The 285,646-nt window shown below is 43.7% G+C and overlaps 16 protein-coding genes and 1 non-coding gene across 27 annotated transcripts in view; 14 read left to right on the top strand and 3 right to left on the bottom strand.

Moving 5' to 3' along the window:
• LOC134092838 (cytochrome b-c1 complex subunit 1, mitochondrial) overlaps positions 1-262 on the top strand; it is a 7,784-nt gene extending 7,522 nt beyond the window's left edge. The window contains exon 13 of the mRNA XM_062545948.1: positions 1-262. This exon is cut by the window's left edge and continues 433 nt beyond it. The gene's annotated coding sequence lies outside the window, so the exon portion shown is untranslated.
• A 5,913-nt stretch (positions 263-6,175) lies between these two features.
• Positions 6,176-12,281, top strand: cidec (cell death inducing DFFA like effector c). Of its 2 annotated transcripts, XM_062545945.1 has the most exons (7): positions 7,304-7,370; positions 7,947-8,018; positions 8,571-8,643; positions 8,970-9,123; positions 9,934-10,086; positions 11,082-11,272; positions 11,715-12,281. In XM_062545945.1, exons 1-7 carry the CDS (start codon positions 7,319-7,321, stop codon positions 11,884-11,886), a joined length of 867 nt encoding a protein of 288 aa, XP_062401929.1. In that variant the 5' UTR covers positions 7,304-7,318; the 3' UTR covers positions 11,887-12,281. The 2 variants fall into 2 exon arrangements, with proteins under 2 accessions (XP_062401931.1, XP_062401929.1); XM_062545947.1 differs by lacking the exons at positions 7,304-7,370; positions 7,947-8,018 and adding an exon at positions 6,176-6,243.
• A 4,148-nt stretch (positions 12,282-16,429) lies between these two features.
• Positions 16,430-34,536, top strand: LOC134092836 (G-protein coupled receptor 22-like). The gene is made up of 3 exons (XM_062545944.1): positions 16,430-16,748; positions 31,246-31,967; positions 32,031-34,536. Exons 2-3 carry the CDS (start codon positions 31,380-31,382, stop codon positions 32,973-32,975), a joined length of 1,533 nt encoding a protein of 510 aa, XP_062401928.1. The 5' UTR covers positions 16,430-16,748; positions 31,246-31,379; the 3' UTR covers positions 32,976-34,536.
• Positions 34,537-37,298: 2,762 nt separating this feature from the next.
• trnaf-gaa (transfer RNA phenylalanine (anticodon GAA)) lies at positions 37,299-37,371 on the top strand. Its single transcript has one exon. It is a non-coding gene; the product is annotated as a tRNA-Phe (tRNA).
• Positions 37,372-76,362: 38,991 nt separating this feature from the next.
• Positions 76,363-83,843, top strand: LOC134092835 (inositol hexakisphosphate kinase 2-like). Its single transcript, XM_062545943.1, has 5 exons — positions 76,363-77,026; positions 79,801-80,014; positions 81,192-81,355; positions 81,703-81,878; positions 82,145-83,843. Exons 1-5 carry the CDS (start codon positions 76,813-76,815, stop codon positions 82,844-82,846), a joined length of 1,470 nt encoding a protein of 489 aa, XP_062401927.1. The 5' UTR covers positions 76,363-76,812; the 3' UTR covers positions 82,847-83,843.
• Positions 83,844-98,956: 15,113 nt separating this feature from the next.
• Positions 98,957-104,919, top strand: sec61a1a (SEC61 translocon subunit alpha 1a). Its single transcript, XM_062545942.1, has 12 exons — positions 98,957-99,105; positions 100,038-100,105; positions 100,221-100,286; positions 100,393-100,471; positions 100,606-100,737; positions 100,875-100,984; positions 101,240-101,393; positions 101,927-102,087; positions 102,579-102,776; positions 103,202-103,393; positions 103,513-103,589; positions 103,705-104,919. Exons 1-12 carry the CDS (start codon positions 99,099-99,101, stop codon positions 103,889-103,891), a joined length of 1,431 nt encoding a protein of 476 aa, XP_062401926.1. The 5' UTR covers positions 98,957-99,098; the 3' UTR covers positions 103,892-104,919.
• A 484-nt stretch (positions 104,920-105,403) lies between these two features.
• On the top strand, positions 105,404-107,971 carry chchd4a (coiled-coil-helix-coiled-coil-helix domain containing 4a). Of its 2 annotated transcripts, none has more exons than XM_062545940.1 (3): positions 105,404-105,565; positions 106,274-106,402; positions 106,747-107,971. In XM_062545940.1, the coding sequence occupies exons 1-3, from the start codon at positions 105,544-105,546 to the stop codon at positions 107,109-107,111; spliced, it is 516 nt and encodes a 171-aa protein (XP_062401924.1). In that variant the 5' UTR covers positions 105,404-105,543; the 3' UTR covers positions 107,112-107,971. The 2 variants fall into 2 exon arrangements, with proteins under 2 accessions (XP_062401924.1, XP_062401925.1); XM_062545941.1 differs by having other exon boundaries at positions 105,408-105,565; positions 106,304-106,402.
• Positions 107,972-110,233: 2,262 nt separating this feature from the next.
• Positions 110,234-115,231, bottom strand: si:dkey-202e22.2 (netrin-4). Its single transcript, XM_062545939.1, has 10 exons — positions 114,713-115,231; positions 113,587-114,077; positions 112,935-113,267; positions 112,622-112,754; positions 112,278-112,466; positions 111,827-112,043; positions 111,590-111,708; positions 111,287-111,355; positions 110,912-111,082; positions 110,234-110,558 (listed from the first exon to the last, which is right to left on the bottom strand). The coding sequence occupies exons 1-10, from the start codon at positions 114,798-114,800 to the stop codon at positions 110,422-110,424; spliced, it is 1,947 nt and encodes a 648-aa protein (XP_062401923.1). The 5' UTR covers positions 114,801-115,231; the 3' UTR covers positions 110,234-110,421.
• An 8,372-nt stretch (positions 115,232-123,603) lies between these two features.
• dnah1 (dynein, axonemal, heavy chain 1) lies at positions 123,604-167,937 on the top strand. The gene is given in 77 exon segments (XM_062544955.1): positions 123,604-123,607; positions 125,514-125,688; positions 126,180-126,336; positions 126,601-126,733; positions 126,950-127,141; positions 127,432-127,727; positions 127,984-128,113; positions 128,355-128,566; positions 128,996-129,294; positions 131,239-131,389; positions 131,612-131,805; positions 134,364-134,589; positions 134,902-135,021; positions 135,781-135,863; positions 136,225-136,366; positions 136,557-136,712; positions 136,937-137,135; positions 137,459-137,712; positions 137,918-138,130; positions 138,452-138,616; positions 138,801-138,922; positions 139,127-139,232; positions 139,353-139,532; positions 139,686-139,826; positions 141,053-141,216; positions 141,798-141,911; positions 142,155-142,343; positions 142,598-142,703; positions 143,185-143,298; positions 143,423-143,572; positions 143,709-143,795; positions 143,942-144,128; positions 144,219-144,310; positions 144,452-144,606; positions 144,929-145,106; positions 145,339-145,533; positions 146,090-146,209; positions 146,348-146,506; positions 146,711-146,815; positions 146,994-147,134; positions 147,397-147,557; positions 147,714-147,871; positions 148,803-148,976; positions 149,254-149,283; positions 150,160-150,338; positions 150,794-151,024; positions 151,324-151,520; positions 151,801-151,936; positions 152,717-152,925; positions 153,306-153,477; positions 153,648-153,839; positions 154,777-154,887; positions 155,191-155,376; positions 155,614-155,805; positions 155,930-156,097; positions 156,400-156,591; positions 157,200-157,331; positions 157,664-157,786; positions 158,140-158,280; positions 158,369-158,515; positions 158,623-158,783; positions 159,149-159,374; positions 160,071-160,266; positions 160,431-160,582; positions 161,075-161,271; positions 161,536-161,680; positions 162,169-162,327; positions 163,229-163,360; positions 163,476-163,646; positions 163,802-163,981; positions 165,239-165,415; positions 165,600-165,770; positions 166,028-166,158; positions 166,313-166,457; positions 166,618-166,824; positions 167,157-167,391; positions 167,816-167,937. Coding segments are annotated over 77 exon segments (12,444 nt in total).
• Positions 167,938-168,697: 760 nt separating this feature from the next.
• On the top strand, positions 168,698-187,097 carry mapkapk3 (MAPK activated protein kinase 3). 2 transcript variants are annotated; one of them, XM_062545936.1, is made up of 11 exons: positions 168,698-169,056; positions 169,324-169,669; positions 175,180-175,319; positions 176,153-176,217; positions 177,472-177,551; positions 181,812-181,938; positions 182,387-182,462; positions 182,792-182,916; positions 184,516-184,601; positions 184,830-184,910; positions 186,024-187,097. In XM_062545936.1, the coding sequence occupies exons 2-11, from the start codon at positions 169,385-169,387 to the stop codon at positions 186,171-186,173; spliced, it is 1,215 nt and encodes a 404-aa protein (XP_062401920.1). In that variant the 5' UTR covers positions 168,698-169,056; positions 169,324-169,384; the 3' UTR covers positions 186,174-187,097. The 2 variants fall into 2 exon arrangements, with proteins under 2 accessions (XP_062401920.1, XP_062401919.1); XM_062545935.1 differs by having other exon boundaries at positions 168,699-169,669.
• A 2,333-nt stretch (positions 187,098-189,430) lies between these two features.
• Positions 189,431-202,425, top strand: LOC134092828 (6-phosphofructo-2-kinase/fructose-2,6-bisphosphatase 4-like). 6 transcript variants are annotated; one of them, XM_062545931.1, is made up of 14 exons: positions 189,431-189,613; positions 195,917-196,033; positions 196,170-196,266; positions 196,367-196,433; positions 196,521-196,595; positions 196,696-196,752; positions 196,840-196,961; positions 197,479-197,686; positions 197,945-198,091; positions 198,194-198,298; positions 199,126-199,255; positions 199,417-199,479; positions 199,588-199,652; positions 202,183-202,425. In XM_062545931.1, exons 1-14 carry the CDS (start codon positions 189,562-189,564, stop codon positions 202,240-202,242), a joined length of 1,365 nt encoding a protein of 454 aa, XP_062401915.1. In that variant the 5' UTR covers positions 189,431-189,561; the 3' UTR covers positions 202,243-202,425. The 6 variants fall into 6 exon arrangements, with proteins under 6 accessions (XP_062401915.1, XP_062401914.1, XP_062401916.1 ...); XM_062545930.1 differs by lacking the exon at positions 202,183-202,425 and adding an exon at positions 200,571-201,539 and having other exon boundaries at positions 189,432-189,613; XM_062545932.1 differs by lacking the exon at positions 202,183-202,425 and adding an exon at positions 200,571-201,539 and having other exon boundaries at positions 189,439-189,609.
• A 1,414-nt stretch (positions 202,426-203,839) lies between these two features.
• arpc4l (actin related protein 2/3 complex, subunit 4, like) lies at positions 203,840-206,722 on the bottom strand. The gene is made up of 7 exons (XM_062545937.1): positions 206,687-206,722; positions 205,978-206,042; positions 205,244-205,362; positions 204,956-205,067; positions 204,773-204,868; positions 204,516-204,686; positions 203,840-204,388 (listed from the first exon to the last, which is right to left on the bottom strand). Exons 2-7 carry the CDS (start codon positions 205,978-205,980, stop codon positions 204,383-204,385), a joined length of 507 nt encoding a protein of 168 aa, XP_062401921.1. The 5' UTR covers positions 205,981-206,042; positions 206,687-206,722; the 3' UTR covers positions 203,840-204,382.
• An 8-nt stretch (positions 206,723-206,730) lies between these two features.
• tada3l (transcriptional adaptor 3 (NGG1 homolog, yeast)-like) lies at positions 206,731-211,783 on the top strand. The gene is made up of 9 exons (XM_062545934.1): positions 206,731-206,783; positions 207,387-207,617; positions 207,802-208,049; positions 208,152-208,257; positions 208,423-208,555; positions 209,510-209,613; positions 209,854-209,954; positions 210,454-210,645; positions 211,070-211,783. The coding sequence occupies exons 2-9, from the start codon at positions 207,408-207,410 to the stop codon at positions 211,260-211,262; spliced, it is 1,287 nt and encodes a 428-aa protein (XP_062401918.1). The 5' UTR covers positions 206,731-206,783; positions 207,387-207,407; the 3' UTR covers positions 211,263-211,783.
• Positions 211,784-211,902: 119 nt separating this feature from the next.
• Positions 211,903-221,038, top strand: hmces (5-hydroxymethylcytosine binding, ES cell specific). Its single transcript, XM_062545925.1, has 7 exons — positions 211,903-212,031; positions 212,515-212,705; positions 212,784-212,927; positions 216,732-216,929; positions 217,285-217,439; positions 218,041-218,233; positions 219,693-221,038. Exons 1-7 carry the CDS (start codon positions 212,007-212,009, stop codon positions 219,879-219,881), a joined length of 1,095 nt encoding a protein of 364 aa, XP_062401909.1. The 5' UTR covers positions 211,903-212,006; the 3' UTR covers positions 219,882-221,038.
• Positions 220,253-230,019, bottom strand: rab7a (RAB7a, member RAS oncogene family). Its single transcript, XM_062545926.1, has 6 exons — positions 229,673-230,019; positions 224,400-224,462; positions 223,489-223,615; positions 223,059-223,277; positions 222,161-222,289; positions 220,253-221,943 (listed from the first exon to the last, which is right to left on the bottom strand). The coding sequence occupies exons 2-6, from the start codon at positions 224,450-224,452 to the stop codon at positions 221,848-221,850; spliced, it is 624 nt and encodes a 207-aa protein (XP_062401910.1). The 5' UTR covers positions 224,453-224,462; positions 229,673-230,019; the 3' UTR covers positions 220,253-221,847.
• A 2,767-nt stretch (positions 230,020-232,786) lies between these two features.
• rpn1 (ribophorin I) lies at positions 232,787-241,368 on the top strand. Its single transcript, XM_062545924.1, has 10 exons — positions 232,787-233,169; positions 234,232-234,296; positions 234,494-234,800; positions 235,532-235,741; positions 235,934-236,126; positions 236,223-236,322; positions 236,475-236,613; positions 237,141-237,260; positions 238,254-238,499; positions 240,438-241,368. Exons 1-10 carry the CDS (start codon positions 232,924-232,926, stop codon positions 240,618-240,620), a joined length of 1,809 nt encoding a protein of 602 aa, XP_062401908.1. The 5' UTR covers positions 232,787-232,923; the 3' UTR covers positions 240,621-241,368.
• Positions 241,369-253,566: 12,198 nt separating this feature from the next.
• On the top strand, positions 253,567-270,329 carry gata2a (GATA binding protein 2a). Of its 3 annotated transcripts, none has more exons than XM_062545922.1 (6): positions 253,567-253,936; positions 260,204-260,677; positions 261,876-262,454; positions 264,833-264,990; positions 267,677-267,802; positions 268,846-270,329. In XM_062545922.1, the coding sequence occupies exons 2-6, from the start codon at positions 260,452-260,454 to the stop codon at positions 269,140-269,142; spliced, it is 1,386 nt and encodes a 461-aa protein (XP_062401906.1). In that variant the 5' UTR covers positions 253,567-253,936; positions 260,204-260,451; the 3' UTR covers positions 269,143-270,329. The 3 variants fall into 3 exon arrangements, with proteins under 3 accessions (XP_062401906.1, XP_062401907.1, XP_062401905.1); XM_062545923.1 differs by lacking the exon at positions 253,567-253,936 and adding an exon at positions 259,717-259,944 and having other exon boundaries at positions 264,845-264,990; XM_062545921.1 differs by lacking the exon at positions 253,567-253,936 and adding an exon at positions 259,717-259,944.
• Positions 270,330-285,646: the final 15,317 nt, after the last annotated feature.

Genomic DNA, 285,646 nt, shown 5'->3' with positions numbered 1-285,646 from the left:
CCTCACTACAATGATTGTACGTCCTGACAACCGGCTTGATATCAATAAGGTACATTCATTCAGAGCTAGGCATGATGACGAGGGAGGGAGAAGGGGACACGCGGCACATTCAGTAACCATTTAATAAACAGAAGCGATCATCAAGCCACTGCGACAGTCTCACATGGAGCCAAACTATTTATGATCTGATGTGACGTTTTGTTTCTGTGTTCTATTGTACATAACAGAAGCTCTCATTCCAATAAAATACTTTGAAATGGAACGCGTCAGAGTTTGTTGTTGGACCTCATCGCCAGAGTAGGCAAATCTGAAGAGTAAATGACAGTGAAGTGCAGTTGCCTTTGTTTAGCCAACAGAGGAATGAAAGAGTAAGCATGTGAAGCATTACCTCCCCACAAAATGACTGATTATCAACAGTAAATTAGATGTATTGATTCCTTGAAAGAAAAGTCACATTTCTATCTCAAAGCATGCACTGATACCACAATTTCTTATTTTAAAAATGAAGGCATTCTAATTTGTACCATGCACAGTGAAAGAAGGATGAAGAAGCTTGACGTGCAGAGATCGACAAGCATTTTCAGAAAACAATTTGGCACATGCTGCTCGGTGTGTGTGAGTATGTGTATGTGTGAGTGTTTCAACTTTTATATATTTAAAAGAAACCATAATACTAAAACGTGCATGTTCTGATATCTGGAAAGTTAAGAAATTAAGACTTCATTGATAGTCAGCCCGGATGGCCAATTGAGGCCTCAGGCATGGCGGACCAAGGCTGTTCTAAGCGAGATGCACATCAACTGTGGCAGCTAGAGGTCTGCTATTTCAGCTCAAGCATTTTGTCAGTGTTTTGATATGGTATGGAACTTGGGTAAATTAGGCTTTAAATTCTGAGACAAGGTAATACCAGAAGGGATTTTATGATTAATACACATTTAACATACACTGACTCAAGGATTCAGTGCATATAGAACGTCTTGGCCCCAATGAGTGAGGTGGATTTGACAATGTAAAGAGGAATTTTGAAAGATCATTGACGTAATCTGTCAGTGACTTACTCTGAATGATATGGTAAGGCCGGGACAATCAGTGCCTGAAGCAAGGCAGCTTGTCCCTAGTGGTATGCTGACAGCCATTTATACATGCCAAGAAGCTCTTACTGGTGAATATGTTGTGCAAGGAGTTGTGAAATATAAAGAGGACTTCAACATGGCAACTTCCTATGACTTTATTATCTATTTACAAAAGTTTCTCCCCATAGTACATGAGGATAGTATAAGTTTTATTACATGTACCTTTGTGTGATGTACTCTAGGTATAGATCTTTCTGACAGCTTGACCCAAGTTTTAGTATTCCAGTCTAGAACAGACAAACAAGTAAAAATGACACGGTTGCTGAAAACAACTATTATTATTTAAAAAGTGTAAAATATTACGTTATGTTGCATTGCATATTTACTGTATGTGCCTTGTTGATGCGTAGGCTACATACATTGGAAATGTGGGGCCTGAAGAAGAAAGCTGTGAAACTAGAGGTCAAAGACAGAGGACTCCACTCTCTCTTGTCTGAATGACTATCTTTTCCCATCATTAGTATTATAATAACTCAATCATTCATGTTGACCCTCAAATCTTTGTCCTTTTACAAAGGAAGGCTTTTTCATTGCTTTTATCTCTGAAATCATTTGTGAGGTGTTGCAGCTCTATGATAACACACTCATTAATTGACTTAAAAGCCGCGGCACAGTCATTACTTTTATGTTGAACAATTATTAATTGGACTCATGGGGCAGAAAGCCAATTAGATCAATTTTTCACAGCAGGAACAAAAAAAAGTGAGGCATTTAGATCATGTTTCAAACCCTAACTGCAACCGTGAACTGACTCCCTTACTTTATGAACTCCAGATGCTGGAGTATGTGACATCATATGTCATAACTGTGATGTTGTCACAGAGACCTAGCTGGTGGCTGGATGTCCTCCCTATACTCTATTCCGAGCCATAAACATAGACATGAACCACACAGAAAGCACGTCCTGAGGCCAAGGAGCTATGAGTGGCTGAGTGCTTCAGCATCTGCTCTGACCTTAAGGGTTCTGAGTCAGTTAGGTTCTTATTCCCCCACCCCCTAACACACACACACACACACACACACACACAATGAACAGAATACTGTGAAGAGACATCCTGAGTTCCAAACATGTCCAAACTCTAACCTGGTGCAATGGGGGTGAGAGGTAAGATGGGACATGAGGGCATGATGATGTGAGCATGACTGTGTGCTATGTGTGTGCGTGTGTGCGAGTGTGTGTTTGTGTGTGTGTGTCTGTGTGTGTGTGTGCATGTGTGCGTGTGAGGGGCATGGGTACCTCGTTTTGGTTTAGCTTTAGGCCTTTGTGTGTCTAGAAGTCATGTGGAGTACTTATCATTACTTAGATGAAGATAATGTCTTGATGTTTGGGGCTGGAGGAGACAGAAGAAACACGAGGGCCTTATCTGCACTGCTCAGTCGGACAGTGTGCTCCCCTCCTCCCCCTCTTCTTCCCCCTCCGATCCCTAATTGCAAGCTTCCATAATCGCAGGCTCAGGCTCTCGCCTGATGCACCAGGTCTCATCTGTAGTTCCCTCCCGCTCTACTCTGGCTTCTGCGCTCGTTCCCTTCCCCAGTTTAGCCTAAGAAGGCTGATCTGGGGTCAAGGGTCACGGTATGACTCAGGGGTGTGGCTTTACTCATGTTTGTTTGTTTTTTTGTTCAGCATGATGACGCACAGAAGCTGGAATAAGGAGGAGGAAGTAATCAGGTATTGACAATTATGAAACATGAAAATCTGCGGTTACAACACAAATGGTTTAATATGAACAGATTGACCAAATCTATTTACCACATAGTCAGAATATTGCAATGAAGTCTGCATACAGCAGGGCGACAATGTGGTTATTAAACTCAATCAAAACAAGAACATAGCAGTTAGCCCATGTGTGCTGGAAGGCAGGTCAGCTTTATTTATGTATATACTGTCAAAAACCTGAAAATGTAATCCCACATTTCCATTCCTGTGACTTCGTTAGCTTTGTGGAAAATGGCTTTGGGCAAATCTTCAGCTGACATCATGGCTTATTCTCTCAGAATACAGCCCCTGAGAGAAAAACAAAGTCCATGTCCAAAGATAATAACACAAATGTTTCCTGCCACTATGTAATAACATAATGAGAGGTGATAGGCAGATGTCAATGATCATTCATCTTCATCTTGAGATTCAGTATATGTCTCATTCTGAGTCATTACAGACCAGCAATGTCTTTGAGGGAAAGGACTCCAATTCTTTCAATAAGTAATAAGACATGTATAAACACATCTGCAACCAACGCAACTCATGTATTTTTAGCCAAACTATTGTTTAGAAATGGAACAGGAAATGAAATGTGACGGAGGGCACCACATCAGGAGATAAGAGGACAAACATGGGGCAGGGGGCAGAAGTGGAGATTGGGGGGGGGGGGGGGGGGGGGTAATGTGACGGTGGATGGAAAGACGTAGATCGACCGATGAAGACGGAGAGAGTAAAAGGGAGAGAGAAGAGGGTAGGGGTGTCAGTGCGGCACGCTGCCTCTGTCTGAAGATTCGCCCTCACACTTGGATTGGTTAACTCAGCATTAACGGACACTAAAGTCCACTGAACGCTCAGAGAGACACACAGCGCTGGACAACAAGAGGCAAGAGCCTACAAGGTCAACAGTCTTCCTCCAAAATCCAAGGAACGTGAATGTGTGTGTGATTATTTGTGTTGGGACAAAGCTCTAGTCAAGTTGAAATATTGGGTAAGTGTTGAGGATAGAACATTTAATGCTTCATTAAATACTTAATTGTACGAAAAGTGCTCATTTCATGCTATTTTTAAAATCAATTTTAGTATTTATTGGCAAATCCCATGGTGATGGTGATGAGCTGTGCATAAAAGCTGTTGTGGCTTTTTGCTGAAGTTATTCGTTGACTTTAATTCGGAGGTCAACATTACAAAAATATTTTCAAACCAATTCTTCGGATAAGTTCTGTGCTCTGGATTTCTTTGTTTCTTTGTCTTAACAAATTCTTCTTTAGAATGGAATTTTTCCACAGTAGATAGAATACGTTTGGCTAAATGTTTGCAAGCACCTTTCTGCTTTTGTTTTCAATATAGATGAAGTCAAACTAACAGAAACAGTTTGCCATCATGTTCCTGTTAACAAACCTCTCTGTGGCTGTGTGTCAGCAGACTCCTTCTCTGGTGATGATGCGTGGTGTGGGACTGTACCTGCTGTTGCTGCTGCCCTTGTGTGCCTGGTGCCAGCCGCGCGGCTTCAGTCGCCAGGGTCCGCAGCTAGAGGACAAGGAGGAGGAACCAGCGGCCGGAGACCTGATGACTGTCAGCATCCTCAACCGGAGTGGGATCCTGGCATCGCTCCTCTCCTCGGACTTCCAGCCGGCCATCAGGCAAGCCAGGGCTTCTCGGCCGCTCCCACAGTTCAGCAAGAAGGCAACCCAGGGGTCACGTTTTGCCCTCTCCCTGGATGTGCCTACCAGCATCCTGAGTGTCCTGATAGACCTGGCCAAGAACCAGGATATGCGGGCAAAAGCGGCATCTAATGCAGAGCTGTTGGCACGTATAGGCAAGAGGAAATAAAAGCCATTTATGGTATAGTTCAACACAGGGTCTGGGAGCTAATTAATATAATGTGTAGATTATATGTATACTTTGAATTTTTTGGGGAACAAAACACATGGGATTTCATTTTGTTTTGTTTGGGAATATTTCATGATCTTAGTGGGGTGAGTGGTAGACATATCTATTGTTTTATTTACCCTTTTCTGTAGGCTATTTCATTTTCCTATAAACAAATGTGTAAATAGTAACATGAAAACTATAGTCTCTATAGTGTCTTGATTGTAACTTGATTGCATTGGATAATTTATATCTGTCAAATTACATGAATATGAATTTTAACGATGGAATGTGAGAATACATCTCTATGTTTGTATGTGCACATATATAACTTATATAATAAAACTCAATAATTTACCATAATCTATTATGCATCATTCTGTGCAGCCTTGTATTGATTAGAGTGAGTATTAATTTGAGGCATCATAAACGCCTCTTTGAAATCAGAGGGAGACAGAGAGGAGAAAACAGATAGGAGGACAAAGACATGCGGATATTGTTTCCCCTCTTGAATGCAGTGTCATCACTGATCTGGGCTGATTAGGCAATCTCGCTGGTTCTCTCATGTAAACACCACAATTAAATATTAACATGATTAGTATCCGACGGATTCCGCGCTTCTACATGCGTCCTTGATAAAAACATTTTGAAATGGCGCATCTAAACACAGGCTCATTGTAAGGAAGTACACAAGGGTTTTTCCTCTGCCTGTGTCCTGTACTGAACACATCTCTGATTCAAATATATGTGGTAGAATTACACAGTGGGAAACAGTGTGGCAGTTGATGAGAAAATCAAACATCAACCGTCATGCATAGCCTATTGTAAATAAGAGCAAAATATGTACGTATGACTTTGACTAAAGTTATTTTTAACAGTGGCCATGGATAAGTAGCCTATAAATAAAACTGGTATGAGTCACGGCTCCCAAGGGCCTAATTTTTGGGTTCACTTTGCAAAGTGGCCCAGACCGTTCCTGTCAACTGCACTATGGTTCTCTTCAAATTTCCTAAGCCCTGGGGCAATATCTTATTCAATAGTGTGCTGGGAGACTGAGCATTCACAGCAAGAACAAAATATTCTGCGATTTGACACAAGAATAGGGCCAATTTTGGCCCAGATGAACATCAAGGGGTTGTGATCTTCAATGGTAAGCTACCGCATGCAGTGCATGTTCAAAAACATACCAGTGGTTCTCCACACGGTGTCATTATTTCCACTACAATAACCACCATGTCAACATTCTAGGTCAGAGCCTGCCTTACGTTCCACTTTCAGCAGCTATTATAAAACAATCAGTAATCACTTTAAAATGTTATAGGCTAGTGTAGGCTATAATAATTTAAAATCAACAGTATCCTTATTAATGGTGAGAGCAAGTGTCAATGTTCACCTTAATACTTAAAACAATGTTAATTAGACGATGAATGAACGAATGAAAACATTAGCAATCAACCACAGGTGATCAATCAATTAAGAATCAGTCGTCTGGTCTGGCGTAGGCTAAACTCGACTGCACAAGAACCAAGTTGGATGAGACAGGTAAGCAGGCAAGGTGTAGCTAAATGAGTAGTGAGCATGGCTGTCAGAACAAATCATAGGCTGACTTAAAAGTATATATATCACAGTAGTAGGCCTAGAGAATATTTTAATCACTGTTATTTACGTAGGCTTAATTGGCATGTGCTCTTCACTGAACCTTTCAGCATCGTAGGCCCTATAGCCTGAAATTAGTCAAGGCCTTGCTGCAACGACCTTTGCCATTGATTCCTTGACGTTAATTAGTATTGCTTAGCCTACAGTCACTTATTCATTTTCTGGGAGCTAGCTATCTTTAGCTGGTTCCTAAAACATTGCAGGTCGACACATCTCAGCGATTTGACCTTTAGAGCGTCATTATGCGGCCGTTTCAAAATGAAAGCGGTCTGGTATCTTTTAACCTTGTTTGAGATATGCTTTTGTGTCCCTGGGGTTGTGCAGCGCGTTGTATCAGGCTGGCAGCACTCACAGTGGGAGACTCAGCGTAATGCACTTTGGCATTTATCACACCCCTGCGCCTAGCATAGCGTCCTAATCCCTTATATTTTCATCATTACCCCCTGTCACTCTAGCCGAACTCAATTACATAGGTGTGCACACATACATTTTTTGAGTGTATAAGAGAAAGAGATAAATGCAGGATCACATAGGCTACTGAGTAGATAAAGCAGAATACCTTTGCTGTTGATGATGTCTTGTGAAACAGGCAGTAGGTCTCTCACCAGAATACACTGTTGCCTGAGGGGGTATGAGACCATGTATGTGTGGATAGACTCGCATTAAGGCTGGGAGTCTGTGGCATTGGGTAGGAGGTGATGAATTTTTGGTGCCAGATTCCCCCCAAGCACTGGCTGGGCTGGCGCCGGGCTTGTGAATGATCAGCTTCAAGGTTTCATATCACTCCTCAGTTTGGAGATTGATGTGACATGTCGGGGTATGGCAGACTTTGTTTTTCTATCTGTCTTTTTCCTTGTGGCGCTGTGCTCTTGATGTTTTATGCTTGAAACTGTGTTGCTCCTGTCTCAAATGGGCTGAGTTGTATTGGTGTGTCTTTGTTCAGTATAGAGAGAAATATGTAATGCAAGCTGATGTCACTGAAAAGGAGCCACCCACTCTCCACGGTTACTTAGGTGATTATTATGGCAGATTACAGCACCGTGACATCAATGTATCTGAGATAACCGCTCAATATGGGCAGGTTTTTTTTTTTTTTTTTTTTTTGAATCGTTATGTGTTGGCAGTTAAGCTTTGATTAATTAAATTAATTACTCTCTCCTCGCATCTCATGCTGGTGTTACACAAAAATAATAATGTAGTGGAGTTTTTTTTTTTTTTTTTGGAAAATACCACCCTTACTAATGTTCATTTTCATATTTGAAATGGTTCAGCCTTACACTTTGATGTGTAGCCTAACAGGATCATGCACAGAAAGTCATCAATTAGTCACCTCAGTAATTATACAAAGTAGGAGGTGCAAGGGTCCTCCAATAGCATTACTGTGCATATGCCAGAGAGTCTGTAATACGTGGAGACTGTTGCTCAATATTTGTCACTGCAACAGTACACTGTACAGGCCGTGTTCTCAGTGGGTCAGAGGTGAAAAAGTGTCTGACGCAACGGGAAGAGGGAGTGTGAGCGAGCGTGAGCGAGCGAGAGGGACAGGGTGAGACTATGGATAAAGAGCTATTTGATACTCATCTTGACAGTGATCCCATCACGCAGCCGTGGGGCGACTGGTTTCAGAAGAGAGTGGGAGCGCGAACATTCTGACCTGCCAGGTATTTCACATTTTAAGAGCCAGGGCGCCATGGTAGAGTGGTGGCCTCTATCAGCCGTCAGGATTAGATCAAGATATTGAGGTTACAGGAATGGTGTCACTTACCAGCTGTTTTGTGAAATGCTACTTTTCCCCCCTCCTTAAAGGCAAAAAATGGTCTGGGATGCTTCATAGGGGAGAGTCACAGCCATTCTCAATGCTTAGTGATCTGATACGTGTTAAAAGGGAGAAATGGAGTTGGGAATTGAGTGAAAATTGATTTCTGTAATCTTGTTGGTCCGTGAAGGGTTTATCGCAGTAAGAGGAGCCAGGCTGCATTTGTGGTTTAATATGTGCCTTTCAGAACTGTTCATATTATGCTTTTGATGCTTTAAAGATTAAACGTTTCGGGTGCTATTTCAATGTGGGGTGTTGATTTTATTTTGGTATATTCTTTGTGCATTGGGAAAGCAGAGTGGTCTACCAAATTTCTCTCTCTCTCTCTCTCTCTCTCTCTCTCTCTCTTGCTCTTTCTCTCATTTATTTATACAATCCTTTCTTTCTCTCTCTCTAGGACTTTTCAGCAACATGACCATGGAATATGCCAAAAGGTCGCTCTCTCTGCTGACCCCGACCTCTCTATCCAGGTATGACCATATGGAATGTCAGCAGTTGTCACAACACGCAAAAGTGCTCAGTAGCAGGTCCTCGCTTTGGCAGTACTAGCACTACCTAAGGTGCCAGCTCTTGGGGTGTCAGAGATTTAAGAGGGCACTGCCACCTCCAATGCAATCTTAACAGAGTGGGAACAAAACTGGGTGTGTGCCAAAGGAGCCACAGAAGCCAGGAGAGTGTGTGTGTGTGTGTGTGTGTGTGTGTGTGTGTGTGTGTGTGTGTGTGTGTGTGTGTGTGTGTGTTTCTTTGAGTGCGTGAACTTCACTGTAATTTAGCTGCTCTTGTGTGCGTCTGGCAGATGTGTGTCTGCGAGTGTGGCCGCCAGTGCCTCCATGACCCAGCAGTTGCTGACAGGCTTGAGTCCACGCCAGAGGCCATTTCGAGTGGCCAACGCCGACCGCACCGTCAAGAAGGGCATCATGGCAGACAGTCTGCGGGACCTGCTGGACAAGGTGACGAGAGTGCGAGCCAGAGAGAGAGAACGAGAGACAGACCGAGAAAGGGAGAGAACGAGAGACAGACAGACAGACAGAGAGAGACAGAGACGGAGAACTCTGACTGGCAGGCTAGGGGAGAAGGCAGGACTGGGCGTTTTAAAGTGGAGACAGCATGAATAGCCTGTTTTTGATGTCACTGACAGCTCCCTTTGCCCTCCCCCCTCCACACACGCAGTCATACGCAGTTAGACGTGAGTCGGTAGCAGCTGAAAGAATGGACACGGGATAGAGGGATGGATGAGTCAGAGTGTTTTCAATGGAAGCAGAGGGAGAGAGATTGAGTGATTGGCTTGTTGACAGGCTGGTCCCTCTACTTGATGTCATAGTGGTGGGTTTCAGCAGTCTATCAGGCTTGATGGACAGTTTGAACTGACACCATGTTTTTTTTTAATCCTTTATGTAATCAGAATATAGTCTCTTCCAATCAATGAATTTCATGATGGAATACAATACAATCAATCCACTTCTCATCCCCAGCATTCAATACATGTTTGTATTTGTTTATGTTGTTTTGCAGACAGTTTTGTCCAGATTGATGTGTGTGTGTGTGTGTGTGTGTGTGTGTGTGTGTGTGTGTGTGTGTGTGTGTGTGTGTGTGTGTGTGTGTGTGTGTGTGTGTGTGTGTGTGTGTGTGTGTGTGTGTGTGTGTGTGTGTGTGTGTGTGTGTGTGTGTTAGCATTTTTTTTTTTTAAATTGTCCAGTGTTTTGTCCATGATGTGTATTATAAGAAGACATCAACAAGCTGTCTTGCTTGTCCCTGCCTAGGTGATGGATGGACTGCATGTGTCCTGCGTGGGTGCTCTGGTGCTTGATGAAGATGGCACAGGGGTAGACACAGAGGACTTCTTTCAGACGCTGAGGGACAACACCGTCCTTGTAGTCTTGGAGAAAGGACAGAAATGGACTCCTCCAGCGCAGGTCAGTGTTGCTCATTATTATGGACCAAACAGCGGGAGTGGTCGGTTGTTTCTCTTCAGTCCTCCCGGTAGATTGGTCAGACCCTTTTTTTTTTTAAAGGTCTGCTGACAGATGCCAGGAAAATAAAAGAACAGCTTGACTGATTGCAGACGCCGTACTACGCATGTGGAATCTGTAATGCTCTCTGGATGCTCTTTTCTGATATTAAAAAAAGAAGTGAGGCAGACAATGCGATGAGCAAACAATAAAGTGGCTCAACCTTTTCAGTTAATTTCCCCCCCTATCCTTCTGCCCGATGTTGTGAAGCAAGTCAGAGTAAAGTTGCATTTAAAGTACTGTTTACGCGACAGCTTTTCAATTTGAATGCTGTTTGTCCACTGTGATTCATTTGCATAGTCACTTAATTGCGTCAGTAATGATTGGTTGGCACCTGAATGCCATTAGCCTTCATGTTTACTTGTTTCCCCTCATGCTGAGCGCCTTCCATTAGCATATGCCATTTCTCCCCCTCTGTTGTCCGTCATCTCCGATCATTTAAGGAACGTTAATCTATATTCCGAGGCAGGCTAAATTAATTTTCGGATGACTGAACCATGGGTGGGAGGTGACTGAGATTGGGTGGGGGGGGGTGGGGGGTTAAGGGCCTGCGTGATGCAAGAGAGAGGGAGCAGAGCAGTGTCCATTCATCACAGTGTGACAGCCAACACCGAAGTTAGTCACCTATCCTCTCCCTGACACCGAGTGGAGTTTATTTTGGCAGTTTCCTACAGCCGTAGGCTGTGAAAGTTGTGGTGCACTCGGGCAGAATATTAAGTTGCGAAGTGAGATTTTTCTCCTCCTCGCTGTTGCTGACCGTGTCGTAATCAGTACTGGCTGTCTTGCCCTGTTTTGTTTTGCCTCCTAGAAAAACAAATATCTGTTTTCGTTGTCCACATGGGCCGATGTCTTAATTCATTCAGCACCCCCCCCCCCCCCCTTTCTGTTCTTGCCCAAAGACCACTTCAGTCAAGGCGCAGCATGTGAGCCGAAGCCCTGGTTGTCGGAAAGATGTGGCCAAGTTGACCTTTGATCTGTACAAGAACCACCCTAAGGAATTCATTGGCTGCCTGAATGTGAAGGCTACACTGTATGGAGTTTACACTTTGTCTTACAACCTTCGCTGCTATGAGGCTAAGAGGATACTGAAGTGAGTATTGTGTACTGTGGATACTGTGTGTGTGTGTGTGTGTGTGTGTGTGTGTGTTGGGGTGGGGGTGCATATATGCAGAAGGTGTAGTAGAGGGTACTGGAATGTTTATTGTTTGGGATTAAAATTTTGTGTTATGTCACTTGTGCTGAATGCCTCATATTTTTAGGCAAAAAGCTGAGAGGTGGAGTTAGAGGATTAAAATTGTGCAGAATCAACAACTATCCTCAATCAGTGTTTGCCGCTTGTGTTGGTTTGCGAAATCCCTCTGGAAAGACAAGTGACAGAGAGACAGACAGAAAAATGAGACATGAAGAAAGAGCAGACTGACAACTCAATTGAGAGCAAAAGACAAGGACGAAGACTATTATTAAACCCTCTCCCCCCTCACACTCTCCTTGCCCTTGTTTTGTTTCCTCCCCTATCTCTTCCCTCGTGACAGGGAGGCCTTGCGATGGACCTTGCTTACCATGCAAACCACTGGCCATGTCCTGCTGGGCACCTCCTGCTACATGCAGGCCCTTCTGGACGAAGAGGAGGATCAGGAACAGCAGGCGAAGGCACAGCTGAAGGCACCGGAGAAATGCCACGTGCCTGGCTATCTCTGGGGGTAGAGCTATAGCTGTGTTTAAGCAAGGCGTCTGCTCCCCTGGCGAGCAAACACTTGAAAGGGCTTATGAAGAACAGGGACTAGGAGTGGGGGAGAGAGGGGTGGGAGATTGGTACTGTACGTGACACATAAAGATGATCCCGGCATCCCCTCCTCAATGTATTGGACACTATATGCAGTAATCTACACATTCTTTTGTTTCGTGCTGCTGCTGCTGCTTGCATTTGTGTGGATTCATTGCACAGGTATCTTAAAGGTTGTTGCATCTGCCTCATAGTATGTATTGTATTGTAGTGTATTTTCCACTGCCTGTGTTACTGAAATATTTTCTTCAGTCATACTAACCGCGTATTTATAATGATTGTATTTGTACGATAGCTAAACTTGTATAAAATGTGTTGTTCATAAAGCCTGATACATAAATGCTATTTCCTATCTATTATTTTACAACCTTTTGAAGTGACTCACTGGCTTGACTGCACTTCACTGTTTTTTACTGTACTACTACTCTAATAAAAAATATATAAATGTTAACATGTGACTGACAAGAAGTGCTGCCTATTTTACTGAACTGTAAGGAAGAGGGCTACCTGTGGGCTTTTTTGCAGCCTAGTTTCCTGTGTGCTTCTCTGAGGTGGTTTTAGCCCAGCAGTCACAGTAAGTGGGATCCACCTGGGTTCCGGTTTGAGAGGTGTCCTCGTTTCAGTTTTGCCGAGTAATTGGCAACATGTGCTCTGGTTTTCCTCTCCTGCAGTAATTGGCCCTCTGCTCCACCAAGCTGACAGTGGCTCAGTTTCTTTCCTTTTTTTCTCTCTTGACGCACACAGGGATGAGAAATGCAGGAGGTTTCAGTTGGATATCCCGACGTACAGTGGAGAATTTGGGGGACTGAAAATGATCCTCGCCTTTATCCCATCCCAACTCCTCCCCCCTCTCTCTCTCTAGTTTCTTGACTGTAGTTGAGGAGTTGTGACTTTTTGAGTCACCTCAGTTGCTATAGCTGAAGGAGGCAGCATTTAATTTGTATGCATACATGCAAACTCCTCTCCTTTTGGGTAAAACTCACCTTTTTGATATCAAAATAGGTAACCTATAAGTTGTGTGCAGATCTGAGGAGAAATTATTTGAGGGGTTGAAGGAGAAGACTTTGTCTCCCCAACCACATTCTCCCAATCATACTCTACCTCTAATTGGGCCTAAATTAAGAATATCTGGACACTGTTAGTCCACTCTCAATTTCCAAGGGATGTAAATCAGTGGTGAAATTACGAAGTTATACATTAAGCTCTTACCATACAGAAAACACATTGTTTTAACAAAGGTTTTAAATGCAATTATTTACTGAAATTGAATGAAAATACACGTATGTCATCTGATACTGATGCCATCAGTGAAGCCATTGGTTAAGGATGGTTGTCAACCGTACTCTGTCATTGTATACACTATATTGCCAAACGTATTTGCTCACCTGCCTTGACTCACATATGAACTTCAGGTTTAGGAGTGTGTTCATGGGAATTTTGGGTCATCCCCAAACTGTTCCCACAAAGTTGGGAGCATGGAATTGTCCAAAATCTTTTGGTTAATGCTGAACCATTCAGAGTTCCTTTCACTGGAACTAAGGGACCAAGCCCAGCTCAGGGATGGCTCCTTCCTGTTCCAACATAACTGTGAACCAAAGACATGGAAGACCGGGTTTGGTGTGGATGAACTTCACTGGCTTGCACAGAGTCCTGACTTCAACCCAATAAAAGACCTTTGGGATGAATTAGAGCAGAGACTGAGCAGTCTCCTCGTCCAACATCAGTGTGTAACCTCACAAATGCATTTCTGAAAAAATTGTCAAAAAACACATTCCTAAACCTTGTGGAAAGCCTTCCCAAAAGAGTTGAAGCTGTTATAGCAGCAAAGGATGTGCCGACATCATATTAAATCCTATGGATTAAGAATAGGATGTGACTGAAGATCATATGTGAGTCAAGGCGAGCAAATACTTATGTACATCTCACCCCATGCTGGATAAAGATTTGGCTGGTCCCCATCTAACCTCATTACCATATCACTTCTGACCAACTTACTGTAGGCCTACCAGTGAAGGAAATGTTCACAATGATCTTTCTTTCTAATTGTTTTTTTTTTGTTTTGTTTTTTGTATCCTAGGATAGTTAAGAGATAGCAGAGATGGAAAGTGGGTTTGGGAAGGATGTACAAGGCTGTCTCACTTGCTCAGGCCATAATCATACCTGGATTCCTACTGAGCCTGTTTGTATGGGACTCCTATGCTGCACTCTTGTCTTTTTCACCCCTTCACATCCCTGGTATTCTTCCAGAAGGATCAATCCATAACACAAATGCACACTGGACATATCAGGTATACGCTGAATTTATGATATACTGAAAATTTCAACTGAAACATTTACTGATAATGAAATAGGCCTAGGCCAGTAAATGAGTATCTGCAAAGCATCAGTATTAAATCGTTGCCAACAACAATGACTAAACAAAAATAAGCAGTTGTAGAACATTTAAGCTGAAATCAAATGTATTTATGCCTCAAGAACCATTCATTCAGAACTGGCCAAGTGCTTTAGTCATCTTGGAAGGAGTGGGGATGAGGAAGAAAGGTGAAGAGATTGGAGGTTAGGGGTTAATAGGGGCTAGTTGTGATGTAACAGTGTTACATCCACACACACTCAGGTCTCCACTCACCCAAAGGGATTACCCCTTCATTTTTCCCATCTGAAAATGGGTGATTGCTTGCTGCAGATCCGGCCAAAACAAGACCCAAATAATCCACTTTATTGCGTTGAGAATAGGTCCCTGCACAGGTGAGTTCACATTTACCAGTGTGGCATGAAACAGACATTTTAACAGGCTTTTAACTAATTGCTCATTGATTTAAGGGTGGCCAGTCGGGGCAAACAGTTCATCAATTAACTCGACTTGTCTTGGAATAATTTCCTCTCACACAAACATGCAATCAGGGGATTTTCACTGTTATGCGAAGCAAATAAAGTTGCTATAGATGGACTTGTGATTGATAGGCTACTCACTTAACCAAATTGAGCACCCTTTTTGTGCGGTTTGCACTAAATGAATGTGAACACCTTTCAACTTTTTTTTTTTCAGTTGAGCTTGATCAAAAAGATCACTGTTATTAAATGTATGTCATAGTTTAAGAAATTCAATATACCTAAATTGATGTTTCTATGTAGACAATTCTCACAGCACTTCAGCAGTAAAAAGCCACTGGCTTTTATAGTGAGAGTGAGGAGTGTTTTAGCTTGGGCTTATCTTCTCTGTCATATGGATTCACTAAATTAGATTGTTGAGGGGGGTGGGGGTGGAAGTCAAGGTCACTATCTTCAAGCCATCAGACTAATTTCGTTTTTTTTTTCACAGCCATTTTGCTGCTTCATTAATCCATGTTGTCTATCCATTTCAGTCACAGGCACATATGGATACATGATACCACACACACATGCCCACACACTTGCAATGTGCTAAAACCACGTGATCCATATTTCCCATGCAGTGTTTTGGAACAATCCACCTGAGGCGGTCTGAGGCACGCTACAGCGAATACATTATGTCAGTCCAATTGACTCCTCTTCATTTGTTTTGATAGAGATTTTTAGAAGCCGATCTGTTGGATCTTTAATCTCTCTTTTAAAGACAGACTGACTCAAACTCTTGATACATCTGAGCTCTCTTGAAGATTAAAGTCATATGTCCTTTAAGACGGGTGTCACGCAAGGGATAACAAGCTGGAAAGCTCCGTATCCGTCCTGCTCACGATCAAGAGAGACATAGTTTCTCAGTAGGAGAACAACACAGCACGACATTGTTACGGATTGCAATTCAAGGTCATTCACTAACATTTCAAACGCAATTACCATTTTGTAGCCTATCTTTACTTGAATTGAATTTGGATGTGAAGGTGAATATTTTTTTCTTTTTTTTGAAGGTGTTGAAATCTCCCACATCCCTTCACAGGAGAAGGTGCACATCTAGCCTATCTTCATACAAAAATAATGAGCCCATACCACTGTCAAAGCTGTGAAACTAGAGATCACTGGTACCGACAACCGCGTTAGGGCTTGTTAACAAAATGAGGGGTAGGCTATAGCGTCAAGGCACGTGAGGGAATCTCTGACTGCAACTTATTTTTTCACTCAGCATCGGCGATTTAGGGGTTGACAGCTCATTTTTGAGTAGGGCAGCATTCGAGCACATTTTCATTCATAACAGTTATAAATGCAAGTAATTTTGTTAAAAGAGCGCCTCTGGCACGTTCACCCTTGAGGAGTCTCGGATGACCTTGCATGAATGTGTAGCGCCTCCCTCCCTCCATCCTCGTACTCACGGCTCGGAGCCTATTCGAGCCCGACACCCCCGCCCGTTTCCCTTCTCCCTCCCCGGCAGCCTGCAGACATCGCCGTATTGGACAAGAGGGAAGAGCTCCTTCTGTATCTCTGGTGGGTACCCACTGGTCCTAAACCGCAGTGCGTGTGACAAGGAGTCAACCTGTCAGAGACAAAGCTCTTTTCTCCGTCCCAAGCGTTCAGTGTAGTAGCCTGTAATCTAACTGATACAGCCACGGAGACAAATGGTAGGGACTCTTCAGATGCGCGAAAAGTAGATTATTTAAAGGACAGGTAGAGACTGTATAAGCGAAGCCACTCGCGTGTGATGTGCACTGACCCACGCTTGATTTGTTTACTGAGCTCAAAGGGTGTTTTGCTTGAATAAAAAACTTTCCAGACGCATACCGTTGAAAGAGGAGCAGGTTGTGGGTCTCGGGAGGCAGGACGATGGGCACCTGCAGAAGAATGTAGCGGGTACCGGACCACACCGCAGCGGGAGGTAAGTTCAGTTCCACATCTGCCTACACAACAAGCGCTTAATATCGCATGGTAGGCTAATACATCTTGCTTAAGTGTTTAAGTGTATAATTTATGTTCGCATGTTTCAACGTCAAAATCTATAGGGTGTTTTCTGACATGATCCTGTCATTGTAGCCTACAATAATAATCTTGAGAGTAGGCCTATATTTGATGCTATGTCAACGTGAAATATGACAAATTACATAGCCAATCTACTGACACATGGCAGCTGGCAATAGCAGTCTTTTCTGTTGAAGCACACAGCCTGTCTAAGACAGGGACTCGTTTCACTCTGTTTTTGAGGGATCAAGCAAGGGAGGAAATCTCATTAACATAAGTTTGGATTAGAGGTTGTGTAGTTGATTTTAAGTGGAAAGTGGCAGTATTTTTGGCATACATTGTTGATTTTTATTCATTTACAAGCAATGACATGATCATTTTCCATTTATGAAATGCAATAAATAGCCTGCTACAATAGACTCAGTGTACCACAATTCAGTTATCTGAGAGTCTCACAAAAGATAGTCACATAGTTTAATAATTTACTGCTTGATATTGCTTTGAGACTAAGATTTGCTCTAAACATGTTAGCTTGGAGATATGTGTTCATACAGGCTACTGTGCAGAGTGATCTTTCCGTGGTATGGATTTGTTGTTGTTTGACTTTGAGCGTGCGGGTGCGGGCACAGGTTCTCAGAAGCTGCGTGTTATCCCCGTCCTCCTCTGAGAACTGGTCCTTTGAGAGCTTTGTAGGAAAACATCTTTCCACAATACTTGTGTTGAACTGCAATATGTGTATATGTGTGTGTGTGTGTGTGTATGTGTGTGCGTGTGTGCGTGTGTGCGTGTGTGTGTGTATGAGAGAGAGTGTGTGTGTGCGGGTGTGTGTGTGAGTGTGTGTGTGCGTGTGTGTGTGTTTGGGTTTGTGTGTGTGTGTGTGTGTGTGTGTGTGTGTGTGTGTGTGTGTGTGAGTGTGTGTGTGCGTGTGTGTGAGCGTGTGTGCATGCAACGTTTTTGTGGGTCTATGTATACATACTTGTATGTTAGAGCACACTGATGTCTGTGTGTGCTTGTGTAAAAAATATGCATATGCAGATGTGCATGTGTCTTTATGGGAGCAAGGAAACATGCTATTTGCATGTTTTTGCGGAAGTCTTTGTAGAACCAAACACTTCAAAGTGAGCACTACACAGAGAAATGGTGTTTCTGTTTTGGGTAATGTAATATGAAAGAATAATGCATCACAGACTTGATATTTCTCTACGTGTCATCCTTCTCCATGTCTACCCTATACTCGATCACTTCAGATCCTCTCAGGAAAAGCATGGAAGGATGAAAGTGGTGTTCCTGTTCCATCCTCTCCACTGAATAATAGCTGAAAAAAAAGCATTGAGTACTGGGCACGAACGATAAGAGGAGGGAGTGTAGTGGGAAGGAAGAGAAAAAAGTGATCCTAAAAGCAGGTCAACGGAAAGATAACCTGAGCATGCTTGGAAAAGCAGGAAACGAAAGATGAAAGGTGTATGGGTGCAGGCGTAGGCCTAGGCCAAAAAAGGAGCATGAGAGAGAAAGAGAGAGCGGAAGAGAGAGAGAGAGAGAGAGAGAGAGAGAGAGAGGATCGAAGGGGAGGAGATTGGAAGACAGACGGGGCAATGAGGTTAAGATGGTGACGGCTTTTGGTCATGATGAAAGCTTTCCTATTTTAACTCCGCTGTGCCATGCATGTGTTTGCACTCTGAGCACGAGGTAACCTCTTGACTGACTGATGGGTGTTTCATTGCTGAAGTGAGGGTGAAGAAAAGGACACATCTGTCCCATGTCTCTGCTTCACCCCCCACTAGATATATCAGAAGTTTTCTACTTTAATTGCTTCTGTCTGTAGATAAGCAACCGCCATATTTTGCGCTAAACGACTTCACTCCCTTTCATCTTTCTTCACATTTTCTTACCTCCTCCTCTGTCTTTTTTTTATCTCTCTCTTTCACTGTCACAGTCTCTGCCCCTTCTCTGTGTTTGGCACTCAAGTTTAGGTATAGTGGCCGCTTTGATTCCAGGATACCGCCATAAAGGCTCAGTGTTCAATTATTCATGCCACGATGAAGCAGGACAATGCAGAGCCCCAGAATTGTCTCATGTTCCCTTGAAGGTCGCTGAGCACCTCTGACCAAAGCTGGCCATCGCCAGTTAGGTGACTGACCAGAGTAATTCCAGCCAAAAATGAGACCACAGGTCCATATGCATAGGTTGATATCTGACATGTCATTTGATCTCAGAAGCCAGAGTAGAAATATCAGAAAGCATCAACAATTTTGCCTGTACAAATCAACTTTTAGATTGTATGGTTATTTGTATTCCAGAGAAAGTGTATCTGTTTGTCTATCAGTTTACCTGATAGACTTCCGTTTCAAGTTCTAGCTCAAGTTTCAAGTTTATTGTTATGTTCATGTCATGTCTCAGTAGCCAGCTCAACTTAAAATAATAAATCAAATAGTAGTAATTAAAGGTAGGCTATATTAATTGTGTGTACTGTGGACTGTGGAACAGCTTCTTCTCCTTTGCTCTTGTTACATTACTGTAGCTTGCATTCTTCATTAACCCAATAACTGTAAAAGATCATAAAGACAGTGGTGCTCTTTGCTGTATCGAAAGGTTATGTAAAAGACAAGAACAGGATCAATACACCAATTAAAAGAGATCAATCAAAATGGTTTTGTTGCTTTCATTGTAAAAGGGTTAGGCTGGTGATTAGCAAGATGACATGCAAACCTTTTGCTAGTCTTTAAAGAAAATTAAAAGAGAGCAAATTGAATGGTTAACAAGATTGGCTGTGTCGTCTTTAATTTAACTAATTAATACAAGCATAGGGAGTTTCCTGAAAGCTAAACGTGTGTCCTTATCTATGTGTTTGTGTCTTTATCTGTGTCTTTGTTTTTTGTGTCTTTATCTGTGTCTTTGTTTTTGTTGATCATCATTTTCAAGGTTAGGGATATAGAACATAATTCTGTCTAGCTGCTGTCCAGTGTCTTACAATGAATAATTAATTGGATCCCTTTTCCCCTCAAACTGCTAATATATCCCCTTTTCCTTATTTATGAGGATAAGTAATGTCATCCACTTGTGGTGTCCAATAGATGGAAAAATTAAACTAAATTTATTTTACTTTTTAATGATGAACTTTTGACACACTACATTTAATATAGTATAGGCCTATGTATATACTTACTTTAAGTAGACTGCAGTACCAGCATAGCACAAAATGATGCAATGGCATTTGACCCATTAAAAGCAAAGGGAACAAAACATTATTATTTATTTTATTTTATTTTATGTGTGTGAACTTTGCGTAAAGCCGTAACAACACACAAATATGTATTTTTGGGACATGAAATAGGTCACATTTCACCTGTGGGATTCAACAGAGAATACAGAAAATAATATCTCATATCTAGAGAATAGGCCATGCTCTATTGGCAGGTAGAGAAGCCATGTTAGTTAGTCAACACGTGCCTCTATGCCTGTGATGCCATTGAAGGCTTAGAAAAACAGCAGCCTCATAGCAACTGATCACTGGCTGTAACTCACCTGAGATCAAAAGCCTACCAGGGGAGGGAAATTTCCATTCCTGAAACCATTTACCAGGCAGGTGGCTCCCAATTAAAGGCTTGTTACAGAAGATTAATTCAGTGGTTTTCTTCATAATTTATGGATAATTGCATCATATTAATGTGGTATTAAACACTGTTAAATAGAAATTAAACTGTTATAAATATAAACAGACAATTATGAAAATGCTTGAACCATTTCTGCACAACCTTGCCATCAGTGAAGGAAATGTTTATATGTGATATTTGAAAAGGTATTTTCACACCACCACTGTAGAATATCGTCAGTTTCAATTTCAGACCATTTTAAGACAGTAGTTTAAATGGCAAATAAAAGCTTTATGCTTATGTATGTACGCACTCATACATACCTGTTTCTAATGACGTCTTTGAAGCAGCCTAGAAACTGGAAGTTTTTGAAGGCATGTAGGATCTACTTGTGATTCAGGCAGTGTCACAAGGGAATGCTGAGGCTTCTATCTCTTTGGCTGACGTCAGCCTTTTGCGTTCACCATGATCCTTCTTCACCAGATAGGTGCCTGATGGGTCTCTGTTATAGCTGCTTCAGCAAAGATCACTGGGGCCACTCGAATGGTGGAGAAGTAGGAAGAAATCCAATGTGCTACTATTATTAGGACCCCCCCCCCCCCTTCTCTCTCTCTCTATCCGTCTCTCCCTGTCTGTCTCTCTCTCTTTCTGTCTGTGCTTTGCTCAAATTATGTGTTTTAGGGTATCTGATATAAAACATTTAAAGAGTTTTGTAGTTTGGTCTGTAGTCACATACAATGTTTCTAACCACTACTGGGTCAGATCCTTTTTAAAACCTATTTTAAAAAATTGTAAAACCAGCAAGAGATGGGTAATTTCCTCTCAGAGACATGGGAAATAACTCAAGCCTTATTGTTTGAGTATCCCTGTGTTTGTCTGTAATGCTAATAGCAAGCGTGGGCAGCCCATATGTACACCTAATGTGTAGGCCTACTGTGAAGGAGATCTCACTTGTTTATGACTCTGAAATTGATGTTTGTTCTTCTCTCTCTCTCTCTCTCTCTCTCTCTCTCTCTCTCTCTCTCTCTCTCTGTGTGTTTAAAAAAAAATATGTGTGTGTGTGTGTGTGTGTGTGTGTTTTTTTTCAACCCCATCAAACTTGGGAAAAATGTTTTTTGAACATTGAGCAGCCCAGAGCTCACAATGGCAAAGGAAAAAGTCTCCCCGCAGTCTCTGCCAAAGCTTTTGAAAGGTGACCTGGCTTTTGTGAACCCACATTGTGAACCATTGTGCGCCGCAGTCCTCTCCTGTTGCAGCGCTTTCATATTCTGCCTGTGCGCTGGCTACCCAGTTGTGTCATGTTATGTTGTGCTGAAATGTTGTGGTGGTTCTCTCTCGCACGTCTGGTTATGGAGTGGGCTGTCTCACCCCTGCCAGAGTGAATGATTTACGAGTAGGAGGATCAGAGGTGTAGAGGCCAGAGGAGGCCAGAAAAAAATGTTTTCCATCCATCTCGCCCCCCCCCCCCCCCCCCCCCCTCCTGCTGATTATTTTCCAACAAATGTTCAACCATTAATCGTGTGTGTGTATGAATGTGTGAGATTGTGTGAGTATGTTTGTGTGTGTGTGTGGTGTGGGTGCGTTCGTGTGGGTGCGTGCGTGTGTGTGTTTGTATGTATGTGTGTGTGTGTGTGTACGTGAGTGTCTACGGCTGACACATATGCACGGAAGCACACACTTGTAAGCAAATGTACTGTAAACCATTAGGAGTGATTTGTGAGGTCGGCTTAATATTTCGAACGAGAGCATTCAACAGTAAAATGCATGCCTGAAAGGAGGCAAATTGACATATTCTTTAATTGGCTGATTCCCCTTCAGTCTGAATGCTCCGTGCGAGATTGATAAAGCCCCAAATGCACAATTGGCGACACAGTAGGTGTTTAGAACACTCGTTCTGCGGACTCCTATTCTATAAATTGACTTGGTGTCATGACAACTTGAAGAAGCGCATCATAGCTTACAGTAAGCCAACTTTCGATGGCTCAGAGCCATCATGCAAACAATGGTGAATAGAAAAGGCTCTCTGCCTCAATTGCTTTCTTTGTGGTGATTTGTGTTATCTTGCTGCACTTTAACCAGTTGGGTTGGTCCTGAGTGAAACGGTTTCCTTGGTGAAGTTTCAGATATTCATTCATCTGTACTCATTATTGAAAATTCAAGAGCCGCAGAGTCCTTGTGAGAATTTGGTCTTTAAGCTGAGACAATATCGGGGATTAAGAATCAGTGTTAAATTGTTTACAGCAATTATCTTTATTGTCTGTGATTTGGTGTTGTGCCCAAGCATTTGGATCATCAAGATTTATATCTAGTGGTCACAGTAACGTTTGGATTTGAAGCACCACGCATAAAGCAGACTAATAAAGATGAAGACATGATGTAAGCCTACATGTAGGAGTCAGACGTTTTTCTTCATTTGAGTGCTGAAGAGATGTAGAGTCAGTGTGCGTCAAGCTAATTCTACATGAGCAGATGTTATTTGGCATAACTAAAAATGGCATGACCTGAACTACAGTTCAGAAAGCGGAGAGATAAGGTTAATTACATTTGGGATTTCTTGGACCTCGGCTCTTTAGCCTTAAAGAACTTTGATATCACTCTCGCTGAAACAAGTCCATAGCCAGTCCATAGAAACAGCTGTTCCGTGAATCAGCAACTTTTGTTGTGTCATATGACATATACCTGAACTGACTACGCTGAATATAACTATGATTTTATGTAGATTTTTATTTGTTTATTTATTTTTGACAAATAAGTACATCTAAACCACAAGTCAATGTCAGTTTTGATGTGTGTTTTTTTGTTCTTTGTGCTCTGAGATAATGGTCTGGGCTTTTGAAAGAGTACTTTAGAATCTGTACAAAAAGTGAATGAAAATGTTGTTGACATGTTGGTAAACACGTTTCCGAAAAGAGCTGTTTTGTACCAAGCACTGGCAAAAGATGAATTATTCTCAAATAAAATGTGCCTTACTGATTATGCCTAATATGTTGGTTGATGCTTTATAACAAAACAGTATTCAGATTATTTCAGGAAAACAAAATATTTTATGCACTCATCATGAATTAGGTATTCAGATGTTGCATGCATGTAAACAGACATGCAGATTGACAGAAGACAGACAGAGAGACAGACAGACAGATAGATAGATAGATAGATAGATATAGATAGATAGATAGACAGCTTTTCTGAGTCTCTCTGTGCCAACACAGTCAGCTCGCACCAGGCTCCCTATCACTCACAGTCTTTTTGAATGGCGGTAATAAGTAACTAAATGCTCTGATTGATTGCCTCGTAGTTTTAGATGGGGGTCGTGATTGGCTTCTAGTTTAGTCATCTCTCCTCTCTCTCTCTGGTGGTCGGAAGTGATTAAAGCAGATTACCTGCGGCCCCTGGGCTCCCTGGTGAAATGCCCCGCTGGCAGGGGAGTTAATTAGGGTGTGTGTGCCAGTGCAAGCACACCTGGGCTTCGCTGCGTGGCGTTCGCTGCGCTCAGCTTATCAACAGCTTCTAATCTATCCTATCTCGTCTGTGAGAGAGGAGAGGGGAAGGAGGTGTGTGTGTGTGTGTGTGTGTGTTTGGGGGGAGTGCACCCTGTGTGTGTCATTTGTTTTTCCCATGTTGGGCTCTGAAGACGTCTGCGGCTGTTTGTGCCGCTCCTTGGCGATGACCCGAGGATCCTGGCTTCTGTGCGCTGCACACAACAGCAAGACGGGCTCACTGTTGAGCGTGGTTATCGGGCTCAGTGGGTGAGAGACAGGTTCATGCATTCAGCAGTTAGCTGAGCACCGGTGGCCAAAAAGCCTCAGGGGTCAAGTGAAGGTCACAATGCATTGTTTCACAGACGCAAACACACTTGCGGCTTCTTCAGTTCAATCAATTCATAATGTGAAGTGACAGCTCAGTCAGACAAACCAGTGTGTGGTTATCAGATACTTAACAGACCATTAAGTACCAATTAAGCCATAATATTAAACATCTATCTATGTTTTCGCTCTTTTTACAAGACCTGCTTTTGTTCTTAGAGCCCTTCTTAAGTGTTATGTTGGTCCTCTCCTAACCACTTGGACAAGAGAGATGGACGCTGTAGGAGGCTGTAAGGATGAGAGAAAATAGTAAATATATCGCATCATCCTTTCCAGCCCTCCCCTCTCCCCTGGAGTTCTGTGTTTACCTGAGAAGTACGATGACTGGCCCATGAGTGAGCAAACACACACACACACACACACACACACACACACACACACACACACACTCTTGGCCCAAACCCCAAACCTGCTCCTGCGGTGTTATGAGATTGTTGAAAAGTCATCAATAACAGAGACAGCGATGTCCACGGCGGGCACCTAAGTCGCCTTTTATCAGGGATCACAAACTGTGTCCCGTCTTAGCGGTGTCATTTTTTTTTGTTGCGGCTGCCGCTGCCGCTTCACTCTGGCTGATCCCGCATGGCAGAGTGATGATCAGGCAGTCCGCTCACGAACAGTGCCAGCTGGAAATCTCAACGATGAGACGAGCGCAAGACTGCAGCACTTAAAGCAGCAACCCCATCCACCTCTCTCTCTCTCCCTCTCTCTCTCTCTCTCTCTCTCTCTTTCTCTCTCTCTCTCATCCTCCTTTCTGCCCCACACATTTTCTCCTCTCCTCCCCCCACACTTTCACTTGTCATCTATCCCCTCTTGGCCCCTGTTCAGTGCTCATCCCCATCTCCTCTCTCTGCTTCTTCCACGGCATGCATTTTAGAGTCAGTAGCAGCAATCCAAAGCCGCACCACATATAATGTCATTTTTTCCTCCTCCCCGATAGCTGAAATGGACCGTGTTTGATAGTAGTGGCATGAGTAAAATGTCACCGGGCAAACAGCAAACTCGAACACTTGTAAGTCAATTTACTCTTTTACTTCAGTGTGATGACATTCAGAAGTACAGCGCAGGCAACACTCGCTCGCAGCTGGCCTCTCATTACTGCAGACTGCAGCTCCGGTTGCTATGGAAACAACAACACCAGAGAACAGGGTCCGCTGGTACCAGAAAAAAAAATTATTAAGAAATAAAACTAGTTTGATAGAATGAAAAACTAGTCGAGCAAGAGAATTACGTGTATGACCTTATTTAGTTACATCAGATTTTGTTTTTCAGAATGTTTGGTTTGAGGTGATTTTGATTTTGTGGTAAATTGTTGTATAAGTGAGCAATCCCAGGTTCCATTCAGATCTTTTCATAATTGATGAAAAGGACTACTACACTTCAGAATATGTGCTTAATGCTTCCTTTATTTTAACCCTTTGTTGACGAACCACGTAAATATCGTTCCTCCAGGAACGATGACGTTGAGTCTAATAACTCCGCCATACCTCAACTGATTTTATTAATGAAAACTTCCTCATAAACGTCACATCATAAGCTTTACAGTGATATGATTGGTTAAGGGATTTGTGGCGCGAAACTGTTTCACTACTTGAAGAGAAAACAAGAAGTTGAAATGTCCCTCTGCCTGCTGCGTCTGAAGGAGCAACGCTGGCTGTCACCATACATCAGACATGATAACGTCGTTTGAAGGACAAACTGGTGGATGAACTGAGGTAAAACAGTCTTTTTATGTGTTGTTATTGTACCTATCCACGTTATTACTTCAAAATCGTTTTTATTTAGCTATTTTTACCAGTAATTGCACCGTGAGTGTGTGACCGTAACATATCGATGTCTGTGTTTACTTCAGCTCGCAACATTTGCGGGTGTTTTAGCAAACTGTTATCTTTAGTAAAATGTTGCTATTTTCAATGTTTTTTGGGGGGTAACGATATGTAAAACATGATGAGCCAACTGCTAGGACTGTCACTTTAGATATGTATTCAATTTGAACGAAATAGCCTGTCATGTGATGCTACAGCAACTCATAAAGTTAGCTGTAAGTTGGGTAGCAGCTTCTGCTCCAGAAATATTTTGCCCACGACGCGTCCTCCTGTCCTGACCAGTGTCTCTCAAATGCTCTATCTATATAATCTCATGTGAAGGACACCTGATTGGTAGGCTATTATATTCCCAAATAAACCAGTTATTTCGTTTTTTATTTAGCCATTTTAGTAGTAATTGCACCGTGTGTATATGACCATTTTGCATGTGTTCACATCAGCTGGTTGCTGGTGTTTTAGCAAACTGTTGTCTTTAGTACACTGTTACTATTTTCAAAAATGTCTTGGGGGGTAACATGGAAAACGTGGAAAGCTAACTACTAGAACTGTTACTTTAGAGATGTATTCAAGTTTGAACGAAAGAGCTTGTCAGGTAATACTACAGCAATCATTACCGTTAGCACGCTAGCTGTACATTTCCAGCTCCAGATATATTTTTGGTTCGACATGCCCGGGACGCGCCCTCCTTTCCTGATCAGCTTCGCTCAAATGCTCTATCTATATCACCTTATGTGAAGGACATCTATTGGCAGGCTATTTTTTACTCAAATAAACCAGTTATTTTGTCGAAATATGTACCACATTTTACAGTTATATGCAGCAAAGTTGATTAGCTTGCTAGATATGATCTGTCAAACATGAAAGGTGCTAATGTATCCAAACGTGATGATTGTGCCAGGGGTCTAACGCAAGGTTTTCGTTTATTGTCGGCTACTTTTGCATATGAAGACGTGTAAATGTGTCATAGCTATTGCTTAGGTCGTAGACTATAACTTCTTGATCAAGGTTATGGCGATACTTGCCAACTAACGTTAACATGTCAAGTGGGTATTTTCTCTACTCCACGTCGAGACGCAATATTTCGTCTTTACGCTGCCACGAAATAACACGGTGTGTGTGTGCATACATGTGCTAGATGGTTTCTGTCTTATTTTCTTGCTCAAGTTGTCTTATATTAGTGTTGGTTTGCAAGCTGGTCTGTAATGCTTAGTCAAGGATTTAATACTAACTTGCTTCAAGTGAGTTCACAGGCTAATGTTATTTCTCCAAATCATAAGTCAGCCTTCCAGTGACTGATGAAAAAGGATATAGTTAGAGGTGATTCAGATTGTATTGTAACAACCAAGTAAGTTATTTACAGGCTTATCTTTTTTCTCCTCATTATTTTAGATGGAGGGGGAGAAGAGCCAGTATGCACGGTTGATGGAGTCTCTCAGGGAAAGGAGACAACTGATCGCAGAGGAGCTCCAGGTCATCGGTGAGCATCAAGGATCATGAAGGGATGGACACTGAGTACGTGGATAGCCAGCTACTGAGTGAAGAGGATGTGGAAGAAGAGGAGGAGAGTGATCTCCCATCATCCTCAGCTGGGTAACTATGTTTGTGTGTTTGTTATTTCTCCAAGTCATCAGTCAGCCTTCCAGTGACCGTGTCTTTAGTGAGAAAGGACATAGTTTGAGGTGATTCAGATTGTATTGTAACAACCTAGTAAGTTATTTACAGGCCTATCTTTTTTCTCCTCATTATTTTAGATGGAGGGGGAGAAGAGCCAGTATGCACGGTTGATTGTCTCTCAGGGAAAGTGACAACTGACTGCTGAGGAGCTCCAGGTCATCAACTACAGGATCATGCAGGGATGGACATGGAGGAGTACCTGGATAGCCAGCTACTGAGTGAAGAGGATGTGGAAGAAGAGGAGGAGGAGGGGAGTGATCTCCCATCATCCTCAGCTGAGTAACAATGTTTTTGTTTGTGTGTGCGCTTGCAAAACTGCACATGTGCACAATTTGTATCGTTACAAGAGCATTACTTGTTATAATAATGACAGGAATAGTGGTAATAGTTTCATTACATTTATATTTACATTTCTACTAATTCTTCTAATTCTTCTAACATTCTTATGACAATCTATTTTGGGTTTGGTTAGCCATTCCCTGACAGGCCCATGTCAGGTAGGAAGCGTAGACGCTTGTTACAGTGTTGTCTTCTTACTCTTGTAGTTCTAGTACTGCTTGTTTGTAAATGTTTAAGTGTTATACCTGGGTTCTTAAAGATTTAATATAATTTATCCATTTTAAAATAAAATTGAACTATATTTTTTCCATTAGAAATCGTGTGTCAGTGTCTTTTCTCTATTCTTGTTTTCGTAACAGAATGATCCATAGAGAGAAGCATTCTCAATCAGCTAGTCTTTACTTCACCTTTAGTCTTTCCTCACTCACAAAGGTTATTGGCTCTTAAGGCAAGGTAAAACATGCCACATTTAGCTATACAACTGAGATGGTTAAATACACTTATATTTATTACATGACCAACATATCTGTGTATTTTGGAGTTGAATTTTAAATCAGGGAATGAAAGCATTCTACTTTTTAAAAATTCTACTCGTCACTTCAACTTGTAGTTATGAGTAAATTGATCATAACTTTTGAACCAAAGGTAATACATTGATTCTGTTTCTTTCACTGAAGAGAGCACAACATTGTCTATAACTCACACACTATATCTGCGATAGCTATTAGGTAAAACATAAGATTTATCTTGACAAATATATGTTTTCGTGTTTTTTAAGGTTGAATTTTGAAGGTATTGTTTAAAAACAATGTATGTTACACTTAAACTTATTAACCATGATGTATACCATTTTAAAGGGCTAGTTCTTCTGATCACAATGATGGGTTTACTATATCTCTAGCATCTAGCATATCCACACAACAAGCCTTTTTGTGTCACGGGGGCATCAAGTATGAAAAACGGAATGTTTAGTGCCATCTGCAAAGGTCCAATAAATTTATCATAACATTTGAACAAAAGGTGACAAATTGGTTCTGTTTTTTTCAGTGAATAGAGGACAAAATTGTGAATCCCGAACATGCTCTAGGTTTTTCTCTACCTACAACAGAAATTGGGGGAAAAATTAGATTTATCTTGACTAATTGATATTTTCGTGTTTTTTGGGGTTGAATTTTGAAGATATATTTTAGAAATATATATGTTCTCTTCAAATATCTTAGCTATATTTTATACCATTTGAAAGCCCTGTTCCTTCTGATTACAGTGGTGGGTATATTGTATCTCTGCCATGTAGCATAATCACACAATACACCTTTTTGTGCCATGAGGCCATTGAGTATGAGAAAATGGAATGTTCGGTGCAGGCAACAAAGGGTTAATAAATAGCTCATGAAGTTCCAATTACTGTCTGTCCTATTAACTAAAACAGATGGTCCTTACTGATAGAGACTCTTGATTTAGTTCCTCCACGCATCATTTGGGTATTGACAAGCTGACTCAATCATTTCAATGGAATTATGCAAATACTGATAGCTTAAACATCCACATGCTGAAATAAGCATGCTTTTGTCTTTGTTGTTAGCTGTATGTCCGTGTCTAAACTAGAGTGTCATCACATTTTATGAAAGGAAATGGTGTATATTTCCTCGGCTATAAGGACAGGAGCAAATTTGTGGGGTTTTTTTTCTTAGAGGAATGTGAAGAATATTTTTAACCCCATCATTATATTTCAACATAAATGCCTCAAATCAAATATATTATGGCTCACCGCAGGGGTATTTAAAATGCTCTTTACTAAAGCACTCGGCGTCTAATGAATGAACATCAACATCATAACCTTAAGAATATTTGCCAGCACTGCAAAACTTCTAGAGCAGTCATTTCCTGTCTGAGTAGTGGCTGTGAGCCAAAATAAAAAATAAATAATTAAAGAAAAAGCATGGCCCTTTTTAAATGAGGGCTGGGAAGATGCTGAGTTGCTTATTCTTCATAATAGGCACTAAATCTGCATGTCTTATCTTTCAGCTCTGCCTGTCAATTTTCAGGGTAACCTTTAAGTCTAAATGGGACTGCATTGTTACCTTCAGGTGGTGGCTGGTGTGTGTGTGTGAGTGTGTGCGTGTGTGCGTGTGTGTGTGTGTGTGTGTGTGTGTCTGTGTGTCTATTTGTGTCTGTATGTGTGTGTGAGAGAGTGAAAGTGATTGTGTGTGTGTGTGTGTGTGTGTGTGTGTGAGTGAGAGAGAGAGAGTGACTGTGTGTGAGCTGCAGTGTGTCTGTGTGCGCATGTGTGTGTGTGTGTGGTGCCTTTGTGCAGCAACAACAGTTGAGGATCATAATGTGTGACAGAGCAGGATATCCAGGCTCCCAGGGACATGTTCCCTCCACAGAAGGAACATCTGCTGCCCAGTATGCTGTAGAGACGACAGCTTTGATGGCTGTTGTCAGGCTAGAGAGGGGCCAGCAGAGAGAGAGAGAGAGAGAGAGAGAGAGAGAGAGAGGGAGAGAAAGAGAGAGAGGCTCAGGAAACTCCGGAGACGGCAGGTGAGCTGAAGGGAACATGTAGTGCAGGGACAGACTGCATAGGATGTTATCCTATTACCAGCAATTTATTGACCTGGGTCTCCAACGCCTGGACAGTTTCAATTACGGGCCCTGTATGTTTGACTTAAAGAGCATATGTTTGGATACAATCTGATCACACTCATGATTAAATATGTAGAACTACACTGTTAGAGATTCTGTTTTAATGTGCAGTGTGTTGGATAGGTTGTGTGTGTGTTTTATATTGCTGAGCAATTAAGTACAATTAATGTATATGTGTACATAACTTTTTGTACCTGTAGGAACTGTAGGAAGATGTTTTCAGTAACCATTAGTTACCATGACCACTGGAAAAAAAAACTTTATGGTTTTATTTATTCTCATTGTACAGTACAGTTACAAAGCCAATGAAATCCAGTTAACAATTCAGCAGAGATGCCAAAAAAATAGGAATGATTTAGTGATAAATTGAAGAATATGACTGCACACTGATGTCCCTGTCCAGTCTCTGACTACCTCTCTGCCCTCGTCCTCATAATCACTCCTCAACTGTCTTCTCCTCTCCTCTCCTCTCCTCTCCTCAGGCGTGGCTCACAGCTGTCCATCACCCCTGTGACTCTTAGTAGAATGGACACCCCGCTGCACTGGGGCCACTGGCCTTGTCACTGCATGAGGTAAAGCCCCTCGTCGCCTCGCCTCGCCTCGCTGCAGCGTCGCCATGGAGACAGAGAGCTACACCACCCTGCGCCTGGAGACCAGCGACGGCACGGGGACGGTGGCGAGCGTCGTCGGCGGCCTGGAGGGCCACGGCGGCTCGGCCCTTCCTCCCCCCGCGGGGTGGCAGACGCCGTACCCCATCAGCTTCCAGGTGTCGCTGACCAGCTTCCTGATGCTGGAGCTGGTGCTGGGCTTCAGCAGCAACCTGACGGTGCTGGTGCTCTACTGCTCGCAGTCCAACCTGGTGGACTCGGTCAGCAACCTGGTGACGGTCAACCTGCACATCCTGGACATTGTGGTGTGCGTGCTGTGCCTGCCGCTGACGGTGGTGGTGGTGCTGCTGCCGCCCGGGCGCGACCTGGCGCTCATCTGCTGCTTCCACGAGGCGTGCGTCACCTTCGCCAGCGTCTCCACCGCCATCAACGTGCTGGTCATCAGCATGGACCGCTACGACATCTCCGTGCGGCCGGCCAACCGGCTGCTGACGCCGCGCTGGGCCGGGCTGCTGCTGGCGGCCGTCTGGGCCGTCTCGCTGGCCGTCTTCTTCATCCCGTTCATCGAGGTGGACTTTTTCGCCTCGGAGGAAGCCGCGGCGGCGGCGGCGGAGGAAAACGGCGGCGCGTCCGTCACTGCCGCGACCGCCACCACCCAGTCGCCGGCGGCGGTGTGGCACAACCGGACGTTGCTGTGCATGGGCGGGCAGGGCTACCACATGGGGCTGGGCATGTACTACCACCTGCTGCTGCAGGTGCCCACCTTCTTCGCCACGGTGGCGGTGATGCTCTTCACGTACTCGCGCATCCTGCGCGCCCTCAACATCCGCATCGGCTCGCACATGCGCAAGAACCAGCGGGGGGGCAACAACGCCGGCGGCGGGGGCGGCCGACGAGGCCTGGGCTGCCGGGGTCGCCGCGGACGCCGGCACCGGCGCAGCAAAGCCGAGCAGCAGCAGGAGGAGCAGGAGGCCGCTGAGCAGACCAAGCACCTCACCCACCCGCCGCTCATCTCCTCGCCCACCCCCACGGCCACCTCCCCTCCGGCCCTGTCCACCGTGCCCCTGGTGGGCGGAGCGGACAGCAGCGCGGCCGCGTCCCCGTCCCCGGCAGGAGGGGCGGTGGGGCTGGCGGCGGCGCCGGTGCCGGCCTCCCTCGGGGTCCAGGCCTCGGTGTCGGCCATCATCGCCCTGCGGCGGGCCGTGCGGCGGCACCGGGACCGGCGGGAGCGGCAGCGCCGCGTCTTCCGCATGTCGCTGATCATCATCTCGTCCTTCATCGGCTGCTGGGCGCCCATCTCGGTGGCCAACGTGCTGATCCTCTGCCTGGGCCCCAGCGACACGCTGGTCTCGCTGCGCCTCTGCTTCCTGGCCATGGCCTACGGCACCACCATCTCCCACCCGCTGCTCTACGCCTTCACGCGGCAGAAGCTGCGCCGGGTGCTCAGGGCCAAGGTCAAGAAGCGCGTGGTCTCGCTGCTGCAGGTGGACCCCTCGCCCGGGGGCACCGTCATACACAACTCCTGGGTGGAGCCGCGCAAGAGCCGCAAGCTTCGCACGGAGGGGAGCGACGCCACGGACCGCTGCCTGACGGAGCCGCTGTGACTGTGCCACGTTCAGCACTGCAGTACTACAATCAAGGATCCAATTGTGGATGCCAATCGTGTTCTAACCACAGAGCTGTGAAGAAAGCTCTTACACTACTCAAAACAGTAATGTCTCCAAGTGGTCTTCAGAACCCTATAATCTATCTCAAATGGAGCACCCTGGGAATAATGTATTATTACCCCGGATGTAATGTTCAAACACATATTTTGAGTAGTGTTTAGCAGGCATATGTTGTCAAGTGAATATTTTGTAGTTGTCATGTTTTTTAGCAGAAATGTAATACAATTTTCAAAGACTAGATAGCAATATAATGTTCAATAAGGGCAGTATCTAGTTAAATCTCTGCCTCTTTCCTGTGTCTATGAATGTAAATCTTCTATACACTTGTTAAAGAACAGTACTAGTTGATGTAAATGTTTTCTTTGGGACAATTATTTTGTATTTGAGTTGAGTGAATAACTTAAGGAAAAGGTGAGTGTATCTTGATACGATCTGCCAGCCTATTTTCCGCAGTCCAACAAAAGGCAAACACGGGATGCCAAAGGCGCGTTCATTAAACAGCTCATATGCTGGTGAAGACAGGGGTGATAGAAATGTAACTGTACCATCAGGTTTCCTTAGCAACTGCTAGTGGGGAAAAGTTTTACATCTGACCACCAGCATACCAGATGAACACAATACATGCAATTTCACATGCAGATGCTGTTCTCAGTCTCGTCCCGGCTGTCTGGCCCCTAGCCACTTCTCTGAATACTGACTCATACACCCCCGCACACATACTATGCTACAACACTTGGGATTTACACAATGACATTGTACAGGTCTCGGCACCTAGTCTATGTTTACACCAAAGGTATAGTCAACATCCTGACAAGTTGTTAAATCAGCTGCTCGGTATGAGAGTCGAGATGCAAGATGGGGAACAAACGTCCATCTTAGAGAGCACACACACACACACACACACACATAGACTCACACACAGCCATCTGAGAAGAGAGACAAAATACATACATAGACGCAAAAAAAAAAACAACAACAAATTTACACAAAATACCAGTTAGCTTTGCCCTGTCAAAAAAATAAATAAATAAATGACTCATGCCTTAATTCTGCTCAGAGGGTATCCAAGGTGCTGAATGTGTTCTGTGTCAAAATGAGAGTAAGTGGATAGGGAGATGTTTTGACATTGTATTCTATGTTATAGAGAAATGTGTCTGTAGGTCTCTCTTTGCCCGTCGGTCTTCTTCACTGTTGTGTCTGGACATCCAGTGTGTGCCCCACAGTTGAAATTGTGAATTGTTGTGACGGTAAATTGAGCATGATGTGTGTGAACATAATGTTTAATTTCGATGTGCTTTTTGTAACGAATGATTGTTTCTAATTAAGATAAGTGAGGGGTGTGTGTCTTTTTAAAAGGCTTTAATGGCTCAGCCTACCTATAATTGAATTGTAGGTGATCCAGTGCATTAGGTTATTTGTATGCTTGTTGGAAGGTGTGTGTATGTGTGTTTGTTTGTATCTGTTTGTTTGTGTGTGATTGTGTGTGTGTGTGTGTGTGTGTGTGTGTGTGTGTGTGTGTGTGAGAGAGAGAGAGAGAGAGAGAGAGAGAGAGAGAGAGAGAGAGAGAGAGAGAGAGAGAGAGAGAGAGAGAGAGAGAGAGAGAGAGAGACTGCACAAGTGTGCAAGTATTTCCAGAAACAATGTGGGATGTGATGTATATAAAAAAGTAGATTCAGGGTCAAGTATAAACACTAATTGTTGTACATACTTAAAGTTTGTACATATTTCTTGACTAACAAGTCTGTAATCTTTTGAGTACATTCTTTTATGTGCAAGATTGGCTTACCTCAGAATCACATATTTGAAGTCATGTCATATGTACATTCAGTAGGCTACTACAGAACACGTATAAGATCATAAGTAGGTTAGCTTCATACACATGATGTGAAATGACAAATAACATTGTACTTAAGTCAGTGACTGCACTGCTCACATTTCAGTGAGTGCCACTTATCATTTGATATCTCTACGTAATGAATAATGTTGTTCTGTGTTGCTCTTTATATGTATAATATATGAGAATAGTACGGTAGGGATAAAATGTGATGGTGTTGTTTGACTAGTGACAGTGAAACAGCGAAGCAAACAGATGAAAAAAACAAACAAGCAAAAGTGATGTGGTAAGCCAGAGGTTCAGGCTTGTCTCTGACACCCAGTTACACAGGTGTAACACCTTTGAATCCTGGGAGAAATATCTCTCAGGAAGAGAGAACAAAAAAACAGACAAAACAAGACAGCCAAAGGCCTGTTTATACTTTTGTAGGTTGACTATTAATGTGGTGACTGACAAGACAATAAGGGTGAAGGGGACTGCAGGGAGAGATATTTTTATAGCATCTGCGATCTGGGTATCGCAGAGTTAAATGCAGTATGTTGGACTTAATGACACAACATGTTTCTTTGTGTTGAAATAGACGCACATCCAAAGCCCATGCACTGCATGCACTCACATGATGTTGCAATTATTATAGTATCTCCACTGTGCTGTTTTCTTGTATGTAAAGAATGTCTGTTTCAATAAATCTGACAGGTATCATCCTCTTTGCTATTGTGTGGCTTTTGTTGCAACACTAGGACTGACTTAATGGCCAGGCAATGTGCTCAGGGTGACTAAAGAGGGAAATTTCAGCGAGACTATCTACAGTATGTGCTGAAATGGCTGTTAGTTTAAGTTTGTGGGCTGTGCAGAGCACTGTGAGAGAGTGATCACTCTCGCTGAGAAAACGTGCTTCCTGCTGTGTGGGCTGTAGCTTCGGGGAGAGGGAGAATCAAGAGCGCGGCAACTTATACAACAGGCCACAACACAGACACGCACTAATGCACGCATGAACACAGACACACTCACACGCAAATCCTCCCTTCTCTCCCTCACCTCATACATAGTAGGCCTATCTCTCTCTTATACACCCACACATACAGAAACACACACACACACACACACACACACAAAGATAGCGTAATGATTTTCCAACTCTGTAGACCTATATAAATATCACAATACAAATTTTCAGTAATGGATTTCATCTGAAATGTTCACCCCTATTTCATATACCAGCTGATTTGTCTCACATCTGTCTCCATTGCTGATCCATGGGCCGACCACATCATAGCCATAGCCATCAGAGCCATTTGCTGTCAGAATACTGGATTCAGATACAAAAACATGAAAATAACTCATCATAGCTAAACATGGCAGATTTACTGTAAACAGATCAACTCATGCAGCTAGTGTTACTTCATCTTCCGGTGACCTTGCTCCCAAGCATCTGAGTGTCTAGAGGATGGATTGCAGGCCTATCCAAAACAGAAGAATCACAATGCCCTTATCAAAAAGTCCTATAGGATTCAAATCAGATTTTTGGAACCAAGATCCAATAGGAAATTCAGTAGGATCCTACTGGTTCCAAAATCTGATTGGAATCTGATTGGAATCCTATAGCACTTTTTGATATGGGGTGACGAGAGTTTTTTGGCCAGATTGCTTTCCGTAGACAAAAGCAAGAGTGCACAAGGTGATTATTTTCCCCGAATGCGTTGTCTGTCAAGGTTTTGGGATTTAGTAGCGTTGGTGAAGACTTGCAGGGTTCTCTCAAGGTGAATAACAGTGAAAGGTAGGCCTTTGTTATTTTTATTCAAAATATACAGTAGGATTAGTTTATTGCATAAAATAGGAATATGGAGAGATAACATTAGCTAACCTTAGTTAGTCACCACACAAACTTTTTGGAATCTGCTTTTCTACAAGGGGCGTGCTTAGCCTTATAACGAGGCCTACTTTATGCTACTGCTAGAATATCTGACTTTGAGATGTAACTGATACATGGCAGATTAATTTTATTTGTCTGAAAATCGTATTACTGTAACGCTAATTCATCACACTCGAAGCTCATTATGCTAAGCTGCCAAGCAGTGAATGTGACCTTGAAAATGTGGAATTAAACGCTAACTTTGTCAACTTAAGCTCAATAGCAGATTCTCATTCTGGAATCAGAAATAAGGGGAACCCGTGTATGACAGTTCAAAACGTTAATTCCTCAGATTTTAACGTTATGCTGTATATCAATTAAACACTAGTCAATTGTAAGGAGCAGGCCTGTTTGAAATACCCTAACGATGTTTCAGTGTCGGTGAAGGCCATCTTGTGATTAATTAAATATCAGGTAAATGGGAGTTTGGTGCCCCCAAGAGGTTGTTGTCAGGGAATGAAAAGAGGCTACTGTCAATCACATTTCAAATGCATTGTGGGTGTAATGAGTACAAGCCGAAATAGCTCAGTTGGGAGAGCGTTAGACTGAAGATCTAAAGGTCCCTGGTTCGATCCCGGGTTTCGGCAGAGTAGCTGGAAAGCATTCTTTTGTATGCATTCGGTGTGCAAATTGATAGTTTTGCCATAGCTGTTTAGCTGACATCAGCGAACGGCCATGTCAGAGTTGTGTAGAGCCCGACACAGAATCATCGTAGGGACATGGTTCTGTCCTATGTGCGACGAAGAACCGAATACAGAAGCAATGGCACTTTAATCAGTTAAGCTATAAAGCCAATCAATGTCACCAATTAGCCTACGCGTACATTACTAATGACTCAGTTACGGTGTCTGAGCGCTTTGGTTTGATTAACGACCGTGTTCGCCATCTCGTAGTGGGCTAGGTTTCAATTTTCCTATGTGCAGTGTACATTACAGCACTTTTCGTCGTGGCCATATTTTCAGCCATAATGGAATGGAAATTAGTGTTCTCAGAAAGTGGTCTAACCATAGAAGTAGGCTGACATAAACAAACATTCACTTCCGCGTTGAAAAATTATGCAGATTACTTGAACGCTAGGCGGAGCTGTTCCATCACAAACAAGGTAGCCAAAAAAAAAAAATACAAGGTAGCCACACTGATAATGCGGATTATGATGTCCTTAGCATATAAAAACTAACACTATGTAAGTCTAATGCTTTTTTGGTTGTAAATAGTTCATATCACGTTATTACCAGTTAATACTGTAAATGGCTGAAACTTGCAGAAGTGGTTATGTTATTTGCCCCTCTGTTGTTGCGGCCTGGCTTACGCAAGGCCTACTGGCATGTCAGTTCTCCATACATGCCAGTTAGGTGGAAGCACTGTTCTGTTCACCAAGAGTGGTTCTGCAAGCACAGCGAACAAAACATAGTGGGGGCATTTGCGTCACATCCATTGAAAGTGAAGCGAATGCCTCACTCACTTTCCTCCCTTGCTTCACCCCTCCTGTTGGTGCACTAATCAGCAAGTATACACTCAGTGAATGGAGCTCTTTGGACCGAGGCACAAGTTGAATTGGAGGGAGCGAGGTGCAGGACAAACGGGTGGGTGCAGTGTGTTCCCAGTGACGGACAGATCGCGCTGATGGAGTCCAGTTTGGCCGATGGCTTTCAGTAACTGATTGACAGATTCAGAAAAGAACACATTTAAAGTGCAATTTGTATCCGTCACGACAAGCCCTCCCCATTAAATCTCCCTATTTCTTTTCTACGGAGAGATTGAGGGAGAGCGAGCTCAGGCTGTCAGTTGTGTGTATGCATGACCTTGGCCTTATTGTGTGTGTGTGTGTGTGTGTGTGTGTGTGTGTGTGTGTGTGTGTGTGTGTGTGTGTGTGTGTGTGTGTGTGTGTCTGGGAAGTTTTATGGTGTGCAATAGGGCTGCAACAATTAATCGATTAGTTGTTGCCTATTAAATTAATTGTCAACTATTTTGGTAATCGTTAATGGGTTAGCCTTTAATCTTTTTTTAGGTATTTCAAAATTCTCTTGATTTTTACTTTCTTCCACTCAAATATGTTCTACTTCAATTTTTCTTCTATGATAGTGAAGCAAATATAGTAAGACATATCATGTACCGTGTGGTTAAATGGATTTAAGGACATATTCTTCATATAGCTGGTTTGATTTGCATTGAGAGATGAGCTTATGGAAAGTACTCAATGCCAGACTCTAGGTATGGTGAAGGGTAGACCTATGTCAGCGGTGGCCAACCCGCGGCTCGCGAGCCACATGCGGCTCTTTGCCTCCTCTCGTGCGGCTCACGGCTGCTCAACTGATGTTCTCACTTCTCCTCGGACCTAAACGTTTTCCTTTTGAAATAGCCTTTATTTCCGGTAAATAAAAAATAATTTCAGAATTTGATAGTAGCCTATTGCCAAAAGTAATTATTAATAGTTAACAATAATTGTACCGTCATGATATGCATAGGAATTGGCCAAAACGAAGCAGGCGTGTTTATTCTTCAGCCAGGTTTAATGCTACTGTTGCAATCAGGAATACCCTGAAGCTAATCATAAGTAGAAGGAACACGTACCATTGAAAAGGACCATTTATTGTTTTGTAGCATAACCCCTCTGGTTAATATGTCAAAGTAATCAAAACAAAAGCACTCTGAGGTCGCAAAACTCCGCCTCGCGCATCCTGCTTAACATCTCGCGCGTCCGCTTAACAAACAGACAAACCCCGATGAAAACATAACCTCATTTGCGGAGGTGATATGTTTCTAGCCTACACATTAGTTTGGTACTTGGTATGCCACGGATTCATAAAGCTTCAAACCTGAACATTTCCTACATACTTTTGCAAGTAGGCTGGTAATGGCTATAGACGTCAGTCACTCGTTTTCTTTTTGTTTATTTTCTTTTTAAAAGTTAACTGAACACTTGACATTGCATTATCAGGTGTTGGAGCATTGCTCATGCCTATAAGTCATTCAGTGAGGGGGGATTTGATGTGTGTCTGATCTTTTTTCATTTTCCAATGATCATTTATCAATGATCATTGAGCATCTGCCAAGTGTCTTACTTTAAATGAAAAACAAAGGAGCTATAACTGTAGGCCTAATGTTGTGCTGTTGTAGTATGGACGCCTTTTTTGTTGTGCGGCTCTTTTGACTTTTGTGGATTTTTTTTTGGCTCTTCATGCTAGACTGGTTGGCCACCCCTGACCTATGTGATGATGTGGGGCTATTTTGATTCCAAAGGCCAAGGGAACTTAATCAGTATGCAAAGTACCCTGGATCCGTGAACTAACTGGCCTATAAAAATAAAAAGTATGCTTGCCTCTAATTTGGGGATATACATAGGGGTGTGCATACTCATGCCTTCTGTATTTTAAGGAAGAGCATGTTTTTATTTACAATACATTATTCATTCTCAACGAACATTTGTGTCCTTAAAGGTTGGAAAGGTTTTCTTCATTGTTTTAATGAAGGCATTAAGGTCAATTTCCAATTGATCATTTTTATTCCTCTTTTTAGTCAAGTTTAGAATGGGTTCATAGACTTATGAGCCCATGCTAACACAACTGTATATGTACCGTGTGGTTAGATGCATTTAAAGACATATTCTTGCCTTCAGGACACACACATTGTAATATTTCCACCATTTTCTGGCATTTTATCAATTGAACAGCTATTTTAGTTATTGAGAAACTAATAGAAGGATTGATGATTATTTTCACGACTATGAAGATAATCATTAGATGCAGAGTGTGTGCAGAACTCTCAACAGCGGCTCAGATTGAATACACAGTCAGTTGGTGTTGCTGTGTCACAAATTTAATTCGGTTATGCCTCTAATTGCTGCAGTAGCTTATGTGGTCAGAGGTTTTGGAGGGTTTTGGCAGAGACTAGCCTAATTCCCCTTCTGGTGCCCTTGCATAAAGTGTGTGTCTAACAGCCATGAGGATGTGGTCTTTTTATAATTCCCAGAAACTGCCTGATCATTCTGGGTAGCCTTTTTAATTGCAAAACATGCACAGGGTAATATTATTAGATAAGGAAGTCCTAATTGCTCAAATATGCGTTACAAAACTTCATGCCATAGCACCCACTAGGAAAACATAATAATATGGATACTAGACAAATACTGCAGGAAATTTAAAATCAACAAAACAAGTCTCTGTGGCCTCTCTTCACCCAAGGTTGGATTCCCATGCACTTTCTTCAGGGGAAAGGCCCCAAACTCAGTGGACTGCCCCAAGGCCTGATTCAATTTTGTTAATTGAATTACATATTCAGGTGGAGAGAGCCACAGAGTGCCAAACGTCAGAGGGAGCACTTCAGCCAATTCAGTTTGCTCCAGTTAATCCCAGCTCCCATTCAGAACGCACACAGCAACCCACTGGCATGTTCTGGTAAGTCTGGCATGGCCCGCGGCGTTGCGTAACACTGACTTACACAGTCACAGCAAACACATCCTGGTCTATTTCGTGTGCGTTTGTGTATGTTTGTGGACATGTGTATGTGTTCTTTTTCAGTCTGATGCGCCTTTGTTTGGTGTGTTTAGTGAAGGCCTGAGGGTGGGAGAGGGATAGGGATGACATGGAGGACAGCAGGATGCAGGCAGATGGCAAGCCACACAGAGCACCAGAGTGAAAAATATTAATAGGAAAGATGGTTGAAAGAAGGGTGTTAAATTTGGGCATTGAAATACTGGACTTGCTTTGCATTTGTTGTTGGAAGCAGTTTATTTTTTTATGTCGGAGGAAAGGGTTGTTTCGGAGGTAGCCCTGTTTCAAATATGAGCTTTCATTTTTATGTTTTAACATCCAGTAATTTAAAAGCCATTCTCAAAAAAAATACACTCGTTTAAAGTATTTGTAATTTGTATTTTTTTTTTAGTCTTGTCTTTGCACCTTTGTTGATCAGAGAAAATGGGTCAGGATTGAGACTTTGCAACACAAGGCGAACCTGTCCCTGTAAGAAACTACTTGAACAGTAGTCATGGTAACCGCAAAAACGAAAAGAAAAAAAAACCCTGGTGTTCTGTTTCCACGTCTCCATATTCTATCCACTGGTTGCTGCAAACCTCCTCGGCTTTAGGAAGAGCTTGACTGCTGGGGCTTGTGGTCAATTGAAACTATTTACACTGGATGCCTTCCAAATCCAACTGCATTATTCAGTGTTATCTTTTCATTGTGCCCCCCCGCTGTTGCACCTAGCCCCTCTGAGCCTGCTCCCATTGTGACATCAGAAAGACGGTCTCCATGTACACCATGGTGGAGATCAGAAAAAGAACACACAGGAGGATCATGGGATTGAAATGGTCATCCCCCATCGCAAACAGGCCAGTGCTAGCACTTTGTACCGTAGTGTGTGCTGATTTTCAACTGTGGCCATGTGCATTGAGGGACTGTTTCCGGTTGGTACCCAGCAGTAGTGGCACCACTAACTGGAAGCGCTGCAACTAATTCTTTTGTGGCGTAATCCACTAATCACGGCATACAGGCTTTGACACATAACGGACAGAGAGCTGGTTGGGTTCCGGACCTCGCTTTATACCAAATTGTTTTTCTTCTGTTGACAGAGCCTCTCCTCACCTGGGTTTTACAATACAAGCCTTTTCTCTTTTGCGTCATACTCAACTTAATTAGTTGTGTTTTCTCCCCCCTTCCGAGCAGAGCAATGAGTCAGCATTTCTATGCATGGAGTGTAGTGACAAGGGCCTGGCGGGCTATAACTCGTGTTCCAGCAATCTCTGTCAACATGAGCATAATCAAATACCAAAAGCTACAGCATTTAATAGCCTTGTGTGCAGCACAAGAGCTTGTCTTTACATAGGCACACTTACGTGTGCACAACGTGAGCGAGAGAGCAAGGCACGACACGTGAACAGTCGGACATTAGTAGCTAGTCCGTCTCCGGAGAAGAGAAGCCACATCGTGTGTAACACCTGCCTGGTGTGTCATCTCCCCATTGTCAAGCTTGTCCAAGGTTTAATGAGGCGAGTGCTTTTAAAGGCCATTGACGTGGTCTTGATGGGCATGAGGAGTGCAGGGAACATCGTGCAACATCACTCACACCTTTCATGTTGATTCCAAGCACCATATTTGTTGTGGCGCGCCAGGGGAGCGAGCGATCACACAGAGCAGATGCACAGCATTTAGTAGGGGAGTGAGACTTGAGAACAGAATGTGAACCATCTCCTTCCATTGTGTTTGGAGTGTGGAGGCTCCATTGTTTCTGCTCAAGCGCTGCGCTGCGGGAATGAATAGCCCACACACTCCATCAGAACAGCATAGGCGAATAGGCCCGGGGATTGTTCTGGCTCTAATTTATGCAGATGTGACTTTGCGGTCAGCTCTCCTGCGAACACTCCAGGCCATGACCCGACGGGCCTTTGTACGTCATCACAGGCTCTGGCTCTCGGCAGAGGCACACATAGCTGCGCTGTGGCCAGGGCCCACATAAACACATCCTTCGCCCCGACAATGGACAGTCTCGGAGGCGATGTGATGTGGGTCATGTGCTTTCACTTCTGCGCGAACCAACTCAACGGCGTAATGCTGTTATTATGTAAGACGGTAATTACATCCTGGCCATGACATAGATTACATGTTCTGGTCGAGACAGATAGCGGATCAAAGGAGTGGACTTCACGTTGTTCTCTCCAACCAAGAATTAACAAACAACCAGCTTTTGCTTTTCGAAACCGTAGCTAGCAGTTTTGTGATTTTAAACTTAAGCGAAGGATTTGTAATTTTGCGGTAGTGGTAGCCCAGTGGCAAGTTCTGGAGTTTGGGGACAGCGAGTGTCGTGCGCACTGCTCACACCCTGAATTCCTCTCCAGCCTCACCAGGGCTTTGAAGCATGAGTGCACCAATGCGATTTTGCGTCCGCAAAGACTTGATTGAGGCAGTTGCTGCGCCTCACACTCCCCGACACAGACACATGCGTCAATCAGCTGCACCGCGAACCTTTGGCCACTTCTGTAATCCAACGCGTGAGTCGCGGAGGAGGTCGAGCGGCGTGTTTTCGGATGAGCAACAATAACAGCCTGTAAGCGCCCTCTAATTCACGGTCATCGTCATGCTGTTTTAAGGCTGGGAGGCCCTACGTTATGTTTACGTGTGCTCCGTGGACTCCCTCTCTGTGTGCAGTGTATTATAAGTGCCCTTTGACCTGTGGCCTCAAGTGAAACCCAAGCCGTGGGCCGCTTGGCTGCTCGGCTGTGTTGGAGGAGGCAGTGTACTACAAGGGCTTGAGCACGAGCAACAAGGACGCGCACACAGTGTTCGTCAGCGCCCCATATTAGTTGACCTTTAACCATGACACAATTACGAAATCTGTTATCTGTCCCTAATGGACATTGTTAATCAGAGAGAGGAGACAAAGTTAATGTTGTGTGCTTGTTTGACTGCACTAGATTTTGTTTCTGGCTCTGGAAATAGGACTGAATATTGGTATCAGGCAGATTCTTGTGCCAAAATATTCAATGTGCTTGGCTGCAATGTAGGGCTGCTCAGTTATGGTAAAAGTTAATATCACAAATTTTTGTTCCATATTGAGATCACGATTATTAAACTAAGAACGGATTAATTAATTGAAAACAGATGATGGTTCCAAAATCACCAAGTAATCATTACATTATTACATTTTTAAAATGTTTAAATTAACATTTTGATACAATTGAACAGGTAAAAAATGAACACGACAACTCAAGAGCATGGTTCTGGAGCATGGAACTGAATGTAGCAAAATTATAATATTCCAAGTGTGTTATTTTCAGAATTGTTGGGAGTCATAATCACGATTCATGAATTTAATTTGTTTAATCAATTAATTTGATTAATTGCACAGCCCTACTGCTATGTTTATGTTGTGTTCTGGTCTGACTGCATTGTGAGAACACATGCGTCAGTATGGCCTGAGGCTTGTGTGTGCTCACTCTCAGAACAGAGTTTCTGTTCAGACACCACATGGTTGTAAACATGAGTAACAGGCACAGCACATTCTAACTCAAATACATTCAATATTTTTTTCTCTCTCTCTCCCAGTTTGTCTCCCTCCGATTTGCCTCTTTTTTCTTGGCTTGTCTTCCCACTTTTGAGACTCCACAACATCTGGCTTTTTGGTACTTGGCGTTCCCCCCTCGTGCTTTTCAGTATCAACACGTGCCACAGTCTGTGTGCTCAGTGAGCACACGGACTGAGTGTGTGTGTGTGTGTGTATGTGTGTAGTGTGTGCGAGTGCACAGGGGTGTATGTCGACGTTATGTAATCCTCCTGCTCCTACAGCACATCTTAAAGGAGACAGAGCGCAGCACGAGGCTCTCCATTCATGTAGGTGAGAACAGTTAATGAGCCTGTTTGGAGCTGCTGGAGTCATGAATGAAATGGTGGGGCCTATCTCAAATGGGTCAACCCTCTTTCCTTGCACATTACATGACGCGTGTTGCAGGAGCTATTTAAATTAAACCCCTTTAGGCAAAGGCAAAATAACCATGTGATACTCTTGCAAAGACAGTCCCAATATGATATTTTCAAAGCAACCATTTTTTTAGATTTTACTATGATAAGGGAAATGTATGGGATGTTGCTTGACACCATTGCATTGTGAACAAAAAAGGATTGTTCGATGTCAGTACCCATGGGTGAGTCTGCGTCATTGCATCGATCAGTCCTATTTGCAGCATTTGGCCCACTGTAGTTGTCCAATGGCGAGATGGGGCCGCAGGGCCGGTGACCTCTGTTTGGCTTTGTTCTCCCCACAGAAACCTCACACTGGTGTTGATATCCTGGAGAGTAGTGAGATGGCTCTCCGCTTTCATTCTGACGTCGCGTCCCCCAACTCATCCATAATGAATGGGAGGGAATCTGGTTACCCTGCAACAGTGCCTCCCACAGTTTCAGTTAAAGGCCACGTTACTGTGTCTGTCAGATCAGCCCCTCAACCAGGGAAAAAAAATATGAAAAGATAAAGGAAAATACTCCAATAGAGGTCGTATGGGTTTCGCTCTTGAGGCAAAATGTCGTTCATGGTGTGTGTGTGTGCGCATGCTGCAGGCGTGCGTGCTGCATGCGTATGTGTATACTGAGATCACATTGATTCTTTTAAATGACAAGCCAGCTGATGTGTGAAATGAGAGAGGGTTTGTTTTTTCTGCCTCGGGTGGTGTTGAGTTTGGGTTACTGGTATGATGGGGAATGTCTGGTTTCAAAAACACGAGCTAGACTTTGGCCAATACCAACATGGATAATTTAGAGCGACCCCCAGCTTGAGTGAGTCGGCCCCATTCCGTGTTTCCCAGACGTTAACCTTGTTCCGAGCCGAGAGCGAGTCTGCTTCCATGGCTCTTAGTGGACCTGCTGCTGGTGAAGCCTCACGACTGACTGCCTCCATTTACTGCTCGGTGCGGATGAATGCTCAGCCCCTGATTGTTTTTGACAACAACTATGAACCTGTATAACAAAAACATATATAGTACAACAACAAATACAACATTCTTTGAATGTATTTTCTGTTGCTATGAGGAAGTCGGCGGGGATGAGGCTCTATTTTGCCAGACGCATGCGTCACGGGGACATTCCACTTACTTAACATAGACATAGTCCATTAGTATCCACAGTCCAACCAGCCAGCCAGCGTGGCAGAGGTCAGCTGCCAAACCCCAGGCCAGTGACCTCAAGGTTAATCTAAATATAGGGCTGGGTTAGATTTTAAAACCAATGTTTTGGAGTTATTTTGTGTGGACCACTGGTACTCGCACAATGCTGCTTGGAATTTGTGTTCTCAGCGATATGTTTAGCTATCGCTTTGCGTTTTCGGTCAGTCAGGTGGGATGTAATAGCCAGACAAAAATACACAAAGCATCACAAGGTTTTTGTTAGCTTCGTTTTTTTTATATTGGATCATCGGGACAATAATACATAAATAGATATGCATATGCATAGATATGCATATCAAAATATCAGCTTGAACTCTTTCATTGAGATATAATTACACTGAGCAGTACTCTGCAAGGGGTTTTTCCATTTCTTACATAAGTCATGAGGCACAGTCTGTCAGTCAGGCAGGGAACACCCACAGAGGATGGCTGTTGTGGTCCTCGTGGTGTTATCGCTGGTATTTGTGCTGTTGATGAAGGTCACGGCCGTTTAGGGGGAGGGGGTGGAGGGGTCTCATGTTGGCATGCAGAGGGTGCCCGGTAGATGGATGGCATCTATGCTGCTCAGGCTGCGTATTCATCTCCAATCTGATCTGCGTGGCATTTCACAGGTCAGATGCCGAGTACACCGCACGCGAAGCAGGAGCGAATGAGGCCGGTGCCCCTAGTGGCCGCTGTGGCATTTGGTGTCCCCTGTTTTTGTTTGCACTGTTCGTTACGTTGTGTCTTGTGATGCACTGTGTGACATATAACTTTGGACAGGCGTCAGGTGCCGACTGGATTTATTTGTCTCAGACAGGTACACAAGAACCAGCACACCAAAGCACGTCCTGTAACCGAGTTGCCATAATAGTTCCATAGTTCCTATTTATAGTTCGCCATGATACTGCCACTCGTCAAGGTATAGTGCTAGCAACTATAGTTGGTAGTTTATGAACACACATTGACAGGTGGGTAAAGAGAAATAAAAAGGCCTAGGCTGATATACCAGCTTCAACTACAGTATCACCTAATAAGTGCTCTATGGGTTGAACGGAATGTATGTTTGCCCAAGGCCGGGACTGGAACTGATCGACTCCCCAGTGATTCAATGATCTCCTTTGTAGTATCAGCCATTTCTATGTGTTTTCTAGTGAAGTGTACACATTGGGTGTGTGGCATTAGTGTGAACCGATAAGATTCTGATCACCTATTTAAATATTTGATCCGCCTCTGCCACCTCACTAACAAGGACTCGTCTGCAGTTATCCAAATCTGCTTTCCCAGAAGTCGGAAGAGGATATGAATTGAGTCACAGATTAAGATGTCGCTAGTGACCTTGGCTATGTGCTGACGTTCTGAGCGATAAAGTACCAGGTTCCACGTCTTATTTTTCATCAACACAGACCGCACCACAGGGGGTCTTGGCGACTGCAGAGCCACTTACATCACTCACACACGCCCCCGAGGAGGCCTCAGCATTGGCTCCTTGCCTCGGTGAGACCTCTTCCGGGTGGACCTGCCCCCTGAAAACCCCTGCTTCACCCCACTGTTACTGTCAACACTAGTCATTTCCTGGTGAGTTCCTTGAATGTGGGTGAAACCCGATCCATCTCAGACGTCTTGAATATGACTGAACTTGGAGGGACATGGCGAGGCGCTGACAGACGTGTCCCTTGTATGGGCTGGCTAGGGTGGCACGTATCCATGTGGCTGTGGAGCCTGGAACGAAACGGGTCGTCCAAGTTTGGTACCGAGCCACCAAATAGCCTATGGACCAGATCACTTCCACACTGCTTACATGGGCAGGAAAACATGATTCCAACCATATCAGGTGGGAGAAAATAGATATGTGGGAAAGAGTGTGTGTGTTGTGTGTGTCTCTCTCTCTCTCTCTCTCTCTCTCTCTCTCTCTCTCTCTCTCTCTCTGTGTGTTGTGTGTATGTGTCTCTCTCTCTCTCTCTCTCTCTTTCTCTCTCTCTCTCTGTGTGTGTGCGTGTGTGTGTTCTGTTTCTGGAGTACTGACTTTATAGGTCTGTGCTGGCCCTTGTGCTCTCAGACGTGCGAGACAGTGGGATTTAGCCAGGGTTTTCCCAGCGGCCGTGTCCCCCTTTAGAGAAACGGGGGGGGGGGGGGGGGGGGGAATAGAACTGGCACATCCCCTGCAGCTGTGCTGTGGAGCAGCTCTGGCTCCGATCCTCTTTTAATACGTCCTCTCCAGCCGGCTCCAGCCTCACCGAGGAATGGAAAGATACGGGACCGAGATGGAGGCGGGGGGGTGGCGGGATGCATGCCGCGCGGCCTTGTCACCGCGTGGCTCAAGTATCGGTAGCCGCGGTGCGGTGGGGTGGGGTGATTGCCACACTGGTCGAGTCGGCCCTAGTGGACAAGCGCGCTTTCAGTCGTCTCGGGCTCCATGTGACGGTTCACTTGATCTGCCTCGCCGCCGCCGCCGTTCCTCCTCTCCACCTCCCGGGTCTCTCCGCTGTGGTACAGTGTGTCACTCAGCGCCTGGTAATCTTTGATCCCCTGAAGTTTGGTCTCTGATTACGCCATCGCCTCTGCCTCTGGATGCGGGCCAACCGGTCACTGGAGTTATAGAGAAGGCAGGCAGCCTGGCTGGGGCTTTAGCGAAGCAGAGTGGACCTTTCAGGGCAGTTTGATTGAGGTGGGACAAGCCGTCCAGATCAGCGCTCGCTCGAGCGTGCAACGCACAAACAAGCGGGGAAAATCAGTACTCCTGAGCGCAGTTCACAAATAAATACGCCCAAAGTCAAACATGCGGTCATATATCTATTTGTCCTTGAACAGTGTCACCGGCTGGTCTATATTTGTCTACTGACCACACACACCTTACAGGCATGGCAGGGAAATTTCCTTTTTTAGACAGTGACATATTTGCCATGGCTTGTAAAACACAGATCACATGAACCTGTTGATGGCTGAGGGATGAGTGTAAAGTGATTGATGGATGAATGGGTGGGTGCAACAACGGAAAGAATGAGGGGATCCCCTAATGATCTCGCTCTTCTTTTCCTTTCTTTTCTTCTCTCTCATGCCCTCCTTCCATCTCCCATCTATATTTTTTCTCTCGGTCAATCATTCCCCATCTTTCTCTCTCTCTCTCACTCTCTCTCTCACCCCATCCACTCACTCCATCTCTCTCTTTCTCTCTCTCTCACCCCATCCACTCTCTCCATCTCTCTTTTTCATTCCCTCTCTCTTTTCATCTGTGTGAGAGCGGGATAATCTTTGGGATCATGCAGGCGAAAATCCAGCCTTCCTCTCCCCTTCCAGCCCCCTCGGTACATGTGCCGAGACGTGGCCACACGGCCAGACGGGGAAGGTGACGAGGGGTGAAGGAGCTCTCCTCAGCTTTGCTCCAATCAGCGAGCATGGGCCAGGTGTGTTTTGTGCATTCGTGCATGTGTGGTTTGCGACACACGTCATATGCAAAAACTTGTCGTATGGCATTCCAAGGAACACAGCCATTAGTTTGAGACGACAGTTGCCGTTTCTGGCTTCTGTTGGAAGTGCGTGAACTCACGTGTTGGCTGCAATCCCCAAACTAATCAGGCATAATTTCTGCCTGCACGTCAATAAGGAGCTGAGCGGTGCAGAGCAGGGCCTGAAGAGATTGGCCTTATATAGCCCTGATCAAGGTCCTGCTGCCGCTGGAGTAACTGGTTATACCACACGCACTGGGACGAGCAGGAGGCCTGTTTATGAGGGGGGTGAACTCTGATCCTCTGGCTGTCTTGCTCTGTCTGTCTATCCATCTCTTTCTCTCTTTCCCTCTCTCTCTCTCTCCCTCTCTCTCCCTCTCTCTGTCTCTGTCTGTCTGTCTCTCCCCAAAGTCACTCATGTTGTTCTGTGTCCTCTAACTGGGGTCTGCCTGGCTTATATTTAAACTCTCCCTTCATTTTGGCAGTGTCACAAGCATTTCTGGCGGAGGCCCTAACTTGAGCAACCCCCCTCCCCCCTTCCACTCCTCTCTCCTCAAACCATCTCTCTCTCTCTCTCTTGCTCTCTCTCTCTCTCTGTCCTGCACTTCCATCTCTCCGTTGTTGAAACATCAACATTTAACCTTTCGCATCGAATCTAAAATTATCCGCACATCTGGTCGATCACAGCATGCGAAGAGATGGATCCGTCCGCCCGGGATTAGGCCGCTGACTGAGTGTCCAGCTCTTATTTGTGTTTGTTGTTTTGAGCGGTTAAGTGAGCGTTGGTGGCCTGCTCGCCCCAGACCCTTAATCTCATCCCACTGTGGCCCACTGCATAACTGCCCACCCCCACCCCCACACACGCACACAAACACACTCGCACATACACATACAAACACACACACAAGCACACACACCCCACGAGCAGCTGGAACACTATGTTCCGTGTGTAATGAGCACGCTTGAGAAAGAGCAGTGCCTTTGACATCTGGGGCGGCCGACCGCTTGGCGATGCGGTGTGTGTGTGTGTGTGTGTGTGTGCACGACAAAACAGACTGCAAACACAGAAGTGGTGTTGAGTGTGCTACAGCAACCTACATTACAAGCCACACACACAAACACACACACACACACACACACACACACAAACACAATAATTATAATACATATGATACATAATGCATTTTAATTTTTTGTCTGCTTCTGCTATTTGTTCCTCTTCCTCTTTTTCTACTCTAACTATATTTTTTCCCCTATGCTGCTCCTGTGTTTTTCTTCTACTGTTTCTTGGAAAAAAAGGAACAAAACGTGCGCATGTACGTGTGTGTGTGTGTGTATGTGTGTCTGTTCCAAGCCCCCTCCTCACACACATGACACACACACACACATGTTCTCCACTGCACAGCACTCTTGGTCATTTGATGTGTGTGGTGTTGTGTTTCCAGCGTGGAGCCCCATACTCTCTCAGCCACAGGCCACTCCTGTGGCAGGCCTTTCCCAGGGCTATGCATATGCATGCATAAGGAGGGGTGGTCAGCCACGCGGCATGGTCGAGGAAATGTGCTCGAACACATGCACGAGGCTTATGAGTAGACGAGGGATTTATTGTTTGCCGCCCCCCCCCCCCCTTTTTTTTTCCTTTTTTCAGTTTTTGTTCCTCAAGAGGTCAGTCAGGAAAACATGGACATTCCAGGAACAGGCTGCAGTGATTGAATGATTCAATTGCAATGAGGATATATTTGTCAATGGCAGTACTTGTATTTTGTGTGTGTGTGTGCGCATGTCGTTTGTGAAGATGTGTTTCGCTGGTGTGTCTTTCTATCTGTCTATACCATGTGTATCTGTGTTGAAAAGCAACTTGATAAACTTGAGAAACTGTGTGTATGTGTGTGTGTGTGTGTGTGTGTGTGTGTGTGTGTGTGTGTGTGTGTGTGTGTGTGTGTGTCGATGAAGGGCCGTCTGGGACATTATTCAGAACTAGCTTGCATATGCACATGTAAAATCAAAACTTTTTCAACACCATACTAAAAACCTCACTCACATACCAGAGAAAATCTTTCACACAAAAAACTGAAAAATGATACGCTTACATACACAACTGAAAACCTCTCATAAACAGTTGTGTATATGAATGCATTTCACTGTTGTTTGTGCGAGTGTTTCAATAGTGTATGTAGAAGTTTTCAGTGAGAGCTTTTTGGTTGTATTTAAGCTAATATTACAGTTGTTAGTGTAACAAGAGCATTTCAGTTGTGTGAGGTTTTCATTATAGTTTGTGAATGGCTGCATATGTGTATGAGTGCATTTTACAAGTGTGTGAGAGTGTTTCAATAGCGTATGTAAAAGGTTCCACCAGTGTTTATGAGAGGTTCTCAGTTGTGTGTGTATGATGTGTGTATAATTTTTCAGTTGTTTGTGTGAAAGCTTCTCACTTGTTTGTGAGCGAGGTGTTCAGTATAGTGTGTGAATGAGTTTGGTTTTGCTTGTGCATATGCAAGCTAGTTTTGAATAACGTCCCAGACGGTGTGCTTGTGCACACGTGTGCATACCAGCATGCAAAATTGTGAATTATGTCTATGTGTCACTGTGTGTGTGTCTGTGTGTGTGTGTGTTTGTGTGTGTGTGTGCATGTTTACAGCTGCAGTCACGTCGAGGTGAGTGAGTTTACTCCGAGGGCAGAGTTTGCTCTCAGGGAGTGGTGCCCGACATGTGAAGGCAAAATAAAATAGTGGGTCTGGCTGCCTAGTGCCAATAACTTTCCTCTTTCCCTGAAGCTGAGCCAGCAACTCTATCCATGCTGCTCTGTGAGACAAATTAAGAAAGTCAACACAACTGGAAACCGTTTTCCTAGAAGTAACCGTCTACACCACTGCTTCTTTTTGAAGACGATCAAGACGGATCGTAATAGAGCTGTATCTAATTGACTCCCATATAGTTAGGTTATGTGTTGCTCCAGCAGTTGACAGGTCAATTATTTAATGGTTCCTTTTGACTGAGTAATGGTCCTTTATTTAGTTATTAATGCCAGCCATCTTGTCCACCCTGCCAGGCCCTCTCCTTTTCCACCCAGCGCGCCAGCTTGCCAACCTCCCCAGCATGGCATTGTGTGCTCGGTACAGGGCTCATCTGTCTCCGGTTACCCACGGCTCACCCCATCTGAAACAAATACCCCCCACAAACACACACACACACACACACACACACACACATGTACATACATGAGCACACACACACACACACACACACACACATATACAAACACACACACACACACATATATACTAACACCATATATACACACACAATCTCACTAACACACACACACACACACACACTTACTTTATGGCACATCTTTGGCCTTGTTCTCGCCTCCGTCTCCCTCGTTTGTACCCATTGTCCCTGAAACCGAGCTCCTCCTGGCGCCTTGGCCCCCTTTTCTTATGTACCTATTGTCTCCCCTGGGCCTCCATCTTACTGGGCCAGTCTGCACTCTTATGTAAGCGCGTAATGGGACAGACAGACAGATGGACTCATATTTATAGAGGCCGACACAGACAGTCCAACATGGGGGGGACAGGGGACTTAATACAGCCAGTACTGTGTTGCGTCAGGCCAATTTTGCGATAACTGCAGCCCAGTGGGAGCGCTATTGTGGCTCAAACTGATAGATGAGACTGGCCTGTCTGGCAGAGAGGTTTTGCAGTGGCCATGATGAGAGAGGCTGGGTGTTAATGGAGGTGGCGGTCAGATGGGATTTTTCTGTTGGCCGTGATGGGTGGATGGCGGCTGCACTAAAAGGGTCATTAGGGTTTTTCTGTGGTTGTGATTGGGAGATGGCGGGAAAAGGGAAGCGGAATTGAATGGGCTCTTCTTTGGGCCTGTGAGATGGGCCCATTTGATTACGATGTGAATACAGAGGTTCGCTAGGTTGTTGTTATTGTAATCAGAGCATTTGAAAGGGTTGCCATGGTAGTGGCGCTGCAGGGCATGTGGGTTTTCGTCGGTTGGCAAGCCACCCTGGTTATCACCCGAGCGTTCACGCCTGCTCATTATTCTGTGTCAGCGATCGCACGTGTTGGAAGTGGCAAGGCTGGGTGAAGTGGCAGCAGAGTGTTATCTTGTCGCTGTCTGAGACCAAAACGTCGGTGCCAGTGTCTCGGGCTTGCACTCGCCGGAGCCACTGCACTGGAGGAACAGATGGATGATGTAACGGACAGATGCGTAGTTGGTGTGTGAATGTGGTGTGCGAGTTTTGCTCACTTTTCCGAATTGATCATTGAAGTCACGTGTACAGATGGGGTAGCATGTCCAGGTGTAGGTTCTAGTTATGTGATCTATAAATATTTAAACTTCATCAGAGCCAAGGATATTTAGGCAAATTTTTGCAAAATGTCTTTTTTTTTTGCAGAGGAGTACATTTCCAAGTAATCTTTGAGATTTAAGAAATCATACACAAGAAGCTTTTTGGACAAAAATTATATTTGGCGACAGTTTCTCTGATAACGTTTTATCACCCTCAAGGCCACTGACGGCATTTCAGTGCCGTTGTTCTCAGTTTTAGTGCTTTCCGAATGCAACTGTTGGACGTTGAGTTGTTGCCCCATGACCATTGTAAGCCATTGCTGGTTGTTAGTCACAGCACTTAAATTATATCAGTCAAACCAATGTCTTGCAGTAGCAAAGCAACAACACAGTAGTGTGTTTATCAGTTGTATTCGCCATAGTTTCAGCGCTTCGTATCAGAGCCTTGATCATTTTCACAAGCTCAGTGAAGATTATCAGGAGCAGATGGCTCATCTAATCAAAAACATAAAGGGTTCTAGGGTTATATTAGTCAAAGCCTGAGTCTGACCTTGGGAAATGATGGATGATTATATCAGTGCAAGTTGATGGAAAAGTCCTCAGAAATATTATTGATTTGAAAATACCCAGAAATTGACAAAAAAAAATCTAGGTGCATAATCATGAAGAAATTCACTAGGATGACACATTCATTTTTCTGAACTCCTGAATATTGTTTGTGAAGGATTTCACCTACAATGCCCTCATTTTATTTCAAGGCCAAATCTACAGTCAGCTTAGCCAGTGGCTGCAATTCCATGATATTCCTGACCCATTTCTGTCACTTTATAGTGTTGCGTAATCTTTTGATTATTTTTTCTTGTATGACTCTTGCTTTTGTGGATGGCATAGATGTTTATCTGTCATTTATTGACATTTAATTTTCCTGTGGTTATGGACTGATTTTCCTACATTCATATCATACATCCATTCTAGTGATACATGTAAGAGCAGAGCTCTTAATCCTGCCCAAGCGCTGAAAAAGCGAAATGATCAGAGAGCCAAAGCTATGTTGGATGTTTAAAATGCAAAATGTTCAAGTTTCAAGCTTCACATCAGTCATGTGTATGTACTGTATGCCAGTTAGAAATAGGACCAGCGCCTATTCTCCATGCGAAACGCAAGCGTATCGGAAATATTTCCAATATTGTCAGAGACATTTCTGGTATGAATGCTCTTATGAAACACGACACAACAGATGCGAAACTTACATTATGCCATTTTCCTTTCCAATCACAAAGTATCTTACTGTTTAATGCTGTTAACGGTGTGTAAACAGCCGCCCCCCCCGCCGCCGCCGCCCCAAATAGGAATGCTGCTAACTTTGAAATCCGCACTCCAACTAGGGGTGGGGATTGGCAAAAGAATGACAATTCGATACTATTGCGATATTTGGGCCACAATTCGATATTATTGCGATTCTAAACATATTGCGATACAACAAGTATTGCGATTCGATTCTGCGATATATTGCTATTCATGTCTCTCATATTGTTCGAAGGCATTACAAAAAATAAGGAAAATAACACTGTTCAAATCACTTTGTCATGGCATGGTGCAAATTAAGGTCCTTACTATTTGCTTTTGTTGAAAACCGAAACACACCCACACTTTCGATTTGAAATTGCCGTTGAAAGCCAAATAAAACGCCACAACAAGCGCCACCTTGTGAGCGTATTATCTTGAATTTCCCCCTTGGGGATCTATAAAGTATCTATCTATCTATATATCTATCTATCTAGCATATTTGATGTCATCACGGTAACCCCTGAGTAAACTCGCCTCAAATAAAAGTAAAATAGATCATTAAATTATATAATTAAGTATTGCGATACTTTGAGCTACTCGTATCGATATAATTGCATGCACAAAATATCGCGATACTGAACAGAATCGATTTTTTCCCCCACCACTAACTCCAACCTAACCAATCACATCATTCAGGATTTCATAACATTACCTTCACCCTCACCTTAACTTTACATACGGACACTTAACAGCATTGGCAGTCAGGAAACAATTATGTGGGCCTACCCTCTACACATTCTTCCAACTGCATCAATATTTGCAGCCACTTTTGATTTCAAAGCTATAGCATCATCCCTCTCGTCACTGGTTGGGCAGGTAAGGACTATGGTGTTCTAGACTAGTATTGTCCTGAAAGGAGATCGAGGTAGCTGTGGCCAGGCTTAAATGCAGTTAAATGAGAAATCCGGCGATTTTTCACATGGATTTCTCGAGGTCACTGAGTAATGTCGGTAAGAAAAAAAAAACCTAAAACAATACATTTTACCTAGCTTGAGTTGCTATTTCCTGTAGCTAAAGCAGCCAGGCAGCTACAGGCCTATTTAAACACAATATCCCACCTTGACCAGAACTTGTCAATATGCTAAACATTAGAGTACATTTTTACCTTGTGTTGAATACCAGATGATTAGTTAATAATTGATTTTTGAAATTCTCAAATATTGAAATTTGTATCAGTCATGCTCTATCACAGATTATCTCACGAGTTGAGTAATACTCCTTGTGTCTGTGCATGACATGCATTTACGTCAACAAGGAGGAATTATTTTATGACACTTTTATGTTGCCCAACCATTTGGAAACAAAGACGACTTCAAGAAGTCCAAGGTCAAAGGCTTCTAAGGGACAAGGCTACGTGACATCACTCATTGATTCCTCCCCCCATTGACTGCAGGTGTTCATGCCTGCCTCTTAGTTTCCCATGGTCTTCTCTCCTACCAGCCTTACCAATATGACCTGATAGAATGCAGGCCTGATAGAGTTCAGGCATGGTGCCTGAATTCAGGCTTGAGCTCGGCCATGTATGATGTCAAGAAAGGCTATTCTCTGCTGTCTTTCAATGTATTTGATAATTTCAGGCACAGATAATTTCCTGTCTATCAGCCCTGAGAATGTAATATGTTATATTACAATTATGTAATATGTAGGCCATGTTTCATGTAAACAACCCCGGTATAATTACATCCAATTGCCTTTGTAACTAGACTCAGATGAAGAGAACCTAAGAGTGCTAGCAAAACATATGAGCATGCTGTATAAGATAAAGGCTAATGCTGCCATATCTTAAATTCCACTAATAAGATTACATTTGAATAAATGAAAATCCACACAAAAGACCGCATTGGCCGTCTAAGTAGCCTATTTGTATCGCATTTTGCAGATAAGCACGGTGTTCTGACAGTTGGCCTCCCGTTCTGTTCCTTTGACAAATCCACCCAATGTAATGAATGGAGTTGCAACATGGCACTTTCTTTGCCATAAAAATGTTCTAAGCTTGACCTTGATGTTGAATCTCTTAGGCTTTGTCCTCTAAAAATGCCCCAAGAGTACACAAATTGTAGCCATACTTTGTGATCTAGGACAGAATGTCATGTCTTTTTGAAACAACAGAACTTGTGAAATGCATGCTCCAACGGAATGCGTATGAAAGAATCGGTGCATGATCTTACGGGTGTTTTTTGAAACTCGCTCTCCTCTCCCCACTCCTCAGTAAGTTCTCCTAACTTCGTTTACCTGCTCCTTGGGGATCGGTTCATACATCTCCTGGGTCCCAGCCGAGCCAAAAATGCCTGAGCTGATTAAAAAATAGTGTGCTCACGGCCTGGATCGAGCTGAGCGTTCCGTCAGTCACATCATGTCTGCAGGTGTCCTACTCTGCCAGCCTCCTCTGTCTGCATTCAGCTCTGGCATTGGCACAGCTCAACTCTGCTCTACTAGCCTCTGCAGTGTTTTTCCATCCTCAGCCTGATTCCCAAGCCAATGTACACTCTATTCTTCAGGGCCTATAGTAGCAAGTTGTATTAAGATTGTTAAGGAGCTTTTTTGTATGCTGCTGTTGTGTGTCCTTTGTAGTATGCACACAGTACAGTATGCAATAGAATGCATACTTCCGTGTAGCATTGTTACATATGCTGTTGCGCATCATTTGTGAGTATGCATCAGTTGTATGTAAGCTGTGCAATATCAGTATGCATGCTTGCTGTTGAGTGTCCTTGTGTGTATGAGTCTGAATGAGCAGTGTGTGATTGCTGTTGTGTAAGTATGCATAATTTGTATGTACTGTAGGTAGGTATGCGTACATGCCTATGTACAGTATATATTCAGGCCTGTATCATTATGTGAAAGTATTCTAGACCAAAGAACCTTGGACTGAATACAGTATGTGCAGTTAATGGTGCTTTCCATTTGCACCCGCAAGTCAATTTCCGAGTTGGTTTCCCGAGTTACAGTAAGTTGCAAATAGAACACCCCCTGAACTCTCACTTGTCAGCTCGTTCATTGCAGTAAGCAGTTGTGCTCTTATTTTTGTTTCAATAAATCAGCGGTAGAGAAATAGTGTCTAACCTCTTTCTGTTGCTATGTTACTACAATCTGTGTTTGTTTAAAATACTGTCTAATACTCTGTTACAAACTGGTATTGCTATATCTTGTGACAATTGCTAACAACAGACAATTGCTAACAAACAATAGCATTTTGTTCTGGAATGCATCCATCTCGGTTTTTAGACGAGTCACACCTATGAGGCAACTGGAATGCAGCATAAGCATCGATATCGATATCGATGTCATGCTTGCATATGTGTGGGTGTGCATGCTTGAGTGGATGGGCGTGCGTCTGTGTTTGTACAGTATGTGTGTCAATGTGTTATGCTGTACATCTATTTGCCAGAGGCATGCATTCACTTTTGCTTTGTCGCATACGTGTGTGTGTGTGCGTGTGTGTGCGTGCTGGTTGACTGTGTCAGGCTGGCGATGCGGTGAGTTGGTATTTTTCCACTCTGCTCGCACGCAGGCAGCCATCCCAGCAGCCAGCCTCAGGTGTGCCAGGAAAGCAGAAACAGCCTCTCTCTTTCTCTCTCTCCCTCTATCGCTCCTCTCCCCCTCTCTCTGCTCTATTTCTACTCTCTTTCTCTCCTCTATCTCTCTCTTCTCTTCCCTCTCTCTTTATCGCCTCTCTCTCCGTTCACCTCTCTCTGCCCTCCCTCTCCTCTGTTTGTACTCCTCTCCTCTCCTCCTCTATCTCTCTCTTCCTCTCCCTCTCTTTATCACCTCTCTCCTCTTCCTCAATCTCTCCTGTCCTTGCCCTCTCTCTATCCCCTCTCCTCCTCTCTTTCTTGCTCACTCTCTTTCTCCATCTTTGTGTGTCCTTCCCTCTCCTTCTCTCACTCTTCTCACACACACACACACACACACACACACACTCTCTCTCTTTCTCTCACTACCTCCATCATCAGCTTCAAGCATATTTCAGAAATATTTCCTCACCTTTCACAAGTGTGTGTGTGTGTGTGTGTGTGTGTGTGTGTGTGTGTGTGTGTGTGTGTGTGTGTGTGTGTGTGTGTGTGTGTGTGTGTGTGTGTGTGTGTGTGTGTGTGTGTGTGTGTGTGTGTGTGTGTGTGTGTGTGTGTGTGAGAGAGAGTGAGTGAAAGTAGAAAGGGAGGGTGACTGAGGGAGAGGGGAGGGAGGGGGAAAGAGAGAGGTTGCCAGAGACTGAAGAACAAGCTGATTAGAGGAAGATTGATTTATGAACATGGCAGTGTGGTTGCTGGGCTTTAAGCGCGGCAGAGATAGAGGCGAGCTGCAAATTAGGCTGTTGATTGTGTGCCTGTCTGTGTGCGTGTACAGAGCCAGGGACTGTGCTGATTGAAGTCCAGGAATTGTGGGAGTGTGTGGGTGTCTGTCCATGTTGCATAGGGTATATGTGTGTGTGCGCGTGTGTGTGTGTGCGTGAGAGAGATGGAGGCAAGGGAAGTGAGAAGGCTGTGAGAATGTATCGGTAATCAGGCCACCAGTGAGATGGGCTACAGAATTGTGTGTGCGTGCGTGCATGTAGGCAAGTGCTGTTCATGTCAGAGTGGAACGGTAACTGAAGATGACATGAGATGGGCTCTAAGGCTAAATCATTTGTGTGTGTGTGTGTGCGCGTGTGCGCATATATGTCTATCTGTGTGTGTGTTTGTGCTTGTAGTGTGTGAGGGGGATGTGTGTGTGTGTGCGCATGCAGGCCATGGTGAGCGAGACAGAAGTATTGACGCAGCTAGCGAGGACTCAGCAGTGACACTGCACTAATCAGGAGTCACGCCACAGTCACCGCTCTGCTCTCCTCTGGATGGACAAGCTGCGCCTGCACAACCTTGATTTGCAAATGCGTCAAACACTGTACACACACACACACACACACACACACACACACACACACACACACACACACACACACACACACACACACACACACACCTTTACTGTGCGTTGAAGGAGAGTGGCCTGCAAACAGAAGGCAGACAGCTCTGCAGCTGATAAGGAAAGGAATGATCGAACGTGGGTGTGGAGCCGTGCAGAAACAAAAAGGAAAGAAAGAAAGGCCAAGGGAGAGAGAGCGAGTGAAAGTGAGTGAGATAGAAAGAGAGAGAGAGCGCTCACAAGTTCGTGGAAGAAGGATGCCGTTTTACTCTGGAGAGGGGGGCGTGTTTGGTAGTCAGTAGAGGAGGAGGGTGTCCCCCTGCGCTCCTCTCTCCGCTCCCCTCTCTCCGCTCCGCTCTGCAGCAGCACGTGTCCAGGCCCTCACGTGTGCCGAGACCTCTGCAGAGCAGAGCAGAGCAGAGCGGAGGAGTCTGTGGCACCGAAACACACTGCGCTCCTTCAGCCCCCCCTCTTACTACTACTACTGTACACCCCCACACCTCATACCGCAGCCACTACTGGGGTACAGTAGCTTTGCACTCCCTGCACTCACTACAACCCACTTTTCTCCAGCTCACAAGCACCTACTTGTCTCTGTGTATGGATGCATACTGGGTGTGTGTGTGTGTGTGTGTGTGTGTATGCAGCATAGTACTAACTAATATAGTATAGCTATGCAAGAGTAGGCCAAAATGATCTCTTTAATGACAGTAAATGATCTGTCTCTATTTGTCTATCTGTCTGTGTATCTGTCATCCTATTGATCTCTGTGTGAAATCCATCTACTGTTTCCATCTCTCTCCGTTTAATTAGGCCATCTGTCTCGGTCTGCGTTTACCGTTTATTCCCGGTCACAATTAGTCATGCAGCAATTGTGTCTTATCGCATATGGCTGGACTAAAGCACCAACCTTTGTTCAGTCCCCAAACACTGCCACGCCTGCCTGCATACCATGTTGTGATGTGAGGGAATGCAGATTCCAACTCCATAAGGAAATAGAGAATAGATATGTGTGTTATATGTGTGTGTGGGACTGAAGTGCATTTAGGGTTCTTTTGGTGCAGCGTTTCTGTGTGCTTCTGATGGACACGTGCTGTGGCGAGTTTCAGCAGAGTGGCTCTGCTATCAGCCTGCAGCACTCTGGGCTTCCATGTGAAATTCGGCTCACGTTTCTCAAATTTTTTCTTTTTTCTTTTTGCCTTTCTCACCCAGTTTCTTCCCTGTGCAAAAAACCCCTTGAGAAACTGCATTCCAAACTCTCTTAGAAGGAAGTCTATTATATATGCACATAAGTGAGAGTGTATGTGCGAGTGTGTCTTATACTGTTTTGTTACTTTACTTGTCTTGTTTACATCTTTAGTTGTCTTGTTTACGTCTTTTCTTAGCAGTGTGTGTGTGTGTGTGTGATTGAGTATTCATGCATATGCATTTAGTTATTCATAGTTAACTCTGTGTCTGTGTGTGTATGAATGTGCATGTGTTGTTTTCTCTGCCCTCACACACTGTAAGTATTAAGTGTCGTGGGTGAGGCCACGGACTGCTCCACTGTTGCTGCTTGAAGGATCACAAGCGGCGGCGACTCGGGTTTCATGTTCCGTCTCCAGAAACCAGTTCTGCGTCAGGGACGATCCCCTGACTTTCCATAACTTGTGCTGCGTGGGCAGTGACATCCACTTTCCATAGCATCACACCTTTTCCCCCCTTTTCTCTCCGCTTCCTCCTCTTGATCTGTTTATCTCTGGTCTATCTCCTCTTCTGCTGTGTAATCTGTGCGCCTGTCTTCTCCTCCATGTCTCTATGCCTATACGTTCACCATCTCTCTCTCCCTCTCTCTCTCTCTCTGCGTTCATGCATTCACCATCTCTCTCTCTCTCTCTCTCTCTCTCTCTCTGTATTGCTGCTGCCTGTATTTACATGGTTAATCTCAGTCTTTTGTCTACATGTAAATTGCCTGTCTTCCTTTTCACGTCCAGCATCAGCTTCCCCTCTTTATCTCGCTCTCTCTCTCCCCCCTCTCTTTCTCTTCCTCTCTCTCCCCAACCTCTCTTTCTCTTTCTATGTCCTTCTCTGTCTATTCCCCCCCCCCTCGTCCTCTCTCTCTCTCTGCAGAATATTTCTCCCATGTTTTGGCCTTGCTTGGTATGTTTTGCTCACATGTTCGCCTGCATCTCCTCAGCCATCACTTGTGCCCTCTGCGGCAGCTGTGAATGGGGCGTCTGTAGTCCAGGGGGTTCTGCTGACGGGGGGGTCTGTTTAGGATTAGCACCAGCTCCTCACTCGCATTGTTTTGACCCCAAGCATGAGCTGGAGCCCTAATGAGTCCCCTTATTTGGAGCAATGGCGGCCGGGTTGCTGTTTGGGATGTGTGTAGTGCCTATGGCATCTTTTTTTTTTTTTTTTTAAAAGCAGGCTCTCTGTGTTGATTGAGTTGTGTGTGTGTGTATAAAAAGTTTAAAGTGTGTGTGTGTGTGTGTGTGTGTGTGTGTGTGTGTGTGTGTGTGTGTGTGTGTATAAAAAGTTTCAAATGCAGGTGTGTGTGTGTGTGTGTGTGTGTGTGTGTGTGACGTGCATTGCTGACGGATTCTGCCTGATGAGCCAGCAGTCCCGTGCAGGCTTATCCCTGGGAGAACTGACTCACCAGAGAGAGTTTCGGCACAAGGGTGACAGGGCAGGCGGGCGATGACACTGCCCCTCTCTCACTTTCCCTTTCTCTCACACTCTCAGACACACACACACACACACACATACTGACAAACACACGCCGTGCCTCCTCTCTCTCTCACTCCTCCCCGGCTAAGTCCATGGTGTCGAGTTGACCAGCGAGAGGCCGGCCCGATAAATCCAGCCTCTTTAGCGTTCTCCGCATACCCCCTCACACAAATGCAGACACTGAACGCGAGTGGAAGCGATAGGCGCCCAGACGCACGTGCCTCGCTTTCTGTCAGGGCTGTGAGGCGACGGCGAGGCCGCTACGGGAGTTCACAATCTGCCGCTTCCTACCGCGGGGTCGTCTCAACAGGTCTCTCTCAAATTGACCCACTTTCATCAGATCACGTTGCAGCTGTAAATTCAGTAGGGTGTTACATGATGGGTCTAACCCCCCACCCTCACCCCCCCAGACACACACGCACATACAGACACACACACACACACACACACACACACACATACACACACACATATACACACGCACATACAGACACGCATGCACAAACACACTCACGCAAAGGGCTGCATCTTATTTGGCTACCCTTTAACTTGTTTGTGTACTGTAGGTTGAGGTACCATGTGTCAGCTGTTTGTGTGTGTGTGTGTGTGTGTGCAAGGCTATGCGCCGGTATGTGCTCCATGGCAGGGCCAGCTTTTTTATCTTACACCAGAGATGCTTTCCTATGCTACTCAGGGCAGATAGCGGGCAGGTAAAAAGGCTTTGAGTTTCATCTGCCCCAGGTGCTGAGTTGCGACTGTAAGCTGTGAAAGAGGACGGCGTGATTGAGCTCGAGTTGGCCGCCAGCGCTGCCGGCGGTGCTCAGGATGGTGCGATCGGACGTCACGACGAGGCACGCGGCCAGATCATCGCCACACAGCTCACACCCACACTCGTACTCGCAGTCGCAGCCCCAGTCACACTCGCAGCCCCGGTCACACACCCGAGCACGGTCACACTTGCAGCGTCAGTCACACGTCTCTCACACCTCACACTTCTCTGTCTCGGCTCGCTCTTGTCCACCGTCCGCAGCTGACCCCCATCAGCATGAGAAAACCCCAACAGAATATCTTTATTTTATCAAACAAGGAAAGTTCTCCGCGCCTCTACAGTTGCAACCAGGCCAGGACAAATATCTTTATTTTATGTAGGTGTGCTTGAAGCACATTTATGTGTGCGTGATTCTTTTTATTCAGTTTAAATATTGTTGTTGTTGTTCAAATCTGGTCTTGTTTTAGTTCGGGGTGCTTGAGACACCAGCGTAATTCAACTCCCTGAAGTCAACTAATGATGTGGAGGTGAGTGAACATATCAGGTATTAAAGTATGGAAGAAATCTGGCCTCCTGCCAGACTCTCAAACTAAAGATGCCTAGCGATGGGGTACTGCTAGATATGTCGACTACTGAGGTTTTTTTAGCTCAGGGAAATGAACACAAGACAAATAAGGTATCCTGTGGTTTGAAGCCAAGTGGTTTTGTCAAAGCAAGAACACGGTGGTCAACATGTTGCCGTGAGGTGTGAGAGTAAATTAGTGTGTAGACACCCAGATCTACTTATATCTTCGTTGGCAAACGAAATTGTTCTGTAACAAGAACCTCTGCATCCTTGCTGCATGTAGACCTACTTGGCAACATCTTCCAACACCAGTCCAGTAGTACAGATATGCTTCTCTGCCAAACAGAAGGTCAATGCAGCACCCTGCTCCCACCCCGCTCGAAAGAGATATGCTCAGTTCCCTTTCCCCCCCCATTTCTGTTTGGCTGAAATGTAAGCAGCAGGCCTTCATTGGCCAGGTGATGCAGAGAAGGGATATGGGTTCCTCCTTGTGAAACTGTTTATGGAACCCATCTCGAGCTAATATCCTGAATTCTTCTGAACTAACCCGTTTGTCGGTCTGTTTGTCCTTTACCTTGCTGCCTTGTGTGCAAGGCCTTGAACAGCCTGGGTTATGGAGTTCTAGACGCTGCGCATCACTCAGTTCACGTCTTGCACAACTTCCTCATAAGTGACCCCCAAAGCACACACGAGCATGCTTTCACTTCGCACATGCCTGAGCAGTGGTATGTGATTCCGTTTTACATGCCACTATGCTGCCACAACCATGCCAGGTTTCGTTTGCAAACATTATTGAGGTCAGGAAGTGAGCCAAAGATCCTTCATTACTCCGTTTTAACCCTCTCTGAGTGAGCCTACTGGTCTCAGAACCACACCTCACTTCCCCATTTTTATCCCTTTGTGATGTCATTCTTTCAAATTGTGAATTCATTTAAGCAATAAGCCCCGAGAGGCCGTGCGTTATACTGTATAATCGAACAGCTTTCGCGTCGTGCCTAAAACCCCCTTAGCTGTTCGATTATACAGTATAACGCACGGACTCGAGTGGCTTATTGCTTTTCTATAACGGTTACCACGTCGATCTAGAAAGATTTCATGAAACAAAGGCAGATCAACGAAAAAGTAACGATGTATTCATAGATAATCATTCTTCCGCCGAGAAATATATTCCCTCCATATGAATGGTTGCCAAGCAACAACAAGACGCAGCCACTGCTAGTTTTGTGCTAGCGCATTACTATAGAACGAAATGCGGTCAAGGTGTGTGTTTATCGTCCTATATACAACGGCATCGAACGCGATTCAGCCAATCATAATCAAGGACCGGAACTATCCGTTATAGAACTGTGAATAAACACCTATGCTAAAAACCCATCCCAATGTCAGCTACAGTACCCTCCAGAATTATTGGCACCCTTGGTAAAAGTTGACTAAAAATAGGTATAAAAAATAATCTTTAAGTGATTTATTGTACTCCCACAATGAAAACAATGAGGAAAAATATACCCTGCAAGGCAAGCAAATTTATTCTGAGAAAAAGGAAAATCTCATAAAGAAATAAATATTTTTAACAAAAACAGCTTGCTCACAATTATTGGCACCCCTGAAACATATTATGTACAACATTTAACAGGAGCATTTTCCTATGTAAATGCAACGTTTTAAAGTAAATCTGTGAGTGTCTGTGAACTTTCAGAAGTAGTTCATGACATTCTTTTTCCCTATGGTATGAAAATGAAGTCCCTCAGAGGCTAAATCCTCTAGTCATTTTTCAACATTGGAGAGACAACAGAATACACTAAATTGAAATAAAAAGAAATTGTGTTGACATTTGTAAGTAAGAGAATGTCTATGGAAACTAGGTATTTAGTTGAAAATGCCTATATTTCCAGTTAAAATGATGACTAAAAGGTTCTAATCATCTGGAAATGTGGCAAACATGCTTGGACAAAGACCCATGGCTAGTTTGCTCCCACGCACAGTATGGAGGATGGTATGATAGGCAAAAAAATCCATAAGAACCACTGTTGAGAGTTACAGACAAAGCTATCATCTTGGGGTCACCAAGTTCCCCCAAAAAATCTTCAAAAGTGACCTCACTGCTAATAGATTATTTAGACAGCATGTCAGGTTAAAGCCAGTAGAGTCATTTAATGAACAATGTAAATGGCAGGAGTTACTGAATGGTACCATGACATGTCTGGGAGTGTGGTCCATTGTCAGATGAAAATAAAATTATGCTCTTTTGCTAAAAACACTTAAGGTGTCTTTGGCGTACATAGAAGAATGACTATACTAAAAAGAACCCCATGCCTAATCAGAATTATGGTGGAGGGGCTGTGCTATTGTGGGGCTGTTTTAATTCCCAAAGGCCTTGGGAACCTAATTAAGGTGCATGGCATCATGAACACCAAGAAAAACCTGAACATTTTCGAAGGAAATCAAACAATCTCTGCCAAGGCCCTAAAAGTTGGTCATGATTGGATCATTCATCAGGTCAATGAACCAAAACAAATGCACAGATCAAAACAAATATGGTTTACTGAACACAAAATCAAGCTTCAGACATTGCCATAGCAGTCCCCTGATCTAAACTCCATAGAAAAACAGTGGGATGAGTCAACAAGAAGAATGCACAAGTGTGGACCTAGCAATCTGGACGATCTGGGGAGGTTTTGTAAAGATGAATGGTCTTAAATCCCTTACTTTGTATTCTCAATCTTTATGGGGTGTCAGAGAAGAATATTACATGCTGTTTTGTTGACAAAGGGAGGTTTAAGAAGGTATTACAAGTAGGGGTGCCAATAATTGTGAGTGACCTGTTTTTATTAAAAACATTTATTTCTTTATGAGATTTTCCTTTTTCTCAGAATAAATTTGCTTCCCTTGCAGGGTGTATTTTTCCTCATTGCTTTCATTGTGGGAGTACAATAAATCACCTAAAGATTATTTTTTAGACCTATTTTTAGTCAACTTTTACCAAGGGTGCCAATAATTCTGGAGGGTACTGTATGTCACACAGAATTTCCCTGTGCTCACATACGCACCAGACCTGCTTTCACCTTAATCTGTATCAAAGCAATGTGAGTTTACCCTGTTACCACCACAACCACAACTGGTTTTCCTTTGCAAATATGTTTGAGGTAAAGGCGCCGGGAAGTTAACCTCATGATTACATCTGTCGACACTTCTGTTTCCCTTCCTGGTTATCCTATTCAAATAGCAAGAAAATGGCCTTGGCCACTGCCTGCCTTACAGATATGGGGAGGATTGGCCTCAGATGAGAGCCATTTAGGGAGGATATTCGCACAAAGGAACGGCATCACTGTTCTTGTGTATGTGTTTGGAAAGGGCAGGAGAGCATGTGTGTGTGTGTGTGAGAGAGAGGGAGAGAACTGTCTGTGTGTTTTAGTGTGTGTGAACTGTCTGTGTATTCGTGTGTGTGTGTGTAGAGCAGGTGCTGCACTTTGGGGAGTCTGAGTGTCTCTGTTATGTAATCACCTAGGCTTCGATTTGGACCCCGCCCCATTCCCAAAGGACACAGACACACACACACACACACACACACACACACACACACACACACACGCACACACACAGACACACACAGTTATCACAGTCCTATGAATTCCTCATACTCGTGCCAAAACCACCCCCCTATGCTTGCTATCTTTGTCTCAGAGGGCCATATTGTTTTAGTCAGGGCCGTGGATAATCACAGCCTTTGGAGCCTGCCAACCATGAGACGGTGGGCCGTGCTTTGAACAGATGCTCCTCATACACTTCCTGGAACAGCAGCAGCAGCAACCCACTGGGCTGGCTCTTAGGTGCTGACCCATGACCCTTCACCCCTGACACCTCACAAGCTCTGTGGAATGTACTGCTTGTTTTAGAGGAAACGTAACAGAGATGTGGAGTGTGCATGCACATGTGACCATGTGCGTGTGTGTGTGTTTGCGAGTGTGTGTTTGCGTGTGTGTGTGTGTGTGTGTGTGTGTGTGTGTGTGTGTGTGTGTGTGCGCGTGTACCAGTATACCGTCACTGTGGTATATCTAGGTGTGAAAGTCCATGGTTATCATACTGTGTACATTTCAGTAATACCAGTATTGAAATTTGAAATATCACAAGGATGTTAAATGGCTTTTAAAGGAGGAAACAAATCAACATGTTTGCCCATCTTCTAGAACACCATACTCGACCGTTAGTCTCCTACATCCCGGCCCCTGCCTTAATCTAGGTTTCAAATTTGGTAGCCTCTGACTGACACACACTCTATACACACAAACATAAAATAAGGATATTATGGTATTTTCTGAGTCGATTAACATGTCACGAACGTCTGCCCGAAGGATGTAAGCTTGTGACGTAGAGGAAAAACGTTTGCTGTCTGTGATGCCCAGGGCGTGGTTTCCTCTCTATTTCCTGGTCAACTAAGCTGATATCTATTAATTAGTCACAGTAATCCTCATTAACCCATTCTCTCTCTCTCTCTCTCTCTCTCTCTCTCCCTCTCTCCCTCCCTCCCTCGTCTGTCTAGGCATTTGAGACACAACTGTTGACAGTACGCACATATCCGATAAACAAGCTTAATGCTGGCTTTGTTCTGACCGACAACCTGAGATAAATTAATCGATTGAAAGACGTCTGTCTGAAAGAAAGGTCAAGTAGAGTTCAGACAAAGTCGTCGCTTCTGTTTTCTGGGAAGTTACCTTCACCACACTGGAGGTGAGCTCCCTAGAAGCTTTTGCCAACTCCTGGAAAGGCGGCCTGAACAATGAGCGTAGAGGAACATGCCTGTCGACATGTTCAGACACGGCCAGCTTCCTCCGGTGAGGGCCCAGGGTGGGTTTCCCCTCTGGGGTGGAGAAGGCTTTGTGTATGGCTGGCCAGTCCCCTGTTTCTATTCCTCCTTCCCCTTTCTACAGCCTCGCCAGTGGTAGCACACAGCTTTTGGCCTCAGCTCACCTCTGAAGGAAGTGTGTGTGTGTGTGTGTGTTTAGTGGGAGATGGGTGGAGGGGGTTTGGATGAGGATCGGACAGGATGTGGTGTGATTGTGTGTTTTAAGCGAGTGAGTGTGCAAGTTAAGGACTTCTCATTTTAATTGGTTTTCTTGCAATAGATCGATATTTTAATGTCATTATGATGTTTGCTGTTATTGACAGTGTTATTATTACTACTATTAACAATAATATTAATATTAATAATTGTTGTCTTAATGTTGTGAGACTAAACACTTTTGCTAAATACTGTACACTCTCCGCAACATTAGTGGAGTACATTCTTTTTCACGTTACCTCAATTTTCATACACGTGACTGCGACTTTGTATAATATGCTCCAGCGTACATTAGTGCCAGGTTTGTTTATAAGCAGCAGTGGGAACACTTGACCTGAGCGTATGGGAAAGTGTGTCAAGGCAGCCAGATCTCACACACACACTTAAGCGATGTTATTTACGATGTTTGAGAGGCATGGGTTTATATTTAAAGGAGATACGTCAGGGATATTCCATCCAACTCGTGAGTGGCATCCGAGCGAGGAAGCGCCTTTCCCCGGAAACAAACGGCTGAAAAATCGGGCACATTTTTCAACCACCTTTTCTGTTCGACTTCCTTGTCACACCTGTAATGTTCTGGCACATGAAATAGGTCATCTCTGTTGACATTCTTTTAAAACGAACCCAAGCAACGCACGTGACGTTGAGGGCGCTTTCCTTTCTCTGCCGGGACAGTAACTGTCTTGGATCTGGCCTGTGTCACTTTATACCTCTACAATGTCCCCCTATATCTTCCAGTCTGTCAGCAGGACCCCCTGCGGTGATGGAGTAGCGCTTGTGCCGTGTGTGGCCCTTGGAGCAATGGTACACAGTTTTATGGGTCCTGCAACATTGCCACTTCTGAGGAAGCCAATGTAAGAAATGTACCAGTGCTTATGGGGCTGGGTGGGAGGGGTCGGGGGGTCGGTTGAGGGTGTGGGAAGAGAGAGGGGAGGGCTTAAGTCTATATGTAAGGATAACGCCTGAGATTACAAAGAGGTGAGGGCATAAACAAACACCTGTGCTCGCGCTCGTGCTCGTGCCCACTGCTGATGAGATTGCTCTCGCCAGTGGCGTTACTGGAGTGCCACAGTGATTTTAATGAGTTGACCTCCGCATCCAAAGCATAGGCTATATTTACGAGCGCGGGTGGGTGTGGGTTGTGCGTTGTGTGGGTGGGTATGTGTGTGTCTGCGCGCGTGCATAAATTCCCTCCTGTTTGGAAACATCCTCACATGAAACACAAACAGATGCCCTTTAAAATGCCTGTTGTGGTCGGCGTCCCATTGAGTTGGCCAGTGATTGCAGTAAACGATGGCGTGGTAAAGAGTGAAGGGCTTGTTCATTGGTTTGTTTGTGGGTGTGTGCATGTTTGTGTGTGTGCGCACGCCTACTCTCCTGGGCGCCTAAGTATCAGGGTCATGTCTGTCGGACTATTATTAGGGCCTTGTCTGAGCGCACCCTGACAGGTAGTATTTTTAGTGTGGTCTTACTGGTGACCTGGCAGGATTTGCTCTGATCTGTCTGGGAAATAGTCTAGAGATGAGGTGACCAAGGTGAGCTATTTTTCCAATGTAGGTGCCCAGAGTGGAGCGGGAAGCTGCTTTTAGATTACTGTGTGTTCCTAATTCTGTTACACGCACTCATTTTGCGACACACAAGCTATCCTGCACGATCCTCTCGCACACACTCCCTTTGTCTGTGTTTGTATACGTTCTTCATGCCTGTCATACATGCATACGAGGGCTGGTGAGAACTTTTTTTTAACCTAAGCGCTATTAGTGTTCCACTAAGTAAGCAACACATTGCAAAACAACATCAGTGCTACGATCAGTGACACCGCAAAAACATATTAATAACGAAGGTCTGTTTTTGTAAACTTACCAATATCATGCTTTAAGATGACCTAATATTTAAAGTTAGAATGATTAGCCTACAAATATGGAATGACTTATGGCGGTAAGCATAAATTACACAGTAAATATTTCAGAGTTTCTAGCATAAACTGAAGCCAGGTCTTGCGCCTCAACTGTATATCGGCCATGGCTGCCCAGAGCTGTCTTAGCCAGTGCCAGCCTGACTGACCCCGTCAGCTCTTCTGCTGAGTCTTTGAGTCAGTCAGCGCCTTCATATTTACACCCTCTTAATCTTCTCCCAGCACTCGTGCACTCTGCCTCACATGGGCACAACACACAGCGCACGCCTGCCTCGCCAGCCACCCACCAGTATGCCTGCCTACACACACACACACACACGCGTGCACACACACACACGCACACACACACACACACACACATATGCACACACACACACACATGCACATCACTTTGAGCAGGGCTGCGATCCACAATTCCAGGCGCCCACACATTCCGACCAAGTCACAATAAGATTCATCTTATCGACCCCAGCCGCACTTGAAATCAATCACGAAACACTAACAGCAATGCCTGCTGTTGGCGGACCCTAGTTGCCCATCCTGCCAAGACCCTTGTGTCATTGAATTGCTGCCAGGTGCCTCTCGACTGGCGAGGCTAACAAGGGGGACATGGCCCGAAATGTTGCTATCCTCCAACGGCAGAGCAGAGCTACTTTAGCCCTGGCGCCACCCCACACCCAGTGGCCTCAATGGACGTGTGTATGCTATGCGCGCACACATATACATTGTATGATCAGTGATTCACACACCTAAAAATGGCCATCGTTTGATCATAGCTGTGTGGTCTGGTCTCCCTATGTGGTCAGGATGTAGCTGCCAATGCCGTGCCGTAATGCAATCCTATGAGGATGACAGGAGACTTTGCAATGCAGCCACGTGTTGGCTCGTTATGACCATAGAACGTAAGGAAAGAACAGCGGGTCGCTGAGAAAAATAATGACTCGGGGGTCCTACGCAGTATGGAAACCTTGGGAAAGTATGGAATTTGATTTGACTTGATATCATTTCCAGGTCTGGATAAGTGTGGAGAAATATTAGTGTTTCCAGGCTATTGCATCTACAACACTAATCACTTCTTTCAGATCATAATGATCTGTTCCCACTGTAGCTGTCAAGATACAATTATATGGTGGTCCTCAGGAAAATGTCTCTCCCACAAGGGGACCCTGGCACCAAAGCCAAATTGAGAATCCCTAGTCTATGCAACTCCCTACACCATTGTGTACTTGTGTAAAAGTTACCAAGACATGGATACTGCATTATCTGATAAACCGTTATTGCAAACAAAAACTAGTAAACTAGTCTATCATATGTAGGCTACGCTGTGTCTACGGAGAACTGAAAATGTGAGTTGACTTTCCAGCACAGAGCTTCCTAAATGAAAATTATCCAACAATGGGCAAGTGTGAGTTTTCTGAGGGCAAACAAGTTAATGATAATAAATAAAGGTTTAACTATTAACCTGGTTAATAGGTTAAACCTAAAATGGCAAAATAGTTCAACCTAAAATGGCAAAATGTGTGCATCTCTGGGTGTTATGATGCCCATGTCTTGTCACAGGCTTCTGCAACATAGTAACATATTAAATAATTGAAATTATATTATATTGACATAACTTTAAAATAATTTATTTAAATAATAAACATTGACTTTGCGCTTTCCCCTTGGCTGAAATTGGGGCTCTCAGTCAATGAGCAATGTGTCTTACCTAAAGCTATTGTGTGTCATTTTTTGAACGTTCAACTGATCTACTAGTGTTTGTGCTTAGGAGGATCTTTGTAAGGGATTATGTATAGAACGCTGGTCATTATCGGGAAAATAAGTACCGACAGGGTGAACTGGACACCAACGTGAAGCGAAGGGTTCTTGTTTCACCCTGAGGGTACTTATTTTCCCAATAATGACCTACATTCTATACATTATCCCGCTTATTATATGGCTGCTCGCCAAAACGTTGGAAGGAATGTAATGTCCGCAACACTGATAAATTGCTCCCGGTTTCATGAAAGAATGCAACGTTTCGACCCTACTGGGTCTTCATCAGGCAAATGGTGCCTGATGAATGCTTGCCAAAACGAAAATGTCTCTTTAGCAATGACTTAGCAACCATTTCATGGCTTCAGCTAGCAAAATAAATAGTTCGCCACACAAATAGAACTTGACAGTTTTAGATGTTGCGTGACAAGTATGAAGCCGTCTCTGCTCGGTGAAAACAAAACCTTGTGGTTGTATTTATTCATCAAAACTTTTGTACTGGATAGAATGGCAAAGCCAGAGGCCGCAATGTTGAGAATATGTTCAGAAAAATCTACCGAGAACTTTTGAAATTCGAGTATGGAAAAAGTATGGATTTTGAAATGGAAATTGTGTAGGAACCCTGGTGGGCACGTGAGATGCCGCCATGCCTTTCCTTCATCTCAGGTGTTTCTCCTTGAGTGTGTGCCAGAGGCCTCCGCTACGACCCTTCAACGTCTCGCCTTGCGGGCGTAGCTAAGACCGGGTGGTGTAGTGTGACCCGTCAGGGGATCGGGCTGCATGGTGATAGGGGGATTGAATTAAAGGCAAGGGGTTGAGAAGGGGTGAGTGTCTTGTGTGAGACCATCAGAGTGCCCTCGTCGTTAACAAGCTGGACTGCGGGGTGAAGCACATCGTCAAGTTTTAGGGCGGCCTGACGCCCTCTCTTGCTAACTTGTGTTGCAGCTTATTGGCCTATTTGCTCTCACAAGCAGGAGCAGGACTGCTTACATGTGCAGAGACTTCTGCACAATAGGTCCTTTCCACCATACTCAAGAAGAGGGAAGTAAGATTTTTTTTATAGAAACAGGCTTGTTCTTTGTCTTTAATTCCTCTTTCAGACCAGAAACAGAGACCCAGCTTTCACGGTGCATCAGCACGATTCTCTCGGTCTCGCTTCTTCGGCGTGTCCTTTACCCACTAATAAGTGTATACTAGCTCACACAGATGGGTTTCTGTGTTTAGAATGGCAACACATGGGGTGGCTACGTGCGTAGTGTTTGTTTGCCCTCTGCCGTTGTCTGCTGCCACAGACCTACACGTGACCGTGTTGTCTCCTTGCTCTGGTCTTGTGCAAAGATGACTGATATGCCTCATCGGGCTTTTGCTCTAAGAAGCTTATCTTTTTCACAAGTCATCTGGTCTATGTTGACCACTGCAGGTGAGGCATATCTCCTGCATGCTGCACAAATAGGCCACTGGCGGGGGGTTATAGTGGAAGCAAGCCATTCACGACCCTGCCGCTTGGTGATATCCACTGTTTTCAAACAGCAGTTCGGCTTATTTGCTTACACAGGATATGAAAGCAGGAAATGTCAACCATGTGTAACTCAAATCAAGAGCAGGAAAGAGCAACGCTGCGCACCAGCACAGCAGTCTGTAGCGTCGCACACAGTCGACACAAAGTGTCGGGTCAACCCGATGGCTTGTAATGCAGCCAGTCTGAATCTAGACCTCTTTGGCTTAGGTTGACTGGAAGGTGTCTGAACAGGTCGACTGACTGCCACTGCCGTACTGTGCCTGGCGAGGCAGTCCGTCTCGGCACAGGCCTTTGGCACCGGCGTTCGCCTGGCAGGCCCGGTGTCCTTGCCGTGCCACGGACGGGCGCTGGCCCTGTGCGCCCGGCCCCTGAGCGCCACACCGCACTGCACTGCGCTGTTGCGCCTTAATTCCTGCGTGCGTTTTTTTTCCGTGGCCCATTTATCCCCTGCCGTGTTCCAGCGAGCTGGATTACAGGGATTAGAGGCAGGCTCGGTGCCTGTGGCCAGGAGCCGACTGCTCAGCCCACCTCACTGGTGTCCCACAGAATACATTCTGTACTGGTTCTCATACTGGGTGTTTTTGCGGTCAGCGAGCACACTCCTGCAAACTGCAAAGTGTATACGTTGCACACACACACACACACACACACACACACACACACACACACACACACTTGTGTTCTTCTCATCTTATAATCTGCCCTAAGTAGAAGGACATTAAGGATTAAGCGTTCCATACAGTTGCTGAAATCCCAGCCTTCCTATCTTCTACTTTCTTTTTCCTTGTTTCTTTCTCTTTATTGCTCCATTCATGACTATCTTTCTCTGTCTCTATGTTATGCACATATTTGATTATTTATCTTTCTTAAACTTGACACCCCAGTCTTGGTTTACCTTAACTGGGTCACACAGCCTTTTCCTCCTTGGAAGTCGTGTAATCTGCACCTCTATCTGATACAAACACAGCTAATGTTTATGAGTCTTATAAACTTGTGGAAAACAAGACCCTCATCATCGACTGCACAGAAAGGTTCCAGGTTTCTAACGTTGTGCAAAATGGGATCTATTTATTTAACGGCTCACTGTTGGGATTTTGCCTTTGTGACGTCTGTCCTCGTCAAAGCTTTGCTTTCTGTTTTTGTTGGCCATTGTGTGACTAGCTCAGGTGGGAGCTTTTGTCCCGTGTTTTGGGAGGTCTGTTTGCTTGTTTGCAAAGGTCTGCGTGTTGGTGGAGGTCTGGCAGTGCCACGGCGGTGGTCCTCCACCACAGTCGCCAGCATTCAGGGTTTCCTCCCTGCTTTGCCTTTTGTTTTGCTCCTACTTGGCCAGGGAGACTTCCAAGTTTGGTTCCTCAGACAGCCTGCTGGAGGAAAACAGCTGAGTCGAGCTGCCTGAGCCTCCACCTCCGCTACCACCACCACCACCACCACCACCTCCCTGTGTTTTTGTGCTGCTTTTCTTCCTCCCCTCCCCCAGCCGTTCCTCTCTTTCTCTCTCTCTCTCGCTCTCCCCCCTCTCTTTGTTTGCCTGCTGCCTTCGCCTCTCTGGTTGCCACCCAACGTCCCGTCGCGGCTGCTGTGATAGGCCAGCTGGCGGGGAGGGGGAGGGGCCATGCTTCTCGTTGTGACATTTTTACCAGTCCTCTGCGAGCGCTCGGTGTCAGACCAGTTTCTACAGCGAGAGCGGCACAGCGTCCGTGTGAGTCAGCACAAAGCCACAGCTGTCGCAGGCGGAAAAAAAGCCTTTTAAAATTCAACGCTCTCTGCCTCGCTAAAAACAGACAACACTGCCAGGAAAGCAAGAAAAAGCCACCGTGGATTTAAAGAGCAGAGCTGATCTATTTTTTCTACTCTCTCTGTTTCTCTTCCTCCTTCCTGTCTCTCTTTGTGTTTTTCCCCTGCAGTACTCTCTCTCGTAGAGGGGGAAGATTACAGCAGCACTCAAGAGGGAGCACTAGGATTTAAAAAAAAAGCACACAAGAAAGAAAAAAAAGGAGAGATAGAGAGACAGAAACGCAACCACCGGCTGCCTTTGTCCTTTCTGCCTTCACTAGTCCCCGTCTCTGTTACATTCTGCGGGATCCGGAACATCCGGAGCCAGGAATCTAATGCTCGTGGAGGATGAGTCCAGCGATCGAGGCGATGCAGCAGGCAGAGCAGCAGCATTATCTGGGCAAAGGGGTTCTGCTTGAACCCTTCGTGCACCAGGTGGGGGGCCACTCGTGTGTGCTCCGTTTCGGGGAGCAGACTATCTGCAAACCCCTCATCCCCCGTGAACACCAGTTCTACAAGAGCCTTCCCGCAGCCATGCGGAAGTTCACCCCACAATACAGAGGTAAGAGAACCCCCACCCCATCCCCCCTTCTTCTCTTCCTCCTTCACCAGTCCCCCAGGCCCCCTCCTCCGACTGTTTGTGTTGCTGTGCTGGGTTTGATAATCTTGCTGCTCTGGTGTCTCTTTTGTCTCTCCCTCTCTCTCTCTTTCTCTCTCTCTCTCTCTTTTCTCTCTTTCCTGTACTGTATGATGTTAGATTGCTGTGTATGTGGTTGTGCCAGGGCTCTTACTGTAATTTAGATGTATGCGGGTTGTCTCCTTTTGTCGACTGTTGTTATGGTGTTCCTGCAATGCTATTGCTTGGTACTCTCTGAGACTAGGACACGTCAGTGGTATGGGGCAGGATTTGGCGTTCCAGCCCAGGCTCAGACCGGTTCGGGGTTAAGGGACGAGCAAAAGGGGGAAACCAGGAGACTGGGCCAAGGGGGTGTTGACCCGACCACAGGAGGGCGCTGTAATTGTGATGCCCTCCTGCGTGTTCCGAGCGCCCATCCACTAGGTGGACAGGCCCGAGCAGAGGTAAGTCATTCCGTGCGAAAGGACCTCTCCATTCCTTTACGCACGTCCAGACATGAAGACTTCTATAGAGGATGGGATTGACCGAAGGTGTGCAATTGGAACCAGACGGACGAAGGGGAAGATAAGATGAGGATGGATGACTAGTCCTCAACAGGATCCCTTCTGTGGTCTTTGTTTGTCTACTGGATGTCTCTATAAATTTCGTGACGATTACCTGTAGCCTGTACTTTATTTCAACTCCTACGTTCTAGGCTCTCAAAAAGGATTGTTAAACATGACAAGCCCACTCACTGAAGACCAAATGATTATATGTACGCATGTAAACACATACTAGGTTTCGTTCGAGAGAAAGTGAAGGCAAGGAAGGGGTTAAATTTGCACAGCAATGACATCAGTCTCCAAGGCTGCCGAGTCAGAAAAACAAGGAGCCACTGGGTCCTAGAGCCTGTTGTTGTCCTTAAGCCCGTGAACACTCTGTTCTATAAGCCAATAAGCCAGTTTTTCATTCCAGATTTTAATATTTTTTTGGTTGAGAATGTCTATATGTTTTCTGTTAAACAGCCGTGGCTGTTGTTAGTTGAAATCGACAGATAGAACAAACAGTGTCCCTGGATTGGTGACTACCGTTGATTAATATCTTAATAATTACACTATGCATGATTTTGCTATATCTAAGATTCTTTGTGGATATGCAGCATTACAATGAATTTTTTTTTATATTGTGCTCTCTATATCTCTCTCTCTCTATCTCTGTCTTGCTATCTCCTTATTCCACCCTGTTTGCCTGAAGCAGTTCTCACCTTCCATCTTGTGGCTAGTTACACAACCATTGTGCACTGTGAAAACCCTTACCTTTGTTTCATACCGAACCCCCCTAGTCTTTACCCACAAACACAGAAACAAGACCACCATTAACACACACTCACGGACACAAGGGATTGGGGGTTGGGGGAATGTTTTGTGTTGTAAAGGAAGGATCGGGTGGGGTTGAGGGGCAAGCACATATGTGATGGGTCGTTTGGATGAAGACTTTTAAGGGATATGATGGGGTGTAAGGTGTGAGATAGGACACTTGGGACAGAAGTAGGGCTTGACAATTTTTTGTTGTTGTTGGGGGGGGTAGGGGTTATTGCTGAAGAAAATGTTTCCACAGCTCAATGGACTGAGATGCTCTCCAGAGCTTGTTTCCAAGGACTCATATACACACCTGTCATCCTCTTATCCCCAAGGGCGTCCTGCAGGTCTCCCGCATAATTAGTCCCCTGTTTTTTTGTTGTTGTTTGTTTGTTCTGGAAATAACAACCCTCACCTCTTTACATGCAATCACAAAAGACTATAAAGAAACCAACGTTTTTCACTTTGATTCATTTTGAAAACGTTGATTTTTCATAATATTTTTTTATTTCAATGGATGGTGAATCGAGAGACTGACAATTTCATGGACTTGATTTTTGAACGAACGTCAACATTTTGACCGTTGACATATTTATCTTTTCTTCTTTTGAAACACTGCGTTACACTGACGACATGTCGGTGCTTTTTCAGCCTTATCTTGTGTTGTTCCAGGGCTTCCTGATAGCTACCTCATCATGACGTATAGGTTTCTTTTTCTCTCCTTGGTGTCAGGTGTTGTGTTGTCGTGTAGAGTACAAAGCTGAATGATGGCATTTCTCTGTAATGGACTGTTTCTTGTTCATTGCAAATAAAGAATATCATCTTCAGCACCTTTCCTTGGTCTCGAGTCTTTTTTTAAGTGGGTTCGTTATTACTGTGCATCATCACATTGAAAGGTTGTCTTTTATTGTGACAAAGGCAAATGTAGTCACAGTGTCACACACACACATGCATATTGTCAGCTTTGTTGTTTCCATGTTTCCCTCTATCCCCCAGTCCCTATTTCCCTGTTTTTATCTCATTCCCTTCTCTTTTCTATCTGTTTCTATCTGCGCTTTTTTTCTGTCTTATGCTCTGTTTGTCGTGGACTTGTCTAATCTCTATCAGGTTAAGAGAAGCTTGTGCAGACGTCTCTGTAGCTTTTTTTAAAGGCTGGAGAAATATCTGTATGAGAACAAAAAAAAAGAGAGATGGGGGTAAGAGATGCCAAAGAAATCCCGAATTTTTTTTTCTGATTCTGGGAGATCTGGCAACATTCACCCGTTTTTTCAATTTGTTGTTGTTACTGTTCGTATGCAAGATTCCTGTTCAGAACTTTTAGCAGCTTACTCAATTGTCTGTCTTGCTCTCTTTCTCCCTCAGGTGAGGTTTCTGTGAGTTTCGAAGAAGACGAGGAGGGAAACCTGTGTCTCATCGCCTACCCCCTGCACAGCGAGGTTAGCGACCTGGAGAACGTGATCCCCTCCGTCGACCTGGAGCCCAAGAACAAAATCAAGTGGGCCAACAAGATGCTACTAGACAACGACGGCTACGGAAAGGACCGGGCCAGGAACTCGCGCAAGGACAAAGACAAGAGGTGAGCAGCAAGGGGTGGGACACTCACCACCGCCTGGGGCGGTGGTAGCGCAGTAGCTAAAGAACTGGGTTAGCGTGCAGCAGCCAGCAGCCGAATGAGTTTTGGGTTCAAGTCCCGGCTGCCCCTGTTGTGCCCTTGAGCAAGGCACTTAACCCCAAGTTGCTTTGGGGAGACTGGCCCTTGTAATAATTGACACATTGTAAGTCACTTTGGATAAAAGCGTCAGCCACAAATAATTACGAAACCCCTGTAGTCATCCCCCTGGCCCCTTGCGTGTCACTTGGTTCAAATGAGGGGACAAAGCCAAGGTACACATCAGTGGCACAGATCAGCCAAGGGCAGCAGAGCTAATCTCACAAAAGAACGACTTACCGAGCCATCAATGGTGCCCACTGAGCCGCCAGGGCGTGGTCTGGGTAACCTCACCCATCATGAGGGGGCTTAGCGCACTGACACATACTGGGGGCCCAGCTGGTCGGTTTGGAGCGGGCAGACAGACCCCTGTCCACCGGTTCCTGGCAGCCAGACAAGGGTTCGTGAGAGCCATTGAAGGTTATGTAAGCAGAGCAGAGCCCGGTGACTCAGCCTTGACCTCCAATATGGGGGATGGGTCGGGCTCGGGGTTCTTCATTGTTTCAGCTGCTGCAGTGTAATAATGGGAGATTGTCTTGCAACACGCTCCCAGTGGAGACGCAGGCAGTCAGTGCGGCCCACCACTTACGCTAATGCACTGTATGTTATGTATGCGTCTATACGTCCCTGGGTAGGAGTAGAAACAACCTCCATATGACTCATTATCTCGGTCCCGTCACACCACTCTCAGCCCTGGGCAAATTCTGCTTGCGTCAGCACGATGTGAAAGGGCGTCGCTCCGCAGCAATGTTTAAAATAAACAGACAGACGGCTTAATCCTACCCAGTTTCACTGCAGTCATAACCACTAAGAACTGGTCATTTATCATGGAGAGTCTGAGTCATTTTAGCCACACTCAGACCGTGGGTATGGAGAAGTGAAAATGCCATTCTCCCATGACTGAACATGAGTGGTTATCATCTGTATCTTTTGGTTCTCCCCTTCTTCACGTTATCTTGTCTCTTTGTGTGTGTTTCATTTGTTATTAATAATAACGTCCTGTTCTTATCCCCCCCCCCCCCCCCCCCACCCTTTCTCCGTGCAGTCTGAAGCGTGAGGAGGAGTGGTTGAAGCAGGCCGAGGTGCTCTACTACACCCTGGAGAGGAGCAACGCCGTCCCCCAGCTCAAGCACAACCCCTGGAGCCTCAAGTGCCACCAGCAGCACCTGCAGAGGATGAAGGAGAACGCCAAGCACCGCAACCAATACAGTATCCTTTCACTGCTCACTGCCCACTACATACAGTACTGCGTATGGAGATGATCGCCGAGAGAGGCTCTCAGAGCGAGTCATGGTGCATCATGAATCATCACTAGGAGTACGAGTGCTCTCTAGAGAGCTTCTGTGTAGGAATGCTACCCCACATAACTTCTGTGGAATTTAAACTTGTTTGAAAAGATGTGGTAATGAGCTTGCTTTGTCTGGCGAGGGTGGAATGATGGTGTTCCTGGATGGGTGGAATGATGGTGTTCCTGGATGGGTGGAATGATGATGTTCCTGGAGGGGCGTTCCTGTTGTTTTTTGAGCTTGTTGCCCTTGACCCTAGCTCCCTCCCAGAATTCATCCTGTTGGAGAACCTGACGTGGAGGCATAAAGTGCCCTGCGTGCTGGACCTGAAGATGGGCACGCGCCAGCATGGAGACGACGCCTCCGAGGAGAAGAAGGCCATGCAGATCCGCAAGTGCCAGCAGAGCACATCGGCCAGCATCGGCGTCCGCCTGTGTGGCATGCAGGTGGGCATTGGGAATTATTGGATTTAGTTTAGGAATAATTATATAGGAATTTCAGTATGTGATTGTGTGCGCTATAGTTAACACATGCTGTTAACTGTATATTTGCAAGTTGTAAGTTTGTCTTACTCTCGAGTACCGAAATAGGCCAAGTATAATAAGATTATTTTTGGGATGTTACGCATTTCATTGCGGGCTGCAACATGAATCATTTAGCTGTTCAGAAGTCTGGATTTAAACTGTTCTGTGTCTCTCCTCCTTCTCATCAGGTATACCAGTCAGGCGTGGGGCAGCTAATGTTCATGAACAAATACCAGGGACGCAAGCTGACGCTCCCGGGCTTCAAGGAGGCGCTCTACCAGTTCTTCCACGACGGCCAGCGGTTGCGGGGCGAGCTGCTGTCGCCGGTGCTGCGGCGCCTGCGCGAGATGCAGGCGGCGCTGGAGGACTGCGAGTCCTACCGCTTCTACTCGTCGTCGCTGCTCATCATCTACGACGGCGAGCCGCCGCGCTCCCGCCGGGCCGACGAGGACGGCCTCTCGGACCAGGACGACGAAGACGACGAGGACGATGAGGATGAGGAGGACGATGAGGATGAGGAGGACGAGGAGGAAGAGGCGGTGGAGGAAGGGGCGTTCGGGTTCCCCCACAGCGGGGCTGTGGCCGGGGGAAGCGGCAGCAGCTGTAACGGCAGCAGCGAGGGCAGCCTGAACGGGGGCAGCAGTAACAGCAGCACCAGCAGTAGCAGCAGCGGCGGGGGCAGCGGCGGCAGCTCGGCGGTGCCTCGTCGGGTGGCGCGGGGCTCGCAGGAGCCCAACGTGGACGTGCGCATGATTGACTTTGCCCACACCACGTGTCGGCACTACGGCGAGGACAGCGTGGTGCACGAGGGTCAGGACAGTGGCTACATTTTCGGCCTGCAGAACCTCATCACCATCATCTCCCAGCTGGAGGACCATGGCACAGACTGAGCTGCCCCGCTCAAACACACAGACAAACAATCAAATGAACACACGCGCATACTCACGAAATACACACGCGGCGTCATGCACAATTGTGTGCACTAGTGCAGTGTGTTTTCGGCGAAGCACTTCGTCCTGATGCCCTTCGCGACGCAGCAAAGGGTGAGTTAGAGGACGTCCGAAGGCTCGTCTCTTTCCTCCAGCCATGTGACTGGGACCTGCGGTGGCCGCCATTGCACACTGGCCACTCGTGTCTTTCTGTTGGTTTCTTTCGCTGTTTTTTTTTTTTTTTTTTTTTTCTCATGACTTGTGTTAGAGGATATAAAAAGGGTCGATGTTGGTAACACTGAAGCAGTGTCTGTTATCTTCTGTTTACTTGACTCAGTGAAGTACTTCCCCTTCCACACCCCAACTCACCCAGTTACTGTTACAAGTTCCCCTTTCCTTACTGGTGTTTTTTACTTAAAACAGAAGCATAAGAAGAAAACAATCCAACAGTTCAAAACAAAAAAGACACAAATGAACACACACACACACACATACACAACCTTTCACAAAGACTGATGAAACCGGTGGTTTCCAGGCCCATTCCAGAAGATTCTACTAGGATTTCAAACTGAGACTTTGCTTGCATTAATTTCACCTCCAGCTGTGCCTCTGAAGGGAGAGGAGCGGACAGCTGGGTGCGTGAGCGGGAATTATGCAGTGTGGCCGACAGCACATTTCCCACGGGAAGAAGCGCCCATTCTATTCAGATAGTTACTAGAGACGTGCAGAGAAGAGACTATATAGATCTTTTTATTTATTTGACATATTTCTTAAATAAACTAAAAAAAAATGAACACAAAAAAAACATGAATGGAGATTGAGAGACTACATTCCATCTTATTAATGTTATAATAATAATATGGATTAATATTGTTATTTGACATGTTGAGATACCTCTATCTTATACTGTATATCTGTGTTCGAATGGAAAAGTAATAATAAACAGCTTTTGTGTTAAGTCACTGACTCCTGGTGTGTGTTTGATGGTCTTTGCCACGTGTACAGGGGGTTCTATTTTTCGGGTCAGAAAAGTAACATAACAACTGATAAGGTAAAGGTGCAGGCCTGTAAAACAGTGACTAGGTTGCTACTGTGTAGTAGAGTGTGCTGACCTTGCAATTAATGCAGGCAACTTAGCTGCAGGCAGCGCACGTGGAGATTTCTCACCAGTTTTATGAGGGTCATTTGGACAGAGTGAACATTGTGGTGAACAAACATTTTTGCTGACCTCATGGGCTGGCAGATCTGTATCTGAGTAGTGATATAACGTTGGCAGGTGAGACCTAATTTTGGCCAGCTCAAACAAAAGAAGCCAAGTGAGTTTATCAGTCATGAATAGAGTCATTTTTCCTCAACGCTCAAACAAAGCATTTCCTACTCTTTGAAGGTGACTCCAGGAACTCCAGGTGACTCCCTGTTCTAGATTGGAGCCTCCCTCGGATCGCTCCGCTCACCTCGTTGCACTCCTGCGATGGATTGCCGCTTCGCGCGATTTCCTTCCTAAATCCTATTAGCGCCCCTCTCTTTCATCATGCCACCGGGGGCCTCGCACGACACCGTTGGTCGCACTGCAGCACGTTTACACCGTGGGACCTTGAGCCCCGGGGAGGTTGACTGACGCCTGTTTGTAAAGGCTGAGCAGGGGGAACCACGGCACATTCGTGCATGAGGGCTTAATGAATTCCTCACTAATCAGTCCTGGAAAATATGTGAAGATTGCACTTTCATAATCGGGGGCAGAGTCCTGTCTCATGGGCACCCAGTACACTGCCTGTATAAAGAGGAGGCGCAAGATCCAATGAATTGGGTCAAAGACAGTCCTCAGTAGTCAGTTACATGATCTAAAATAAACCAATTTTCTTCTATTTTTTTAAGCTGGAATGGAAAAGCTAATCCTGCATTGGCCTCCAATACACAGCGGCCAAATTGTCTCTAAGACTTTGCGTCAAACACTTTTTTTTTTTTCTTATTCTTTTGGCGGTCTGACAGTGGGAGGCTGACCATAAATACCTCCTTCAGTCAGGCCGAGTCATGAGACTGTCGGTGTGTAGGGTTAACGTCAGTGGAGAAGTCAGATCTCCCGTCATCTGCTGTGGAGGGAGACAAGGGAATGTCTGACTCATTGCAGCATTAGGCCTCGCATGACTGCAGTGTGCTCCACTAGGACGATAAGGGGCATATAGTGAGTGACTAACTGCGTTCTTTATTCTTCTCACAGACTCACAAGGGAGAAGCAGCTGTGACCACGCTGCTCTAACCTTGTTTTCGGGACATCGGCCTTGACAGTATGTGCCGTAGCACCCTTAGTGAGGACGTGAGAGATGCCATGTTACACATACAAAAGGCTTCTGCTCTGTTGGCTACACCAGTAGGATCTGGTTTAGACTGCATGACCACAGGATGAAATTTTAGCAACATGCTGTTAGCGCAGGTTTTATTTTGCTGATGTTTCCATGCATGTCAAACAAGAGCGGTCACAACACATCTGGGTTATATATCCCAGCGGGGATCAACCAACATTGATGTTTTCACGATAGAATATACAGTAGGTCATATTGTGTCAGTCTGCCACGTTAAAGGACTAGAGATAACAGATAAAAGCTTTAATACCATCCCTAGTGCTTAATGACAAATCAAGTGGAGAGAGAGAGAGAGGACTAGCAGTAGTTACCTCATATGCCATCCCTCTGGTGACTGGTTTTAGCCTCAGATATAGTCATCAAAAGACTGTGGGTCAGTGAGCTTCAATGTGTCTCTTCACGCTTTCAATCACCGATTTGATTTCACACTTGTGTCTTTCTGTGTGTGTGTGTGTGTGTGTGTGTGTACTGTGTGTGTGTGTGTGTGTGTGTGTCAGTCAGTATGCATGAATGTTTACCTGTCTGTCTCACTAGGCTGTGCCTCTCAGTTGCCATGGCAAGTGGACCGGTTTCATAACAGTGAAAAATCTCTATGGCAACTGTTCTGTATTTTTAGTAGTCTGAATCTGGGGATGCTATGTTGTCCCAGATACATAGATGAAACCCCATAATATGAAATACAGATCTTTGCCAGCGGTGCAGTAGATCCCCTGCAGTGTTAGGTATTATAGGTACAATCATATGTTGCTTAATTACAGTCTTTCATCTTGACTACAAAGTACAGTCTATTCTTACATCAGAAAACTATTCTTTGCATTGAGCTCCAGTCATTCCGACAGTCAGACACTCTCAATGAATCTGTATTACTGTCAAGACCAAGTGATATGTAATGCTAAACGTATCATTTAGAATGAATAACGCCTTAAATGGGGGATATTATAGGTGTATAAATAGACTGAATTAGTGTGATTATATTTGGAATTGTTCTGCATTTCTGACATAACAACCTCAGAAAATATACTTTAATTTTATGTTCCTGAATTTATTTGGTTATATATATTTATTTCCCATGTCCATGCAGTATGTAAAAATGATGTTACTGTGAACATTCATTGCACCATAAAGGCCACGGCATGGTCCTGTGATGCAAGTATCTATCTACTACAACCCAATTTCCAAAAAACTTGGGATGCTATGTAAAATGTAAATAAAAACGGAATGCGATAATCTGCAAATCTCGCATTTAGTTGCAAAAATGGTCACAGACAACATGTAAAATGTTGGGATGGAGTCTATCTCTAACTGACACCATGATAAGGCATAAAAAGACTATTTCAGTGAGTCAGAGTCTCTCAGAAGTAAAGATTTGGAGGTGAAAACCAAGCATTTAAGGATTTCATCATCTAGCACATATCACTCAAACATTCAGAGAACCCAGAGAATTATTTGTAAACAAGAGACAGGACTGAAAAGCAATGTTGGATAGCTGTGATCTCCAGGGTCTCCGGTAGTGCTGCATTAAAAACAGACCTGTTTCAGGAAAGATCGTTATTCTGTAAATCATTGCATGGGCCCCAGAAAACGTCCAATAATCATTGTCTATGAACTCAGTTTGATGCTCCGTCCACAAATGCTGGTTAAAACACTGCCATGCAAAGATGGAATCATATAGACATGATCCAGATATATTTAATGGTTTAATCTAGGCCAGAACTCATTTAAGATGGACTGAAGCGAAGTGAAGAACTGTGACACTGGATACATCAATCAAAATGTGTCATCCTTTTTTGGAAATTGTGGACTCCGGGTGAAAGGAGAGAGGAGCCAGTTCAAAACCCAGCATCTAGAAACCCAGCATCTATAACCCAGCATCTATGATGATAGGGTGGGGCATGGGGCACATTACAGCCCTACAGCGAGTGGTGAAAACTGCTAAAAAAAATCTTTGGCACATCACTCCCAGCCATCACTGACCCTCATCACTCACGGTGCCTGTGACGTGCCCACAATATCATCAAGGACCACACACACACTCGAGTCACGGACTGTTCTCCATCCTCCCATCTGGGAGACATCACAGAAGCCATAGGAGTCGCACCAGCAGGCTCAGAAACAGCTTTTTTTTCACAACACCATAATGCTGCTCAACACCAAGACCCAACACTTGGCCCTGCCCCTCTCCGCCCCCTCTCCCTTGCACATGGACTATGGACTGTCTGACTACCTCTGATCACTATGCACTTTATTAATGCACCTCAACAATGCACTTGATACGATCATACTGCATTCTGTCTCTAATATCACATGGACTATGGACTGTCTGACTACCTCTGATCACTATCCACTTTATTAATGCACCTCAACAATGCACTTGATACGATCATACTGCATTCTGTCCCTAATATCATATGGACTATGGACTGTCTGATTACGCAATGCTTTTTATTTGCATGATGGATCATACTGCATTCTGTGTTTTATGTATTTTTTTATGCACTGCTTTAAAGAAAAAATAAATAAATTCAACGATTGCACTATACTGGTTAAATGTTAAGCTACATTTTGTGCTACTGGTTGTCCTTACTTGTGCAATGACAAAAAAAGTTGAAAAATCTAGTTAGTGCCTATGGCATGGGCAGCTTGCGCATCTGGAAAGGGTGAATAAATGCTGAATGATGCATAGGCCTACAGCTCTTTAGCCACATATGCTGCCTGCCTTGACCATGGGAAGACCTTGACCATTTCAGAAGTTCAAACTGCATTCTGCACGTTCCTACACATTTCATACTCAACATTCCAGCAACTGGGGGGTATTCCAAGTATGTGGTTTAGTGATTTAGGTACTTAAGTAACCTTTTATGACAAGAGCCCGTGGTACTGATTTGTTAGGCAACTGAAGCCATACAGCTCTTCTAATAGAGATTTACCTCTCACTCTTGCCTATAGGTTTGTCACTAAAACCACTTGGAATTACCCCCCAGGTCTCCTCAGTTCCAAAACTGAGATGTTAAAAGTTGTTAAAAAAAATGTTAAGTTGAGAGTTGAGGGCTCACAATACAGTAACTTCCCGCATATAAGCCGCTTTGTGTATAAGCCGCAGGACAGCGTTTTGTGCAAGTTAAAATAAACGAAACCATATTAGCACCATTAACTGCCCCCCTATATTAACCTCATAGCTGAAGAAATTTAGCAAAATCAATGTATAAGCCGCGGCTTATAGTCCGGAAATTACGGTATGTTGTCCATATGTTGCTGACATCAAATTCAAAGTGAACAAAAAAATATGTCACGAAAAAAAAAAATCTCCATTTCTCCATGATTTGCAAATCATGCCTTTTTATTTAATACACATTTGACATAGCGTCCCAACATTTTTGGACATGGGATTGTACCATCACAAGTGTAGGGGAAACAGAAAGAGAATTGCTCAGAGGCAGCAGAGAGAGAGAGGGACTAATTCAGTTTTTGATCTGGTGCCCACTGTGGCGTACTGCTGATTATCTTTCTCATTTTGTAGGGGCTCCCGGATTTAAGATGGCAGATTCCATGAAAAGCTTAATGCTGCTTGCCTGGGCTTCCATATTATCTAATTTCAAAGGTTACGCACACTTATCAGGTTACAAACTTACTAAATCTGCTTAAATGGGAAGCTGCCAACAAAAATGTAGTGATTATTTAATTTCGGCCTCATCAAGGATGGTGTGTGTGTGTGTGTGTGTGTGTCTCTTTGAGTGCGTTGGGATGTTGGTCACAAAAAGCTACAACTCCCTGTCAGATGAGTATAAAAGGATAAGCATTTCACAAAACACATAAGTGTATGCATTTTCTTTCAAGACTGAAATCCATAAGTGTGCCAAGTCAAAGACAGATAAAAAAAAAAGACAGATGTAGTATACTCCTACAGACAGATATTTGCATCACAACAGACATAGAGCCCAACATCAAATGTCATCAATGTTTGGAATGGAGTGGTTGTTGTGATCTGTAGCGTGGAGCCACTGCATGCCTGCATTTGACGGTGTTTTTGTTTTGACAAAGGTTAAAAACTCTCCCCACGCACGCAGCGTACATCGCCGCAGGCCACAGGCGACACAGCAACACTGGCCGTTACATAAGCGGAGGACGGCGCAGTGACAAGCGGAGGAGAGAGACTCTAATCAAATCCGCGCCCCCTCAGTCCTCCACTCCAGAGAGGCAGATTATGTGGATGGTGGTGGTGGGGTTTCAGAGGACTTAAACCGCTGCTGACCCTTGGGATGCTGGAGAGTACACAGCTGATAAAGCTTAAACATTCATTGATGGATGTGTGTGTGTGTGTGTGTGTGTGTGTGGGAAGCGTTGAGTGGTTAGTGATTTTCACACTGGAGAGGAAACAAGTAGTCAACATCTACTCTCAGTTAGAAATCCATATGTTTATTCATTTGATAATGTGCTTTGATAAAGACAACTGCATTAGAAATACTGCATTACAGATGAATGGGATGCAATAATTGCTTCAAATTGATAAGAAAAGCAAAAGTGGTTAGAAGCAGGAATAGCCAGTAGTTGTTCTCCCATCTGAAGCTGTCACATATAACTAGATAGAGACTAGCCAGGGGACATGGATGCCCTACAGAACTGACCGTTGAGAAAAGAAGAGGAGAGATTCAGGCCGAGAACAAATTAGAATCTTTATATAACTGGCACAGTGACGTTTGTGGTATGGTACAGCTTAGGACTTATGAGGGCTATGGCCATGACTTGATCCACTGACTTCACTGTCAAGACGTTTTAAGTAAATCCCCTAATTGAATTAAATTGGAAGACAACAGTGTCTTTCTTCTTTGGCTTGATACCCAGTAGTTATCAGTGTGGACAATGCGATAATAAAAAAGTATGACTTGTCCTCATCTGATGCTTGGTGCATTGTTTGTAGTGTAAATATGTCTGGATCAAAGCCAGATGTTTTTGTTTTCATATCTGTGTAACAAGTCCTGTTTTTGCAATTACGCAAAACATGGATGCAAAAAACAAAGCCGTTTCTGTTGTCCTACAATGTCCTGACAATGACATGAGCGTGCCAGCGCTGTGCTCTTATGTATTCACATCTAAACAAACACATGCACACATAAAACGAACATGTAAACAGAATTAGGAGAATTATAACAATGTGCATGCAGCCTGAGAGTGGCGATAAAACTGTTGTGTGTCCCTCTTGCCCAGCAGCTCCCAAGCAGAGGATAGAGACTATTCTGAGAGACGAGTTTACGTAACCGACATGCTCATAACTTGCATTCTGTCCAATGAGGATGCAGAGGGGAAAGGCAGTGGATGGGGTCTGTTTATGCCATGACTGGTAAACTACTCTGATCCGGCCTAATCCTGAATGTCCCAGTTAGAATGGACAGAAAGTTCACTGGGCTGCGTGTAGATATATATACATAATATTTATTTATTAATTTAATGTACATATTCATTACCACACAAGGACTTATGAGTTGGAAAAATGGGTCAGCCCATTTGGTGCAGCTGTCTAAGCCGTATGGTATTCAGTCAACAAAAGGGTTCTAAGGGTTGTCTAGGGCAAGACCTTGACCAATAAAATAATAAAACAACAAATAATAAAACTCTTTTTTTTTTTTAAATGGTCTAGGCAAGTGAGGTGTCCACATTTTCTATCACATGCAGCATGTCATAAAACGTGACATGAATTGTATTAAAGGAGGGGAAATCCATATTTTGCATGCATGTGGACTGCGGCATTGCCTGACCTAGCAGACCTTTTCTGCACATGGGAGACCACGATCACTGTGGAAGTCTGACTCACCACAAGGCTCTGTACCTAGCGAACCACAGTATTTTTAGCTCCCTCTAAAAATAAGGGAAAAAATGTCTCCCACTAATCTGGAGCGACGCAAATTAGCTACCCACCACCGTCACTCAACATTCTGCTTGATAGATCAACTTCCCACACCTCTGGGGATTGGTGTAGATCATAGTTCCAGATTCGTTCAAGTTGTGCATGTGTTTGTTTGTGTGTGTGTGTGTGTGTGTGTGTGTATATGTTCCCATGTGTCTGAAAATGTGATCAGAGAAACAGAGAAATAACACTGTGAGAAGGGAATGTTCTATGGTAGAACCCTATATTTAGACTCTAATTAAGTGCTAACAATGATCTCCTTAGAAAATGGCTCCACAGTACCTTAGAAAAACAGTATCATCACCACATCCAATATTTTCAATAATGCAGTGCTGCACCAAATTATGACTCACTGATTGCGTCATTTATAAATAAATGAATTTGCTGCTTCTGGCAGCACAAAAGGTAGTTGATACCTGAAATAATAATTACCATTCCGTAGCAGACACATTCCCCATCTTGTCTGTCATCATGCTCAAACAGGTTGTTGGCACCTTGTGGGGATCTCAAATGTTAACAACTTACTGAACGCAGCAGGAAAACGGTGACTGTGTTGTGACGTGTTGTACGAGTGTCAGAACTTTGTGACTGTACACTGATACGTTGGACTGGACTCTCACTCCAAAGAAAAATGAAATATGATGTGGATACCTGGTGATAAATCAGACATAATTAGAGCGAGAGAGAGAGGGAGAGAAAGAGAGAGAGAGAGAGAGAAGGGGGAGGGGGGGGCAGACATTGTGCACACAGGTCATATTTGATGATCAAAAGTACTAGATAGTGCAACTAAAATGTCTTGTGCAGCACACTGATTTGCAAGCAATACTGTTTGACCATCATTCTGTCAAGCCACATTTGCATCAAAGAAGATGTTATATTAAGGGAGTGATTCAACAGAAAAAGTAGGGCAAAAAGGGTGTCATGGCATGCATATATACTATAAATACAACATATTTGATGCTAATGGCAAATGCTTGCACATTTGAAACACATATACATACACTTCCTATATATAGAAACATAAACATTCTATATAGAAACATAGATGACTGAAAGACTAGATGACAAATGGCAGTGGAACATGCCATAGATTCCTGCCTTGCTTAAGGCTATACCTGTTCCCTCTTCCGCATGAGTGCCACTGAAAGAGGCCAGCCTAGCCCAGTCTCTCCATTGCCCTGTTACGCAAGCATCCTACATATCCATGGCTGTGCCATGGCGAGCCTTGGGGGCGGGCGGGCGGCAGTGTGTCAGCTCAGTGTGTGCGTACGAGAGCAGCGAGCGCGTCGGAGCCGAGAGGATGATCATCACTCCACTACTCCGGCTCCGACAGTGAGGGGGAGTTGTTGTAAGCGTAAGCCACTGCGTCTGGCCTTTGCCTTTGTTCAGTAAGACCTTGGTGGCTGGCCGGGCTCCTCTTCTTTTCAGAAGAAGTTTTGTTTTGTTTTTATGTGTTGGTGTGATTTTTTTTGTATCTGTCTAAACAATGTTTCTTTTCGATTAAAAGGCCGTTTACAGGTCAGTGCACCCTTTCTGTGCAGTGGCAAACCACTAAAAACTCCCATCTAGTATCTAAGGAAATCAAACCATTTTATATCTCTCATGTAGACTCTGGATTTAGTCAAGTTTATCTATATAGCACATTTCATACAGAGAAGATTGGACTGCAGAGAACTGACTAGTTGGGCGGATTGAGGGGAATGCACAATAAAGAGGTTGGCATTTGCTTGTCTTCACCTCAGCGTTAGCTCACAGTCCACGGCTCGTTATGTAACCCAGCTGAACAAATATCTCTTTATAAAAGAGCAGACCAGTGCTCATCCCCAATGATTGCTGCTGCTGTGTGTGTGTGTGGTTGACAAAAAAAAATAGATGTTTGGAATTTATTCTGTGAACCACTGACTTGGTTTGAACACCGGCATGTAGACTGATCATTGTATCTATCCATGCCTGAGTTGTTTTGAATGTAAGTGTGGGAGTATGGGTCAGTGGTTAAATATGTCACTTACCGCTAACACACACTACACAACAGTGTTAGTCTTTTCAACATAACTGGAATGGAGTTTGCTCAGGTATATTTTCAATTATACAATTCAATTTTAATGTTTAAATGTTTACATATTTAATTTAAATATTTTACATTTTCATCCACTCTTAAAAAAATGAATGTAATGCAGCCTCTGTGAAAAAAAAAACTATGCAAAATAGCCTAAGACACAGAAGAAAAAATTAAAAATATTAATCAAATCTGGTTTTAGTGGAAGACACTTGTATTCTTACAGCTAAATTATGTCTCAGAAGAAATACATGGAGCCAGCAAACGAACAGTGATCCGAGCTGATTTCCCAGCTCAGTACTGACACCTGCTGACATTTCAGTGCAACTATAGGTGTAATGGTTTTAAAAAATAAATAAAACAGAAAATACTTCTGATGTCTAATGATAAACAGAGATATGGGAACTGCATAAGCTGAATGGGAAGAATGCAACATATTTGGGAGAATTGTGACAAGATGCGTGAGATAAAACACCATAAAATATTTTTTCCTCAATATTTCCAAATTAAACATTCAGGGCATTCATATAGGCCTAGTGCTTTAGGCAACATAAAAGTTACTTTCTTTTACTAATAGTGAGAGTATCCAAATCTGTAAAAAGATGAGAAATCCTACTTGCTGATTTCATGTAGATCATAATCTTTGTATCACACTTCCTCCAAGAGTAGTTGTTATCTCTACATCGTGTTGCTTTGATGAAATTGAGCGCCGCCTAGGGGTGGAACGTAACTAAAGGCCGTTTTTCACCGAAAGAGAACCTGGTGTTGAACTGGTGCCGTTCGAAAGTCTTTGAACCGTGGTACTATCTAGTGAACCAGCCCGCATTTCCACCAGTTCTAAACAGGGTGTGTTGTGAGGGCCAGTTTAAACAGTACTTCAGTGTTTTTTCAAAAAGATCCAAAATTTAGAAGCCTTAAAAACAAAACGTAGGTTTTTAAATTAACACTCGTAATGGTTTCTAAATGCAGCAGTCACACACACACAAACACACAGTACACATGCATGCATGCACACGTACAGTATGCACATGCACACACACAGGCATGCACACAGACACACACACACGCATACAGTACCCTCCAGAATTATTGGCACCCTTGGTAAAAGTTGACTAAAAATAGGTATAAAAAATAATCTTTAGGTGATTTATTGTACTCCCACAATGAAAACAATGAGGAAAAATATACCCTGCCAGGCAAGCAAATTTATTCTGAGAAAAAGGAAAATCTCATAAAGAAATAAATATTTGTAACAAAAACAGCTTGCTCACAATTATTGGCACCCCTGAAACATATTATGTACAACATTTAACAGGAACATTTTCCTATGTAAATGCAACGTTTTAAAGTAAATCAGAGTGTCTGTGAACTTTCAGAAGTAGTTCATGACATTCTTTTTCACTATGGTATGAAAATGAAGTCACTCAGAGGCTAAATCCTCTAGTCATTTTTCAACATTGGAGAGACAAGAGAATACACTAAATTGAAATAAAAAGAAATTGTGTTGACATTTGTAAGTAAGAGAATGTCTATGGAAACTAGGTATTTTGTTGAAAATGCCTATATTTCCAGTTAAAACGATGACTAAAAGGTTCTAATCATCTGGAAATGTGGCAAACATGCTTGGACAAAGACCCATGGCTATTTTGCTCCCACGCACAGTATGGAGGATGGTATGATCCATAAGAACCACTGTTGAGAGTTACAGACAAAGCTATCATCTTGGGGTCACCAAGTGCCCCCCAAAAATCTTCAAAAGTGACCTCACTGCTAATAGATTATTTAGACAGCATGTCAGGTTAAAGCCAGTAGAGTCATTTAATGAACAATGTAAATGGCAGGAGTTACTGAATGGTACCATGACATGTCTGGGAGTGTGGTCTATTGTCAGATGAAAATAAAATTATGCTCTTTTGCTAAAAACACTTAAGGTGTCTTTGGCGTACATAGAAGAATGACTATACTAAAAAGAACCCCATGCCTAATCAGAATTATGGTGGAGGGGCTGTGCTATTGTGGGGCAGTTTTAATTCCCAAAGGCCTTGGGAACCTAATTAAGGTGCATGGCATCATGAACACCAAGAAAAACCTGAACATTTTCAAAGGAAATCAAACAATCTCTCCCAAGGCCCTAAAAGTTGGTCATGATTGGATCATTCATCAGGTCAATGAACCAAAACAAATGCACAGATCAAAACAAATATGGTTTACTGAACACAAAATCAAGCTTCAGACATGGCCATAGCAGTCCCTTGATCTAAACTCCATATAAAAACAGTGAGATGAGTCAACGAGAAGAATGCACAAGTGTGGACCTAGCAATCTGGACGATCTGGGGAGGTTTTGTAAAGATGAATGGTCTTAAATCCCTTACTTTGTATTCTCAATCTTTATGGGGTGTCAGAGAAGAATATTACATGCTGTTTTATTGACAAAGGGAGGTTTAAGAAGGCATTACAAGTAGGGGTGCCAATAATTGTGAGTGACGTGTTTTTATTAAAAACATTTATTTCTTTATGAGATTTTCCTTTTTCTCAGAATAAATTTGCTTCCCTTGCAGGGTGTATTTTTCCTCATTGTTTTCATTGTGGGAGTACAGTAAATCACCTAAAGATTATTTTTTAGACCTATTTTTAGTCAACTTTTACCAAGGGTGCCAATAATTCTGGAGGGTACTGTACAAACACATAGGCACATACACGCACACACACACACACACATACACTGTACGTACACACGTACGCATGCACACAAATAAACATATCCATACGCAAACACACATGCAGGCACACATACTGTAAACAAACATACCCCATTAGCCCCCCCCCCCCCCCCCCAACACACACACATACAGAAGCGCACACATACAAAAAACAAACACACACTATGCACACATACACAAAAGTAAGGGTTGGAGTAGGGGATAGTGCTGTAACACTATGATTTTAATTTCACTTCCCCCAACAGTCTTTCCCAGTCCATCTTTGTCAACTTCACCAGAGAACACTTCCATAGGTGCCTTCCTCCTGGCCATTCTCAGTTCTTTCAGAAAAGTGTTTTGCAAGGCTCTGAGTTTGATTATACTGTATTTGAAGTTGAACATGTTCAGCTGTTTTCAGCACGGCCACTTTACCAAAGGACTATATTCTGTTTTATAAGTTATCAGTCTGTTTGTTTTATCCTGGCATGTATTGTTATTTACATTTATGTATTAGTGCCATTTTATTCTGCTGCCTTCTGCAGCTGTATTGGTATTGTGCTGCCTTGACCGACACAGCAATTTAGTTATAACGACTGTACTCTGTATAACAAGTCTGACAATAAGCTAAACTGAACTGAGCTGATGTAGAAACTAATTCAATTGTTGTTGGCCTAACACTCAGTCCGGCACAATGAGAGCATTTCACTCCAGTTTTGGTGTTCTGTAAATGGTGCTAAAAGGAGAGTTGACTTGATATGTAAAAAGATACGGAACAAGGAGCTCTGTTTTCCAGATTTGTATCGGTCAGGCTGTGTCCTTAATACAGTTATCTTCAATAAAGATCAAACTAGGCAGTGTCACCTATTATATAACTCAAAAAAGTTGGGACGCTGTGTCAAATGTGAACAAAAATAGAATGGATATGAATGGAATAGAACGATTTGCAAAAAACTTTTACTTGTTTGAGTATAGTGCAAAAACAACATATTTGCTGAAATGTATTGAGAGATTGTAGTTTTTTAACTATATATAAATATACATTGTCTGGATAGCAGCATATTGCTCAAAATCATTCAGCAGGCCCTGAAGATCAGAATGATTTTATGATTTCTTGACAATTTCACACTGAGGAGCATTATTCTTTATTTTAAGAATACCTCCACATCTTTACTTCTGGGAGACTCTGACTCTCTGGCATGCTCTTTTTATGACCAATCATGGTGCTGGTTCAAATTACACAACTTTTCTAGCCTTTTGCTGACCACATCCCAACTTCTTTGAGACGTGTTGCTGGCATAGAATTCAACATTTGTATATTTTTCATGAAATAGTTGAGTTGGCAGTTGACAGTTGACATGTAGTCTGTGTCCTTTTTACGACTACATATGGATGAGATTTGCTGATGATCATTCTGCTTTCTTTTTTTTTTAGTTTTTAATTTACATTTACTCAGCATCCAAACTTTTCTGGGGTGGTATGCTCAAGCTAATATGCTGGCAAGGAAATTCCACGAGTTCAGAGAATATAAATCTCCTTCAAGCATTTTGTACTCCTCTGTAAACTTCTTGTGGATCAAGTTTAAAAAGCAAGTATGCAGATAGTGTCTGGATCTCTATAATGACTGTATGCAGATATTAGCCTACTTATCAACCACAGGTGCTGTAGTTGCCTACAACCGACTTTTTTTTGGAATGCACAGGTCAGCACCTATAGGGCATATAAGATATATAGGCCTTGACTCTCAGGACATATTTGTCATGCTGCTAGCCTATCCAACACTAGGTTTAGTGGGGTATGATACCAGTCACCTCTGTGGAAACACTGGTTGGTGACTTTAATAATAATAATAATAATAATAATAAAGGCATGTTTCTGAATTGACCTTGAGAAATCATTATTTGAAACAGAACGACTCTAAAGGCATCAATAAGCCTAGGCCTACTTAAACTTCAGTCATTGAAGAACATGTTTTAATGGTCATATTCCTGACAAACAAACGTTAATTGGTCAGAAGGTTGCGGCTTCTAGGCCTTCTTGGTAAAATGCATTTTCTTCATAGGCCTTCAAAGTCGTAGGTAGAAATAAATTGGGAAATATCATTGCCAGACTGTCTGTGACCCTGAAATCCCATTATCTTGGTTGAAGCAATCTGCCACAGACTATCAAATACGGATGTTACCAAAGACATGTCTGAAGGGGAAACTTACTGAACTCGAAAGAGAAACAAACATTTCATCATCGTATAGCCTACTTCAGATTTTACTAAAGATAGTTTGTCTCTGATTTCACTTCAACGCAGATCCCCTCCCAGACGTAGGCTACATCGATAAATATCACATCCGGGTGAGAGTGGGATGTGCCACACACAGGACATGACGTTGTATTTCCAGAAGAATTTCCAGTTTATCAGCCACTCACGCTTTATTTTCTGCAAAGTGCAAACCTTAAAGTTGAGTGAAGTGTACAGTAGCAGAAACTACCAAATCAGTGGAATATGGGATAAGTCGAAATGTAGGCCTAGTTCAGAAGTCTCCATCTTGAAATGCAATACACTAGTTTAGGAACTTGGTGGGTTGTGAAGTGAGAAGCTCACTTAAAAAGTTAAAAAGTAATCCCCGACTGTTTGATATGCAAAAGTCAATGAAAACATTTAGGCTTATATGGAACGTATACGGAATGTGGATAAATCAAGTTGTCGATCTAAAATAAACCTAGGCTAAGTGGTTATGTCTAAAGTGATAGATTTAAATTATTATATAAAAACAACAAGGCTTTTCTCAGCTTTGTTTCGGCTGGTCACTGGACCAGCATAATGCATGAATTCACGCGTCTGGTTGAACATCTGAATGATGACTATGGATAACAGCCTTTTTTCTCTTCGTTTTTCTCCCATGTAGGATATGCATACTACCATAATTAAGCAATTTTAGAACCAAACAGTAGGCATGCATAAGAATATTCAGTAAAATACAATAAACAAGCAAATACAACACGCCCTTCCATTGGTTTTCTAATCATCTGCAGCCAAGGTACAAGAAAAAACACCCACCAGCACTGACGTGTATTAGCGAAGGCTTCAATGATGACGTGTCTCTAGTGCTCTCTTTTCGGTGAGTAGTGGCAGGCCGGTGGCAGTCGATCTGTGCTGATCCACCTCACAAGGACTGTAAAACAACGGGATCTGGGCAGCGAACACCATGGCTAGTAAGTGTACCTCTCATTTGTGTCTTTCAATAATGTATTATGTCCCTGATTGATTATCTCACAGATTTTAAAAGAGAATTAAAGATGTTTATGAATCGTTCCCTATCTTTGTCCGTTGTCCCTTCAAACTAGCTAGCTAGCGGCAACGATACTCTTCCTTTCAACGAAGGTTGGTCCAGCTAGTTTAAGGCGAAGAATAATCAGTAATAGGTCGCATTTGAAACAGGTTGAATGAAGATTGTGTATTTTCCCATCCATTTCCAGTTACAATTCTGAAGTTGTTCATTTTAAAACCAGTCAAAGGGAGACGTCAGCTAGTGGGTTTTAGTGCTTGCTAGCTTTTTAGCGTTAGCCTGAAAAGCGGCAGCTCTCGTAACAACCTGTACCGCTAGTAGCCTAGAGTTGATATGTCGTGTGAAATCTCTACTTGAGATTAACTTGTCTAATATTAATGCACCTTTTATTTTGTGCTTGATGTAAATGGTGTTCAGCCTTGGGACAATAGAGCTAAATAGCCAACTTTTGTTCATTCAGACATTTAAACAATTCGTCTCTCAGCTAACGTAACTGAACTAATTATGACTGCTAGTTAGCTATCAATTGCCCTCATCCAGTTGTCAAGTCGTGTATAACCAAGTCTCATGCTTTTTGGGCTGTTTGGCAGGGCTGGTTTTAGTCTCCACTATTAATATGCACTCTGAAATATTTTCATGACACTAGTTTGGGTAACTAGTGTGCGTTTGTTCTGGAGTTGAATGATGACGTTGCAGTACAAAACCTGGGGCAAGTTCGAACAGTCTGAAGTGCTATTCACCCTAAAGCCACGTCTACTTCAGTTAAATCTCAGTTAGTGCTAATGTTAGCCAATAGGTCGAGTTAACCGTGATGTGTTATAAGTACCTAACGCAAAACATTTCTTATCTTCTTTACAGTTAAATTTCTGGAGGTAATAAAACCGTTTTGTGCGGTTCTGCCTGAGATCCAAAAACCAGAACGAAAGGTAAATGTTTTCGCTCATCTTCTCCTCTATTGTTGTGTTTGTTTATTGATTAATTTACTTTTATGTACAGCCCTTATGCACTCAGTTAATTACTGTTTCCTTAAATCTTTTGCAGATTCAATTTAGGGAGAAGGTACTATGGACAGCAATAACACTCTTCATTTTCCTGGTGTGCTGCCAGGTAAGCCACTCATTGTTTTTGATGTTAATGACATTAAATAAAAGAGTTTATACAAAAATAAGTTTTGTCATTGAACATGTCTGACTTAATGGTTTGATTTTCTCAGATTCCACTCTTTGGCATCATGTCATCCGACTCTGCCGATCCTTTCTACTGGATGAGAGTAATTCTGGCTTCCAACAGAGGTGGGTATTATAACTTGTATGCAACAGCAAGTCTGTTGGACTGTAGAGCTTTATTTCATTCTACCTTTTCAGTCTACATCATGACCTCATCAGCCTTCTCACTTGCATTGTTTTTAATCTTGTTCCATGGTAAGGCACACTAATGGAGCTGGGTATCTCGCCCATTGTCACCTCCGGCCTCATCATGCAGCTGCTGGCTGGCGCTAAGATCATTGAGGTTGGCGACACCCCCAAGGACAGGGCGCTCTTCAATGGTGCTCAGAAACGTAAGTCACCAACTCACCATAGCCTAAATTGCAACTCCAGCACTTGATGAGCCCTCAGCCTAGATAATTGTTTGCAGTGATAATTGTTTGCAGTGTTGGTCAGTGCACATCATCATTTCTATGTTGCTGTCCCACAGTGTTCGGTATGATCATCACCATTGGCCAGGCTATCGTGTATGTAATGACTGGGATGTATGGAGACCCCTCTGAGATGGGCGCTGGTATCTGCTTGCTGATAATCATTCAGGTATGTCCTGTCCTGTAACTCCTGTCCAGTCTCAAGCCAGTGTTCCATCCCCCTGAGTGTAAGGGGTATTAGCAAATAAAGGCTGAAATTGCACCTTTGCTGATTGATCTTATCCCAGTGATTGGGACAAAAGAAAGCAAGACACTAATCATCCTTGTCAGTAGTAAAGGTTGAAACATACAGTGGAGAGTTGTGGAGTTGCTTTGTTTGATTGCATTTGCTAATTCAGGGTGTGTTATCTCTCTTGTCCTGTAGCTGTTTGTGGCAGGACTCATCGTTCTTCTGCTGGACGAGCTGCTTCAAAAGGGCTACGGACTTGGCTCTGGTATCTCTCTCTTCATCGCCACCAACATCTGCGAGACCATCGTTTGGAAAGCCTTCAGCCCCACCACCGTCAATACCGGCAGAGGTAAAGAGTGTTTTCATGCACATCAATTGAAGAGATGCATGCATTATATATAAATGTGTGTGTGTTTGCTTACAAAATGCCTTTTTACACCAATTATGGTCGTGCAATGGGTGTCCTTTTTACAGAAATGGGTCAGTGCATAGTGGATGCAGTATTGCTTTTATCTCTGCTGTTTGAGAACATTTGTGAATATGACTATAAATAGTTATTATTGTTAACTATAAATAGTTCAGTAAGATGCATTGTTTGCATATAAGTAATAATTGCAGGTGATGCAAGCCTAAATAAATGGAAAGGTCTTCATTTAGGGACACAACACATTATTAGGTGCCTGTTTTTGGTCGAGAATTTTGTTCACATCAGTGATTTGCCTTTGAACCATTTCTTAACTCTTTCACAGTCAAGATAAGGAGAGTTAATGAGTTATTGCTGATAGAGCGAATGTTAACAACCTTCTCTGATTAAAGCAGTCCCTTTTTGTCAAAATGGCATACAACTGCCCCCACAACTAACTTGCCTTTAATTTCTCTTAGGAACTGAGTTCGAGGGAGCCATCATTGCCCTGTTCCATCTTTTGGCCACGCGTAATGACAAAGTGCGTGCACTCAGAGAAGCCTTCTACCGCCAGAACCTGCCCAACCTCATGAACCTCATCGCCACCGTTTTCGTGTTTGCTGTGGTGATATACTTCCAGGTCAGTGAATAACTGCTCATTGGATTATGCTTTCACACTGTCTGGCTTTAGGAAGAGTTGGGCATCGGCCGGATTGGTTGTCTCTGTGATGTGTACCAAGAGCTTTGAGCTTTCAATGAGTCATCCAAATGTCTGTGGTATCCAAGGATGTCAAACATACAATTTTAGCTCACAGTTTCACGCCTGTAACTTAAAGGAACAAGCCAACATTTTGGGAAATTAGTTTATTTGCCGTCTACCCTAGAGTTGGATAAGAGGACCCATACCCTTCTCTTCTCTCTGCATGCTGTAACTCTTGTCTGACTATCCCCATTGTTGGCTTACTTTAGCATAACTCACTGGAATCAAAACGTTTTTCCTATATAACATTGAAGTATTATACTTAATATGTCGCCCCTGCGTGATGCAATATACTGTCCCTTTCCAGATGACTGGCATGTTGCCTGTCCTTACTGTGGATTGATCTAGACCCATTTGCATTTTCTCTGCAGGGCTTCAGAGTCGATCTGCCCATCAAGTCTGCCCGTTATCGTGGCCAGTACAACACCTATCCCATCAAGCTTTTCTACACCTCCAACATTCCCATCATCCTGCAGTCTGCCCTTGTGTCCAACCTCTACGTTATCTCTCAGATGCTCTCTACCCGCTTCAGTGGAAACTTCCTGGTTAACTTGCTTGGAACGTGGTCTGTAAGTAACAAGTCTCAACGTATTTCTGTTATGACTTGATCAGTTGTTAAGTCAAGAAAAGGAACAGGAATGTAGATGGCACTGTTGTTGAATCTTTTTTAGAAATGTAATTGCAGACCATTATGGCCTTGTGGGGGAATACATCTAGGATACATCTGAAGAGCTAAATTGGCTTTCCTCAAACCAGACCACTCAGGGTGTCTGGAGGAAATGACTCATTCTTTACAGCAATGTTGGCAGCAATTCAAGACATTTTCTTTTGGAATTCATTAGTAATCTGACTCGGTTGTGAGTAGCTTGTGAATTCAGCTCAAGTCTACAGACTGATCACAACACTGTCATGTGCCTTAATGTGGCTGCCTTTGGGCTACATCATGCTTTTTGCGGCAAGTCCTTATTTTCCCTTCTTCCTTTTCTTCCAACAGGACACCTCTAGTGGAGGACCTGCACGAGCCTATCCAGTTGGTGGTCTGTGCTACTACCTTTCTCCGCCAGAGTCATTTGGTTCTGTTCTGGATGACCCTGTCCACGCGGTTATCTACATCGTCTTCATGCTGGGATCCTGCGCCTTCTTCTCTAAGACCTGGATTGAGGTTTCTGGATCATCTGCTAAAGATGTAAGTTATTCTTAATGGTGTAATATGGACAACCCTTGGTGTCTTGCTATTTCAGGTCTCATTATTAAAACTTTGAAAGGCAGTGTCATCAAGGTTCTTTTTTATCTGGTTTCAAACAGGTGGCCAAACAGTTGAAGGAACAGCAGATGGTGATGAGGGGACATAGAGAGACATCTATGGTCCACGAGCTCAACAGGTAAGTGCTCGCATATACTGAGAAGGAACCACAAAATATCCCTAAACAAACGGCACCTTTTATTTTGAACGTTATTTCTTGACGACTACTAACTATGTGCAACACTCTCTCACAGGTACATCCCCACAGCTGCTGCATTTGGTGGCCTCTGTATCGGCGGGCTGTCAGTAATGGCTGACTTCCTTGGAGCAATTGGTTCTGGAACTGGAATATTACTGGCTGTCACCATCATCTACCAGTACTTCGAAATCTTTGTCAAGGAACAGAGTGAAGTTGGCAGCATGGGAGCGTTGCTCTTCTAAAGAAGTCCTTCTGCCATTACACCAGACAGACACAACCTCCATTCTCTCAAGTTATTTTTTTTGTAATGTTATGTTATTATTTTTCATGCACAATCAATGTTTTGCTTCTTTGGATGCATCCATTTTGGCATCTATATTTTTTTGTTCCCAGTAGCCCTAAGGGCTCATGTGCGGACTGAACCTCTCTGGGAATGAGTGACTGCATGTCATCCCAGTATTCAGAATGGGCAGTGGGCCCGTTCAACTGCTTGTCAGAACACAGATCCTCCACCTCTCACTCTGTCTAGCCAGTGTTCCACCTGCCGGGTTTTTAAGTCTGATGAAATTATTTAAAAGCTCATGTGGTAGAATATTTGGTTCAAAATCCTGTGGGGTGAAAAAAAAAATAGTATAAATCACTCGGAAGTAGGACTACATGGATTATGTAAAACCAACATGTCATATCAGTGTATGCTTGTATGATCAGCTAACAATGTCCAAACTAAGGAGACCTTTAGTTATTCCACTGTAAATAAAGAAAATCTTTTCGAGAGGATGCTGGAGGGTTTTTGTTCTCACACCTGTCTGTGTGGCACTGGCTTGTGTATAGCTGACTGCTCTGTATTTGCTGGGAAGAGACTGTCATGTCCATGCTATCATATTTCACCCTTAGTTTTGTATGGGGCAGGGGGTCTCTGAGCCATATTGTAGGGTCAGTTGTAAAGAAAGATGGCATATTGTGTCCTGGTGTATACTGTCCCTGAGCTGGATTAGAGATCCTGGGTCAGCTGTAAGTTTCAGTTCAGTTTCTTGATTTTTTTAAATTTAGCGTTCCACGCTAGTCTTAGCAAGGGCACAGGAGCTGCCCTTTTACATGGTCCAGGTAAAGGGAAGTGTTTGTCTGCGTCATGGTCTTCTCCCAGACTGAACTGCTGCAGAAACTGCCTGATTGGGTTGGATATGGGTGGGCTTGTTTGGGGAGAAAAGAGGATATACCTGATTTTTACGTTCTGTTTTGAACATTGTATTAAAGAAGAAATTTTTGCCAACTCTTTGAAAATTTGACTTTTTTGTAGGCCTCATAGGAGCCTGGAAAAATGTCCTATAATATTCCGAACAAATGCATCAGTTTCAACGGTCAATAAATCCTTATTCAAACTGTTTTCCATGTAAGATGTGTAAGGCTACTGGATATATTTCGCATATCGGCAAGGAGTACATGGAGAATGGAGGATCCCTTCAGAATAACATAGAGCAGAATAACCGTATCCTAGGTAGGAAATGCACGCAGCATTTGCACTGACCAGGCACTGACGCGAAAGTGGCTTGATTAATTCAATATCTATCCATTCATAAGGAGACCCGTAAATACTTCATCGGACGTATGTTGTCAACAGAGACGATACAAGTTCTCTGATAAATGTTTTGCATGGCCACAAGCTGTAATATTGCTAATTAATTTTATAACCTACATTTCAGCTGGCATCGCACTGGACGCCAAACGCTTTGGGTCCTAGCTTCACCCTGGGTCCTAATACGTCAGGGTGCAAAGTTCATACGGTGAGAGGTAAAGCGTGTAAGACGGTAATTTTAACCGGTTTCGTAAGGTACGAAATAAGACGAAGACTGGAGTCATTGTCGAAAAAAACAGTCCGCCGTAACCACCTACAGAAATGTCATATTGCAGGCAAGAGGGTGAGTTCATCGCACATTATCGACATACTTTTCATTCATTTATGATCACCAATGTCATTGACAGTACCAGCTAGCAGACGTTAAACAACCATTAGCCTTCAAGATGTTGGTTAGCTTACCGTGATGCCCATACAATTTCCCTGGACTCTCTCATCTCGCATTATAGACCATTAGTCCTATATGTAGACCATTGTGCTACCTGTGAAATAAATGAAGGTGTTCACGTTTTGTGGTCTTCAAGAACAAGCTTTATCTTTTGCACTTGTTAGCCAAACCGCTGAATGTAGCCCTGCTAGCAAGTCGTGTAACGTTACCATGAGTCACTCTGACAGTTCCGTCTGTGTATCTCGAAAATACATCTTTGATTGGGAGCATTATTAGTGTTGTTTTCTCCATTATAAGTAAATAAATACCATGTCATATTGTCATTACGTCTGCTGAATCATCGATATTTTCATTGCTGGTCAGCCTGTCACGCTCGAGTGGTTTAGTGTTGATATGTCTCGTTGACAAGAAGAATGGTTTTACGTAACTTAATATAATTTGGCTTATTTTTCTTTTTCCTTTTAATACGTTAAGGTGGACGCTGTTATGGCTGTCTGTCCGTTTCGGAATTATTCTACAGGCTTGGTTTATAAGTTATATGCATGGCGTGGTAGACATACTTGACTTCATTTAAAACATGTAATAACCATGGGATTCTCAAAGAATTTCTTGACAACACTGCTGATGTCTCAGGCAAAGACAAAATCATCTTCGTGACTAAGGAGGACCATGAAGCCCCCAGCAATGCCGAGCTAGTAGCAGATGACCCCAATGACCCTTACGAAGATCACGGTGAGTGTGGCACGATGGCTGTGTTTAGCTATACCAACACGTCTTGTAGATTAGATAGTTGTCTGTGTCTAAATGTAGCTTATTTTCCCCTCAAACGGCAATACATTTTAAACGTAGATGTCAGTGTCTGGGGAATTTTGCAAGATTTTGTGAGCGTATTGCTAATGGAACTAGGGAGCGAATTGGAGGAGAGAAAGCGATGGCCATTGTATGTTTAGTAGATTAAAGCAAGAGTCTCATGGTTGTGTAAACACTTACACGTCTCCTGCTTTGTGGTTAACAGAGATAGTTTTTAGCTACTGTGCTTTAATTTATCTCCTCCGATCTCCTTTACATTTTCTCAGGCCTGATCCTACCAAATGGGGACATCAACTGGAACTGCCCTTGCCTGGGTGGTATGGCCAGTGGACCCTGTGGTCAGCAGTTCAAAGAAGCCTTCTCTTGTTTCCACTACAGCTCAGAGGAAGTGAAGGGCTCAGAGTGTGTGGAAAACTTCCGAAGCATGCAAGAATGCATGCAGAGGTACCCAGAGTTGTACCCTCAAGATGATGACAGTGAACCCCCCAAAGAGACAGATGCTGCTGCTGCCCCAACAGCGACAGATGAAACTGCCCCCGTCAGTGACAAAGACTCTGCCTCTGCTGGCCCGGCAGAATCCTCACCCACTTCGGAAGAACCAACACCCACAGCCAGCCCGCCCAAAAGTTAACGCTGTGTGCTCTAAAACTGTGCTGAGCCTGACCAGTGTGAATCTGTATATGAGAAAATGGCTGTGTGCATGGGAGGAGAAGGAATCACACCGGAACCTTTGTGGCGGACAATCCCGACAGGAGTGCTGGAACTCACTGGTTGGCGTGCTGGACACATTAAAAACTCATAGACGTGGGTTGAATTTTCTGTTATCCCTCCACTGAGACGATCATTTAGGGTCCAGAAATCAAATATATGAGCGAATTAAAGAAATTCTTTTACAGCATATGATAAGGTTGATGCGCACTTAAAGCTTCTAGAAATGTCCCACATCGCAAAGTTATTGTGAGTATTTATGGGGGTAGGTCATTCCACAAATGATGCTTATGCAAAAGGCTGTCAGTGCTCAAGATAGTGCTAATACTGAATACCAAGTGGTGCTCTGTAGTCTCACGGGTCACTGTGTGTCTGTCTCTTACTGTTACTCTTTGTTGATTGTGAAAGTCATCATGTTTCTTTCAGTGTTTGAAGAATTATTGTCTGTCTTCTGTTGGCCAACTTGAGATATACTGATATTGAGATCCTTCATTACATATTTTCTTACAACCAAAATCACAAGAGTACGTGTTCAGTTTGCCTCAGTCAGAAAAAAATAATACACACTGGGCAGATGGATGGCAACACGATTCTATGGCCAGAAACACCAAAGGTCGTGTCACACTAACTCTAGTACAGAATCATCACAAGTGCTACTGGAGTGATGAACCTACAGAGACTTTTCCGCAGTTTTTGCCTGTGCTCACTTCTTTCAAGCAAAGCCTTAATGAGGTGTCCCCCCTTTACCCTTGAAATAATTTCAAATTAAACAAACAAACTATGGTTTCATGTGTTCTCTAAGATTTTGTGTATGCATGTGTGTGTGTGGGAGGACCTTTCCTTTTTTGATGAAATTGTACCATCTGCCATGTTTTACATTGCTATAAAATATATATTGTAAAATTAATATGGAGCTTCAGATTGATACAAAAGTGTCTGGTTTGCAGACAGATTATAGATGTATAACCCATACAGCCTGGGAAAAGCCAGACCTTCACAATAGTAGAATTGGGAGTGGGTCTAAGGTTCATTGACTTACGACTTCTAGAACGAAAATTAAACTTGAAACGGTACATTAAATCGGTCTCACCAAATCTTTTCAAAAGTGTAGCGATCTTTTAAACCAGTGGTTCTCAAACTTTTCACAATGAGCAGTACCACCTCAGAAAGCAATTGACTCTCCAAGTTTCATCATTATGACCGGCATGAAAATACAGTAGCACAGGCCAATTTAAATATATTTTATGTTATACATACTGTTTCGCATTGTTTTGTTAAGTTTAAATGTAACAATTTTTCATTATATATATATTCTATATATTTTGAAGTGATTATTTTCTTCATGAAAAAACATCTTGGAGACTCCTGGAGTACCATACCAAAGACTCTGTGTACCACCAGTGGTACTGTACCACAGTTTGAGAACCACTATTGTAAACAAGTTATTTACTCAGTTCCAAAGAAATACACACCCATGCCGGATTAGTGATTCTATTTGCATGCCTGTGTTTTAGGGACATTGGAAATGGGCCTCAATGGCCCCCTGGCCAGACTGACCAGCAGAGCAAATCCTAAATTTGCCAAAAGATCGTATTAGTATTCCCAGGTTATAACCCATACAGTGCAGGCACTGTTTTAACCCTTAATAAGGTGTTGATAGTTTGTCCAGTTTCAATCTTAACACCCCAATCCCAATAGAGATGAACTGTCCAAACCAAGAGAAGCTGGTTAAGACACATGGGCAACATATGACATTTTCTCATTAGTAGACACTAATGCATTCAGATGTTTAGTCCATTCTGGCTCAGCAGCAGAATGTTTTTATCGAGTGACTAGTGAGGTATCACACTTGGTTGATTATTACAGTTTTGACAATATTTCATTGGACATCTGGTTTACAACTGATATAACAGATAACTAAACAGATACACATATATAGTGAGATATTTTACATTTGATGTAATCAGGTAAATTTATCTTCCCATAGACATACTAAATCCTTTCAAGCGTAGTACTTATTACAGTTATGGTTTTAGTATGTTTATGGAAATGTGTGCGACATTTAGGGGTTCTCACTCTTCTCTTGGGCCCTGATGTTGAGTGAAAGCCACAGATGTATGATTAGGTTAATGTGAAAAAGAACACTGACACTGCTTTTCAACATCTCGTATCAAGGTACGCTTGTTTTCATGAAGTGTAGTTGATGAAAATGGTCTGATGCACAATCTAAAACAAAGGGAAATATACAGCATGGACATTTGTGATATAATTAGTTTGGTCTTTCAAATAATGCCCAGGAATGTTAAATGAAACCAGCCTATATGTAACAGTAAAGTTGAAGGACAATCTATAATGCAACAAAATACTAGTCTATATCAACCTGTGGAGATATTATATTATACTATATTCTTTAACATCACTACTCATGTTATGGTAATTAACTTCAACACTAACAAAAAAAGCCATATTCAGAGCATTGTGCACCTTTCTAGCTTGCACAGAGTGAAGCTGTAACTGCTCACTGAAATGTTTTTAACACCTTGTTGTACAGCTCATACAGATCACATACTTTATACAAATTAACATATTATCAAATACCTTAAATATTAATTCAGTACTTTTTTGGTTACATCGTGGACGTGTCTCATGGGCGAATATCTACAGAAGCAGTCTCATTTCCTTGGATTAAATGTGTTTTTTCATGTGACTGGCAATGTGACGCCACCATCATATGTGCACTGCCCAGTTTCCCTTACTGTCATTGAGCCAGCAATGATAAGGCTTTCAGCTACAAAAACAAAATCCCAGATGCCTTCTAAATTTGGTACTGGCCTGAACATACAGAATGGAAGAGAAAAATCCAGAAGAATGACACCGAATGTAGGGGTTTGGAATTAAAAGATCTGCTTCTGTCAAGAATGTAGGTTAAGAGTACACTAAAGTACCACTACAAAAAAGACAGGTGACTACAAGACCACAAGACAATTACCCCCATGGCTGGTCTTTATAACCTCGCTCTCAGTTAAAAGCAGTCTGTTCCAATGGTCATGTTCCATAGGCTCACCCCAACTTGGTCAGCAGCCCTTGTATGTGCGTCCTACTGCTACTCACAAGAGGCGCCAAGAAGGAACTGAAAGTCAGCTTGCTTAGCCATGTAAACTGGAAGCTCAAGTGACCACACGGTTCACTTGGCAAATGGCTTTCGTATGTCCCATGGAGCAAACACTAGGAGCTCATAGGCAGCCTTGCCGAAGTCCCTCTGCCACATGATGCCCCAACATCGGTGTCCAGGGAACCACCAAACTCTGCATGGTCACCAGTAAACGCCCCGACTCCACCTCCTCAGGACCAGCCAGTAAGTATTCCATTCCTGAAATGTAAATGGCAGAATGTCTGTCTATGTACCTCTGAGGTTTTATCTGTTTTTTTTTGTGCACAGAGTAACTTCGTATTCAGTTTTATTAAACTCTCCTTTCAGATAAAAACTAGGCTGTTGGCTTGACACACTGTTTTTGACCTTCCTTGTATAAGCAACCTTACCTTAATGACTATAGTGAGTTTACAATGTCTACTTGTGGTAAGGGAAAGTCTATGATGATTGCTACAATGATGATTTTTTTTAAGATCTGGGATACTTTACATGAAAGAGGACCATATTTGCATTGCTTCTAGGACATACAATAGCAGAAGATTCCAGAAAACAAGGCCTCCAAAGGCTATTACCTGGATTAAGGATGGGACAGGTGCATCCTCTGCTGGTCCAGGACAGTGGGAAGATGCTGTGAGTGCCCTGAGAGACTGGCACCTTTCCTGAGCGCAAGACCTTCCTAACTTTGACAAGCACAACAGCATGGCTTCCTTTGTCATGGGCAGACAGGACACTGGCTTTTATTGCTGTAATAACCAGAGGTACACACACACACACACACACACACACACACACACACACACATGAAGTCATCATACACCAGACCCTCTTCTGTATCCCTGATGTCATAGGAACACATTGTTATGCTATGTTACTGTGAGCTGTGAACAAGTCACTGACTATGTGTGTACAATCGAGGATTTTACGTTTGCAATGAGGTGTTCTCTTACCGTATGCATGTTTTGTCTTGCACAAATCAGCCACACCTCTCAGTTTTCTCTCTTTGCAACTGCATTTACCTGAGAGGAACATGGACTTTAGTCCCATTCAATGCTCTAATCTTCCTCAGGTAGACATGAATAGTTACCAAACACTGCTGTTAACAGTACCCGAGTTATCAGTTTACCAGGATCGGTTACTGTTTCCATTATCCTGTCCAATTTTCCTTCTTCAGCTTGTTTCAGTGGTGCATACGGTTTCTTTTCATTGTTTATCCAAGGCTGTTATAGTAGTATAGTATAGTGCTAACCAACCTGTATAGTACAAGGCAGACACTGCCAGCTCTTTGGACCACGTTCTCTCATCTTCATTTGACAATACGTGGAGCAGGTCAGGGATCTTGCCTCCAATGGGAATGTGGTAGAGCTTATCACTGTTTTAACAGTATAAAATGAAAAATATTTAGTTCATAACACTTTTATTGATACAATTTCAACATTATTTTTCAAAACATAATAATATGGCATTATGGCATAAGAAATTAGACTGACCTGTCAATACAGTGTCCGGTGAGGGCATCACATTTTTGAGGGCACGCACAGGGTTTGCAGCCCTCTGGGCCAAACGCCCAGTACCCTGGCAGACACTGACTGCAGCTTGTGCCTCCAACCCCTGGTTTGCAGTGGCACTGCCCGCTCCTGGGGTGGCACCAGGGTGCCTCATCCCTAGAATGTGAGGGGATCGACCCAACAGGATCACACCAGCAACCTGAAACAAGAGAGACATAAGTGCTCTACTAGTGCACTGCCTTGTCCATTTGTTATTTTAGTTCTACCTGTAACCAGCAGAGGGAGTCATACTGTTAGTTCGAATGAGGACGTCAGACATCAGACATCCACAACGGTAGTCAGTGAACACCACAACTGTGTTCTATGTATTAACGGAGGAACTTTTTAGATGTTCACATTTGTTTGTTATCGTCTGTTTCACTTGTTTACTTACGCATGCAGGCATGCGGAGAGGTCAGTGGCATCGCTGGGTGGCGATGGTAACCGGGGCGGCATCGCTGGCACCGCCGGCCCACCGTGTTGTGCTGACAGTCGTTGCAGACCCCTCCACTCGTCCCCCCTGTGGACAGCCACACTCGCTGCGAGAAGTGGCAACTGTCCGAGTGGCTGTGACACTCACACTCTGAAAGCACACCAGCGGACCAGACAATCAGTGAAAGAGTGAAAAGAGTGTCAGTGCAAGAGTGAGTGAAAGAGTGTCAGTGCAAAAGCAATCCTCTAAGTCTCTTGATCTTGGATGACTTGCACGAGTGGTGGGCATTGAGGCAGGCTACTTACTCTGGCAGGGGTTTGGCTGGCCGTTGCTGCTGCTGCCGCTGGCAGGCTTCCAGGGCCGGTCGTTGTAGAGGGGAGCGCACTTTTCACAGTGCTCGCCCGCCGTGTGGTGCGAGCACACACACCTGCCAGACACCTGTCGTGAGGAAACCCCGGGTCAAGTAAGCAAACAGAGGAACACACACACACACACACACACACACCACCACACAGAGATGTATACAACTACAATGTCATGTCAACAAAATCACACATCACGTATTCACAGAACCTCAGTGACAGGATCTAATGTGATGTGTTGGCAGGCGTCTCTCACCATTCCCTCTGGAGGGATCAGCTCTGTGTCCTGCTGCGTGGGCACACAATGCTCCGCGTGCCCGTGACAGAGGCAGGTTCCCCGGGCCAGCAGAGAGTAGATGGCATAGGGCGCTGGTTTAGAGGGGGCAGAGCGACGCTTGGTGGCCACAGAGAAGACGCCAGGGAAGGTCTCCGGGCTGCCGTAGCCCCTGGAGGAGCCGGATGGAGACCCCGCACAGACCTGCGGCTTGAGGAGCCTGATGCGCAAGTTGGTGAGCGTGAGCATGGCGAGGGCCTCCGGACTGTAAGGATTGTCCACTTCTTTGCCTTTGCCTATCGAGCGAAATATAACCTGTGAGAAACACAAGGGGGCAAACACACAGTGTCAAAAGACAGCAACCCAAATGGCACAGCACCTGTATTTAACATCCTCCACCCTATATTTATACGCTCTTTCAGTCACCCAGATAACTAGTAATAACTATGCTTACAAAATGCTAAAAGAGACACGTGGCCTGTGTCTGTCTCAAATGGTGAATGAAGATTCCCTTCACAGTCGGAATAGACAGTAAATAGTAGTCAAAAAAATCTTATCTCCTCATCAATGGCGACACATGCCTTGTCTTGCACAGCGTATTATTTTTAAACGTGTGAGATGTAAAGCTCCTCACCTCCCCTCCAGTACAGGGCTTAGCACTGGAGTAGCGTGAGGTGCACAGCGACCCTGGCTGGCTGGTATCATCAGCGAGGCCAAACGCAGAGCTGCAGTTGGAGGCAAAGAACTTCAGCGTCTGCCAGGACTGACCAAAGTCTACGGAACGTTCCAGAACCATGGTGTCGGGCCGAGGGGAGCGGAAGAGCATGACCATGTGAGTCATGCAGAACCGGCTCTCCAGGTCCAGGCGGATCTCCTCCTCCTGGCCCGGGCCAGCCCCAGACTCCCACCAGGTGTTGGGGTGTAGGAAGGGGTCATCCGCCATCTGCGCAGGTGGGTGTGCTGTTCCCTCAGAGCAGGACCGTTGGAGGGAAGAGCAAGACTCCAGGGAGCCGTTCCTGCAGCAGTCTGTGAGTGTGCGGAGGACCCTGCCAGTAGCCAGGTTCCCCACTGGAGGACTGCAGGCGTGACCCACACACCTGGAGGTCAGCAGGTGAGGCGATGAGACTGGGAAGAGAATGAAGTTAGCAGAGAAATAAATCAGATGCGTGTATGCCATGATGAATGTGTCTCTGCGAGGGGAAAACAGTGACACTTGGATCATGTTCAGCAGAGATGGAAGTGCTCTCTTGCTGCAGCTGATACTGTCATAAAATGCTAAATGGATTTTCATATTGACGCCACAACGGAAACAATGCTAGTCTTGGACTCATGTTGCCCCAGTCTAATAATATCAGGGCAGTTAAGTCCATGGCAGCGCATCGGAGTTATTAATTACCATAACTCGACCTTTGGCGATGCCAGCGCTTGCCCAAATAATAGGAGATAGTTCTCCTGCAGCATCCATGCGATGATAGGCTCTATTTACGCTCCTGAAACAGTGCCCATTATTTCGTTACTTCCCGTAACAACATTATGTAATGGGGCACGCAGTTGACAGTAATCTGTTTTGGGTTTGTATAGCCTCAATAACGCGGAACAAAAGTTGGTTATACTGTATGTCTATGACTCCATGCAGCAACACAGCTAGGAAAGAATAACATCCATGTGACATTAGGAGAAATTACCTGTGTAAGGTCTAGAGATTGTATGCTGGTCACCCGTTTAAATTCCCACAATGAACCTGTGAATATGTCTCTCACCTGACATGCCGTACACATCTAAAAACAGGAGCCCGATCCAGAAGAATGGCTGCATCCTGGAGAGGAGACGCAGTGCCAGTGTTTTCATTCTTGAAAGTTCTGTGGCTGGAATTAATGTCCTGACTCAAGAACTGTTCACAGGCAACCAGAATCTCGTACCACTAAGAACCTCAACCCAAGCACATCACAACTTCAAAGTTTAATATTCAACACGGGAATGAAGCCGAAAAAAATTGCGAAAAGGTCTGGTCAACCAACAAAAATATCACCGCACTGTTCAATAACATAATCCATTCGGTTAAAGTAGACACGGCAGCCTATGTCAGTGCACCTGTCCGACATGGTAGCATCACCCTTATATGAAAATGACAACTTGAGCGCGTTTAGACCGTTAGGTACACCTAGACAACGACCGTTACTCCCTCACCGGTTCATCCATATTATCATAAAACGTCGATATCAACGATCAAGATGACAGATGTTCCCCGAGTCCCTTTGTGTTGTCCCTCCTCTGTTGTTGTCGCCCTCGCTCTAAACGCAACGTACTGCTCTGAACCCTCGGAGTGCCTGCCCCCATAAAATAAAATCACAAACGAATAAGTAAGTCAGCATCCAGTGTGCCTGAGTGCCCCGCAGCGGGTAATAACAGTAATGCAGCAAGTGTAACCAAAACCTTGGCACTGTAATTGATTGCACGACAAGTATCGAGTAACGGTTTGGATTTTGCAGGCTCACTCTTTCTCGCAAGAGTTCAGGTGAAAAGATGGTAGAGGAGAGCTGGTAAAAGGAGTTAATGCGAAGCAGGCGCCCTGAACATCAACATACCAGACCTCGCCAGCCTCCTCCTCATGCGTTAACTTGGCCGCTTAATGGCTGGGTCGGAAATACGTTTGTTGAATTGTCGTTCCTGGTTTAGCCACAGCATCAATTTATTAGGGGGATTGATGGCCAATTTAAAATGCACAGTGTAATGAGAGCGCAGTTGGGGATGCCCGGGATAGTTTCATGATGCGCCAGGAGGCTTATCTGGCCGCTACAGGGGATTCCCAAGTGTAGCCTGTGTTTCAAAGCCAGTCAGCAACTGATACTCGACTGAAGGTCCAGTAAGTGGTCACTGAATTACTTATTTTGTCTCTCAGTGGCAGACATAGCCCATATACATCTTTTATCTTCTCTGCTATGTTTTAAGCAGTGGCTATATTTAGTTACTGTGGGTGTTTTCACGCAAATGACCTTTCTCAAGGTTCTGGAATTTGCCACAGTAACCCTTTCTTGCTGTAATTTCCAGCAATCTGTTGGACCACAAGCATGTTATCCTGAGCTGCTGTCTCGGTCTGGACATTGTTTACTGTATTATTTTGCATAACAGAAGGGGTTACCAAAATAAATATGAGCGTATGACTGTAGATCAAATCAATATAAAAGGACCACGCATACTCTATGTGGCCCTCCCTCCCATACAGATGTTTTTTCAGGTTTTTTTGCAAAGAGGGTGAAATGTTCCGTCAACAACAAGCAGTTGTTTTTTTGCCACACATCACACAGTGGTACCAGTAAACGTGCATTTTTGGGCCCTAAAATGTCCCACATTGCACTTTCATGAAACCACATAGCACTTTAAAAGGCAGTTTAATTCATGAGAAGGGTAGAATTAAACTACTGCACCTCACAGAGCTTTCATAGTAAACAGTTTCATGGCTTTTAATAAAAACAACAGGGTACAAAATAGATGTGAAATCACATTGAAGCATTTTATACCAGATGAGCTTATTTGCAGGCAAATTTCATTATTGGTATACAGTGGCTATTAAAGTTAATAAAGTCCTAGTGGTCTAGGTTTGACATGCTGTTTTTTTTTCTGCAGCTGGACTTCAGTGCTTTTGTGATGCTAGGCTGAGGGTAATTGAACTCAGTATGGCTGACGGAGACTCATCAATCAGGACTGATAAATGCTCCACATGATTTGATGAATGAGAGAAATTATGTTCTGACAGAGAGACTCTGCAACCGATTTACAGGTGAGAAAACAGACCAAAAGCAGAAGGACTAGCTATCTGTTGGATATTTTCAGTGCCTCTCCTTAGTGCCTCTCCCCTCTCCTATCCTCCAAGTCGTTAGTGTCCCTTTGTCTGATTTCCTCCATGTTTGATTAAACTTTAATGTCTTTTCATGTCCTTATCTGGTCTCAATTAAGATCCCCAGATCTTTGTCTTTCCGCTTCCATTCACACTATTGGCGTTTTTATTTTCATTTCCCTGGTGTCTGGCTGCTCTCCAGACCATAAACCATTCGGAGGGCTTTCCTTCATCTTCAAACATCACTGCATTTTGTTCTTTTCTTTTTTTTAAGTCCCCCTGCTGCCATCTCACAAAAACTGGTTTAAAAAAAGTGCCATAAATATTATTATGATTGTGTTAATCCAGTTTATGGGAATTAGGTCCATGCTAATAGTTTTTGTTGTGTTCAGACGTGTGTGGGCCAGCTGGCTGGATCTCTCTTTGAGATCAGGAAAAGTGAAGAACCCCCCCGTCTGATTTAAAGACCGTTGGAGCTTTTGATTTTCTATCAAAGGAGTTCCATTTTCTGCAGAATTCAAAATGTATGTGAGGGATATATTTTGCAGGCCACGGTCGCAAAAGCCTTCTCCCATGTGTGCTGTACTGTACAAAAGGGTTGTGATAATAAAATACATGCCCTCTACCCCTCTATCAGCTGGGTTGAGTTTAGCAAGGAATGTACAGTTATTGTGCATTCTGCTCTGCTGGATGTCACTGCATTGCTGTTTACATTATAATGATAGCCTCTCTGATGATGAAAAAGACCTATCTATCACAGTGGTCGCGTAGAGCAAAAGAGGGCCAATACTTACATTCAGTTATTGACCTTTGACTCTTTTACACCTTTTACGGAACAATCTATTCCTTTAAACAGGAAGAGGTAGCTTTTGTAGGAAGGAAACCGAGAATTAAACCATGCTTTTACTAAAAAGAGAAGCGGATATGAACCGTAAAAGTGATTTATGACTTTTATGAAATGAGAGCTAAATCTCACAGATCCCTGGAGCTGTAGTAAATCCAGCTGTGGTTGGGAAATTCACGGTGCTTAATGCTGATGTATGGGTGTTCACCAGCGAGCGCTTGTAAGGCCCAGAGCAAAGGGAGGAGCTGTAAAGCATTTTCAGTGCTGCCAGCTAAACAGGTCTGCTCTGATGGCTCCTCTTATACAGCTTGAGATTTTAAACTGAAACATGAAGACTTTTAATAGATTCAGTGGTCACTGTCAATAATCTCATCAACACTCAAGGGAATCCAATGAGGGTGGGCCAGTCCACTGGAGCTGTAACCCAAGTTTGAGGACCCTGTATCTGAATTGAAGCTAGCATCATGGGGGGGTACCCCCCTTTGGTTCGATGTTAGAATGGGGATGAACCTGTACGCTAGAGGATGTTTTATGTGCCGCTGTTGCCCCCTGTGCTCTCTGCCTTTGCTGATTATGCTCCCCTGCTGAGAGGTGAAATAACAGTAAGCCGGCCTGAGCAAAGGTCACCTACCTACCGGATGACCTCGTCTCTAATTGTTCTCCACTCTTGGGGCAGGAAAGTCAGGAAATGAGCTTTCAGTAAAGTTTAGAGATTGTATTTTAGCTAGGGTGAATGCTATCCTGTTGTATAACATTACAGACACATCATTGTGCTAAATTCAAAATATTTTTTCAGTTTACTTTATTTATGTATATGTGCTGTAATTACATTACTTTAATACAGTACCCTCTTATTCTGTAGTTTAGAAGCACTTTACTCAGAGATGTTTATGATACATTGTGATTAAAATATGGATAAAACATTGTTTCATATTTGTAGTTCAGATAAGAACAAAAGCCTGGGAACCTTTGCCATAAAATGTTTCCCATTAACATTTCATCTGCTCATAAACAATCTGTGATCTGCTGTGACTGGGCTGCTTGAACCATTATGAATTCACCACATTTGTTTTGTGGTTAGTCTGTTCTTTCATGTTGTCGATGCCATTTGTAACAAGAAAGTCAGTCCTACTAATCAACATTAGTTGTAGGTACAACCTTTTGCAAAATGGCATGTCACAACAGCATGTTTGTATCTCTGTGTGGTAGGTGTGTGCTTACATATCTGTGAGAATTGGTCTGTGTGTTCAGTCCATCACACAGCCCAGAAATGTGTCCTCGCGTGTGTGAGCAAATCACTGTAGTAGCAGTGTGGGTCTGTGTGAATGCATGGGAAATGCCTTTAGTTGTGGGTAATGGGTTGAAATTGCATTGAGTGCCTTTGATCTGAGAGAATGAATGACACAGATTAAGCTGTCAGAGCAGGGATTGATAGAGGCCAGATGAAGCTCTGTGACAGACAAGAGCCCCAGTAGAACAGACGGGCAAATTGCCAGGCAGTGTGGGTGTGCAAAGTTGTTTACAATATCAGGACAACGTATGCACATCCACCATAGTGGCTTTGTGTATGTGATATGTTTCTTGAATAAACCATACTTGTATATATCTGTGTATTGCTCCATTCACAGGAGAATGTAAGGAAGAGAGAGAGAGAGTGTGCTTCTCTCTCTTTGTGTGTGTGTGTGTGTGTGTGTGTGTGTGTGCGTGCACGTGCGCGTGCGTGTGCGCGTGTGTGCGTGTGTGCATACATGGCATGTGCGTGCATGTTTGAAGGAATAAGAGTGATCATGCACGGCAGGTTACTTCCACCAGCACGCAAGCATGAGCCCTCGCCTACATGTGTGCGTGTTGCCCTCATGGCAGCGTGCATATGTTTGTGTGTGAAGGTAGTCCACATTTCTAAACACTTGCACATGTTCAAAGGTTCTAAATCCTTTTAATTTCTATATTATTAGCCCTTAATAAGATGGAATGAGAGGAATTTTAAGATGAGAAGTTTTGATTGAAGAGGTTTGTGCTGACTGGCGTTGCTGTATTTTTACTGAAGCAGCTGAAACCACAGTTAATACGTTCCAGGACTTGAACTGCCTATCCATACTGACCCCATGCGCACACGAATAACAGATGCCAGCTCAGATCAGTCAAAGATGTAGTTTGGTTTAATAAGAGAACGAAAACAACATTATCTTAATAAACATTAAACCTATGTTTTTTTCAGTCTCTAATACATGTATAGTCATCAGAGAAAGACAGGGTGTCTATCTGTAAACTGAGCAACAGCTTAAAAAACTTTTTTTAAAACACTTGTTTCAATTGTTTTTTATAACCATACCAAGAATGATGTTTTAGATTAATAAAAGCATCAGATAATGTTCAGCGGTGAACATCAATGTCATCCACATTGTTTGATATGTCATACAGATGGAATACAAGATTTACATGCAAGATTTGAGAGAAGACGGCAACATTTTAAAACTGACCATACTTACTTATCTTTCCTCGTTTTCAGACACACAGACACACGCGCGCATGAACACACACACACACACGCACGCACATGCAGACACAATCATATGTAGACAGACACACACACACACACACACACATGCAGACACAACACTCACACTAACATACACAAGGGATATCACTGAGGGCATCCCCTGTTTGCAGAGGTGCTTTTTTACAACCTTGCGTTTTCAGATCTTCACCTTTAATGTGACATTTGGTCCCGCTCTTAAAGTCCCAGAGAGATCCAGACCAAATGAGCAGGCGAAACCAGATGCGGCTTTTTTGTGGGGGGCAGGCAGACAGGGGTCCCCCGCCTCATCTCCCCATGTGCTCCCTTAACTCTTCATCACCACCCATTAAAGCCTCCCCTTTTATGAGCGTGCCATGCGCCCACCTGTGACTTGACCCGACCCAAGACGGCGACTTCAATGTCCTGAGAGCCAGGGGGCCAGTATTAGCGATTCCGTGCTCCACCAAATCTGTCTTATGCCAGAAACCAACACCCTGTTTCCACTGTTTACCTGGACGTATAGGTTTCCATCAGTCAGTTTGTCATAAAACAGCATCCACACAGCTCCATACTGTTTACTGTGCATGCACCGCTTCAATGTTATATACCTTTTAGCTGTTAAACAGAATGTGTTATGTTTTGTGTGTAAGGGTAATGTTTATCCGTCTGACAGGCCACTCTGTGGCTTTCTAATATCCCTGGGAAGTCATAACAGTTCTTACAGAGATATCAAGTTACCATTTTGAAAGATGTGTCCAGATGCTTTCACAGGGTATATGGTAGAATGGATAACGTGGCAACAAATCACGGCTTGGTGGGTGCATAATTTCCCGCATCAGAATAGTGTTAAAAAAAAGAACTCACACTCCAAGTACTGCTAATTAAAAAATACGCACTTTTAATTAATCAAAATCAGACCGTCGTCTGTGCAAAAATCCAATCCTTTCACCAAATCACTGTGATGACAGTGTCTCAGTGAACTCACAACCATTAAGCCTGTTTGATTTTTTTTTATGTCATTTTTCTCGATATGTTCTAATTTATATGAACTATACAGTATGTGTTCATTTATAATTGCAGATGTGACTCAGACTGAATGCTACCAAATAGGAGACTAAATTAGGTATAATTATTGCCCCAGTAAATAACAGCCTTGGTAATGATTGTTCCATTTCTAAGACTTCAAGATACAGTGCACACATGCTTATTATGAAATAATATAAGCTTGCCCAATAATTGCCATAATCAGTTCCCTATGCATTTCCTTTAGAGTTTCAACACCTGAACATCACAGCATTAATCTGATGCCAAGTATTTGTTGTGAACGCTCATGCACTAATGAGATCACTATTCTGGGCCCACGACCGGGCCCACGACTGTTACATTCATTGACCAAGTCCAAACTGCATTAGATGATGTGATTCACACTTTTCACAGAGGACGTGTGAGTAAATGTGTGGTAGCTTTTCACCATGGAACTGTTCCTCATGGCCCCTTTAACAGTGTGACACTGCGGAGGGAAGTCGGCCTGCATTTGATCACACAGGCCCACATCTGGGCATCGTGAAGGGCTAAAGTTAGAAACACATGCTGCTCTCATTACTGTAAAATAGGAGTCACACTCAAGCAGGCGTGACCCCCACAACCACCCAGCGCAGTAAAAGCAGAGGGAGGAATTGGGGGAAAGTGGAATAGGGGTGGTTGGAGATTTTTGTGAGTGTTTACGTGTTTGTATTTGTGAGTGTGTGCATGTATGTGTGTGTGTGTTATGTTTGTGTGTTTTTGACAGCGCTCTAAGAGGGATGCTTGCTGACTGGATTCAGAGGTGGGGGTTTGGCAGTGGGCCAATTTGATCGCTCTGTGGCTGATGGGGATCCAGCTGCTGGAGATGGAGGTGGTGGTTTTGCCCTGGAACTGAGATGAGAGGACAAAAGGAGACCCAAGTGACTGCACAGGGCGGATCAAAGTGCTGTGTGACAAGCATATTAGATTTTAATCAGGTCCCAATAAGCCTTCTGGTAGGCCCGCCAAATTCACATCTGTCAGACAAAGCCCAAGTGATGAGGTAGCAGAAGCATACTGCACAAAGGCCAGTTTCACGACGGCTCAGCAGAGCTTGAAGATCAAGATGTCCGAGCCTGCAGACCACCATCCAGCTAGAGTATCAAGAGGCCGTCCAGAGTCATGGCTTGGCCTCAGTACAAAGGCCACTTTCAAGCATACATCGTGTCAGTACAGTTAGACACCTGCCAATGGTTAATGACTAATGGCTAATGGAGTGTCCGGGGAATGGGCTGTTTGAATTTGTGTGACAGAGATTTCTGATAATGTCATCGACACTGAGTTACCTCCTACTGCCCTTACAAAGTCAATTCCCCCAAGATGAGGTAATCAGAGGAGGAATAAATTCCCTTACAGCAGGGCCAGAGGCATCAGCAATGTTCCAATGTTTTTGTTGTTGTTGTTGGTTGTGGTGGTGTGTGCGCATATTTGTGTGTTTGCATGTGTTTACAAGACAGACTGATCAAATTAAGGAAGAGAGAGCATGCGTCCATTTAGATGTTGTTTGCACACCACTAACATGCCAGTGGTTATTTCTTTCACGCTGGGATGATGAAACCAGGCACGATTAGTTTAGTCTCAAATTCATACATTCATACATTTTCTCCCTCAGCCTCTAAAAGTTTTGGTATTACGTCTTGAAACAAGTAATACAACTTTAAGTGACATAACTCAACAAATTTTAGTTAAAGACAATGCAGCGTTTTTCTGACAACAGTTGTAATACTGGTGAACTCTTATCTTTGTGTAGTGCTGCTGTTGAACTTCTCGCTGTAACCTCTCAAGAAAATCACCTCCCTGCCAAGCCAGCTTAAATAATTCACATGCAAGATAGTAGCAACCATACGGATGTAATTTTCACTTTCTAACTTTTTTTTGTCTCTGTCTGAGTGAGTTGGAAAACCTTTTACGAAGTCCACATGCCTCTGGCCTTTTAATTCAATTCCTTCACCATATGTCTCCCCTCTGTCTCTCCAGCTCCTCAGTAATGGCCTCACTGTCTCTTTCCTTTCGGTTGGTTAATGCTGATGTGAACCAAAGGCCATGTGAAGTCCAAAGGCGCATGCCATTGCTCTTAAGTTCTAACTTCACTCAGATGCTGAGCTCTTGCCCCTAAGTCAGGCCTCAGGAATGGTGGTGTTTACCAATGACACGTGAGTTCAGACACATGAAGTAAGTCATGAACGCTTGGCCAAGCAGACGTTTGCTGCCGAGGGTTTGCGCTGTCTGGCAGGGGGCTTCAGGTGTGTAATGACTGTGATCTCCCATGGGAACCAAGGGGATACCTCAACCTTGTGACCCGGGAGTGTGGGGATCCCTCTGAAGGTGCTCATGGGTCAGTGATGATCTCTTTTTGAGACACACTCATGCAGTAAAAGACAGGGCAGGAGTGATGGGTAAGTTGCATACCAGTGTATTAGGTCATCATTACTCCTGCAACTGCTTGTAAGCCCTTTGGTTGCCAAATGGTTCTTAAACTAAAATGTTTGCTTAGATTGTTCATTTTTTATACAAAAATATTGTTTCATTAAGACAAGTCTGTGACAACAGACAATAGTATACTTTGACGACTAAAATATATTCGTCTGTCCATATCCACATTGTAAGTAGGCTACAGCCTTCATGCGGTCATATTATGCACCGCTGTGCTGAACCTAAATTTTTAGTATGTAGGCCTATCTGTGTGTGTGTGTGTGTGTGCGTGCGTACCTCTCTCTCTCTCTCTCTGTGTTTGTGTGTGTGTGTCTGCGCAAACTTGTGCGCACTGCCAGTGCCTGCATGCACATAGCCTATGAGTGCCTGCCTGTTTGTGTATTTAGGCCACTGTGCACTGCAATGTGCCTGTGTGTGTGTGTGCCAAGGTATCATGTGAGTGTACAAACTTGTGTGTGTAATGGTGGCCAGCCAGATGGTAGGCCTAGGCTATAGCTGGACGGCTATGTTAAGTAGGCTCAACCTCAAGACGCCTTGAAGAGAGGTTGGCACGCAGAGTGCAAACCTATGGATATCCAGACACAACAATATAAACTGCCCACGCCTCATAAACTAGTTTGTAGGAAATCTACACTGTATAACGTGGGCTAAGGGGAGCACATGTTAATTCAGTAAAATGCAAACGAGAGGGTTAAAGCAGAGTAAGAAGGATCTTTGTGCAAACCTTCACTACATTGCCGTGACGTGGCTATAGTTCTATCAGCAGAGGTTTGGAAGCGCAGCGCTTGTGCCCTAACAACCGTTGCCATGTGTTGAGTTTACACAGATTTCAGGAAGACAGGAAGAAGTTGAGAAGTAGCAGCTAGAATCTAGATCTAATTTCAGTTTTAATGAAAATTTGAAGGCTGTCCATTCCAACTACTTAGAGGTATCATATTGTTCTAATTTGTACATTTTATGGTACTAAATGTAGCTAACTACTTATCATTATTCATTCAAGCGAATAACGCCTCTAATTAAATTAACATTAGCGGATGTCTGCAACAGGTTAGCAGCATGGTTAACATCCTTGTCATAACTTAGCAAATTGTTATTCTACCTTTTGCAAAACAACGCTGACTTGTGATTATATCCTACCGTGACACTTAGGTCAGCCTGGCAAAATATCTGTTATTCTCCCACCGTTAACGCTGGGTCAACGAAACGAAATCTGCTCTCTTGCTGTTTTTAAAAGTTCTATCACAAGTCTTCGTTGGAGGACTATGTGAGAATGGATTCAAGACTGGAGAACCAAAGCCATCTTCATGGGTTTGGAGTATCTCTGCCCCACCTTTCCAGTACATTTTCAGAGCACAAACATGCCCCATCTCAATCACAGAGGAGCCGACTTCCACCGGTCAGAAAGTATCCTGTGATCGAGCAAAAGGGGTTCTACTCTGAACTCATCACTACATCAGCCAAGGCTCGAGTTCAGGTAGCCCATCTCCTCTTTTAGTCATACGTATTTGTTTTTACATGCACAATGAACATAAGATTGACCTCTGGTTCATTCACATTAATAACATAGTTTAATTTTCTACCTCATCGGTGCTTGTAATTACTTTTCCCCTGCAGTCCTATACCCAGGGACCACAGACTCAGCAGAGTTTACTGTGCCAAGCAGGATATGAACCAAACACCCCAAACGGTGAGCCCTTTGTGCAGTTTCTTACTTGCACTGGGTCTGCGTTAACTTTTGTTATTCATTCAATATGCTGAGGAATTGTTGAGGTCTACGTGTGTTTGATCTGCTTCAGTGCTCTGTATTTCCATTCAAGTAGTCTGTGCACATTGTTTCAACATCCGCGGGGGAATTGCTTTGTTCCTCAGTCGCAACTTTCTGCACCCCTCCGGAGCTGCACAGCATTGTGGAGAAGGAGAAGCATGGACCCACCACTCAGCAGTTGCAGCAGACAGACTTCCCCTCCCAGGGCTACACTGCCAAGGTGCAGCTGCCCTACCAGTGCCAACATGGACAACTGCCCCGCAAGATAGAGATCGAAAGGTGAGGTTGAGGGGTTGGGTTTATGAGTCATTATGAAATGAGTATATACTCAATACAGAGATTAGAGGGCATATGTTTCCCTGTTTGTCTATTGCTTGTGTGTAGGTTTCACATGATTTTGCCCCAAACCACAGATTCATTATACCTATTCTCCAGATCACCTTGATTATGTAGCCATAGTCTGTTTTTCTTTCCATCACTTTGTATCCATGTCTATCAGTAGGCACTGGAACAGGCCCAACCGGCATGAAGTGTCACATTTTCATTAACATTTCTAATCTCCTCCAGCAAGTTATTCTTAACCAATTCAGCAGTTTATTTATTTATTTGTTTATTTAAAAGGGACAATGCACATCAATTAACATTCTTTGTTTACACTCAAAATGTAAATGTGCCAGTTACAGCACACCTAGACATCACCCTTTATCATTGTTTGTCTTCCTATTTTCCTTCATTTACTTAATGAGATATATGATTATGTCTATTTTCAGACGGAGGCGAGAGTATCTTAACATGAACATTTCTGAGCTGTTGGCAGAGCAGGGCATTGACTCCAACCTCTTAATCCCAAGACACCGAAGCAATGTGGATAGCCCAGCCAAACCAAATAGCCCTGCTCTCTCTGTGTCAAACTACCTGCCCCTGGAGGTACATGAGATGGATAAGACTTCAAATATGTTTTGTATGTTTAACAGAAGGTCCGCCATGAGCCATCGCACAGGAGTTTTATAAAGTTTCATAACTGTATTTAGGAGATGGCTATGTTGCTAATCATCATGACACTTAATATTGTGCTGTTAAACCCCATTGTCAGTAATTATATATCCAGTCACAGTTTTTTTTTTCTTCTTCTAATGAGAACTGTTTGAAGCTGTGCTTTGTGATTGTATGCCTGATTTCTCCACTCCCCAGATATTTGACAATGAAGAGTTCGACTGCCGCACCCCTCAGGATTGGCTAGCCTTAGGCACCGAGCCAGGGTCCGCTGAGAGAAAGCCAGTTCCTGCAAAAGCCTTGCTGCCCAACTATGACAAGATTCCAAATGGCAAGTTTGCTTTTAAAACTTGGAACCATGCAAGGATGTTTTGCATGCTTGGTCATAGTGTAATTGCAAAAATATATCTAAAAATGATGACAGACTAATTCCTCTCTCTCCCTCTGTCATGCTCTCAATGTCTTTCCAATCTCCTTATGTCTTTATCTTCTCATCTTTTTTCCGTGTAATTGCTTACCCCTTTTTTGGATTTATTTCTGTTCACAGACTTAAGAAGTCCATCTGTAACATACTCCTGGCATTCTGTTGGGGTTTTAGACTACTACCCGGAGAAAAAGCTGTACTTGGTTCATAAGGACCGTAATGGCAGAGTGAGGGACAGCAAAGGGAAGCCAATTCTGAAGTCAAAAGAGAGAGCTAAAGGCAAGGCCAAAGCCCTGACTCTTGCAGTGCGGCACTGTGCCATTTTGTACTTTTCAGCCCCTTTTCAAATGACATTTATGGAAGAAAATGTTAATTATGTAAAAATGCAAAACTACCCACACTACATTGCATGGCTGTGGAAAAGCATTTAACAGCTAAGAGTGGAATCTTGTTTGATAGTGCCCAAGCAAACCATGCCATGTCTTGAGTTTACTTCTTCCTACACATGCATGTTCCTGCACGTCTATAAAGCTGTCACTGTTTCATCAATATGTTAATTACCCCTCTGTGCTCTTCCCTTCGGCGCTGATGTCACGCCGCCATAGACGGCTCTCCCCCAGTCCTTCTGGGTCAGTACTGGGTCCCCAGGATCCAGGTGCAGTTTAGCGCTGAGGACCCACGCGTGTTCATGCAGAGGGTGCTGTTCGCCCATAGCTGGAGGGAGAACACAGAGGGCCTGCTGTTCTATCACTTGGCAGTGGACAGCATGCCTGTCTGGGAGGGCATGCCCTCTCTTGGTCGGGGCAGCCTCGACCGCATCAAGAAACATGCGCTCTCCACACCAGGCCTCCGGCTGAATCTGTGAGTTAGCTCCTGTGTATTCCAATTAGCTGATATATTAGTCTATTAATATGATAATTATAATTATATACTATATAATGAATTATGTATTGAAGCTTGGCATCAGTGCCATTATACCTGTTTCTAGTTATACAATCTATGTTTAGGCCTATATTTGAAGTTGTTATATTCTGTATTGTTGTGTAGATATTGTTTGATATATGGCCGTTGTATGTATGGCATCTAATAAATGTTAATATATTCAAGCACTGTGCTTTGGATGCTGCAGGCTGCAGAAATGTGTGGTCCAGCTGGAGAGTGAGATTAATCTGGCATACGATCGCACCACGAACCGGATGGTTTTTGACAAAGTGGTGAAAGAGGACCCAGAGAAGTTCTCCCATATCACCGTTCCGCAAAGAGAGCCGGAGACCGTGCCAGAGAGAGGTGGGTCACCGAGGGGGAAGGAATGTTGAAGATAGATAGGGAGGGAGATAGCGAGGGATTTAAGTTGATCCAGCTCTCAGAAGGTGGGCCAGTGAAAGTAGTGTGTGTGCGTGTGTGCGCGTGTGTGTGTGTTTGTGGGCGTGCGTGTGTGTGTGTGTGTGTGTGTCTGTGGGTTTTAATTGGATTGACCTGTCTCGGAGGGTACTATATATCATCTTGTGCCACTCTGTGGGATCTGTAGGGTTTGTGTCTATCCCTGCGTATCCTTTTGAGAAGAACCGGGCAGCGTTCACCTTCAACACGCTCTTGACCAAGCCTGAGGTGATCTCAGCCCTGTCTAAAGTGCACGGCGAGTGCAACAGGGTGGCTTCCATGAGCCTGTTTCACCTGACCTTCACCAAGGTCCTGCGGCTCGAGGAGTTTGAGCTGGCTCAGTCCCAGACGCACGCACAGGTACCCTACTCAGCAGTCCGCACGGTGCACAGAGAGCATCAGTGTCATCAGTTTACACACACCATGATGCAGTTATCCATGATGCAGTGCACCTAAATATTTATGCTGGACTGTTATCTATCATCATGTGCTATCCAAAAGCAAAGCAAAACATAACGCTTATCCTTTGATGCTAAAATGTTTATTGTTTACACGTGAACATACTGTAACATTTTACTTAAAAACAAAATCATTGATTGAACACAAGCAGGAAGATTTGGCTGACATTTCCATGTCATTGTATGTCATCAGGACTGGTCCTACCCATTCATTGGATGGCTGCAGCATCAGACATGCAGTTAATAATGTTGTGTGTAATATTTGCTTACAAAATCCAATTTGTACGTGGTGTTGTTTTTCTTGCGATGTGGCCCGTCCTGACGTGTGCAGGTTCAGCTGTTCCTGCGCGACTCGTGGGTGACGACCCTGTGCAACAGCATCCGCTCCAGCCTGCGGGACGTGGCCGTGGGCTGGTTCTGTCTGAAGGAGTCCCGCTGGGAGGTCTACTGCATGTCCAAGATGTGCTGCCTCATGTCCCAGGTGCGCTACAGCCTGCAGGACTCGCTGCGTTTCCTGGTGCAGCACTCGCTGGCCAGCCTCTCCCAGTTCCTGCTCGACACCTGCCAGAACGTGCTGCACTGCCCGCAGGACATGGTCTGGGGCGAAGACCTCATCCACAGCCCCTATAAGTGAGACCCCAATTTTGCCCTTTCTGATTGCACAAATTTTGTGTAAAAGTCCAAATCTGTTGTGAAGCATCTTTACAGTATTCACTGTTTACGTACTGTATGAACATCTGGCTTCTTATCATTGTCTCTCTCTTGTCTCTGACCCTCTCTACTGTAAATTGGGGTTCTCCCAGTGTTCATCATGATTATCCACCCATTTTAGGGGACAACTCCAGGGACACTGAAACTTGGTGGCCATGCAGTCCCACTAGGCTGGTTAGGAATAGAGGGGTTTGACCCCTGGGGGCAACACACACGCTGTGCTGGCCCTCTCAAAAGCCAGGCCTAAAGCAGTTTTTGTGGAATATTTTGTTAACCATTGCACCCAAGATTACATCATAGTTTTGAGTTTTGTTCTACAGGTATAAAAAGAAAGACCCATTAATGAGTACTAGTAGGCATGTGCATTCTTTTGACTGGTAGTATACATTTAGGTGTCACCAAAGACTACTTTGTCTGTTGTTTGCTGACATGGCTGACTTGTCTTAATGATACAGTGTGTAAGATTTAGTGATATACGTTTGTGGTCTTGTAGATAACATGGCAATGACTGTCTTTAGAGACATTTTTGTACAAAATTGAAACTTTTTGTGAAGTTGACATGTATACATACCAAGGGTAGGGCATGTAAAGTTACGGTTTACAATGAGTTGCAGGAGTAGGGGATGGAGACCAGTTATTTATTTTCTTCAAATAGTACATGCAGCACTGTGCGGTGGCCATTATATCTCGCTATGTACCTGTTTTCTTTTAGGCGTAGTGACATTTGGATGATGAAAGGTATTGTCAGTTTACACGACAAGTGAACTAGCTTTAATTGACAGTCACAGTCACAGTACTTGGATGAGAATGTTACAGAGTACTTTGACCTGGAAAAAATAGCTGGAGCTGAACATAGTTAGCATTCCATGTTGTAATGGCTCATCTGGTCCTTGTCAACTCATGTAGCCACTAGTTTACCACAGAAACGTTTGCACCTTAAGGGCTGACAGTGTTATTAGGAACTTGCCAAATAAACAATATTGACAGGGACAGGGAAATGGATGTCAGATTAATCACATACAAATTTCTCTATTGAAATTCAGGATATTTGTAGCATGTTGTGTAGTGAATATAGTTAAGTGCTGTGCAACCCAAAAGAAAGCACTTCTTTCCACATTAGGGCTATTTCCAGCGTTAGTCTCTCTGTTTATGATAAACACGGTCTGTTTGATGGTTCTTGGTATCATTACATTGGGTCCCCTTAAGCCTTGCTTTGACTGCTTTACACTGGAATGTTTTGGAACATACTCAAGGTTAGAGAGCAGGTCACAGAAATGTTCGCAGAGTGATTTTCCATAAATAGCATGTGTACCCATTGTATGTTTTTGCCTTGTGGCATTTTATCAGACAACATTGTTCAAAATAACCTGGATGCAGACAGCAAGCAGACAGCATGCTTTAACATAGTGTTCTGATGCTTGGATCCACAAAAAATGAACACATGTTGAATTTTATCTACTGTTCCTCTGTCAGACTGCATGTTTTTTCCAGCTTACATTATCCAATTGTAACCGTGAACAATCTTGGCAAAATGTACATCATTGCATGCATGTTTATGGTTAGAACCTCCGTCACATCCCTGTCTGGTGTAATAAACATCAATACATGTATTTAACTGCATAGTATTGATTTAATTTGCCTATTTGATTTGTAATAATCAGGTTAGAACATTTGGTCTGAGTTTTCTTCATCAAAAGAGGATGTTTGCTTAGTTACGGTCTTCAGATAGAAAAATTGTTTGTTTTTTTTACAACTGGTTGTCATTGTGATATGTCAGCGAAATTAATTCCATTTTGCTCTTGTGTAGCTCTTATTTGATGTTTTATTTGATGTTTTTTATGTGATTTCTATTTACTCTTGCAGGCCCAAAAAGAGCCCCCTGTTTCTGGTGGACCTCATTCTTGACCTGACCGGAGCTCACTACAGCACACTACTGGAGAACTTTGAGAGTTCCATAATGAACCTCTTTGACAAGGGCATTTTGTCCACACACAATGTCCCTCAGTTGGACAAGGTGAGATACTGATATAAGCTCAGATATGCAAGTGGCCTTACATGCATTTACATAAGGGTATCACCATATGTTTTTTTCTCCCTTTAAAGTTTTTTTAATGAACGTTCACATTGTTCTGATTGTTTACTTAAAATGTTCAATTGTACTGTCTGTCAAGTGTAATCATACTTGACAGAGAAGAAGTTTTTTGTGACATTGGTGTTGATTTCCTGGTTCTGGTAGTTTGTGATGACGAGCATGTTCATCAGCGGCACGCCACTGCTGGAGTCGGTTGGGCTGCTGGAGCCGGCCGTGCAGGAGCTGCGAGAGCGGATGAGGCATGCGCTGCGCCAGGCCACCATTCCGCTCCGAGCCTACGCCCGCGAATACGAGTGCCACCTGGAGCTGCACAACTCCGATGTGGAGAGCTTCCTCCGGTACGGCACCTGCCATCTGTCAGCCATGTCCACAAGTGCAAAGCTCACCCTAACACATTGACTGCGTTTACATGCACTTTAGTATTCCGGTTATGAGGCTTATCCCGATTTTGATCATATTCAGGATATGGTGTTTACATGAACACAGAGAAACCCGGTCATTAATATCCCTGTTAACATGATGAATAATAGTTGTGAGGGACCGAGGCGGTCACCCCATGTTGTGGGAGGTGTGACACTGGATGTGTTGGTGTTGAGGAAGGAGATGGCAGGAGACAGCAGTTCCGCATACAAAAAATAGTCATTTATTTAATTGACGGGCAGATCAGGGAATCACAATCCGGGTCCAGGCATGATACAGGGTTCTTCCAGGCAACAACTAGGCACCAAACTAGGCAACAAACTAGGCAACAGATCCATACAAGGCGACTTTGCAAATCTATGGACCAAACTCTCCCCTTTGCCTCACAGCAAGCAAGGGTTACTTTTTCGTAAACGTCAAATGAACAAAGACTTCCCTTTACTCCTGGACCTCCAGCTCTTCCCATGTGGCTTCCCTGTCTCCCGTGTGTCTCTCATATGTGACCTCTCTATCAGTGAAAGAGCCCTGCCTTAAATAGGCTAGGCCATTAACCAATTAGTGTTGGACTGCACCACTATAGGACGTGTGTGTGGGGGGGATGGGGCTGTACCATTAACCCAATCACAGTTAAAACCAACAGTTCAACACAGACCTACATACAAATATTCACATACATATACACAACAATGAAACAAAACTAGTGCATATGTGTGCGCAAAGTCTGTGTAGTACAAGGCAGAGTCAAAAGTTATCAGAGGTGGAAAAGGAGAAGTCTTCTTTTTCACATTTCCTTCCCCCTCTGAAGTCTCACCAACCAGGTGGTGAGACAGAAGTCTGCCCCATTGTCCTCCGCTAGTACCTGGGAAACGGTTCCGGGCCAGGCAATTGGCACAACTGCTGCAGCCAGCACTGGTTTGAGGTCGCCTTTGCTGTGGGGTGTAGGTAGGCACTCCTGGACGGCCCTTCCGGTTTCCGCCTGGTCACAGTTGACCTCTCCACCTTGCAGCAGGTCCTCCTCCAGCGCTGCTGCTCTCTTGGCCCCGTAATCTCCACCAGGGCTGCTCTGGCCAATGCGCAACAAGTCAGTTCCTGCAGAGTTGCTTTGCTCCCGTCTCCCTTTCTCCAGTATCCCCGAGGTCGTACCATCCCACCGCTGCCACCAAATGTGAGGGACCGAGGCGGTCACCCCATGTTGTGGGAGGTGTGACACTGGATGTGTTGGTGTTGAGGAAGGAGATGACAGGAGACAGCAGTTCCGCATACAAAAAATAGTCATTTATTTAATTGACGGGCAGATCAGGGAATCACAATCCGGGTCCAGGCATGATACAGGGTTCTTCCAGGCAACAACTAGGCACCAAACCAGGCACCAAACTAGGCAACAAACTAGGCTACAAACTAGGCAACAGATCCATACAAGGCGACTTTGCAAATCTATGGACCAAACTCTCCCCTTTGCCTCACAGCAAGCAAGGGTTACTTTTTCGTAAACGTCAAATGAACAAAGACTTCCCTTTACTCCTGGACCTCCAGCTCTTCCCATGTGGCTTCCCTGTCTCCCGTGTGTCTCTCATATGTGACCTCTCTATCAGTGAAAGAGCCCTGCCTTAAATAGGCTAGGCCATTAACCAATTAGTGTTGGACTGCACCACTATAGGACGTGTGTGTGGGGGGGATGGGGCTGTACCATTAACCCAATCACAGTTAAAACCAACAGTTCAACACAGACCTACATACAAATATTCACATACATATACACAACAATGAAACAAAACTAGTGCATATGTGTGCGCAAAGTCTGTGTAGTACAAGGCAGAGTCAAAAGTTATCAGAGGTGGAAAAGGAGAAGTCTTCTTTTTCACAATAGTATTCCGGTTACCAACGCTAAAGTTCTATTAGCACTCCGTATCCCGGTTACTAATGTAATACGTGTTTTGCCTGAGAAAGTGTATACATGGAACAGTATCCCGGTTTCTCTGGGAGTACACCACCTAGCATAACCGGAATACTTGTAACCTGGATAAGGGCTTATTCGGGGTTTCCGAAATCGGGGTATGATGTTTACATGTGCAAATACAAAACCGGGATACTTCAAAACCCCGATCGTAACCGGGATACTAAAGGGCATGTAAACGCAGTCACTGACAAACTCAAGGGTACACTATAGGCTGGTTTAACCATACATAGTTTAAGCCAAGTCCTGGACTAACAGAGAACCTTGAATGGACATCTCCATGTAAAAGAAACCGGTATTGTATGCGTTTTTTCTTTTTTTCTCTCTCAGCCTGATTTGACCTTTCATGCTCCATGACCTTGCTCTTCACCACCTAACATCTTTTTTCTTTGAAATGCATCACTTGAGTAGTTAGTGCCATATACCTACTGTAGCCTGTTATTTAATAAAGGTGGTTTATTGACGTGGAGTAGCTCTATGTCCCGTCACTTGTGGCCCCTAGCAGTGTTCTCTACCCCCCAGGGCCCACAGCCAGCCAGAGCAGACTCCCCAGGAGGTGAAACGGGAGGTGGAGCAGCACTTGAAGGAGAAAGAGGTGTTGGACCAGTCACTGCCAGCCTCCATCATCATCGGGCCCTTCCTGGTTAGCGTGGAGATGGTTCGTCAGAACCTGTCCAAGAAGCGGCGCGCTCTGGCTAACGCTGTGCTGGACAGGCTGGCAGTGAAACTACGCAAGCAACTGGAAGATGTGAGTAAAGCTGGTTTCAATTGTTGCTCTGTATGTGTGTGTGTGTCTGTGTGCGTGTGTGTGTGTGCACTCGTGCGTGTGTGTGTTTGTGTGTGTGTGTGTGCATCTGTCTGTCCGCCTGTTTGTGTGTTTACTTTGTGTCAGTCTTTCTTGATTTTAATTACATATGAATTTGAACTATTGTATGCATGCGTCTGTGATGTGGTTGTGTGTAATTGCGCATATTGTTTGTGTTTGATTGCACATATCTATGGTTTGTGTCTGTCTGTGTATGTGTGTGTGTGTGTGTGTGTGTGTGTGTGCGCACACTAGGCCTGTGAGGTATGCAAGGCCATCAGCAGAAAGCTCTATGAGAAACCCAACAGCGTAGAGGATCTGACGGAGCAGAGAGAATGGATGAAGCAGATCCCAGAGCAACTCAAAGCACATGAGGTACAGTACAACACAGCACTGAGTGACCTGCAAGCATCACACCACAGTTACAGAATGTGTGAGGTGAATTTTGCAAATCATGGCCGCTTAATTTGACTTCACTTCCAAATGGAAGTGATGGTGAGGTGAAACATTTTATGCATTTCTGTGACACATGCATTACTAAAGGATTTGGGGTGGTCTCAGCAGGTCTTTCCCAAGAGCTTTCAGGGAGTTAAGTCTCTTAAAAAGTTAATTGTTTGATCACATTGTGCTGTCGTGCATGGTGTGATTTTCTACCAGATGAGAATGACCAGGGGCCTAATTTAATGGTTGGTAAAGTGCAAAACCTACCGTATCAACAAACAAAACCTGACAAACAAAATGTATCGAACAAAGAAAGTTCTCATGCATGATATACAGCTATCCTCTGTCATGTGGAAGCATTGAGCTGACTCATCAGTGTTTGTGGGTAAGGTCTTGCCTGTGGTGTTCAATTAGCCAGTTCATTGTGCCTACTGTAGTTACTAATTTAGCTTTATTGAAATGAAGACTTTGTGCTTTGCCCATCATTCAAATTAGTATCCAAGGTGTGCCTCATGAAGATATTTATAGGTGGCATGATTGGACTCTTTTGCATCTATGTTGAATGTTTTTTATGTGTGCATGGACCTAATGCATCTCAAACCAACCTGCTGAAGCATTTCAAACCAATCTGTCCCTTTTCCGTATTAGAATCATTGCAGATAAGGTTATCTTTTTCTGTCCTGACTCCTGTAGGAGGTTTTATCCAAAGCCATGTCTGACTATGAGCTGATTGATGAGTTTTTCTACAGTCTGTCCAATGATGATTTCAATGCTAAGTAAGTCATTCTAATCATTCTAATTACGGTACCATATACATATTTTCATATTTTTACATCAATAAAAATATCTTACATAAAATAAATATAATATATTTGAGAAACATATTTGTTGATATTGTCACACTATCTTTTCGCTCGGGAGAAAAATATGTCAAATGAATTTAAATTAAATAAATTAAAATGTGGATCTAAGATAGATAGCAATTATTCAAGATCAGAGCCTGACACTTTCGAGTTGGCACATGACTTTAGACCGAAATGACTTTGAGAGAGAGAGCCTCAAAGTGGGCCTAGCTTCAGGCCAGGGCTTGTGTAGGGTTGATGCTGAGTTGAAGCTAAGAGCTGGTTGCTGTGCTAGGTGGACAGCCATGGCCTGGCCCCACAAGATTGAGAAACAGATGGAGGCGGTGGCTGCACAGCACGTGGAGGACGAGGAGCGCTTCCACAAGATCCAGCTGGTCGACCAGAACAACTTCCAGGACCGCCTGGACTCCCTGCAAGTGAGTTGCGCCTCTCAGCATCTATCCACTCAGAATTACATCCGCAAGGAGTAGATTGTAGATTCTGGTAGATTCTTCCAGAAATCCTCTGTCTACCAGCAATCTACTCCTCCCCCTGCGGCTCCACTCTGCCCTCTAGTGACCGGTTTCCTCCAGGCGTGCTGACCTCTGCTCCTGTCTTGTGTTCCAGATGTTGGTGGCTGGATTTTCGGGCCACACGGACGTCACCCGGGCACATGAGGTGGCCAACGAGGTGCGCCGTGTCAGCAAACAGCTGAAGGAATCCCAGGCCATGGCGTCGCTGTACAACAACCGCGAGCGACTCTTTAACATTCCCGTCACCAACGTAAGAGCCACGATGAGATGAACTCTTTGATGACACAGGCCAGTCTCAGTGTGTGACTGTAAGATCTAATTGTACATTTCGACCACTTTGGTCTTCCTCATGAAACCAAACCTCATCAAACCAACCTGAGGAAGACGTGTGGTTGAAATGCTTGCAGATATTTTGTCTTTCTTTCGCATCAACATCATAATCATTTTCAATCTTTCCCTCTTTTTGTGGTCCAGTATGACCGTCTGCAGAAGCTGACTAAGGACTTCCAGCCATTCCGGGACCTCTGGTCCACCACCTCAGACTGGCTGCGTTGGCACGAAAGCTGGATGACTGACCCGCTGTCTACCATTGACCCAGAACTGCTGGAGCGCAACGTCAATGACGCCTTTAAGACCATGCACAAATGTGTCAAGCAGTTCAAGGACATCCCTGGTGTGTACCATTTAAGGGCACGACACAGTAGAGGGCCTAGGTGTACTCCAAAGCCTTTCTTTTTTGCTTAAAAATATTTTTTATAGATGTGTAGTTTTGTCACACATATCTGTTCACACACATAGAGGTTAGTAATGGTTTACAGATATGAACTTGTGGTTTAATAAAAATCTTTTAAAAAATAAATAAATAAATGAATGTGATTGAATGTGAAGGTCTCTAACAGTCTCTCTCACTTGCCCCCTTTATGGCACCATTCTTCTTCCCCCTCTCATCTCTGCCCCTCCTCAATAAATCGGCCTTACCCCTCACTCCCTCCGCAGCCTGTCAGGACGTGGCGATGGAGATCCGCGGGAAGATCGAGGAGTTCACTCCGCTCATCCCGCTGATTCAGGGCCTGCGCAACCCCGGCATGCGCAGCCGCCACTGGCAGGTGCTGTCGGAGCAGATCAAGATGAACGTCCAGCCCAAAGCCAACCTGACCTTCTCCCGCTGCCTGGAGATGGGCCTGCAGAACCACGTCAAGGACATCGCCATGGTGGCGGAGGTGGCTGGGAAGGAGTACGCCATTGAACAAGTAAGGCTTCGCTGTGTCAAAATTGTGAAAATGGTTGTTTCTTCACATTTTGTTTTTATTTAATTTTTTGAATGTTTAAAATACACATAGCATGTTTGGCCATGTGATTTACTTGTGCATATACCAAGACACCCCAGGTGCTCAAGATGTAAACATTGTTTTTGTACTTATTATGTGATACTTTCTTCTGTGTTCTCACTCGTAGGCCCTTGACAAAATGGAGAAGGAGTGGGCCACGGTGGCTTTTGATGTGCTTCCTTATAAGGAGACAGGCACCTACATCCTGAAGAGTCCTGACGAGGCCTCCCAGCTGCTGGACGACCACATCGTCATGACCCAGAGCATGTCCTTCTCGCCCTTCAAGAAACCCTTTGCGAACCGCATCAGCACCTGGGAGGGCAAGCTGAGAATGACACAGGTACTGAATGCACATCCAGATTCATTCATTAATTTATTAATTCATTCATCTATTCCTTCATTCATCCATCCATCCATCTATTCATTCATTCATTCATTCATTCATCCATCCATCCATCCATCCATCCATTCGTTCCTTCATTCGACCATTTATCCATCCATCCATCAGCTATTCATTCATTCATTCATTCATTCATTCATCCATTCATCCATCCATCCATCCATCCATCCATCCATCCATTCATTCATTCATTCATTCATTCCTTCATTCGACCATTTATCCATCCATCCATCCATCTTCTTTCTGGTCCCCTGCTGACAGGATGTGTTGGAGGAGTGGCTGACCTGCCAGCGCTCCTGGCTCTACCTGGAGCCCATCTTCAGCTCCGATGACATCAACCGCCAGCTGCCTGTCGAGGGCAAGAGGTACCAGACGATGGATCGCACCTGGAGGAAGATCATGAAGATGGCAAACGACAACCGCCAGGTGAGGTCAAAGGTTAGACACTATGAGAGAAGTGAGCGAAGAAACTTTGAGAGATTGAGAGAAGACATTTTTCTCTGTGTGTGTGTGTGTGTGTGTGTGTGTGTGTGTGTGTGTGTGTGTGTGTGTGTGTGTGTGTGTGTGTGTGTGTGTGTGTGTGCGCGTGTGCTTGTCTTTATGAGTTTAGGTGATTGAGGTGTGCCCGGACGCTCGATTGCTGGACAGCCTGAGAGACTGCAACAAGCTGTTGGAAATGGTACAGAAAGGCCTGAGCGAGTATCTGGAGACCAAGCGTGGATCCTTCCCAAGGTAAATTAGCCCCAGTGGGCAGCCAGGAGATGAAAGCTCAGTCTCAGACACAGATGTTTAGCACATTTTGTTCATGAATCAGGCCATATTTACAATGTTGAACACAGGGAATGCTTTCTTTTTGGTCTAGGTTGAAGATTTTATTAAAGAAAAGAAAGAAACCTTTGTGTGTGTGTGTTGTGTTTGTGTATTTTCTGTTTTTAGATTCTACTTCCTGTCTGATGATGAGCTCCTGGAGATTCTGTCTCAGACCAGAGACCCAACCGCTGTGCAGCCCCATCTGCGTAAATGCTTTGAGAATATTGCACGGGTGCGCCTCCGCTCTCTCTCTCTACTCTCTACTTAATCTTCCTCTCACTACACCTTTCACTTGGTTTTATCGGAGTGGCCTGACTTGTCATAACCCCCCCCCCCCCACTTCCCTCCACAGCTGAAGTTCCAGTCGGACCTGCAGATCACTCACATGTACTCAGGGGAGGGTGAAGAGGTCGAGCTGGTGAACCCTGTGCAGCCATCTGGCAATGTGGAGGACTGGCTGAGGGATGTGGAGAGGTCCATGAAGGCCAGTTTGAGGGAGAACATCCACCGCTCGCTACTTGCATACCCACAGGTCTGACTGTGAATTATGCGAAAACGTTGAAATTCAACATTTTAACCCGGAAGTTTGTTTATTGTGGATTTTCTCAAAATAGCATTGTGCGCAAAGCGACTGATCATATAAATAATTATAACAAAAAGCATCCCCTGTCCCTCCCCTTCTCAGCAACCCCGTACTGAGTGGGTTCTGTCATGGCCGGGCCAGGTGGTCATCGCGGGCTGTCAGACCTTCTGGACCACGGAGATGTCTGAGGCCCTAGAGCAGGGCGATCTGGCCAGCCGCCTCTACCCTCAGCTGCAGACACAGGTATGTCATATCATGGAAGTCTGTGTCACCTTGCAAAGGGTTGGGCCTTTGGCCACCACTATAAAACAGCATGCACTGCATGTTTGTGTATGTGTGTGTCTCATTGCGTGTGTTTGTGCACGTGTCGGCCACCCCACGTTGTGGGAGGTGCGTCACTGGATGTGGTGGTGTTGAGGGAAGGAGATGGTAGGAGACAGCAGTTCAGATACAAAAATAATGATTTATTTCACCGACGGGCAGATCAGGCAATCACAATCCGGGTCCAGGCATGATACAGGGTTCTTCTAGGCGACACTTTCCCAGGCAACAAACTAGGCAGCAAACTAGGCAACAGTCCACACAAGGCGACTTCGCAAAACTGTGGACTAAACTTTCCCCTTTGCCTCACAGCAAGCAAGGGTTACTTTTTCGTAAACTTCAAATGAACAAAGACTTCCCTTTATTCCTGGACCTCCAGCTCTTCCCATGTGGCTTCCCTGTCTCCCGTGTGTCTCTCATATGTCTCTCCCTGTGTGATAGAGCCCTACCTTAAATAGGCTAACCAATTACCCAAATAGTGTTGGACTGAACCACTATAGGATGTGTCTGTGTGTGGGGGGGGGGAGGGGCTGTACCATTAGCACCACTGTTAAAATCAAAAGCTTACACAGACTACATACAATCACATACTCAACAATGAACATAAAACGGGTGCATGTGTGCAAAGTCTGTGTTTTCCCAAGGCAGAGTCAAAAAGTTTGCAGAAGGGGAAAAAGAGAGGTCTTCTTTTTCACAGCGTGTATGTTGTGTTTTGTGTACAAATGAGTCCTATTTGGAGTATGTTGGTGAGGGTACTTGAACTGTAGGTATTGGGTCTTGAAATGAGCGCACCAGTTGAAGGAACAATGCCTTTGAACTGAACTTCTCTACTTAACTTCTCAATGAATCATTCACTTGAGACAGATAGTGGGTTGGGAGTTGGAACTACAAAGGACTTTTACTGGTTAAAGATTTACTTGGGTGTCTGGGGCATGTTGTCATGGGTCATGTTTCAGTGTTATTTCCTGGTTCAACTAGTATCTTGGAATTGAACATAATTTCAAATCAGGTTTCAAATATAACATGCATGTTGATGCGTAGAAATACAGTGTGTGTGTGTGTGTGTGTGTGTGTGTGTGTGTGTGTGTGTGTGTGTGTGTGTGTGTGTGTGTGTGTGTGTGTGTGTGTGTGTGTGTGTTTGTGAGTAGTTGGGAGACCTGGTGCAGCTGGTGAGAGGTGGTCTGTCTAAGATGCAGAGGTCAGTCCTGTCCGCACTGATCGTCATTGAGGTCCACGCTAAAGATGTAGCTGCAAAGCTGGTGGAGGAGAACGTGTCCAGTGTCCACGACTTTGAGTGGATCAGCCAGCTCAGGTGTGAGGAGTAAAGGGCCGTTCACACCAAGAATGATAACTATAACGATGATTATAACCATAGCGATAAAAGCGTTCACACTGATCTACGATAAAAAAGTCTCTCCTCGTGTTAATACATGTGATATGTTCTGATTGGCTGTTAACTCTCAAAATCGCTCTAAAATGATCCCCAACGATATAGTTCTTCATGTCGTTATCGTTTTAGTTTGAGTGAACATTGTCATTCATATTAACAAGAGCGATATTTGTTTATAGTTATCGTTACCGTTATCGTTATGGTTATCGCTCTTGGTGTAAACGGCCCCCGTAACCCAACGGCTGTCATAGTGCATCAGTGCACATGCAACACGTCCAAAATTCAGTCAAAAATAAAAATCACAGAATTTATTAAACATACACATAACTTTTTTTTTAATCTCATACACTGTGATACAAGGTGATATTAATATTAATGTCTTATAATCTATGATTTCTTTGTTATCATTTTTTAGTCAATGTTTTGTTTATTATCTTTTATACCTTCTATTTATCTATTTTAGTAAACGTTAGTATTGCTGATGGTGTCATGTGCTTTGGTAGGTATTACTGGGCTAGAGATGACATGTACATCAGAGCAGTGAATGCGGAGTTCCTGTACGGTTACGAGTATCTGGGCAACTCAGGACGCCTGGTCATCACTCCTCTGACAGACAGGTACCGCCGAGGCCTGTCTCAAATCGCTCACCCTTGCATACAGCTTGTGCCATCATCGTCACTATGAAAAAATGTGATATTAAACAGAGCCACATTGTTCGGAGCCCTTGATAACAAAATGGAGTCAATATTTGTGGAGTGTGAATAGTTCTGAATAACCTCTCCCAGCTACTTATAGTGCTATTTTGAACCTGAGACAAACGTGTGGTGAAGTCTACAGTTATTGTCTCTTTCCCCATACAGGTGCTACCTGACCCTCACAGGGGCTCTGCACCTGAAGTTCGGAGGGGCCCCGGCAGGACCTGCAGGTACGGGCAAAACCGAGACCACCAAAGACCTGGGCAAAGCGCTGGCCATCCAGACTGTGGTCTTCAACTGCTCTGACCAGCTGGACTTCATTGCCATGGGGAAGTTCCTCAAGGGCCTGGCCAGGTTAGTCAAACTGACGTGTTTTGTGCAGGTTATGCTTGAGTGAAAGACACCAAATACCTTCTAAAGTCTGCTAAAGAGCCTACCATTGTCAGATATTTACCCATGGAGTTTAACATGACTGGAACTGATTAGATTAGATTAGCTTAGATTAGATTCAACTTTATTGTCATTATGCAGAGTACAAGTACAAAGACAACAAAATGCAGTTAAAGTTGCTGGCGAGCCAGCCAGTAATGCGCTGTAATGTGCCACAGCTCCGGAGCATGGGCCTGTTTCGATGAGTTCAATCGCATCGATGTGGAGGTGCTGTCTGTGGTGGCGCAGCAGATCACCACCATCCAGAAAGCCCAGCAGCAGAGGGTGAGCTCAGGCCACGTACATGCACACACAGCACAGCACAGCACAGCACAGCACAGCACAGCACAGCACAGCACGCCCACCTCCCACACACTCGCACACACACACACAGACGCACAGCACTGTGACACAACAACACTGTGTTGTGTGTGTGTTTGTGCCAGCGCATGCCATTCCTCTTCTTCATCCACACATTCTCCCTCTATCTCACTCTCACCACTCACTTAGTACTTCTCTACGCGGTCACTTACTTCCTGCTCGCTAAATGCTAACAGCCATCACTTTCCAGCTGTGTATATATACTAAATGCAAATCTGTTCTTCACACACAGCACATGACTGCTGTGTGATTTTTATTTATTTATTTGTGGGTTTTTTAAGCATTTAGCTGACGCTTTGGATAAAACCATGTGTTTGGACTTAGCATGTGTGATGTGTGAGCATTACTAATGTTTGTTTGTGTGTGTGTGTGCGTGCGTGTTAAGGCAGAGAGATTTGTGTTTGAGGGGGCCGAGATTCCACTAGTACCCTCCTGTGCCGTTTTCATCACTATGAATCCTGGGTACGCAGGACGTACCGAGTTGCCGGATAACCTAAAGGTGAAATCACTGACCACCTAACTGATTTTTAAAAAGTAAAGAAAACTGTCAGCTACAGACAGCTACAGTACATCATCTCAGAAACATCTCAGACCAAGCAATTATCTATGCCATCTGTATCCAGGCCCTGTTCCGACCGGTGGCCATGATGGTTCCTGACTATGCCATGATTGCAGAGATCTCCCTTTACTCCTTTGGCTTCAGCGACGCCAAAATTCTGTCCAAGAAGATCACCAGCACCTTCAAGCTGTCCTCCGAGCAGCTCAGCTCCCAGGTGGGCATCAGGCCACATTGGCCAGTAGGCTTTGGCTTGGCATTGACATAGTCTGGCTCCTGGTGTTGTTATTATTGAGTGGTCGGTGTTTTTGAGTGATTATGGGTCAAAGTTATACCCGATAATTGTGCTGCAGGATCACTATGATTTTGGGATGAGAGCTGTGAAGACTGTCATTTCTGCTGCGGGAAACCTTAAAAGAGAGAACCCGGACATGGACGAGGTTAGTTGAGTGTGTGTTTTGTTAGGCATATTCACCTGCAAATTTGATTCGGGGAGAACCTGAATTATGGACTCCTTGATGTGGCGTTGCAGTGTTTTGGCATGTAGAAGCTCTGAGGCTGGTCTTTTTGGCTTTGACCCTAACAGGAGCTGATCTGCCTTCGCGCCATCCGGGATGTCAACGTGCCCAAGTTCCTGCAGGACGACCTGAAGCTCTTCAGCGGCATCGTGTCCGACCTCTTCCCCAAGATCAAAGAGGAGCCCATCGACTATGGCACGCTGGAGGAGTCCCTCCGCAGCGTCTGCGCCAAGAAGTGCCTGAAGGACGTAGATGGTGAGTCTCAGCGGAGGGGATTAGCGTCCTCGGTGGAGAGGATTAGCCAAGTGCCGGAGCGCAACAACTCACGGATGTTCTGCCCCGCAGGTTACATCACCAAATGTATCCAGCTGTACGAGACGACCGTGGTGCGTCACGGACTCATGTTGGTCGGGCCACCTGGCTCAGGCAAAACCAAGGTCAGCTCTCACATTCCGTCCTAGTGGTAGTTATGCCCTCAGTGTCCTCTCAACTTGATATGGATTTTCCAACCCAGAATGTGTTGACAAGAGCATGGGTCCCCTGTGTGAGAGTTGGGTGTTGTATTGTTTCCCTGGCAGTGTTATAAGGTTTTGGGAGCTGCGCTCACAGCTCTGCAGGGACAGCCGTCTGTCAGCGGAGGGGTGTACGAGGCGGTGCAGACGTTTGTGCTCAACCCCAAATCCATCACCATGGGGCAGCTCTACGGAGAGTTTGACCTCCTCACACATGAGTGGTAAGCCCTCTCCCAAGGCCCGATGTGCGTCATTCAAATATGAACACATGCACAGAGACACACACTCACACACACACACACACACACAGTTTACATGCCTTGGTTTTGGGCCCCAAAACGTGATATAAGAAATTTCTAACTAGATCTGAGAGTACAACAACAACTTTATCGGATTTGACATGAAATGACCCTGTTGTCAAAGCCCAGTCACTCTGTTATCATCACTTTTACAGTAATTCTGTTCTCTCTCTCTCTCTCTCTCTCTCTCTCTCTCTCCCCCGCTCTCTATCTCTCTCCTCCTGCCCTCTGGCGCCCCCCGCAGGACCGATGGCATTCTGTCCTCTCTGGTGCGCGGTGGTGTGGCCTCCACAGATGAGGATAAGAAGTGGTACATGTTTGATGGGCCAGTGGACGCAGTCTGGATCGAGAACATGAACACTGTGCTGGACGACAACAAGAAGCTCTGTCTGAGTTCTGGAGAAATCATCAAGCTCACTGATGTGAGATCATGGCTAATCAGGATTATTTTTGTGCATTATCTGACTTTATTTGCTACAGAGTTTATAGAGTTCTCAAACCTGTAATTTTACAAATAAGCAGAAAGGAATAGACATTACACAATAATTAATCATGTTTTTACATGTTTAATTCTTTCTAAATGACTGTTTAGTTTTGCTAGGCATTGGTGTACAATATGTTTTTTTCAGTGTGTGTTATTTGTTGTCCGTACAGTGCATGACCATGATGTTTGAGGTGCAGGACCTGGCCGTGGCGTCGCCGGCCACGGTGTCTCGCTGTGGCATGGTGTACCTGGAGCCCAGCATCCTGGGGCTCAAGCCCTTCACCGAGTGCTGGCTCCGCACCATCCCCGCACCCCTGCAGCCCTACACACAGGAGCTGGACTCGCTCTTCACACGCTTTCTGCAGGTAGGGCAGGGAGACCTCCTACAGGTAGAACAGGGGAACGTCTGACAGGTAGAACAGGGGAACGTCCTACAAATAGGGCAGGGAAACCTCCTACAAGTAGTGCAGGGAAACTACAGGGAGGGCAAACTGTGTAGTTCCCGGTTTAATGAAAAAAATGCAACGTTTCGACCCTACTGGCAAGTTTTTGCCTGATGAAGACCCAGTAGGGTCGAAACGTTGCATTTTTTTCATTAAACCGGGAGCAATTATCAGTGTTGCGGACATTACCTTTTTCTTCCATATTACTCTACATTTGTCCTGCACCTGCAAGGTGGGATGTGCACACAGCTACTCTCCTCAAACTGTGTAGTTACCATGGAATTAGAATAGAATTAGAATAGTAGCATCTCTTTAGTGGTCAGAAAGAGACGGAGAGCGAAAGAGGGTAATGCTGAGTTAGAATAGACATGTTTAGAAGGACGGCTGGATGAATGAGTGTGCTAATGACCTTTTCAGCGATGTGACTTGTGTCTAGAGGACCAGTCACTGGATATGATCTATGTGTGTTTGTCCACAGGACTCGATTGCATTTGTGCGCTCCTCAGTGAAAGAGGTCATCGCCTCAATGGACAGCAATCTAACTTGCAGTCTACTGAAACTACTCGACTGTTTCTTTAAGCCATTTGTTCCTCTAGAGGTAACATTTTTATTGAATATAGAAATAAATTACATCAAGTTCAACAATACTGACATTAAAAGGCTATGAAATATGACCAGGAGTGTCATTACAGCTACACCATTGCACCCTGTAACCTGGTTTATCTGTGTGATGTAGGGGACAAGGCCTCCACCCCAGGAGAAGCTGTCTCGTCTGAGTGAGCTGATCGAGCCCTGGTTCATCTTCTCTCTGGTGTGGAGCGTGGGGGCTACCGGAGACGCCGCCAGCTGGCCCAAGTTCAGCCTCTGGCTCAGGGACAAGATGGCCGAGGAGAAAGTGAGAGTTGCTCCAGCCGTCCATCACTACTGTCAAGCTGGGCTTGATTTGTGGTTGTCCATTTCTCAACGTCCTCTTTCGTTTAGTGATGACTCTTGCTCATTTCAACCATGAAACAAATGTTCGTGCACAAAGAGATTGAGAGTGCTTGTTTTAGGACTGACGCAACACGTAAACTACAGAACCGAAATGTTTCACTTCCAGATCAAGCTTTGCTTCCCAGAGGAAGGGCTTGTGCATGACTACCAGCTAGATGACGCGGGGATAAGTAACTTATCAGAAGAGGAGGAGGAGGACAAAGACAGAAAGGTTATATGCATTTGAATGACATTGTTATGAACACTTGTGGCTCGAACACTAATGTGAAATGAAATAGTGAGTCGCCTTCACTGTACTACTAATCCTTGTCCAGTCATGCATCCCCACGCTTCATTCTAGAACCTGTAATATGATTCGTCATGTTTTAATTGTGTTTCTGCTGTGTAAGGTGCGATGGGTCAGTTGGATGAAGTCTGCACAGAAGGTGGTCATCACGCCAGACACCAGCTACTCTGACATCATTGTGCCCACAGCAGACACTATACGCATGTCCTTCCTCATGGACATGCTGCTGTCCAACAAGAAGCCAGTATGTCCTCTCTCCTGCTAGGTGTCAGCACACATAAACACATGTCATATGTCTGAATGGAGCACTGCATATTACTTGTCAGTACATACTGTATATCATGAATGTTACCCAGTATGGTGGGCTAAGTTATAATTATATGTTATCATATTGTGTATTTCAATTATATCTGTTATATAATTTTACTGTTTATTGTTTATTTCTGTGCAACAGACTGAACTCACCATCTGTCCCATCTTTGTCCTTGTCTTTTTTTGTTTACTAGGTTCTGTGCATCGGGCCCACGGGCACAGGGAAGACTCTGACCATATCAGATAAGCTGCTGAAGAACATGCCAGCAGAGTACATCACTCACTTCTTGATGTTCTCAGCACGCACATCAGCCAATCAGACGCAGGATTACATGGACAGCAAACTGGACAAGAGGTACACCATTCACTTATTTAGCTGCAGTGTTTGTGTGTGTATATGTGTATGAATTACAGGACCTGATGACCAGATATCGTTTAATTTATGCTTGTTACATCTCAGTCTTAACCTATTGTTGTGTGAGGTTTACTTTAATTGTCCTTGTGTGGAAAGGCGTAAAGGAGTGTTCGGGCCTCCTCTGGGCAAGTATTTTGTCTTCTTCATTGACGACTTGAACATGCCCATGCTGGAGACATATGGGGCCCAGCCCCCTATTGAGCTGCTGCGCCAGTGGATGGACCACGGAGGCTGGTACGACAGGAAACAGATTGGTGAGGATCCTCCGGTTGTCCACAAGGATTACACTACTGTTTCAAAGTTTGGGGTCACCTAGACAATTTCATGTTTTCCATAAAAACTCACATTTTTACTCATCAAATGAATTGCTAAATGAACAGAAAATATAGTCAAGATATTGAGGAGTTTGGGTTATTGTCCTGTAGGAGGAAATTGGCTCCAGTCAAGTGTTGACTCTAATGTACTTGTTCTCTTGCTTAGTTGTGAACTTCCCACTTCTCTTTCTATTCTGGTTAGAGCCTACAGTATTTGTGCTGTTTTCTGATGGGAGTACTACACACCATTGTGGGAAATCTTCAGTTTCTTGGCAATTTCTCGCATGGAATAGACTTCATTTCTCAGAACTAGAATAGACTATCGAGTTTCAAGTTCTCATTTTCTGACCATTTTGAGAGTATAATGAAACCCACAAATGCTGACGCTCCAAATACTCAACTACAGTAGCTCAAAGGAAGGCCAGTGTCTAATCAGCACAACTATTTTCAGCTCTGTTGACATAATTGCTAAAGATCTCTCTGATCATCAATTAGCCTTTTAACACAATTATAGTAGCTAACGCAATGTACCATTAGAACACAGGAGTGATGGTTGATGGAAATGGGTCTCGGTACACCTTTATAGATATTCCATTATAAATCAGTCATTTACCAGCTAGAATAGTCATTTACGACATTAGCAATGCCTAGACTGTATTTCTGATTCATTTAATGTTAAAAAACAGACATTTCTTAGTGACCCAAACCTTTGAACTTTTGATCCTTGATTACTCACCTGCTCCGCTTCAACCCTCTCTGATTATACTTCAGTTATTCTCGGAGAGACATCCCAACAGTCATAGTAATATAACTCTAGGGTACTGTAGATTAGTGTTGCACTAAAATAACCCAAACCACTGGTGATCACTAGGTGCCTTCAAGTACCTGGTGGACATAAACTTTGCGTGCGCCATGGGCCCCCCTGGGGGCGGCAGGAACCCCATCACCCAGCGCTTCACTCGCCACTTCAACTTCCTGTCCTTCACCGAGATGGATGATAGCAGCAAGAAAAAGATCTTCTCCACTATCCTGGGCAACTGGATGGGTGAGTTTCACTACGCATTGAACATTCTCAGAATGAACGAATGAATGAATGAATAGGTGCATGAGTGCATGAGTGTATGAATAGGTAGAAGAGTGAAAGAATATAGGGCACTGCGGACTGAATAAAGAAAACATAATGAAGTGATATAAAGTATCATATATAAAAAGAAATATTTTTTAGCGCTGGTATATCTGTTAGGCAGTCTGTGTTTATGATATCTTTGGGATGCTGATCAAATAAAACCATTTGTATTGCTGATCCATTCTCTCTTTCACAGATGGAAACATGAGTAAAAAGGACCCAGGCAGTAAGTCAGCTCAGGATAAGAGAGAGAGAGACATTAAAAAGATTACTAGACAAAGAGGAGATGAAGTAAGGAAGATAAAGATGTAGGGTGGTAATGTGATTTGCTCGCCTAATGGGAAATAATGATGCCTGATATCGAGCAGAATTTGTGTGACCAAGTGAATGTATCACTTTGCACAACTCAGACCGGATATTTTGTGGAGCGTTAATTACAGGGAAAAGTGCCATCAAACCCAACAAGGTTCACACCTTCTGCAGTGTTCATGAACAAAACCCAGTGCCTTCCAGTGTAGGTGTTGTATAGTACACTTTAGTGTTTATCCGGTGGTGGGGTCGTATAAGAAGCCGAATGATCACCTTAACGCCAACTTTCAAGTTCCTTTTTCCTGACATGTTGTATTTAATGAGACTCTAAATGGTCTTATCAAATGCTAGACACTAACTGTGCGTTCACACCAAGACCGTCAAAAGCGTCAAGAGCGCCGGAAATCATTCATTTTCTATGGAGAGTCGGCGTTACCGGCGTCAAAAGCGTTCTGGGCGTGAGCGTGGCTTCATGAGCTTCACGGGCGTCAAAATAAAGTTGAGCCTCAGTTAACTTTATGGTAATGAGCTATGACACGGTTCGGCGTCAACTAATCAGAATGTCAAACTCGCAGGATTGCTGTTTGTGGTTTGTTCAAAATGTTTCACGTCATGGCTTTGACGCTTTCGGCGCCGAATGCACCGAACTGGGTTGAGCGTCGGGCTATGAGCTTCACCAGCGACTTTGACGCTTTTGACGGTTTTGGTCAGAACGCACAGTAAATAGTGAAAAGAAACCCACTTCCACTTCCACTTAGATTTGTACTGTGTCTCCTCTCCCCTCGTCCAACAGAGAAGATCCCTGAGATCCTGCCCTTGAACGAGCCCCTGGTGGACGCCACCATCCGCGTGTACTCCACCATCACGTCCTGCCTGCTGCCCACGCCCGCCAAGTCCCACTACACCTTCAACCTGCGCGACCTCTCCAAAGTGTTCCAGGGCATTCTCATGGCAGAGGCCATCAAGATCGAGGTGTGGACCTCGTTTCACTTTACACTGTGTACACCATAGACAGGCACCATGACTGATTTACAGAAAAGAAAATGATATGTCATCATGCATGTGATGCGTTACCTATTGAAGCATTTGAAAGAATTTGTACTGTATATTAGCAGTGTTGTAAAATTTCGGCTTCAGAAAGTAGAAGTCCTACCATGTACTGGTTCTACCTGTGCACATAAAAACAGATGACTCCACTAACTAGCTGATCTACTTGGCTGAGTTGTTATGCTAATTTAGAATCTACTGAGTTAGTAAATGGTCGGAACAATTATGTGGTAGGACTTTTACTTTCTGAAACTGGACTTTTACAACTCTCTGCATATTAGAATAGAGCTGGTAGTTTGTGCTGCAGATTTATATTTCCTATATATTTTGTCATATTTTGAGACTCTGCGCCGTCCTGTAATCATGTGGGCTTTTTTCAGACTAAAGAGCACCTGCTGCGGCTGTGGTTCCACGAGAGCTGCCGAGTGTTCCAAGACCGGCTGGTCAGCGCCGAGGACAGGCAGTGGTTCGACCAGCTGCTGCAGACCTGCATCGAGGAGTTTGACTGCCGCTTCGACGACGTCGTCCCCTCTCGGCCTGTCCTCTTCGGGGACTTCATGGTGCCAGGGGCGGATACCAAAATATATCAGCACATAGAGGACAGGGGGAAGGTTGGAGTCTCGCCTGTTTTTCATGTTTCAAGTGTTTTCAACTTTCCTGTTAAACACGCTCTTACCATCCTGTATTATCTGTATCGGCACTCCTATATTCAAAAATATGACATTTACTTTCAAGAATGTATCATTGAAAAACATTGTGCATGTTAATAGTTATATAGCCTTGGACAAAGGTGTCTGCCAAATAGCCAGAAACATAACCACAACCATATGGTACCAAAAAACTGTAACATTGCAATGCCTACAGTATGTGTGTGTTTTGTGCCATTCCATGTCCATGTTTTGATTCCCAGTTGGCTCGAGTCATGGATGAGTACATGGATGACTACAACCAGATCAGCACTGCCAAGCTGAAGCTGGTGCTCTTCATGGATGCCATCCAGCACGTGTGCCGCATCAGCCGCATCCTGCGCCAGCCCCTGGGCAATGCCCTGCTGCTGGGCGTCGGGGGCAGTGGGCGCCAGTCTCTCACCAAGCTGGCCAGCCACATGTGAGGCTAGCACCACCCCACACCACACCACACCACACCACACCACAGTCATGAATGAAGGAAGATCTGTGTCATGCTGTTTCAAAGAGAAATGAGGATGATAGGATGTTAGAGAATGCTGTCTTTTCAGCTGCCATTAATTCCATTCACGTCCATCGCCAAATTAATTCTAAGTAGCATGTTAAGGGTTCAGGTTTAAAAACATAAAATTCTCTCAGAAACACTGTCTTTCTCTATTTCTCTCTCTCTGTCTGTGCTATCCTGTTTTTTTGCTCTTCAGGTCTGATTACGAGTGTTTCCAAATCGAGTTGTCTAAAAACTACGGGAACGCAGAGTGGAGAGAGGATATCAAAAGCATCATGCTGAAAGCTGGCCTCACCAACGTCCAGATCACCTTCCTCTTTGTAGACACACAGGTTGGTTATATGTACAGCTGCAGTCATGTTTGGTGTTCCTTATCACACCATCTGTCTCTCGCAACAATAAAAAGATAACAGAAGGCAGATCCATCAGTGCACAGTTTGATTGGATAATATACAGTGCATATAAAGAGTAATCACCCCCTTTGGATATTTCCCCTTGTTCTGCTTTTATAAGTGGAATCTTGATCAGTTTAATTTGCCTTTTTTCACCATCATTTACAAAATATCCCCTCTTAAATGTCAAAGCGAAAGCAGATTTATACAAAGTAATGTTAATTCATTCAAAATATGTCATTCAAAATACCGTAAGCAATTGCATAATAATTCACCCCTTTCTAGTCAGCATTTAGTGGACACACAGGTGTCTTTATGTACTGTATACTATATTCACTGCACTCAGGCCATCTCCATTTGACTAATTGTGAGACTGCTAGCACCAATTGGCTGGACAGCTCTTGATTTAGGTCAGTCACTTCAAGGGTGGGTGAATATTTATGCAATTGTTTATTTTGCATGATACTGTATATTTTTAATCAATTGAGATTATTTTATTGAACATGATTCCCCTATCAACTCTGCCCACTGTTGCTGCCCCAGGCCTACCGGTATCTCAATGTTTTAACACAATACCAGTCATCAAATAGATTGTGAAATTAGATTTACAAAGGTTTTATACTATTTGATTGATTGTTTTAAATCATATGAATAATGAAATGGCACACAAACGAGTGTAAACCCATGCCCATCTTCATATGTGCACATCTTTCATTTCAGATTAAGAATGAGTCCTTCCTGGAGGACATCAACAACATCCTGAATTCAGGCGACGTGCCCAACCTGTATGCCACCGACGAGCAGGAGCGCATCCTGAACACCATGAAGCCCGTGGTGCAGGACCTGGGGCAGCAGCCCACCAAGGCCAACCTCCTGGCCGCCTACATCAAGAGAGTCCGCAGCAACATACACACCGTGCTCTGCATGAGGTGAATCCATAGCATGCCAACAGTTACAGAGCACACAACCTAGGGCTAGAGTGCTGGTGCAGTGCACCTCTGCCATATTTTATGGAAGTGTTAACTGCGTTGTGTTTGCCTGGAATCGAACCTGGAAATTGTAGCACCTATGATTGGAAATCGAGCATGCTAGCAAGCAAGCAGTGGTCCCTTGATATTGAATATGGCCGTCAACCCATTCGAATGTCACTCAGCAACCTAGGATGACATCAGAAAAATGTGCAGTGGTCTTTTCCAGAGCTGTTTTCATATTTGCATTTGTTTACCTATTGTTGAGGCTGTGTTGTGCTTCTTTGTAAACATGGCATATGTAAATGGCTGATTCTTAAGCGTTTTTGCGTTACATGCAGCCCCATTGGCGAGGTGTTCCGGGCGCGGCTCAGGCAGTTCCCCTCGCTGGTCACCTGCTGCACCATCGACTGGTTCAGCGCCTGGCCAGAGGAGGCACTGCAGTCCGTGGCCACCTCCTTCCTCGGTGAGCTGCCGGAACTGGACGCTACCCCTGCCGCCATGACCGGCCTGGTATGGAGACACAGAAAAATAGGGGCCCGAGTGGAGACTGTGTGTGTGTGTGTGTGTGTGTGTGTGTGTGTGTGTGTGTGTGTCTGAAAACATGAGCAGAGTTAGCAGAGACCCTTAGATCCTGTGATCTCCTGATCATGAGATCCTTAACTAACTCTCCCCCTGGGCAGAGCCTGATGTGCGTGAGGATCCACCAGGTTGTGGCCAGGATGTGCGGCCAGTACCTGGCCGAGATGTCGCGGTACAACTACGTCACGCCCAAGAGCTACCTGGAGCTGCTCAGCATATTCTCAGCCCTCATTGGCCGCAAAAAGCAGGAGCTTAACGGAGCTCGGCTGCGCATGAAGACTGGCCTGGATAAGGTGAAAAAAAAGAAACACCTTCTTTGTATTTTATCATTCATGCGTTGTACAAACTCTCAGTAATGAACATGTGTTCAAGCTATTTGCAGTGACACTCTGACAAACAAGGAATTTGGCTCCAGTTAATCTTTGCTCTCATGTACAACATTCAGCAATAACATAAAAATAATTAAAATAAAAATAAAAATACAGAACAGTAAGAATATAATAAGGGCAGTAAGGCTATGTATAAGAATGAATACAAAAGGGGAAAAAAAATGTGTATTACTTACTGTATTGATGTTGGCTGATTTTTTAAAAATTTTCTTTTAATCTAAAGGTCAGTATGAGTCATAAGCACTCAGCCACCAAAGGTAGACATTAATAGCATGGAAGCTCCCCCTTGTTAGCAGGGTAATGAAGGAAAATGTATCACTGATTTTAGCAACTCCATAATGGATGCTTCAGAGTTTTCCAATAAATCCACATTCATTCCTGTCTCATTTCATGTAAAAATAGTAGAAATTCTGCCCTGAATGTCTTTTTGTCCTGGACATTTTGTTGTTGTGTCCTCATTTCTCGGGTTCTGTCCGTATTCCAACATGTTGAGTGTGTACAGACAATCCTTTATCCTGAGGTTGCCTGTCTGTGACTGGGTGTCTGGCCTTGTGTGCTGTCCTCTGTTACACTGTCTAGTACTCTGTTGCTCAGAGACCGGCTGTGTTGACTGAGGTTTTGTTTAACTTCGGGAGGCCTTTTCACTTGTTCATTGTGTATATTTGTTGTTTATGTGTGAGAATGTTTAGGTGTGTGGGTGTATGTTTATGTTTGCTTATGTAATGTTTAAGATGTATATGTGTTATATCTTTTCATGTACAGTACGTGTGTGTGTGTGCGTGTGTGTGCGTGTGTGCGTGTGTGTGTGTGTGTGTGTGTGTGTGTGTGTGTGTGTTTTCAGTTGCTGAGCACAGCCGAGGATGTGGGTAAGATGCAGGAGGAGCTAGAGATGATGAGGCCTCTTCTGGAGGAGGCTGCCAAGGACACAGTGGTCACCATGGAGAAGATCAAGGTATGAACTAACAAAGGGCCCCTGTCTTACCTCCTCTCATCATTATGTCAGAGTGTACGCTGCAATGTATGCTGCAATCATCCAGTTGTGTTTATGTGTGTGTGTGTGTGTGTGTTTGTATCCCTTTTTTGCATGTGTTTAGGTGTATGCCTATGTGGGTGCATGTACATGGGTTTGTGTGTGTGTGTGTGTAAGTGTATATGTAGGTGTGTGTGTGTGTGTGTGTGTTTGTGTACGTGTGTATGTGTGTCTGTGTAAAAGAGCTTCTGTGTTAATGCACGTCTGCATTTCTTCTGCCCACAGGAAGACACTGTGGTTGCCGAGGAGACCCGAGTGGCGGTGCAGGCGGAGGAGGCCAAAGCCACAGAGAAGGCGACGGTGGCAGGGGCCATCGCAGCCGATGCCCAGAAGGACTTGGACGAGGCTCTGCCTGCCCTGGACGCGGCCCTCGCCAGCCTCAAGTCCCTCAACAAGAACGACGTCGTTGAGGTGCCTCTATTGATAGCCATTGCCACCACCATTGCTCCTTGTTGTGAAATACAGCCACTCTCACCACTTTTTTTTAATACATATGCATATGTACCTTTTTTGCCTTGTACATTGCCTTGTACATTGTACATTTTGCCTTGTACACATACACAGCTCCATTGACTGTACTAACACACTGTAACTGGCCTTGACCTGCTCTTTCTTTACAAAGTAGACGTGTGTATTGTATGTGTTAAGGTACGAGCCATGCAGAGGCCCCCACAGGGAGTGAGGCTGGTCATTGAAGCTGTCTGCATCATGAAGGGCATCAAGCCTAAAAAGGTTGCAGGAGAGAAACCAGGCACTAAGGTGGACGACTACTGGGAGCCAGGAAAGGGCCTTCTTCAGGACCCAGGAAAGTTCTTGGAGGGCCTGTTTAAGTTTGACAAGGTTGGACAGGATCCTCTGTACTTACTCCAGTCACTTGATCTCTTATTGGGAAAACCATTACAGATAAACTATTGCGGCTCATAAACTCCAGAGCTTAGGGTTTGGTGTGTTTTTATCCCCACAGGATAACATCCCAGATTCTGTGATCAAGCTGGTGCAGCCGTACATCGACAACGAGGAGTTCCAGCCGGCGCACATCGCCAAAGTGTCCAAAGCTTGCACCTCCATCTGCCAGTGGGTGCGAGCCATGCACATCTACCACTTCGTCGCCAGGGCAGTGGAGCCTAAACGGGTATGAACTCTGACCTTTGCTCTCAACAGTTCAAATGCCCTCTTTATTAAGCGGATGATAACAAAGTAGGGTTCTAGGAGGAAGTCAAATAAATCAGTGTGCTTTGATATAACCGCACACATTCTTCAGACTGCAGTTCATTACAAGTATGAATGTCTTAGCCTTGAGAATCCATGTGCACACACTTGAGTGGTTCTGATGGGCCGTTGGACCCAGATGGACCATTGAGCTTCCATGAATCACCCCTGTTAATCCCCTCAATAACCAGTAATCCCATTTGCTCCGTCTCTCTCTCCGTGCAGCAAGCCCTGCAGGAGGCCCAGGAGGACCTGGCGGTGACGCAGCGCATCCTGGACGACTCGCGGGACAAGCTGGCGGCCGTGGAGGAGGGCATCGCCACGCTGCAGGCCAAGTACAGCGACTGCCTGGCCAAGAGGGACGAGCTGGACAGCAAGTGCCAGCTGTGCGAGAAAAGGCTTGTCCGGGCCGACAAGGTTTTTCCTCTATAAAACTTTTTTTTTTTGTTGTTGTTGTTGTTGTTGTTGTTTTTCACAGTGAAAAGCTCCCCTGAGATAGTTCAGTCACAGACTACACAGCATAGCTCTTTACAGCTTGGCATCCTGCACAACCTCTCTCACCTCCCACAGGGGCCATAGCACACGCTGTAGCCATTGCCATTCACTCATGTCACGATTTTAAGCGTGGATAATATAAGGGCCTTTTCCAAACTAGCCACTACATCCTCTTCCTACCCACTTCTGCTCTATTTGCACATTCACGTGTGGGTTAGTCACAACATGTGCCATCCGAAACCAATTTGAGTTCATTCCACAAGTCTGAGTAGTCATAATACTCAGTAGGAGTCAGTTGGGTCCGGTTTAGAGAGGGCCTTAAGTGTTTTCAAACTGCTACGGGTTAGCTTTCCCCTCAAGACCGGATGAGATGGCTTCTATTTTAAGGTTGTGTTCTGAGACAGAGCAGTGTGGTGCAATCGGTTGTCTTGGTTGTTATTATTATGTTAATTATGTTAATGCATCCCTCTTCCTGTGTGCACAACATCTATTCTTGTGTGTGTGTGTGTGTGTGTGTGTGTGTGAGACAGCTGATTGGTGGTCTGGCCGATGAGAAAGTGCGCTGGAAAGAAACCGTTGAGAACCTGGAGTACATGGTTAATAATGTGGCTGGGGACGTGTTGCTCGGAGCTGCATATGTAGCCTACCTGGGTACATTCACCGTAAGTCTCTACCTGGTCCTCCTTATTCTGCCTGCGTGTGTGCGTGCGTGTGTGCGTGTGTGCGCATGTGATCAGATATCACTGGTACCTTATTGTTTTTAATGTATTCTCTAAAGAGAGTGTCGTAACATAACCCATTTTAGACAATAAATGCAGACACTGACATTGGAGTCTTCTTCATCCCCTCTTGTTCACATAACACCGTAATAGCACAACAAACCAGACACCACACCTGAGTCTCCTCTTTTGTGTTGCGCACGGCTTGTCTTACCGTGTGTGTGCGAATGGCTCTGCGGCGTGCTGATACTGTACGTGTGCCATTGTCTGGTCAGGGGGAGTACCGGGCAGCCATGGCAGAGGAGTGGCTGCAGGGCTTCAAGGAGCTGGGCGTGCCCCACACGGAGCCCAACCTCATCAACACGCTCGGAGACAAAGTCAAGATCCGCTCCTGGCAGGTCCGCTTGAGCAGCTGCGTCTGGGCTTTGACTAGATGTTGGATGTGCGCTTGGATATGACTAGGTTTAGATGTAGGATGTAGCTGGTGTTGAAAAAATTATGTGTCCCTTGCTTATTTGTGTGTTTGATTTGTTAAATCCCAGTTGCATATCTCCAAACTCCCAAACAGCTCTCAAAGCCTTTATAAGAGTTCTCAGCTGTGCTTTGGGGTAACAGAAAAGATTTTATGTTCATCAGACAATCCCTTAAAGCCTTTGTTTGTATCTCTCTCTCTCTCTCTCTCTCTCTCTCTCTCTCTCTCTCTCTCTCTCTCTCTCTTCTCTCTCTCTTTCTGTGTGTGTGTGCTATAAAGATCGCAGGCCTACCAAAGGATAATCTGTCCGTGGAGAATGGTGTTATTGTTCAGTACTCCGAGCGCTGGTGCCTGTTCATTGACCCTCAGGGACAGGCCAACAAGTGGATCAAAAACATGGAAAGTCTTTTCTAGCCACATGTTAAATCTGCTTTCAACCTACAGACATGTTCCTCTCCGCACACATGGAGCCCAGCTCTTACATAACACTCCTATTTTCCTGCAGGAGCGGGACAATGGATTGGACGTGATGAAGCTGAGTGACCGGGACTTCCTGCGCAGCCTGGAGAATGCAATCCGCTTCGGGAAGCCCTGTCTGCTGGAAAACATCGGGGAGGAGCTGGACCCTGCACTGGACCCGGTTCTCATGAGACAAGTGCGTCGCTTCACAATCTCCAGCCTCCGGCTGACATGACATGACATGACATGACGTGAGATAATCTATGACGTAATCCTCACCTCACCTGTCCTTTGCCTTCTCAGACATACAAGCAGCAGGGCAATGTTGTTCTGAAGCTAGGAGACACTATCATCCCCTATCACAACGACTTCAAGATGTACCTGACCACCAAGCTGCCCAACCCACACTACTCTCCAGAGATCTCCACCAAGGTCACGCTCATCAACTTCACCCTGTCACCAAGGTACTGGCCCCCATATCAACTCCAGGTGTCACAGCCAAAACCTCCAATGAACGTACAACACATGTGGTGTGACTAATTATATCAAGTGGTGAATATTCCAAAATGACTAAGTATCAGTGCTAAGTCAGTATTACTTATTCATTTACCCACTGCATAACAGACTTGAATACCATGACTGAACAGCCTTAGACACTGCCCTCTGTAATGTCAACACACTGTAATCTTTCACCATCTGAGCTGTTGTAGATTCCTAGAAGAATCACTTCACAGTACTTGGCCTGTGGTAGGTCATTCTAACAAACAGCGCCCAGTGGTAAAAGGCACCAGTCCCGTGATCTGACCGCACCTCGGGTGTTTGTGTGCAGCGGTCTGGAGGACCAGCTGCTGGGCCGCGTGGTGGCCGAGGAGAGGCCTGACCTGGAGGAGGCCAAGAACCTGCTGATTGTGAGCAACGCACGCATGAAGCAGGAGCTGAAGGAGATCGAGGACCAGATCCTGTACCGGCTCAGCTCGTCCGAGGGGAACCCGGTGGATGACGAGGAGCTCATCCGCGTGCTGGGAGCGTCCAAGATCAAAGCCGCCGAGATCGAGGTCAGCCGGCCGCTCGGATGGACAAATGATCCATTTCATTCATTACTTATTAAAGTGCTTTCTGTCTGTACTGAATGGCCAGTGAAGTGCTTAGATGCGCAACACTGATCCATCAGTTGGTGTTAAATGGCACAAGCTGTCATTTTGAAAGGGCTGCTTTTCATTGTGAGATGAAATGCACCGCGCTGGTGTCTTGCCAGATTCCATTCCAGAGATTCCACTTGTGTAGTTTAATCCACTTTGGATTGCAGCATGGTGCTTATGAACTTTAGTGTGTAACTGGAGTAAACCATGCATATATTTATGTTGCTCAACAGCTATAATTGCCAAGCTTATAATGTAAGATGCTCCCTTTATCACATAACTGCTAGTACATTGTATTATAGCATCTCGATATTGGCAGGTCACCAAAGGTCCTTGATTACTGACCCAACTGTTTGCCACGGCTTATGTTGAATTTGCAAAATTCCTTCAGCTACAGTATGAGGATTTATACACAGGGGGAGTTAATGTGGTATTAATATGGTTTTGTTTCTTTCAACTTGCATAAAACACTGTCCTGTGACTTAAGCACAATGCGGCTAATACACAAGAAATTACTGTGCTTCAACCCTCACTGCTAACACTCTCACTGTCAGGCGCCATTGTGGACAGTATTTATTTAGCGATGGTGCTCTGCACTGTTATGTCCCGCAGGCTAAAGTGAGGGTGGCTGAGGAGACGGAGCGGGACATTGATGCCACCCGTCTGGAGTACGTGCCAGTAGCCGTCCGCACCCAGATCCTTTTCTTCTGCGTGTCGGACCTCGCCAACGTGGACCCCATGTACCAGTACTCTCTGGAGTGGTTCCTGGGCATCTTCATGGCTGGCATTGCCAACTCGGAAAGGGCCGGTGAGACTGATGATGCAAAAGTGATTTGGATAATTGTTTGTGGTTCATGTGAGAGTTGTTCAGACCAGTTTGTTATCAAGGGAAAGGGCTCTGTATTTAGTATTTGAAGTTTCTGACTGCACAGTTGTTTAATGCCAAGCTGTCTGTGTGTTGCGCTTCGACAGGCACGGTGGAGGAGCGAATTGTCAACATCAACGAGTACTTCACCTTCAGCCTGTTCAGCAACGTGTGCCGCAGCTTGTTTGAGAAGCACAAGCTGATGTTCGCCTTCCTGTTGTGCGCCCGCATCATGATGAACGACAACAAGATCGACATGGTGAGTGAGACTCCAGTGTCCTCTCTCTCTCTCTCTCACACACACACACACAAACATTTTTTTATTGGGATGCTCAGAAGAGCAGTAGGTGAGAAAAATATATGAGCCAAGCTTATGATACACATTTTTGATCAACTTTAATGGACAATGTTCCTGAGTATTGTTGTTTGGGTATTTTCCCAATACATTAATATTTGGCATCATTTTTTCTGGATACTTTATAATCATGATCAATCAACAATATAATCGTGATAATGTTCATTATTATATTTAGATGTGACAGACACTGAAAGCAAATGTCTGATCATGATCAATCAATAATATAATCATGATAATGATCATTATGATATTTAGATGTGACAGACGCTGTAAGCAAATGTCTCAAGTGTGGTGAGGTCATCTGTGTTTTCCCAAACATTTGAAAATGGTTTGTGTCTACGTATGCCACTTGCCCTCTGGGCATCTCTGACCTCTGATGACCTCTGCCCTCAGGCGGAGTGGCGTTACCTGCTGGCAGGGGGCATGGCCCAGCTGGAGCTGCCCAATCCGGCAGTGTCGTGGCTCTCGGACCGCGCCTGGCAGGACATCCTGGGCCTCAGCGCCCTGCCCACCTTCAGCAACCTGGCCGACAGCTTCTCCGACCACATGGATGGCTTCAGGAAGATCTTCAACAGTAGCCAGCCACACAGGTCACCTGCAAAAGCTCACCTACAATATACATCAGCAAACAGACTAGTGTATTGTGTGTTTAGATCACATTTTGGCGAGAGTTTGTGTTTGTGTATTTGTGTGTGTGTGTGTTGTTCTGTGTGGACATAAATGTAGTGATGTGCAGTATGTCTCTAGGCACACACAACCAGCAGGTATCTATCTGTGTGTATACACATTTGCTTTGATTTGACTGTCCAAGTGAAGGGCCTCACACCTGTCTCTCCTTGCCTTTGTGAATGCAGGCAGTCTGTCCCTGGTGAGTGGAACACAAAGCTGAGCTCCTTCCAGAAGCTTCTGATCCTGCGCTGCCTGCGAGCCGACAGCCTGACACAGGGACTGCAGGACTTTGTGGCTGCCCAGCTAGGCCAGCGCTTCATTGAGCCTCAGGTGCCCCACCGAGCCCAGAGACATAGACAAATCCATATTCTCATTCTCATATAGATTATATAATGTATGTTATGTACATTGTATGTGTATACTGTATGTGCAAAAGTGTCTACACAATCCCGCAGTCTACATTATTTTGAGGCTGAGGCTACTGCACCGATCTCTGTTTTGCACCTTAGGTCTAAATGTGGACTATAGTATAGGAGAGAGTTAGAGTTCTTTTTTTTTTGTGACCAATTTTTTACAATTTTTTTACAAAATACAATGAAAGTACATGTTTTAAGATATCACAAAATCTTTTACATCACTTTAACAGAACAACATATCCCCACCCTCCCCATAGAAAGTTAGAGTTCGGAAACATTCCTTGTACGTATCACATATGTGTGTTTCATTTACTCCTTGCCCCTGCCCCATTTACTCCCTGCCAAACTCTGGGTTTGTACGCGCGTGTGTGTGACCCATCTCCTCTGCTGCTCTCTCCCCAGACGTCCGACCTCTCGGTGGTGTTTAAGGAGTCGTCTCCCACCATCCCGCTCATCTTCGTGCTGTCCCCAGGGACCGACCCGGCCGCCGACCTCTACAAGTTCGCCGACGTCATGAAGTTCTCCAAGAAAATGAACGCCATCTCCCTCGGCCAAGGCCAGGTCAGCATGACATAGGAGGCCACAGCCTCGGAATGTTCCTTTGACCCACATTTGGGTTTTTTTTTTCCATCATCAAGAAATCTCTTTACGTCTTTCTTTCATATACGGTGAGAGACTGTCCCGGTTGGTGCGCTAATTGCAGGTCTATTTTTAAAACTGCCACCAAGGACTCGGAGTCCTATGTCACCTATTAAAGAGACGTTAAATTCTCTGCGAGCTAAGAGCGCAGCTCTGCAACTGCCTCTTTGTGCTGCGACTGGGACGTCTCGATGTGTACGCATCACACCAGCCCATTTCTATATGGGTGACATGCAGAGGATCCAAGTGAATCACATCATACACATTATACATACATATTATATTATCCCACATCAATAACTTGATCCATCCTTGTCAAGTTTAAGGGTGAAAGTTTCCCCACAGGCCATTAGGAGAGAGAGAAAGAGAGAGAGAGACTAAGAGAGAGAAAGAGAGAGAGAGAGAAAAAGAGAGATATATAACAGTGTGTTGTGGTTATGATGGGGGTGTTGTTGTGTAGTTCAGTTTTATGGCCAAGCAGTTGTCACGCTAACGATGTGTGAGTACACGGTCACGCTGTGATTCATTAGGAGCTTCCTTGTTATGCGCAAAGGGGGACCTGGAGAGTGGACTAGCTCATTCTGTGGGCCATAATGGTTTCTTCTAGCTGGAAAGGCAGACTTTTTTTTCTCCATTAGCCAGGCTAACTGGTGTGTGTGTGTGTGTGTGTGTGTGTGTATGTCTGTGTGTGTGTGTGTGTGTGTGTGTGTGTGTGTGTGTGTGTGTGTGTGTGTGTGTGTGTGTGTGTGTGTGTGTGTGTGTGTGTGTGTGTGTGTGTGTGTGTGTGTGTGTGTGTGTGTGTGTGTGTGTGTGGTGATGGTAGGGGCCCTGGGCTGAGGCCATGATGCACAGCGCCATGGAGAAAGGCAAGTGGGTCTTCTTCCAGAACTGCCACCTGGCGCCCAGCTGGATGCCCTCTCTGGAGCGGCTCGTCGAGAATATTGACCCGGAAAAGGTGAGAACACTCTCACAAATGGATAATAAACTGTGAACTCAGGTCTTTTGGGGGGCACTTGTGGGTCTTGGAGACGAGGTCAAAAGCATGTGGTCTTTTGGGTAATCTATTTCAGGTGCACAGAGACTTCCGTGTGTGGCTTACGAGTCTGCCCAGCAACAAATTCCCGGTGTCTATTCTGCAAAATGGCTCCAAGATGACCATCGAGCCCCCCAAAGGCATCAAAGCCAACCTGCTGAAGAGCTACCTGAGTCTCTCTGAGGATTTCATCACTACGTGTTCCAAGGTCCAGTCCTCAGCACCACATCCTACCTGTTAAACTCCCACCTCCCAGTGGTCCACACTGATATCACTCTGTCTTCTGCAACAATGTGTACTGTATAGATTGTGGAAATCGTAATGTATCTGTGAAGTCCTCCAGCAACATCTTTCTTTCACCAGGCGTCGCAGTTGAAGTCTCTCCTGTTCTCCCTGTGCCTGTTTCACGGAAATGCCATTGAACGCAGGAAGTTTGGACCTCTGGGCTTCAACATTCCATACGAGTTCACCGATGGGGACCTGCGCATCTGTATAAGCCAGCTGAAAATGTTCCTGGACGAGTACCAGGACATTCCTTACAAGGTTTGGGGAAACACTCTCTCTGCCTCCACAAACATTCTCTCCGTTCTCTCACCTCACAGGGCAGTCGCATGTGCAGAACAAATTAAGGCACCAATCTGATTGAGTTCATGTTGACAGACACATGTCCATTCACAAATCATGATAGACTCCAAGTTAAATATAGGTAGTATTAGGGTATTGGTTTCATGACAGATGTAATCAGCTGAAATGTACACAGGGCTGAGCTGTGCCTTGTTTTTAGTCCTTTGGGTTTGCCTGGTTCTTCTATTATATATATATATACATGTTTCCAGAGCTCTGGCCTGATGGTTGGACGTTCAAGAGCATGTTACCCCCATGTTGTGGCCGAATTTACAACTTGTTCAATTGCCAAGAGAGTCACAAATGCCCATGATTTTTATTTCATTGTATGTGTTTTGTAAATTGTCTGTTTTTATTTTTATTTTTGATTATTATATATTTATTAACATTTTACTATTATTTGTTATAGCCTGATTATTTCAAATAGTACGCTGGCCAGTCATGCCGCTCCGTCCAGCTCTGGACTTTTTACTGTTTGTCAGGGCTAAAGTTGTTCATGTCTGTCTATGCTAGGTTTGAGTACGCTCAGTCACACAGCTCTGTCCAGCACATAATTTGGTTTTGTTTGATTTTCTTTGTTTATAAACTCGGGGCATTGCTGTAAAAGAGCTTAATGTTTAGTCAAATAAATTTTTCCTGAATAAACAACGGTTGCTATATTAATATAATAATTAATGTATGTTTTAATCAGATTAAGCTCCAGGTAATTTCATAAAATTGGATTTTAATGTGATTATACAATTTACATCACATTTATGACCGGAGTAAAGAGAGTATTCAGACTGAAATTGGTTAGTTTGTTTGCATGTAACCACGGTGACACTGCCTACCACACTCTTTTCTTTTACGCTTCGCCTTTGATCTCCACATCTGGTTTGAGTTTTCAGTTTTGTTTTGTCCAGCTCACCTCTCTGCCTCTCTCTGCCCTTTCCCTGACCTCTGCATTGTATGTGTTTTTCCCCCTGTTTCCTTTCCATCCTTTATCCTTTATGAGATGTGAATCAGTAAGTGTCCTCTTTGTCATACTGGAAATATTTACAGCGGTCGTGTTGGAACTATTTACAAGAGCCTAAACAGAGCAGAAGGGACTGGCATAGAGAGCATAGCTCAGACCATTAGCAATACTGCGTGCGCTGTTTTGTTTTAAGTTTCACCCCATCACTTCCTGTGGCCTAGGTGCTGAAGTACACGGCGGGCGAGATCAACTACGGCGGCCGCGTGACGGACGATTGGGACCGGCGCTGCATCCTCAACATCCTGGAGGATTTCTACTGTCCCGCTGTGCTGGAGCCTGACCACAGCTACTCTCCCTCCGGAGAGTACAGACAGATCGACACTGACCTGGACGTGAAGGTGAGCCAGGATGGAACTCTCTCTCCTCACCCCATATCCATATCTCTCTCTCTCTCTGATTTTCTCTTTTTCTCACTCTCCCTCTGACAAAAAGGCCAGATGGTTGCACGCCATACGGCTGTGCTTGTCTTTTTAAAAAGATATTTCCGCTTATTATAGCTGTTATGTTGATGGCTTTCCACAGGGGTACTTGGAGTACGTGCGCGGCCTGCCCATCAACGACGCGCCGGAGATTTTTGGGCTCCACGACAATGCCAACATCAGCTTTGCCCAGAACGAGGCGTTCACTCTGCTGGGCGCCGTGGTGCAGCTCCAGCCCAGGGCCGCGGCCAGTGGTGGCAAGGGCAGAGAGGAGGTACAGTGCAGAGAGCCACGTGCCCACGCCACACAGAGCACAAGCCCAACATGTCGCAGCAGGACACAGAGACTGACAAAAGAACGTTGTTTTAACAGATCTAAAGATCTAATCCACTCCACGCATGTCTGGCATATTTTTGCATGAAGGTGTGCCAGCTTCGGTGCATGCAGATCTTGACTAAACCAGAGGTTTTACTCAATATGAGCACCTGATGATATGAACAGATGAATGATGGGCTTCTCTTTCACCGGCAGATTGTTGAGGAAATTGTGGGTGGTATCATGGAGAAGATTCCTGGTCCAATCGATGTGGAGGAGGTGATGACCAAGTATCCCGTTCTGTATGAGGAATCCATGAACACAGTTCTCATCCAGGAAGTCATAAGGTGTTCCTCACTCTCACCGTCACTACATTATATTGTGTCAGAGAGACAACTATGAACTCACTGAAAAACAAACCATTACATCTATTACTTCCTAATAGCTTAAGTGAAACAACATTAGCAGCTCTCTTACACTGTGGCTCGTTCTACTTTATAGGTATAACAAGTTGCTGGAGGTCATATCCAGAAGCTTGGTTGACCTGGTGAAGGCTTTGAAAGGCTTGGTGGTGATGTCTTCCGAGCTGGAGCTCATGGCCAACAGCCTGTTCATCAATGCTGTCCCAGATATGTGGAAGGCCAAGGCAAGATGCTTAGCATAATTCTGCCATATCAGTCTGCCACGCATTCAGAAAAAAAAAAAAAAAAAACATTCGATAATGATTTTATAAAGTGTTGTGTTTCTACTCTGTAGTATGATAAAGAATTCACAATATGTATAAATATTTTGATATTTCTCCCCAGGCGTACCCCTCTCTGAAGCCCTTGTCCTCGTGGGTGTCTGACCTCCTCCAGAGGATCAGTTTCCTGCAGGGATGGATCACAGATGGCATTCCCTCCGTGTTCTGGATCAGTGGCTTCTTCTTCCCACAGGCCTTCCTGACAGGAACGCTGCAGAACTTTGCTCGCTCCTCTTTGGTCTCTATTGATACGATAGGATTCGACTTCAAGGTCTGATTTCTCTCCTTACACACACACACACACACACACACACACACACACACACTGGTGTAACTGTAGCCAGTCGGCACCATATCTGCACAGTAAACGCCGAGAGAGAGAGAGAGAGAAAGAGAGAGAGAGAGAGAGAGAGAGAACTCCTAGTAAGACGGGTTTTAGCTCTAATTTGCAGGTTTGAGTTTGGGCAAGTCTGAACTGTGCGGTAGGTGAAACGTGATTATGGTTACTCGCAGTTAGGCCAACTCTATAGAAACAGTTGCTAATGACGGTGAACACTCAGTTGATCTTTTTAACCAAGTCTGCATTGTAACCCTGCTGTGCAGGTGATGGAGGAATCCCCCGCAGAGCTGGACACCAGGCCCAAGACGGGCTGCTATATCCACGGCCTGTTTCTGGAGGGCGCTCGCTGGGACGCCCACGCTGGCCTGCTGACCGAGTCACGGCCAAAGGAGCTCTACACAGAAATGGGCATCCTCTGGCTGGTGCCCGTTCCCAACCGCAAGGCTCCGGCCTCAGGCATCTACCTCTGCCCCATCTACAAGACCCTGACGCGTGCTGGTTAGTGTACCACTGTATGAAGCAAGGCCAGCTAAAGGAGCTGGAAGCGCTTGGAAATGTCTAGTAGAGCTTGTTGTTGCCATGTGTGCCCTTGGGGCAGTCTTAGCACTGCCATTCTCTTGCGAAATGACTACCATTCATAGTTGCCCTGTAGAGGTTGGCTTCCTCCCCTCCATGTGTAAATCGATACGGCACATTCTTTGGTTTCCTCGGACCATTTCCCACGCGGACTGACAGACACGCTCGCTTTGATTTGAATGCAGATAAGATCCCAGTTGCATTAGGAATTACCAGATGGATGCTTTTGGCTCGTGCCCTGATCTCAACTCTGCTCTCTCTCTCTCTCTCTCTCTCTCTCTCTCTCTCTCTCTCTCTCTCTCTCTCTCTCTCTTTCTTTCTCTCTTTTTCTTTCTCTTTTTCACAGGAACTCTCTCTACAACGGGCCACTCCACCAACTACGTCATCTGTGTGGAGCTGCCCACTGACCGCACCCAGAGGCACTGGATCAAACAAGGCGTGGCACTAATCTGTGCATTGGACTACTGAAAATATCCAAACATTTATTTGGATTTTTAACCCCCCCCCCCCCCCCCGTCAAAGAACAAGTAAAATATAGAAACAGACAGACACTACACTCTGCACTCATTCAATCAAAACCATATGTAAACAATCATTAAAATATTGTATTGAATGCTTAATGAATTATATATACTAATTATTATATACTAATAAATACTTAAAGATGAGTGATGAACTTTACACTATGTGATAATTCCTTGGTCACCACTTACCATTGAAGGCCCTTAGAAATCACAGTACACAGACAATACGCAGACTCAAGTTCTCACTTCTCTGTCTCTTATCCATTTTTGAACATATTTGAACTTGTTAGATATAGTTTTCAAAAGGGATACCCATAGTTCTTATATTGCTGTTTTAGTTGGCAAATAACACTAGAGGGATAAACTATGGCAAATACAGTATGTCTTAAACAATGAACAAATGAAAGTGAGCGATGTGCATGTTTAAGACTATTTTGTACAGTCTTTAATAACTGTACAGTGCAGCAAGGATGTAGTATTCTAAGTTTGTGTTACAGCATGATTGTTTATGATCCCTGTGCTGCATCTGACATTGACTACACCCTTTGCTAAATGGAAATAATGATTCCTTGGCTGGTACTCTACCTAAATGTGCCAGCAGTCTCCCCCCATGCCCGTTTTGGTGTGCTGTTCGTATTGGCCTGGTTTAAAGGCATTCAGGGCTGGTAGCGTGAACACAGCGACCTTTTAAGGGACAAAGCGACCATTTGCGTTTATGAGAAATTGTGTTTGGCGATGTCTATGAAGTGCTGAGTACGCTTCTCCTTTAAGAGACGAGTGGTTGAGAAATTTGACTTGAGTGGTGAGTAGTTGCTGACGCAAGGGGATTCAGAGGGCCCGTGGTAGCGAACTGAGTGGTCACTGGAAAGCAATGAAAGCTATGGGAACCGAACGGAAGGTCCACCACTCACTCAGTCATCTCAGGAGGGACTGAAGCTATCGTTTTATATATCATTGAATGTCAAGGATTTGAACTACCTTCTTGAGGGTCAGGGCGTGGAAGACCTTTTGTGATTACTAAAGATGAACGTGTACAATAGCGGTTCTGGAAAGTGAAAGTCGCGTAAGAATATCCTTCACGTTTGAACTTTGTAGACACCCTGTTGGAAAGTACAGTGAGCGTTATTTAACTGAACGCTTATGTTCTTTCTAAACCCATTTCCTCAATAACATTTATCCTTTCATTTCTGTATAGCGGTACGAACGCACTCTTCATGTTGTGATTCGGAGTATAAGCTTATCTTGTTGTTCATGGTAACTTTATAATTTGGACAGCTAGACCAGCGAGTGGTCGATCACCCATTAGTTTCTGTCGCTTATTTTCATCTAGAGTTGTCACCAGACGTTCTAGGTCGTGTTGCCTTGGATAAACACTAAAGAACTGTTTGACCATGCTTCAAAATGGTAAAGCCAAAGAGGAAAAGTCTTCAGAACTGTCACAGACCGAGGCTGCTAAACCTCAAACTCAACCTGGGACGGAGGATGACACCGCGCAAAAGACGAAGACTGACAGTGACTCCACACACTTCCCCATGCCAGTTTATCCTAAAGTGGAGATAAAGCGCCACGCGGTGACTGACGACTACAAGATCTCAAGCCAGGTTCTGGGTTTGGGTATCAATGGCAAAGTCCTGCAGTGCTTCAACAAGAAGACTGGAGAGAAATGCGCATTGAAGGTGAACACAGTTACTCTTATTCATCGCTGTTACTTTATTCATCGTTATGCATAGGCTACATTGTAATTTTGGGTCTTTCAAGAGTTGTCTTATGGCACATATGTTCAACATGCACGTAGTTTATTAAGCGTGTCTTATGCCTTATGGTTTGTATAGTAGGCCTAGGCTATATATTTATTTTCAGTAGACATTAATTTAATTCACATTCATTGCTGTTATCCTTGTAGTCTCACCAACGTCTTAAAGTGTTAACTGTTACATTTAATTGTTGTATTGTTGGTAGCCTACTGAATGGACATAGCATAACTATATTCTCAGTCAAAAATTTCCATTCCGGCCCCCTGGAACGCTTGAACAAAGTTCATTTTAATGACACACCTCAAGTGCCTCTCATAAAAGGCCTCGATCCGACCTCAAGATATGTCCCTGTATCATTTGTAGTAGTAGGCATGATCAATCTTACACAACCATATTAGAATTAATACATTGAGATTTTTTTTATTATTATGTATGGACAGAAGTGGTATACCCTCTAAAAATGGATAATTGAACTGTATTTTACAGTTTACAGTGTCGTTCACATTTTTATACTTATTGCATATTGCCCCAAGGTGGAAAGTATCGTATGAAAAAGTATTTCCCATCTCCAGTTAGTCATTCCTGGAGTGTATCATTCATGATCATTCACAAGACAATGTATGGGAAAGTTTGTGCCGACTTTTCTCAGTTACTCAGTGAACTTGACACCTGCTGCTGAGTATGTGTAGACCTATTTGCATACTTATTCCAGAGGCTTGTTTGGAGCATGTATCAATTTCTACTGCTGACTCAGGACTTGGAATCAGGATCCAGAAAAGTTTACAACTGCTGCCTGCCATAGACTTCTGTTTCAGAATAAAAGAGCAGTCCTGTGAAGATGTAGTGTAAAGTGTGTGTGTGTGTGTGTGTGCGTGCGTGTGTGTGTGTGTGTGTGCGTGTGTGTGCGTGTGTGTGTTTGTGTGTGTGTGTGTGTGTGTGTGTGTGTGTGTGTGTGTGTGTGTGTGTGTGAGAGTGTGTTTATATGTGTATGTTCACTCCTGTGTCGTTCCTGCTCCTGCATTATTCTTGTTGTATGTGGAGATATGTCACCACATGGCTTCAGAGAAAAGATAAAGGGGACAGGACATTAATGCTGTTGGATCAAAGCCCAGCATCCACATGACACAGTGCTTCCGCCTCCAGCTGCAGTATGGAAGAAAAGTGGTAGAGAAGGGAATGAGGAAAAACAGCTTGGAGTGAGGAAGATGAGAGTGAGACTACGCTTTCACACAGTGGCTGTTAGTTGTCAATTTCATTGGTCATGTGGCCATCATTTTTAGTCGCTGAAAGCAATTCATGTTTTAGATTATAGGCTTAAATTCATTCTGCTAATGAGAAGTGTTAATGAGTGTGTGGCGTCAAATAGAGGTCTGTGACTTTGGTGCCTCATGCCTCATGCCTCTGAATGTTGTGCTCTCCCTGTGTGTCTGTGTGTGTGTGTGTGTGTGTGTGTGTGTGTGTGTGTGTGTGTGTGTGTGTGTGTGTGTGTGTACTTGCGTGCTCACAACTTGAATTGCACCTGCTGCAGTCTGACTGGGTTATAACTCTTCTCCCTCCCAAACTGACACAGGTCAGGGTGACCAGACAAAGTGTTTGTAAAGCTTCTTGCCCTTTTACAATCAAGATGGCTCTTCAAAGCTCCCTGTCAAAAGCATGCAGGTTCTCAGCTTCACAGGCTTCATCAAACAATTGACAAAAAATACATTATTAATTCTAGAGATATTTAAGGCAACATCAGAGCATTGAGCTATTTTGGGAAGATGCTTGAACGTGTTACAGAAGAAGGAGGTTTGTTTTCTGTGCTGTAAGCTTTTTATGGTGGCTGTGATGTTATAATTTATGGTCTAATTTCCTATTTGATTGCAATCATATGGAAAACAAGCATGGGAAAAGACAGGATATCACAATTGTTGTCCACTTCTGCTGCCCTTTAATGAAATGCCCTGCCAAGCTCTCTTTAAGTGTAACAGATGAGGATAGGTTTAATCTACTCGGCCAGCCTTGGACCGAAGCCATCCTTCTAATTTAATTCAATTACTTAGATCATGGTTTACTAAGGGGAAGACTTGACTGGGTGCCAGACCCAGACAGCTCAGTAAAGCCAGGCTCTGGCCATGTGTTATCACTGTGTTCCGAGGCCTGACCCTTTTCGACATTCATCATGCTGCTGGACTAACACGGCTTCTGTTTGGCAGATTAAAAAGTTCCATCTGGGAAGCCATCTCTGGGGTCCTCATAACTCATTGTCGTGGTTAGATATGTTCTCTCCTGGGTCATGGTTGTTTTGCTGTTGTTGTTTTATTGGGGTGGAGGAGGTTTGAGACCTCAGCCTGCTCTCTGCTTTGTATGGGAATTGAGATACATGTTTTGTTTGATATGTTTGTTTTTATTTGATGATTATGAGATAAGTTTATATTTCAGCTGTCCAAGAAAAAAATGCTTGCCATGTATTTTCTTGTTATTAGCAAAAATGTTCATGATTGTACGACTCTTCTTCAAAGAAAGCTTTGATAGGGAGCCCTGTATTTGTGATGAACAACTGTTTTCAGATTTGCCATAGTAGATTAAATCTGGCCACACTGTAGCATCCTGACTCTGGGAAACGATTTTAATTTAATGTTTTGACATAGTAATATCTGAGCTGTAATGTCAGGCTGGTTTGGAAGGAAGCCATGACAAACACCTATAAACTGTGATCTAGTGGCCTACCTGGTGTCCGGTAAAGGCTGTAAAACTTGTTAATAAATGCCTGCCAGGTCTTGGTGAGATAAACAGCACTTTGCAAACATGGACCTGCAATTGTCTCAGTGTACAGTAACAGCAGTGTTATAATAAGGGAAACTAATTGCGGGTATTGCAATAAAAAAAACATACTACTTTAAAGTGAGTTCTGTTCAGCTGTGTTTTTGAAGCTCTGTATGTACATCAAAAGCACCGTAAATATGCAACAATTCATATCGGTAATCATTCATGTCTTATAAATATTTTCAAATACATTTACATTTTTATGCAGTTTCCTGTGGATAGCTCCATGGATTGTTACTGATTCTGCCAAGATTGAAAGGATATTTCCATTGATGTTTCTTTTAAGTGAAGGACTAGTCTTAATTGTCTTTTTATATATTATGACTCTTTATAGTAGTTCACAAATTCTAATTAGTGACTCATAACCCATAGTATTTTAGAACATTTAGGGTATTTTTGGATGATATCCTTTCTGCTTACGCCATTTAACTGTCGTATTAAACTAACAATGTTCTTTTCATTCACTGTTATGGCGGCAATAGGGCTGTATTTAACTCCATATGAGTCTAGTCCAATTTGACCTTCCTCTGGCTTATTTATCCATTTGGTTATCCAACCGGCCCGCATCTCATGGACCGTTCACCACCTCCTCAAATAGACCAAGTAGATCGTCCAAAATGTATGTTTATGTTCCAGATATATGTTTTGCTTTTGAACATGCAATAGCACCCTGAGCTCTATGGTGCAGTAACTGTTGCTACATTATACAATTGAGATTAGATGTGATGTGGAGTTCCCTGTCTGTATTGCCTGAACTTTCTAAATCTATCTCTGTTTATATACAAAATCATATTCGTTTGTATGAGTAAACGCACACCTTGTGAGGTGCTCACGGCGGTAAAGGTTAAATATAAACAAAAGTGTCGTGGCACACTCGGAACTTAAAGATTTTTTATTCCAACGTTTCGGCTTACGCCTTCATCAGGGTCATTTTCGTTATATACAAAATCATGACACACTCATTGGTGTAGTAAGTTGGCCTATGGAAAGAATGATGCCGAGCACATTTTGGTTTCTTTGAATGTGATGCTCACATGGTTATTGGAACAGCACTTAGCGGTGAACTAAATTAGGTTTTATAAGGACTAGGGGTGCCATGGGCGAGTTTCAATCTACCCTCTCCTCTGTGAACCTCTCTGTGTCACCCTTCAACAAGACAGGAGCTGTTTGGTTGGATGAGATTGTGGGGGTGTGCAGTGACAGTCCCTTGGTCATTGGCTGGAAGTCCCTGTGTGACATTTCACATTAGAAAGGAATGCCTCTAAAGATCAGCTCTTTCAGAGCCCATGTGTGTGCCTAACACACCTCTGGCTATCATGCAACTTTGTGTGTGTGTGTGTGTGTGTGTGTGTGTGTGTGTGTGTGTGTGTGTGTGTGTGTGTGCGTGTGTGTGTGCAATCGATAACGTCACTCCATATGTGTGTTGTGTATTTCACATGTTACTGTATGAGTTCTATTTTGTTTTCACACTGTCCTTGTTGTTACACTGTATCAGGCCTTGTAGGTGAAAGCAGGCTGAGAAAAACTGTGAAAATAGTTACGAGCCCCCCTTCACTCACTTCCCTTGTTAGTGAGGCCAGATAAGTGTGGTTTTTACCACTGATCACATGCTGTCCTTATGAAACGGTTTTCATTACAAAAACTTTCAGATACACATTCAGATAATTATGCAATTCATGCAGTTCACCGAGTTCACGCTGTCAGAGCAGTGTTTGTTTATACCCTGTGTGAGTGTTTGTGTTTGTGTCCTTGTGTATTTTGTGAGTTAGGACCATTCGCTGTACAGATCTCCATTGGTGTCTGACTGACAGCGTGTAGCTCTGACCTCGGCCCAGAGCAGCTTAGCTATCTGCGTGAACAACAGGAGAGGGATCACTGTCAGGTCCCAAAAATATCCTGTGATGGAGCGGCTGAGCAATGCCAAGGCCCCCACGCCTATTCCAGGCGAGGGAATGTGTCTGGTGCAGCGGCCGGGCTCATCTTTTACGCGACACGTGGGGGAGTAGCACAAGAAAGAGTGAGAGAGAGAGAGAGAGTGAGAGAGAGAGGGAAAGACATGCCAGTGGCAACACTGAAAAGAGTGAAACAGAGAGGCCGATTCAGGGATTTTCCACAGGATCTTTCTATGATTTTTGGGCGTTCAAGTGCATCGAGGGAACATTCCGTTGCAAAACTGTAATGCCAAGCAGTGCCTCAGTCCTCAAGTGCACTGGACTTGAGTTCTGGCAGAACTAGAAACAGTAATGAGATGTTGGTGCTCCCCCAAAATTGTACGGGTTGTGGAACAGTCGTGGCTTGATTGCTTTGTAAACGTGATATGTGGTGACTTACACAAACAAAGGCTTGGCATCAGTCAGGAGAGAACGAATGTGAAATGGTCTCAAAGGTCTGCTTTGTCATACGCACTGAAAAGGTTAAAAATAGTGTGGGAAAGACTCGTGAACAACATGGGGACAACTTGACTTGCATGACCTGCTTTTGACTACAGAAACCCAAAAGTGTGTGTGACCAAAAAGCCAAAAACTAAAAGTCTTTGTGTGGTTCTCTGACCATTTATTTCCCATCCCACCCCCATAACCTCTCTCTCTCTCTCTCTCACACACACACTCTCTCTTTCTCTTTCTCAGATACTGTATGACAGTCCCAAGGCGAGACGGGAGGTCGAGCTGCACTGCCGGGTGTGTGGAGGGCCCTACATCGTGAGGATCCTTGGCCTGTATGAGAACATGCACCATGGGAAGAAGTGCCTTCTCATCATCATGGAATGGTTTGACACTTTGTTCATGTACTGCGGCTTTCATTGTTGAACCTAATCATTTGACCCCATTGTTAACCTCAAACATCTTTATGCAATTTGTGGATTCTATGGCCTTGATGACACTACATTGACAAGGGGAAAAAATGATGTTTTGGTATACATCCCAGAAGGCCATTCTGCACGCTGTGTGCTTTCCTCAGTCGTGCTGTTGCCTCTGGTTCTCTTCTCTGGCACTGTAGCCCCACAGTTTTATCACTGTGTTGATAGGAGACAGGAAGTGCTCATGTCAGTGTAATTACCTCTGATAAGCACTTCAGAGTGGTTGTAGTAAACAAAACTCATCAAAGAGGAAGCTAGACTCGGTATTATCCCTTGAAAGAGGTTATTCTGTCAGCACAGGCGGAGTTCCAGGCCTACTGTTATAGAGGAATAAAGTGCAGAGAGTCGGCGTGAGCGGCATGGGGAATCATGTTGGTAGACTAGAGAGTAGGCCACTAGATCTCAGGCCACGATCGCCTCCTTCCTGCTCTGGGTTTCTGCACTGTCTGCAGCAAGACTGAAGGAGATACAGTAATACATCCTGGAAGGAGAAAAAAAAAATTAAGTTGTAGATTTTGTTTTTACCCGTAAACCACTGAGATGTTGAAATAGGAAATGTGTGTGCTAGTGTGGGTGTATTTGTGTGCATTTGTGTGTGAGGGTGTGTGTGTGTGTGTGTGTGTGTGTGTGTGTGTGTGTGTGTGTGTGTGTGTGTGTGCCTTTATGTGTACATGAGTGAGAGTATGTGTTGCAATGACCTTTGGTGCTGGCAGTCTCCTAATCATATATGTGACTGCTTACAGCATGGAGGGTGGAGAGCTCTTCAGCCGGATCCAGGCTCGGGGAGATCAGGCCTTCACTGAGAAAGGTTAGCTTGACCACAGGCTAAAAGCATTGCTTCCGCCTGGAGTTACTCAACTCATCCTGTCCATGACTGTTTTTCTTGGCGTTTTCTTTTTGTTGTTGTTGTTGACTTGATTCCGGCATGAAAAAAAAGCTTGCATTGCATAGGCTTCCTTGCTAATGACATATCACAATCTGTTTGAGATTATTTAATGTGGAAATTGTAGCCTGTGTGGGCTACTGCAGAGGCAGCCCATGCCCAGTTTATATAAGTATCCCTATCCAAAGACAATGTTTTGAATACAAAAGTGGTTGTTTTAATAGCAGAACTTATTGCAGAAAGGGATGGTTGCCATTTGGCAATGTAACTCAGCACAGTGAGATAAAATGTGAGTAAGGTCTGGTTGTTGGCCTGAGCCACAGTTGACTTGTCTTGCAGGATTGAGTTCCCCAGAAGCACGGCGCAGTAGACATGGTGAAGGAACGCCCCTAAAAACACAGTGTCATTTCCCAAAACTCTTTGTTCTAGATTCTTCGCGACCAATGCAAAAACATTTCTGAGATACTGACAATAGATATTGAACAAGAGTTCAGCTGTTTCAAAACTGAGGAAATACTTGTCAAGTCCAGTCAACTTTATTTACATAGCGCATTTCATACACAGAGGTGTTAACTTTTTTAAAAAGTAAAGAATAAAAAAAGAAAACATAAAGCACACAAGGTAATTGTACATAAAAGGGGAATAGATTGAAAGTGTTTAAAAAGTAACAATTAAAGCACATAAAAAAACAACATAGAATGATAATACTAGTCAAGCACGCAGTGAACAGCAGCACCGTGTGGAGATTCAGTCCCAAACTCTGTGCGCACATGCATATTTCTTTTCAGGGCCAAAATGCCAAACCACAGTACCCCTTGTGGAGTATTAACTCATACAGTAGTTAACACTCAGAGTTTCAGGGAAACCCGGTAGAGCTGTAACTCTCTCTATTCCTTTTAATGTGCATCATTTGCCTCGAGAGGGTCCTTTTCTACGTTCCCAGGGTAAAAACACACACATAACCTCGGGGCGTTTACTTCTTATGACCACAATTTCCTTTGTTTTGGAGAAATGGACGCTGTCACCTTGTGCACGTTTTGTTTCAATTCATTTGCACAAGGGCATGTTTTGCCTTAGTTCCTCTTCTGCTTTCTTTCTTATTAGTTAGACTGTGTAACAGCGGTTGGTTGGACTGACTTTAATGGTGAATGTGCCCTCTCTCTTCCTTCTGTCTGGCAGAGGCGTCAGAGATCATGCGTGACATTGGGACGGCCATTGACTTCCTCCACAACATGAGCATTGCACACAGAGACATCAAAGTGAGTGAGATGTGGTGACACCTGAATACTGTTTACTAGAAGCAATGGGTCAGTGTGGAGGGCCAATGCTGTCACTAATCAGAATCCCAATGATTCCATTGATCAATCTCTGTGATGAAGTGCTGTACAAGCAAGCATACAGTAAGAGAAGCAATCCTATGATAGGACCAGAGACAAGAAATGAGATGGCGAATAAAGTCAATACAATGTGAAAAAAAGAGAAATTTTCCCTTAAGGGGAGAAGAGCATTGCACACCAAATACTCATGAAGATACATTGAGTACCTTTAGATTAGATTCAACTTTATTGTTATTGTGCAGAGTGCAAGTACACAGACAATGAAATGCAGTTTGAGTCTAACCAGAAGTAGAAAAAAGCAGAAAAGTGCAATGTAATATACAGTACATGGTATTGACACAGTATGAACAGGTAGTGTAGTATAAACAGCGGAAGACATATAGTGCAGTGTAGACAGTATTCTGTTGTACAGTGGTTCTCAAACTGTGGTACGCAGACTCTCTGTTGTGGTACTCTGGGAGTCTCCAAGACGTTCACTTCAGACGTTCAGAGATCACTTCAAATTATATGAAAATACATATAATGAAACATTTTTAAATGTAATAAATATAAATACATGCAATCTATTAGCAGTAGCTGCCCTGCTGAAAAAAACAGCCTGACCAGCTAAAGGTGGTTAGCTGGTTGACCAGCTTGTTAACCAGCTTATTTGACCACCCTATGATGGTTAACCAGCAAGACCAGCAGAACTCTCGCGAAAACATACCTTCAGCTGGTTTACCCAGCTTATGATGGTAATTCAGCTGGTTTTGATTGTCGTACCACCTTAAGCTGGTCATTTTAGTTGGTGTTTTTACTGGCCACGCCAGCTTATGTTGGTCATTCTAGAAAACCAGCTTGACCATCTTTGTATAAGAGCAGAATAGATATGGAAATGCATTAAGAACAATGTATGAACAACATGTACAGATATATGCAGTGGAGTGGCAGTAACATTATAAGAGTAGTAACAAATAATATAGATATATGGGTAGATGACATGACGTGGCTTTTTCACCGTCACAGAAGATAAAACACAATTCATTTCACATTTTCACATTTTAAAATACTGTAAAAGGTTAAACATTTTCTTGCTTTACATGAATTTGTTGTTTTAATACCTGAGTTATTTATCGTTTTTTCAGAACTTTGAGCCAAACCTTAAAATTGTCCTATGGTGTGATGGTAGACAACATAATTATATAAATATTAACTTTTATAAATAGAGGAAATAATGTTTCAAATTTTTAATGAACACTCCTGGCATAATTGTGCAAGTGTCTATTTTACTAAGTGGCAATCACTTTTCCCATACATACATTTCTAAAATGGTAGGAACTCCGTAAAGTTCGTCACAGAAAAAAATGTCCTTTGGTGTTATGCAATAACCTGATGTTAAGTTGGCCAAAATCATGGACAAATACATTTAGTTGAAAGACCCCATTCAAGGTCATGTGACTGAAGACCCCAATGAAGCCCTGGAGCAGTGAACATGGTGAGAATTTCTCTCAGAATTGCTCAAATATTCAACTATGTTTTTAGACCACTGAAGTTGTTAAGTTTTTTTGTCCTTTGGTGTGACACCCCTAAATGCCATTTTTGTATTCAAATTTGTATTTTTAACAGCAGGACTATGTAATATTATGCAAATGCATGATGTCAGTTGCTAATGGCAGCTCAGTTAGTATTAGCATGGTCATTAACTGCCACAAAAGCTTAAATGTCCTTTGGTGTGACAGGAAATGTCCTTTGGTGTGACACCTAATAATGACTTAAATTCAAATATTTATTGCTGTTTTAGAGACGACATACAATGTTCTGAAGTGTTACTAAAGCAAATATAATATAAAGTACATAAATCTAAAACTTTTTTTATAACAGAAAGAACCTCCCTGCAGGACCTGTGGCCCAACCTGCCCTGGAACTTCCAGTGTTGCCACCAACGAATAGAATGTCATTGTAGATAATTGTGTCAAGTATGATTAAAAACTGCTCTAACAGCTGAAAAAACAGCCTGACCAGCTTAAGGTGGTTTGCTGGTTGACCAGCTTGTTAACCAGCTTGTTTGACCACCCTATGATGGTTAACCAGCTATAGACCAGCAAAAGTCTTGCAAAAACATACCTGCAGCTTACGATGGTAATTCTGCTGGTTTTGCTTGTCGTACCATGTCACGCTGGTCATTTTAGTTGGTGTTGCTGGTCTACATTACTGGTTTTTACTGGTCATGCCAGCTTATGTTGGTCATACTAGCAAACCAGCATGGCCATCTTACACCTACAATGTCAAGCTTGGCAGGCTGGTCACCAGCATGACCATCTCACACCAGCTGTATCCCACACGACAGGCTGGTCACACCAGCATGACCAGCTTCCTTAGATGGTCACGCCAGCATGTCCACCTGGTGGCCTAACCAGTTATACCAGCAAAGAAAACCAGCAAAAAACAGCTAAAACCAGCTACCAACATAAACATGGTTTCTTGCTATTTTTTTCAGTAGGGATGTTTTAGATAGAGTGGACATGAATGTAACGCAATGTTTTAAAATGGAATTTCCCTGTTGAGGATTATGGTCCCTCTTTTGGCGATCAAAAACGGATGGTCAGAAGCACAACGTTTATAGACATTAAAGGCATGGCAGTCCACATTCACTAATTTAATGGTGTGATTTTGTCAGGTACTGGACACAAAAGGGTTGTTCTTATGTCTCTTAATCAGTCATGGGTGTGTTTTGGGCGTAACATCCTTTAAAACAATGAGAATAATATCTATCATTTCCTTCAACAGCAAACAATGCAACTTCACACAGCAGCACATTTGAAGGAATCTGCATGCACACAAGACTATATGGAACAGGGATTCCACTAAACCTTGCTTTACTAAAACCTGTTTGTGACTAGCAGAGTATAGCCTACATGCATCTGCACTCACCTATTATTTGAACTCATAGACAAAGTGAAACTTCACCATGGTTTCATAGTCGACAAATTAGTTCAACACAGTTAAGTACTATTACTATTGACTGACAATGGGTTATCATCAAAAAAAATGCCTGGAAAAAGCAACACTTATCCAACAAATGTCCTCCTTTATCACTGTTACAATAAACACTACATATATTCTGACTCACTTCATGCAATAGCTATCTTTGTCCTTCAGTGTGACATTTTGTCCTTTAGTGTGACAAACATAAAACAACAGAAAAACATCCTTAATTTCAAAACGTACTTTAAAAAAAGGCAGGTTTGGCATGAGGGGAGCTCCAATAATAGCTCCTCTTAGATAGGTACAATTTCAAACAGTTTTGTAAGGTTGGCGGAAAAAAATGTATCGACATTCATAGGGAAAAGTCAATCAAGTTCATCTATTCATGGTGAAAATGATTGTAATTAGTACTTTTATGTGAAATAAATATAATTTTGAGAAAAGAATGATTTAATAATGTGAACAATTCTGTTTCATGTATTTTTAAATGTTATTCAATATCATTTCTTAGTACTTTTTAAATGTCACACCATAGGACACATTCACAGTGCAGATGAGTGTAAACGTGGAAAAAATAGGTGAGGTCATTGACAAAATGAGTGACCACTATTATTTTCAGAAACTACAGTTTCCATACTACATAAATATTTGTATTTTTTCTTTAAAAAATATGTTTTCCAAAAAAAACACTTTTTCTTGGCCAGATGTCAACTACCCATATGCATATGTATTAACAGTAATATTATCAAAAATGTAATAGATATGACATGGATATTCAGTATGAACCGAACAGACCGTATAGATATGTACAGTGTAGTAACAGTAACGTTATAGGAGTAGTAAGCGTAATGTGTGTGTGCAATAAGAACAGTATAAAGAGCAGTGGAGTATGGTTATTTGTAAGTGTAATTACATTTTATGAATATAAATAGAATACTATGGGTGGGATAGGGTACTGCAATCGACAGGGGGGGAGGGGGCTGTTGAGGAGCAGAACGTCTGCCTTCTTGTTGTTCCTGTCAAGGTTGCCATGGTCGTGGACACCACAACAGTCACAGGCAAGGAGGTATCTTGGGGGGGTGCAGCAGCCTTCATCCCTGGCTCTGACCAATGGCACACTCTTAACATTGTGAGATGGTCCATACAGGGCGGTCACAGCAGGATGTTGACAAAATGGATGTGATAGTCTTTCACCAATGCTTTCCCATCTTTCTGCAGCCAGAGAACCTGCTATACACAAAGAAGGAGACCAGTGCTGTGCTCAAGCTTACCGACTTTGGCTTCGCCAAAGAGACCACGCTGCACAACCCCTTGCAGACACCCTGCTACACACCATACTACGTGGGTAAGAAGGAGCGTAAAATGGTCTCTTTGAAGATCCTAAATGATATCTGCCCTCATATATACAGTATCTCTTCCTCTCATTATTTTATAAAATCAGTGATCCCATTTACAAATCATTGCGACAAGCAGCTTCCATGCAGGATGCTTTGTAACAATTAGCCTCAAGGGTGTAACTGCCAGACAGGTTTTAGCCAATGTCTGGTGAAATGTAGGTGAGGTTTCCGGTGAATCCATCATGGTCAAGACTTCACTGTTGCATTTATGGTTGCAAAACTTTCTTCACAAGGAAATGATTCATGACTTTAGACAGTCAGGAGATTATGATCATATAATATGCGATATCTGCAGATGCATTTTTCAAGCTTTTTAAAAGTTCGTTGTTGTAGGTTTGTGTCATGCTGACTGCTCTTTCCTCCTTCTCTGCATTTCTTGCTTTGTCATTGCAAAAGCGCCGGAGGTTTTGGGCCCGGAGAAGTATGACAAGTCATGTGACATGTGGTCTCTGGGTGTGATCATGTACATCCTGTGAGTACATGCTGTGCATGTGGATTAATGTACACTGTCTTGTTGTTACACTTTGTCAAAACTATACTAAACAAACTAAAAAAAGGCCTTCAAAGTTTGTTTTGTGTGTGTGTATGTGTGTATTCACACAGTATGTATTTTCCATTTATGAGAGCCCATTGTGACTTAATGATGTGCTGTGTGTACAGCCAGAATTATGATACTTGAGATAATAAATAAATAAATAAATAAACTAATTAAATATTTACCTTTAATATATCCATCTTTTGAATGCATTGTACAGACACGTATTGGACAGACACTCATATTCTTTATTCTGTCCTTTGCAGTTTGTGTGGTTTCCCACCTTTTTACTCGAACACGGGCCAAGCCATCTCCCCAGGAATGAAGCGCCGTATTCGGATGGGCCAGTACGAGTTTCCCAAGCCAGAGTGGACGGATGTGTCCCAGGAAGGTACGTACAGGACCAGAACTCTCATTGGCTGGGTTTCACAGATTCGTTAAGAAGCTCTTAAGTGCTAAGAACTTTTTAGGAGTGTTCTTAGAACGTTTTTAGAGCGCTCCTAAGAAGTTCTTAGCACTTAGGAGCTTCTTAACGAATCTGGGAAACCTGGCCATTATTGGTTGAACACCCTGCGGGTGTCTTCAGCTGTAGGTGTATTTGTTTGTGTTGTGTAACCACTGGTGTCTTGCATGGGTCAACCTTCTGTATGAGTGTCAAAGTCAAAGTTCAAAGGAGCCCAGAGATACACCAGATATACTCTGGCTAAATCTGTATCTGTAAATATCTGCCATGTGGTGTAACATGTGTTTCTCCAGAAGGATAGTTTTGTCTCTTTTCGTCTCCTTTCTTGACCAATACAAATATCTGGGAACAGTGATAGGCTCAAATTCGACATTAACAGAGAGGTCATTTGTAAGAAGGGTGAGCAGCCTTTGTAAGTTTCCTTAGGAAGCTGTAATAGTAGCTAATAGTCACCTTTTCTTTTATTGCCTGGTATGGAGCCATCAGTGTTAGGGACAAAAACAACCTCAGCCAAATTGTGAAGGTGGCTGGGAAGTTGATTGGCTGTCCACAGGTACCCTTGCTTATCCTTTATGGAAAGCAAATCATCCAAAAGGCAAGGACTATATTGGACTGTAAAAATCATCCACTCCATTTTTTATTTGAAGTTCTCAGGTAAAAGACTAAGAGTCCCCTTTTATAAGTCCAATAGGACAAAAACATATTTTACCCCCAATGCAATTTGTTTGCTAAATTTGCACAATTTGCTCTATTGCACATAAATGGCTGATAGGTTTGATAGGTAATTCTTAACTTGGATCCGTTTGTGACTGTCCTTTGTGTATTTTTTGTTTCTTGTGTCCTTTGTGTATTTTTTGTGTTAATACCTGACTGCAAGACACGTTTCCCTAGGGGGACAATAAAGTTGACCTAACCTAACCTTCTCTTTTCTCCTCATTTCCTTTCTTCTCTTTCCATCTCAGTTCTTCCTTTTTATCTCCCTTGTCTCTTTTCATCTCCTCTCTTTAGTTCTGTCTTTGCCTTCCTCTTTGTCTTCATTTAACAGTTTACTCCCCCCCCCTTTTAAACCTTAAGTTTATAATGTATTACTATCTATTAACTTCAGAGAATTACTATTTGTATAAGTTCTTTCATAGAACTCTCTTTGGCACAGACAAAAAAATGCACTTTCAAATTTCATTTTACATGTACAGTACATGTACAAGATAAGATAAGAATGACCAGATAAGAATGATATATTCTATTCTAATCAGCAGCCTTATTTTCTTTTAGTATTACTTTCTTTCAACCTTTAAACATATTTTCTCACCCACTCCCTTTCCCCACACTCCTATGATCCTACCATTACTGTATATGGGTTCGCGTGTCCTTGAGAAGTATCAACATGACTTGCATGCTCGAGTATGAGGTCAAATGTCTTTGGAGTGTCATCAGCTATTATATCTTGGTGGTTGCCTCTAAGCTTCTAGCCATGCACTGAGCACCGCTCCTGCTATTAATTACCTCTTCTGTCTGATCCCCATGCAGCTAAAGACCTGATCACTCAGTTGCTGAAGACAGACCCCAATGAGAGAATGACCATCACACAGTTCATGAACCACCCATGGATAAATGTAAATGTCTATGCATGTATATCATAGCTGTTGTGATTATTGTGTGTGTGTGTGCGTGTGTGTGTGTGTCTGTCTGTCTGTGTGGGTCACTGAAAACACTTCTAAACAATGTCACTTTCTGCTATTTGTCTGTGTGTGTGTGTGTGTGTTTGTATATTTGTCTGTGTCTGTGAGTTTTTATATATGTCCTGATGCAACAAAAATTCACTGTTTCACTGTCTATTTTAGCAATCAATGGCAGTCCCACCAACACCTCTCCACACTTGTCGGGTCCTGAATGAAGACAAAGCCACATGGGACGATGTGAAGGTGAATCCAAGTGCAACGCTGACACCCTCTGGTCAAAAGGGGAATTACATAATAGCTGACAATACAATATAGAATTCTTAAACAAAAACAACTGTAAAAACCGTACAAAACAAAGTAATTAAAACATATATAAGTGTATTGGGGTAGTCTGTTAGAAATACCATTTTCTTGTCTTGTTTTTTCTGGGGTAAATTTAGCTGCATGGACAGCAGAGATCCACTAGGGGGAGGCAATGAGATTGATGAGATGGGAGTTTGAAAGGACTTTAAAGGAGGTGGTAGTGTATACTCCTTGAACATTTGTGCGTTGAAGACGGAAAGGAAAGAGGAGGAGTTATTGAACAGCTGTGGGATGACACATAAAGCTGTCAGGGAAACTTTAACAGAACCATCTTTAAAAATGGCAGCAGGCCTAAATGCAAATTCATGCGTAGGGTTGCAAAATTCCGGAAATTTTCAAAGTTGGAAACTTTCCATGGGAATTAACGGGAATATACATGAATCATCAGGAATAGATGGGAATTAATGGGAATAAACTGGGATTTTTAAATCTGACAAGTTATTATACAACAGAGACCTAAATGTAGTTGAAAAAACAAACAAACATCTTTCAGCTTAATATTAGTTAAAACAACCTGATTTAATGCAAATTCATTTGAATTTCTATCCTGTACACAGGTCAATTGCAACCCTATTCATGCTACACTGCCTTGAGCCTTCCAGTCTTAATCGCATGATAGTGTATAGAAATACGGAATTAGTTTACCCCCGCAACTGAATCAAATTTAAATAAAAATTCTAATTACAATGATCAAAATACTAAATACTGTAGATATATGCACTGCATGCCGGCGACCCGGGTTCGATTCCCGCCCCGTGGTCCTTTCCGAATCCCACCCCAACTTTCTCTCCCACTCACTTCCTGTCTCTCTCTCCACTATCCTATCCAATTAAAGGCATAAAAAGTCCAAAAAAAATATACTGTAAATAGTTCAATGGAATCTCTGCTAGTGCCACTGCTGCATTAACTCTGGTAGGTTAAGGCAGGTAAAGGTGAGATCTGTGTGCAGCAAAGTATTCTCTGCCTCACTCACGCTCTCTTCTGCCTCTCCAGGAGGAGATGACCTGCGCTCTGGCCACCATGCGCGTGGATTACGACCAGGTGACGCTCAAGGACCTGGACATCTCTAGCAACCCGCTGCTCAACAAGCGGCGCAAGAAGGCGGCCGCCGGAGGCAAGGGGACCGTGTGCAACAGCCAGTAATGCTGCAGGAGGACCGAGGAGCTACAGGAAGAGGAGGAGGAGGAGGAGGAGGAGGAGAGCAAGCCACTCCCTCAGGGCCCCCTCCAGAGAGATAAAGGGGCCCGGATGTGAAGGACGACAAATGAGAATGAAGAAAAGAGGCCAAACTGTAAAAATGCAGCCATGCCTACCAGCCCCAAACGGGAGACCCTTGACTGTATAGTTCCCTTACGGAAGCCATTTGTTTTTTATCGCCATGACTGAGAACAGCTGCTATCAGTAGCTGTCAAGCTGTTTTATTTGTATAGGTGTGTGTGTTTGTATGTGTGTGTGTGTGTGTGTGTGTGTGTGTGTGTGTGTGTGTGTGTGTGTGTGTGTGTGTGTGTGTGTGTGTGTGTGTGTGTGTGCGCGCACGCCTGTGTCTCTGTGTCCATATGCATCAGTATTTGTGTGGCTTGTTTGCGATATTTTATATATTTCAGCAGCTAAAGAATGTGCTGGCATGATTTGGAGTGTTTGTTTGGGTGTGTGTTTCTAGAGTATGTGTGTGTTTATAATGGCAAGTTCATGTCGTGCTTGCTGTATGAAACAGTTTATTCCCTCTACACATCATGAAACAGTCACTCATCCTCTCACTCTGTCGTTAGCTCACCCCTCACTGTATGAGACAAAAAAAAAACCTTTAGACCAACAATGATCTCTTGGGTCTTTTGGGCATCTGAAGACACACATATATGTGAGTGTTCGTATGGATGTCTCTTGTGTGACTTTGCTCACACAAAGATCTTGGATTCATGGAGGGGTTTGTGTTTGGGCGTGGACTATCCATACGCCAACAGTTCACTCCAAAGGATATCCTAGACCTGTCACTATCTGTACTGTTTTTTCCTTTTTTTTTGGATGTTGAGTCCTGTTATCAGGATTAAAATGAATTGAATTTTCAAATTCTGAGATTTTGCCCTTGCTTTAAAGTATGTTGTTAATATGACACAACTAACACAGTTGATGAAAACAGCCGTCAGGTCACTTTTCACTCTAAATGTCTTCAACTACTGCCGTTGTTTTGATATCATGATGTGAGTTCCCTGAAGGTTATCAGGAGAATTCAGTGACTGGTGTCGTGTGTAAGAATGGGATTCGCTGGAACAAGCCCTTTTGATTCACAGGCAAAGCTCAAATGAGTTCATTGTTTACTTACTATTATACCTTAGGACTGTGGGTTAGAAGCAAATCAACCAGACACTATTGGGAGGTTTCATGGAATTTATGATTCATAACTGTTCTAGTTGCACAAGGCAAGACTTGGTCAGCTTCTTTTGTATTTGAACCCAATCAAATTGTGCTCTAATCGACAACGTCACTAGAGAATTCTGTTTTCTTTTCATAAGAATGTGTTATATAATCTCCATCTTGTGCACCTGCTTCCTATCTGCCTTTCATCAATGCCATGTCATGCTTACCAGGCAGATCCTGAAGGACAACAGACTTACAAAGTGGTCAGACCCAGAGCCATATCTTTATATGGCTCTGGTCAGACCTAGAAAAGAAGACATTGTTTCCACTAAGGTTTGGAAGTAAATCCTAGTGAACATGGCCAGCTAGTGACAGCAGCAGCTGAAATCAGGAACTGTCTTGAAACCAGCTTATCCAGCAGGTCCAGGAGATCTTTGATGTCTTTCTTGCTGGTCTTTCCTGGTGTAGCTGGTTGGGCCAACAGGAGGACATGCTGGTGAGACTATCTGAGGAAGCAGGCAATATGTTGGTGTAAGATGGTCATGCTGGTGACCAGCCTGCAGCAAGCTTGACATTGTTAGTGTAAGATGGTCATGCTGGTTTGTTAGAATGGCCATGCTGGCATGTCCAGTTAAACAAGCAATGTAGACCAGCAGTTAAAATGACCAGCTTGAGATGGTACAACAAGCAAAACCAGCTGAATTACCATTGTAAGCAGGGTAAACCAGCTGAAAGTATGTTTTCGCAAGAGTTTTGCTGGTCTAACAGGTCAACCATCATAGATAGGCATAGTCAAACAAGTTTGGTCAACCTGCAAACCACTTTAAGCTGGTCAGGCTGGGTTTTTTTCTGCAGGGCTGTGCTCTCGGTTTATCAAAAAGCTCAGTAGGCCCACTATAAATAGTAGCAGTGGAACAGGGATTTGGAAGGCTGCCATCTGACTTTGATAGTTATGCTGAGAAAGGTCATCATCTTATGTTTAGAATGTAGCACAACAATATCACCTTTCCCCCAGTTTATGGTGCCTTCATCTTTGATTTTATAGATGACATGCATTAGTAATCTTAATTACATTTATGGTTAAGGTTATACATTTTCATAAATCCTTTAGCACTTTTCTCTACATCTGTGTTTTGGGAGGATCTAAGGTGTTGCAAGTGGTTTTCTGTCACTTCCTCCTTAGTCATCAGTCACTGTAATAACACTGTCTCATTTCCTCATACTATAAGGCAGTAAATCTCCACTCCAACCCTTCCTGGTCAGAGACACTCAGCTCCTCCTGAAATTGAGCAGGGCAGCTTGGTTTGTTTGCAAAACAGTCTTGGCTGTGCTGTAAAAGGGAGCAAGATACACGTAGACAGATGAGCAGAGTCAAAGTGTCAGTGGTGGTGCATGGTTTGGTTTGGGTGGGTGGGTGTTGGGCTATAGCTGCCAGCTTTAATATTATGGTATGCATCCAAAAGTGTGGGTGGGAGGGAGGGGCTCCCGCCTGTGGCCTTTTGGAGGAATTCTGTAGGGTCAGCTTGTTCCCATGACAATGCAGTGACATGTTTGGATATTCATTTCCATAGTTATTAGCTTTTTAAAGCTTTCATAGTTTGTTAAGGTCATAGGCCTACTCTCTTTTTTCATGAAGAGTCTGGTCCCAACAAACTGGTGCCACTGTCACCAGATAAAATGGTTACTGTGACTCTGAAAAGTTGTTGGCCATTGTCCATAAGTCATCTAATAAGTGGATTTTGAGTGCCATGCGCCACCAGATAGGCTATTGCCTACAATGGCTATCTATGCATGGTGTAGGCTAATCCCCATCAAAACTCCAAAAGGCTGTCATACACTGTTTGATAGAATTAATATTTCTGAAAAGAATCCTTAGCTAGGCTATTTCAGTGCACGACCTGGAATTAAATGATGTAAAAAGCTAACGTCCGCGTAGAGATATTTCGCTTTCCAGGTCAAATAGTCTGTCACGTAAAAAAAAAAAAAAAAAAAAAAACTTGCAACCAATCTCGCATGAGGAAGGGGTGTGCGCATTTCATTCCTCATTGCCACAGTCGCTTGCGAGACCTTGAGATACCCGCAGCGGCATGCTTGCCTTACGTTAACCAGCCTTATATTCATCTGACACAAGCCAGAGTCCACGAACCACTAGGCTACACACCGTCGTGAAACACGGATGATGAGGGGTGCAGATCTTTCCAAAAGCACGCAAAATCCCAGCAAGGCAGGTAAGTGTTTTTACGTCAGTATACATTATTAGACGCTGTATAAAAATCATTGACAGTCTGTGGAAATGGCTTTGGCAACAGTTTATGTCCGATGAGTTCAATACAGAGAAGTAAACAAGACTTGTCACGTAGGCGGTGGTGGTGGTGGTGGTGTGTGTGTGTGTGTTTAGGACCTTATAGGCTACTGTCCAAGAATCCTTCGCTCGCATGCAGAATTGCTTGTATAAATTTACGCTTTGGTGGGCCTATAAGAGAAACGGTTCTCTTCATGCTTAAGTGAAATTAATTCTGTTCCGCTAATTACACAACACAATTACTGGTCTCAAACATGTAGGCTAGGCTATATAGCCTATTTTATGTAGGCGATGAGCTTTTGTTGCGAACTACGAATGAATGAAAAGCGATCCACAGTGTTGTTGAGACTGCGGTCCAATTCTTCACCATGTTTTCGATAGATAGCCTACGCTCCATAATGCGCTCCATAATACGGACTTCTTGAATCACATTCATTTTAGTCGATTCACGTTGTCGTAAGTTAACCAATCGACTGGCTTTACGCTACTGCTGTTGCAACACGTCTCACTGCTAAAAACTGCTATTATGGGACAAATGAGATTACAGTATGTTGTAGGGTTGTGATGTTATATGGGATGCATTTCCTAAATATTGCTTGAGGACTTCGCTCAAATTTAATAGAATGACTGTCTGTTGTTTCCGCTGGTAGTGTGGACATCTTTGGCAGATCACTAAACACTCGATGCATGGCGAACTTGAACTTGGCAATGACCAGATGACAACCCATGCCAAGATTCTCCACAGAGAGTAATCTCATCATGTAGTTATGTTCACACCGTCTGACACTGTTGTGTTATGACCCAGCCCGTTTCCTGCTCGTGAAATGCTAGTTTATGCTGTGCAGGCCGATGGCAGCAGGATGTATTTTCAAAACAATGCTAGTAGGCTACAGTTGTTCATAAGTGCTATGGGCCTATTGCAAAAATCAAGAAATTTGGAACACTGAAGAAGCTACACCAGTTCATCCAAAATACCTAGTTGGAATGTACATGTTTCAAGGCCCTACAAGGCCCTGCACATGTACATGTGGCCCTATAGTACAAACACTATCAGATTTTAAAATACACATAATACTGAATACCTTGAGACATCTTTTTTATCTATGAGACATGGTTTTAGGAGACACTCATCTTTCCCAGAGCAGGGTGCAATCAGTAGGCTATTCAATATTATGTTGTGTTGGCCTTGCAGTTCATACCCTAACAAATCAAGACACTGAGTCAGACATTTAACTAGTTTTGTATGAGATAACTCTTATGAACTTATTGACTGAAATACAGCATTCCCTTTTCATTCGAAGTCACACGGAAGTGTCTCAGTGTAGGCCACAATGTGCTTTCTCTCAATGTCTTCTGAAAATCTTCAGTATAAAGATGGTCACCCGTGTCAGACACTGACTGGAAAATTGTAAAGTAATTTAGCCTAACCTATAGTCCGGGAGCCAAATGCCATAATTTAGGTGAACCTGGCTTTGTCGGTTAAAGTTTTTTTTTTTGCAGAATCTAGTAGACTAAGGGTACCTCTTTAAGATTTAAGAGGGTGCCCGGTGATATCCCTTGGGCAATTTCATATATTAAGCCTTTCTTGTCCAATGTGTTGACTATAAGGCGGATATACTACAGGTGAATAGGGTAAAAAAATTAACAAGCAGATATCACTATGAAACTTCACCAGTTGATTACTTAGATCAATATGAAAAATAAATGTATTACAAGTTTTCTGAAATTTAATGTTTGAATATGCAAATTAGGTATGATGTAATTAAATATGCGCTGATTTGCATAAACGTAAAAAGATCAAATCTGAACATTGGACAAAGCCAGCTTAAATTTTTTTCTTTTCATTTTGTTGACTTAAGAGATGAAAAGTATTTTAGAGAGGGAATTATGGATATCTCATTTAGTTATTCAGTAAATCAGAAAATACTATACCAGCCTTTAAAAAATCCATTTTCGCCATGTTTTTTGGAATAAAATGTCATGTAAATCAGGCTAAGAATCATATATCAACAAACCCCTCTGCAAAATCCTTCTAAACATGGTTAGGTATAAGACTGAAAAGTTTGGTGTATGTAGATGCTTGTGAAGTGGAGATTTTGTTCTCCGAGTGAGAGAGGAAACTCATCCATATCCGCCTTATATTCAACACATTGGACAAGAAAGGCTTAATATACAAAATTGCCCAAGGGATATCACCGGGCACCCTCTTAAATCTTAAAGAGGTACACCTACTCTACTAGATTCAGCAAAACAAAAAACTTTAACCAACAAAACCAGGTCTGACCTGGGTTGGTTGCAACCTGACCCCATGGCTTAGTGACTGGTCTGGTCTGCCAAAAGCTCACGAGAACCTTAAAGGAACACTTCACTTTTGTCGGTTAAAGTTTTTATTTTTGCTGAATCTAGTAGACTAGGGGTACCTCTTTAAGATTTAAGAGGGTGCCCTGTGATATCCCTTGGGCAATTTCGTAAATTAAGCCTTTCTTGTCCAATGTGTTGAATATAAGGCGGATATGGATGAGTTTCCTCTCACTCGGAGAACAAAATCTCCACTTCACAAGCATCTACATACACCAAACTTTTCAGTCTTATACCTAACCATGTTTAGAAGGTTCTTGCAGAGGGGTTTGTTGATATATTATTCTTAGCCTGATTTACATGACATTTTATTTCAAAAAACATGGCGAAAATGGATTTTTTAAAGGCTGGTATAGTAGGCTATTTTCTGATTTACTGAATAACTAAATGAGATATCCATAATTCCCTCTCTAAAATACTTTTCATCTCTTATGTCAACAAAATGAAAAGAAAAAAAATTAAACTGGCTTTATCCAATGTTCAGATTTGATCTTTTTACGTTTATGCAAATCAGCGCATATTTAATTACATCATACCTAATTTGCATATTCAAACATTAAATTTCAGAAAACTTGTAATACATTTATTTTTCATATTGATCTAAGTAATCAACTGGTGAAGTTTCATAGTGATATCTGCTTGTTAATTTTTTTACCCTATTCACCTGTAGTATATCCGCCTTATAGTCAACACATTGGACAAGAAAGGCTTAATATACGAAATTGCCCAAGGGATATCACCGGGCACCCTCTTAAATCTTAAAGAGGTACCCCTAGTCTACTAGATTCTGCAAAAAAAAAAAACTTTAACCGACAAAGCCAGGTCTGACCCCATGGCTCCCTGACTACTACGAATGAAAATTAAAATGAATGAGTTTTTTATTCAAAGTGTCTTATCATTCCCAATTCAGACTTTATTAATCAATTCAGCATATATTTCTGAAACTTACACTATTGGTCACGGCCCATGTTAATAGCACAGTTCAGTGGTGTAGTACAGTGGTGGGTACACTGTGATATAGTCTAGTTAGGTGTAATGGATATGCTGTGATCATCCCCAGAAGTTAATGTATCCTTGCCTGCATATCATATAGACTATACCACTGGTACAGTTTCATGGCTGCTTAAGTTTAAGGTTAAAATAATGTATCTCTTTAATAAACAATTGAGGTGATATTAGTTTGGTCACCAGGCCATATTGACCACATTTCATTTACACATTTAATTTATAGGCTTTCTCTTACTGTCAAACACAATATGACTTGGTTTGTTATCATGTGTTCTTCCATTTATTTGTCAATGGATAAAATGAGTTCTCCATGGGTACAGCTATGTGCACGTCTCCACAATTTAGTTGTTGTAAATGGTTTGCCCTTTGCTGCCATCTATTGGTCATACTGATTATTGTACGTGTTTTACGGTAAATGCAACAATGTATCAAGTCAGTCGCAACTTTGTTGCTGTAGAATGTTGCGGTCGTGCTCTTTCCGCTATGACACCATCACTTCTAGTTGGAGGCAAATAGATAATTTAGACCAAATAGGCCTATCTATTTTTTTATTTACGAGTCCAATATTAAACTTTAGCCAGTCCATTCAAATTGGTGTGACAAATAAATTCATCGATAACACACAGTGCCTATAGTTTCACAGTCGCGTGTTTTCGCGAAATTATGGTAGATACATTCTTCAGCTTCCTCCTCAACCATATGACATGCCGCCCTCACAGTTGATGCTGCAGACTGTGGCGATACATTCAAATATAGAACAACTGCCGGCGTCGTAAACGATGGATTCGGGGGAAGGTTGCTCTGATCAATTAACTTTATCAACGGCTCCTAGAGAGCTCACTCAAAACCCGCTGAAGAAAATTTGGATGCCTTGCAAAAACGGCCTTCCAGAGAAACACATTTTTCAAAGAAAGGGTACGTAGCTTTTGTGTAGCCTACGCCATGGCAACTCGTCGGCTTCGTTTTGCATAACCTAATTATCGCGCACATCACTGTCTTGATATCTGTGAGATGAATGAAATCATCTGCCGCTGCCAGCTAATTTCTACAGGTGTTTGCTTTCCGAGCACTTGAACGCGAATCAGATTAATTAGCCTATAGGCTACATTCTTTCGACTCAAGTGAAATGCAGGCTAATTGAAGCCATTACAGTTTGGCAAAGACTGGAGAAAGTAGCATTCTCCATGGCAATGGAAATCGTGAAACGCCACCCAAGACTACCCATTGCTTAAATGAAAGTTGCCCGCGCTTATATAAAGAAAAATACACAATCTTTTAAGACTGAACTGATCTATGTTCTAGCTTTTGCTAGAATGCAAAGCATTATGTCGAGTTTTACGTATTTCCCCACTATGTCGCTTAAACAGAAACCATGTGACTGTGGGCTACTGTTGTCTTCACTGGCGTAACAGTTATATAGCCTACCTTATTTTGTGTGAAAGCGCCTCGTTTCTTTCGGACCTTCGCCTACCAGGACCGCGGAGAATTGACTGGTAAAGTGGCCATGCTTTGTCATCGTTCTGCGCGTACCCGGCAGTTGTTATCCATCAAAAGTTGTTGATGAACACGACCAGGGTTTATGGTGGTCATGCGGGTGAATTGAAGCCTAAAACTCCAGTCCGAGTACTTGCTGAAATGATTGGGCTCGCTCGCATTCCTTTTAGCTTGTAAACAGATCCAACTGTACGTTTAGAGTTGCAGTAAGTGCTTTTAATGCCAAGCAGGGCTGTAGTCAAGACCACTACGAGTCCAAGACCAAGACTAGTCTACACCGACTCCAAGAATAGACCGAGTCCAAAGTTGTTTGGGTCCAAAGTGACCAGACAGACAGTCGAGACCAGAGGAGAAAAAAGAAATTCTACACCACTTGCTTACCGATGTACAATTGTTCTGTGATGTTGAAAGTTACTTCATTTTACAGTGTTCGCCCATACTGTAATAGGTCATACTGGCTGTGGCATTTTCACCGAAAAGAGTTTTGGAAGACATTTGTTCATAGGTGGCAAAGTCAATGCCAGCCAATGACATTAGATATTAAACATTTGAATATGGCTACTTAATCAATGACTTTGTTTTAGATTTATAATTTGGGGAAACGGGGAAAATACATATGTAAGTACACACACACACACACCGACACCGGTTGGTGTATACACTATGTTTGTGTGTGTATGTATGTATAAGATATACACGCACATCTTAAGCCCACTGGACTCTGTCAAGACCAACTAGAATATGTCAGCAATTTCAAGTCAGTCAGAGACAGTGTCAAAGACCACACTCAAGTATTACAGCCCTGCTGCCAAGATTTGTATGGATTTGTCAAAAGAACTTTGGGTAGACAGCTGACAGCAACAGGTACTATTTGCTTTCATACATTGTGCTTTCTTGTGATTTGTTCTTGTACTCTGGCACGGTCACAAATTAGCCTACATATCGCACACTGAAAAATGCTGTCACTCGGGAGAGACGGGCCTTCCCCTCTTGTGAAGGATCACCTTTGACTTACTTAGTGCAGAGGAATGCTCACCACCATGTCTTGAAATCATGGTTCACCGTGAGGCTACATTGGGCAAATGGTGATTCTGAGAGCTCCCAAATAGAATCAACTCTGGCTCTGAACAGTGCTATAATTATAGTTGAAAAGAGTTGTTGTAGTTTTAAAAACAATTAAGCCACGATGGGTTGTTAATTAGTGATATTGTAGTCCTTTACCTATATTTTGTCAATTCTGTTTCCCCAGGACTGCTTTGGATATGCACAATGGTCATGTTTGGGGTGTGTGGGGAATATACTTATGGACTGTATGAATGTTGTGCATGTGTAGAGGTTACGAATCTTCCTCTCTCTCTCTCTTGTTTAGTATGCATGACCAACTGTCCCACCCTCATTGTCACCGTTGGCCTTCCTGCCAGAGGGAAGACATACATCTCCAAGAAACTGACCCGCTACCTCAACTGGATCGGCGTTCCCACCAAAGGTATCTGTTCAGATTCTCTTCTCTCTATCAAGAGCCAGTGAAAGGACAACAATTGTTTGACAGTAATTTGGCACGGTGGTGTTATCTTAAAGAGGCAAAATAAAGGTGGTGCATTTTTCTCCCCTGCTCTCCCCAGAGTTCAATGTTGGCCAGTACAGACGAGATTGTCTGAAGATCTACAAGTCCTTCGAGTTCTTCAGTCCAGACAATGAAGAGGGTCTGAAGATCAGACAGTAAGAGCACCAGGGAAATCTTACTTTTGTAGTTTTACAATTCAATTCCGTTTTTGCTATGAACCAAGTTATTCAACACAAATTTGTGTTTGAACTGCAGACAGTGTGCGTCAGCAGCATTAAACGATGTACGGCAATACCTGACTGATGAGGGAGGCCAAGTCGCTGTAAGTAGCAAGATGACAAATGTATGCTTTAGATATTCCGCCCATGATATGTGAACAGTATTGATCACCATTCTTTGCTAACTGCAGGTGTTTGATGCCACAAACACTACCAGAGAGAGGAGAGGGACAATAACAAGGTTTGCAGAGCAGAATGGCTTCAAGGTATGGCCATGTTTTCATTTTTATAGAACTAGCAGAGAGAAGTTATATCTTCCTGACTTACTCTATGTTATTGACTAACCATTTTTCTCCTGTGTACTAGGTATTTTTTGTGGAGTCTGTTTGTGAAGATCCTGCAGTCATTGCCGAAAATATTGTGGTAAGATGGCTTCACGAGTGACTGTGTGTTTCTCATTTCTGCTGGTGATAGACCATACCTCCTAACGGTTGTGTTCTTGATTTACAGCAAGTGAAGCTGGGCAGTCCAGACTACACTCACTGCAACACAGACGAAGCAGTGGAGGACTTCATGAAAAGGATTAAATGTTATGAGAACTCCTATGAAACCTTGGATGAGGTTTTGGACAAGTAAGAGTTTAGTCTACAACATCTACAATTGCATAATGCACTGCTGTAAATTTTATAGTTTCATTCCGCTGCCAAGTTTGATTAAAGTTTCAAAACTGTTGTAAAAGTTACATGTTGCAAAACGTTTAACTGATATAAAAATCACTGAGTATCAGTGTGTACCTGGAACTGAGCACTCCTTGTGCAATGCTTGTCCATTTGCCACATCATACGATCTGATTTTTTTTTCAGTGACTCTTTATTGTGTTTTATTGCCACCACTCATTAATATTAAGTGTGCTATGGTGCTGACATTGAGAATCCAGGTCAAAGTTCTCACGTTAATAGTAGGGTGATCCTGAGCAAACACATAAATGGGCAAACCTACAATGAACTGTGAGAACAGTTCTGGTCATGTTAGGTTTTCTAGTTCTGTATGGGAAACTATGGGAGACTGTTTTGGGCTGATAAATGTACATGCTTTGTTGTGTCTGCTACTGACCTTTAAACCATTCTTAAAATAATCTTGATCACCCAGGGAGCTCTCGTATATCAAGATCATTGATGTTGGTCGCCGTTACCTGGTCAACCGAGTTCAGGACCACATCCAGAGCCGAATTGTGTACTACCTCATGAACATCCACATCACGCCGCGCTCCATCTATCTGTGTCGACACGGGGAGAGTGACCTCAACATCAAGGGTCGTATTGGGGGAGACTCAGGGTTGTCGCTCAGGGGAAAAGATGTAAGGATGCTGTCCTTAATATCATTTCTGTGTGGGGAAGGCTTGGTATGAAGTAACAGCTAAGGGATAGTTGATGCGTGGGTGGGAGAGTTGACATTCACTGTTCCACATGCAGTTATCATGTGCTTGATGGGTTGAAGACATTTTATGTAACATTTATAATCAAACCGTCTATTATGTTTGATGATATGTATATTGACATTTATATTTAAATGCATTAAATGTATATTCATCACTATGGGTCCTCTACTGGCACAGTTTGCCAAGCAGCTGGGTGAGTTCATCCAGGAACAAGACATCAGTGACCTGAAGGTGTGGACCAGTCAGATGAAGAGGACAATTCAGACTGCAGAGGCTCTAAATGTCCCCTATGAGCAGTGGAAGGCTCTGAATGAGATTGATGCAGTGAGTTGTTGTTGTTTTTATTGTTATTGTTATTGTTTATAGGCAAGAGAGGTAGACAAAGAGTGTGATTGAGTAACTGGAGATGAAAATGTGTCATTTCAGGGTGTTTGTGAGGAGATGATGTATGAGGAGATTCAGGATCACTATCCCCTGGAGTTTGCCTTGCGGGACCAAGATAAATACAGATATCGCTATCCCAAAGGAGAGGTCAGTCTTTGTTTAATCAGCCTCTCTTATGTTTCGCACAACCTCTGTGTGTCTTGTGTTGGTTGAAACTTGAAATCAACCAAAGCCAAAGATCTTGTTTACAAACAATAATCACCAGTTGTATTCTGTGTGCCGAGTGTTGACAGCTGAAATTAAATTACAGGGTAAGTAGGTGGAAACGATGTTTGTGTCGTGGGGAAGCAGCTGGTGTCTGGTGTCCCCATCGGTCAAGAGCAGAACAGTTGGTAGCCGCTTACTGACGTCGATCACAGTCTGCTTAATATGCCCATCTGTAAAATTAATCCGTCAACTTAGTTGAAACATGGCTCCATTTGCTCTCTGCTGTTTTCCCCAAATTCTGAGAGGCTGGAGTCTGAGGCTGCAAAAGCGGTCGATGGTTTTATCATGCCGTGATGGCCTACTGATGTCTCCATGCCTGGGGCTGCTGTGCCTTTCACCCCATTACCTTCTGCCCAATGCCATTTATCCTACTTACTCGACTCGTCCTTAGCGATGGCCGGGAGCCTCCGTGTTCTCTGCCCAAGCATTAATCATTCTGAATGTGTTTTTTCAGTCTTTAAGTTATCATTAACCTTTAAATCAGCAACACCACCCACATGAAGCCACCCACTGTTTTGATGATAATTAGGTGTCTGTGTTTCATATTTGAGAAGCTGTAAATGGGAACAAAACTGCTGTCTTTCTTTTGCTTTCACTCTCTCTTCTCCCTTCCTTCACTGCTTGATCTTTTACTCTTTCTTTTTTCACACACCCCTGTCATCCTATACCCCCCCACCCCACACACACATACACACCTGGTGCTGTAGTCCTATGAGGACCTGGTCCAGCGTCTGGAGCCAGTCATCATGGAGCTGGAGAGGCAGGAGAACGTGCTGGTCATCTGCCACCAAGCGGTCATGCGCTGCCTCTTGGCCTACTTCCTGGACAAGTCTGCAGGTCTGGGAACTGTCTGAGCCCCTCAGATTTTTTTTATAAGATGTTCCTGTCAAGTCTTTTTCAAGAGTGAAACCACATGTATACAATGGTCTTGTGTAAACATTAATGTTGATTTGGACATGTGATCGGAAGCTAACGTTTTGCTGTCTGTGGTCCAACAGAGGAGCTGCCTTATTTGAAGTGTCCCTTGCACACCGTGCTGAAGCTCACACCTGTGGCCTACGGTAGGATTCCCCCCTACTTGCTTTTCCTCAATTTGACTATCATAGCTTAAAAAAAATCAGACATGAGTATTTGATACAAGTGGTTTTCTGGTACTGTCTTTCCTCCAGGCTGTAAAGTGGAGTCCATTTTCTTAAATGTGGATGCCGTGAACACCCACAGAGACAGACCAGAGGTAATGTGGTCTCCCTGTCTAGCTTGTTCTCTTTCACTCTCTCTGTCTGTCCTTTCTTTCTTTCTTTCTGTCTTTCTTTCTTTCTCTGTTTTGTTCATTCATTTCATTCCTTGATTAATCAATTCATTCATCCAGTCATTCATCACTCACTCTCTGAAACACACTGCTAGAATTTACCCCCATTCACTCCTGTAGCAGTAACACACTGAACCCTTCTGACCCTGTTTTCTTTTTTTGTCACCAATGTTAATTTTGTCACATCCAACCAAGGTGAACTACTAATCAGGGAGAGGGAGTGACCGTGACCGTGGCCACTCTCAATTGAACGGCTCTGTACAGCTGTGTTATTACCGTCATTATAGATGCCACAGTGAAACACACACACACACACACACACACACACACACACACACACACACACACACACACACACACACACACACACACACACACACACACAAACACACACGCACACACATTGTGCAGCAGTACCACTCAGAGCCTGGACCACAAGTACCTCCCAGTGCCTCCTCCTCAGAGCTGTGATTCGAGAGTCTGAGAGCAGCGCTGCTTTGATTGCTGCCCAATCCAGAGCTGACGAGAGGCGCACCATGAATACTAACAAGGGCCTCTTCAGTCTTTCAGCGCCTCTCAGATTAATCATTTCGCTTGTGCTGAGGGCCAGAGTTGCCTGCTCTACTTGCACAACTCACACCCACAGAACTTTATTGGCCTTTATTGATGTTACTTGTATCCTCTTGAAAAGGACGCCCACCTGTGTCCGTCATTTTGGAGTAAAGTTTAAAATGGCTGAAATCAATATGAATAACATTTTTGTTCTTTTGTTCTACTGGCAAGCCACTCATAAGGCCTGTGTTTTGATTATGACCCTGTCACCTTCTTGTGTTATTTGAACAGAATGTAGATGTCTCTCGGATGGCAGGGGAGGCTTTGCACACAGTTCCGGCCCATCAGTGACCCTATACCTCCCCTTCACCCAGTCCCCTCAACCTCACATCCTCCCTGACCCACCACCCGCACCTCCTCACTGTCCCTTCCATGCTCACTCCTCCACACTCATACAGGGACAGTCCTGCAAATCTCCAGGCTGTCCTGAAATCAGATGCAAGCTATGATCCCCCTGAGATTAAAACTCAGGGACCATTTGAAGATGTGTTTGTTTTGATGTTTAATTTGTTCCTGAGAACAGTGCTGAATGACTGGAATCCAGTTCAATGGTAATCTGTTTTTTAACCCTTCTGTTCTGGGGTGTCATAATTTTTTAATTGTATTTCAATTCATGCTGCTTTCTGTTGACATGCCCAGCATGTGAAGAGCAATGATCTGTCACTACACATTGCATTTAGCCCACCTTATATTTTAAGATCTAATCTTTTAATAATTGTGGACATACCTGATTCAGCTAATGATTTGCACATTGTGAAGTTCTTGGGTCTCTCAGTTAATTGGCCTAATCGAGTTGAGAGAGGGAGAGAGAATATGCCATTTGTAGTCTAATGAGAAGGCAAATGTTTGTGCTTCTTCTGTTTCTGCTATTCGTATCTTTTAAGCAGATGTTTACAAGCAAATGTTTGTTTATGCAGGTTAGCTGCCAGGCTTGAATTGCACATTTATATCAAAGCTGAATCATTTTTATTGTGTATGTCTTAAGTATTTTATTAAGTAATTAATTTTAAGACTATTTAATTATGTCCTAATTAAGAACACACTGCAAACTATGTGGGTTTTGGAAATGCCTTAACATTCTGTTGCTATGACCCACCACGGCAAAAAGATGCTCAGGGGTCTTGAAACTTGTGAATTTGAAAATTAAAACCATTTTAAATGTGTTACTGAAAAAGCTAATAAAAATCACTCTTGAAATAACTCTTTTGACGAGCACTGCATTGTTTTCAATATCAACCCTGTCCACACTAAATGTCTTGCATGTGCTTGTGAATGTTATGATCTGTCTGCTCCTTTGTACATAATGCCCAACCCCAGAGGGCAAGACTTATGTATAAATAAACTTCACAACTTGTGAGTATATACCACAAGACCTGAACAAAAATGTTTTCTGTTTGGCCCCTTTACCTGAGCTCCCATTAGAGCATACTTTTCTGTATATGTATAAAGAAATTGCCTTTCTGTCATGTATAAAGCAATTCCCATGGAGTGTCCATGATCTTAAAATTCACTCTTTTGTCGCCAAAAGATGCTGTTAAGTTATAGCGGTCATAGTTTAGTTGTCTCCTACCTCCATGTTAATTGTGGATGTTAGGCAGCTTGTTCAGTGAGGGGAAATATCAAGGCTTGGATATAAGTGAGTGTGGGTGTATGATCTGTGTGAGTGGTTGTAGCTTTATAGTCTATTAGGTCTTTTAAGGATTTGTCTCCATAGATGAATTGGTTGGCCTTTGTCAATTCACAAATATTAAAACACAAATATTTAGCTGTTTGTTGAAACCGCAAGGACCAATATTATTGCCATGTACTCAAGAGTTTTTGTGTTCTTTTTTCCTCTCCATAGAATGTAAATGTACACCGCACCACGGAAGACGCCTTGCAGACTGTCCCTTCTCATCTATGACTTGGTGATGGCTGTCTCAATCGGTGGCAAACGTGTTCCTTTTCTTCCAAATCATAATTCAAACCCAGTGATGTGTCTTGACAGATTCCTAAGACATTTGTCATTGTCTTTCTTACGGATTGATACCCTGTATGTAATTTACAGTGTATTTTACGGCATTGTTAACTTGGCAGCGGGGGGGGGGGGGGGGGGGGGGGTTATTTAAACATCAGTCTACATTAATCTGCACAGTCAGCAAGAAATCTCAAATGCTAACCTCATCTCAGTACCACTCTGCTTACACTAACACGAGACTACTGCAGATCAGAGGGGAAGAATTATCTTTCTGTGCACTTTTTGATGGATAGCCTTATATACTGCCCAAGCACTACACAGCACTGTTCAATCATACCATTGTGGTTGATCTCTTCTCTCTGTTTTTTGAGGGAAAGGGATAAATGTTTCTAGTTTTAAGGGATTTAGTTTCTGGCTTTCATGACTACATATCCTTATATATGTTGTGATGGACAAACTCGACCAGTTATTCAATGCAGTAACATATTTGGTGAATATTTGTAAATGTTGCCTTTTTCTCTTTGAGAAAAAAAACTATTTTTAAATATTTATGTCTCAGAATTTATCATGGTTTGACATTAGTGAAGTGCCAAGCCATCATATAAATGCATATTTATTTATAAATGTTATGTTTAAAATATTTTATCTCCATTGTAGAGTTGTTCTAAAGGGAGCATGAAACTTTAACATGTTTAATGTATGTGAAATGCACGTGTGCAGTGTCAGTCTACAGTTTTTACTTACCCCATGTTTGATAGTGTGACATCACACAAAGTTATGTATGTGAAGAAATTAAGACCCCTATCAAACGTCTTTGCTCTTGAACATTGATTTTGCTGTGAAGTCAGCCTAGACTCATTAAGAAGAAAAAATATAAATGTCTCAGATCAGCTGTATACTTTCTATACATTTCCAGTGTTAAAAAATCAATGCAATGCAAAGCCAGTTTGTGATGTGGTATCTTTGATCAGTCGTCATGGTCTGAACTTATTTGACAAGTTGTTAACCACTTATCTGAACATGTTGAAGGAAACCTTTTTATTATTATTATTTAGATGTTTTCTGAACACTGAATTTTGTTTTCTGAAATGTAATTTTATTCTTTAATAAATTGTTTTGTGGTTTAACCTAAAATTATGTTTGTGTATATGTTCAGTGTTACCGGATATCTTTCACATTTTAAAGATGTTCCTGTTTTCAGTGTTCCCTCATTGAACATGCTAACCACTGGTTACTCACTTCCTTTATAAAAATCATAAATAAACTCCAGTGTCATTCAACTGCTATAGCAAAGACATTATAAATAGGGAAGGGCAGTGTAATATGTCATTTCACAGATACACAAATAATTATTTCAATAACCTTAATGAACCAGAATTTAAGTATAGGTTCTTTTCCCTTAAAACGGCTAACAACCACCATATTCACCTCACCCAAGATTATTTGTGCTCATATGAAAGGTCTGCAGAAAGTCACATCTTAACACCATATAAGGGAGAATGTTCACTGTTCTGTACATTTTAGCAGAAAACAGAGGCATACAAAGAGGAATGATGGGTTTAATCAATGCCATTGTTGCTCAACATTACACTTTACTGGTGTTTCATTAAGTCTCATTAATTTTTTGTCAAAATATAAACAACTATTTCACTATCTGTTTGTGTCGGCTGTTTTACGAGGTTCTTGAAACAAAAAAGAAAAGAAAACAAAAACACTGACGTATAAAAAAGTAAGCCATAATACAATTTCACTGTTTATTCAAGTGAATCCCTGTGCCTATTAACAATAATTGCAGTGACTAAGGACCTGCCTTGGGGTTTAAGCTTTGTTCTGTGAGACAGACATGATTGTTTATTATATACAGCCATTACTGTCTATAAGCACAGGGATCACACAATACAGAAGGCAGAAGAGGCACTGTGCTAGGCCTTGTTTGGTCGTTTACATCTCTCTTGTGGTTCTGCTTGCGGATTGGTTCCTCTTTCTGTGTCTTCCTGCTAAGCCATGAAAAAATGTACACTGCCTCTCTGAAGAAACCGTTGTGATGACCATGTCGTGATTTTGTATGAGGAGAGACATGGCTTCTTTAGAACTGAAAGACAACAATTTACACATTTTATATACACATATACACAAGGGCAAATCCTGGTCAACATCTTATCAATGAAATCGCATGCACTGAAATATATATGACGGCAAAAGAATGTCATTGATCATACATTTTTGAGGAACTCTTCTGCAACAATACGGGCCCGGGCATTGACAGACAATTTCATCTCGCTGATCTCTTTGTCGATCTCCTCCATGAAGTGAATGACAAAATCCACCAACTTGTGTTTGTACATCTGTTCTGTATGGAAGTTGGTGATGAGGAAGCTGATGTCATAGCCCTGTTGAGAACATAAAGGGGTGAGTCAGGCTTCTGCTTAGACAACTACATAACCAGCAAAACTGGCACTTCAGGACCCCTACTCACCTCCACAGGTTTCCTCCTCAGGATAAAGAAGTTCTCTGCCCTCATCATCATGAACCTCATAAATTTGTGACACAGGATCTTCTCAATCTCATCTGCCTGTAAAAATGAAAAGCATCTGTTGAGGCCTAGCCTGTATACTTGTTATAAATAGAAACCTTCCTCTAATCCAGGACAGCAATTTACCTGCTTCACGGCAATGCTGACTCGCACAGAGTTAATGGAGCCTTCGATTAGGACCTTCTCCTTCTCATTACGACTGATCACCACTGGCTGCAGCAGCAACTCTTTGCTACTCCTACAAAGAGAAATGCATGTTCATTTTTAGCACGTTCAGGGATGTTTATTTAGTACATTAAACCACAGAGAAAGACAAAAAAAAAGAAACATGTGCAGGATATCAAGGATGTGGTTTCCCTGAGTCAAAGGCAGGTTACACACCCTCCCACAGCTCAAATTCTGCTGACACCTTACCTGACCTCAACCTCTGGCTTGTTATGGCGCTCGACCACCTGAGAGGAAAAGTTCTCCAGACATAGCGCTGCCTGGAGAGTCGCTCGCACCGCGTTCAGGTATGGGCGCAAAGTGGCTGTCTAAAAGACAAGACATAACGTGTTGGCGGATGAGGGAACACATCTAGACCTTAAGTGCAATTACCTTATATGGTCAATACACCAGATGCAGCACAATGGCAAAAGTATCATATTTTAACACCCACCTGACTTTAAACGATACAATGTCAATTGTTTCTAATGTTGTATTCCAACGTGTGACATGTTGTGAAAACTCGTAGTATCAATAAATTTCACATTTGTTTATGAATCTAGCATAGCTAACTAGCATGTATTTGCTGTCAAAATAGGGCGGAACAGCTGGGCTAATATCATGCATCCCCTTTCGCAATACTCCATGCATCAAGTGTAAAACTATCATTTGTGTTAACCATAACAATACAGAAATAATATGCGAGGGGTAGGAATGCATCCAGGAACTAGACTTAACGTACATCCAAAATGTAGCTAGCTTGCTAGCCACCTTAGGTAGCAAAGCTGGCTGAATAACGTTGCATTTACATTTGTATGTAACACGAAACGCCCAAACGTCAACCTAGTCCTAAATCCCCCTATAGAAAACATTATAGTGTGTCATAAAATTGTCGTGTGTCGGTCATAATTGTGAAAATGTTCGGAAAGACGAGAAACTCTTACCATTTTCAGCGTTCTTTCAAGAAGACGGAAGTACTGACGCCACGCCCGCACATCTGAGGACACGCCTGTAGAACAAAATCAACCAATCATTTTATAACAAGAGGTTGCGGTAGTTTACCTACTGTCAAAATCATAGACATTAGTTCAAATGGTAAGATCGGATTTTTTGCCACCGAAGAGTGCTTGCATGGTGAAAGTGCACAACATTTTGTATGCCACCTATTTTCACTGGGATCAACATTATGCTATATAGGCCTACCAATGTACAATAAAGTTGTAGAAAACATACATGGTACAATACAACATACATACAATTCACACTGGATAGAACCTCTGAAACTCATAAGTCAAGCCAAATACTCAAAGCAAGCATCTTTAACTGAGATCCAGATCTAATAGATCACTGTCCATCCATAGTGAGAATGACATTTGAAGAAAAATGGAAGAAAATATATTTTGAAAGAAGGAATAATTTGCAAAGGGATGGTGTACTTGTATAACATATTATCATATAATGAAATAAGCACAACAAGAGCATTGACAGAACATCATCAATTTACAGTCAACAATTGTAGCCTCGGCCAAACCATTACAGTATGCAAGCGATCTCCTCCAATAACGCGTTCCCACACCCTTAGACACAACAGCAAATGCTGCAGATGTAATTAGAAAACAACATATATTGAAAGAATCTAAAAGTTTCTCTTACGTTCTGTATTATATGGACCCAGGCCGTGACCTATATTATTAGTCCCCCCCTTTCATTTGGATATGGTATATCCGGTAATGGCTGCCCCTTTCCAGAGGTAAATACTACCGTTTAATTAGCTAACTGAATTTATCATTATTCGTAGAAAATCACAATGTAGATATAGCGTATTTCAATAAAACAACGTTTTGGGAATTCAAGGCAATACATGCACAATGTTTAATGAGACGTATTACTTCGGTTTGGCGAAACCGGTTATTCGGCTAGCTAGGGATTTAGCTTGGTATTAGCTATCCTTAGCTAGCTTGCGTTACTTCCTAATGTAAGCGCAAGCTCCCTCAACATATAGCGTGAACAGGATAGGATCTTTGTTAACTTTATTGCATGGAAGAACCAAGTAAGCTGAGTAAAGCTAATGCATGCATTAGCCCATTCCATATATGTATTTCCCCGGTCATAGTTGACGTTAGACTGTAAGGTGTCTGAGAGTGTTTATCCCTATAATCAGCACGTGACTGTTCATGGAACTAATTCACAGAACAATATTGCAAGCCTGTAGGCCAGAGAATGAAACGTCCACCATCTACGTTTTCTACTGTGATGACTCATGTATATGCATGTTTACTAACATAAGGCACCATCCTATTCACTGTAAATGTGTGCGCTCATCACTAAAATGTCTTGTGACGTTCTCTTGCAGATAGATATTTTGTCAGACAATATGAGCGAGCTGAAGGACTGCCCACCACTTAAATATTATGACTTCAAGCCTGTGGAGCATACCAAGGTGTGTCCGCGATACACAGCGGTTCTTGGACGTTCAGAAGATGATGGAATTGGCATAGAAGAACTAGACACACTCCAGTTGGAGCTGGAGACCCTTCTCTCCTCGGCGAGTCGACGTCTTCGAGCATTGGAAGAACAGAGACAGGTCAAAGACTTATATACACATTTGTATGTTGTTGTCCTGCTTATGTATATATATATATATATACATAAGCAGGACAACAACATGACAATATTACATATATACAATATATATATACATATATATATACATATACAATATTATTACTGTTCTTTAACAAGGTTATGTCGATTGATTTTCATTGCAGATTTTGACAGACTGGCAGGATAAAAAAGGAGACAAGAGGTTTTTGAAGCTGAAAGATGCAGACCTCTCTGTTACCAATAGGCATTCAAAGCCTAAGAAGCAGAAGCTTGATGGAAAGGGAAGCCATGGCCCAGGTCCTGGTCCTGGTCGACCAAAATCGAAGAACTTGCAGCCCAAAGTGCAAGAGTATGAGTTCAGTGAAGATCCACAAGAGATTCCACGCAATCCCAAAAATGATGCTCCTAACCGGTAAGTCAAGTTAGCCCAACCTGAAAGGGCAGTGTCTTCGATTGTTGTTGACCTGATCTGCTACTGGTAGTTTCACTTTAGTGTTTCTGTAATGTGTTGAAGGTTTTGGGCCTCAGTGGAGCCATACTGTGCTGATATAACCAATGAAGAAATACGGGTTCTGGAAGAACTACTTAAGCCTCCAGATGATGAGGCTGAATATTACAAGGTGGGTTTACTCATATACACACAAACATAAACCAAGCGTGGAATCAAAATACCTTTTTTATACATCACCATTGGTAAATATGTCATAATGCATGGGGAATGTGTATGAGACCGAGTAAGAAGTGTGTGCATTGGTCAGAAGTCTTACTGGTCGTACTCTTTTAAGGTCCCTGCCTTGGGTAAGCACTATTCACAGCGCTGGGCACAGGAGGATCTCCTGGAGGAGCAAAGGGAAGGAGCCAGAGCCAACGACAAAAAGAAGAGCATGCAAGGGCCGCTCTCTGAGCTTGATGCCAAAGGTCAGTGCATTGCATGAGACCACACCAAACAATGACAACAACCATTAACGCCTCAACCAGAGGTCATTTTCTAGAATCGAGAGCATGTTGCTGTCTATGAAGGGCTGTTCCAATGGGGAATATTACTGTAGTTGAACAGTTCCCTTTCAGAATTGGCATTCATGCACTTCATAAATGGGATCAGTTAATACCAGCTGATTTGTACTTCAAATGTTAAAGGAACACTTCACCGTTTTTTCATACAGAGATGAAGTTAGAAGCGACCAAACAGCTCCATGTTTTCCCTATTAAAATGCAGTTACATGAGTAGTCACACAACCAAGTATGGTGAGACAAAATAAAACATGGTGCATTTCTAAGCAGGTAAGAGGGATAACTATATTGTGTGGCACAGTAATATCCTCACTCTTGCACTTTCAGTTTCACTTTGGAGTGAGGATATTACTGCGCAGAGTCTAAGTGCTCCCAATATTATTCCGCCACACAATATAGTTATCCTTTTACCTGCTTAGAAATGCACCACGTTTTATTTTGTCTCACCATACTTGGTCGTGTGACTGCTCGTGTAACTGTATTTTAATAGGGAAAACATGGAGGTGTTTGGTCACTTCTAACTTCATCTCTGTTTGGATGCTAATGAATGCATTGGGCTAGCTAAGTACTATCAAAGTTGCGCCACGTGCCAGAGCCAGTGAGTGCACCCATTGAAACGTGAGAGGTATGTATCAACTCGTCTTAATTAAGGGAATAATGTAGTTTAATATGAAAAAACGGTGAAGTGTTCCATTAAATATCTTACCTATGCCATTATGGTCAACACACTGTACATGGCCAACATAGTTGTGTAATATTCAAAATAAGTTAGAAAGTTTCAACAAGATGAAAGCTGTCATACTTTGTTTTTTAAAAATGTACTTTGATTTTGTATTGGTGTTCATCATATGTGTTTTTCAGATGTAGATGCCCTGATAAAAAAGTCAGAGTCCCAGCATGACCCTCCTGAGGATGGCTGTCCCTTTGGTCCTCTCACTCAACGACTACTCCAGGCACTGGTTGAGGTCAGAATCAGATGTTTCAAGTTCAAGTTCAGGTTTATTTATATAGCACATCATCATACACAATGGTTATTCAGTGTGCTTTTACATGTTATGCATACGACACTAGATCAATCAATGTGTACAATAGTTTGAAATGAAAAGTGTTAAACAGCCTGATATAATTAAGCTATGCCCATTTTCAAAGTGAAATCAGAATTGGAAAATCTGGAGTGTGATCAACAGTTGTATTTATTTTTGTAGGAGAACATCATATCCCCGATGGAGGACTCTCCAATTCCAGACATTCCAGGGAAGGATGATGGGGCAGGCACCTCGCCACGCAGTCAGGGGAAAGCCTTTAGGTGAGAAGACACGTGGTTCTGGGCTGCCCAATTCACATCCACTCCTTTCATTGAGCGCGTTCACATGCACACTATAAAACTGATTATTATGGGGTTTTTTGTAGTTGTGTGGTGACTCAAGTGCTCATGTGTACGGAATAAACTGATATTCATTATCAGTTTACTGGTATTATCGGTTTATGAAAAATATGTTAACACACCTAGGTTTCTGTCAATATTCTGATTTCTTCTAGACATGTATACGCCTTAAAAGGATTATTCCAGTGACCTGATCATTGCTAGTAATAGTTTTTTTCTGTGTGCATGTAAACACACTCATTGTGGTCTGGAAGTTGTATGTTGGATTACATGTGAGCAAAGTATTTAGCAGAAAGCGTTGCACACCTAGATTGAGGAATATTTCCTCCAATTTTCCATGCAGAATTGTTAAAATTCAGTCAAATTGCTTCTAGTAATTATTCACACATTCATTATGCTTAATCATTTTTTTCCCCCATAGTGTTCCCCACACCCGCTCTCTTGAAGCTCGAATCAAGGATGAGCTCATCTCCCAGGGGCTTCTAGACTCAGAGGAACGGCAGGGAGTCGGTGGGGACGCAGAAGATGAGGTGCTCGCTGAGCTGCACAAGAGACAAGCAGAACTCAAGGCCCTGAGTGGCCATAACCGCTCCCGCAAGCAGGAGCTCCTGAGGTAAACACCAGTTATCGTTGAACTAGAACTCCAAAAGAATGTGTTTTTGTACTGTTTCTCTACATAGTTTAGTTCATACTGTATGTACAGTGTTACTCCACAGTTTAATTATTATTGCTCAGTGTTCTGGTATATTAAGATAAGACCAGATAAGATAAGACTTTATTTTATCCCACACTGGGGAAATGTACTTGTTACAAAAGCCAGGTAAAGATGGATCCAGCAATATAAGAATTTAAAAATAAATTGTTGGAAACAACACAATAGGGTACACATTATGTCAAGGGTAATATTGGATAAAAGTGTATGCTCTGAGCATAAATAAGTTCGTTCGTTCGTTCGTTCGTTCGTTCGTTCGTTCGTTCGTTCGTTCGTTCGTTCATTCATTCATTCATTCTGAAACTAATTATCAATGACCTCTTAGGTTGGCTCGGGAGGAGATGCGCAAACAGGAGCTAAGACAGCGGGTCCGAGTGGCTGATAATGAAGTCATGGAAGGATTCCGTCGGATCATGGCCGCCAGGCAGAAGAAACGCACACCTACGAAGAAAGAAAAGGACCAGGCCTGGAAAGCCCTGAAGGAGAGAGAGAGCATACTCAAACTGCTTGATGGCTAGAGTTGCATCTCAGTGGCTTGACATTAGTGTTGTACTAATGAATCAGCCCATCAACTCCTGAAACTACACTACTGTGACTGATCATATCATGCCTCTGCCACCTTTGGGTGCCAATCATTGTTACCACATTTTGCCTTTTTATACAGCCCGCAGTACCAAGTTAATACCAGCAACATGATGTTTGAATGATTTTCTGGTGGTTCATACGCGAAATCTGAAAGTGCATGTGTAAGTCAAATTTGACGTGTCTGAATGCATTTGACTTGACAGCAGAACATAAGTATTAAACAGGTCGTTCTGGCAGGGAATTATACATTTGTTTAATTTGTGGTACTCCATTGTGTTAATTGTTGCTTCCTTATGAGACTGAAGAAGTGATGTAGTTTTATGTCATAGATATTATTTGGCTAAATGACTTATAGCCTAGTTTTTTATGTCATGGTTTGTGTATTGTATGGAAAACATATGGGAATTTGAATACATAAATACGTAAAAGAATTAAAGAAAAAACATTCCAAGACGTGTGCAAAATCTCTTTATGTAGTTTTATTTTCAATATAGCATTTTTTTTTTTATAAGGCCACCCTGTAGTGACTGAACACTTTTTTCGGAGGTCGGGGATTTTCAAGGTTTACGGTCGGCATGAAGACAGGGAGGCTGGAATGTGACGTAAAGTAAGCCACTGCCCAGCTCACGGCTCAAACCCATGCTCAAACCGAGCAAGCAATCATCTGTCTACTGTTTATGACACAACGTTTTTCTCTGAAAGGTAGGCACTCGAATGTTGACTTTTCTGGAGACTAATATGTAAGACGAGTCCTAAAGAGAAAGGGAGTAGAGGTTTTGGCTTCACAAACTATGCAAACCAACAGGCAACATTTTGTCACTTGCAGGACTTTTCTATTGTTAGCTTTGACTTGAGAGATAAGTTAACTTGATAACATTTGATTTAATCGAAGAAACTCTCACTACACTCTTTACACGAGGATAGTTCTCCAAGTATGCGATGGAGATTAGCTTCGGAAACGTTCATGTTAAGTATAGTTAGCTCGAGCTAAGTGTCACGTTAGCTCCCCCAGAAAACACCCTCCAGGAGATGATCAAATTAAATTTATGTGATTATATCTGACATGCGAACTGGCAAACTAATGACATACTAAAGTTAACGGCATGCTACTTACCTTTGTATGAAATACAATATAGAAACTGTGCATTATGTTGTTGTCACGTGACATAGTAGTACTTTGCCCAGGCATGTGTGGAAGGACTGCGTGCACCTTGGCGCCAGATGAGGTCAGCCGAGCTTCTGGGTACCGAGATCGGTCAGGAAAGCGAAGACGACCTCAATGGCGAGATGGAGATATGGACAAGTATCGACCCTCTTACAACAAGAGCCCTCAATCCAATAGCCCAGTGTTATTATCTCATAGACATTTTAAGAAGGTATGGGACAGTATATTACCAATTTGCTTTGCAGTTCTTCTTGGTGTAGAAAATGGCATCTTTAGGTTTTATCCACAGGATGCTCCTGTAGATGAGTTTGTCCTGGCTGCTATGCGTTGGGGCCTGGTTCCTGCCTGGTTCAAGGAGAATGACCCAAGCAAAATGCAATACAGCACCAACAACTGTCGGAGGGAGAGCTTGCTGGAAAAGAAGACCTACAAGGTGATTGTCCATGCTTATTTATAAGAGCAGTCATGATACAAATCACACAATGGATGGTCAGTTCTTGGGACACAATTATCTCTTTTCGACCAGGGCTGTGCCGGTGCTGGTGCCGGTGCTGACGTTGAGCTGGTTCTGGTAAAGCACCGGCACCAGCACCGGCACGCATTTCCATAGGGTTCAGCACGGAGCAGAATGTTACTAGAGTGGAGTGTTACTATGCCGACGCACGTCTGAATCAGCTGTGAAAACAAAAACAAAACATGGCTGCCGATATCGGTAAATGACTGCTGAATCGGTTGAAATGCCATTTGCGTGACGTTATTTAGCTTGGATTTGTTGAAAGTAGATTGAAAATAAACGATTTACTATCTGGTTATACCATTGTTGTACCCACTAATAACGTCTGGTCTGAGATATTAGCTGTCAGTGAAACTATTTTATACCGTTAGCCTGCTAGCTTACGTAGGCTAATTTAGTTTAACGTCAGCTTTTGCTAACGTCATACCGTAGTGTTAACCAAAAGCCCCTTTCACATTCACCGAATTTAACGCTAAATCAGCCGAATTTAACGTTAAGGCTGTTCCTTTCACATTGACGACACGGGGTGGGGAGTGAACCCGCCTCGGCAATCCGACCCGTCTCGGGGGGTAGTATCAGAGCCGAGCCGTGTTGAATATGAAAGGAACAGAGGTCAACCCCGCTATTAGGGGTGTGTGACTGATGACGTATTTGGCCAGGCAGGAGGTTAAAATACAGGAAACACACAAGAGACTAGGATAACTTTAGCTGCTGTGTCCATAGATATATGTGTGTCCAACAATCACGTTTTTTATGCTGAGAGTGCCCTGAACCTCCTTTTCTCAGCACTTCGGTCAAGTGTTTATTGTTGCTAGGTTACCAAAACCGTCTGCTACCAGCAGCACGTATATTTAGAAAGTTTGCCTAATGATAGCTAACTAGCCAACGAGCTAACTGTCAGAGCAGAAGTTGTTCAGGACTCAGCACACTGAAATATGGCATAATTTGGCATTCAAATAACATAACAAGTGGCCCGCCATCATTTGGAAGCTAAACCACGTAGAACTAGCATGACAGTTGTGTTTATCAGTTTATCTCCGAGGTCCAAGGCATGCTTAACGTCATTGTTCACTCCCAAATTGCGTGTAACGTGCTGCTAGGCAACGCCTCCCATAACTCGCCTCTGAACCCGGCTTCAGACAACCCCGGGACCAGAACACGTCTACCTTTCACATTGCGAAATCCCCTGAACCCGCTATTTCTTAAACGCTAATGTATCGTTTCTGAATGTGAAAGGGGCTAATGATTCTAGAGTGCTACGCTCATTTTTAAACGACAGTTCAGTATATTTACTGTTGCTATGGTGCCACGACCCTTATTACGTAACGGCCCCAACTCTGGGACCAGCAATTTCACGGTGCCGTGCCGGTGCTGGCTTTTTGGCACCAGCACCTGTCATTGTTCGGTCGAAACACGCAGAACCAGTTCGAGATTGGGCACCGGCACGGCACCAGCACCGGCACCGCTGCGGTCGAAACGAGGTAATTAATGTATCAATGTAATCCCAATCCTTGGCTACAGAAGATGCCACTGACATGTGATAGTCAGGGAGCCATGGGGTCAGACCTGGCTTTGTCGGTTAAAGTTTTTTTTTTTTGCAGAATCTAGTAGACTAGGGGTACCTCTTTAAGATTTAAGAGGGTGCCCGGTGATATCCCTTGGGCAATTTCGTATAAGCCTTTCTTGTCCAATGTGTTGACTATAAGGCGGATATACTACAGGTGAATAGGGTAAAAAAAATAACAAGCAGATATCACTATGAAACTTCACCAGTTGATTACTTAGATCAATATGAAAAACAAATGTATTACAAGTTTTCTGAAATTTAATGTTTGAATATGCAAATTAGGTATGATGTAATTAAATATGCGCTGATTTGCATAAACGTAAAAAGATCAAATCTGAACATTGGATAAAGCCAGTTTCAATTTTTTTCTTTTCATTTTGTTGACATAAGAGATGAAAAGTATTTTAGAGAGGGAATTATGGATATCTCATTTAGTTATTCAGTAAATCAGAAAATACTATACCAGCCTTTAAAAAATCCATTTTCGCCATGTTTTTTGGAATAAAATGTCATGTAAATCAGGCTAAGAATAATATATCAACAAATCCCTCAGCAAAAACCTTCTAAACATGGTTAGGTATAAGACTGAAAAGTTTGGTGTATGTAGATGCTTGTGAAGTGGAGATTTTGTTCTCCGAGTGAGAGAGGAAACTCATCCATATCCGCCTTATATTCAACACATTGGACAAGAAAGGCTTAATATACGAAATTGCCCAAGGGATATCACCGGGCACCCTCTTAAATCTTAAAGAGGTACACCTACTCTACTAGATTCAGCAAAAAAAAAACTTTAACCGACAAAAGTGAAGTGTTCCTTTAAGGTTCTCGTGAGCTTTTGGCAGACCAGACCAGTCACTAAGCCATGGGGTCAGGTACTCAGGTTGCAACCAACCCAGGTCAGACCTGGTTTTGTTGGTTAAAGTTTTTTTTTTTGCTGAATCTAGTAGAGTAGGTGTACCTCTTTAAGATTTAAGAGGGTGCCCGGTGATATCCCTTGGGCAATTTTGTATATTAAGCCTTTCTTGTCCAATGTGTTGAATATAAGGCGGATATGGATGAGTTTCCTCTCTCACTCGGAGAACAAAATCTCCACTTCACAAGCATCTACATACACCAAACTTTTCAGTCTTATACCTAACCATGTTTAGAAGGATTTTGCAGAGGGGTTTGTTGATATATGATTCTTAGCCTGATTTACATGACATTTTATTCCAAAAAACATGGCGAAAATGGATTTTTTAAAGGCTGGTATAGTATTTTCTGATTTACTGAATAACTAAATGAGATATCCATAATTTCCTCTCTAAAATACTTTTCATCTCTTATGTCAACAAAATGAAAAGAAAAAAATTTAAGCTGGCTTTGTCCAATGTTCAGATTTGATATTTTTACGTTTATGCAAATCAGCGCATATTTAATTACATCATACCTAATTTGCATATTCAAACATTAAATTTCAGAAAACTTGTAATACATTTATTTTTCATATTGATCTAAGTAATCAACTGGTGAAGTTTCATAGTGATATCTGCTTGTTAATTTTTTTACCCTATTCCCCTGTAGTATATCCGCCTTATAGTCAACACATTGGACAAGAAAGGCTTAATATATGAAATTGCCCAAGGGATATCACCGGGCACCCTCTTAAATCTTAAAGAGGTACCCCTAGTCTACTAGATTCTGCAAAAAAAAAAACTTTAACCGACAAAGCCAGGTTCACCTAAATTATGGCATTTGGCTCCTGGACTATGATTGTAGACATTCTAAAAGCCATGCTGTAGTGGAAATATTGCCAGACTAGTAATTCATGAGTCTGGCTATCACCATTAGACAGTTGAATGCACATTTGAAAAACAAACATTACACATTATGAGTTTCCTGTACATCAAGTCAAGTCAAGTCCAGTCCATTTTTATTATCCCAGGGGTGGGGGGGAAATTGAGTTGCAGCCTTTTCTTTTTTTTTTTCAAAGGGAATCTTAATTTGAATTCTCCATTAATCCAGTGCGATTAATTCATGTGCTGAAATGCAGCCTTGAAGAAACATTCTGTGCGTCATTTGATATTATCGTTAACCTGATGTAATTGACATTCTCCTATTTGTGGCATGGAGGCGATGGACACCAGGAATTTATGATTGACATTTTTTTCTGTTAGGATCCCCTTTTGAAAGGTCAGCGTTGTGTCATCCTGGCTGATGGCTTTTATGAGTGGAGGAGGAAGGACAAGGACAAGCAGCCATTTTTCATCTACTTTCCCCAAAACAAGCAAACACTGCCTGGGTCTGCTGGCGCACAGTGTGATGATGTCAAACAAGAATGTCCGTCCGACACTCAGACGCCAGAACAAGAAGAGGTATCCTCTCCTTTGAAAATTATCCCATACTAGTGGCTACACTGCAGACAGCTCATTGGCAGTTCCAGTAAAACATCCATTTGGTTAGACGCATTAACACCTTTGCTCAAAGCAACTTACATTTGGTCCGTGTTTGCTGGATGTCCAAATGTGTACCTTTCATGTTCTATATTGTCTTTATTTGTATTCTTTAATTTATAAACTCCTCTTTGACTATTGCTCTTCTGTGCTATTAATAGCTATTTCTGTTTTCCTGTGCTTATGTAAAGCACATTGAATGTACTATATATACAAGTTGACTTGACTTGTGCCACAGCTCCCCCTCACGTTGAAATGTGTGTGTTTCTGTTCACAGAACCAGGATGAGGAGTGCAGGTGGACTGGCTGGCGGCTGCTCACCATTGCAGGCCTGTTTGACTGCTGGACACCCCCCTCTGGTGGAGAGCCTCTGTACACCTACACAGTAATCACAGTAGATGCTTCCTCTGATCTTCAAAGTATCCATGACCGGCAAGTCCCGCTTTAAATGACTGTTTTCATTCAATACTGTATGTTAATATAATGATGTTATTAGGTTTGAGCTGTTAACGTTATCATGTTATCATGTTAAAACCTGTTCAGCGGCAAATGATCAAAATTGTTGAACTGCAATTGTTCAATAAGACCACATATCTGGAGAGTTAACATAGCCATCATGATACGAGCTTAGTGTGAAATGTATGAAAAGGTTAAACAATTTATGTGAAACAATTAATGTGGGAGAGCTTATCTCAGCTCCACTACCAGCCAATCAATTTATTCTTGTGGTCAGAGCACTTGTCATGCCTCCAAAACTAAAGTTAGTAAACCAGTAGAAATGAGTGGTAAATATCAAGAATACATTTGGAAATAAGTTGTGCTAAATGCAGCTGCAAGAAAGAGGAGAAATCTTCTGTATGAAGACAACTTCCTATTTTCATTCAAGTTGCTTACTGGATACTCCCAACAGCATGCTCAGCATTTGTTTTTACCATACTCTAATGTGCACCCTGAAGAGGCAAAAGGTAGACCAGTCTCCTCATTAAACAAAGTAGGTTTTTGTAAGTGTAGTGCCCCTACTTATGCCTTGTAGAATGCCTGCGGTGCTTGATGGTGAGGAGGAAGTGAGGAGATGGCTTAACTTTGGAGAGGTGCGATCACTTGAGGCCCTGGAACTGCTGAGCCCCAGAGATGTCTTGACCTTTCACCCGGTCTCATCCTTTGTCAACAACTCGCGCAACAATTCACCAGAGTGCCTACAGCCTGTGGATCCTAACATTAAAAAGGTATGGATCATAGAAGTTGATGATGAAGTTTGTGATTAAAATCATTTGGTTAGATTCAGCTTACAAGTACAAAGACTCTGAGCATGTTACTAACACACAGGATCATACTGATTTTGTGTTTAATCATAGTGCTGTCAAAATGTTAATTATCATGATTAATTTGAAAAAAAAAAAAGAACTTTAAAAGGCTTTACTAAGCTCAATTCTAGTAAAGCTAAGATTAGACCAGGGTATCAAAATAAAACAGAGGACCTAACGCACACAGTGCAGCTTCTTACTAGTGAAAGGCTCTTGTGAAGTGTAAGTTTCATTAGGCATAGTACATTTCTTTTTTTTAAGTATATTTTTTGGCCTTTTTGCCTTTTATTAGTACAGGACAGTGAAGAGATAGACAGGAAATAAGTGGGAGGGAGAGATGGGGCGGGATCGGGATATGACCGCAGGCCGGATTCGAACCTGGGTCCCCGTGGGCACTCGGACCCGTAAATGGTACGGACGCTGTAGCCTGCTGTGCCACAGCGCCCCCAGGCATAGTACATTTCTTACATTTACATTAGTTATTTGTCTGAATTGACAGTACAACTCTGCTGTACTTACAATAACAGTTTGAAAACTCTTGATACAAGGATTATTGACATGTATTTCATACATGCTCATTTTGTAGATCCGCAAGTGCTTGCAAGTATGGCAAAGCGACTTTTATCACATAGATTAAATTTGACACAAACAGACTGTTCTGAAACATGTTTCTTCTAACATAAAGGTGCTCCAAGTAATGTTAGGTAAGGTCACTTCTGTTGACGTTCAAACAAGACTGAGAGCTAGCTCGGCCCTCCCTCCCATGCAACTGAAACTCCTGCACATGCCTACTGTCGGTGATCGTGGCTGGTACAGTTTGCTTCATGGTCCAGGCTGGACCAGGCTGTCTACAGAAACGTGTTTTTAAAAATTATTTTATTTTATTTTAACAGTGTATTCATGGGACAGGCAGCTAGCAGATGATCAAGTGATGTTTGCTGTATGTGACAAATAAATGTTTTAGCTTAGAAACTGTGTAACATCGCTTAGAGACCCTTTAACTTAATAAACACTTTAGGAAACACTGTGTTTCAGATACATACAGTAGAGGTGTTAATTAGTGCTTATGGGATTTCCCACATTGCCTAATCAATATCCAAGCCTATTTACCAGTAAAAACTAAATCAACAGAGCAGCCAATCTTCACTCCATTGTAGTTGACAAATATTTTCCTTTGCTCACATGTGTTCTTTGTGGCCTTGAATGTTAGTGGTATAGTGTTCATTTCATTGAATGCAGACACTATGACATTGGCTAGGTATCAATTATATCAAAAGAAGCTGTGGAATTTAAAATAGAGAATTTGTACATGTGGCCGTGCTCTTGTACCGCGCTTCCTAAGCCCTTTGGCTCTCCCTCTTGCTTTGTTTTCTCTGCTCAGAAGCCTTTGGAGACTGCCAGCAGTAAGATGATGATGAGCTGGTTAAAGAGCTCCACACCCACCAAGAGGAAGGAACCTGAAGATTCCGCAAGTACAGAGGCCGGAGAAAAATCCACAGAGCCAAAGCAACTCAAGAAAGCAGGCCCATTGCAGCAATGGCTTCAGGGCAGTGGATCAAGCAAGAAGTGAAGGACTTGAATGGGTGGTGTAGCAAATAACTGTTGGTAGGATTTTAGACTTAAAATGCAAGACCAATAATCCAGGCAGTGTTTTCTATAATCACTAGCAGTGAGTTGGAAAATCCCACATGCGTCCTTTTGCTAATTCATTGGAGAATTCCACTTTTTGGAGTATTAAAAGTCTTCAGGTTTGGTTGTGTTTACTGATCACAAACCAGCAAAAAGTGTCTCGTAAGTCATGCAATATCCGTTTCCTGTATGGGCAAGTCTACACACAGAATGGTCTGTCCCATTCTGCAAAACAACAACATATTTATTTAACAACATTTTTTTTATTTTCATTATTACTTTGAAATACATATATTTCCCAAACAATGTGTATGCTGTGCATGTATGGTTTAATTAATTTCAATGATGAATGCTTGAACATTTTCCCCATCTTTTATCGAGTTCTGTGTTTGTCTATGTAATGCAAGTCAAAATTTTCAATAATAATAATAACAACAATAATAATAATAATAATAATGTATGAACAGACAGTAAAAGATCCGAGTGATATCAAGCACTTAAATTCTTTGCCAACCTGAGCTACCGGCAGACACAAAGTGAGATATGGTAAGACCGAGGCCTTTGGCCTTTGCCACAGATCGACAAACAAACAGATTTGCAGTTATACAAACTCTTACGACATGAAAGTAGACAATAAAAAAGTAGACAATATAGAAGTACTAATTGTCATAGTAGTACTAGTACTAGTAGTAGTAGTAGTAGTAGTAGTGAGTCGTATTCATACACAAAGAAAAAAACATTTTGCTTTCCTCCCTGACATGTGATTGGCTATTTGATTGGGGTGTTTGATTAGTTCCTTCTTACTCAGGGTTCATCTACAGGTACAGCTTCGTATGGCATTGGATGACAGACCAGGGCACCTTTTAAAAAGCCTTTTCACAAGCCATGTTCAAATGACCAAACACGTGTCTTTAATGTTTGAAATCATATGACAAAAAAAAAAAAAAAACACCACCCAATTAGTCAGGGAATTTGTGACTGGTCAGCTACGTGTGGTAGACCTGTTCATTCACTGATGAGTCATGAGAATGAAACCAATGAAAAAAGCTTTAAAAAGGTAGGGCGCTTTTACATAGGGATAAAGCAGGTCAGTACTTGTCAGTAATCGGGGCAGTGTTTTAAATCCATACCTCTAACCTTAAGTTTGAACTGAAATGGTAGTTTCTATCTCGGTATAGGCTGCAAATGAGGTGCTTTGTAAAGGTTTACAAGTCAACAAAGTGCAGAAATTAAAAGCTTTCAGGCTTCTTTCCCCAATCTTGCCGCCCGGTTCACCACTGAAACGACTCATGCTAGCCTCCATGTATGTTTTAAGAGCTGTAGAGGTGGCTATACATGTAGATACACTTGTAACCTCCTCAGCTCACGTACGGAGATAAATTACATATCCTTCACATCTCAATTCTCCATGTGTACAGTTTGGGAGCAAATCAATGAGGAAGTCCCTAACCCCCTTTCAAGTGTTGCAGGGACGTGAGCTTTACACATAGAGAAGGGCAGGAAAAAGAACTAAACAAAACAGGTGTCCAGAGTTGTGACAGAGCAGGGTTAAAAGGGCTATTATTATTTTTTTTTTTAAAGATAATCACACACATATTTACCAAAAAGGTTTTGACTTATTTTGGTGGTCTTCGAGCTTACATGTTAGCCTCTTGAGTTTAAGTGTCTTTGAGTATATGAATGTGAGTGCATTAACATGTACGGTGTACTCTACGAGAGGAAGCCTGCTTGCTCTACAAAGGCCAGTTATAATATTGGGGGAAAGTGGGTGTGGGGGTCAGGGTAAGGAGAGAGAGATTGTGTGGGGGTGGCAGAGGGGAGAGACAAGGCCAGAGAGGGTGTGGGGAGGGGGGACGGGGCGGGGGAGTCTACAACAGAGCCCCCCACCACCAAGGGTTCCAGGATTCTCAGCAGCTGCATGTCTCCGCTGATGGCTTGGCCCGCTCGTTTCTGTCCAGTTTGATAGGCTCAGGGAACTCATTGTACAGCTCCACCTCTGTTTCCTGTGATACAGAAAAGATATTAAACTTAAAGAGCACAGCTGGTGTTTTTGCATGACAATGCAAATGAGGCACAATGTACACAGCTATGAGCAATTACAACTGCTCATATTTAACTACATACTAGAGCCAGCATCGATAAACAAAATGAATGAACGAGCTAAACTAGAATACCACTTCAACTCTGTAAGGGCTACACACATCAGCTGTTGTTCCATACCTGCTTAAGGGCATTGCGTGCTATGGTTTGGAAGGCTTGTTCCACATTAATGGCTTCCTTAGCGCTCGTCTCAAAGTAGGGGATGTTGTTCTTGCTCTGACACCATGCCTGTGCTCGCTTAGTCGTCACCTGGAGAGCAGACAACAAGGTGTGATTTACGGGGGCGGTGGTAGTGTACCCGTAATTTCCCGACTATTAGCCGCGGCTTATACATTGATTTTGCAAAATTTCTTCAGCTATGAGGTTAATGCAGGGGAGTAGTTAATATGGTGTTAATATGGTTTTGTTTCTTTTAACTTGCATAAAACACTGTCCTGCGGCTTATACACAATGCGGCTTATATGCGGGAAATTACTGTAGTGGTTAAGGAGCTGGGCTAGCGTACAGTAACCTGAAAGTTGTAAGAACTCAGACCAAAAATAAGCAAGCACTTGTGTAAACAGGGAGAGAGCTGGAGAACTTGGTGATGGTGAGCTTGATGTATGGAATTACACCCTGTATACCCTGCCTGCAAATATGACATCACAGGTTTAAAAAGCAATTATGAACTTCAAAGATATGGTCAGCATAACCTCTCAAAATGGGCATTTGATCATGGTAACAAAGAAAATGTCTACAGCTCAGACATTAGTTAGGAGTTAGAGGCAAACTGAAACATGAGCAATACCCACCAATGACAATGGGTGTAGGCACAAGTCATCATCATGTCACATGTCATGACATCAAAGGCAAGGGGCTGAGTTAAACATAATCATCACTAAGAACAAAGGTTGCCATCTGTTTGCATTACAAGGCTAATTCAGGACTGGTGATGATAAACTACAAGATTTCCATAACGGAGCTGCACTTCTGAGGAAGGAATGCTGTTCTATCCCATTGGGTGATGCCTCATGCTTACCTGTCTGTTCTCAAGGTCTATCTTGTTGCCAAGCACCACAAAGGGGAAGTTCTCTGGATCACGTGGGCTGGCCTGAATCAAGAACTCGTCTCTCCAGCTGTCTAGGGTCTTAAAAGTGTTTGGAGCGGTCACATCGAACACCAGAACGCAGCAGTCTGCACCGCGGTAGAATGCTACTCCTAGGGACTGGAATCGTTCCTGGCCTGCAGTATCCCAAATCTTCAGAGAAAAACAAAAGAATACCAGTTAAAGCTTCTGCTAGGCCACCACATGGTGACAGTTCTAAGGGTGGGCAACTGTTAGTCATGCTGTAATCTGATCAACATCTGGAGGCCAATGACACTTAATAATAATTTAAATGCAATGAGAGATGTTATTAAAGTAATCAAATTTTGGCATCTTAAAAAAATAATTCAGGCATGAACGGTACCTGCATTGTGACGAGTCGGTCATCCACCATCACCTCTTTTGTCAAGAAATCAGCTCCTATTGTTGCTTTGTACTGATTGCTAAACTTCTTATTCACATATTGATTCATCAGAGAGGTCTTCCCCACTCTTCAAAAGCAGAAAGAAAAAAAAGAGAGATTCATGCAACTACAGAGATGAGCCAAGCTTATTTCAACTATGTCTCATTGATGCTTCTTATGATCTAAATCAGGCATGGAATAAAAAAGACTTTTGAAGGGAAAAACAGAAACAACAAGGTCATTCCATAGCTTACTAGTATAAAATAATTGTAGGGAAATGGCCCAACAACCACCTACTTCTGACAAAACAAATGAACTCAACACCAAAAGAGGGCTTCTGTTATGTGTACAAGGCAAGACTACCATATCCTAGCATTACCATTCAACATCGCCTGTGTTCATTATGGTTTATAAATTGCCACAAGGGACTTGTTTTAACCTGTGATGTGGCTTTTGGTACAAAACTGCTGAAACAGATTATTAGATCTACATGCTACATATCGGTGGTGGTTAGTGAGGTTCTTCCTTCACTGTAAAGAACTTTTGGGTGGCTTGAAAAGTATGCAATGTGTTGTTGTATGTGTTTGTAGCTTCCCCAAGTGGGATACCGTCATTACATTTATTGTAGTACAGAAACATATTATGGGTGTAAAAATACATAGACGGGGTTTAGATTAGCTCAAAGCACTAACTTAGCTAGTAAATCACTCCCACTGAATCCACCAGAGATGAACATTCTTAGGTAATACCAAATTCATGTTCTGTTTAAAACAGGTCTTCCTTTTGGTAATCACCCAATACTGACTTGGTAGCAAATCCACTGGCCAAGAATAATTTTCAGAGGGTTGAATTCATAACACTGTGGTACTCACCCAGAGTCTCCCAGGATGATCACTTTGAGTAGAACTTTCTTCCTAGACGTCATTCTGTCTGCACTGTAGAGAACACAAATGAAGGCTATATGAGAAATACAAACTACACCCATACACAAAGTACACCCTTATTGCTTTCAAGACAATATGCTGCTCTGTGACTGACCAACGTATATCTCAAAATTTGCACACTGTGCAGATTACAATTAGATTGTGACAATGACCAATGAAAATATCTCTGAAACATTTTCCAAAAATAGTTTTTGTTTTTTATAAACACCCCTTGAATCACTTGTATTCAAGACAGCATTCTGCTGTGTGACTGACCCATGTATATCTTTAAATCTGCACACTACAAATTACAATTTGACGGTGACGATGACAAATAAAAAAATATCTTGGAAACAGTTTCCAAAAATAAGTTCTTATGTATACCCCTTGAATCACTTTTTGAATTGCACAAGAGATTATCTACACTACCTCGCATGACAGAGAGAATCTGAACTGGATTATTAATACTGTCTATCTCATCTATCTCACACAAAGAATCACTCCACAAAATACTTAACCTTTGACCAAAAGATGACCTTTAACCTAAATTAATCACATTATGTTTGATAGCAATAACCTCACAACTAGGGCAGAACTGATCTAATCCCAAAGGCTTCTCTGTGCCTGCAGCTCAGTGACATACCAACTGCTTCTGTTTTCCACTGGCTAATAAGGCACATCCAGTAGCATGCTAGGCATGTTGGCAATAAGCATTCCTCAACTTTTTTCTCCCTTCGGGCTGTTCATTGTGTTTGTTCAAATATGACAATGAGTGTCTTGAATCAATTTAGAGGTACTATAGTCTTCAGGAGTTTTAAAAAAACGAAAAGCAACCTCTTGTGTGGTACTGGGACAGAGGTCTTACTGCGTGTGCAGTGCACTCATGCTCTTACTAGTCATGTGTTCTCTTTTGAAACCATTACTGGTCACAAGACACACGCGCACAGACACATAGCCCTGCCTACTGTTGTACAGTGACGGAAAGACCACTTCCCCTTTTCCCTGTGGACTGATCCAACAGAAAGGCAGGACTACTATCCAGTTGGACTTGAGCAGTCTCACACGTCGACAACACTCTGGTCTGCCCACCCCCTTTTTGAAAAGGTTATTGGCTGGCCACCTGAGCAGGGAGAGAACGAGAGCGCTGTGTGCATCGAAACGCCCAGCCCAGACAGTAAATCAAGTTGTGGACATTAGCTATGGGGCACAGCATGTCCCCTGGTGCAAAGAGAGGTCAACAAACAAAAACAAACCAAAATCTCTGGCCGCCAGTGACTGTAACCATCTGTGTAACTGAGGCTGCCGGCCAGAATGGGGTTTCTCTCATTTGATAGGCAGAACATCAACCATATCAACCAGGGAAAACAATCTGTGACTTTTAAGATTGATATCATTCCAATGTGTTAGTATTAGCTTCTTGGGTTGATGAGTTGGAATCAGAAAATAGTAGACTATACAAATTACAGCTCAACCCATGGCAACATTAGCCTACAGTACATGGTTAATGTAGGCTAATGTAAGGTGATGAGCTAAATCTCCATCAGGGATTGTGAGGAGAGTGACACTTGCCCTCCTTTCCCCAATAATAAACAAACAAAGTCTCTTCAAAACACTTGAAAGATGTACAGATTTAAGCCCTGTTCCTCTTTCTCCCCTCTACAACTGACATTTATTTGCTACAGAGCAAGCCCTTCTGGGTTTTTTTTTAAGTCTCTCTCAGCGCCTCAAATACACCACTTGAAAGCCATGTGCTGCTGTCTCAGTGATAGCCCTCTGGCAGTTCTGCAGCTTTTTCTAAAAAAACAAAACAAAAAAACAACAAGAATTTCTCTGCAGAGTCCTGGATACTGAGCTTTAGGAGAAGCTTGACAAAATGAAAGTCTTCATCCTCATTTCTTATGAGAAATAAGTGAAACCATACAAACGTTCCCTGACACAGCAGCGGGTAGTACTGACACTGAAGATGTTGTAGGATAAATCCCCTCCATACGCAAGACATAAAACACTGATGAAGCCTAGCAGCCCAAAGCAACAGATAACTTTGCATAAACTAAACATAGAAGGCATGTAAATGATTAAACTTTTCGGTTGGTTGTTAATGAACCATACCATACGCATGAAAAAAAGATTATTCTCATTTGCTTCAAAAAAAGTGACGACATCCATCCTAGCCAATGTTGCTGAAACGTTTTAGTTGTAATGCTTCCTTTTTTCACACATGCTGCGGTCGGAGCATGTCAGGCCCATAGGGCACAATACCCTGGCCCTGACTCTACGCTACTGCTCCTCCTCTGGAGGGTAAACCTCAGGGATCACTGTGCCATAGCCACACAGGCTAGTGGGGGTCACGATGTCAGCAGCACCACTGAAAACAACACTTATCTTGTTCTATTGCCCCCTTGGTGGAGCTGATCACATTCAGACCAGGCAGGGCCTAAAATGCCCCTTTCTCTCCTCCACATCTAGAGACACTGGCTCTGTTCCACACAGGAAAGACTGATGTCTTAAGATACCTAACAGAGGAGTGTGGCAACAAGTATCTTTCCAAACAATCAGACTTTCTTGTCCAGTGCAAAGATACCTCCAAACTACCCTCGTCACGGTTATTTTTGCAGGTGGCTTTGATTAATCCTTCACACTACCTATTACCTACAAATCTGTATGACAACTTCCTCGAGCGGCCATGAAAAGTCATTTGTCATAGTTTCTGGATGGCACGTTTAGATGTTCATGTAAACTGTCCAATTCTAAAGCCTCGAGTATACTTCTACGGCTACGGTCTATGCCCGGTGCGGATGGATTCAGTGGCTACTGAATGGGGCTCTACACATAAGGAATGTACAGAGGCACTGAGAAGTCTATAAGTAGATTCTCTTGAGTGACCAGCATTTAGCATCCAATTTGTTCACTTACCACCTAGTCACACTTCAATAAAACAAAGGCACTGGTTTTGAGACATCAATGGCACTTCAACGAATGTACACTTCGACAAGTGACTAGGGAGTAGGGAGGATAATCCTGTTTCACTGTACAGTGAGTGGAACTATGTTACACAACAAAGGACATCATTCTTACACTCTTGCAGCTAATGTTCATGTCTACCTCAAATTCTTAATTTGCCATTCACAAATTACAATTAAACAAATTAACCTTGGCGTGGAACGCCACATTTGAGACACTACATTGAAATAGGAGGTGACTATGAAGGCTGAGGATAGGCCAATTAATTTATTTGTCTGCTAACAAAATACAGGGACACCAGAATTCATTTAATACTATGGAAACAGCTGTAACGGTCATGTGCAAAGACTAGCCTACTAATCATATTGAATTCTTGATAAGACAGAAGCTTGGTCAATGTCCATGGACTACCCTTTCTCAGAAACCAACAAAAAGGGACCAGCCACAAGGAACGCAGCCTTTCTGACTGGTAAGTTTGAGGGGGTAGGGGCACCCCTGGGATATACTTGTGTATCTTACACTCCTAGCTGTGGATGGGTGGCCTCACTCAAATACATTTCATCTGTAAGGGGGCAATTGATTTTGTCTCAGGGTTATCAAGCTGTGTTATGCTTCTGGATAAAATGGTATGAAACTGAATTAGACTACGGTGCCCTAGCTAGCCTAGTCTGTCTGACACCACCATAAATACACATGGGGAAAAATATGTGGTCTTCACTATTCACCTCCATAAACTTACCAAATTCTTACAAATAAATTACAAGGACTGCACTGAAGCAACAATGATGCAGCTTACTTTCCAACATGCTAGCAAAGCATGTAAATGTTATCATAGACAGTAAAAGTTATAGATACACGAATGCCGTACAATTATCATCCGAGAGAGCTAAAAGCGAGAGCAATTCCCTGCATTTGTCAACTCCATATTTAATCTGTAACCCATGACACTCGGAAAAGTCGGATCACATGGTGCAAAGGGTCCTCGCCACCCCCTTCACTTGAAACCCGTGGCCAACGTTACCTTCTGGGTTTACGTTCGTTAGCTAACCTTAAGCCCATCCTTTCACCAATAACTCATCTAGTCATATTTGTATTTAACGTTAATGCGTAGTGTCGAAATTCAAAATGGTATCAAATGACCAGTCAAATGAACTGTTGCAAGCTAGCTAAATAAAGTTGTTTGTGGTAGGCCTTCGCACATTTCGCAATCACAGACCCAACAACAGCCTCTTGCTAGTATTGCAGCGGCAACTCTTCGTATTAATTCACTGTAGTGCTACATATAATTTCACAAATCGCTCTCTAGTTGCAAAGTTTTGGTGTAATGTGAAATTACCACCAATTAAGGCAACGGAAACAAAGCATTCAGCTGCTAAGCGCACTGATACACACAACAGCAAACCACTGCAGCAATAACGTTATCTGATACTCCCAGCTGGTTAGCTTAGAGGAGGCGTCATAACCTAGCTAACCTTAGCATATGAGCGATCTAACATTAACGACTAGGTAACTTCGCAAGGTAACTGGCTGCCGTGGCAGCCTAAAACAAAGTCACCATTTTCCATTACTGACTATAGCTACATACCTTCCAAATGTAACATCTACTAATGTCTTAACTAGTCTAACTCAGCTGGAGAAAACATAATGAACGCTAGCTACACAGCTGGCTAGCATTAGGCGTATCCAACCTCGAGAGCTAAAGCTAGCTGAAATTGGCTAACAGCGTTCTCCCAACTAGGTAAATGTTGCAAGAGCTAACATTAATTACAACAAAAAAAATATTGAAGACCATCAATGTACTTTACAGACCAAATTACAACGTCAACTAGACAATTAATTTGATATCAAGGCCCATGGCTGCCAAATAAAAAAAAACAATCCTCCTTGAACTGAACCCATTTTTAGCTACAGCATTTGCAATACCAGTCAATTAACAAACGTTGACGTTGTGACAGGCAGCAAATAAGTTAGCTATTCTGCCTTGCTAGTAGCTATTCTAAATATTTGCAACGTTGCAAGAATACGAGCGAGCCACTGATTAGAAGACACCTAGCTGGGGTTAGCGAGCAAATTAGCAACCTAACGTTAATATGCGTTACAATAAAGCTTCGCCAAATTGACGCAGCTTGGCGAACTTAGCTAACATTAGCCAGTCGGCAAACGGTCTAACATGGCTAGCTAGAAAGCCATCGTTCGTTGCCTGTGAGAAACTGTCAAAGCAATGTATTAGTCCTGAACATGAAAAATGGATTCAACTTTACCTGAAAGACACACGATCCGATGTTACTAAATGCCGTTCTAAACACGTTAGGCAGCTATTATCTTCAGCTGACTAACGGTAAACAGGACAGCCAGTCCCTTAGAAGCAGGCTTTTCGTCTTTTGTTGCAGGGCTTGAAAACCTGATGAGTCCAATCTCGTCTTCAGACAACAGTCAATGACTGGTTTGCCGAGTAAAGATGATGTCCTTCTTTTGATACTACAGCTAAAAACCAAGAACCTATTTGGAAAAGAAACAATAACCGTGTAGCCTACTGCACCGTCACCGCAGGACTCCAGCACACAATCTTTCCCTTTCTGTTTCTAACCTCAGCTCCAGCTAGCTAGCTTACTTCCTCCAAAACAACCCCCAGTTCATGACGTCATTACGCACGCTCTGGGTGACACACCTTTGCACCTTCCATCGTCTTGAAAACACGTTAAATTTGGACCACCAATGGATAGGATGTGGCACAATTGAAAGAGGAATTGCATGTGTTGTGTATGTGTATGTTATAAGGGTATCTGCACTTTTTTTGTCAGATAGGTTTACTGTAAAGTAGCCTAGATCCTACAGTACATCCTCTGCTCACCTGAATGCAGCTGTTTCAACCCTGAGAACTCAGAACTCTGGCTGCCCTGTGAAATTTGAGTTTAGTTGGAATGGTTGTGGACTTTTATTCAGAGAAACAAGAGTCAGGTGGTCCGTCCCATCTCCCAATTAATGTTCAACCGCCATGAAAGCCATAGGCCTTAAACACTACCCATAGGCCTACACAGTGACAGCAATTTGGACAGTACAGTACCTGTTTATAGATCCAAACACCTTGATGAAATGATATGTCACTAACACTCAGTATTGTTAATATTAGTTGCATTGACCTTTATTTTGGGTTGGGACAATTCAAGGTTATTCGGACCATCAACACAATGTAGATATTAGAGAATCAGTGAGATCAATGCAATAGGGTAACACACACACACACACACACACACACACACACACACACACACACACACACACACACACACACATATATACAGTGCCTATAGAAAGTCATCATACCCTTTTGAAATAGTTACTTTTTTTGTCTTACAGCCTGAAATCAAAACCCATTTTAAAAAAAATCTTTTCCAGTTTTATTAACAAATTTAGCTGTACAACATCAAAATAATGAAAAAAAAGTAAACAGTTCTGAAAATTAATAAAAAATGAAAAACTAGAATAACAAGGTTGGAAAAGTCATCATACCCCTGACTTAATACTTTGTAAAGCTTCCTTTTGCTTTCATTACAGCCATCAATCTGTTTGGATATGTCTGTATTATAGCTTTGCACACCTAGATAGGGGAATATTTGCCCAATTTTCCGTACAGAAATGTTAAAATTTAGTCAAATTCTGTAGGGAATGGCGATAGACTGCTCTCTTCAAGTCAATCCACAGATTTTCTATAGGATTTAAGTCAGGGCTCTGACTTTGCCACTCAAGGATATTCACTATCCTATCCTTAAGCCACTGCTTTGTTCTTTTGGCAGTATGTTTAAGATTATTGTCGTGTTGGAAGGCGAATGACCTCCCCATCCTCAGCTGTCTAGGAGAGGGACGCAGGTTTTCCTTAAGAATGTGGGTGTACTTGGCAGCATCCATTTTCCCTTCTATCCTGACCAATTGCCCAGTTCCTGCTGAAAAGAAACATCCCCACAACATAATGTTGCCCCCACCATGCTTCACACTAGGTATGGTGTGTTTTGGGAGGTGTACTGTGTTGGTTTTCGCCAAACATTGCGCTTGGAGTTCAGTGCAAAAACACATCTGGAATATTCTGCTACCATGTGGAAAAAGCTTATATGGTCAGATGAGACTAAGATCGAACTTTTTGGAGACTAAGATTGAAGTTTTTGGACTGAGCTCCAGGCGCTAACCAAACACAGTATACACACCCAAACACACCCAAAACACACCATACCTACTTTGAAGCATGGTGGGGGCAACATTATGTTTTGGGGATGTTTCTCTTCAGCGGGGACTGGGCAATTGGTCAGGATAGAAGGGAAAATGGATGCTGCCAAGTACACCAAAATTCTTGAGGAAAACCTGCGTCCCTCTCCTAAACAGCTGAGGATGGGGAGGTCATTCGCCTTCCAACACGACAATAATCTTAAACATACTGCCAAAAGAACAAAGCAGTGGCTTAAGGATAGGATGGTGAATATCCTTGAGTGGCAAAGTCAGAGCCCTGACTTAAATCCTATAGAAAATCTGTGGATTGACTTGAAGAGAGCAGTCCATCGCCATTCCCTACAGAATTGGACTAAATTGTAACATTTCTGTACGGAAAATTGGGCAAATATTCCCCTATCTAGGTGTGCAAAGCTATAATACAGACATATCCAACCAGATTGATGGCTGTAATGAAAGCAAAAGGAAGCTTTACAAAGTATTAAGTCAGGGGTATGATGACTTTTCCAACCCTGTTATTCTAGTTTTTCATTTTTTATTAATTTTCAGAATTGTTGAGTTTTTTTTTCATTATTTTGATGTTGTACAGCTACATTTGTAAATAAAACTGGAAAAGATTTTTTTTAAAATGGGTTTTGATTTCAGGCTGTAAGACAAAAAAGGTAACTATTTCAAAAGGGTATGATAACTTTCTATAGGCACTGTATATATATAGAGAGAGAGAGAGAGAGAGGGAGAGTGAGAGAGAGAGAGAGTGAGTGAGAGAGAGAGAGAGATCTTAGTGTTAGAAAACGGTCATGCATGGACATGATTTATTAGGAGTGAGCTTACAGCATTCCAAAATCTGAAGAAGACTATCGTAAATAAATCTTAAAAGTACTATGGCCACAGTTTGTTTCTGTTCATGTGGGTATTGTCTAACATGTTGCCAGCAATTTCAAGATTTCTGGTAACCACTGCCACTGATAACATTTATAAAGCTACACATAAGCCCCTTTCAGACAGACCCCTTTCAGACTCTATATATTGACAATATGATCCTTCATCTGGTCTGTCCCAGCTCTGGCAAAACACTGTCATCTGTTGGTCATTTCTGATATTACCATGAACGTCCCTGTCATATTACGTCACTGTACGTATGAATGAATGAAGCGTCATCCTTTTGCTGCTGCCGTAGACCAGGCTTCCTTTAGCGTTGCGCGGCCTGTTTCTCGCTAAAGTAATCTGGTTCTTAACGCGAAACGACTACATAGGAACCGTCCGCATATTCGGTTGCGTGCATAAAGCTGTACCAATGTTCCGTATAACATTCAGTTTATTCGTGCCCACGTATTTTCTGCTTTTTTGTGGACTATATCGTGCAGAGGCAGCCACCGGTTTGGTCAATGATGAAGTGAAACGCACAGTGGACTTGAGTACCCACCTTGCTAAGATATCTAGCGAGATTCTTTTGTCAAATGAAGGAGACTCTGCTGTCAGCAGCTTTGTTGTGGCCCTTGAGCCCGAACTAGCTCCACATCTGGCATATATTGGCGCATCGGTAAGTAGTCTCAGTTTGAACGATGCAACTACGTGAAGCTAGCTAACACCAGGTGTCTGAGTTAGCTTTACAAAGCATTCATCTTATTAGCCAACGCTGTTAGCTGACATTAGCCACCAGGTAACTACAATAGCAGTGAGGGCAGACAGTTATTAAGCGTTCAACCTAAGATGCTTAATTACTTGAAATGCATCTAGTTGTCCGTTTTGATGAAGCACAACGAGGACACAATGTTGCAAACAAGCAAGTTTAAGTCAAACAGACATGTCCTCACACTAGCTTGAGAGTTAGCTTGTTAACTAGCTATCGACAAGACACGAAGCCCGTGCAGGTCGATTTGCACTGAAATGGAATGGTCAAAATGAACTTGAATGTGATGTCTGTTGTTTTACTTGTAGAAGATAGAGACGATTAATTTACCATTACATTGAAAAGTCATAACATTGAATTGTGCTACCGGTAAATGAGTTGTCAACCAGTGAGCTAACCACTTATTTTGAACAGTATTTCACGAAGTTGCTTCTTAGCCATCAGTTTATTGAATGAATTGAAATGCAAGGTGATACAACACGTGCTACTTCATTTATGGTATAAAAGTGGTGGTAGATAGGTTCGATAAGCTTGCTATGGCACTGAATGCACTGTAGTGAAGCCCTATCACGTCCAGTGCAGGGCATTTCCGCGCACTTCTCTGTCAGTGAATGTGTGACACGTAAGCGTACAGCGCACTCACTTCCGCGTTTGACGTTTTTGTTGGTCCTGTCACACTACCCAGAGCTTAGTGTGTTAACACTTCTTGGCTCGTTTGTCTAAATACAAATTGTTTGTTAAAATTACAAATACCCAAATGAAAATAAATAAATAAATAAAAAGGTTCAGCATGCATCTGTCCAAGCTTAATCAGACCATATCGCTTCATATGGTTCTCTTTGGTTCAGGCAGTTTACCTGTCTTTCATAAGTCAGTTACTTCTGCAGCTCTCTGCACTCCTCAGAGGCATTAACTTTGTTGTTGTTCATCAGTAAGTGATTAATAAATAAATATTTACTTGTTTCTGTTCAGGTCAAAGGAGATGAGGAGGATGATGGAAGTCTTGAGCTTTCAGAGACCGCCCTGCCTGGTCAGAGGTGAGCACTACCAGCTCTATCGCAACACGATAGCTAATGCAGTTGAGATGATGTGGTGTTGCAAAGATGAAATAACTTTAGGCTATATTTAGGCATATTTGTAAATCTGCACTGCCTAATAAAATCATACTCGGTCTTTGATTTTGGGGCATCAGATGATTTTAAGTCTAACCCTATTTTCTCGTATATCATTGCAGTGGCAAGTTTTATAAGGTGGAGTTGCCCTCCTCGCTGGCAGCAGGCGCTAAACTGCGTGTGAAGGTGGAGACGATGCTCAGTCACGTGCTGCGCCCCTTCCCCACCCAGATTACCCAGGCGGAGCGTCAGTTAGTGGTGTTCCAGGGCAACCACTACCTGTACTCACCCTACCCCACCCGTTCCCAGAGCAGCCGTGTCAGGCTGGCCTCGAAGAACGCGGAGAGCTACACCAAACTGGGTAACCCCACCAAGACGGATGAGGTCATTGAGTACGGGCCATTCCGTGATGTTGCTCCTTTCAGCCAGGTGAGCCTCTCGTGAAATGATCAGATCATCTGCACTGAAGCCATTGCATGTTAAACATATAACATGTCATTGTCTGTGTCAGGGCAGTGTGGGGAAGAGATTAATATGGAAACTGGGCATAGAAAAGAATTCTAGCAGCATCTTTTCTGCAAAACCGGACTACTCTTTTGAAGTGTTTCATTTTGTGTTATGCAGAAACTTCTCTCTTCTCTCTGCTCAGCAGGTTCTGTTTTGATGTGGCTTGTGTAGCGCAGTTGTCATGAAACTTGGTTTAGCATGGGGCAAGGATGAAATTAAACTTTGGCGGGTCCATTCATTGTTTTTCAATTTTGCTAATATTGCAAGATAAAGCATTTGGTCTAAAGCCGACCTTACACTGTACGATTTTGCAAAGATTAGGAAAAGATTTTTGAAAGACTACAGTCTCAGACCATCTCACATCTAAAGACAAGTAATAGAGTTTTAAGTCACAAGCTAGTCACAGACTATAATTTTGCAAAGACTTGCAATACTGTCAAACATGTTTGATATTGTTGCTAAGATTGGCACCTTACACTGAACAATCTAGTTGACGGGAGCGTGCCACAATTCTAGTACAAGTCCCATGATTTTTGTCTTTGGAAATGTAGTCGCCGACTGTGAAAACAGACCAAAATCGTGTAAGGCCGGCTTCAGTTGAGGTAGTCTGCTGCATGTGTGCCCTTTTTGAATCGTATTTGTTTTTATTTCAGGACACCATGAAGATCCACTATGAGAACAACACCCCCTTCCTGACCATCAGCAGCATCACCCGCACCATCGAGGTTTCCCACTGGGGGAACATCGCTGTGGAGGAGACCATTGACCTGAGGCACACTGGTGCTTATCTGAAGGGACCCTTCTCCCGCTACGACTACCAGAGGCAGTCTGACAGTGGAATCTCCTCTGTCAAGTCTTTCAAGGTGAGTCACATTGTCATTCCAGATTTTTCTAGATGTTTTGGCAGATAGGCCAAAACATTGGTTGGTGTATTTTGCATTATATCCTATCTAATGTTTAATTCTACCCTTTGATTATATCCAAATTGAACCAAGGTTTTTGACTTGTTATGTTAAGTACTTCCATATTTAGTGTATCTCTCCCCTGTTCCACAGACCATCCTCCCGGCTTCAGCTCAGGACGTGTATTACCGCGATGAGATCGGCAACATCTCCACCTCACACCTCCAGATTCTGGAAGATTCTGTGGAGGTTGAGGTGAGGCCCCGCTTCCCTCTCTTTGGAGGCTGGAAGACCCACTACATGGTCGGCTACAACCTTCCCAGCTACGAGTACCTCTACACTTTGGGTTGGTAGCTCTATTCAACTTCCTTGCTATTGACACACTTTGATGTCCTTGCCTGTTGAGCTTTCTAAATGCAATTGTGGCACTTTTGACTAACAGGTGACCAGTATGCTCTGAAGATGCGTCTTGTGGATCATGTCTATGATGATCAGGTGATCGATCTTCTGACTGTGAAGCTCATTCTCCCAGAGGGGGCAAGGTGAGTGCATTTTATATGTGACAAAATGAGAAATGCTAAGCATTTTGTAATTTCTGAAAATGTTTTTTTTAGATGTGCAGCTACTGAATGTTGCTTTTTAGAGGTCATTCTTGTTTTATGAATGTTAAAATTCCTGTTATTTCTCGCTATAGAAATGTGCACATGGACACACCTTACCCTGTGAACCGGGACACTGACCAGCTGCACTACACCTACTTGGACACCTTTGGCCGGCCTGTGCTGGTGGCCACCAAAAGCAACCTGGTGGAGCAGCACATCCAGGACATGGTGGTAAGCTATGGATGCTGGATCACCTATACTCTCATTGAGGGAATGTTAACTCTCGTACAAAATCCTGCATGTCGCTGTTCATAACTTGATACACTTTATTTGCCTATTCAAATCATTGGGAGAGCAGTGTCGAATCTAAAAGACCACAGATCAAGCATCCCATCTTGATAGGGTTAGTCATCTGACTGCCATTATTCCCTTTTTGAACGATATATCGACCAGTCAGTGATTGTCTGCCTTGATCCTGCCATATTTGTGCAATCCATTTGAGCATGTTGCTTGTGTCCACAAAAGGCTGAGCAAAGGTGGGGTTAAGGTACATAAGACTCACTGCAGGAGTCAGTTAATGAAGTGGCACCGGTGGCATACCATAATATTAATATTCCATTAGTCACCAAGTCACAGTTGACACAAGCCATTTTAATCGCAAAGCAAGATCTCACCGGCGAACAAACTGGATGTGTGGTGCTGCATCGTGTGTCCGTCACTGTGTGAATACTCAGCCTGTGGTGCTCTCCTCTTCTCAGGTGCATTACAACTTCAACAAGATCCTCATGCTGCAGGAGCCTCTGCTGGTGGTCGGAGCCTTCTACATCCTCTTCTTCACAGTCATCATCTACGTCCGTTTGGACTTCTCCATCACCAAGGTACCTGATGGAAACCGTTTCCTTAATCAAGCCATACCAATCAATTCTACATGGCTATCATTTAAAAACGTAACGATTGTCTGTTACTGAATACATTGCATGCCATGCATTGTTTTAGTATAGGCTTCCACTTAGAATGTAGTTTTGTTTGGTATAAATATATTGTAGTGTTTAGGATATGTGGTGTATAATGTTTGATTACAATGAAATATGTATTTTTGGGTAGCCTGGCTATCACCAGATCAAGCTCCATCTTTTAAGATTAGTCTGGGGAGTCTACTCTGTGTTTTCTACTGCACAAGAGGCGTGATCAACGGGCATAGTTCAAATGTATGCATTTGGATAGTCCTTCAACCAATCAGACCAATGATCTGGGTGCGCCAAGCAGGGCCTGAAGTTAACTCTTCTGGCCATCAGCCATTGTGGCGGGTGGATTTTGAAATTCACCTGCCACAGTGTTTTTTTACCAGCCAACATTTTTTTGTGCCCAAAGTAAAGGTGAACGACTCAGAAAATTGAATGGTTCTTGAACTTGTGCAGAATACATATAAGCACGCAGTTCAGCTCATCACTGGAGTAATGTGCACGCGTAGGCTACTTCTGCACTTGCCCAATCATTAGTCAGTAATCACGAAAGACTAGCCTAAAGCGTCCGGCGTATGATTTTGATGTGTGTGCCTCTGCATAATCTTTGCATTAGCGATAAAATCCGTTGATACACTGCTTTCCGTTGGAGTGTCCTGAGTAGCCTATCAACGCGAGCAGGAATAAGCCATTGGTCCCTGCAGATTTGTAACGGAAGCAGGATAGAAAAATGTGGAGGTTTCCACTTTCCAGCCTGAGCTGCAGGGCGAAATACAATCGATGGCAGATCGGGCGGGGTTTACCCAGTCTATATTCTATATTTTGGGTACCGAGTTAAAGGGTTTTATATTAAAAAAAAAAACATGACCATGTAATTTTCTCTCTTCCCTTCCCCGTGGTGCACTGCAGGACCCTGCTGCAGAGGTGCGCATGAAGGTGGCCTCCATCACCGAGCAGGTGCTGACCCTGGTGAACAAGCGCCTGGGCCTGTACCGCCACATGGATGAGGTGGTGAACCGCTACAAGCAGACCCGGGACACCGGCGCGCTCAACAGTGGTCGAAAGACCCTGGAGGCAGACCACCGCACCCTCACCAATGACATTAACTCCCTGCAGGCCAGGCTCAAGGCAGAGGGCTCTGACCTGGCTGAGAAGGTATGTTGGTATTTTATCTGTGTGTGTGTGTGTGTGTGAGTCTGTCTACTGTATGGTGGGACAAACAGTGGACAAAGATAAAGGTGGACAACTAGATTTATTGTCTTGCACTGCATACTGACCTGTTGAAAGGTTGTGTGATCTCGCTGTATCTTACCAGAACGGTATTGGGCCCTGTGGAGAGAATTCGAAGAGTTCAGATGCAAAATCCTCTAAATCCATTTGACCACTTTTCACTTATATTCACTTAAAAAAAAAAAAAACAGGCTCGTTTCCTTTTTTGCCTACAAATCAATATTTCAGACAAGGAAGAGTGTGGTATTTAGCAGGACATTTTGTGTGGAGAGCATTCACTCAGCATCGCTATCTCCTTTTTGATGGCGGGGGCAGGTAGGCTGGGTGAACCCTGCCTGAACTTCCGGGGAATTTGAATTTCGCCCGGCAGCTCAGGCTGGAAACCAGCAGATCTATCTCCTCTGTTTACTGCCAGAGCATTTGGCTCCAATCAGAAACGGCCATACTCTAGTCCTGGCACGCTATTGGCCGGTGACATGACGATAACGAAACTTAAGTGACGCGAAGTGCAGTAGAAACAAAGCGCAGCCTCCCCAGACTAATGTTCAATCTTAAAAGATTGATCTTAGTATGGTGAAAACCAGACTAATTTAGAGGGTTTTGCATCTTAACTATTTCTGTAGGTAAATTCCTGGTGATGGCCACTGGAGGTCAGTGAAATTACATGAATCATCAGGGGTGTTACTATTTTGTTTCATGTGTTGCATTGCGTTGCTCTTGCAGCCATTCTGTTCAAAATTCTGAACCAGATGTTGACTTTTGTCCAGCCGCTCCCATTCACTTCACCATTAGAGCATGTATGGTTTACTTAATGTCTAGATCTACATCATCATCACATTATTCATATGGTCCAAAGTATTTTTGCTAGGGCTGTCAAGTGATTAAAAAAAATCTAATTAATAAACACACTCTGTGATTAATCTAAATTATTCGCATGCATCCATTTTTGCTATGAATGTATTTGAAAAACAAATTTAGTAGATGAGTGAGTCAATGAAGAGTCAAACCAACATTATAGACTTTAAAGTTCAATGCTCTCTCTTTTATTATAATCTTCCCTTTGGTGCAGACATCAGCCTGGTGCCTGCACAGTGCGTAGTGACTGCACTGGATCAAATGTTTTTTTTTTTTAACGCGTTATTCTTTATGCAATTAATTAATCGAAAATTAACTCATTATTTTGACAGCCCTAATTTTTACTTTCAGAACTTCTCAAATATTCCTTTAATTGCTTTTTTGAGTTATCAGAATTGAGCTGTGTAAACTCATCCTCGGTCATCTGATAAAACTGTCTTAATTACTTGTTAATAACCTTGAAAGGTGCTGGCTGGCATATGTCCCTGTAGTGCCAGGGTGCAAAATTAATGTCACATTTTCCTTTTGTTGATTGTAAAGAAAGGCATTATGACAAGCAAAGTTCACAAAAAAAGCCTCAGGGCTTAATGCGTTCAGGCACTGTGCCTGAATTCAGTCACTTTTCAATTGCTAATCCGCCATGGACATGGGTTTCTGTGTATAACAGCAATAATATATAGTCACAACATAACGTCTATATCATTATATTATTTTATATATATACTATATAAAAAAATTGTTTACCATATTGCTTCACTTCTGAAACGATGTGGTGCATAATGTTATTGCTAGTTACGCCCCTGCTAGAAGTTGTAAGTCAATCAACTTTTTTGCAGACCCACTCTCAATTGAGAAGGGTCTGGTGTCAACGGGGGCTATATGCCTTAAGGACTATGACATCTTCAAAAATGATTGATAACTTCAGGCTCAGAAACGTTCTTTGCTTAAAGTCCTGAACCCTGCATATAAGCACCTCCCTTTACCCATGGCCTCTCCTTGTACATACAGGTGGGTGAGGTGCAGAAACTTGACGGCCAGGTGAAGGATCTGGTGTGCCGCTCGTGCCAGGAGGCTGAACGCCTGGTGGCGGGCAAGGTGAAGAAGGAGGCCTACATCGAGAACGAGAAGGGCCTAGCCAGCAAGCGGCAAGACCTGGTGTCCCGCGTCGACAGCCTCCTGGATGCTCTGTAAAACATGCCCAACACACTCAAACACACACACACACACGCACGCACACACACACACATGGCCAGAAACATGCCAGCCCACAGCTGCTTCGTTACAATGACCATCACACCCCCTCCTTGCTCTCTCCCACATGCTCTCTGGCACATCTGAATGCGTCTCTGTTGGACTTTATAGGCTATTTCCTGTTCAGTCGACCAAAGGCACAGCTTTCATTGGTTCTGTGGGGGCAGACATCACATGCTGTGTTGGGATGTAAGTGTGCTTGTGTGAAGGTATATGTCAGTGTGCTATGATATGGTTACTATGTCTTTTGTTCAAATTGAGGAACCAGTCAGGTTTCCGGGTTGCTGGTTGTTTCTCTCTGTTCACTGAATGTTGGTAAGACTTAATGCTGTGAGAATCTGCGGGTGTTGAAAACCCACTGCACACTACTGGTGCCCCTGTAACCTTACTTTGTGTCAAAGGTTAGAGTAACTTCAAAGCACTGATTAATATGGCAATTATTCTAACCAACAGTTTCAGTTTTAACGTCCCCATTTTTTTTTCTTTGCTTCTACAGATGGTTTTCATGTGTATTTTTTTATGATTTCACTCTTTTTGTAAATTACGTGCTTTTCATTCATACCAAGAGATTAGTGAATGCGTGAGATTTGGACTTGCATGTGGAGAGGCAATGGGATTCTGGAACAGTTGTCTCTGTCAAATTCCAGTGGCTGAAGATACAATTTTGCAATAAAATCTGTTTGACAAACATCTGTTTGAACTTATTTCTTCAAGTGGTTTGTTCGCGACCCGTTTCATATTTTGTGTTGATTGAAAGAATTGCTGTTTTACACGCACAAATACAGACAGTTATGGAGGCAACGGTTTATATCTTCAAGTATGAGTGGAAATCACCTCAAGAGGGCGCTCATGATCCACTGCCATTATTCAAACCAGCCATAAAACAATCAATGCTTTAAGACACCACTGATGTGTTGCGCTTAGATATTATAGAGGGATAATGGTGATTTTTATTCATACAAAATTAAACTTAACACCAAAACAAACAGCAAAAGATATTTTAAAAATTGAGCCTTAATTGCTAATCATAAACATGAAACGATGTGCAGAAGCTCTCAGTTGTAACCCATCACTTACAAAAAGGCTTCAAGGTGTCCTTTAGCAGGGGCAGAAGTAATCATACATTTAATAAAACTGTAGGAATAGATGGGCTCATTTCAAAAGATAAGGCTGATACCAATCAAAGGTGTATATAGTTTGCTTTACTTGCAGTGCTGCTGAACCCTTGCTTTACTTGACCCTGTCCTTTAAGGAGCCCCTTGGCCTGCCACAGCCACGCCCGGCAGCCACGGCTCCTCAGCCTCATGTTACGTTAACACCCTGCCTCTGTGCCTTCCATTATTACCCAAAGACAAACAGGAGACGCAGAGAGGGAGGCCAGACGGAGGTCATGGCTTTCCCTAGCAGGGTCACACAAGGTCAGAATAAGTCATATCCTGTGGCACAATAACAAATCCCATTCTATTCGGCCATGATAACGCTCCCATATTGTATGGGCCATACAATAATCATTCTGGGACGGCATGGCAGAGGAAAAACGAAGACAATGTCTGTTAGCACCGATGCAGGGACGGTGAGAACGCACACAATGGCAACTGGTTGGAGTGTTTGTGCTACAGTGGCCATTTTGCACCCAGTGTGGGGTGGGATTGGAAAAGCCTTTCACATACAGGGCCGCTTCTCACAGTCATTAGAGCACAGTAAATTCAGCAGCACCATGGCAGCAACCGGTGTGCAAGTGCAGGAGAAACCTCTGGACGCCATGTCTGTCTGTGGTGTTAAAGCAACACAACGTAGTTATTTGATCTGAAAATAATGGCTTCAATCTTATTTTGATGGTACAGAGATGGTACAATACAGAGAACTGAGTCTACCACTACTGATGCACACCCAGTGTGTCTGGCACTTCACTATGTAACTTTGTTAAAATGGGTAGGAGCATGACTCTTTTTGTCAGTTTTAGACAAACTGAGTACCTCAAAATGGGTTGCCAGTTCAGTAAAAAGATAAAAGGGCAATTCCTAATGTTACATGAATGGACAAATTAAGTGATCGATACTAAGAGAGAGAAAGCATCTACAGAGTTGGGAAGGAGTTTCTGTTCAGAGACTGAACAGAGAAAACAACCACCTGAATTTAATAATGTAGCTCTTCAACCAAACCATGTGTCAAGAAACAAAAAGGGAAAAAAAAGAAACTGCAAATCAAGCTATTCTCATATAATACACTGTGTCCATGTCTGTTTTGATTTCTTTCATTTTTTTCATTTGAATGAGTTCCAAATTGCTGTGAAATACTATTAATCAAGAAAGGTTGTCTGTTATTGTACCTGTTAAAGGAGCAGCCCAGTGAGTCTGCTGATTGGTAGATGTGAGAGGCTAAAGTTCGTTAGGCTGAATTTTTCTCTGTTCTTTCCCCTGCTGTGATCTGTGGGATACGCATACTGGTCGTGCCAGGGCTGCGGTTGAGCTGTTGACCAAAGCGGAGCTGAAATTCTGTTTAAACCGGAATCCATGAACAGCACTGTATCCTGATGTGGCGAACTGTGAAAGCTGAGACATGCTGGAGGGGTGGGGGGTACAGGTTGAGGGGAACCATGTGGTTGGGCTTGCACAGTCCCTCCAAGCCTGAGGGGGGTTGTGTGGTATGGCTTCTCTATCTAAGTGATGCAGTCAAATATTTCACCATTCGAATGCAAGAAAGTGAGCAATTGTTTTATCATAACTACTTAAAAAAAAAAAAAAAACATTTATGTCAATCATAACTCTGTGAGCAACAGTGGCAGACAGGATTGGAATGGGCATGGCCTTCAGGACAGTGGCGACCCAGTTGGTGATTGATTACCCCAGACTCACCTGCAGGTTGCCCCTCACTCCCCCACCCAAATCCTCCATCCTCTCCCCCACCCAACCCACCTTGCCTCCCTCCTTCTCAGGCACCCACTTCCCCTGACAACCTGCTGAGAGACCAGTCAGTGTCAGGGAACAATATCCTGCACTGTGGACCTCGCTCACAGAGCGCGCTCATAAATCACCACGGTGACAGAGACACCGCCCTCACTGTCCGCACTTCGTCACACACAAACACACACACACACACACACATGTGTGTATATATATATATAAATATATATACATGCATACACTCATACAGGTCTGAATGCTTATAGACTGTCATATAGCTTCACACAGTCACTACCAACAGGCAACTCCAAGGAAGAAAGGTAACAACAGAAGCTAAGGGAGGACAAGATGAAAGAAAAAACAGGTAAAAAAACAGAACAAAGAATGGAAAATACCTTGACTACTTTACTCTGTACTGAGCTCTGACAAAAATACAGGTTCAACAAATGGTTGCCTGTTTATCACAAAGGCAGAGCGCAGTTTATTTGCATACCAAAACCGTGGCATGCGAAACAAACTGTGTTGCCTTGCCACCTTGAGTCAGGGACAGAGTAGGATTCCCCCGCTGGGCCTTCGGCAGTGACCTGCAGACAGTGTCTCTGGAAGGACCAGCCCTGGCATTTTGCAATTCCACCTCTCTGGTCTGGGTGGCTGTCTGTGGGTGCAGCCTGCAGTGTGCAGTGCTCGTATCAAACATCTGAGAGGACCCCGAATTCAAATGAAACTGGATCTCCGGCGGATGGTTCGAGCAAGCGCCAGATCAATTCCATCTTGAAATAACATCTCCAAAGTCTGGCTTCAGCTTTGTTATAATATGCTAACATCCCTCCTGTACATCTCCAGAGAATACAAAATTAACATCCCCTCTCGTCCTGCACTATGCCCCTCGTCTCTTTTTTTTTTTCAGCTGAATTTTTTTACCTCATAAAATGAAAAAGTCTGCTGCATAGCCAAACAGAACTGTGCTGGAAAGCAAACATTACATCGAAGGTAGTCTGGCGTTTTTCAAATGTATTAATGAGATGTGTAACCTGGCCCCTAGTTATGACAACAGATCGAAGCGGGGCTTGTAGACCAGTGTCCGGTGGTGTGGGATGTGTGGGGTGTGTGTAAGTGTATGTTTAAGGGACAGTGTGTGTACTATATGTATGAGAGTCTGTGTGTGTGTACCGGAGTCAGTGTGTATGTGTTTAAGGGAGTGTATGTGTGTGTGTGTGAGTCTGTGTGTGTGTGGTGTGTGTGTGTGTGTGTGTGTGCGAGTGAAAGAGGTGTATGTGGCGAGTGGGTGAGGTGGAGTGAGGTGCAGGGGGCATCACAATGGCCGCCGTTGAGCCGATGCGCTCCTGCCCTCTGCGGCCGGTCATTCCACACTGACAGGACCCCGGGGACTTGGAGAGCGGATGAAAGCGAGGGGCGCTGGGCTCGGCCCCGTGTCCTGTGCAGGTGGCAGGTGTGATCAGGGCGCTAAGAGACGAGGGGCGGCGGTGGCGGTGGCGGCCGGCTGCCGGCACAATGAGACCATCTGTGTGTGCCGCGCGCAGCTGCAGGAGGGCGGCGCGAGGCCGGAGAGGAGCAAGGAGCGGCGCGGCGTGGGCACAGCAGCCCAGCTGACAGCTCCACCGACAGACGGACGCGCACGAGAGCGAGCTACCGGGCAGGGCGGTGGGGGGAGCGGAGTGTGGAGTGGACAACAGGTTGAAAAGGGGATGGCGGCGGGGACGGAAAGATGGAAAGGGAGAGACCCCCGGCCTGAGAGACTTCAAACGGGTGGATTGGATGCCGGGGTGTCGAGAGATACATTCTTACTGAGGGGTGTGGGGTGGGGTGAGGGGGCAATGGGTGTGTGCATGGGGGGGGGGGGGCATGGAGGGCAGAGGAGAGAGAGAGAGAGAGAGAGAGAGAGAGAGAGAGAGAGAGAGGAGAGGGAAAGGAGTTCCATCACTTATATTTCAGGTTGTGAGTGTATATATGCATACCCACTGTGTGTAATGTGTATGGGTGTGAATCTGACTGGGTGTGTTTTTAAGACGTTTTACACATGCTGTTTATTTGAACAGACCAGACCGATGGTAATACACACACATCCAGTGAGAACAAAAACACTTTAATGTGGGAAGACAAGCAGCCAGCATTTGAGTTCTGCAAGTGTGCGTGCATGTGTGTGTGTGTGTGTGTGTGTACTGGCAGGCTTCTCTCTCTCCCTATAGATCTATGGTGATCTGTGCTGGACATTAATCCTCTTGCTCTCCTCCCCGTGTGTGTAGCTGTCCGCGGATGCAGCTTAGGCCGACTGATCTCTGCCACATGGCACTCCATCAAAGAGCCGCTAGTCATGCTTGTCACTGGGAGTTTCACCAAAAGCGCCATACTGGCTGATCCATCTCTGGAGGAAGTGGAAAAAAAGTGGCTGATCTCTGTCTGTCTGGCGTGTGTGCGTGTGTGTGTGTGTGTATGTTTGTGTGTATGTGTTTTCATTGTGTGTGTTAGGTTTGGCATCAGGCACACAAACCAACGTGAAGTAAACCTCGCCCTGTCAAGCAGAGTTCCACTTCCTTTGTGTCTCCTCCCACTTACTTACTTATATATGTATATACACAGTATATTTATATATCATGCTCTCATACTCTGTCCTGTAAACACACACACACACACACACAGACAAACAAACAAACATACATGCACTGAAATGCAGACAGACACTGCATGCATACACAAACACAGACACAGAAGCTTGTGGTTGTGAATAAACACTTTCCATACACACATATGACCATAAAATGTCATACGCAGACTTGTATTTGCACATATACAAACATTCTGTATACAGGTACACACAATTTGCATACACTCTCCAATTTGCAAATCCCCACAAACACCCACACACATTCACCCATACACACATCCTGAGAGCTTGCACATAAACTCTGCAAGGTCACACGCACAGACTTACAACAAGGGCAGCCTTAGACAAACACATCCACACTCAGACAAACATATCTTCTCTAGTTATTCAATCCCGCATACACACAGACACACACACAGACACACACACACAGACACACACACACACACACACACAGACACAGACACACACACACACACACACACACACACACACACACACACACACACACACACACACACACACACACACACACACACACACACAGAGCACTTCCCTCTCTCTATCGGTGCTGATTGGAGTGACAGGGGCACTTCCCATTGGACACAAGTGAAGCCCTCTGTTTTCCAGGGCAGCCAATTTCCCCTACTCCAATGCTGATAGGAAACTTTGATAGTCCACCGAGCTTAGAACAGACAAAGAGAGTTTTCCTTCATACATCCTCCAGCGTTTCAAACACATCTTTATGCCTCATCCTCTCGTACTTTCACTCTTTTTTCCTCTGCTCCTTCCTTCCAACCCCAACCACCCCACCCTCCCGCACCAGGCCTAGCCGCCACTATTAACCCTTCGCCCTCCCTCTGGCACGAGCATAGCCGCAAGCAGCTCCAGGTGTGCGTGCGTGCAGCCTGGTGGTCAGGGAAGCGGAGACGTCGAGAAGCTTCTGGAATGGCTTGCTGGGCAGGAAGTGCCCCCTGTCACACCTGCTTCCTGTGTCACATTTTATTTACACCTCTGACAAGCCGCCAGTGTGGCAGCTTGACCCCCATCCTCTGCGAAAGGCTGCCGCGACTGAAGTTTCCCTTACTCATACACTGAGTTTGACAGCACGTTGTGATGCCATAAAAAGATATACAGAGAGAGAGAGAGAGAGTAAGAGAGAGAGAGAGAGAGAGAGAGAGAGAGAGAGAGAGAGAGAGAGTAAGAGAGAGAGAGAGAGGGGGGGGGGAGGGACTGGTTCTTTCCATAGCATGTATGTATATGTAATATAATATTCATACTCTCTCTTTGATGCTTATACAAAGGCAAATAGTTGACATGAAAGTTTGATCTTATATTAACACGCATCAAGGGTCACATAACGTGACACCGTCATATTACAGTGCCTGGAGAAAAAATGCAGTGCTGACAAACTTCAACAGGGACAGAGTATGGGGGACTTTCCTTATCAATTTGCGTTAAGGAAAGAATGAAAACAATGTGGGAAACGTAATGGAAACTGATTATCAGCTAATGCAAGTGATCGAATGGTTCAGTCAGGCAATGGCGAATAAAGTGTATGGTAGAAACATAAATGCGGAAATTTTTTTTGAAAAAAGGCCAAGGAACAGTGCCTATCAAGCAGCAGGAAACTCCACACACTCTCCCCACCCAGCCCCTGGTCCTCCCAGCACACACTTCCTCTCAGGACTCCACATACTTCCTCTCGAGCCATTAGGAATCCCAGCTGGAACATTCCATCAGAGTAATGTAGTCAGACAAACACACACACACACACACACACACACACACAGGGAGAGGGAGAAAGAAAGAGAGACAGAGAGAGTTGGGGAGAGAGAGAGAGTTGGAGAGAACGAGCTGGAGAGAGAGAGAGAGAGAGAGAGAGAGAGAGAGAGGAGAGAGCCAAGGGAAAATAAAGGTTGGGCTATTGTGAGTCATAGAGAGAATAAGAGAAAGGACTGGGGAGCTCATATTCTCTCTTGTAGACAGACAAAAAGGTTGTTGCAACACTGCCTCCACATTACCATCAACTGCATTTGCAACATCACGATGCACTGATATCCCCAGCTGCAGAGGATGTTGTCGATTTCATTACTCCGTCCCCACTAGGGGTCACTGCATTACAAAACATAAGAGCTTTATGACAATAATCGTGTAAAGGGGGTTATCCTTGTGATTACGCACACTGTGGCGCAATGTCCCCCCCCCCCCTCCCCATCACATTCAACACATAGACTTGGTGACGCTCGCTTGTCTGTGCAAGCAAATGGCTATTACCTTGATTAAATTAAGCCTCACTCAACAAAATGACACAGGGAAGTAGAGCTATGAATGTGCATGAACTCACGAGAAGGGGAGAAAATACCAGGTTTCATGACTTTGTGTTTGACCTTTTCGGAAAACGAGCTAATCCCAGCATATAATAGACTCTGGTGCCGATATGGAAAACTGCTGCTCCGTTATCTGGGTTGCCTTGGAGACCATCAGAGAGCAGGCCCGGTGAAGATGCCTCGTTATTAACAGGGGAGTTTGTATATATTGGAAAACGCGTTTTTGTCATAAGTGTCACTCAGAAGCCCCGTGTTCCCTTTTCGATTATAAATGGAAACCTGTTTTCTCTCCAACATAACACAAAATATGCATTTCAACGCGGTTAAGCACAAAAATCCATTTTCTGAAGATAGATGGCGAGTGGCTCAGCATATGCCTGACCATAAAAAGGGCCTCGAAAGATCTGCATAGACTTATTTTCCAAAAGCTATCTGTGGCCTATCAGTCAACTCTAAACAATAATTAATGGAAAACATATTGCATAAAGTGCCACCGTCCATGCAGGGACCTTAAAAAAAAAAAAAAAAAAGAAGAAGAAAGAAAAGAAAAGACAGAAAAGCAAACCAAAAGACAAAGCTATCTGATTAATTTTTTCAATGTAGGCCTACCCTATCCTAAAGCCCACCCACCACCCCCAAAATGCATATTTTGCTCAGAATCAATACGATTAACAACACTATCAAAGCAAACCGATATGAAGACTGACAAGCATAGGCCTATGGTATCTTGACACAACTTTTCTCCAAGATGTCCACAAACAATACCATCGTCACCGTAATGTAGGTTACAGATGACTATACTGTTATAATGGATAAGCACACTTAAACAAAACTCTTTCAGTAACATAAGATGGTCCATAGAAGCGGTGCTCTTCAAAGACTGGTTGGCTAATTCTGTTGACACGCAGGTGACAGAGCGCACGTGTCAACACTTTTCTGTTGTATTTATCAGTTTTCCGAGCACGCAAATTAGGCGAATCACTGCCCTCGACTGTTAACACAGCCATCCATCCTAATCCTAGTCAGTTCAACATATTTTTATGACATTACGCAACTCAAAACAAATGCATACTATTGGGATAGATACGTTTTCTTTGCTGATAGATTATGGATGCCAAATTCTAATATCTTGGTCTAAATAAATAGCCTTGCAAATTCCAGTTACAACAGAATTTGTTCTAAATCACCCTCTTTGGAGGTCTTATGTAGTCTATTGACAGCAGTGGTGAGAGAAAGAACTGCACTAGTTGTAGGCTACATAAACAATTTATAAAAATGTATCATATTTCTCAGGACATTGGTAAAGTAATCTTATCAGATTAGTTCGACAAAGTTCCATCATTAGTGTTGGAGAAAAGTCGATGTTACTTCTGTAAATGAAACTTTCACAAAATATAAAATGCTGACATCAACAAAGTTGTTTGAATTAAATCATTTCTTTTCTACACTTAATCTGACACATTAAGGATCTAATTACAACAACAACAAAAAGGAGCTCGAATAATTATTTAGATATGAATCATTGTTACAATATGAATGTTATAGCGTGTATTTATATGTTAAGTGTGTGTACCCTTACTTATCCAATAAACTCGGTGACAGAAAAAAATACGAGCTAATATTGGCCCCATACACTGATGCGCGTAAAACGTGTAAATATTTCTATGTCGCGTTGCCTATCTGTCTCTATCAACCTGCGGGATCTTCTCCCTCAAATGATGCATTAGATGCATTGAATGTATTTGTTGTGCGAGTTTGAAAAGGCGGCGATAATCTGGGAGACAGAGATAAGGAACACCAATTTATTCAGCGGCACTTTGGACCCTGCTTCCAGCCTCGGTCGGTCCTGACACCTCCAGTAGTAAGCTGATAACGATTAGGCCATTTATTATCTTCACAAAGAACAAAGATTGCCTAGCGCGGATGAAATATTACCCCTGGTAATAATCAGAAGAAGAAGGGCCCTGGCATCTAATGCATGCATATATAAATAATAACGGTGCTGTGGCTACGGATACAAAACGCAGAGGGATAAGAATGATACAATGGAGTATGGACAGAATACACATTATTAACCTGCTAGGAGTGACATTATTATTATTACTATTATTATTATTACTATTATTGTTGTTGCTGTTGTTATTATTATAATTATTATGTTATTATTAGCCATTGCATTGGTCCTATCAAAAGAAAATGTAAAAAATAAAATCTAAATGTTGGCGTTTTAAATGATATGTTGTATCGTGCATTATATCTGAACAATACAATGACATTCCAAAACCAGTGTCTAACTGATCCTATGCCAGGTTGCTCTTACCGAGGGATTTACCGGGATGGATTCAACCGTGATCATAATCGACATGGAGACACAGTCTTCTAGCAGACGTTCATCTCATTTGATCGAATTAAGTGAACAAAATTCGCCCATTTTCCCATTTTGCGCAAGACTTCTGCTACAAAAAGAAGTTTTTCTACACAATTTCTGTAGCTTGTTTGGCTGATGGCAATCAAATTTTAGCGCCATTGTCTGATGGACAGTGTGGAATGGAAATGTCACGGTGTCTGCCTGGAAAAAAAGAGCACTGGAGGTGAGCAGCCAGCTTTATTTAGCCGAGAGTGTTTTTTTTTTAATGCGGACTGAGATGGAAATGTTAGGCGCTGATAAGCCCTTATCTGGCACTCATCAGGAGTGAGCTCTTTTCGCTGGTCAAACCGCAGTGCCTTCCTTAAAACCCCAGTCATTTCTACATATTGATTTAAACTTGTTATCATGACTATGGCACTGCTCACGGGACATGAAAAAAAAAATCTCTATTCACATTTACATAAGCAGAAAGATCCTATTACGAGAGGGATCTGCATTGCCCATGAGTGTGACAGTAGCCTAATAATAAAAAAGAGAAAAGGATAAATAAAAGAATGAAATGCACAAGAAAGATAATGAAATAAAATACAAATATTATTCTTTTATTTTATTATCTTTCTTACTGTGAATTTAAATGGTATTGTTTTATTTTAGTATCTTTCTTACTGTGCATTTGATTGAATACTAATGTGTTTATCCTTTCTTACTGTAAACTAACTTAACATGAAGAAGACGCAGTAAGCCATAGGATATTTAACATAAATGGGAGCGCTTTAACTGGTAAACTGGACTGTTATGATCATTGTTCTTATTTGTGATTGAATGTGGCCTGTGTCATGATTATCGCAGAAAACCTTCTAATCTACAGTGAGCAGATTTCCAGAGCAGATTTATGAAGCCGCTCAAATAGAAAAGTCAAGCAGTGATCTGGCACTGAGGCACTGCACAATGGGAGCAAGTGGCACATAATGACACGCTTCTGCACAGATGTTGTAATGGAGAAAATGAAGACGACCGGGCAGAATTATTGTACTCATTCATTGGAGGACTCCGCCACCAAGTAACAGGCTGTATCAGGCTGCCTGCTTTTGAGGGCCGCAGACAGAGAGATTCCAACTTATGGGCTGCTACAAATTCTTTCAGACATTTTAGACATACTTGAGAAAAGCTGACATCAAGAGTTGCAAACGTTACAAATGTAAATATTATCTCAGCATGTAGGCCTATAGCACAAAAATGTAATCCAACTTCTTTTGATTCCTATAGCAGCAAATACACACGTCAACTAGACTCTGCGTAAGGATTACATTTGTATCACCAATTGTATCTGAGCTCAAATTGTTTATCTTTATTTTTTTCAAAAATAAAGTTAATGACAAACAGTGATCGTAAATTACACTGACTTGCGCTGTGTCATTTGTTTGTCAGCTCAAGTGTAAAAACTAACTTTGGGTTTAACTACCTTCTCTATTAGTATAGCATGCCTTTTCATATCCTTGTATTGTTTCTTTTCTTCTTTCTTTCTATGTTTTGCTTGCTTGCTCAGCAACCTTTCAATTTTCACTCTGTAGCCAACACTCATTCCCCTACTTGTCTCTCTATTGCCTTATTGACAAAGTTAGAAATTTAGGAAGAAGCAACGATTGGGGATTTCCAAGGATTTGATGGTTATCGTTGGCCTACTTGGCTTCAATTATTGTATCATTATAATAAGTATGTAGGTATGACTGATGCGGATAATAATGCTATTGACTGACGGACTTGGATTCGCTCTCAGTTGCCCAGTGGTGGCTACAGGCAGCAAGTTAACACGGATTTGTTATTCTAAGCAGAGAAAGTAATGCAATTAATTCTGTCAGAGTTCACTTTTCTCTTTCGCACTCTCAGTTTTTCTTTTCTTTTGTTTGTGTGTACTCTTGGGGGACACAGGCGCGAGACGCAGCAGCCCTAGAGCCCCTGCACCTGCCTAGCCTCAGCGGCCGCGCACGAGCCCAGGTCTCGTGCCGGAGATTTGCCGAGGCTTTGCATGTTTTAAAAGTTGGAGTTATATGTGAGAGTGAGAAATGGGAGGAGGTAGCGAAGACTTTTTCTCGCATTATCATGTCAAGCGGACGAGGATGGAATATATTAACTTTTCTTTCTTTTTTCAGAGGGGCTTGGACAAAGCAAGGGGCATTAATTATCTTTCTGCTGAAAAATACTGTGATCATACTTCTACAAACATGATATATATGCATCCTATCAGTTTCTGTAGTTGCAATAGTAAATTCGATATTTGGGGGAAAAAATCTATAGGCTTCAGTTTCAAAATACCACAGCGACTTCATGTGATGCTGTTAAGTGCCGTGTTCGATCAGGTGTCAACCTCTATAAACAACAAACACTGCCTACCTATCCTCTTTACCTCTCCATTTAAGGAGAATATTGCGCTCTCGTTGTGTAGCTTACTCTGTGGCGCAGTGAGTTTTTGACATGGCGGCAGTAGTCGTCTCGATCGAATTTTATAAGATGATTAATTGAGTAAGCGCAGTAAACACAACCTCCTCGTTTCAGTCCAGCTCCAAAATATAAAAGCTTCGACCCGGAAGACGAGAGATTGGCTGACGCGCGGTTACGTTGCTGCAGCCTACTTCGTTCCATCAAGTTTTCTTCTACTCACAACGAGAAGGGCACGAGAACGTATGAGCACATCGCAGAGAAACGGCTAAGTGGAAAGACAGCCCAGGTAGGCTAACATACTACGATTTGACACAGCTCACCGGACACGGATTAAAACAACGTTTGAACCATTTCTGAAGACCTTGTTAGAAAGTTACAAGAAGGGGCCGCGGACAGTTTGCTTTTTGGCCACATCATCTGCGACCGAGGCGAATGCAGCCTCTGCGCAAGAGAAGCCGCTCAGCAGTGCGCCCCGTACCAAACTGAATCACCTAACCTCAGCGCTGCCCCTTGGACTCCGGCATATCGACACACTATACGCAATACATTGAAGAATAAACCGAGCAAGCAGCGGCGACAACACAAAACACTTGGTAAGAGGCATTTTACATCTCCACAGAGAACACTGTTTTTGGCAGATGTGGATTGGTAAACCTTGCGCGTGGACATCTTGAACGCGGTAGATGTGATAGCTCGTGCGAGCGTTGTTAAATTCTAAAAAACAGTGAGTGTGTTGCCGTGTATGGCGATTCTTCTTATCCACAATGTCTGGAAGATGCTTATTGAATCTACGTTAAAGGGAAAAAATCCATGGAAATGGAATAATAATAACAATAATACAATCAATATTAATAGAAACGATACAGATAATAATAATACAATGATCATTATAAGGACCATTATAATATAGCCTATATTCTTTGTTTGTTTTTTAGTAAGATACACCTTTGACTGGTTAGTATTCTAGTTTACATTTGTGCATGGTCCTACATTCCTTCATTTCTGTACACTCATTTTACACAATACAGCCGAGTCCTGTGGGCAGCATGTTTGCTGTTGCAAATTGTGGACATTTGAATGACTGATACCAAATCAAAACAAACCCTAATCTGTAGTGGCAAAGGAGAGGCCAAAGGGAAATAAAAAGTAAGCATTTATCTGATCTGTTTTAGAATTGATCATTACACCGTCGACCTATGGAACAATTATTTGTTACTTAATGAAATATACAACTGGCTCATCAGTCTGGTCATATAGGCCTATAGGCTTATATTTTAGCCTAAAATGTACACACTAAGACACTATAATAGGATACCATCATGCTGATTTAAAACCCAAGAGAGATATTGCCTTTTATATTTGCAGACATTGGTTGTAAAATGGTGAGGAGGTACTGAAAAAAATTAAATTGATGGCAACAATTTAAATAAATTGCATCACTGAATTATTAAATGTGTTATATCTGTGATGAGCTTGTCTTGTGACAGTTAAGCATTCATTAATTGAAGTGATTAAAACATATACTAGTTTTCAACCTTTACTGGAAAGGTGTGGGGAATGCTGTTGGGTTATAATGTTTTTTTTATGTGGCACGTGGAGTTATCAACCATTGTGAGATGAGTGTATGTATATGTGTGAGTGTCGGTGCAGTGTCACGATCTAGCAGATTGATGGCTCGTAATGAGCGAGATCACTGTAAGGAAATTCTCAGGTGTCAGTTCTGTCAAACTCTTCAAGTACGTCTCTCTGACACTTTCAAGTCAGCTTCACAGGCTCACTGTGTTACTCAGGTATGCACTGAGACACACTCATGCTCCTGATTCAGCATGATCAGGCCCCCTTTTTGCCCTGCCAGAAATGGAAGTCGGCGAGAGGGCCTCGGTTCAACATCAAACACTGTAACACGGGTGTCCATTCAGTTGTTTAAAAAGGAGGAGGGGAAGATGTGGGTTGGGGGTGGGGTGGGGTGGGGTAGGGTGGGGTGGCGTGGGGGGGTTGATGAGGGTGGGGTTCAGCCTTGCATTGCTTCTTGGTCCCCATCCGTGTGATCTATCTTGGTGCAGGAGAGAGGCTGGTGACTTTGCCTCTGCCCGTGTTTGCCCCACTGTGCCCTGTCCCAATCTAATTACCCGTGAGTAAAGGACAATAATGCTTCAGCTGGTTTCTGTCATTCCCCCATCCCCTAGTCTGCTTATCTTCACAAACCCTTCTGTGGTCCCACCGCCACCCCCACACCCACCCACCCCCCCCCTTACACACAGACACACATACACACACACACACACACACACACACACACACACACACACACACACACATCCCTCTACCCCCTTCGCCTCATGGATAATGATAAATGTGTGATGAGGACCAGCGGTGCGCGAAAGGCAAGCCCATTTCACGGCACCTGTTAATTATGGGAATGATTGCTGATGTTTGTGGGTCTAGTTCCATTCATGGCGGGGGTAAGCTCACACACCACTTTTTTTTCATAATTAATTTAAACGGTCATGCAAAAATGATGTCATCATCCAACAAAAATTGGTGTCCAATTCACCAAGCCACCCTCATTTGTAAATGAAGACACACATGCATACAAATATACACGTGAGAATAGCCCTAATGCAGGCACACACACACACACACACACACACACAATACTTGCAGTCAATGCACCAACATGCACAGACAAGTGTGCATGCATACATGCACATAATGCATAGATGTATATACACTCCCACCCACCCACACACACTCAATGTATTTTTATGATACGCCTTCCTACCCAATGCAGACAGGGGGGATTTGGCAGTGCTGCTGTGGTTCATGTTCAGGGCAGCAGGAAGGAGTTAGAGTGCTGCACTCAGTACCCAGTACTCTTGGGACAGGAGCCCTGTGGGACAATACGGCTGTGTCCTTGAAAGAGGACCTTCCTTTGTTCTGGCTCAAATACAAGCTGGATTAACAAAGGTATGGAATAAAGAGTTGTGGAGCCTGCTGAGTGATCCACTGAACAAACATGTAAACACCGGCAGTTACTGTGCACCGCCACTCACTACAGCGTATACTGTATACCCAGGCTTTTATCTAACACTAAGAGGATCTAGGTAACAACATCTAATCAAGAGCCTTAGTCCATTATCACAAAAGTACTCCAACTTCGTGTCACTTTTTTTGTTACAATAAAGCATAAAAGTGAAGGTGACTTCAGTGGAGTGAAGTCAAGTGATTTTGTGTCCGCTCTGTTTTACTCCATGTAGCCTAAGTGCACGTTAGATGGAAGAAGTACAAGGGAAACTCAAAGTACTGAACAAGACAGTCAGATGAAATGAAGAGTAGCTATATTAACATCTCATCCAAGATGTTACGTTTTAACAGTACAAGTCAGAGCCACCACTGGAAAAATACAGCAAGCGCCATGTCAAAATCTCTGCTTGGCTTGACAACTGTGAGCAGAATGGAGTGGGTTTTTTTTTATTTTTTTTTTTAAATAGGAGATATATGAAAAGGTGACTGTAAGGGCAACTGGATCCCTTTAGATCAAAAAAATATTTTCTTATCTTTTGTTTTATTTTAAAGGTAGAGGTTGTATTTCAGGTTATGCTTCATGCCAGGCCTATTGATCAACTTGCCAATACAATTTAAATGTATATTCATAATACATTAACACATACACATACAGTACAATAGGCCTACTGTCTGTTCCCCATTGTACCTTACTTTAAATGGACGGTAAGGTATGAGCTCTTATTCTTCACCTCCATACACTGGCTGTCACTGCAGCATGCTCATTCTTAGCTTTCTAAACTTGCCATGTGTAAACACGCAGCTACACTAATTTAATATTATGCTCGGATAAAGTGTCCGATTTGATCTCTGATCTACGAGTGTGAAGAGCAAAGAATTCCTCAGGGTCAACGCGGAAGACAGGGGTCCGCAACCTGTAAATCGCTACTGCCCTTCCCGTTAGACTAATGACTTGATTAAACAAACCACTCGAGCCGAACAAGGCAACATGCAAATTGCCTGTTTATATAAACAACTATTTGTTGGGAGTAAAAAAAATGCCGGCCGTCCCTGTTGTCCTCACGAGGTGCATAAAATCCAGCACAGTTCACGAGCTAGATATTCTGTGCAGTAGCGGTGACGTCAAGACGCGGCGTCAGAGTGGCGGCTAGTCTGGGCTCCGAGCTCCCTCCAATTATTGCCTGTCAATCATTCTCTCTCTCTCTCTCTCTCTCTCTCTCTCTCACACACACACACACACACAACACACGACGGCAGAAACACACGCACGTACGCACGCACGCACTCACAGTCTCACACACACACACACACACACACACACACACACACACACACACACACACACACACACACACACACACACACACACACACACACCATGAAAAGTAAAAAAGTAATATTGATAAAACAAACACGAGCTCTAAGCTTGTATGACACGTAGTAGAATTTGGCTAGTAAAAATGTCTTTAACATAAATAATGTCATTCTGGGCCACAAACGCTTTAATATAGCCTAGATTTCATGCTTAACCCCGTTGGTTACGCAGGGTGAGAGTACTCTGAATATAACTTCTTAGTTAATACTTACGTTCAGTCTACATTATAAAGGCTAGTTCTAAACATAAATGACAAATGTATCTTCACACACAGCCTAATGAGCCATATCTTTGTGCCACTTGCCAGATTAGCTGGAGATCTCCAATCAGGTTTATGGCTCTTATTTTTGGTTGTAGGTTATGCGCCACCCTGATCCTAGCAGACTAGATAAGAACGTTAAATAATGCAAGATCTGGTTGAAGGATTTGTTTTTGGTGTAGACCCGATGATGATCAACCAAGTGATTAATTAATGATCATTAATTGCACCAATTAGATTTAGAATTTACCAAATAGATATAGAAATCCCAGGATCGGTTGCGTAGGCATGACACAAATTAATTCACAACTGAAACAGAGAAATCGTAGATGAAAACAACCAACTAAACAATACAAAATAGTACCGGGAAGATTAGAATATGGAAAGGTGTCGCACAAGGACTACATCCAGACAATGGTATCGACTCAATTCATGCGAAAAATGCATTTTTAAAACACATGGCCGCTTCAGACCAAAGTATTCTGAAAGCTGGGCCCTGGCCAATGTGGAAATGTCTTACATCCAATGTTGAAACAGTCAAGGGGAAACGTATAGAATAGTGTAGTATGCTATAGTATTATTTCAATGTATAGAAAATACTTTTTCCAATTACTTATCTAAAGCGTATTTAAATCAAGGGGAGACAGTGGTCAGCTCTTGGGTTTACGTGGCTTCTGGCTTTATCTGAAGGCCGATCGGCGACGCTCTGTCTTTCTGCCTGGGGTGGGCAGGTCTGCTTGTTTTGATGTGGGATAATTGTGAACAAGAATTAACAAAGTCTCGCTAATGGCCCCCACTTGGCAATCACGGGCGTACTTGCTACATGTCTGCACCACCAAGTGAGTGAGGCTACTATTAATATGTAAAGCGATGTTTGATCGCTCGCACTACGCATACAAAAGCAATGTTTGCACAAGAAGAATTTTGTGGCTTCTAATTTACAACAATTACACTCCCAAAACAATGGGTCCCACTGTAGGAGCCATAATTCTCCGCCCCAGCCAATGCCCGAGGTGTCGAGAGCTGTGTTTGTTTGTGTAACAGCTTGATGTGAAAATTGACACTTGCCGTTTTTGTTGTTTTAAACTGTGATTACTGGACCTGTTAGGCAACTAATACTGATTCTGTTGTCAATGGATCTCTAACTAATAATCTGAATTTATCATATGCCTAAACAGCTTTTCTAGAGATAGTCTAAGTAGGCTAGCCTATGCATGTCAGTAAATAGATGGGAAAATGTCTCTCGATGCTGAAAATTCTTGGAATGTATTTGTGAGTTAGTGAAGAGCTGACATAAATTGCTAACTAAACAAATATTACATTATACACTTTCATTCAGTCTGCCTCAAGCATGTAGCCATTTTCTATGGTGATTGTTGACTGTCACAGTCATCCAATTCACACACCTGTTCATTTAAAAGCTCCAAATCTCCTTGCCCCTCGGTCTTTTTATATTTGTAAAAAAAAATAAGACATTATCATTTGGTAGGGTGAAGCTCTGCGTAATTTAGAAGATCTCAATAAATTGGCTTGTTGATTGATGTGTCTCTCAGTGCGTTCGGCGGTGACCATCATAGGCCGATAGCTCCAGTGGGCATCAGTGCGCACCGATATGAACCAATGGTAGTGTGGGCGTGCTCCGATTGGCCCGCTGGAGGTCACTGCGAACCAGAGACTCCGCCCCTGCTCGTATGATATGGAATTTACTGGCGCCAGTTCCGACAGTGTACAAGCACAATTCATTAATGAGCCAAGCATACGCAGTGGCTGAGACAACTTGTCTTGAGAGCGTAGACTTCTACAATTAAGTTACATAAAGTTCTGCGTGAGAAAACAATTTCGCGTGTTGACAAGAAGGGGGATTAGCAGTTTTCCACACGGACTAATATTGGATGAAATTAGGCTACAATGAGGAAACCAATGCTGAAATGTTTCTTTGCGCTGTAAGTATGGAACACTAATATTCAATTTTAATAGAAAATGTCTGTTTAAAATAAGGGTAGGCCTATAACAGACAGAGACGGTGGACATTGTAATGTATTACTTAACGTTTACGAAATCGTTGAGGTTTCAACTCGGCAAGACCACGACTGTTAAAATCAGCGAATAAACGCGCATTTTCAGCAAGAATAGTCCATCTTGATTGCCAGACCGTTTTAAATGTAGGAATCATAACAACGTGTGTTTTTATATATTTTGCAGGTTTAAAGACGAATGAGAAGACCGACTAAGGAGGATTCCTACTTGTAGAAAACGACTGAAAGCAAAACGGACACAAACAAAGTCATATTATTATCATAGCTTAAAATATATTTGCTTCAGATCTACGAGACACAACGTATAGGCTTGTTTCACAGACGGAACAATCTAAGCCTCACAGGTTTCGTTACTTTTAGGAAGAACGTCACCAAAGTTTTGATCCTACTTTAAAGTACACGGACGATTAGGAGATGGAGGTCGCAGCCGATCAATCTCGGTGGATGGCGCATCATCATGCGGTACTTAATGGTCAGCACCCAGATAGCCACCATCACGGTCTGACACATAACTACATGGAGCCCATGGCGCCGCTTCTACCCCCGGACGAAGTGGACGTGTTCTTGAACCATTTGGATTCGCAGGGCAACCCTTACTACCCAAACTCAAGGGCTCGAGTATCATATGGCCAGGCTCACGGTGAGTACCAGGCAGCTTTACATTATGAAAGTCCCCTCAACGGTCTTTGAATTGTGTTTGTAGCGTTATATTTATTGTAGTGGGATAGCATTTCATGATATTTCATGAACATGGCTGTCACGGGGCTTTACTCCCCCTGCCTGTACTGCACTTGTATTTGAAACGGGCTTCTTTGAAGCAATTGACATTATGATTGGCGTTATTTTGTTTCGAGTCAGTTATCCTGTTCATTTGGTTAGTACATATTGTGGGTGTAATATAAATATATAGAATACAACTGATGTTTGCTGAGGTCAAGCGTGATACATATGCGGCCTAAAGGCAAAATCTGTCCAGTTGCGGTAGGCCTCGAACATTTTATATGATGGCTTTCATGCATTCCCTGGAGCTGAAGCTCGTGCAAGACACCTCTGTCTAAGCCCACATAAACAAACCTCATAGTTGATATTTTAGTAATTTAAGTGTTCAGAAACAATGTGATTGGAGTAAAAATTGAACACTGCATTATGGTCAGCTGCTGTCACCGCAATATGCAGTTAAGCAGAAATAATAAGAAAGGGAGAAAATCTAGCAAATGGCATGGGGAGGAAAGGGAAGTGCATGTAATTTATTCCCTCTCAGCTGGTGTTGGGGAGAAAGAGAGAGAGAGAGAGAGTGAGCGAGAGAGAGAGAGACTTCCCGGATACAAAATCAAAACGAAAATTTCGGATAACGTTCTTCCAAGTTGCTAATTTGTGCGAAGCACGAGCAGAACTGCTCCAGGCGAACGCTTTCACAAGGCCTCTGTTTTGCATCTGAACTTTTCTTTATGTCACATTCTTTGTGTGTGGAACTTTCCTTTTAACTGCGTGAAAGGCGCAACAAAGACATTTGATGAGAATCAGGGTATTTTTTTTACAACTCCTTCGAAGCTTATTGCGATTGAAGCTCGTTTCGTGAAGCTTACAAAAAATCTAAAAGTCATCCAAAAAGGGATGATAGGCTAATAAGCGACTTCTTGAATCGTTACATAACTGGTACTACTGGAGAAATCAAACTTAGCATACTCAATGTCGAGTTCGTACTGTCTGGAGAGTGAATCCACAGGTGGGATATTTTTATCTTGTTAAACTGACATTGCTGTTGTTGTCATTGCTGTTGTTGTTAATTTGGTGATTTAATGAGGGGTGAATGACAGTTCTTTAATTTACCATTTCAGCTCGTCTCACTGGAAGTCAAGTCTGCCGGCCACACCTTATCCACAGCCCGGGCATTTCGTGGCTGGACAGCGGCAAGGCAGCTTTCTCTGCTGCTCATCATCATAACGCATGGGCGGTCAGCCACTTCAGCAAGCCCGGACTGCACCCTGCTAGTGCCGGTTACCCTTGCAGCAGCAGTTCCAGCACTGCCCCAGTCTCATCTCTCACCTCTGCGTCCCACTCCAGCCCTCATCACCTATACAGTTTCCCCCCAACGCCGCCGAAGGACGTGTCTCCGGACCCAGGTCCGTCCTCTCCAACCTCATCTGCAACAAGAATGGACGAGAAGGAGTGCATTAAGTACCAAGTGTCATTGACCGATGGCATGAAAATGGAGGGATGTAGTCCACTTCGAAGCAGCCTGGCGACCATGGGTTCCCAGACTCCTTCTACTCATCACCCCATCCCAACATACCCTACATATTCACTCCCAAACCCACACGACTACGGCGGCAGCATATTCCACCCTGGTAGCCTCCTAGGCGGATCAGCATCCAGTTTCACACCAAAGTGTAAAAGCAAACCCCGATCGAGCTCAGGTGAGTTTCCCTACCTCGAATGGAAAATTCAACAATTTCGCTATAGTTGTACAACTAATGTGTGAATGTAAACCTCTGTTCATGAAGTTAATATAACTCGAGTGCGATCATTTATATGTCTACGCAGTAAGGACTTCAAAGTCTCTGCTTAATTAATCTGGGTTCGCCTAAATTCTTAAAACAGACCATATTTTACAATATGACCTTGTCAGGACTCTTCTATTGTTCTCTCAGCACTGTTTTCTGTTCTCAACATGTCTGGACAGTTCTTATCTGACCAATCAGATTGGTCACTTGTAAACACCTTCAGCTCTAAAGGGATAGCCTACTTAAGTGGTGTTATCAGGGTCACTGATTACTGGCGCAAATATTTTCAAGCAATTTATCCCGCTTATTCGCCACTTCTATTAACAATTGCGTGTTGACACACGGACGGCCATACAATATATATTAAGTGGGATATGCCATTTTAAAGAAAAAGTTAGATTAATTGTAACATAATACACGTGTATTGCAATAGGCTATATATACATACACACATATTTTTTTTAACAGTGAGTTATATAACCATACATCTTTTTCTAGTTCAACCGATTGGCCTAAATGCCTTTTGGCTCAAAGGCCATGTTTCATTATAGCATCTCATTTTGGCTGTTGCTCAGCTTTGCCTTGTTTTCTTTTAAAATGAGGCCGTATTACGCTTTAAAAATGCAGGAGTCACGACGCTCTGGCTCCTGCCATATCCTGTATACCTCTGGGTGAACAAATCACGACGCGCACCCCGCCCACCCGTAGCCCCAACACTAACAAAGCTTCGGCGGGACACGCCGTCACAGGCGACAGGGTCCCGCTGTTTGTATTTTTAAGTGTAGACTGGGCCTGTTGGGTTGCAGAGAGCAGTTTGCCAGAGAAAATACGATTATGATGATGTGGAAGAGTATAAAGACAGCTGTGATGATCACAATAATGAAAATGGTTTATTATATTTTTAAACTGCTCTGATTGCATGGTAGTGCAAGCTATTATGCTCTTTCTTTTACTTGACAATTTTATGCACAACATGTGCAGCAGATTTGTAAAAAAAAAACTGTTGTAATTGCTGTTAAATGGGTATAATGCCATAATCCCTTTACCTCTTGGCAGTTGAGTACTCAGTGTTTGTCATTCAATACCTAACACAGTAGGCCTACCTCAAAAAACAAACAAACAAAACAAGGATCATGCATACGATTATGGTTACAATTGTGTAAATTCCCTTTCTAATATCTTCTGACACCTCTTTTAAGGTTGTGGTTACACTGTTGTTTTTAGTTACCAGCCTCTAAGCAGAACCCATTCTTTGTACAACAGCATTCTCTTCCAACATGGAGAAGCCTTGCCCTGATACCATTACCTTCGCTTGACTGGTGTAGCAAACTAGAGAGAGAGAGAAAGCAGGCAAAATGGCTGTTTTACCAACAACAAACACTTCAAAAGGAGCGGCTCCTTTGTCCAGACAAGATTCCTTTCTTGATCTTGGGAGGGACTGGGTGTCGCTGACATTATAATATGAATAATAGCAAGATGCTGAAGGAGGAGGGAAACATATAATAAAATTGACCTGGCCAGCACGTTTTGGAGCTGTCAGTGAAGTAACTTCTCATTTGTGTTAAGTTGAAATGAGATGGAGGATTGGCAGCTTCGTGTGGTGCGTTTCCTAGTCCTAGCTCTCACCCTGGCACAGTCCAAGTGCAGGCCAATTGACAGAGCTTCAACTTAGTGGACAATTCTGTCAGGAAAAAATATGATCGTGCATGCCCACAAGAAGCACTTTAATCTTAAACAGCAAAATTAAAAAAGCAGAATTGTGGGGATGATATGAAAAATCTGATATAGAAAGAGATATGTCCAACGCATGTGGTCACATTTAGTGTGGCAGATCTCTCAGTATCTTAGAGGTTGCGATGTGTCCATAAACTTTCTACTACTGCAAACAGTGATACGTGCTAATCTGATAAATTATGTAATGCTTTTTCTAAATGGACACCTTGTGCACTCAACACATTCTTGCTGCTCCTTTGACTTCCTGCACAGCTCAGCTTACATGGAGGTGTCTGTGTCAACGACAGCTCTTGCACTCGTAGGCAGTCTGAATTACTGACTGGGATTCAATGAACCGCTGATGGACATTGTCCCCACTGAACTCACCCAACAGTTGATGCGTGTGTGATAAATGCAATACATTTTCATGTGACACAAGAACCCCCCCAGCGGCTCTCATTGCCAGTGCTCTCTGGGGTTTTTAATAATGGTTCAGTGTTTTTGGAGGATCTGTTGTGTGAGGGATGTTGTTCAGACGTCTTAATTATATAAATTTTTGTTTGTCTTTCTCTCCGCTGAATTCTGCACAGAGGGCCGTGAGTGTGTGAACTGCGGTGCCACCTCCACACCGCTGTGGCGGCGAGACGGGACGGGCCACTACCTCTGCAACGCCTGCGGCCTCTACCACAAGATGAACGGCCAGAACCGGCCCCTGATCAAGCCCAAGCGCAGACTGGTGAGTACCACAGTGAGTCCAGCAGATCTCTTGCTTGAGACCCCGCCGACTCTCTTGCCCTGCCCTCCCCACACCCCCTCCAGTAGGCCTGCGAGAAAGGGGGGCCAAATGGGAGCACAAAGCCGCGGCCATGAGTACAATTCCAGGAAAGTTATATTTTCCCTATGATCTTCCGGGAATTGTTTGTCACCTTCACCCCCCGGCGATCCCCAACACTGCCTGTTACAATACAGCTACTATTGCTATTGTTACTGCTATCATTATTGCAGGTACTTCGGATACTGTCACTGATACCAATGCCCATGCTGATTTAATTAACAACGCTTTGTGGATGGATGTTAAACTGGCCACATGCAGCCATAATTTCCAAGCATAGCTCTTGTGTGCTTTACAATTTTAAAATACATGGCAACCTCAGCATTTCTCCTTGTAGTATAATTATTTTCCTTATCTGGATACTGTATTTTTGGTTTCTGAATTATACCAGTTTATTTAACAGAGGTTTTGACAACCTCAATGTTTGGTTGGTCTCTACCTGATTAGATAACCTAAAGGACAGAGGCACACATTAATCAATATTTAAGTAACCTACTGCAGATAGAAATAACATTGCATCTTTTTGAAACTGTGCACACGTCTGATTGTAATCAGAGGGCATGTGGAACTCCAGATCATCCAGGACATAAATAGCCATGGGCCTCAGAATAATGTTTCTGTTGGAAGGATGATAATTTACTCCGAATAATAGTGAAGAAGACCTATCTCAAGTTCAGTTTGATCTTGCAATCCGAGTGTATTTTTAGCCTTCTTGCTTTCTTCACCGAGGAAAGATGTCAGGGCACCTGTAATCGTTAGAGATGGGCTGTGCTGCTCTCTGTCACGTTCAGTTAGTCTGGGTTCATCGCCTTAACGCACTGCGTCAGATGATCGCGAGGACTGTGCTGGCGACAAATTACTTAATGGAGTGGAACAGCATTAGTCCATCATGTCATAATTTCATTTGCACTCGCTGGGTGACCTTCAAGTGTGAATTACCCGCGCAAAGAGTCACAAGAGACGTCTTATTTTCCCGTCGCGATACAAAGGATGAGGATAAATGTGATTGTAAAGCGCAATGAGCCTGGATAGGAAAAGACGTTAAATCTCGCTCGAATTACACACGTTTATGTCATTTTTTAAAAATAATTATAATTATAATAATTATTGGTATTATTCTGATTATTATTACTATTTTTTTTTTCTAGTTCAGAATAAAACACATAAAAATACATTTACAAATTTCATTTAGGATTTTTCGGCTTGCTCCATTCTGCTGTGCTTTCCCAGCAAAAAAGTCCATTATATTTTCCATGGAGTCTGAGGCCACAGCTTTGCCTTTCAGCTGAAGTGTTTTCAGAGTTCTGTTCAAAGGCCATCCAGTTGTTTCCTATCCGGATATCTGCCCGGGAACGATAAGGAAGCTAGGCTGCCGGGTGTTTCCGTCTTCAACAAACCCTGCTGAATTTTGTACGGTCCCGGCAGGCCAGACTCTGACATATACTGTAAAGCGATTATCACAACACTGTAGGACCCAGTTATGTGTGAAGAGAGAAGGCAAAGGGCGGGGATGGTGGTGGTAGGGATTGGAAAATAAATGGATTTATGCTCTTGCTCTCTTGTTTGTCATGGTCGGTTGGCACTGAGCTTGAGCATCGGAATGCGCGTGTTTTTGTTTTTGTCTTCTTTTTTGTTTAAATGTTTAAAGACGGGGCCGTAGTATTTTAGAAAGACTTTTGCATTGATAAGAATGCCTTTAGACCATAAATCAAGCCAACGCACGTAGTTTCTTCATAGTTAGCTGTAGGGGGAATTGCATTGTATGCCTATCAATGTTTCCTATTATGTGTGAAAAATTGATCTGTAATGGACACAAAGCGAACAGAAACGCGACAACTAGGTCCCCCAGACGCCCCTCCTCCAACATACTTGAATCTGTTGATCAAGGAAAACTGGGCAACCGAAAAGGGATAGATTAACGACGTATCTGACAAAGCTAATGGTGTATGGCAGCAATATCTGGTACAGGGAGGACACAACGGGCTTTACTAGACGCAGCTTTCGCAATCATGCGCAAATTGGAAAATTGAATTAAGCTTGTATAAATGCACGGAATATATTCAATTAGTTCAATACAGAGGCGACTCCCTGTAAGCAATTTCATGTGTCTAACTGGCGCTGGCTTTGATGTTATTTGAGGAGCGTTTTGAAATGCTGTCTGGTCTAGAGTACACATAGCAACAGAAAGTCATAATATTTGTCACCCCAGCTACGCCGTAAGATCTTTATCAATTTCAACCAGGGAATGGAGCTCAAACCAGCTGTGCTATTCCATATCAGTTGGACTGTGCAAGGGCCTCGGTCACAACTCAAATTTAATAATTTATTCATAAGTATAATTGCCTCAAACACGCTTATTATCTGTCGCATTGCGAAATGGGTTGGTAGTTGGGTGTTGCCTAGAAGCACTGTTACTGACACCGTTAGAGTTTATAATTAAATGAAAATGCGGAAAGCTCGGGGTGTTTCTAATAACCAAACATGGCACACCACTTTCTGGAGCTGTAAATAATAAACACCAATTTTTTTTAAAGATTGTTTCAGTTTCTTAACCTTGACACTAATTGTTTCTTGTATTTCTTTCTCATAGTCCGCTGCACGACGAGCCGGCACCTGCTGCGCTAACTGCCAGACAACGACTACTACCCTTTGGAGGCGCAATGGGAATGGTGACCCCGTTTGCAACGCCTGCGGCCTCTACTTCAAACTGCACAACGTAAGTGGCCAAATCACACGTTGACAAAAAGAAAAAAACACACTGAATGCGAGGTGGTCAAGTGGGCGGACAGCTTCTATCGATTTAAGAGAAGGCAGTTTGGGTACGCAAAGCCGGCTTTCCCTGTCAAGCAGAACCAGTTGGCCGTTTTGGCTTTTATTTTTCATGCGCTGGTTCAATGGGGGGCGTTATCCCCAAGAGGGTCTGCAGGGTGGGACTGCCATTCAAGCACCGGCGTCAGTTATACCAATTCAATGTCCTCTGAAACTAGTCTTTTCATGTTCAGCGTGGATTCTAACGCTATGTTTACGGAATGAGCAGTTTTTGTTAAATGAGAGAGGTGGAACAATGGTGTTACATATTAAATCATGCCAATAAGCAGAATTACTTAGCCAAGACGCAGATGAAGACAGTGTGCCATATATTCATGGTCCAAGAAGTGTGACCGGTTTACAAATCCACTTAACAAGTACAGCTATGACTTAACATAGCAAACACTCAGAAAAGGCATTTCCCAACTTCAAAACACTGTGATGAGAAACAGTAGAATGAGTCTGACAAAATTTCTGAAAATGACTGACTTTTCAGTTCCTCATCTGTCCGACTTTTCCATGATTTCATATTGTTCGAGTTCTGTCCTATTTACAGCTTGAACTAACAGCAACCCAATCAAAAACACATGCACATCATAACGTCTTCGGAAGTATTTCCATGAAAAACAATTTTCACAATTAATATACAAACTGCTGCATTGCCTGAAGATACAGCAGTGAAACACATTTCATGGCTCTCTTGTGGTTGTTTACAGAATATTACTTTAGTGTAAAATGCTATGTCTATGAATTACACACCTTTTCACTAATCCTGTCCCAGAAGCAACACTCTTTTCATGAGTGCTTGTTAATTTTCAACACCACTATTTCTTTTTCCGGGAAAGGCTTGCCAGACCCAATAGCATGATTTAACGGCCTAACCACGCCACACATCACGCTGCCATTCACTCTGTCCTCAGTGCTAACCGTCGCTTTAATTCCTCTCCGCAGGTGAACAGACCGTTGACCATGAAGAAGGAGGGCATCCAAACGCGCAACCGCAAGATGTCCAGCAAGTCCAAGCGCAGCAAGCGGGTGGGTGACGGCTACGACGAGCTCTCCAAGTGCATGCAGGACAAGAACTCCCCGTTCGGCGGCCACGGGTCCCTGGGCCACATGGGCCACATGGGCCACCTGCCGCCCTTCAGCCACTCCGGACACATGCTGCCCACCCCCACCCCCATCCACCCCAGCTTCAGCCACCCGCACCACTCCGGCCGCTCGCCCGCCTGGGCCGAGCCGCACTGAGAGAGAGATAGAGAGAGAGAGAGAGAGAGAGAGAGACCGCGAGAGCGTCTAGGACAGACACACTTGAATCTCTCCCACCGCCAACCACCACGACCATGACCACCACCACAACAACCGAACCCCCCTCAATTTCGCCCGAGGCCCTGCAAACCTTTTTTGCTCTCGATCATCCTCATCCTATCTCTCCTATCTCGGCCCCCCCCCCGTCTCCTGTGCTCGGCTGTTGTCAGTCACATTCATCCTCGCCTTGTAGCCAAAGCCCTGTTGCTGCTTCACTTCGGGGGAAGACGGAGCAGAACGGCGGCACTTGGCTGGACTTTTCTCGCCGAGGATGGACACTGTCTTGCCCCAGCTTGGTCTACAGAATGGCAGAAGGACAGAGCAGGAGTGAGAGAGAGAGAGAGAGACCCTGAGTTATCTGATTCAGTGGTCACGGCTACGAAGCTGACTAGTAAAATGGACCCCCCTTCTACCCATTTTCTAAAACCAACCTCACCTCTTTGAAAGTTGTAAAAAATAAATACAAAAAATTGAGTGTGAATGTGGGCACTCCTTCGCTTTATTTTATTTTATTTTTGTGCATATTTTGTACTGAGTCACTTTGGTACTGCCCTGAACGAGAGGACACAAGGGGTTGAGAGAGAAAGAGAAAGAGAGAGAGAGAGAGAGAGAGTGTTCCTCTGGTGTCCCTGTGGTACTAACCACTGTGTAAAGCTGGCGGCGTCCCTATCGTGGACTCGTCTCCTTGTCTAGCAGAGGACTGTCCCCTCAGACACCCCCTGAGTACAAAGGTGTCTGGAGCAGAGAGAGAGAGAGCGCGCTATCCGACTCTCATCGCCTCTTACCCCTCACCCCCCCCCCCCCACATGCTGGAATAAAGACCAATTTTAAAAGACTTTATGTACAAGAGGCAAGCAAACAAACATAAAAAAGTTTATGAAGCTTAATTGTTATTATGGTTATTATTGTTGATATAATTGTTATTATGATAATTTATTTTCACTCTGTTTATTTCGCTTTCCTCAAAACACATGGGTATATTGTTAAGAATATAATTTGATTGTTACTATCAAAAGTAAAAAAAAAAAAAAACACTGACTTATCCTAGCTAAGGCATTGTTGCTGAGCTGTATCTTTTTATCATTTTCCATTACACAAAATAAAGGAAATAAAGTTTTAATACTTAACAGTCTGTCCAGTCTGAATCACTGAGCGAAGAGGAAAAAAACTTCAAAAACATAACTTTGCATAAAACTATGAATGGAAACCATTTTTCTTACATACCATCTTGATCTGATCATTTACATATCCAACTCTGTGCATTTCATTTTATCAATTCCCTTAATCCCCAACACACACACACACACAGTCACACACACACACACACACACACACCTCATGCACAGACACATACACACATGCAGTGAAAGAGAGAGAGTACCATCGGCTATGTGAGTGTTGCAGAGAAGTGGAATTTCACCTTCGCTGCGGAGTATTTTATACTAAGCAACATCAGATGTAATGAAAGCATGTTCCTGAGCCCCCCAGCCCTGTAATGGTTTACTGCGGCCCGTCCCCTGGGAGAAGTGGCGCTGTTTAAAAAAGCATCTTTGTGGGACAGAGGCCTCCGGCTGCTCCGCTCTGACCCAGACAGCAGGCTCCAAACACACAGCGCTCCTCCAGCTTCAAACACACACACACACACACACACACACACACACACACACACACACACAGACATAGTCACACAGCCACACACAGTCACACACAGTCACACAGCCACACACACACATTCACAACATGTAAGCTAAAATAAATACACACAAACATGAACATGCAAGGACAAGCACACACACAAACAACAAATGAACACACACACACACAATAAAAACACATTCTTACACACACACACACACACACACACATACACACACCACACACAGAACCATGTTGTAGAAATGCATACACAAGTATGTTTGCATGCATGTGTGCGCATACACACACACACACACACACGAGTTTAACCCTGTGTCCACCCCCAGTCTCCCAGAATGCCCTGGTGTGGGAGCCGTTGAGTGGAGTGAGAGGAAGGACAGCGAGTCTTTAGAGCTGGAGAGAGGAGGAAGGAAAGGCAATCAGGCGGCCCGTGAGCAAACATGGAGAACCAAGGGGGAGGGGGAGTCCGTGTGTGTGTGTGTGTGTGTGTCCGTGTGTGCGTGAGTGTGTGTGTGTGAGGGGGAGTCCGTGTGTGTGTGTGTGTCCATGTGTGCGTGAGTGTGTGTGTGTGTGTGTGTGAGAGGGCTTGGGGGATGATGCTCGGACCCTTTGCTCACAGATGTACACACAGCTGAGGGCTGCAGGAAACAGCCCTTAACTCTCCCTCTCTCTCTCTCATTTTCAGTCGTTTAACGAAAACCCAAGAACTGAGGAAACCGTCGGCAGGGGCCAACAGCTAATGAGAGAGGCCGATTAGAGGGGCCTCAATCGAAGGTCAACACTGGGGGCCTTGCTGCGCGCGCATGCTCACACACTCACACACACACACACACACACACACACACACACACACACACACACACACACACACACACACACACACACACACACACACACACACACACACACACACACACACACACACACACACACACACACACACACACACACACACACACACACACACACACCCTCCCATCTGGGCCCTTCAAGGCCAGGTCACCCTGGTGTTCGAAGCCCAAGCCCCTGGCCCTTCTCCACCCTCTCCTGCGCTCCTCTCCAAACCCGAGTCCCCAGCGCGCGTGTGTGCGAAGCCCGCCATGACACGCCGCCTGGCCTGAGGTGCGGCGCGCCGCGGCCCCCAGGAACCAGCGAGCCTGCCGGCGCGGCCAGAGGAGACTCGCGCTGCATTAGCAGCCCCACTGTTTCGGGGCCCGGCGCGCGTCGTCTGCCAGTGCTGGCCACTGCCGGGGCTGTCTCTGTCGTTCCGCTTGGCTGCGCTCCCGGAGCATTGAAACGTCCACCCCGGCGCGGCCGGACTTCAATGGGGCCCTCGGCAGGGGGGGAAGGAGCTGTCTTCCCAAAAATAATACTGTCATCTGCCAGCAGTGCCGAGCCCGCAGAGGAAGGGAGCAAGCGAGAGAGAGACAGAGAGAGAGAGAGAGAGAGAGAGCAGCTCTATTATGCCTGCACACCAAGGCGCCACTAGGAACCTGGTACTGTGGTGGCATGTGGGTGCCCGCTCCATGCCTAGCCATGCCTGTGTGTGTATGCCCTGTGTGTGTGTGTGTGTGTGTGTGTGTGTGTTAGCTAGTGTATGTGTATGCGTGTGGGTCCAACTCAGCCTGTGTTGGAATAAACAGAGGTGCTGGATAATCCCTCGATTTCTTCCCACTATTTATGATAACATGGGGATAACCAAGTTGAGATGAGTGTGAAATAGCACAGATGGCATCCAGTCAACATTAGTCCCCGTAACAAGTTGTAACATGGATTCCTGTAAGCCGTATGGCCTTGTAGTCTTATAGAGAGGCGCAGCCCAGGAATAACTCACCCTCAGAGCCAACCATTTAAAACAATAAACAGGCAGTTTTTAATTACCTCTGAGGTAGCGGAGAGGTCATCTTTCAGACGAGGCCTTGGAACAGCCTGGCGGCCTCATATATAAGAGCTGCATGAGGTTTATGAGCCAAGACCTGGTGTTGCCCCCTCTCCCTCTCCTCCCTTTCTCTTTCTCTCTCTCGAGCGCTGTTCCCTTCATCTCCCTCTCCTCTGTGTCTCCCTCTCTCTCCCCCTCTCTCCCACTCCCTTCATGTATTTGTTTATCTATCAAATTGAATTAACGGAATCAAAAGGTGCCTCGGCCGTCCCCACACAGAGCGGAGTTAGGGAGCTCAAGATGAAAGATTAAAGGAAACGCCGGGGCCGGTTCAGCCGCAGGTCTCGCCGAGCGGTGGGGGTCAGACGACTGACCTCCGCACTGGTCCTGCTGAAAACATTTCGGATGCCCCAGCCTACCCCCCCCCCCCCACCCCACACACACACACACCCTCACCGCCCCCCCTCCTCCCGCCTCCCTCAACCTCCCACCAGCCCCAAGAGAGGGATAAAGAGGTGCACTCACTGGAGGAGGCCAGGCTGGCCTGGGTGTATAAAAATGCAGCGTGTCACCTTAGCCTGTTGGAAATGGGCGAGCGGGCGCCTCTCTCCCGCGCGCGCGACTGCACAGCCGTTATCTGCTTTTTAGCATGGAAAATGGAAACACAGTCAGGCATAGTCGGGGAGAAGGCGGCGGCGGCATTTGAAAAATATTGAAATGGCGCGGAGAGAGAGCAAAAAGCGGCGGCTTAGACGGGCACAGTGTCGGGACTGTGTTTGTGCACTGAGGCTAGCAGGGCTGGGAGAGCCGGGCCTGGCTGTGGCGCAGGGACAGAGGAGATGTCCTGGAACTGCTGCTCATGTCAGTTGGCACTGCCAGGCCCCCAGTTTGAGAGGCTTGCTGCTCGGCCAAATTCAGGCAGGAGGACATCCCAGCTCGGTCTTGACACACACACACACACACACACACACACACACACACACTCTCTCTCTCTCTCTCTGTCTCTCCCTCACACACACACACACACACACACCAGAGCGTATTCTCTCCTCTCACACCAATTGCACTAAGCCTTACAAATACAACACACACACACACACACACACACACACACACACACACACACAGTAAAGTATATACTCTCACCCCAATTGAACTAAGCCTTACAAACAACACATATATATATATGAAATATATACACAGACACACCAACTGTAGAATGATCCTAATCTAATTCTCACACTCTCCATCACAACATTACAACATATAAATTTGAACAAACACACATACCCATACAAAGAACACATACTGTATGACCAAATAGCCACAAACTTGCGTGCGCGCATACACACACACACACACACACACACACACACACACACACACACACACACACACACACACAGAGAAAACAAACCATAGCTATAGTATTATTAGCTGAACTTCCTCTTTTTGGGGGTGGCAGTCAGAAATTCATAGAAATGCAGTCAGTCCCTTGACAATAAAATGTCAGCCCAAGGGTGTGGAGAATCGTAGCTATGTTCAATTTTTTTGGGGCAGAGAGCAGTGGCCTGTGACAATAGCCATGCCCACACACAGATGTACTCATACTCTGAACATTCAGGAAGCTAATCAAAGAAATATAGTTTACAGTGATTTACTAAAGAGATTCCTAAGAGTGCGTAGTTATGAGAACAAAAAAGAAAATAAAGAATATTTTATTTTCTTAATCGCAATACATACAAAATAATAATAATAATAATAATAATAATAATAATAATATATTTATTTTTACACCAACACTGGGCTTCCTGGGCATGTAAAATGGCTTTCACACTCTATAGGAGACTTTCCAGGCAACTTCTCAACAGGCCCCAGTAAAGCCCTGAGACGCACGGCGAGGCACATTTATGAATGAGAGTGCTGAAACAAAACCCTCTCAGGAGAGTCTGTTAAGTCGACTTACATAGGGGAAAGATGTTAATATGCATGTAGCGCAGCGGCTATAGTAACACAACCCAGGCCTGACCTGACAGTGCAAAGCTCCTACTAGGCGGGTATGCTGCTGGTTGTGTGTGTGTGTGTGTGTGTGTGAGGAGGGATAGCACCTCACTTGCAGATTACGGGATGGAACTTCATGAGAGAGAGAGACAGAGAGAGAGAGACACTCTCTATGGGACTGATTCATACTCTTGTGCTCCACAGACGTCTCGCTTCAGAACCCAACTTCTCCTCAGCACCCCACCTCAGCACAGCTGCGCGTAGGCTTCAGTGAGCACACACACTTTCCCCTACTGCAACATGACCACAAACAGCATGAGATGCGGCTGAGAGTGGCTGTGCACCCAAACTCCACCTTGGCATTTGAATGATACATCTTATGACACATGAGACAGTGGAGCGACTATAACTCTTTTAATAAATCACAAGCGTGTAAATCAAAAGCATCTTACACTTGGGCTGGATCTTCCAGAATTATACTCTCCAAAAAAAATATGGAACGTGTCAAACTTGATAACTCCTATGAACGACAATGTGCCAAAGCTGGCAGTTTCTGGGTGAACAACTCCTAAGAATATGGAGCTAACTGCTGTTCCTTGAGCGGAGCTGCTGCTTTACTTTGGTGAACACCGGCTCGAGGAGTCTCTGGCTCAGAGAAGTTACAGAGCAGAGAAGTGAAAGAGAGAAAAGCATAGAATCAAAGAGTTTCACATGCTGCTCGTGGTTAAGGGCACAATTATTGCCTCTTGCGGTTTCTTATTGGTGCGACATACTGTGGAAGAAAGTGCTGCTTGTATTCCCACAAATGGGCACATTGCTACACACACGGGCGCACCACTACACGATTGAGTACTCGGCTCTGGGGTGGCTTAACCGCGTGACGTCCCCGCCTCGGCGTTGCACCACACTTTGGAAGCCTGACAATGCTGAACATCTCAGAGGCCAGTTGGAAGCAGTGTCTGGACTAAACCACAAACACCCAGTAAAGAAGCAAAGGCCTTAGTCAAGGCAGAGCAAATTCTATGAATGCTTTGTCTCCACCGTAACATTGCTGCAGGGGGAATGCGTTTGCTCATTTCTGCTGGATGTGTTGGTGTCGGACGTGACATGATGCAGAAATTATTTTCTCACCTCATTCAAGGTGTCATGCAACATTCCACACTTTTTACATATTGACTAAGAGTCATGATCACTATGACCTTTACCTCACACCGGATGCTATATCTCTTGATTAGAAATGTTAAAAGCAAATTACAGAGAAACTCACAGGGGGATGTGACAGGCAGAGTGATGCTACCTTGGTCACTTCTGAAGCCTTACTCACACTTCCACCGGGGCAAATTCTCAGTACTACTTTAAGTATTTCCCTTTGCTGTGACAGTACAGCAGTCAGCATGTTGCGTCCACGCCTACACAAATCCCACATCAGAGCAGCGACTGCTTAGGTACGTGCATGACATGACCACATTGATAATTACAGCCAACTCGAACGAATCTGGCCATGATCTGATCAAGCAGCCCATCAGTTCCAGAGTCAGCTCTAGTGTCAGCTGTACGGGTATTTCCTCATGACACACAGAGGACCTCTCAGGGCCAGGGTTTGTGTCAGCCTTACAGGGAGGCTACACAGCGGGTGCTTACACAGGATTCACGGTAGGCTATTTCGTTGCTCTGATTGGTTAGGCCTATCCAATTGAGCGCAGAGGTATTTTCCCCTGTGAGAGTTGAAATGCACCCCATAATCCCATCCCAATCAAGCAGTATCAGACTCAAATTATGACAAGAACTGAGTATGACTAGGTCAGGCTATCGTCACATCTCTAACTTCACACCTAACAGGGAGGCTTCACCAGATGTGCAACAAAAGCAATCCATTTGCCCTGCGTAAAAGTCGTTTTAGAAAACTAGTCTAATTTTTTCAAACGCGTCACGTCTGCTGTAGCCAGTTCCATTCATTATGGTGGAAGCTGATAGTTGCAGCAGATGCTATGCAAATGCTTCAGTTATGTGCCCAGTGTAGCCTCTATTCTAGTAAGAATTTAAGTCTGACACTGCTAACTTGTAGCCTACAACAGAGGCAACAAGTGTAGTGTCTAAATGTAGGCTATAACTCCTTTAGCAACTTTTTTGTGCCAACAAAATCAACCGAGGCACGCTCAGGGGATGTGATAGACTAGGCCCAACTGCTCATTGGTGCGAACTGCTTTGGTTCGGGCATAGTTGCTGATCAATGGAATAAGTCCAAACCAAACTTCCTGACCCAAAATGTTGAAGGTGGGGTGAAATTCGGGCTGGCTTTGCAGGCTAATAATGATGCATTTTACTTACACACCATGCTACATATGATGTTGCTATTGTAGTACTGTGTACGATACTTGACTTGCCAAAAAGGTATATTTGCACAACATACAGGACAATTCACAGATAACCACTGCAGTATACACTTGAGGGCGCTTAATGCATTCTGCCGTATAAATACATCAGAGAAATGCCTAAGCATTCAAGTAAGTAAGGAAATGGAGAAAGGACTTTGGAGTCAAGTTATACCTGCCTCTTAATTCATAATGACATGCAGCATGCTAAGCAGCTCCAGAGTTTGATAAATGGGACTGTAAGTGAAAACGCTGGTGTGGATGGATACATCTGTCACAGGGTGCGGCCTGGGTCCTGCCTTCTCCTCTCTCTCTTTCTCACAACCCCCCACCACCCACCCCCTCTCGGTGTAACTGGGTCAGCTCTCTCACCTGAAACAGCTAGCATTCAGTGCCCCCCCCCACCCCCCCCACCCACACACACACACACACACACACTCCCTACACCCTACCCCCCACCCCCTCATCCCTAAAAGCCCTAGGGACAGCCTCACATTCAGGCCCTCCTGTTCTTCTCTAAGGCAGACAAATTCATCCCCGCTGTCTGCGCACAAACAGGCGCATTCATCCCGGCTCCCCGGCACAAAAAAGACGGAGGGCCAAGTGCTAATACCAGGCAAGGGCTCCTGGGAGTGGGCGTCTGGACTCACTATCCTGTTCCGCACCCGCACAATGGCTCCGCGCAGCTCTCACTGCCTGGTAACCGGAGAGGGTGAATCTAGGCCAGGCTGGCCAAGTGCCAGGGTTGAGAGGTGGAGGTACGGGGCCCGCGGTGGCTGTCTAGGGGATGGCGGAGGTGGTGGAGGTGGAGGTGGAGGTACCGGGGATGTTCCTGGGAAGTTGCAGAGGGACACCGCTGACCAGACAACAGCAGGGAGAGGGGGCCCTCTGAGACCTCAACCTCTCCTCCGTTTCCCTCCTGAAGCTTCAAAGCATAAAAACGACCCAAAAAAGATCCCTTTTCCTGAGCACGCTCCCTTTACTCAAGTTCTGAAGCAGCCCTCTTGGCCTTGTGACTTTGTTGAGTGTATGCAACAACAACAACAAAAAAATGCATGCCTTTAAACTGTGTGGCCTTTAAAATGTTAAAATGATTTTCATGCTGCCTCTTTATTCTCTCTCTATTTTTTATTTTTTTTTCCCGTTTTGGAGCAAATCGATTTGGACCTTTAACATTAAGCTATAGATGCTGGGGCACAAAGAGGCTCCGTCTCCATTGTGTGGTCCGCCTGCAGACAGGAGCCAGGCTGCTAGGCCTCATTACAATCCGCTTTGGCTGCCCAGTGATGCGGAAAGCGAGCTCTGCAGGTGAGGGCCACGGCAGAGTGCTCTGTGAAGGTTTATCCGCGCCGCCTCGCACCGTCGTCTGTCTCCCCCCCCCACCACCCACCTCCTATTTTTGCTGTTGTGTCTGGGAGCCATCAGCCGTTCGCCTTCCCCAGGTCCTACGTGTTCTCAGTATCTGATCCTGCGCTGTGCCAGGGGTGGCTTAAGACGCAGAACGCACGGGAGGGGTGTTTGGAGCGCGGGGAGCACAAAGAGGCAAAACAACAACAAACCCAACAGCCACCATGATGCGCATGCTTTAAGGGGAACAACTCCTCGCACAAAGTCAAAAGACAAACAGACGCGCACACACCCACACACCCACACACACACAAGCAAACAACACACACGTACAAAGATAAAAACGGAGGGGAGTGAGAGTAAAAGGTGGATGAACAACAAAATAGCTTTCATTATTATCTCATTACCTCAGCACTAGCCGTCAAATGAGTTTGATACGTACTCGCCAGCATCGGCTTAGTCACAGAGGTCAGTGCAAGCAGACTGTTACGCAAGACAGAGGGCCCCTTGAACTTGAAGTCGAAGAAGTGAACCATGACAGGCCATCACCACTCTTTAGCTCGTGCGTGGGCCGGGCACTCCATGGCGTCGCCATAGCTGCCCTTGCTGCGTGCAACGTATGACAGACAGCAGTCTATCAGAGATTAGGAGAGGGTGTTTGGGCACGCAGAGGGGCCAGTGGCGGAGGAGGAGGACACGTATCAAGCGCTAGATCGGTATGAAAGGCAGCTTCTCTCTCTCTCTCTCTCTCGTTCTCTATCTCTCTCTCTTCTTCCTTCTCTCTGTCTCACTCTCTCGTTTGCGCAGCAGGATGTTGCAACTCCAGCATCTTGTAGGCCTTATCTCCCAGTAGCAGATATGCAGAGTTTGATATGCATCTGTAAAATGGTAGGAAATGACAGTCTCTGAAAATACATGATGAGTCAAAAGAAACGATGCGTGTCTCACTTCTCTCTCTCTCTCTCTCTCTCTTTTTCACTCTCTCTCTCTCTCTCTCTCTCTCTCTCTCCTCTCTATCTCACTCTGCACTAGGCTGATTGCACTGAGCATCAGATCCCTCATTTAGGGCTGCTCGAATATGTGCAAAGAAGATTATCTGTATTATCAGATATGTTATGTAGTGAGTGTGTACGTGTGTGTGTGTGTGTGTGTGTGTGTGTGTGTGTGTGTGTGTGACAGTCGGCGCATGTGTGTGCATGTGTGTTTGGGCTGACGTGCGCTTGAATGCATCATGAATGTGCACAGGTATGAGGAGGATGAACTGATTGGCATCATTCAGATGTCATCTCTCCCTCCCTCCCTCCCTCCTCCCTCTCTCTATCTCTTCCTCTCTTCCCTTGCTTCCTTTTCTCTCTCTCTCTCTCTCTCTCTCTCTCTTTCCTTGCCTCCTTTTCTCTCTCTCTCTCTACCTCCCTCCATCTCTCTCTCTGCTCCAGCAGCAGTAGAAGCCCCAGATAAGGGCATGTCCTCGTCAGCAAGCTGAGCGCTTTGATCATCAGCCCCTCATCCTGCACGCTGGGGTGGCTGTGGTTTTGGAGGTTATTATCATGGGATCATCATCGCAGACGAAAGAGAGGAGCGACAGAGAGCGAGCGAGAGAGAGGGAGGGAGGGAGGGAGGGAGGGAGGGAGGGATGGAGCGAGGTGCAGGATGTGGCAGGGCCAATAGACGTGACAGCAGCAGAGTATCAAATGAACATGCAGACATACTTGTGCACAAACCCGCAGTCTCAAACACCTTGCATAAACATTACAGGCATTCACACGTAACATGCACACAAGACGTGTACAAACATACATGCACACAACTTCATACACACAAGCACACACTAAAATGCACACATGCACACACATGTGCACACACACACAAACAATCGTTTTTTTAGGCCCTCCCTCCACTCCTGTCTAGCATAGCGCAGGCAGGCATCAATGGCATCTTTGGACAGTTTCCTCTGGAGAGTCTCCTCCGCATGGATCAGGTTCTGGCTGCCGCATTCACGCAGAACAGAGAGGCACTGATTCATCCTGACTCACTGTCCTTACCTATTCCCTCATGTCCATCTCCTTCTTTCTTACTCTCTCACTCACTCACTCACTCCCTCACTCACTCAGACTCTCTTTCTCTCTCTCTCTCTCTCTCTCTCTCAGGCCTTCGCTCTCTCCGCACCTCCCTCGCTCCCTTTCTCTTTCTGTCTCTGTCTCTGGCCCGAGTGGCTGGTTGACATATGGCTCTAATTGACTCCCAGCTTGCCAATCCATCACAGGTGGCTGTCAGACACACGGTGTGGCAACTGTAGCACAAACACTTTCACTCAGAACACACACACACACACACACACACACACACACACACACACACACACACACACACACACACACACACACACACACACGTGCACAAATGCAGTTACGTAAATCCACCCATCCACCACACCATACACACATGCACGCACACTTTGCACACACACACACACACACACACACACACCTTAGGGGGTGTTTATCTGAGAGGGTGGTCTATCAGCAGGGGTTCTGTAGGGTGGTGTGGATGGTAGGATTACCGGCAGGTACGGCTCATAATTATGCAACTGTCCTCATATTGCATGCATCGTTCAGTTCCCCTTCCCTTTTTAAACAGCACTGTGGTCTAATGAGCAATACAAAGGAAGACAAACAAGAACAGAAACATAGAAAAAATAATTTAGAAAAAAAAGAAAGAAAGAAAAAACTCCCCCCCCCCGAGAGAACCACAAAGTTGCGGATCGTTATCGAGTATTAGTGTCACGATCAAAGGCTACAGGGGACGGCCCTCACAGATTGCACCGCTTCATCCTGCCTCATGCAAAACCCTATAAAAGGGCAGAAACACTCAACGCTTCAATGCAGCCGGGCCAGCGTCTTCCCCAAACAAGGGAGGCAATATCATTTTACTACCCCACCTCCCTGCAGTGGAAAACCACTGTGAGGCACATGCGCTGCCGCCCCCCCCTGGGGTCACTCACTACCCAACAGCCCCTGCTTCAGGCGTGACATCACACAGGTCAGGGGGCTCAGGGAGAAACAGGGTGGGGTGGTGGGGGGAGGCAGAGGAGGGGGGGGGGGGGGGGGCAAGCGGTTGATGAAACAGTGGATCCAGAGAGAGAGAGAGAGAGAGAGAGAGGGAGAGAGAGAAGAGTGAAAGAAAGGGGCAGAGAGAGAGTAAGAAAGCCAGGGAGAGAGCGAGAGAGCAAGAGAGAGAAACAGCAGAAGACAAAGAAAAAGTGGAGAGGCTTTTGATTAGTTTCCTTGGCTGGGAGACAAAACTGTAAGGAATGCAGGGCAAAAGGTTAAAGTGAAGTGATCAGAGAGAGAGAGAGAGAGAGAGAGGGAGAGAGAGGAAGAGAGAGAAGGAAAGTGTGAGTGTTAAAAGATACAGAGAGTGAGAGAGAGGGAGTAAGAAGGGACTGAGAGAGAGAGAGAGGGAGAGAGAGAGAGAGCGGTAGAGAGGGAAAACATGTAGAGGAAGAGCAGAGCACAGAAGAGTGCTGAGTAAGCCCGCATGGCATGACTCTCTGTTGATGAATTTCCCCTTGAACCGAACTGCTCTCCCCCCATGCCATCCATCCACTGCCTGGACAGACAGGCACAGGCCAAACATTTCACTAGAGCTGAGTTTGGCTATGGTTAGTGATGCTATGCTACACACCAAGTTTGGCTGTGGTCAACAATTGTACGCGACACACACTTCGAGCTTGACTATGGTTAGTGATTACATGCTATAGAGTTTGAGTTTGGTTATGGTTAGCAATAGTACGGCACACAGTTTGAGTTTGGCTAGAGTTAGCAATTATACGCTACACACAGTTTGAGTTTGACTATGGTTAGTGATTGTACACCACACAGTGAGTTTGGCTATGGTTAGCAACTATATGCTACCATGTTTGAGTTTGGCTGTGGTTAGCGACACACCTTAACACTGGTGGTGGACTGCGGAAACTTGTGAAGGAAAGTAGATCTGTGGGGATAAGACAAACATTATGAGATTCTTAAAAACAAGACATTCTTTCATTCAAGTCATAAATGCATGGGGTAACAATAATGCAATTACTCTGATTGGATTCAGTATGTCACAGACTTCCCCCTCTCCTACAAATACTGACGTGTTTGTCTGGACACAAACAGTTGTCAGAGCACCACGGCAGACTAGAGGTTTACAGCTATGCATAAACACGCATGTGTATTACACATTTATAGGCCTTATTTATGGCCTTTTATTGATGGTGTCACAGTAAATTACTACATTATGTCACGATAAGGACATCTCTTAGCGGGGTCTTTGTGTTTCCTGTCTTACCAGCAGCACACCAAAAAACCATGGAGATAAAGGGTTAGTGAGTTTATCGCGCCAGAACTTTCTGTTTTCACACATTTTCTGCGACTGCACCTCTGATCTGAATCTATCACATTTCCACATCTCTATCTACATCTATCTGTATCAGATATACTGTTACAGGACTCTCTAACACATTCCCCCCAACTTACTCTATGAGCTGTGGTATTTCTGTGTGTGTGTGTGTGTGTGTGTGTGTGTGTGTGTGTGTATGTGTATGTATAACACAGAGAGTTGTGGTATTTGTGTGTTTGTATGAAGCAAAGAGCTCTCTATATGTGCTGTGGTATTTGTGTGTGTGTGTGTGTGTGTGTGTGTGTGTGTGTGTGTGAAGCAAAGATCACCATGCTGTGTGAGAGTTAAGAGAGAGAGAGAGAGAGAGAAAGAGAGAGAGAGAGAGAGAGAGAGAGAGAGAGAGAGAGAGAGAGAGCCTCCGCTGTCTCAGTGCTCACATACTGGCAGGCATTGTGCTCCTACTGTTCCCCTCTCCCAGCACCAGCAGCACCACCACCACCACCACCACCACCAGTCACAGCAGCAGCAGCAGCAGCAGCAGCAGCAGCAGCAGCAGCAGCCACAGCAGGCAGTGGTGCGGGCAGCCACACGTGGGCCGGGCGCCCTCTGTCAGGCCCATTTCACAGTGGGGCCTCAGCGGGCCGAGCTGGCGCGCCCCGGGCCAGTCATCGCTCCAGCGGCGTGTAAACAAGCCGACGTGGGCTCACACTCCGCCAGCTGATTAATGGGCCAGGAGCATTGGACGTGACAGCGGACAGCGGGGCAGGGGCTGCGTGTGTGTCTGCGTGCGAGTGTGTGTGTGTGTGAGTGTGATGGCCCACACGCGCCTCACAAGCACAGTGCAAGGACTGCTCTAGGCTGACAGAGGAGTGTCTGCTCTTTTCCTCTCTGTCTCTGTCTCTCTCCCTCCCTCTCTCTCTCATGTGCAGCTCTATTCTCTCTTTCTCGTGTCTCTGTTGTGTACAAGTTCACGCTCTGTGTCAGAGGTCTGTTTTAGTCTCCTTGGTCTCTGGGGCGTGCTTGTGGCATTGCCGACACTTGAGTGTCCATAACTTAATCATCACAATAAAGGAAGCATCTCCACGTTTGTATACTCTACACAGAAAGAAAAAAGATTTACTTTGCGTATTCCCTTGTCAAGAAAAACAGATGATCGGGCAGATGCTACAAACAAAAACAACAATAAGGAAGTATGATGTGGGTTAAATAAGTAAAGAAAAGCAAAACAAACAAGCAAACAAAAAAAGAAACAGGAAGACAGACAGATTAGTCAGTCCAATGGAAGGAGATAAGACTTGTATTGTCGCTAAGATAAAAACATGTGTATCAGTGCGACAGCAACAGTTCACACTGATATCTAACATGATATCTGGTGCAATAACTGTAGTGGTGCGGTATGACAATGTGATCTATTTAAAGCTACCTTTAACGAGATCACCCAACAGCATTCTGGTGGTTGAGAACAGTGAAAGTAAGCTTCTTGCTTATATACTTCATGCTCTTATCTAGCTAGATAACACCCAAAGCTATAGCTAGATAACACCCAAAGCTAAAGACACGTAAGCCTGAGGCATTCTGCCAGTGGCTAATATCACCTGCATGAGACGACTGCATTTCTGGGAAGCACATCATAGTGGCCTTTCACGCTGTCCAAATTGCACGCCTCATGTTTAGGAGCGGTGGCGCTGCACAATGTGGTTGGCTTTGTTTACCCAAGGCCACGGCCTCAGACTTCAGAGAATCTGAATCTGGTTGATGCTGCCCCTGCCCAGGTCATGTGTCATCAGTATTAATACTCTATTGTTTGGAAGGAGGGAGTTTGGCTGCAAAATGCCGGCTGTCATGTGACTACAGTCAGCACCCCGACCTCTGCTTGGTGCCCCATCCCCCCGCCTTCTCCGTCACTGGCGCCTACACGCTTAGTTAGGGGTTGCCATAGGGCATCATGTGAGCAGGGAGCCATTTGCCAAACACACATGCACACAAACACACTCACTCACACACACCCGCACACACACACACACACACACACACACACACACAGACAGACACAGACATGCACACACACACACACACACACACACACAAACACTTGCATAAGAAGTCGAAAGGAAACACAGTGGTACACCCACAGACATACACAAGCAAGGAGAGAGAGAGAGAGAGAGAGAGAGAGAGAGAGAGAGAGAGAGCAAGAGAGAGAGAGACAGAGAAGAGAGGAGAGAGAGGAGAGAGACAGAGAAAGAAGTCGAACAGAGAGAGAAAGAGTGTACAAAAGCCAAGGAGGGAAGAGAAGGAGGAATTCAGCTAATTTATTAATTTCAGCCCCTCATTCTGCCGAGATGCCTTTATTCTTTTAATCACCGAGAATTGAACCGCAGAGCAAAAACTGATCACAACAATACACACCATTATGCTGCTGACATCAGAGGCCTCTGCTAACCGCAAACTGGAGTCAGCGCAGCAGCCACAGGCACTAGGGGCCAGGGCTCTGATCTACCCAGCAACCCCGCTTTCAAAAGTGTCACGCTCGATTTTGTGCTTTTACATGGAGCATAGGTATCCTGCTTTATTTTATTTATTCATTTGTTTCAAATAATTCTCTATAGTGGTCTGTGAAGGACATCTGATCATACAACATTGTCTATTTCTTTTTTTTTTTCAGATCACTTGATCACTGAAGGCAAGGGGAACTCTTGGGGTATCTTGAACAAGCTTGATTTTGCATGCACAGTAAAAAGCAGGAAGAGAGGGAGATAGAAAGAAAACGAGAGGGACTGATTGCTCTGCTCTCTCGTTCCTTCTT

Source organism: Sardina pilchardus, chromosome 9, assembly GCF_963854185.1.
Source record: "Sardina pilchardus chromosome 9, fSarPil1.1, whole genome shotgun sequence".
NCBI lineage: Eukaryota > Metazoa > Chordata > Actinopteri > Clupeiformes > Clupeidae > Sardina > Sardina pilchardus.
Note: the sequence above shows the minus strand (reverse complement) of the source record. Positions and strands in the feature narration are given on the sequence as shown.

What these genes read in the sequence shown, in the direction of transcription:
- cidec (XM_062545945.1), top strand. Translation starts at nt 7,319, where the DNA reads ATGCAAGCTGATGTCACTGAAAAGGAGCCACCCACTCTCCACGGTTAC. An exon ending in CACTCTCCACGGTTACTTAG is followed by an intron (nt 7,371 to 7,946) that starts GTGATTATTATG and finishes TCATCTTGACAG; the next exon opens with TGATCCCATCACGCAGCCGT. An exon ending in AATGGACTCCTCCAGCGCAG is followed by an intron (nt 10,087 to 11,081) that starts GTCAGTGTTGCT and finishes TCTTGCCCAAAG; the next exon opens with ACCACTTCAGTCAAGGCGCA.
- LOC134092836 (XM_062545944.1), top strand. Translation starts at nt 31,380, where the DNA reads ATGGAGACAGAGAGCTACACCACCCTGCGCCTGGAGACCAGCGACGGC. An exon ending in TTTTCGCCTCGGAGGAAGCC is followed by an intron (nt 31,968 to 32,030) that starts GCGGCGGCGGCG and finishes GCCACCACCCAG; the next exon opens with TCGCCGGCGGCGGTGTGGCA.
- LOC134092835 (XM_062545943.1), top strand. Translation starts at nt 76,813, where the DNA reads ATGAGTCCAGCGATCGAGGCGATGCAGCAGGCAGAGCAGCAGCATTAT. An exon ending in CGCAAGGACAAAGACAAGAG is followed by an intron (nt 80,015 to 81,191) that starts GTGAGCAGCAAG and finishes TTCTCCGTGCAG; the next exon opens with TCTGAAGCGTGAGGAGGAGT. An exon ending in TCCGCCTGTGTGGCATGCAG is followed by an intron (nt 81,879 to 82,144) that starts GTGGGCATTGGG and finishes CCTTCTCATCAG; the next exon opens with GTATACCAGTCAGGCGTGGG.
- sec61a1a (XM_062545942.1), top strand. An exon ending in CTTCAATGGTGCTCAGAAAC is followed by an intron (nt 100,738 to 100,874) that starts GTAAGTCACCAA and finishes GCTGTCCCACAG; the next exon opens with TGTTCGGTATGATCATCACC. An exon ending in ACTTGCTTGGAACGTGGTCT is followed by an intron (nt 102,777 to 103,201) that starts GTAAGTAACAAG and finishes TTCTTCCAACAG; the next exon opens with GACACCTCTAGTGGAGGACC.
- chchd4a (XM_062545940.1), top strand. Translation starts at nt 105,544, where the DNA reads ATGTCATATTGCAGGCAAGAGG. An exon ending in GTCATATTGCAGGCAAGAGG is followed by an intron (nt 105,566 to 106,273) that starts GTGAGTTCATCG and finishes GGATTCTCAAAG; the next exon opens with AATTTCTTGACAACACTGCT. An exon ending in TGACCCTTACGAAGATCACG is followed by an intron (nt 106,403 to 106,746) that starts GTGAGTGTGGCA and finishes ACATTTTCTCAG; the next exon opens with GCCTGATCCTACCAAATGGG.
- si:dkey-202e22.2 (XM_062545939.1), bottom strand. Translation starts at nt 114,800, where the DNA reads ATGAAAACACTGGCACTGCGTCTCCTCTCCAGGATGCAGCCATTCTTC. An exon ending in ACCGGACACTGTATTGACAG is followed by an intron (nt 111,709 to 111,826) that starts GTCAGTCTAATT and finishes CTGTTAAAACAG; the next exon opens with TGATAAGCTCTACCACATTC. An exon ending in GTCTGCCTTGTACTATACAG is followed by an intron (nt 111,356 to 111,589) that starts GTTGGTTAGCAC and finishes TGTTCCTCTCAG; the next exon opens with GTAAATGCAGTTGCAAAGAG.
- mapkapk3 (XM_062545936.1), top strand. Translation starts at nt 169,385, where the DNA reads ATGCTTCAAAATGGTAAAGCCAAAGAGGAAAAGTCTTCAGAACTGTCA. An exon ending in CTTCTCATCATCATGGAATG is followed by an intron (nt 175,320 to 176,152) that starts GTTTGACACTTT and finishes GACTGCTTACAG; the next exon opens with CATGGAGGGTGGAGAGCTCT. An exon ending in CCACATGGGACGATGTGAAG is followed by an intron (nt 184,911 to 186,023) that starts GTGAATCCAAGT and finishes CTGCCTCTCCAG; the next exon opens with GAGGAGATGACCTGCGCTCT.
- LOC134092828 (XM_062545929.1), top strand. Translation starts at nt 193,833, where the DNA reads ATGGATTCGGGGGAAGGTTGCTCTGATCAATTAACTTTATCAACGGCT. An exon ending in ATGAGGGAGGCCAAGTCGCT is followed by an intron (nt 196,434 to 196,520) that starts GTAAGTAGCAAG and finishes TGCTAACTGCAG; the next exon opens with GTGTTTGATGCCACAAACAC. An exon ending in CTTCCTGGACAAGTCTGCAG is followed by an intron (nt 199,256 to 199,416) that starts GTCTGGGAACTG and finishes GTGGTCCAACAG; the next exon opens with AGGAGCTGCCTTATTTGAAG.
- arpc4l (XM_062545937.1), bottom strand. An exon ending in AAGCCAGAGGTTGAGGTCAG is followed by an intron (nt 205,068 to 205,243) that starts GTAAGGTGTCAG and finishes TTCTCTTTGTAG; the next exon opens with GAGTAGCAAAGAGTTGCTGC. An exon ending in TGAGGAGGAAACCTGTGGAG is followed by an intron (nt 204,687 to 204,772) that starts GTGAGTAGGGGT and finishes TGTTCTCAACAG; the next exon opens with GGCTATGACATCAGCTTCCT.
- tada3l (XM_062545934.1), top strand. Translation starts at nt 207,408, where the DNA reads ATGAGCGAGCTGAAGGACTGCCCACCACTTAAATATTATGACTTCAAG. An exon ending in AAAAATGATGCTCCTAACCG is followed by an intron (nt 208,050 to 208,151) that starts GTAAGTCAAGTT and finishes AATGTGTTGAAG; the next exon opens with GTTTTGGGCCTCAGTGGAGC. An exon ending in ATGAGGCTGAATATTACAAG is followed by an intron (nt 208,258 to 208,422) that starts GTGGGTTTACTC and finishes TACTCTTTTAAG; the next exon opens with GTCCCTGCCTTGGGTAAGCA.
- hmces (XM_062545925.1), top strand. Translation starts at nt 212,007, where the DNA reads ATGACACAACGTTTTTCTCTGAAAG. An exon ending in AGACGCCAGAACAAGAAGAG is followed by an intron (nt 216,930 to 217,284) that starts GTATCCTCTCCT and finishes TTCTGTTCACAG; the next exon opens with AACCAGGATGAGGAGTGCAG. An exon ending in TGGATCCTAACATTAAAAAG is followed by an intron (nt 218,234 to 219,692) that starts GTATGGATCATA and finishes TTCTCTGCTCAG; the next exon opens with AAGCCTTTGGAGACTGCCAG.
- rab7a (XM_062545926.1), bottom strand. Translation starts at nt 224,452, where the DNA reads ATGACGTCTAGGAAGAAAGTTCTACTCAAAGTGATCATCCTGGGAGAC. An exon ending in ACCGACTCGTCACAATGCAG is followed by an intron (nt 223,278 to 223,488) that starts GTACCGTTCATG and finishes TTTTCTCTGAAG; the next exon opens with ATTTGGGATACTGCAGGCCA. An exon ending in CACGCAATGCCCTTAAGCAG is followed by an intron (nt 221,944 to 222,160) that starts GTATGGAACAAC and finishes TCTGTATCACAG; the next exon opens with GAAACAGAGGTGGAGCTGTA.
- rpn1 (XM_062545924.1), top strand. Translation starts at nt 232,924, where the DNA reads ATGTTCCGTATAACATTCAGTTTATTCGTGCCCACGTATTTTCTGCTT. An exon ending in CGAGTACCTCTACACTTTGG is followed by an intron (nt 236,127 to 236,222) that starts GTTGGTAGCTCT and finishes TTTGACTAACAG; the next exon opens with GTGACCAGTATGCTCTGAAG. An exon ending in GCTCTGACCTGGCTGAGAAG is followed by an intron (nt 238,500 to 240,437) that starts GTATGTTGGTAT and finishes TTGTACATACAG; the next exon opens with GTGGGTGAGGTGCAGAAACT.
- gata2a (XM_062545922.1), top strand. Translation starts at nt 260,452, where the DNA reads ATGGAGGTCGCAGCCGATCAATCTCGGTGGATGGCGCATCATCATGCG. An exon ending in ATCATATGGCCAGGCTCACG is followed by an intron (nt 260,678 to 261,875) that starts GTGAGTACCAGG and finishes TTACCATTTCAG; the next exon opens with CTCGTCTCACTGGAAGTCAA. An exon ending in TCTACTTCAAACTGCACAAC is followed by an intron (nt 267,803 to 268,845) that starts GTAAGTGGCCAA and finishes TCCTCTCCGCAG; the next exon opens with GTGAACAGACCGTTGACCAT.